Source organism: Peromyscus eremicus, chromosome 4, assembly GCF_949786415.1.
Source record: "Peromyscus eremicus chromosome 4, PerEre_H2_v1, whole genome shotgun sequence".
In the NCBI taxonomy this organism is placed as follows: Eukaryota; Metazoa; Chordata; class Mammalia; order Rodentia; family Cricetidae; genus Peromyscus; species Peromyscus eremicus.
The window spans coordinates 5,034,338-5,320,177 of record NC_081419.1 but is presented as its reverse complement, the minus strand read 5'-3'; the positions used below and the strand labels follow the sequence as shown (position 1 = coordinate 5,320,177).

General features: G+C 49.8%; 3 protein-coding genes, 1 long non-coding RNA gene and 1 pseudogene across 16 annotated transcripts; 3 read left to right on the top strand and 2 right to left on the bottom strand.

Annotated features, from left to right (window-relative positions):
- Nucleotides 1-3,531: 3,531 nt before the first annotated feature.
- On the bottom strand, nucleotides 3,532-56,254 carry Ncs1 (neuronal calcium sensor 1). The gene is made up of 8 exons (XM_059260026.1): nucleotides 56,141-56,254; nucleotides 27,505-27,529; nucleotides 18,204-18,342; nucleotides 16,518-16,596; nucleotides 14,849-14,937; nucleotides 14,340-14,417; nucleotides 11,492-11,608; nucleotides 3,532-6,638 (listed from the first exon to the last, which is right to left on the bottom strand). Exons 1-7 carry the CDS (start codon nucleotides 56,202-56,204, stop codon nucleotides 11,510-11,512), a joined length of 573 nt encoding a protein of 190 aa, XP_059116009.1. The 5' UTR covers nucleotides 56,205-56,254; the 3' UTR covers nucleotides 3,532-6,638; nucleotides 11,492-11,509.
- A 26,558-nt stretch (nucleotides 56,255-82,812) lies between these two features.
- On the bottom strand, nucleotides 82,813-145,029 carry Gpr107 (G protein-coupled receptor 107). The gene is made up of 18 exons (XM_059260025.1): nucleotides 144,858-145,029; nucleotides 127,582-127,704; nucleotides 126,931-126,981; nucleotides 126,231-126,313; nucleotides 123,718-123,857; nucleotides 121,487-121,524; nucleotides 119,071-119,127; nucleotides 118,222-118,332; nucleotides 117,695-117,828; nucleotides 113,337-113,412; nucleotides 112,053-112,126; nucleotides 111,341-111,458; nucleotides 108,234-108,364; nucleotides 105,453-105,496; nucleotides 89,160-89,209; nucleotides 87,693-87,776; nucleotides 86,348-86,469; nucleotides 82,813-83,738 (listed from the first exon to the last, which is right to left on the bottom strand). Exons 1-18 carry the CDS (start codon nucleotides 144,978-144,980, stop codon nucleotides 83,639-83,641), a joined length of 1,659 nt encoding a protein of 552 aa, XP_059116008.1. The 5' UTR covers nucleotides 144,981-145,029; the 3' UTR covers nucleotides 82,813-83,638.
- LOC131908898 (cAMP-dependent protein kinase inhibitor gamma-like) lies at nucleotides 140,693-140,919 on the top strand (annotated as a pseudogene).
- Nucleotides 145,030-145,191: 162 nt separating the features above from the next.
- LOC131908897 (uncharacterized) lies at nucleotides 145,192-151,019 on the top strand. Of its 2 annotated transcripts, none has more exons than XR_009378683.1 (3): nucleotides 145,192-145,349; nucleotides 147,595-147,764; nucleotides 150,579-151,019. It is a non-coding gene; the product is annotated as an uncharacterized LOC131908897 (long non-coding RNA). The 2 variants fall into 2 exon arrangements; XR_009378682.1 differs by having other exon boundaries at nucleotides 145,192-145,536.
- A 3,720-nt stretch (nucleotides 151,020-154,739) lies between these two features.
- On the top strand, nucleotides 154,740-278,545 carry Fnbp1 (formin binding protein 1). 12 transcript variants are annotated; one of them, XM_059260013.1, is made up of 17 exons: nucleotides 154,741-154,912; nucleotides 197,255-197,370; nucleotides 204,953-205,009; nucleotides 205,889-206,036; nucleotides 221,212-221,274; nucleotides 222,172-222,276; nucleotides 244,839-244,967; nucleotides 248,517-248,663; nucleotides 249,704-249,898; nucleotides 250,795-250,977; nucleotides 260,175-260,189; nucleotides 264,538-264,647; nucleotides 269,689-269,821; nucleotides 270,347-270,468; nucleotides 270,741-270,880; nucleotides 273,239-273,397; nucleotides 277,855-278,545. In XM_059260013.1, the coding sequence occupies exons 1-17, from the start codon at nucleotides 154,889-154,891 to the stop codon at nucleotides 277,860-277,862; spliced, it is 1,854 nt and encodes a 617-aa protein (XP_059115996.1). In that variant the 5' UTR covers nucleotides 154,741-154,888; the 3' UTR covers nucleotides 277,863-278,545. The 12 variants fall into 12 exon arrangements, with proteins under 12 accessions (XP_059115999.1, XP_059115996.1, XP_059115994.1 ...); XM_059260016.1 differs by lacking the exon at nucleotides 277,855-278,545 and having other exon boundaries at nucleotides 154,740-154,912; nucleotides 250,825-250,977; nucleotides 273,239-274,407; XM_059260011.1 differs by lacking the exon at nucleotides 277,855-278,545 and having other exon boundaries at nucleotides 273,239-274,407.
- Nucleotides 278,546-285,840: the final 7,295 nt, after the last annotated feature.

The window sequence follows — 285,840 nt, the reverse complement described above, 5'->3', positions numbered from 1 at the left end:
TGTCCCCACCCACCCCCACAAAGGTCCTTCCTGGACTGCCTAGGAAGCCACCTCCCTGTGCCTGCCTTGTGGACTTCAAGTTGATGTCCCACCTGGCCAGTCCAGAGCCACCAGCTCCCAAGTCTCTCAGCAAAACAATGATGTCCTCCGCGGGAATCCTTTCTCTTGAGGCCTTCTACCCCCAGGGCTTTAAAGGCGGCAGAGGGTACCCTGGGGAAGGAGGAGGGAGAAGGATGAAGAGAGACTGGGAAAGCAGGAGATGAAACATCACACCACGCTTGTGCAGTTGTTTTTTTTTATTTAATCGCTTTGGCAACTGAGAATTTAGATGCAAATACTTGCTGGAGGAATTGGGTCATTTAAATCGACCCAGAGGCTCACACTACATATTAGAGACGCTCTAAATGGGGGTGGTGACGCAGGGAGAGACCCTGGATGGTGTAATCAAGACAGACGTGGATCTCTCTTCCTAGTCAGACTCATTCTTGGGCTGGCATGGCGACAGGGTTGGGGATGCCATTCTAGAAAGGCTTGTTTTTGGAGTCTGTGGTCCAGCCCCCGTGACGGGGCCGAGGCTCGTTTCTTTGCTCTCACTCCATTGGTTAGAACTGAACCACGAGGCCGCCCTTGCCCAAGGGAGGCTGGGAAATGCAGTCCTTTGCTCTGCACTCTGCCCCGCGAAAAGGAAATACAGGAGGCGGGCTCTGCTTTAGGAGAGCTCACTTTCCCAAGCTCAGGGGCTGTTAACGTCTTTCCACGCCCACCGCCACGGCCAAAGAACCAGAGGATAAGTGTCTGAGCCTGTGCTTTCTGGACAGAAAGTCAAGAGGACAAGGTGGCTGGATGTCAGGCGTGGTGGGAGAGGGCTGGCAGGCTGGGTTTGCCCAACCCAGGGAGATGGCAGACAGGCAGTGAACACAGCAGGGGTCCTCCTGCTTGCACACCCCCCACTCCCCACCCCCACTCCCCACCCCGCTCCACTCTGCCCCTTCCTATCCATACCAGGTGGTGCCCCAAGTATTTCAGGGCACAGCTTTTTAATTTTATTTATTTATGTATTTATTCATTTATTCGTTCATTCATTTGCCTGCGTGTATTCCTGTGAGGTTGTCAGACCCCTGGGACAGGAGTCACAGTTGGCTGTGGGTGCAGGGAATCAAACCTGGATCCTCTGGAAGAGCAGCCAGTGCTGTTAACCCCTGAGCCATCTCTCCAGCCCGCAGGGCACAGCTTTTGTTATGGTGTGAGTATGAGATGTCCCTACAGGCTGGTACATTAAACATTGGCATTGGTCCCTGCCTGGTGGTGCTGTTTTGGCATTTTGTGGAACTTCTGACACATGGGTGGCTTAGCTGACCCAAGCGGGCCCCTAAGCGTGGGTCTTGAGGATTATAGTCACCTCCGGTTTGGCCTGAGTTCTCCTCCCTGGTTTGTGGAGGTGTGAGGGGGCTCTGCCTCATGCTTCCACCGCCATGCCTGCCATGGTCGTCTAAAAGCCTCTGAAATCGCGTGTGTAAATACGCCTTGCTCCACTATGCTGTCCAGGTATGTGGTCACAGCACACAGACGTGAGTTTGGGGTGGGAAAGGGCAATGTGGAAGGCTCCCTGGGCTCCCTGAGAGCCCTCACTCTCCTGCGAGGAGGGAGAAATCTTAGGTGAAGCTGTCACTCACAGTAAGTCACCCAGGATGGGATGAGCCAGGCTGTGTCCACTAAGGTCAAGGCCTGCCCAGAGCAGAGTGACCCATCCAGTGCCCTCAGCCCAGGGCCCCTGAGCTATGGTCCCCTCGAGGCTGCCTGGACAACATTCAAGCTTATTCTGCCGGCAGGCAGCCTCCACAGCAAACATGCCCACGCCTGGCACAGTGCCGGCTTCCCTTGCAGCAGCCTTTCAGAGACAGACCTCATATCTGCAGAGAAACTATCATGCATAACTATCCTGTGTGTGTATGTGTGGTGTGCGGTGTGTGCATATGAACGTGAAGTGTACACACCCATGGCCACACATGCTGAGGCCAGAGGAGGACATCGGATGTCTTTGTCACTCTCTGCTTTATCGCTGTGAGACAAGATCTCTCGCTGAACCCAAGACTAGGCTGGCCAGCAAGCTCCCAGAATTCATCTGTCTCTGTCCCCCCACGCTGGGGTTACAGGCCTGGCCAGCTCTGCCCAGCTCGTTACACAAGTGCCAGGGATTCTAACCCTGGCCATCGTCCTTGCCAGCTGAGGCATCTTCCCATTTATTTTTGATGCCTTCATGGAAGCAATACTGTGCGGATATGTAAATGGCCTTCATGGAAGCAATACTGTGCGGATATGTAAATGGCCTTCAGCCTCCACCTAGGGACAGTTCCTGAGCACTGAGACCCACAAACTAGCTCTGGAGAGCACAGGCCATCAGTCTCCTAAATCCTACCCCGCAGACTTTGCCCATTAGCACAAGAAAGGGGTGGGATGACTGTAAAAACTCCACCCTCTCCACCCCCCACCCCCACCCACCCCCACCACCGCCGCCAAGGGTCTCTGAGAAAGGCAGGTCTGGGCCAAGTCCTGAGAAGACCACATTCCTCCTAAGTTGCCAGATGACGCTGACATGGCTGGGGACCACACTGAGAAGCTCTGGCCAGGTGGTATCCCATAGGGTGTCCTGCAGCTTCCTCTGGCCCAGAGAGCATTCACTTTGCATCGTGGGATGCCAGCTGCTGAAGACCCAGTAGGTTGCCGACTATGAGGAGAGGTTGCACCTGGAGGGGAGATGGGCGGAGAATAGCCCTGTCGGGGTGGAGATGCTGCCCTACTTCCCCACCGAGGTTCTGACATCGGATGGTGAGACCCACAGGCCTCAGCTGGGTGTTTTCACACAGCTCACCTGCTGCTTCCTGGTCACCACAGCGCCCTCAACTCCGCGAATTCAGTTGCTTGCCTTGCATGGGTTTTCCCTTAGGGACCCTGGGCAGACCACACCCAAAGCGAGAGCCAGGCTGCCCTGGGAGGAAGGAATCTAAAGCAGACGGAAACATGGAAACAACAGACGAAGCACCAGGCCCACACAGGGAGGCAGGGAGGTCCAGGAAGCGCGTTTAATTGGCCAGACACAGATGACACACAGCGGGAGCAGGGAGGAGGCCTGGACATGCGACAAAGCCCATCACCCTGCACCACCAGACGAGGGACCCTTTCTCCCCCAAGACACAGACAGGACGGCACCCCCAAAAGACTCTGAGGGTGCTGGGGACGCAAGCAGGGAAGGATGCGAACACCACACCAGAACATCACCTTTCTTGGATCTGGGTTTTAAGTTACCCAAAGTCCTTCAGGAGCTACAGGACTCGCTCCGGCAAGGGTCTCTAGCCACTTTACTCAGAGCCCTCATGATACCCCTGCAAGGTGGCTGACCTCCTTCTGAGGCATGGAGAAACAGATCCCAGAGGAATTTAGAGACCGAGTTTGTCCAGGTGCTAGGTGTTGCCCCCACCCTAGGAAGCAGACAAAACTTGAACCTAGTGCCAAGACAGAAGATGGGACCAACTGTTTATTCAACAAAAGCCTTTTATTCATTCAAAAATTAACCATTGGGTTTATTTTGCAGATATTTAAAAAAAAATTAAAGTTGGGAGGGCAAAGCTTCCCACTGTGCCCTTCTGCCAACTACCTTGCCAGCCCCGGATGATCTAGCAGAGGGGCAGGTGGGAGACATGCTGCCAGATATGTGCGGCTGGGGGTCCATGGCCTCTTCAACCACAGCCTCCTTGGCCTTCCCACCTCTGGCCTCCAACTTCACCACTTACTGGACCACTGCAGCCCCAAGGCGCCACCACCAGGGGGCGCCCCTGTGATCCTTGGATCATGTAAATTCGGAAATACACTGGGAGCAATCATAGTGGCTTTCTGCTTGGCCAGTAGTGGGGACTTTCTCTGGAGAGATGCCAGGGATCCCCAGGCACCCTACACTCCACCATCCCCTGGAAGAGACACTGTCCCCAAAAGCCCAAATGCACCTTCATAGGAAATCAACTGTCAGACTGCAAAGCATTTAAAGAAAGAGATACCAGTGCCGCATACATTTGCCTTGTTATTTTAAACCTGGCTGGATACCGCAAAGTCGTGACGCTCTCCTAAGTCACAGTCAACACAAAGTAGGAGCAACTGCTTGGAAGAAGAGGGGGAGGGGCACAGCATCCCTGGCCCTCGCAGGGAGCGTCTGCAGAGGGACTAGGGACCTGGCCTCATAGGCTGGACCACACCCCTAAAGAAAGCAGCGTCGGATGGGGTGGGACTCAGTGGAAGTGAACTTGGGGAGAGGCCCTCAGGCTGCTCAGAAGAGGCCCAGCCTCAGATTCTGGGCGTGCTGTGTGCCACAGCTAACGGCTGGTGAGAGAGAAGGACGGAAGTCTGTCAGGACGCATCCTTGAATGAAAACAGTGTCCGGCATCCTGCCAGGAAGAAGGCAGCCCAGGGCTGTCTCAGTGTCCAAGGCTTGGCCCAAGGACATACACTGTGAAGACCAAAAGCCACACTTGAGGCTGCAAACCGAAAAGCCAAGATGCCAAGAGGAAACCTGGACCCACAGGCTCGGTGAAAACCCAGGCTTAATCCTTGACAGTCCACAGCTAAGAACCCATCGAGTCTGGATGCCACCAAAAATGCTACTGACAGAGAGGCTCCCAAGACCACAGAAAGTCCACTCTTATCCTCCTACATCACTGCATCTACTCCCCGTCCTAAAGGCCCTGTCGGTGGCCAAGCAGGAAGCTGACCCAGAGAAGCCTCAAAGAAAATTGCCTCTGCAACCGGAGCCCTGTGGGATCTGGTGGGCCAACAGTGGGCACACGTGAGCCAAAGGCCTGCCCACGAAGGGGTGTATTTGTGGACTGGGTAAGCATCCACACCCACACAGAGCCACCATTTGATGGAGGACATCCTTCCCCCAGCTGACAGCTACTCACCCACGGGTCATTAGCAAGGAAGAGTTCGGCCTCCTAGAAGTATGATGGAGATCACAGGAGGATCGGAGCAGAACAAAATCCAGCGGCCATTTCCCCCTCTCGCTGGTGGCCAGAGAGGCGACACAAACTAGAAGCAAGAACTATGGGCCCAGGCCCGCCTGTCTGCAGCTGGGAGGCCGCGTCTCAACTGAGAAAGTTGCCCACGGTGAGGGTGAGCCCCCAAGGAGCTCGCGAGCCTAGAGAACACTGAAGAGGGCCTGAAGGAGGCACCATCAGACACCAGGGCCTGGCAAACACAACCACAGAACAGTACCACAGACATAGGAACCCAAGCTCCGGGCTGGGAATCAGACATCGTCAGCCAGACCAACCACCAACCGCCTCCCCGCCACCCCCAGCCCTACTGACCGAGAGGCAGACTATGAAATCACAGAGAAGCCCAACCTTGGGCCTCTTGCTTCTGGTCCATGGCTGCCCAGTGTTCCTGGTGACAGACACGGAGCCATCCCTAGCTCTGGACGAGCAGAGCCTCCCTCAGTAGCATGGCCTGGTCCTGTCCTTTCATCCCCTCCTTCTCAGCCTCTGAGCAGAGAAGAAGCCATGTAGCCTGCTACAAAAGGCAGACAGAGGCAGGAAAGCCGAGAAGCCCACTTCATACTCTCCATACTGTGTGCCCGACGCCCTCTCCCAGTCCCCACTCCCAGAACAAGGCTCTCCACTTTCTCTCTGCTGTGAACATCAGAGCAAGAGTTGAAAAAAAAAAAAAAAAAAAAGTCCCGTTTGTCCTTGAAAAAAGTGTTATGGACTCCGAGGAGAGCAGAGGAGAGGGGTGGGGACCGCAGGGCAGAAGCTGGGGGAACAGTACATTAGCCGTTTAGGAACGCCCACCTTCCCCTCTCCAAAAATGGAGCACAGTATCTGAAAAAAAGAGGAAAAGATTTTTGGCTTCTTGGCCGCTGCAGGCCACCATCCTCCCAAGTGAGCGGGCAGGTGGGTGAGGGTGTGCACATGTAAACGGAGGCCCAGCAACCTGGGAGTTTCAGACACACAAGGTAGCAGCAATAGTTAACAACCAATAAATAAAAGGTATCGATTATATATGAGTATAAAAAAAAAACTCACTTTCCCCACGGAACACACAATACTGTTATCACATGAGCCATCATCACTAACCATCCTTGCCTGCCAGTGGCCTCGCTCCTAAAGGCTGGGCTGAGAACCCTCACCACCAGGCAGCCCTGCCCCTGGCCACCGCTGCAGAGGGCCAGCAGAGACTGAGTTCTCGGAGCCCTGGAGGCCTTCTCCCAAGGGTCAGTATCTTCTAGAACAGAAGGTAGTTTGTTTGTTTTCTTTTACAATGTCCATTTGAAATAAAAAAAGAAAGCACACACGCAGGAGAGCAGGAGGAATGGAATGGTTGCCCGAGGGAGACAGCCAAGTCCTTAGTTTTGCGGAGGGCTGGAGCCTTTTCCATTTCGGTTCATCGCTATTTTGAACAAGCGGAGGCTGTTGACAATTGGAACCAGTGGCTTCAGGCGGCAGGTGGATGCAGGGCAGGGGGGGAAGAGACCCGGGCCTGGAGGCTCAGGGGCAGCCGGCTGTGTGTAGATGAGGAAGGCTGGGTGGGCACGGGGGTGGTGTCAGGCTGCGGTGGCCTCATGGCACAGGAAGAGGCGAGTGATTCCCACACATCTACAAGACAGAGGGAGGTAGAACATGTTAAAGCCACAGCAAGGGACGGTCCCCTGGGGCCTGGCTTCTAAACTTTAGGCTGCAAGTCCATTTGAGTTTTAATAACTAAATGTGGTAGCAACAAGAGACTCAGCCCCTCTTTAGGACTCCACTTTGTGGAAGATCTCTGAATGAAACAGTCTTTTCTCTACATTCATTAAATTAGTATATCTTTAAGTTGTATCCTATTAGAACACTTGATTTTAATTTTGGGGTTTTTTTTGGTTTTGTTTTGTTTTCTTTTGGTTTTTGGTTTTTGAAGACAGGGTTTCTCCAAACCAAAATGTGCCAGTCCTGGATCTCACTCTGTAGACCAGGCTGGCCTCAAACTCACAGGGATCCACCTGCCTGTGCCTCCCAAGTGCTGGGATTAAAGGTGTGCGCCACCACTGCACAGCGATTTTAATTTTTTCTAAGATTTATTTTATTTTTCATGAGTATGCTATCTCGTGTGTGTGTGTGTGTGTGTGTGTGTGTGTGTGTGTGTGTGTGTGTGTGTGTGAAGTACCCTCAGAGGCCAGAAGGGGGCACTGGATCCCCAGGACCTGCAGTTGCAGGCAGCCTGACATGGGAGCTAGGAACTACAGTAAGGTCCTCTAGAAGAGCAGCAGACGCTCTAATCTGCTGTGCCATCTCTCTCCAGCCCCAGGACATTTGATCTTAAAACGTGTTTGAATTCCAGCATGGAGGAGGGAGGAGCACAGAGGGCCTCACCTCTAGCCGAGGAGCTGGGCTGCTGGGAGATGGGGAATCTCTGTAGTCACTAATGAGTCACCCACGCTCTAGTAGATAACTCCATACCCATGCTACCTACGCAAGCAATCGTAACTAAACTCAGCCGGTCATTAAAAACAAACAAACACACACCAAGCAGGGAAGCTAGAGAGAGAGCTCGGCAGGTAAGAGCACTTGTTCTTACAGAGGACCTGAGTTCTGTTCTCAGCACTCACATGGCAACTCACAACCACCTGTAACTCCAATCCCATGGGATCCAGTGTCATCTCTGGCCTCCACAGGCACTAGGCACACACGTGGTGCAAATACATACATGCTGACAAAATACTCATACACATAAAATAATAAGTCTGTAATAAATATTAAAAACCTTGTTGAGGGCTGGAGAGATGGCTCAGAGGTTAAGAGCACCGATTGCTCTTCAAGAGGTCCTGAGTTTAATTCCCTGCACCCACATGGTGGCTTACAACCATCTCTAATAAGATCTGGCAACCTCTTCTGTATAATAATAAATAAATAAATCTTTTAAAAAAAAAAAAACCTTGTTGAGCCGGGCGGTGGTGGTGCACACCTTTAATCCAGCACTTGGGAGGCAGAGCCAGGCGGATCTCTGTGAGTTTGAGGCCAGCCTGGTCTACAGAGTGAGTTCCAGGACAGCCACAGCTACACAGAGAAACTCTGTCTCAAAAAACAAAAACAAAAAAAGCCTTGTTGAGAAGAGAGGCTCCAGAGGGAGTGGGAAAGCGTAAAGGGAGAGGGGTGTGTCTGAACACAAATCAGAATACATCTTATATACAGGCATGAAACTGTCAAGGGATAATTTTTTAAGATTTATTCATTTATTATGTATACAGTGTTCTGCCTGCACACCAGAAGAGGGCACCAGATCTCATTATAGATGGTTGTAAGCCACCAGGTGATTGCTGGGAATTGAACTCAGGACCTCTGGAAGAGCAGCCAGTGCTCTTAACCTCTGAGCCATCTCTCCAGCTGGATAATATTTTTAAACGTTAAGTTGTTTCAGTTGCTGACCTGGATTGTTTGATTGTTTTTGTTTTTCGAGACAGGGTTTCTCTGTGTAGCTCTGGCTGTCCTGGAACTCACTCTGTAGACCAGGCTGGCCTTGAACTCACAGAGATCTGCCTGTCTCTGCCTCCCAAGTGCAGGGATCAAAGGCGTGTGCCACCACCGCTTGGCCCATCAGTGTGTTTTCAAACAGCCTTGATTTAAAGCTCCGTCAGGGTACTGATCCAACTTGATGAAACTGGTTACACGTCGGAACGTGGGGTAACCTAATTCTGTGTTCCATGCTCACTCACATTTTTTTGGTTCCAGAACAGACTATTTCTTATCCCCTTTAAGCTGAGAGCTGTGTTTTTTATGTCAGCATCACAAAGATACATACACAGGGCTGAGGATGTGGCCTGGGAGTGGAACACGGGGGCTGTACAGGAAGACTCCATCTCAACAAACAAACAAACAAACAAACATTTCTGAACGAAGCTGTGACACACTAGGACATGGGTAGCTCTGGGAAGAGTGCTAAGGGAGAGAAGCCAGACTCAAAAACCACTTCAAAATAGGTGGGTCCGAAGAGCCAGAGAGCAGCCTGGCTGGTAAGACCGGGGAGATGCGGGGTGTAGAGCCTGACTTCAGAGGATGCCAGACTGTTAGAACCAGGAGGATGTGGCAGCTGCATAACACCATGAATATACTAAATACCACTGAACTCTGTGTGTGTGTGTGTGTGTGTGTGTGTGTGTGTGTGTGTGTGTGCAAGTGCACCCCTCTGGGAATTAAAACCAGAGCCTCTCATATACCAGGAATGTACTTCCCTACTACTATATCACCAGCTCTATTTTTTTATGTCATTCAATTGTCCAGGCAGGCCTTAATCTAGAGAGACTCCTGCCTCAGCCTTTCAACAGCTGGGATGACAGATGACAGGCCTGTATCACCAGGCTTGGCTGAGCTGTCCACTTTAAAATGGCTGCTTTTGTACTAAGGAAGTTCCCCTCATGGATTCTCTTATAAAAAGCACACAGGGTTGTCTTCAAGACCACAGAAGCTTCCCTGGAGCCAATCAGTCTCCCAACCATATTAACATGGAATATGGGGTCCTAGAGGCCTCCTGATTGGACAGTTGTGGAAACATGTCCCAGCCCAGCAGGCTCCTAACCTATGAGGATCAGATATCCTTATCTAGGCCAATTAGGTTTTCTCTCTTAGGATGAAAACCAGCGCAAAGGAAGTAGTCAATGGTGTCCTTGGTAGGAAGTCCCCACAGGGATTGTACTGGCTAGTTTTATGTCAACTTGACACAAGCCAATGTCGTCAGAGAGGAAAAGAGAGCCTCAGTTGAGAAAAAGTCTCCATAAGATCAGGCTGCAGGCAAGCCAGTAGGGCATGTTTTGTAATTAGAGATTGATTTTTGTGATTAGTGATTGATGGTACCATGGTGGGTGGTGCCACCCCTGGGCTGGTGGTCCTGGGTTCTCTAAGAAAGCAGGCTGAGTAAGCCATGAGGAGCAAGCCAGTAAGCAGCACCCTCCACGGCCTCTGCACCAGCTCCTGCCTCCAGGTTCCTTCAGTGATGAACAGTGATATGGATTTGTAAGCCAATAATAAACCATCCCAAACCCACTCATCTCCCATCCCTCCATATCTGCTATTCTGCCCTTGCGACCTCCTCCCCCAAAGACAACAAAACAAACCAATAAAACTCTGGCCGTGGAGCTGCAGCGCCGTGCGGTCCACGCTTTGGCCCAAACAGCTTTTCTTGCAGATGTTCATTGCAACCAGTGATTAGACCGGTTCGAGGCCTCTGGCTTCTGCTACACTGCCAATACTGCACCCTCCTCGGAACTCCTCTTGGCTATCCTGTTGTTGACCTGTCGTGAAGATCCTGCGGCTTTGGTTCTGCAGGACTAGCCTCTTCATGCTCCAGCAGTTTATGGATCGGGTAGATGTTGGGGTCCCCCAACTCAAAGCTCTGGATCTGGGCCTGGGTGGTAGCTGAGTTGGTCAGCCTGCCTGCTCTCCTGCACCAGTGCCACCAGGGCCAGCTCTCCCACTCTGCCTAGGTGGGGGCAGGGTCAGCTCTCCAGTGTGCTGTAATAATTTTTTATTTTTAAAGCAAGTCATAAATTGCCTCTGAAAATTTAACCGATTTTCCTATTGAGGAAAACGGTCCTTTTGGGGTACTTTGCCTCAAGCTTGTCTGAAGTCTGCATTTTTCGTTCCTTATCACATTTATTTTTAGGGAAGTTTTCTTTGTAGACATCAATTCTAACGCCTTGTCAATACAAAAGCATTTCTGTGCAAAGTAGTATTAATAGAGGGGACAGTAGATGGCCCAGTGGCTCAGCGCACTGGCTGCTCTTCCAGAGGACCCAAGTTCAGTTCCCAGAACCTACATCTAGGGGCTCACAGAAGCCTCTAGCTCCAGCTCCAGTAGATCTGATGCCCTCTGCAGGTAAATGTGCCCCCATACACATGTGCACAAGTGCACGTGCACGCATGCGCACACACACACTCACACACAAATAAATCTTTTCTTTAAGTAATATTAATGGAAGTTTCAAAATGGAGCTCAGACCTTTGAGCTGGAGAACAGGTAAAGCATCCTGCCTTCCCAGTGCCCTGTCTACAGTGTCTTCAACCCAGGAAAACTTATTTTTTCTTATTTTTTTTTTCCTTAAAGATTTATTTATTTATTAAGTATACAGTGTTCTGCCTACATGTATCCCTGCAGGCCAGAAGAGGGCACCAGATCTCATTACAGATGGTTGTGAGCCACCATGTAGTTGCTGGGAATTGAACTCTGGTCCTCTGGAAGAATAGCCAGTGTTCTTAACCTCTGAGCCATCTCTCCAGCCCAGGAAAACTTATTTTCAAGCTAACTAGCGGCTGGATTTGGACTGATAAAAACAATAAAACACCACAGGGCCGTGGCTGACTTGAAGACCTACTCCCAAGCACCCTGGAAACACAGAGAATTAGCTGCCCATGCTAGCTGTCCTGTGGGTGGGTTTTCAGCACCCCCACCCCACCCCCGCCTTAGGACCCATCCAACTCACCCCAGCTCTGGGCCTGGACTATACCAGTCCATCGTAGAGGGACAGAGCCTGCACAATGGAGGGATCGGCCTTGGAGCCTTCCTGGAACTCCTGAAGCGTCAGCTTCCCGTCAGCATTCTGTAAGGAGAGAAGGTGGCTGAAGACGGATCTGCCTCCTGGGACGGGGTCTCAGGCCCCCATGGCTGCTCTCAACAGAACTTCCTGAGTCTGACGGTGTCCTCAGAGGAGGTGAGACATCAGACAGACCTGGCACTCTTGACCCACCTCTCTCAGCCTCTGGCTCTCCGTCTGGGGAATGAACACTCCAGGTGTCACCTTAAAGACACCTGCAGCTCTGGGCTTTTATCAGCCAAAGCAACTGCATTGGCTCATTTCCTACTCATATTTTTATTACCATTAAGTATTCAAAGTGAGCGGGGCTCCGTGCTGCAGGCCTGCATCTCAGCTACTTGGGAGGCTGAGGCAGGAGGCTCATGACTCAAATCCTGGGCTATATGGGGAGTTCAAGTCCAGGCTGGGCAACTTACAGATCCTGAAACATACAGAAAGAGCTGGGGGGTACTCAGTGGCAGAGGGCGTGTGGAGAACCTACCACAGTTCTCATGGGTTTTGTTTGTTTTGTTTTACTATCTTATCCAAAATGACTTTTTTTGTTTTTTGTTTTTTTGAGACAGGGTTTCTCTGTGTAGCCCTGGCTGTCCTCGAACTCACAGAGATGCGCCTGCCTCTGCCTCCCAAGTGCTGAGATTAAAGATGTGCGCCACCACCATCCAGCTCAATTCCCAGTTAAAAAAGAACAAAAAAAAAAAAATTCCAGCACTAGGGTAGAGGTTTGCCATTCAAGTATGAGGACCTGAGTTTGATTCCCAGCACCCATGTCAAAAGGCCAGGCACGGTGGCACAGAGTGGTAACCTCAGGGGAGGTGGAGACAGGACAAGCCCCGTGACTTACTGGCTGATCAGCCTAGCTACATCAGTGAGTCCAAGTCCCAGTGAGACACTCTGGTGAGTCAGCATCTGGGAAAGGCACTCGTACGTGTGCATGAGCGTGCATACATGCACACATGCATACAGGTTGCATAAAAGGTGGTTAATCCTAAGGGCTAATACTCCATGTGTTTTCCTGGGGTCTTCAGGCATTTAAGTTACCCTTGGAGCAGGCCACATCAAGTCCTAGGAGTCCTGAGAAGGCGCAGAACTCAGGCCTCAGGGACCACTCACCTCACTTCCAGCAGAAGGGAAGGCAACACCCATCCTGGAAAGGCCGATCTTATGATGGCTGAGAGCCTATACCTATGATGCTCAGTGCGCCCCCCACCCAAGCCCTCAAATCTTCAGGGTCACCCTACAAAGGAGAAGCTGCACCCATCCCCTTTGGTCTGGCAAGGGAACTGGCCTAGGGTCACCATCCCAGGGACACCACAACCATGACCCCCGTAAACCCAAGGTCTATGGTGTTTCCAAAAACAGAAGTTGTCTGACTACTGCAGGGCAGGGGGTGGTGGCCTTAGCAAAAATCAGTCTGGGGTCCCGCTACAAGAGGGCTGTGCTGCCTTGGCACCCCATCTGAAAATTGTCTGGAGACAGCAGGAGCCCAGCTGCAGCCCTCCCATGTGCTAATCTCCCTTCCTTATCAAGAGCTCAGAGCTCTCGGGGCAAGCCTGTTAGCATCAGCAGGCAGCAGGAAGCCTGGGGCTTCTATTCTCATGAAGGCTAGAGAGGCTGTTTCTTCATCCCAGAATGTCAAATTTCCATGTAAATCAAAGTTATTTTGGTTTAGGGGGAAAATGTTTCTGGTTGGGATAGAGCTCAAGTAGAGCACAGGTTTTGTTCTTGTACAAGGCCCTAGTGTGACCCTCAGCACCCCCAGAAAAACAGACAAAGGGCACCACAGTGTCAAAGGAACCATAGAGTTCTGCAGAAAAGAGAAAGGGTCTGGGGAGATGGCCTGGTAACTGTGCAGGCTTGAAGACCTGAGTTTGATCCCCAGGATCCACATAAAAGCCAGGTAAGGGGGCATGTGCCCATAACTCCAGGGCTGGGGCCAAGGCTGAGACAGGAGGATCCCTGGGACTCACTGGCCAGCCAGTCCAGCTGAATCAGCAAGCTCCAGGTTCAGTGAGAGACTCTGTCTCAGAAAATGAGGTGGAGAGCAAAGAGGACAGTTGTTGTCATCCTCCAGCCTCCACCACACACACGCACAGGAGAACATCCGTGCATACGACAGAGACACATACACACAAGAGAAAGTTGTTTCTCCACCCGGGGTCTGTGGCTAAAACGCAGCAGGTCAGTGAACAGGGGGGCACGGGTGTGTGTGTGTGTGTGTGTGTGTATGTGTGTGTGTGTGAGAAAATCTTGTCACTCCCCAGAACCTAAGATGACCATTGGAACCCACGACCTTGTCACATAGCTGCTGCCCATATCAGAGCTTCCACTTAGGCGGATGGGCATGCCCACTGTGTTTGCGCTGGGGATGGGACCCAGGGCCTTGCACACGGTGGGCAAGCCCTCCACCATCAAGCCACACCCCAAAGCTACATCACAGATTCCCTTTAAACCATGCCTCAGAAGCCACAACCCAAAATAATCTGTTTCCTTTTCACGGTAAGGATCATATTTTACACACTTGAGGCTGTTATTGTGAGAAGTCCGGCTTCTGCAGAATATCAAAGGAGTCCAGGACAGAACAACAAAGGCCAAGGGCCCTGGGTAATTACAAGGGACCTTCCCAGAAAATTCACCAAAAACTCTGACTGGCTGCCAGACAGTTGACTGGCCTGAGCGAGTCCCCCAAGGATCCGTGGCAAAGCCCGGCCAGGCCCAAGGTCCCTATGCCCCACCTCACCTTGTCCATCATGGCAAAGATCCGGTCTACCCTCTTCTCGGGAGTGTTCTCTTCTTCTGGGAGCTCCACGGTGTTCCCCTGCCGAGGTCAGGTAACATGAGGTCGGCCAGTGCAGCAGCCTTGGGCTTGTGGCTAAGCTTAGCTCTTGCTGGGCCACCAGGGCACTAGGCCAGAACTTTTGCTTTTGAGCTCATAATTAAACCCTTGCCTTGACACCCTGGGCTGGTGCCAATGAGGACCACCTCTCTCTCCCACTCTCCAGCCCTGCCACCTTTCAAAGGAACATCTCAGGCACCTGGCCCCACTACCCACCTAGCCACTGCCTGACCCCAGGCGGGGATGTTCATGGCTACTCAATCAGAAGTACTTGATTGGCCTGTACTGTCCAGAAACAGGAAAGTGACTCTGGGTTTCCCCTGGGCCCTGTAGGTCACAAGTGGCCTCCCCACCACCTTACCCTCCTGGGACTCACCCTCTGATGGCCTCCCTGTCACCCTCCTGAGACTCACCACCATCTGGTAAATGGCGTCCACTATGTCCAGCATCTCATTTCTGGTGATGTAGCCATCATTATCCAAGTCGTAGAGCTTGAAGGCCCCTGTGATCAAGCAGCCAGGTGGAGGGGGGGTCACTCTGGCCCAGGGCAGCAGCAACTTCTCCCCTCCCCCTCCCCGTGACCCAGTACAAAGCCTGAGATCAGACATCAGGCCAATGTACACTTACACGAGGGTACATTCACACACCAGTGTAGCCAGGGTTGTAAAATAAACACAAGAGTCAGGAGTTGGATGCAGTGGCTCATGTCTCTAATCTGAGTATTCTGAAGGCGGAGGCAGGAGGATTGTGAGTTCAAAAACATCCTAGGCTACACGGTGAGTTCTAGACCAGCCTGGGCTATATAGCGAGAACTTGAACAACAAGGGTTGGGGCTTTAGTTCATGGCAGAGCATTTGCCTAGCATGGGCAAGGTCCCGGGTTCAGTCTCCAGTACGGCAAAAATAATAACAATAATTTTTAAAATACGAAGGTATTGGTCTACAGGGTCCGAGGCTGGAGTGATCTGTGTGAGGAAGTGCAGTCCCCAGAGCGGGACAAGTTGGGAGCCACCGGAGGAGACAGCCAGGTCCTTGTACCAGCTCATGAGACCAGCATGGGACTACAGCCTCCCACAGATCCCTGACACTGTGCCTCTGCCTCCCCTGTGCCCGACCTCTCATCTCCAGGCTGCCCCTCCCACGGTGGGCGAAAGGAGGAAATAAAGCAATGGATGGGATGCACGTGACAATAAGCCTCTTCTGCTTCCAAACGCAGAAGCCACTATGGAACAAAAGCGCCCACCAACCAGGGCATTCTGCCCAACTGTCCCTTTTCCCTAGAAAATCCCCCGGCTACCACCATGTGTCAGCCAAGGGCCACCCAGGACATGCATGTCCTTGCTTCAGTGGCCTCCTCTTCCTGCTGCAGCCTCTCACATGAGGCTCTGGCCTGGAGCCCCTCTGCCATGGCAATCCCCCTCTGGGATCGTCAGCTCTCAGAGTCAGCGTCCCCTCTGCTGGCTCAGCGGGCACTTCCTTCTCCCTGCCTCCCAGCCAGCATTAGGGAGTTTAGGAACTGTGTCTCCATGACAGCATGACGGTCACTACAGCAAGCACCCATCCATCTTAGCCCTGGGTAGACCCTGAATTCCCGCCTGGTACCACAGGTGGCACCTTCAACTGATGTTTGTTGAATGAGTAAATAAATAAATGAGAGATCATCAATATGGCTGAAGACCTGAGTCTAGCAGGAATCTGGATGCTGTGACACCACCCACAGAGTCCGCTGTCCCAGTACTGTATCTGTTTTAACGTCACTCCTGTTCCCACCCACACCCCACACCCTGCAGCCTGTCCCACCAACATGGCTGCAGACTCTGCCTCACAAAACTCAATCCCTCCCTCTGAGACCTCTATCTGTCCCGGAAGGGCAGGGTTCTTCTTGGCTCTGCACAGATGGCCTGGCCTGCTTACTTGACCACATTGGGCCCATCTGCCCAGAGCCCGCTGCCCAGGCCTCTGGGAATGCCCTGACCTCCCAGAGCGGACTCCATCTGTGGTGACCGCTGCAGGTGTCTGGCGCCTCCTCCGGGCAAGGGCTGCGGCTGCATCCTTCTAGCCTGGTGGGGGATGGGGGACTTACACCGCAGCTTCTCATCCAGGGTCCCCCTTGAGGTCACCGATAGTGCCTGGATGAACTCGGAGAACTCGATCCTGCCATCCTGAGGGAGACAAAGGGGACAGCTTTGGTCAGCCCAGACCTCAGAGGGTGATACTGGGCAGGAGCAGATGCAAGACATCAGTGGCTGATGGACAGAGGACAGGAGGGGAGGAATGAGGGGGAAGAGGAGGGAAGGGGAGGAGGCAGAGCCGGAGGAGGGACAGCGAGAAACTGATGCCGGCCAGCCGGCCAGCCGGACTCCACGCACAGCAATACTGGGGGAACCGGCAGGTGGGGGGCTCAGGAGAGAACCAAGCCTACAGCAGCTTACTTAGTTCTACCTATTGGTTTCACCAAAGAGGAAACTGAGGTCCAGAGAGGGCAGAACCCCTCCCAGTGCCAGACAGGGGGGACTCCCAGACTGGAGCACCTGGGGAGAAAGCTGGGACCACCTGAGTCACAAGTGCAGAGGTGAGCGACAGGGATTCCAGGAACACTACGAAGTCAGGAAAATGCCGTCTCCGGACGGTCTGCAAGCCCGGCTACCCCAACCCTGGATAGGTCAGCTGTCGGGTTAGCAAGGCCAGTGCCAGTGCCACACATTACGTATTGGAAACTCATGCTCAGTGGTACTCAGTGAAAGAGACAGGCACAAAAGCCACACTCTAAGCCTCATTTTCCTCGTCTGTGAAATGGGGGCATTGAAAGTACCCACACCACGGGACACGGTGGCTGTAACATGACTTAATTCCAGACCTCAGGAGACAGAGGCAGGCAGACACAAGTTCAAGGCCGGCATCAGCTATACAGAGAATCGAAGGTCGGCCTGGGAGGCCACGCTAATTTTTTGTTGTTATTTTGTCTTTTTGTTAACTTGATAGGCGCTAAAGTCATCTGAGAACAGGGAGCCTCAAGGAAATGCCCCCAGCGGACTGGCCCGTGGAGTTTTTCTTAACTAATGATTGATGTGGGTGGGACCAGCCCTGGGCAGGTGGTCTGGAGTTGCGAGCTACACTCCACGGTAGCCTTTGCTTCGGCTCTGGCCCCGGGATTCCTGCCTTGCCTTGTGGACTGGGACTGGGACCTGGAAGCTGAGACAAAGACTTCCTCCCCAGGTCACTTTTGGTCACAGTGTTTTATCACAGCAACAGAAGCCTAAGGCTCTGGGCTAAATAAGACACCTGTCCCAAAAAGCAGAAAAAGAAATGCCAGCTCCACAGATGACTCTCAGGCCCGTCGATCACACTGTGAACACTAGTTACTACCACTGATCTTACTGTCCCTCAAGATCCTACATTTTGTATCCATAAGAAAACTCACACGTGTGCATGTGTGTGCACAGTCTGTGCCTGCAGACGTGCATGCAGCTCTCTGGGTGTGTGCACGTGCAAGCCTGTGTATTTGTGCCCATGGAGCAATGGGTGTGTTAGTTTCACAAATGACCACGTTGTGCGGGTGAGTGTGTCACATGGACGCGTGCGTCGGTCCTGATCCGTGCTGGTGTGTGCCTCAGCGCCACACCTCTGTGTGCCTCCGTGCCCGTGTGCGCGCGTGAGCATTCGGTCCTGAGTGGGGAGCCCTGCAGGGGAGAGTGAGCTGGGAGGGCTGCTGAGCCTCCTGCTGCAGGACGCGACGGGGCTGGGGCAGACACGGTGACCTGCAGCTCACCTTGTTCTCATCGAAGACGTTGAAAACAAACGTGGCGAACTTGGTGGGGTCTCCGAACGGGAAGAACTGTTTGTAGATCTTCTGGAAGCCAGCTGCGTCCAGCTGCCCACTGGGGCAGTCCTTAATGAAGCCCTTGTACCTGCAGACAACACACAGGCGGCAGAGAACATCACCCACTAGGAGCCTCTGCCAGAGACGCGGGAAAGCTATGAACCCTAGTTCCAAGACACACAGTGCACATGGTCTGATGAACATGGACCCAGATGTCACAGGCATGGGTTCACACCTCTGCCGCTCACTGGCTGTATGACTTTGGGCAAATCACTCCAGCTCTCTGAGCCTCACATGCACACGGGAAATCAGAGGTAACACAGGAGTTCACCTGGACGTGGCACACAGTGCACTTGGCCTTTCAATCTGACACTCCTCACAGAGAAGCCGGAAGAGTCAGCAGATGACCTCCAGGAAGTCTCACTCCTGGTACCACACAGAGTGGCCGCTTGCTCCTGTACGGCCCCTAGCCCATGCCTGCTCTAAGGGAGTAGATCAAACACCCACTGGAACCACGAGTGGGGCCCAGAAGGCCCTGTGTATTCCACCTGGACATGTCCACCTTTACCCCTGCACAAGACCTTCCCAACACCCCAAGCGCTGACAGTGCGGCCTGAGAGGCCAAACCCCAGTCTAGCTCAGCCATGCGCCAACTGTGCAAGCCTAAGCAAATGCCTTCACCTCTCAGAACGCTCACGTTCGAGGAGCCTTGGTTGTCACACCCATCCTGCCAGACTTGGGTGACATGGTGCGTGTCTCTCTGGGGCCTGATAGTTAATATTCACCAGTATCCACTCTCCAACATTGGGCAATGCCACAAAGCCGTGTGAAACGGTCCCCAGTGTGGCCGTCAGCACACTGAAGTTAACTACCGTAGCTTTAAGTCGGCGCTTACGTGTAACTGAGGCTGCCCCTGTCCCCCAGGTGGGGCATGCTCTCTTCTAAGGACCATTCCTCCCACAGTGGACAGCCAGAGGCAGTCATAGTGTCATGAGAGGTAGAGCAATGATCCCATTTGACAGACGAGGACAGCCTGCCCCGCTGTCCAGTCACTCACAACCTCAGCTCTTGGAGTGCCTTGTCCTGTGTCCTTTGTTTGTGTCCCCACATCAATCCAGCATAGAATTTCTCCAGATCCACAGAGGTCCCTACATTCTCTCCTAACAAGTCTCAAAGGGTCTACTTGTCCCTGGCAACCCTGGGGTGCCTGTGAACCCTGTTAACGGCCACACAGCAGAATGAAGCAGAGTAGGGCTGTGAGGGGTCTGGACTTCCTTCCTTGAGGCTATCTCGAGCTTCCTTCCCAGGGCCAGGATGCAGAGTTCTAGCTTGGCTCATGACTCCCAGACCCAAAGCCAGAACTCCAGAGGCCTAGTGAGAGCTACCCACTGCTCATCCGACCCCCCCTGCACATCCCCACCATCCTTCTAACTTCTCTGCACGGCTCCCTGCTATTTTAAGGACCATGACAATTATTTAAAAGCAATGAAAATGCCAGCTATGGGGGCGCACGCCTTTAGTCCCAGGAGGCAGAGGCAGGTAGACCTCTGTGAGTGGAGCCAGCCGGTCTACAGACCGAGTACCAGGACGGGCAGGGCTACACAGAGAGACCTTGTCTCAAATGAACAAAGATGAAGCAAAGAAAAAAAAGTTGAAGGTGTCTCCAGAGCCCAGCCCAGAGTGCCCCACAGGAGGCCCAGAGAAGCCAGCTCCTGGGTGGGGGAGGCACCCCACACTGCACCAGCAGGAGTCATTGGCACTGACATCAGCTGCAGGGGCTGGTGGCGGAGTGCCAGTCTCTATTGAGCATCTAGTTACCCCTGCAGAGGCTGTCACTGAATCCCACCCCATCGATAGGAGGCTGGAGAAGCCGCCCCCATGAGCTGATGCTGGAGCCCAGGAGGAGTACCAGTCTGCACAGAAGCCCCCATCATGCACCTAACACCACCTCCTGGTGCTCAGTACCCCCCGAGGCCTGTAAGCTCTGCCACCTACTCACCATGAAACACCCCCCGCCCCGCCCCGTGTCAACCTGTCTAACACAGACAGCTAGGGTCAGAGTCCTGCTCCACCCTTAGCCAAAGCCCCCATGATGGGTGGCCTTCATGGTACCTTTCCAACACACTGCATGGGCTACACATCCCAGCTGGCCCAAACTTGAGAATCTGTACGTGGCCAAGTATCTAACATACACCCAGCAAGTGTCTGCCTGGAGAGCTGAATGAACACACAAGCCTCCAGGTGGGGTTGAGAGCAGGAGCCCAGGTGTCCAGGTCCCTTTTCTGAGCTCCACGGAACAGGATCTTTTAGAGGCCCTAGCCAGAACCATAGAGCTCGATGGACAAGGTTAGCAAGCCAACTCTGTGTGTGTGTGTGTGTGTGTGTGCATGCGTGTGTGTGTGTGTGTGTGTGTGCGTGTGCGTGTATGTGTGTGTGTCTGGGGCCCAGAGAGGCGTGATACCAGTCTACCAGTCCAAGGTAACCCTGTCTATTCGCAGAAGTGGAGCCCCTCCCTTCCAGCCTCCCCACCTCCTAGTCTCTTCTCTGGGAAGAGATCCAGGTTGCGCCACCCCCATGTCAGCGGCTGGGAAAGCGATTATACCCAAACATTATATAACCCACTATTCGCCCTCCTAAAGTGGAGGAGGGTGCCTGCCTCCCCGAGAAGGGTGCCTGCCTCCCCGAGGAGGGTGCCTGCCTCCCCGAGAAGGGCGAGGAGGAGGCCTGAGGCTCTCCAGCCACTGGCCTGCTTCCAGTCCTCTCATCTACCCGGCAAACTGTCACCTTGAAGGGCACGGATTGCCACCCTCTGCTTCGTGCACCACTGATGGGTAAAGAGGGGGCCCCGTGTTGGTGAATGGCCTGCCCCACAGCTCCCTCAAGACCACACAGGTCAAATGAGACCTGACTCTCCCACCCCAGGCCAGGGCCAGGTGCCATCAGGCCAGGCCTCCTCCGTCTTTTCTGCTGGGCCAATGCTGCTGCTCGTACACCTGCCCGTCTCCAGAGCACGTGAATCTGTGCTCCTAGCCCAACCTGGAGGGCTAAGAGGGCGGACCCCACTGTGCCTCAGTTTCTCCGGCACCCACACATGGGGGTGTTCTGGGCATTGGAGTATAGCAAACCATGTCCCTAGCCAGCAGCATCCCCAGCGTCCTCCTCCAGACACTGGGGAGCCACACTCAGGCCGAGGGCCAGGTGGCCTATGGAGACCCTAAACTCAGGGAGATCTGGAAATATCTGGCTTGCCTGGGCCCCAGGAATAGCAGCTTTCCCTAGGAGGCATCTGCAGGGAGCCAAGCACCAGGCCTGAGCTCTTCAGGCATGACTTTGCCAAATTATCCAAACAAGCCCAGGAGGCAAGGGCTGTGATGCCCACTTTCGAGACGGGGAAGCTGAGGGTGGTGGAGGTAGCTATTCCCTCTGCTTAGCTCTCTCCCCTCCTCCAACCTGGCTGCCTCCTCTGGGAGAAGCCCTCACCTCAGCCCACCCAATGCACACTGTTCCCAGGGCTGGATCTGGTGGCAGCTCTCAGCTATGACTTGAGATTGTCAGGTGTAACTTACGTGGTGACAGATGGTTCACAACAGGAATAGTCCTGAATCTTTGGGGACCCCTGGCTCTTAGTGAATGTTGAATGGAGTCCATTGTCTAGCAACATTGATGGTCAACCCTGGAGCCTAGATTCCACAGATGAGGCAGGGACAGGAAGAGGGCTCTGTCCCCTGAGTCCTGCTCATCTCTCCTGTGACCTGGGACAGTTGGTGAGGACTGGAAGCTTGGCTCTGCATCTCAGATGGGGTAAGGGTCCTCACCACTGCAGGCTCAGCTCAGGCTGGGGAGAAGGGCAAAGTGGCCCACAGTCACAGTCACAAGAGCTCACTGCAAACTGGTACCTCAGGCGATTGTCACTGTCAACGTTTCTGTCTCATTGCTAAGAGGAAAGATAACCTGGGGGTCTACCACACGGGCCCCACTTCATACAAGTACTCCACTCACAGAAGACAGGAAGGGGCAGTGGGGGTGGGGCTTGTGATTATCCTCACTGTCACTTTCATGACCTTGGGTCTCTAGGCTTGCTGTTTGAACACACAGGAACTTGGGGATATTAAAACACAGCTTCAAGTCAGATATAGTGGCACTCCATCGCAACCAGCTCTATAGAGGCGGAGGCAGGAGAATTAGATCAAGGCCGTCCTTGCCTACTTAGTGAGTTTGAAGCCAGCCTGGGCTACATGAGCCCCACCTCCTTACTCTTGAGCACGCACACACACTCATACTCAAGTGCACACACCACACACACACACGAATGTACACCCATGCACCTGCCTGCATGGAGTGTGTGGAAGCCAGCATCAGACATCTTCTTCCGTTGCTCTCTACCCGATTTTTGGAGACAGGGTCCCTGAACTTGGCACTCACCAACTGGCTGGCCAGCAGCCCCAGGGGTCCTCTTGACCCTATACTTCCCCACCCCAGACACATACTGCAAGATATACCTCTTGTTTTATGCATGTCAGCGTTTTCCTTGCATGTGTGTATATATACCACGTATGTGCCTGGTGCTGAGAAATCAGAGGAGGGAGTCCGATTCCCAGGAACTGGGGATACAGACAGTTGTATGCCTCCATGTGAGTGCTGGGAACTGAACCCAAGTCCTCTGCAAAAACAAGAAGTGCTCTTAACCACTACACCAAATCTCCAGCCTGCACCCAGCACTTTGAGTGGATACTGGGGGCCTGAACTCGGGTCCTTACTCTGCTGAATGAGCATCTCCCTGAATCTCAGCTTCACTATATCTATCTATCTATCTATCTATCTATCTATCTATCTATCTATCTATTTGTTTGTTTACTAAATTACTTTTGGTTTTTCAAGACAGGGCTTCTGTGTAACCCTGGCTGTCCTGGATCTCACTCTGCAGACCAGGCTGGCCTTGAACTCACAGAGCTCTACCTGGCTCTTCCTCCGGAGTGCTGGGATTAAAGTTGTATGCCACCACTGCCCAGTTTCACTACTTTTCTTAAGGAGGGCTCTGGCTTCTAAGGCAAACCTGGACTGGTCCTGGGTCTCTTGGTCCTTGACTTGTATATGGCCCTAAACACTCTCTCTCTCTCTCTCTCTCTCTCTCTCTCTCTCTCTCTCTCTCTCTCTCTCTCTCTCTCTCTCTCTCAGTGGAGAGGCCAGGAGCAGAGGCACCTTCCCCCAAGCCTAGTCCACAAGATGCAGGACAGGAGGGTTCCAACCACGTGACACTGTGCTTAGGATGTGGCCAAACTGTGTTGGGGGACCAGCTCTTTGTGATGGGGGTGAGGATATGAAAAGATGCTCCCAGAGGTGACAGATGCATTCTTAAGTCGGGAGGCAGGGAATCTATCACCTTACAAAAATCCTAGCGGCTGTGACTGCCACTTGTGAATCACTCCCAGTGGGGTGTGTGTGTTCAGCAGAGAGGGAGTGAAAGATGTTTGCCATGACACACAGATTCCAGCATGGCCTCTCAGGATCCTGGGGCAAGGCCCCATACCACACAGGGCTTGGTCTTCCCATCTCCCACACACCCTAGCCAGCTAGGATATCTGGAGAAACTTGTCCTTGGGACTTTGCAGAGCAACTGTGCCTGTCCCTCCATGCCTCCATAATTAAGGCAACATCTGCTTCCCCAGGAGCAGAATGGAAGAGATATAAGTGGCTAAATGGATGAATAGCAAAGTGGAACAAGGCTGCGCGATCAGCCGTCACAGCTGGGAGCCGCGAGACCTCCCTAGGAAAGTGCTCCTTCTTGTCATTTCTTCAAAGGCCCCTTCTGCCTGTCCCTCCCACCTCCCCACAGCTCCCTAAAGGAGGAGGGTCCCCCCCTTTCCTTCCCTCAGGCTTGCAGTTTCCTGGGTCCCTCGCAGCAAAAAACCAGTATATATGAGCCACTAAATGCTGGAGCGTGAAGGAGAAACAAGCTAGACCCAAACTACCTTCTCTATCACACACACAAACACACACTCACAAAGCTGTGTGACTCAGGCAAGTGTCTCCACCTCTCTGAGCTTATTTCTTCATATGTAAGATAAGGCTACTCCTAGGACTCAGGACTCTCTCCTAAGTGTTGGCACAGCATCTGCCCACAGAAGACCTGGGGACAAGAGGGGACCTGGCTCCTCACCACAGCCATGTGGGATGGTCCAGCTGGCCCTGGCGAGGTGCTTGCGGATACCCTCCTGTTCCCACCCACTACACTGTTATTGTACCGCTGGGATGTCTGGCAATTATAAACTAACCAAACAAGAGACTTTGGACAAGAGAAAATACAAGGGGAGAGAGTACCCACAACCCCCGGTCCTGCCAACTACCACCCCACTCGGTTCCCTTCTCGGAGTGCTTTGTCGCCTGGATCTGAGCATCTGGGAAACTTGCTTGTTTCCACTCAGCAAGGTGTCCTGGTCACCTTCCAGAACACTGCAAGCTTTGGTGCCCATGGTATTCCTCAGGCAGCCTCTCCTGTGCCTCTGGCCCTCCCACCAGGCTGAACCCAGCTCTGTGGACAGTGGTACCTAAGATGGAGAGCCTAGGACACAGGAAGGCTACAGACTGAAGGTGGCCCCACCCCTTGAGCCTTGGGCCTTCTTCCTCCGCAAAAGAGCAGATGCTGTCGGGTGGGGGGGGGGGTTACTTGGGGCTGGGTGACGGGTCCCCCACTGGCTGGCCCAGGCGCCCTCCCACCCCCACCCACCACAACCCAGGCTTTGAGCTCTAGTCCTGGTTCCTCTAGTACTCTCTGCACGGCAGGGACAGCATCACCCAGGGACCCTGAACAGCAGTTGTCAGAAGTCAGTACAAAATAGGGTGATTCTGTACGGAGGCATGGGAACCTCTCCTCTGAGACCTGACCAATGACCCGAGACGTGAGCTTGAGGGACTAGAAGAGATATCAGCGAAGATGAAGTTTCCAAAGCGCAGGAGCCGGGCCTGGGTGAGGGCAGGTGCTTGAGGAGCTGTAGTGGGGGGCGGGGGCGGTCCTGAACCTCCAGGCAGCCCCAAGGGCCAGGGCAAGGAGTTGAGCCTGAGGCAAGCTGTGGGGTGTCCTCCAAAGGGGCTTCAAGAGACCATCTCCAGCTCTTCTGGCACTGGCTGAGGGTTGGGGGCAGGAAGCCTAAGAGTCACTGAGGACAGTGACCACAGGGAAAGATCCCCTGGGGGTAGACTAGTTGTTGTTCAGAACAGGGAAAGCTGTGAAAAGGCCCTGGGCTTTGGGGGCACAGGTACAGGGGGACCGTAGGTCCCTGATCTAACCTCTAACTCAGCAGGCTTGTGGACAAAGTCCTGAGCTAAAAAAAGGATTTTTGGCCATCAAGAGACAACAAATGGGTTCATTTTGTGTGGTAACAATTCTGTAAGTCACAACACTGGAAACTGATCAGATGTCATTATCTGTGACCCATTACTGATGTCTGTCTACACTGCGGGAGGGTGCTTCCTGCAGGGACAAGCCTGAGTCAAGCCCAGGCCCAGAGCAGGCATCACTAGCTCACTGCAGATTTCACTAATTCCTCACTGCTGTACTTCCTACTCACTCTGTGACAGACACACCACTCTAGAATCTTTTCTAATACAGTGTTTCAGATAGCCATCACAGATGGACTGGAGCTGGCCTCCAGGTAGATATCTATCGGCCACACTTCATCTAGTATTCTCTCTGTGTCTCTCTCTGTCTCTCTGTCTCTCTCTCTCTCTGTGTCTCTCTGTGTCTCTCTGTCTCTCTCTCTCTGTCTCTCTGTCTCTCTCTGTCTCTCTCTGTCTCTCTCTGTCTCTCTCTCTCTCTGTCTCTCTCTCTCTCTGTCTCTCTCTCTCTCTGTCTCTCTCTCTCTCTCTCTCTCTCTCTCTCTCTCTCTCTCTCTCCCCTCTCTCCCTCCCTCCCTCTCTCTTTCTTGTCTTTTTTGAGACAGGGTTTCTCTTGTAATCCTGGCTGTCCTGGAACTCACTTTGTAGACCAGGCTGGCCTCGAACTCATAGAGATCCACCTGCCTCTGCCTCCTGAGTGCTGGGATTAAAGGCATGTGCCACCACCACCTGGTTTCATCTAGTATTTTCTAAAAAGAGGTAACTGAGCCCCAGAGCGGGAGAAGAGTCTTCTCGAGGCCCAGAGTGATTTAGTGATGAAGTCAGGACTGGATTTCAATCCCAACTTGTATCTCACCTGTTTGGTGAGCAGGGTCTTCCATCAGCCTAGATCATTTTAGTTTTATTTGATGTGATGGGTGTTTTGTTCTGCCTGCTTGTATGTCTGTGTACCACACGTGCACCCGGTGCCCAGAAGAGATGTTGGAACTGGAGTCACAGACAGCGGTGAGCCGAGATGTGGGAGCTGGGAATCTGACTCGGGCTCCCTGGAGGAGCAGCCAGTGCTTTAACCACTGAGCCGTCTCTCCAGGCTCCGGGTTGTGTCTTAATGGATACTACAAAATGGTGCTGGGGAGATGGCATTGTCAGCAAGGCACCTGCCAGGCAGGCACAAGAACCTGAGTTTGGGTCCCCAGCACCCCTGGGAAAAGCCCAATGTGGGGTAGCACGCACTTAGAAACCCAGTACTGGGACATTGAGGAGGCAGAGGCAGGGCCTCTTTGGAGGATCTGGGCAGCCGCCCTAGTCAAACTGGAGAGCTCTGGGTAGCAGTGAGGAACCTTGTCTCAAAAAACAAATTGGCCAGGTGGTGGTGGTATATGTCTTTAATCCCAGCACTCAGGAGGTAGAGGCAGGTGGATCTCTATGAGTTCCAGGCCAGCCAGGGCTACATAGTAAGGCCCTGTCTCAAAACAAACCAACCAGGTAGATGGCTGGAAAGACGGCTCAGTGGTTAAGAGCACTTACTGCTCCTGCAGAGGACCACAGCTGGGTTCCCAGCACCCACAAGGCGCCCCTCACGGACACCCCAAACTCCAGTTCAAGGAGATCCAATGCTTTATTCTGGCCTCCACAGGCACTGCATGCATATGGTGCACATACATACATGCAGGCAAAGCACTCACAATAAAAACAAAGAGATCACTTAGAGGTCAAAAAGAACCCACAAAACAAACAAACAAAAAGCCCAGGGGGAGTCACTACCCTCCCCCACATGCACAGCCCCACGTGGCTGGGGGATGCAGAACTGGGGGTGGATGCCCGTCTCCTGGACCCCTCCCGGTCCCGCAGGCTGTGAGCTTTGGGCCCCATCGGCAGCCCACCCCCCTCCCCCCACACAGTAGCTCTGTCTACTCACCACTGCTGCACTTCCTTCTCGGTGACTGCAAGAGAAGAGAAGGTCGGAGGTTAGATGGGAGTCCCAGGACACCAGCATTTGCCGGTGGGTGGGGTGGGAAGGGTGGGGGGGGAGGGGTGGGGGGGCAGCTCCCTCCTATCTCCTTACCCACAGGCTGCCTGCCCCACATGACTGCCAGCCTTCTCTGAGTAAGAAAGTACACCCCTAGTGAACGGTGGGTGAACAATCTCGGCAGATGCTCACCAGCCCAGGAGATGATGGTTTGCCCTATCTTCCCAGTGCCCACACTTCCTATATGGCCAGTGTCTACTGCTGCCGCTATGAAGGCCACCTCCCAAACACCTTCAGACAGCTGGGTTCCCTCCCTGCTCAGGAAGGCTATTTAAGTACACTCTTCCATTTTTGGGGTGTGGTGACAGAACCTGAGCGGCAGAGGCAAGCAGTCCAAAGCCAGCCAGAAAGGACGGTCCACACCCTTTCTCGGCTCTCAGTCCTGGGACAGGAGGGTCAGAGTGGGTGCCTGCCGCTTCCAGGCCTGGGGTGGGGCAAGGAGCTTCTCAGAGCCCAGCACCCCAACCCCTCACGGCCCTGCAGCCCTCTCGGTGGAAAGCCCAGATCTTCACTTCCAGAGAAGACAGGATATGGAAGCGGAAAGGAGCTGCATAAAGGCGGGAGCCCAGGCCAAACCCGAATGGCCACGACTGAAGTACCGAATCGATACGAGCTGAAACCCAACCAAGCTACAGCACCAAGTGAGAACATCCAACCACCTTCACAGCCAGGCATGGTGGCGCACACTTTTAGTCCCAGCAGTGGGGAGATCTCTGTAAGTCTGAGGTCAGCCTGATCTACATAGTGAGACTCTGTCTCAGACAACAAAACCCTTCAAGGCCATAAGCTCCCTATCTGGGTGACCACCAGGGGGGATTATTGGGCTCCCTGTGCCTCGGTTTCCCCGTATAAAGCAGGTATAGAAACAGTACCTGCCTGGGAACTCTGTTCCAACAGATGCCGACAGCCCTGGCTCCCTCCCCACCACGGCACTCAGATGAGCTCAGCACAGTGATAAATGAACGAGTGAACGACACTCTCCAAGTCCGCGTCAGGCAGCAGGTGAGAAAGGAGCTGGGATAGCTGCCCAGGGAAGTGGAGGAAAGGTGGCAGACTCAGGGAGACCCCGCGACAAGAGCTCCAAACAAACCCAACTGTAGCATCTCCTAGCCCCCAGGTGCCATCTGTGCCGTGACTCAGCCACAACCCCTGGCAGTCCCCAGAAAGTAGTTTTCTGGCCTGGCTCCAGGTGGGCAGAGTGAGGCACAAGAGGCCGAGAAGCAGCAGGCAGAGGACTTCAAACCTGAGTGACCCAGGGACAGAAGTCATGACAGGCTGGAGGTCTTCATGCCTCCTTACCTGCACCCTTCCTGTATGGATCCTGGGAGCCACTGACCCAGGGCAATAAGCTGAGAGAGAGAGAGACAGAGACAGAGACACAGAGAGACACAGAGAGGGGAAAGAGACAGAGACAGACAGAGACAGAGACAGAGACACAGAGAGACACAGAGAGGGGAGAGAGACAGAGACAGACAGAGACAGAGACAGAGACAGACAGAGAGACAGAGACAGACAGACAGTGCAGCTACATTTCCAAGAGCAGATTCTGGCAGAAGTTATGAGGTAGGAGGTAAAGCATGGGAATGCAGAGGGGAGGAGACTGAGGAATAACCCAGATGTTGTTGAACTTCGGTTTCTGTTGCTGTGATTAAAAAAAAAAAAAAAATACTGACCAAAAGCAATCTGGGACCCTCTGCCCAGGAACACTGCTACTCACCCAGGGCTGAGCCACATCAGCCACCAACCAAGAAAATGCCCAAAGGTTTGCCCAGAGGCCAACCTGATGGAGGCAATTGCTCAGTTGAGGGTCCCTCTTCCCAGATGACTCTGACTTGTGTCAAGCTGACAAAAAAAACCCTCACCGGCTCCCCAGGCTAGACTGTGCTGAGCTGCCCTGGCCCTGCCACCCCCACCGTCCCCGGATGCAGCTGATGCAGATGGAGAGACCTCAGGCTCTGGGAGTCAGAACACTGAGCTCCAGGCCAGCCACAAGGCTGCCCCCCCTGCCCCCCGCAGCCCAGGTTCCTCATCTATAAACAGGCTTGCTGTCCTTTGCCTTCACAAGAATCCCAGGTCCCTCATCTATAAACAGGCTTGCTGTCCTTTGCCTTCACAAGAATCCCATGGTGGGTGGGACAGCCCCTCTCATCTTCCCAATAAGGTTCAGTCAGGTCTACTTATGTGACAAAGATCACAACCTGCAGTCACTGTCCCAAGAAATGGGTGGTGACTCCAGCCCTCAGAATGGAAGGCTTCTTCCAACCCTGAGGCAGCCAATGAGCTGTATGACTTCATGTGACCTTAGCAAGGAGTGGCGTCACGGACCATAAAGGGTAGGAGGTAGTGGCAAGGCTTGAAGGCAGGCCCACTGGTGACCTCAGCTAGGTCTCATGAGGCCAGAGGAGCACTCCTGGGAAACGCTGATGTCTCAACTTCCCACCTACAATCTTCCAAAGCCTGCCCAGGACTGCTGCCTGGCAGAGGACCCTCCCTGACCCCATCACAGCCCCAGAAGCTCCAGGCAGTTTGGTAAGGCATGGCTCACTGTTCTCTCACCAGAATTGTCCCTAATCTAGGACACCGAGTGACCAGGAGGCAGCTAAACCTCTGGATGTGGAATGAGGCTGGAGAAGAAAAGCCTTACCTAGTTTTAAGCAGCTACTTTGGCTTAATGGGACATTGGAGACTTCCAAGTCTCTTCCCTGCCTCTGAGATTCCTAGAAATGCCAACTCTTCACTTCCTGGAGCCTCAGAGGATCCTGGAGAGTGGCGGCCAGGGGACCTCTCTAGGGGCCTGGTCACCCAGCCCAATCCTGCCAACTAGGCTGCTTGGACATAGGCTAGGCAGGCCTATGCCACCACAAGCTGGAGGTGTGTACAGCCCACACTGTGGAAGCTGAGCAACAGAGGGAGACACCCCAGACACGGGAAAAGGGGTCCCTGCGGTCTCAGCTGCTCCTACGCTGCGCCTTGAGAGCTGACCTGCCACTCGTCCGGATTCACGGACTTTCTTCTTAAAGATTTATTTTTCCTTATGTGTATGTGGGGGGAGGGCAGTCAGGATAGGGTGTCGGGGCCTCTGAAACCGGAGTTACAGGTGGTGGTGAGCCACTGTGTGGGTGCTGAACCTCAGGACCTCTGGAAGAGCAGCCAGTGCTCTTAACCACTGAGTCACTGTCTGACCCGGGGCTTCCTGGTTCGTTGTCTCTGTTTCTGCTCACTTCTCTAGCTCCTCCTACTTAAGCAATATTGTGCACAGAACTCCCTAAGCTGTGTGCTAGTGGCTTAGCTCCCCAAACACAACAAAAGGTGATTACCTTTTCTCAAGGTCATGGAGTCAGATGACAAGGGGTGAGGAGCTGGGATGCTGAGAGATAGATCAGCCATTAAGAGCGATTACTGCTCTTACAAAGGACCTAGCTTTGGTTCCCAGCACCCACACAGCGGCTCACAACTGTCTACATCTCATTCCATGGGATCTGATGCCCTCTTCAGACCTCTGTGAGCTCCTACATACCCATGGTGCACAGTCATACACACACACACACACACACACACACACACACACTATTTTTTTCTCAAAAGATGACATTCGGTACCCGGGATTGAGTGTAGTTAAGGACATGTTACCCCTGGCACTCGCCTGTCAAATGTCCCTGGGTCTAATCAAGGAGCCATAATTGGACTAATCCAGGAAGTGGGATAATACTAGAGCATCAGTCCTGCACAGAGCCATGTAAGCCCAAACAAGCCAGAGCAAGATTCTGGGGAAAGAGGCTGAAAAGTCACTCAGGCATAACTCACCATGCCCACACTGGACTTGGGGTCAGGTTGTGGGGTCAGGGGGGAAAGTGTTGAAATGGCTGTGAGACTCTGCAGAAGTTGGGTGAGCCTGTGAATAGATGCTGCAGGGCCTGACGGTTCCAAGCTGGTTGGGGTGGAGGCAGGGGCCGGGAGATGGAGCTGGATCGTCCCTGCACTGCTACACTCACAAGTCTCGAAATAAAAGACTGAAGAGGAATGACTCTTTGCCCACAGTCTGTGTGCCCCCCCACAATGTATGGAGGGGCAGGAGGCAGCCCGGGGTCCTATGCTCCTGGGATCAAATTACCACAGGCACTTGGAAAGAGCAATTTGGGGGTCCAGCTTCCCTCAGCCTCAGCCATGGTACCAGATACAAAGGGAGTTTCCCAGGGAGCAGCTCCCAACTCCATCCCATCCCCCTTCTTACCCCTCCTTCTCACCAAGCCTCCAACCAACTGTGAAATTAACAGGCCTCCCCTCTGGCTTCCCTCCACGGATCCATGCTCAGGGCTTAGCACTCAGTGTTCAGAGGCTCGGTATTCAGAGCTCAGACTCAGAGCTCACAGCTCATGGCTCAGGACTCAGGCTCATGGCTCAGGGCACAGGGCTCAGGACTCAGGACTCAGGCTCAGGGCTCAGGACTCAGGCTCAGGGCTCAGGGCTCAGGGCTCAGGCTCAGGGCTCAGGCTCAGGGCTCAGGCTCAGGGCTCAGGGCTCAGGCTCAGGGCTCAGGGCTCAGGGCTCAGGCTCAGGGCTCAAGACTCAGGCTCAGGCTCAGGGCTCAGGGCTCAGGTTCAGGGCTCAGGGCTCAAGACTCAGGCTCAGGGCTCAGGACTCAGGCTCAGGCTCAGGCTCAGGGCTCAGGGCTCAGGACTCAGGCTCAAGGCTCAGGACTCAGGCTCAGGCTCAGGGCTCAGGGCTCAGGCTCAGGGCTCAGGGCTCAGGCTCAGGGTTCAAGCTCAAGGCTCAGTCAGGGTACAGGGTTCAGGATTCAGAGCTAAGGGTTCAAGGTTCAAGCTCAGGGCTCAGGGCTCAGAGTTCTAGATTTAGGCTCAAAGCTGAGGAGTACCAGAGACCTTATACCCCCAGCCAACACCCCATCAATGAACCTACTCAAGCTCCCTGAGTGTCCTTTTCTCTCACCCTTGGTCACCAAATGACCCATGTCCATTTTCCACAGCTGTGGTGTTTTGAATGAAAATGGCCCCCATAGGCTCATAGGGAGGGCACTATTAGAAGGTGTGGCCTTGTTGGAGCAGGTGTGGCCTTGTTGTGGTCACTGGGGTTGGACTTTGAGGTTTCAAGTGCTCAAGCCAGGCCCATGTCACTCTCTCTTCCTGCTGCCTGAGGATCTGGATGTAGAATTCTCAGCTAATTCTCCAGCACCATGTCTGCTGTGCGCCGCTGCCACGTTCCCTGCCACGATGAAAATGGACTGAATCTCTGCCACTGTAAGCAAGTCCCATTTAAACGCTTTCTTTTATAAGAGTGGCCGTGGTCATGGTGTCTCTTCACAGCAACAAAACACTGACTAACACAGAAGTTGGTACCAGGGACTAGGGTATTGTTGTGATAGGCCGGACCACAGTTTTGCCTGAGGGAATACGGAACACTTGGGACTCTGAATTAGAAAAGTGATTGGACACTTTAAGCGGGGCTCAATGGGCCACATTAGTAGGAGCATGGAAGACAGTGGTGCTGAGGGTGAGGTGAACTGTGGGGGCTGGCTCAAGATGTTTCAGAGGAGAAGAATATTAATATGTGGCCTAGAGAGATTATTCTGGTGATATTTTGGTGAAGAATGTGGCAGTTTTCTGCCCTTCTCCAAAAAAACTACCTGAGGCTAAATTGAAGAGTTATGGATTAATAGCTTTAGTGGAGGAGATTTCCAGACAGCCTGGTATTGACTGTGTTGTGTGGTTATTAGTGGCCAGTCTTGTGCAGACCTATAAAGAAAAGGAGCAAGGTGAGCAAGGAAAAATATAAAATGTACAGTTTGAGGTGGAAAGGGCCCCAGGAAGTGAAAACAGATTAACGAAAAGCCTGATGCCAAGTGGCATAAGTGAGAGGTGACCTCAGAGCAGGACCCCAGCCACGTTCCCAACTTGTGAAAAGGAATTAAAGAAGAGCTTAGGACCAGGCCTTTAATCCTAGCACTCAGAAGGCACAGGCTTGTGAACTCTAAGTTCAAGGTCAGTCTGGACTACTGAGGGAGTTTCAGGACAGTCAAGCTTCGGCAGTGACGGAAACCATCGAAAACAGAAAGCTGGTTGAAGATGTAATTGAACAAGGGGACCATGTTCCAGCCCCAGCAAGCAGCAGAACTTGGCAGCTTCATCCACCTGGGTCTGGCTTTAGAGTCAAGGATAGAAGAAAGGGGTTATGGAATCTCCCTCCACAGCTAAGGAGAGCTGCTGAGGCCCGGCATACATCAGGGGTATCCCTGCCTGGAGGCCTACAGAAGCCATTGTGTGAAGCTGTGAAGGTGAAGCCTGGATTGCCTTGGAGACTCCAAAATGTTAGAGATGCCAAAGCCATGAGATACCTGCGAGAAAAGCTGCTAACAGGGAGTGGAACCAGCCCAAGAGAAAGAAGTGTGTTGCAGTCAACAAAGCTGAAAGGAGTTGGAGATCTGAAGAGCACTTTGACATCAGACATGGAGAGGTAGGGTTTGAAGTTTGCCCAGCTGGTTTTCAGTCTTGCTTTGGTCCAGTATTTCCTCCCTATGCTCCCTTTCCTCCATTTTGGAACAGTAATGTATATTCTGTGGCATGGTATGTTGGAAGTATGTGATCTGCTTTTTGTGATTTCACAGGAGGTTACAGTTAAGAGATTGCCATGATTGCCATGGGTCTCAGAAGAGACTTTGAACTTTGGACTTTTTGTTTGTTTGGTTGGTTTTTGTTTTTGTTTTGTTTTTTCAAGACAAGGTTTCTCTGTGTAGCCCTGGCTGTCCTGGAATTAGCTCTGTAGATCAGGCTGGCCTTGAACTCACAGAGATCTGCCTGCCTCTGTCTCCCGAGTGCTGGAATTAAAGGCAGGTGTCACCACCACCTGGCTTAACTTTGGATTTTTTAACAGCGTGGAGACTGTAATAGATTACGGATGGGAACTTCCGAAGTTGGACTGAACGCAATTTTGCATTATGATATGGCTACAAGCCTATAGGGGACAGGGAGTGGACCGTGGTGGTTTGAAGGAAAATGGCCCCCGTAGGCTCATAGGGAGGGCACTATTAGTAGGTGTGGCCTTGTTGGAGGAAGTGTGTCACTGGGGGTGGGCTTCCTACTGCTTGCCAATCCAGATGTAGACTCTTGGTTCCTTCTCCAGCACTATCTCTGCCTGTCACCACGCTTCCCACCATGACAATAACGGACTGAACCTCCGAACTGTAAGCCAGCCGCAATTAAATGGTTTCCTTTATAAGAGTTGTGTGGTCATGGTGTCTCTTCACAGCAATAGAAACCCTAACTAAGACACCTGTCCTCCAGGGACTCTGTCTCCCCAGTAACACTCCAGAACGTGGCCCTGACCAAGTAGGGACAGGGTGGGAAGAACAAGGGCCCACACGAGAAGAACCTGAGGTCAGCCAGGCTAAGGCTTCCTACCCTTTTCAGTGCCAAGGTCGCACCAAACACCTACATCTCTGAGCCTCACTCTACCCATCTGTCAAACAGGACCCGCAGCTCCATCTTGCAGTTAAGTTACAGGCAAAGGTAATTAACAAATTGGAAATGTGTCTAGTATCCGAGGGACCCAATAGAAAGACATTCTCTTCCCAGCTCCCAGCGGGACACAGCCCTGGGGCTCTGTCATGGGCTGGGGCTTGAACTTCCTAATGTGTGATTTGTATGAGTGCACCTGGTTTGGGCTGACTTTCTTTCCCCGGCACATTCCTGTGGCCAGGTCTGTAAGCACTACTGAGGGCAAGGCTTTTGATGAACACCAGATGTGGGGTACCCTGAAGGGTGCATCACTTTTTGGTCAAGACCCTGTTGGGGCCATGTGTAGGCTGGGTTACTTCTGAACACGTTGTCTAACCTCTTTGAACTCAGAATCCTCATCTCTAAAACAGCATATAAACTCCCAGCAGGATCCTGGGAAAGGAAGGGTTCTTTAGAATCCTGCAGTTCAGGGGAGCTGGAGTGCAGAGCTGTGAGGAAGGATGGAGCTGGGCACCCATCCCCCTTCTACTGGCCCTGCTGAGAACCAGAACTGCAGAGGGAGAGAAACACACACACACACACACACACACACACACACACACACACACACACACACACCGCCACCAGCAGCCTTTATCTCCTCAGGCCTGCTGACACCCTCCTAAGCTCCCGCCTAAGTAGAGAAGCCCAGAGTACCCCGTGCCTCCTCCCACCCACCCCCCACCCCTCCCCGCAGCTACTGAAGCTTCTTCAGGCTCCTCCTCCTCTCCACGCAGTCTGCCAAGAGTGAACACAAGAGCCGGTCCCAGGAGCCCAGGATAAACGTTGAGTCTGATTTTCATTTCCCTAAAGCAAAATACCTCTCTCCTGATTGAAGCTCAGCTCAAACATGGTAGGAACAGAACGCCAGTGCTGGCAGCCCCCACGGAGGGAAGGTGCCTGCTACCGCAGGAGAGAAGGAAGGCAGACTGCCGTCTGCGGTAACCCAGTAACTGATCCAGACCCCACTTGAGTCTCCAGACACAAGGACTGCCCTCTGGGCCACCCACCCCGCCCGGTGCCAATGCAAGCGGGGCCTTGGGAGAACCTCACAAGAGAGAGAAACAGGCCCTCTGGGGCCTGGCCTTCCACCCCAGTCCCTTCAGTCCTGATGCCCTTGATCAGCAAATAGTCTCCTTCCAGAAGGGCAGCAGGGCCTTCCTGTGCTCAGGTGCTGGAGCACTTTCCAAACACCCTCACGAGCTCTAAAGGGTCAATCTGGGCCCTACACCCCTCCGCGATCCAGCTCAGTCCCTCACTCCCTCTCTCTCTGCTATTGACTGCCCTGGCTGTAAACACCCCTGCCATGGTCATGGTCTTCAGGTCCTCTCAGGTCCAGCCTGCCCCCTCCCTTACCCTTACTGAGTGAGTCAGTTCTACACAGCACAGAGGAGTCCTTCCCTGCCGTCTGCTCAGCACGGAGGTCTCCCTGCAACACTGCTCCTCTGGGTGTCTATTCTGATTAGTTTTTTGTCAACTTGACATAAATTAGGGTCATCTGAGAAGGAACCTCAAATGCCACCATCAGAGCTGTAGACAAGTCTGTGGGGCACTTTCTTGATTAACGACTGAGGTGGGAGGCTCCGCCCACTGGGGGTGGTGCCATCCCTGGGCTGGTGGTCCTGGGTTGTATAACAAAGCAGGCTGAGCAAGCCAGTAAGCAGCATCCCTCCATGGCCTCTGCATCAGCTCCTGCCTCCAGGTTCCTGCCTTCCTGGAGTTCCTGTCCTGTAGAGTGGCTGTAAGCTGTAAGATAAAATAAACCCTTCCCTCCCCAGATCGCTTTTTATCACAGCAGCAGACAGCAAACCAGGTTAGTGGTAATGACAACTTCCTCAGAGAAAAGGGACACATTTCTTCTACTCTGCTACACTCAGCTACGTCTGTATCCCTTCCACCCTGCTACACACCGTACCTCATTCCCTCAAGAAGTCCCAGGTGACTCCCCCAGAACCTAGTCACTCCATCCTCTCAGGGTCTCATTTCCCCATGAAAGTGAGGCATCTTGGGTGAGAGAGGGTTAAGCTCCTTGGGCCTCACTAAACCACCTGGCTCTCCTGCTCCCTGTGCTTCACTGGGCGACAGGAGTGGAGGTCCTGGCAACCCACCCAGGCTTCCGACTCAATGCATAATCTTAGTCCTGGGGCTTCCTCGCAATCCCAGGGAAAGGCTCCAGAGTCCCCAGATCCCAGCCACAAGATGACCAACCCAGGCAAGTCAGCTGGGTCCAGTAAGAGCACTTCCCAGCAAAGGAAAATGGACGGGACAACAGCTTCATGTCCTGAGAAGGGCAGAGGGCCACAAGGGGACCGGAAGTTGGGCCTAATTCTGGCGTGTGGGGACCCTGCCTGGCTCTAGCTCCAGCACTTGGAATCACGGCTCCGAGCAGACAGAGATAACATGACAGCACTTGCCGAGGGCCTGGCACCAAGCCGGCAATGCTACTGTGATTACCCCACGCCTCTGCCAGGCAGAGAGAAACAGCTCCTGCCCTGCCCGCTGCTCTTCCCCCAAAGAGGTCAGAGACTGACCCTGCCTAGACAGAGACTGACCCTGCCCTGAATCCCTGGGCCCTCCCTTAACATGACACAGAGAGCAGGGCTCCTGGATCAGCCCTCTTCAGGCCCCTCCTGGAGCAGGATGGTAACAGCCCAGCCTCCAGCTGGCAGGCGCTATTTCTACCCATGTTAGCTGTGCCAGCCCAGCTGGGCGGCTCAGGGCTGGGCACACCACAAATCAACAGGGAAGACATACAGGCCCTGCCTGCCTCCCCCACACTCCACCCTCTGTGCAACAGCTCTTACCCTCCCCCACTCTGCCCACAGAGATGCTATGGCAACTGGTAGAGACTGCTCTTTGGGTGGCCACACACTAGGCCCTTCACCCGGGCTGCATCTGAGCCCCACACGGACAGGAGTCACAGGCTGTGGCAAAGCCACTTCCCTCATAAGCAGAATCCCACCCGATGGTTAAGCTCCCAAGGCTAATCAGACGCAAAGACTCCTGGCCAGGCTTCTCCCCCTGGCACCCAGCCTCCCATCTCTTCCCCTCACATCCCCCGCAGCCTGGTTTCTGTGTGTGGAGACTAGGGCAACACACAAAGCCTTGTTTCAGCGATGTTGAGTACAAGGTCTCTCAGCCTCTAAGGCACCTTAAGGCTGGACTGGACCAGCTTTGCTCCCTGACTTCTAAGACACCACCACCCCCGAGCTCACAGCACAGAGCACTCCACACTCTCCCACGAACGGCCTTGGTTCAAATAGAGAGGCACAGCTACCTGGTCATGCTAAGACCCCAGTGGACGCACATGCATGCCACTCTGAGCCTTGCTTCCTCTTGGCACAGGGCTGCTGACGGAGCCAACAGGAAAATAGACGTGGCAAACAGCCCAGCCCTGGACACAGGGACATTGCTGTCATTACTCTGGTGACAAGTGGTGGTGTCAGAATAAAACAGTGAGGCTCTCATTGCCTTCTGGGTGGAGGTGGGAGATGCAGCTGGCAGAGCCAAGCTACGGTGTTAGCACACACTAAAGCAGACAGCTTCCGGCTGCTGTCAGGGAGAGGAGCCAGGCCCTAGAGGGAGCACAGATGCGAGACTGCTCAGAGCCATCCAAATCTCAAGTTCAATCCCATTTCCCTCCTAGTCCCTCAGATCTCCTGAGCCCCAGCTGTTTCCATTGGCTGAGCTCAGGGGCTGCACCCGCCCCGTGTTGAAAGACCTCACTGACAGTCCACTGTGAGTAAGAAAACCCCGAGGCTCCAGAGAGGCAACAGCATGCCACCAAAATCATACAAACAGTGGCAGGGCATAGCAAATCAGAGGCTCAGCAACCTGTGTCCTTTCCCCAGGCTCAAAGGTCTCAGCCTGGGATGGTTACACCCACCGAGAGCCTGGTGAGCCCCTAGGCTGGTGAGAGCACCTGCTGTGTGGCAATGGGGGGGGTGAGGCTTTGGGGTACTGTCCAGCAGGGCACACGGGCGCTTGCCATCACCACAGCAGCCCTTGTTGGAAGAAGAGGCAGTCATCAGTTCTCTCATCTGATGAAGGGATAGCAGTATGCAGGAGGAGAGTGCTGCCCCTGGAGGAGGGCCATGCACTGAAGGGTCCAAGAGTTCCCTCAAGGTGCTCCCCACAGACTCCCTGAGGAGAGAGGGCTGGTGGTACCCTGGAGTTGAGAGACTCCAAGCAGCCATCAAAAGCAAGGTTTGAGGGATAGAGAGATGGTTCAGACGGTGCCTGAGTTCAGATCCCCAGGATCTGTCACTGGGTGTGACAGAGAGTGCATGAAATCCCAGCGCTGGGGGGAGGGGGGGGGAAGATCCTTGAAGCTCATTGGCCAGCCAGTCTAGCCAATCAGTGAGCTCCAGGTTCACTGAGAGACCTGGTCTCAAAAAGTGAAGTGGAGAGGAGCTGAGAAAGACACCTGATTATTGACCACAACATGTGTATGCACACACACACACACACACACACACACACACACACACACACACACGGCAAGTTTTGATTCAAAGTTTGCATTCTGGCTCAAATATGTCTATAAATGTTACTATCTGCCCTATCATTTGTGGATTTTATTTTACTCCAGAAACAAGATCATAAACCATAGTGATTTTAATTTCTATGTCAGCCAAACCAACTTTCCCCCCAAACTGAAGTCAAACTACAGAAAGGCGCACCTTGCCTTGTGGATTCCAGCAGTGGCGGAAGGAAGAAGTAGCCAGAGCAGCTCCCAGCATGCCATGGTAGCACACCCCGGAATCATGCTGTCAGGCAAAGAGCTTGATGCTCTCACCCAAAGGTGAAGCTACCTGCCCAAACTCATCTGCAGTGGAGGTGGAAACAGTAGCAGGGTCTATGGAACCCCAGAACATCCTGGAGAAGGTAAGTGTTTGACACATCCCCCAAGTGCATGCTGGGAGATGATTCCTTTACATGTGACCCCACTCTCACAGAGTTTAGGATTCCTTATCAAAAGTTCCACATATTGCTGGGCGGTAGTGGCACACGCCTTTAATCCCAGCACTTGGGAGGCAGAGGCAGGCAGATCTTTGTGAGTTCGAGGCCAGCCTGGTCTACGTATCAAGTTCCATGACAGCCTGGACTGTTACACAAAGAAACTCTGTCTTGAAAAACCAAAAGTTCCACATATCTAGAGATTATTCTGTATTAGGGGATAATTTGTATATTCATAATGAGACATCCCCGGGGAGAGGTCTCAGATCAAAACCCAATACCCATCTTCTATATGCAACCCGAGGGTGGTTTTGTACGGGATTTTTAGGGCAACCAAGTTTTTGCTGCAACCCGTCCCATGAGGTCTGGTGTGGAATTTTCCATAGTAGTCTCTTGTCACTGTTCAAAGGTGATGACTTCCAGAACAGTAATGCAGAACCTGCTCCAGCTCATTGGGTACCAAATCTCTGGCCCAGACGGACTCTCCAGTATAGCAAAGGCCCTCAGCTTCTGCTGGTCCATCTGCTTGCACTGACTCACCTAAGTTCAGGTCCAGTCTTGACCACGTCCAACGGTATAACAGTGGACACACCAACTAACTTCTCTGAGTCTCGGCTTTTCTTTCTGGAAACAGGAAGTTAAAACCTACCCCAGTTGCACACATGAGAAAAAGACAGGCAGAAATGCCGATGACCACGGCCTTGGGTCATGAAAAATGACTCTGCCACTGCTGAATGTACAGTCCTAGCCTTCCAGATTGCTGCACGCTCCAACAAACAGGTATGCGTGCCTGTGTCTGGTGGTGGACAGTACTGGGTGGTGTGTAGTGGGTGCTTAGTACACAGGTTCCCACAGAAGGTGCTCAGTAGCCAGAGTACTTGCTGCGATGTCCCCAGCCATACTTCTCTCTTCGGAACATGCACATACAATGTATATACACATGAGCAACACAAAAGTGGCCCCTGGAACTGGCCCCGGCCCAAGCCTTCTCTACTACCAGACTGGGAACCTTGCAAGAGAAGGGATCCTCTAGGGGATGAACGCCACCTTCTGTGCCCCTCAGGAAGATGCTGGTGTGGGTTTTTTCCTGCAGACTCCCAGTGGGGGTGGGGGTCACTTCTTCAGCTTTCATACAGCTCGGCCCCACAATGCTTCCCAGACTGCCTATGCTATTGATCGTGCCAAGAGGCACCAAGACAGTATTCAACTCTCAGAGGGACCTTTCACTAAACTTGGTCATTCTTTCTGTACTTGTCACTTTGGGGCAACTGAACCTCAGTTTCCTCATCTGCAAAATGGGAGTAGTGATATTTTCCTGATAGGATGGTCTTTTTTTTTAAAATATATTTAAAAAATTTTTTCATTGGTGTTTTGTCATGGGTGTAGTGTCCCCTGGAACTGGAGTTACAGACAGTTGTGAGCTGCCACGTGGGTGCTGGGAATTGAACCTGGGTCCTCTGGAAGAACAGCCAATGCTCTTAACTGCTGAGTCATCTCTGCAGCCCCCTGATAGAATGGTCTTAAGACACATGGGATTTTTCAGTTCTTCATCTATCAAACACTTACAGCAGGTCAGACTCTGAGCTGGGCTTTGGAGACACAGCAGTGACCCCCATGGGCTCCTGTCCTCCAAGCCCCTAATATAACCAGGACAGACCTGAAGTACAGCTGTCTAGTCACCCACGCGATAAGAAAGGAAAGATCACAGTGACAAATTGAAAGTGGGGGCATAGTTCACTTGGTAGAGAGCCTGCCTAGCATGCACAGAGCCGTGAGTTCAATCCCAGCACCCTATAAGACTGCACCATAATCGGTGCATGCCTGTGATCCCAGCACTTGGGTCAATCCATATAGCAAGTGGGAGGCCAGCCTGGGCTACATGGGACTGTCTGAGATGGGAGTGGGGGTTGAGGAGCGGAGGGAAGCAGGCAGAGCAGGACTCCACCCTGGCCTGGAGGGTGGAGGACAAGGCTGTATGGAGGTTTACCCAGGAGCACAGAGCAGTCCTCTGACAGGCAGAAGAGAGCGGAGGGACTCTGTCAGAAGCAGCTGTCTGCCCAGCTCAAACCTCACAGAGCACAGGAGGTGCCTCAGGTGGCCACAGGCTGCTGGAACAAAGCCTTAGCCACTGGAGGCTGCTGCTGTCCAGGCAGAGAGAACATGACAAGTGTCCAGAAGCATTAGCAACTGCTGCCGTTGTTAATTAATGTGTCACAGAAGCCACAGGAGAAGCAGCAGCACGCAGGACCTACGGGCAGGACCTGGGCACCCCCATCCCTACCACAGGCCACCTCCCTCCTGTCCCACAGCCCACCTTTCCACTTCAGTTCATGCCTTCCTGATCCCTTCCCTCCGTCCTGGGATGGGCACACACCGGGCTAGTCACCATCCCGCAGCTCAGGCATGCCTGATCAGTCACGGTTGCTAATATCACAACCCATGGAGCAAAGAAGCCCAGAAAAGGAGTAGGGGAAGGGTGGTGAGGGATTCCCATTGCAGAACAGAGGAGAGGGGCGAAATGAGACACCCCCCCCCAAAGAAGGATGCAAAGCCCCCACCCAGGGGATAACTAGCCAAACTGGCAGACATTGTTGGGGAGGGAAGCAGCCCCGCCTTTAGTCAGCTCCTCCCACTTCCCCTCCTGCCCAGGACTCAGTGACTCTGCTCTAGAAACCCCTGAGCTCCAGTTCCAGCAGAGACCCAGGAAAGTTCTGGGGCATGAATTCCAAGGCATCTTGCTAGGACTGTTGGAATACACACAGTTCCAGGCAAACAATGTGCTCGTGCTGCTTATGGAGCTGGCCCTTTAAGAGCCAGGGTAGGGGCGTGGCCTGACCTGCTCACCAAAGAGGAGGCACCCCAGTGACTCAACCTTGCGCTGGTAGTGCAGAAGAACTGGAGGACCCGAGCTGGCTGGGCAGGAGGGTGGCTGCTGTCAGCCACCAGTAAAAGTGACGGGTACAGAGGCACAGGTAGAGAGAACATGACAGAGTCCAGAAGGCACCGGAAGTCAGGCTGTGACCTTGACCACAGCATCTGCTGGTCCCTTATCTCCTAGGCTAGAGTATCCCCAGCTACTTTACATCCTGTTTCCCAAGCTGCTTCTCAATGGGGGGGGCGGGGGTTGGGGGGCTAGCCACTGTGCACCAAGCTCAGCAGGCACCTCCTGGGGCAGAGACCACCGTCCCTCCTTCTGTGGATAAGAACCAGAAGCTCGGGAGACTGGGGATGTTAGTAGAGTGCTGGCCTAGCATGCGCAAGGTCCTGGATTAGGTCCCCAGCACTTCGGAGGCACGGGGATCAGAGGTTCAAGGTCATCCTCAGCTACACAGGGAGTTTGAAGCCAACCTGGGCTACGTGAGATGCTGTCAAGAAAGGAAGGAAGGAGGGAGGGAGAGAAGGAAGGAAGTGAAAAGGCTTCTGGACATGGCTCGATTGGCAAAGTGTTTGCCCCGGAAGTATGAGGACCTGGCTTCAGACCCCCAGTAGAAAGTGTGGTGGGTGTGTCTATAATTCCAATGCTGGGGAGAAGCATCAAGGGCCCTGGGGGCTCACTGGCCAGTCTAGCAAATCGGTGAGCAATAAGTTAGCCGGGCGGTGGTGGCACACGCCTTTAATCCCAGCACTCAGGAGGCAGAGGCAGGTGGATCTCTGTGAGTTCGAGGCCAGCCTGGTCTACAGAGTGAGATCCAGGAAAAGTGCAAAGCTACACAGAGAAACTCTGCCTCGAAACACATAAATAAATAAATAAATAAATAAATAAATAAATAAATAAATAAATAAATAAATAAATAAATAAGTTAGGGAGCAACTGAGAAAACACCCAGCCTGCGCCTGTGGTTTCCATATGTATACACACGCCCACCTGCAAAGTTCAGAGGCAGATGTAGCGGGGCTTGTCTCCATCCTGGCGGCTCACCCTCTCACCTGTCCAGTTGGGAGTGTTTGGTGGGTGCAGCACAGAACTCCAGCCACCAGCGTCTGCCTCCTCCCAAACCACCTCCTGGCTACAGGCCCTCAGAGCAGCCCAGTCCCGATGCTTTCATACCAGAAGCCACTGCCAGACAAACCTTCTGGCCCAAATCTACCCTGCCTCCTACTCCTCCCTGCACAGGGCTACCCACGTCAGCAAAGGAATGCACAAGACAGGGGCGCCGAGGCCAGGTAGGTCCCCATTACACCAACAGCTTGTCTTGACATTTAAACCAGACTCACTTCCGTTTCTTCTTATGAGTGACATGTAGGCCAGAGAACCAACTGTCAATGCCGGCTTGTGTCAGCACCACAGGGTAAACTGAGGCAGATAGTCTATAACCACTTTCTCGACCAGGAAATGAGAAATAAAGAGGCAGTCCTAGGAACTCTTCAGCCAGCTGGGCCTCCCCCTGGGCCCAGGGTCCCCTGCCTTCCTTCCAAAGTTGCAGGGCATCCTTCCCAGAATGCCCTAGGGCACTGTCAGTGGCACCCTCAGCTCCTCCAATGCAGGGAAACAGGCATCCCAGCCAGAGCCCCTAAAGCAGGAGCCTCTATGTTTTGATGGCTGCTGCTAGTTTTAATTAAGATCATGTTCCCCTTGAGCCCAGCAAGGGCCCCATGACAAGCAGTCAGAAGATAATAGTGACCCTGCCTGGTTGGCTGTGTGGGCTACAGAGCCCCAGAGGGTTCTGGGACCATGGCAAGAAGCCCAGTGCCCAGGAGCACAGGCTTTGAGCAGGCCCAGCTCCCTGTTTGCACAGTGCACACTATGTATTTTTGAACAGAAGGAAAGCATTTGCCTCCCCCCACAGTGCCAAAAATAGCCCCATCTCCTGCTCTGAAGGGGAGCTGTAGTTCCTACCAAGAGGCAGGTGCAGGAGGGCGGGAAGGAGGGATGAGTGGCTGGCTGTCTCCCCAGCCACAGGGGACTGTGGTCTCCGCTAGGCCTAATCTGCTAAAGCCCTGGAGCCCCCAGACCCAGAAGGGGTCCCAGGAGAAAGGAGCAAGCGCAAGTCAGGGTAGTGAGGCAGACTCAGGATGGATTGGAAGAAGCCTGGCCCATCCATAAGCTGTTTACTTCCATCTTGGCTTTTCTATTCATCTCCACAAATGTGTTGTGGGGCGGGGTGGGACAGACAGACCTGAGCCTGCAAAGAGCACCACCTTCAGCCTCATGGCTCAGAGCCAAGTGCAGGAGAGTTAAACACACTGTCACCACCCCATCCAAGATAGACACCGGCAGGTAGGGCCGCTGGGCCTTGGTGCCAGTTGTGAGTGCTGAGGATGGGTCAAGGGAGGTGGCCTACTCCTCTGAGCATCCGAAGCACGGTTCAAAGTTCATCCACCCACACTGTATGGAGCCTGCAAGGGGCGTGGCTCCCTCCATGGATGTGTGAAGCCACCAGGACACAGTAGGAGAGAGTGTCAGGCCCCTCACTAGGGTCTTCACATCCACCCTTCTAGGCAGGGTTCAGTCACTTTGCCCATTTCACAGATTGCTCCTGGGCTCTGCAGGAAAGGGCTGAGCAGATTTCCCCAGTAGGAATTGGGAGAAAGATTTGAAGCTGGCCTTGGGGGAGGGAATCCCCGAGCTGCAGTTCCCCAGAGCAGACAATAGACAGCAGGCAGACCTCATGGCTCCATGCCCCTCCCTCCCCAAGATGCACAGAAGAGCAGGCTGAAGGGCAGAGGAAGTAAGGGCCTGGTGTGTGCTTCCAAGTCCAAACCATTTTCTGGTTCCCACAGCAACTCTTGGTTAAAAAATAATAACAATAAAAGAAAACTGGAAAGAGGCCACTGTCCCCAAAAGGCCAAAGCTGTGGGGGACCTGGGCAGCTGTGGCCCCAGGCTGGAGTGAGAGAACAGTGGCACCCTATGCTGAAACCTGGAGCCCCAAATAAAGAAAGCAAAGTGTGCTATTTCTGCCCGGGTTAAACATTCCTCAGAGTCGCATTCCTCCACTCGCCGGAATCCAGAACACAGGGGCTCTGAGTCCACCAGCTCCTGGGCCACTGTGGGAAGCCAGGCGTGTCAGAACCAGGCCTTTCCCAGGCCCCCAACCTGCGCTCCTCAAACCAGGAGAGCCCCCCACCCCGCAAAGCTGAATAATCCATCTCCCCAGAGCTGAGATATATGACATCACACCATACAGACAAAAGGACAGACAGGAAGGCAGAGACTGTCTGAGAGGGTGTCCAGGTACAAGGCCTTGGCTGGACCCAGCCCCCTACCCCCGGCAATTCCCAGGGACCACTGGCTAGCTGTGCCGGCCAAGTGGGATCAAAGGAAAAGGCCCAGAAAGAAAGGTCTGGAAAGCTTATGGGGACAATGGAAGCCATATCTGCCTGCCTGTGCCTGCCTGTGCCTGCCTGCCTGTGGCTGCCTGTCCTGCCTGTGCCTGCCTGTGCCTGCCTGTGCCTGCCTGCCTGCCTGTGCCTGCCTGTGCCTGCCTGTCCTGCCTGTGCCTGCCTGCCTGTGCCTGCCTGTCCTGCCTGTGCCTGCCTGCCTGTGCCTGCCTGTCCTGCCTGTGCCTGCCTGCCTGTGCCTGCCTGTGCCTGCCTGCCTGTGCCTGCCTGCCTGTGCCTGCCTGCCTATGCCTGCCTGCCTGTGCCTGCCTGCCTGCCTGCCCCATAGCAGCTGTACAGCTACCAAAAGCCACAAGACATGGTCTAAGCCTTAAGGAGCTGACGGTCACTGAAGACTCTATGTCACTGTGTCCCTGAATCCACACACATCCACGAGGACTGGGTCTCCTCCTTTATCCAAAGACACATCCTAAGGCAGCTAGACTGTGCCAAGCACTGGGCAGGGCACTCAAGGGCACTCTGGGTCTTTTCTCACCCTTGGGCATCTCATCTCCCAGCCCCAGCCTGCCATAAAAGCAGGAACAGTCAGTCAAGTGCCTGCTAGAGGACCTGAGAGCCAACACCTGTAAGAGCTGGGGAAGCTGAATCTCAACTACAGTTGAGGAGAGCACAGATCCCCGGAGCTCACTGGCCAGCCAGCCTAACCAACCAGCGAGGTCCCAGGTCGGTGAGAGATCCTGACTCCAAAGATAAGGTGGAAGATACATGACAACAGCCTCTAGACTCCACACACATGCACCCATCGTCAGCACACATGCACACACACACACACACACACACATGCACCCATCGTCAGCACACATGCACACACACACACACACACACACATGCACCCATCGTCAGCACACACACACACGCACCCATCATCAGCACACACACACACACACACACACATGCACCCATCGTCAGCGCACATGCACACACACACACACACACACACACACACACACACACACACACACGGGTAGTGCAGATACTGGAAAATGGGGAGCACTACTCTCAAGCTCAGAGGCTGGGGGCCCTCCATGAGATCCCAGAGCCAGGCACATTATTTTCATCTGCCTCCCTTGGGGTGGGATGTTGGGAGAGCCCTGAAGGCTGGGGACTGTGATCAACAGTCCCCTGCATACTCCTGACCACGCTCACCAGACACCTCCAGTGCTTCCGATAAGATCGCCCTCCCACAGGGCCTCACCTCTGCCTCCTTCCTGCAGAGCCAAGGCAGAAGTTGCTCAAACATCCATGGGAGGCAAGACATCCTACTCACTGCCTGGCCTCACACCCACCCTACAATACAGAACACTCGGCCAGTGTCCAACACTCCAGGGACGGGCACTCACTACCCTGTGCTCAGAGATCACAACGGAAAGGGCCTGGTTTTGGTCACACAGGGATGAGATTAGCCTGAGCCCCAAGACTGATGCTAACTGGCTAAAAGACCTTGGTATGCCCCTGGGCCTGCCTGGGCTTGCTTCCCACTTTCTGTAAAATGGGCATCAGCCCTCATTCTCAGCCATGGGGAGAGGGGGACAACTGTAATAGGTGACACTGCTCCCTGTCAACACTCCTGTCACCAAGCTCTTCCCTAATACATCAGTTCCCATTACATCATTCATCCCAGGGGCACTCCCTCATGTCCACCAGCAGCAAGACTCCAATGACGACCAGGAAAAGGCAGCCATATTTCCCAGTCCCAGAGCCACTGGCTGAGGTGGCCTCTGGCCGATGCGAGGTCTCCCTCTCCAGCCACCACCCCTAAATCTATCTGCATTTACAACCTGCAAAGAGCTACCCCCCAACATACACACCCAGACACGGTGTGTATTCATGCACAGACTGAGATGGCTCACCCACTCCTAACACATGGCATGACCTTGTCACACTCAGAATATGCACACGTGAGTCAGAGCTTGCACATGTGACCCTCAGCCCCTATCCAGCCTGCAACACCCACACAGACACCCACGCATGCTCACACTTAACCCACACAGCCCCACAGAGCCTTCTCAGAGCTTTCTACTAACATGGGCTGGGTGTTAAGTACTCAGTCCCAGGGTTGGATGGGACCAGGCTCAAACTTGCCCAAACTATAGCCACAGGTTGGTTCTTGTCATGTCCCTACCCTACCCCGAAACTTCCCTGTCTTTATCTTCGAGAGGGACATACAGGGCTCCCAGGAGGAGTGGATGATGATGCTCCTGAGCATTGAGCATGGTCCTGGGCCACAGGAACACGCATCATCAGTGGGTCTCTCACTGTCACCACAGATTCTAGCCATCTGCTGCTTTCAGATTCTCCACCATCCTTGGTGAACAAAGGGGGCGGGACTAAGAAGAGCTGACAAACCCAACACTACACTCCCAACCCCACCACCCCTGCATTATTGGGGAGTTGTCATCTCAACTCCCAGATGAGGATCCTGAGATGTTAAGAACCCAGAACAGGGCTCAGGGGCTAAGAGCACGTATCACTCTTGCAGAAGACCCAGGTTTGGTTCCCAGTATCCATATCAGGCAGCTCACATTGCTGTAGCTTCAGTTCTAAGGGATTCAATGCTCTCTTCTGGCCTCTGCAGATATCTGCATGCACGCACACACACACACACACACACACACACACACACACACACACACATACGCACACGCACACGCACACGCACACACACCTTCAGTGACCAACACAGAATGCTCCTTTCGATTAACATTGAGTTTTTTCTTACAGAACTTCTCAGAACGAAGCACAGCAGACGCCTTCATTAAAGTAGCAAAGACACACCCACCAAACCCCAACACATTCTGGCAAAAAGAAGGTGTCCTGGCAAGAGTGCAGGGCCCACAGTCTCTCACACTTACTGTGCAGTCTTGGGAGAGAGGTACTGAGAAATCAGGGCTTTGAGGACCGTGCACATAATTCTGTTGGTAGAGTGTCTGATTAGCATGTGCAAACCCCTGGGTTCCATCCCCAGCACTACACAAACAGAGCGGGGTGGTGCTTGCTGTAATCATAGCCTTTGGGGAGGGAGGCAGGAGGATTAGAAGTTCAAGCACATCCTTGTCTACATGGTGAATTTTAGGCCAGCCTGAGCTACATGAGACTGTCTCAAAAACTAACCAAGATGGATGGATGGATGGATGGATGGATGGATGGATGGATGGATATTTGTGCAAGTCTCTCCTTAAAGATAAACAATCCAAAATGAGATTATGGAGTTAAAGCCATGGTACATTTTAAAAGGCTTTTTTTTTTCTTTTGAGCAGAGTCTCTCTGTGCATTCTGGGCTGACTCTGAAGTCTCACTTCCCTCCTTCCATCTCTGGAGTGTTCTAGAATTACAGCATGAGCCTCCACACTGGCTTAAAAGGCTTTTGGTTCAAACTGGCTGATGTGCTTTCCAGAAGGGCACTCTAACCACCTTTTCGGCAACAGAGGGGGCGCGTGGGTCACCTTGCTGCATTCTTACCAGCACTGGCTGTCACTGTTGGACTCCACGGCTGCCAATCTCGGGGGAAGAAAAGAGGAAGTTCGCGATCTCAAGTTCATCTCCTTCATTTACTGTTAAATAGAACTGAATCTTTGATCTGGAAGACTCTCGGGGCCATGCGGTTGAAGGCCCTGGTATATGTGTACCTACATGCATGCATACGCATGTGTGTGTTCATGCAGGTTCACTAGGCAAGGACTCTAACAACTGAGCCACACCCCCAGCCCATGTATAAAGACTCAAAACAGAAACATTCATCGCAGCTCTACAATGGGGTAGAAGCAATTTAGCTGTCTAGTAACAGAGGATTAAATAGACACATGTTGCATGCATATGTTGCAACATTAAAAATAAGCAAACAAACAAAACTGATTTAGGCCCGTGGGAGAGCTGAATGGGTAAAAGCTCTTCTCCCTGGACTGGAGACCTGAGTTCAATCCCAGAACCCACATGTTAGAAAAAGAGAACCGACTCCCAATTTGTCCTCTGACCTAAACACACACACACACACACACACACACACACACACACACACACACACACCACATACGCACACAAAATTAATAATGGAATTAACAAAAAATTAAAGTTAGAAATTAAAAGTAGACAACCCCAAAGCTATAGAATGGTGAAGATTGACTATGGAGTCCCTCTGAAGTACCCCTGGACTCTGTCAGACCACCCCAGTGACACCCTGAGTTCATTGCCATGATCTCCCTTGGTTCCTATTACTGCCTCCTTCATTTTTTGGACTATAGCCAAGAATGCTCTTTCCAAACCTAACCTCACAGTGCCCCCCAACTCTGTCACCTCCCTTCCACGGCTCCCCACCTATCTTGGAAAATATCCAAGTTCCTGTCTATGACCTGAGAGTGACTCTAGTGAGGCCCACTCACCCCCAGTGTCCCCACAGCCTGTGCCACAAGGGCCTCAAACCTTGACCTGGAGCAGGGGGCGCTCAGTCCTGAGGTGGTATGGGCTGCCGGGACAAGGACCTGCAGAGACACTTGGGGTTGGGAGAGCTGTCTGGGGAGGGGACAGGAGGAGCCAGTCACATGTCACGTACAGAGTGAGTGACAGGGACAGGGAAGAGCCCAGGTTCCATGGCCCAAGTCCTACACTGACCAGTCAGATGCATACACCCGCAGCCTGCGGAGAACCGAAACTGGATTGCCTGGGGAAGCACTGGACCACACTATCTCCTCCATGTACCCCGACTCCTCCTCAACTTACCATGAAGCCCATTTTCCAGAGAAGGAGGGAGGGTCTCCTCCTACCACAGGAAATGGCTAGAACCTCCCAATATTTAGGTTACTGAGCCCTAATCCTGCCCCGGAACCCTGCTGCCTTGAGGCCCCATGCCCTTTCAGGCCCTCAAAGCATTGTCTTTTCCTGTGGAACCATGCAACCATGCAGACAGGGGTCACAGCCAAATACACTGGGACCCAGAGAAGATATGTGGCTAACTCAAGGCCACAGAGCCTGTAGGGGACCTCGCCTACTCTCCACAGAGCTGGACTGTCCTATTAAGTACCCACCTCAGCACTGAGTCTCTCCTAAGTTTCTCCTGCTGCTTTGTCCCACCCCAGTGAAGGGAGGAAGGGGGCCAGGGACAACAGAAAGCCCTTTCTCTGGTCCTTCCCTCTCCTGGTCAGGGATGACCTGCCCACCACATCCCCATGGAGCCATCACTCCAGTTCTGGAAATTGTCCCAAGATGTATGGCAGAGACTGCCTCCCCGGCGGCTTCTCTCTGACCCATAAGAGTTGGGCAGAGGTACTGAGCAGGGAGCACCCTTCCTCCTATACAGCAGACTTCTCTGGGTCCCTGGACAGCCCCAAACCAGAAACCCAAAAGTCCAACTGTAACTCCCTGCCCCTCTCAGCCTGACCCCAGCCAGACCCTCCACCCCAGGCCCTCAGGGTGTCCACTGCTGCACAGCCATGGAACACACTCATCCCCTCTCTTCCTAATCTGCTATGTGCTAGAAACAGCCGGGATATCTGGGAAGAAGCAGAAGAGGCTCAAGGTTGGCAGGCAAGGTCAAGGCCAAGCTGAAACTGACCAAGTGACAAGAAGTGACCTCTCCTCCCCCAACTCCTGAACGGAGAGGAGCCAGCGCTAGTGTGGGATGGGGAGAGACCATGGAAAATAAAGGCATCTCTACCCCTGGCACGCACTGAGACCAGAACAAAGGATTCGTGTGCCACCTGGCCAGTTTCCACTGGAGGCAGGACCTGTGTCTCCCGTTCCTTCTTATCCGTGTGCCCAGCAGAGTGGGCACTCAGTGAATGGCAGACTGGGGCAGTTCCATCATGACCAAGTGAGGTGGTAGGATGCCATGCAAAAGCAAGACCCTACTGGGCCTCAGGAAAAATAGCTCAGAACTCACTCCATCCTGAATGGCTTTGCTAGGCACACAGACTGGGACCGCAGGAAGAGCTGTCTGCAGAGATGAAACCCATGAACGAAGGACTTAAGGCTGATTCATGACGAAGCTCGAAGCTGAGGCTGGGGCTCATTGATAGAGCACTTAATTATCGTGTGTGAGGTCCTGGGTTCTATCCGAGCAATGGAGGAGAAGAGGGTGTGAATAATAATGCATTCAAAGCAATAGCGACATGTTTGGGAATAGTCACTAGCTACTTACTCCACTGGCCACATTTACACCCCTGCTCACTTCCTCCTACCAAGACCATACCCATTTTGCAGAGGAGAAAAGCAAGGCTCAGCTAGGATATATCCCTCAGCTTGAATATACAGGGATGCAACCGCCTCATCAATCAGCTCAAAGAGAGTGAGGCAGACCGCCCAGAACCCCTACTGCTGCTCACGCCAGTCTGTGAGTCCTACCTGGGGCAGGGGCAGAGGCAGAAGGGTCTCCCCCTCTGCTAACCTGCTGCCCTTGGAGATGGAGGAAATTGCAGTGAAGGTGAGCACACACCATGTCAGTAAATAGTCTCTCTGCACAGGAAGAACACCGGAAGTTCCAGGGCATTAGCAGGAAAGATGCTCATCTTCAGGCAGGCTGAAGTCAGATGTATTGTCAAGTCCTCATGGAGGCTTCAGCCCTTCCCCTGCTTACACACGCGCACACACACGCACACACACACGCACACACACGCGCACACACACGCACACACACGCACACACACCACACCACACCACACCACACCACACCACACCACACCACAAACTGTAATAGATCCACACCACCCAGGATGGTACCCAGCATAGACTCAGGCGGGACCATTGGGCCCCCAGTGGTACAGGATTGTCAGAGACCCACAGCATCAGTCAGAGCTATGGTTCTTCGTCTCCCCAGAACCAAGAACCAAAATCAATACATGATTATCTTGCTCTCATTCCATGTGTTGGTTCGTGTGTGTGCGTGTGCGTGTGCGTATGCGTGTGCGTGTGCGTGTGCGCGCGTGTGTGTGTGTGTGTGTGTGTGTGTGTGTGTGTGTGTGTGTAGATACACTCTACCCTTGTGAATGCAGATGGAGGCCAGAGGTCAATGCTAGTGTCTTCTCCTATGGCTCTCCACATTATTTTGCTTTTAAAGGTTTCTATTTTTAACTATGTGTGGGGGAGAGGGGTTATGCATGTGAGTGCAGAGGCCATAGAAACTTTGGCTTACACTGAGCTTGAATTACAGACAGTTGTGAGCCACAGACATGGGTGCTGGGAATCGAACTCTGGTCTTTAAGAAATAGCGGTGCTCATTCTTAGCACTAAGCTATAATCCCAACCCCTCCACCTTATTGTTTGAGGCAGTGTCTCTTAATGAACCCAGAGCTCACCATTTCAGCTAGACTGGCTGGCCAGTGAGCTCCCAGGATCCCTCTGTGTCCGCCTCCCAGCTACAGACATGAGGTACCGTATCCGGCTCTTTCATAAGTGGGTACTGGGGATGTGAACTCAGATCCTCATGCTTGCTCTGAGCCATCTCTCTGGCCTCAGGACTCACACTTTTAAGGATCCAATCCCAGAGCTCAGCCCAGACCTAAGGGAAGAGCTGCCCAAGTACCAGGGACTTTGCACACTCTTCAGGAGATGGTGACATTTGGGATTCCTTCCTGGATGATGCTTCTCTTGACCCCCTTACTCAGAATTCCCCCGGAAGAAGAAGTAGACATTGCCAACACCTCATGAGAAAGAAAAAGTACGAGTGGGGCCTGCCCCAGGCTGCAGGCACTCTCTGCTTTACCTGAAGAGATGAGTTTACTTCCACAAAGATCTGCAGACCTATTAAGTGTCCACACTGGGAGAGGTGGCTGTTGGTCACACAAAGGCCTGCCTGGAGGGAGCTGGCTTCCACAGGGAGACAGTTCAGAGGCAAGTGAATCCCCCTACCCCTAATAAGGCCTTAGTGGAGGAAGAGCGCCCTGACCAAAACTACTCTACATCACAAAGGCTCAGCAGAGTACCACTAAGCCCAAGCCTGACAGTTTGCTGGCCCCATTCTCCTCAAGTTGATGGGCAGGCCCTACAGAGATGGGGCTGGCAAAGGATCTTGACCCTTCTGGGTCTTCTGAATCCAGACTCCACCAGCATGGACCAGCATGGACCAGCATGGGCCAGCATGGGCCAGCATGGGCCAGCACGGGAAAGAGAAGCACAGAAGGGCTCTTTGCTATAAGCCTGAGGTCTCTCCCTGAAGAGGCATACCCAGGTGCCGTTCCCAGTGCTGTGACAGGCTAGGTGTACCACCTCGCTTCTCTCAGGCCGTTTCCTCTCTGTGAACAGCTGTAGTGCCTAGAACATGCCAAGTTGTTGGTATACAGTTATGCTAAGGACGAAGCTAATGGTGCATGACACATTCAATAAGCAGGACACTGACTTCACATGCCTCCAGCCTTCCTACCATGGAGACAGCCTGGTACACCGCATACCATTTCTGGAGAAGTCCATGGAGCTCTCTGCCCTCCCCAGACCCTGGGGTCCCGGGGTGTCCCACCCACAGACTAACTGCTAAGGACTGTGGGCCACACCTTGGAGGGTCCAGTCAACCTCATAAACAGTAACAAGCTAGAAAAGGCCACCCACCCACTCTGGAAAGAGAGAGCGGGAGACTTGGGCTTGGAGGGGCACATCCCCAGGAGCAGTTCCTGGATGTGACCACCCTGAGGCCCAATTCCTCAGGCTGGGGCCAGGAGAGCACAATCAGTAAGGCCCCCTTTGTTCTAAGTCTATGGAGAGTGAGGAGCATGGGGCTAAGGCACTGGGTTGGCCAAGACCTGCGAACGTGCCCCCTGGAAGACCGGCATGGGGGCTGGGGGAGAGCAGAGGCCATGCACTGGACTAGAGCCTCCATCTACACCCTGCTGCCAGTCAACTGCCTGTCTTTCCGGGTGGTGCAGAGATGGCTAAGTCAAAGCTGCCGAGGACCCACTTCGGGGTCCACCCCAAGACCAGGCCACTGCTGCCTTGCAAGTCAAACAGCCTGGCAGAGGTCCTTCCACACACTCATCCATCTCCTGCTTCCCAAAGTAAAAGTGGGTGGTCAGGACCTATAGCAGTGAGCCCTGGGTGAGCAGGGCCACCCTGGAGAGGCTGCTAGGAGGGGGACACCTGGTGAGGAGACACTGCAGATGCAGAGACAGGAGATCTGTGAAGTTGGGCAAGTGGAGAGCCACACCTGAGAGTGATCTAGAGGACTGTGGAACGGGACAGACCTTCCTTTATCCGTCAGCTCCGGCTGTAGAAACCCATTTCCTGGTGCGGCAAACAGACAGGAGCAAGGAAAAGAGGGCACGGAGAATACATCCAAGAGGGCGCCCAGGACCCTTGGACCCTGCCGTCGTCACTGCCTGAGCGCTCTACCAGTCTCGCCACCCCTCTCCTTCCCAACACACAGTCACATTTGCCAGGGAGGGGGCGACAGGCCAACCTCGCAGCGACAAGAGCCGCAGCATCATCATTAGGCATGAATCACCCACCCACCCCGCTCCAAGCAGCAGAGCCACACTACGCCCGGGCGCCCCCTCCCGGGACCACCACCCCCCGCCCTGGCACAGTCGGAGCCCTTAGAACTGGAGGGGGGCCGCGAGTGGGCTGGGGATGCCCTGAGGACCTGGGATGGTCCCCAGCACACGCTGACAGGCGACATCCTGCCAGGGCCGGGGGCGGGGGCGCGGGTAGAACAATGGGCCAGGTGCGGGGCAGGGGCGCGGCCGGGAAGGGCGGAGGGAAGGTCGTGGCTCGACGGGGGATCGGGGATCGGGGCTCACTCACAGTAGGTTTTTCTGGTCAGCTCCTCCACAACTTCAGGCTTCAACTTGCTGTTGGATTTCCCCATGCTCGGCGGCCGCGGCCCCCGCTCCCCGGGCCGGACCCGCTTGGGGCGCCCAGCGGGAGCGGCTGGGTCGGGCCGGGGCGCGCGGAGGCCGGCAGGCCGGACTGGGCCGGGCCGGGGCCGCGCCTTTGTCTGGCCGTGCCCGCGCGTCCCGTGCGCGGGACTCCGGCGGGCTGCGCGACCGCGGCTGGCTGCTCGAGGGGCCTCGGGGACCGGGCGGCGAGGGCCAGGCCTTGGCGGTGCAGGCGGCCACGGCGCGGAGTTGCGCGGGGCTGGGCGCCGCAGCCGCCGGCGCTCGGTAGCCGCGGTCGTCCCTGGTTACTGGGCTGCGCAGCACATGCTCGCTGCCGCTGCGCCGCCGCCGCCCCTGCGCTCCCCGCCTCCCGCCCGCACCGGCGCGCCAGGGGTGGACTCGGAGCCGCCACTCAGCGCCCGGCGCCACCTCCCTCCCAGCACCCGCCGGGCGCGCACCCTGCGTGGAGGCGCCCCCTTTCCTGTTGGTTCTCCCGGGATGCCCGAGAGGTCGCCGCGCCACCCCCTCTGCGGATCCATCCCCCCTCTCCGCGGCGGCGTGGGCGGGGAGGGCCCGGAAAATCGGACGTGAACGAGGCCAAGTCCCTGCCCGGCACAATTCATTCATTCCACTTTGATGTGTTGGGCGCTGGGGACACGGTGGCCAACCGGACAGGCGCGACCACAGGCCTCTCTGGGAGCGTCCTGAAGTGCAGGCTAGCATTGGCTGCAGTGGGAACACTTAGATGAGGCCTTGGGGGAAGTGACCTCTAAGATCAGGTTGAGAAAGGGCTGGGGCATCAACCGAGAAGGGGGTCTGGCCTGGGTGGGAGCGCAGCCTCAGTACCTCGGGCTCCAGGCAAGGGTGGGGAAACCATCTGAGGCCAGGCAGAAGGGCCAGAGCTTCTGGAGAGCAGCCTGGCAAGCCCGCTAAACCAAGGACCTGGCCTCTGTCCCGGCGGCCCAGGAGTACTGGCAATTTAGGCCTTCTCTGTTGTCAGGCCTGCTTGGAGAGGACAGGCAGAGCTGAGCCTGCTGGTGGGGTTTCACACCTGGACGCTCAGAGGTTGGCACCTAGGAAAGGACTTCAGGGAGAGCCTAGCTGGCCTGCCCTGACCCGCTCCCAAAAAGTCATCGTAATTGAGACCTTTCCTGTCTTTCTGCCCAACACTGTCCGTGGCTCCTTATCAGCTCAGGGAAACTTGGCCCGTTTGGTTCAGTGTGGTTTGTTTCCCCCAAAGCATAAGCCCTCGGGGGCAGAAATAAGTCCTGCTCTCAGAAGGCCCTGAGGGCCAGTGGCAACCTCTGTGAGCCAGTCTTGGTAGCAGAGGCCTGGGAGCCCAGCTACCCAGGAAGCGGAGGCAGGAGGATCTCTGATTCACAACCAGCTTAGATACCATATTAATGCTCTCAGAGAGAGAGCAGGAGAGGAGGAATGAACGACCCATGGTGGGAGCCTGAGGTCTGGAAAGACCATGGCAGGATGAAGCCATCCTCTCCTGAGCATCAGGCCTGCAACCACAGACAGAATGTCTTTTTCTCCCCGCAAGAGGGTCCAGAAGACAAAAAACAAACAACAACAACAAAAACAAACAAACAAACTGGCCAGGGCAATGATAGAACCCCACTTCTCCTATATCTCTCCAACCTCAGACAGCCTCTGCTTCCGCCCTGACAGGAGCCCAGGCCAGACCCAGGTCCCAGCTTGCTGCTGTGAAGGGCCCATTTGCTACAGGAAGTAAGCAGGCATGGAGCCTGGAAGCTGGCACTGTGCCACAGCTGGGGGAACCTGTCTAGAGGTGGGAGCAGGGTGTCCCAGCCTTGAGGACAATTCAGAATGGACACCAAGGAAAGGCCACAGAGAGCGGCTCAGACCTGGCCACCGCGGCCTGAGCCTCCTGCTCAGAGGGAAACCATGGGCCAGGGTCCAGTTAAAGCCTCACAGAGCTGTGAGCCAGGCCTATCACCCCATGAAAGGTGGAGGCAGGAGGCTCAGAAGCCCAAGGCCAGCCTTGGCCACACAGTGAATTCAAGGACAGCTTGAGTTATATGAGATTAAAAAAGAATAAAATAAAAAATAAAAGGCCTTACAGAAACCCAGGTGTCCTGCCATGTGTGGGGTGCTGTGCTGAGGACGGGGGACACTGTAAGAGAAATGGGCATGTCTGAGCCAGCCCCACAACAACAACAAAACCACACTGGTCACAAACACTACACAAGGAACCAGGAGGACTCTGGGGGACAGAGGGATCAGGGCAGTGCCTGGCTTCTCACACTCATTAACACTGGGTTAATACTGACTGAGCACCTACTATGTGCCAGGCTCCTGAGGATGTTGGCAAAATCCATGCCACAATAGAACTCACAATTTAGTGATCAGAGGACCATAGAAACCGTGAACAATGCACAAACTAGACAATGTGTTCCAAAACCAGGGGAAGGGCACAAGTAAGATGGCTATGTCCAAGCTAAGGCAGGAACAAGGCCAGGTTCTGCGAGTCCCCGGGAAGGAATCTGGCCAACCACCTGAAGCTGGGTGAAGGGAGTTGAGGACATTGAGGCTAATGTGAGGCTCTGTGCACACAGCACAGCTGGAACAAGAGCAGTGTCACGGGGTGGGTGAGGTGGGATGAGAGGTGAATTCACTGTCTGTGGCAGACCGGTAAAATAATCAAAAGGAGTTTATCCTGGCTGGTGGCTGTGGAGGTTCAAGATGCAAAGACTGTGGTAACCCTGCTGAAAGGGTCCCAGGCAAGACAAGGAGAGGGAGAGCATGTGCCTCCTCTACCTCCCCTCATGAAAGCCTCCAGACTTTCCGGGTGCTGTGGGACACGCCTGTGGTGGTTCCAGCCCTGACACAGCTGAGGCAGGAGGCTGACTGCGGGCTGAAGAGCGGAAGGCCGGCTGGGACCGAGTGGAAGCTCGGTGTGTGTGGAGCGGGGTGCGAACTGAGATGAGCTCCGTTGATGAAGCGCTTGCCTCGGAAGCCTGAGGACCTGAGTTCGATCTCCACAACCCACATTAAAATATCGGCCATGGGCTGGAGAGAAATTCAGTGTGTAAAGCACTTGCCACACAAGTGTGAGGGCAGGAATTCAGATCTCCGGCACACGTGTAAATGTGAGGCAGGTGTGGCAGCCTACCCGTGACCCCAGTGTTCAGCAAGCAGGCTGGCTAGACTCATTGAATCCATGAGTTGTAGATGCCTTGGCTCTGCCTTAGTAAAATAAAGTGAGGAGTGACCAAAGAAGACCCCTGGTGTCAACCTGTGACCGTGCACATGCACGCACGGGCACACGCGCTCCACACACACGTCCAGAACATGTATACATACACACACCACACATATGCATGGTGGGGCGGGGAAGCCAGGTACAGTGGCATGCACATGTAACCCCAGTGCTGGGGAAGGCCAAGACGGGCAGATGACTGGCCTAGCCTGGTTGGAGCCCACGTCCCAATGACACACCCTGTCTCAAAAAACAAGGTGGGTGGCTCCTGAGAAACGACACCTGAAGCTGACCTCCGATTGCACATACACATGTGTGTGCCCACCCACAAACCTGTACACACATGCACACTCATTTTTTTAAGCCCCCTATGCTGGCTCACAACCATCCATAACTCCAGTTCTAGGGGATCAGATGCCTTCTTCTGACCTCCAAGGGTACCAGGCACACATATGGAACACATACATACATGCAAGCAAGGCACTCATACACATAACATAATAAAATAAATAAATCTAAAAAATCTGAATGTTTAAAAAGCCACCAGTGTGCGCCACAACAGAGGGCAAGGGAGAGGTAGGGGCCAGGTCAGACTCACAAAAGGGAGGCTCACTCCGGGCGGGCGTGCAGAGTCAAACCTGCCTGCAGACACTGCAGCAGCGAGTCAAGAGCTGGTGGCTGCCAGGCCAGCGTGGCAGAGGAAGGCATGAAGAACGCTGCCTGGAGCCGGATATGAACTCAGGAGCCTGGGGGACTGGGTACGACTGAGAGACAGAGGCAGCAGGGACAAGGCAACATCTCGACCCGGGCAGCTAGGAGGTGAGGAGCGGGCAGAGCCTAGGCAGGAGACGCAGAGCCTGGCGCTGGAGGGTGAATCTGAGGTCCTGATGGACACACAGGGGTGCAGGGATGAAGGCTGAGGTGTGATGGACACACACACAGAGGTGCAGGGATGAAGGCTGAGGTGCTGATGGACACATGCACACAGGGGTGCAGGGATGAAGGCTGAGGTCCTGATGGACACACACAGGGGTGCAGGGATGAAGGCTGAGGTCCTGATGGACACACACAGGGGTGCAGGGATGAAGGCTGAGGTGCTGATGGACACACGCACAGGGGTGCAGGGATGAAGGCTGAGGTGCTGATGGACACACGCACAGGGGTGCAGGGATGAAGGCTGAGGTGCTGATGGACACAGGGGTGCAGGGATGAAGGCTGAGGTGCTGATGGACACACGCACAGGGGTGCAGGGATGAAGGCTGAGGTCCTGATGGACACGCACGGGGTGTGGGACACAGGTGCAGGAGCCATGGAGATATGAACAGGCCTCAGGCTGCAGGTCCAGGTGAGGACATTGTGGTGGAGACAGGGAGTGGCACCTGAGACAGGGACAAGGCCACCCAGGAAATGCAAGCAGATCAGGGAGTCAAGTAGGAGAGACAGCAGGGATTCTGGCAGGGTAGCTGTCCTAGAAGTGACTTGGAAGAGGGGCAGTTGAGAAGGAGGGAGCCCAGCTCCAGCAGTGCAAGGTCACCTGGAGCCCCTGGGCAAGCAGCTGCTGTCCCCAGGGAAGAGGGCCCTTAGGGTGTCATGGGGGTGGTAGGGAATGGGGGAGGGTGGCAACAGCCCAGCACCTGTGAAAAGCAAAATTGCTTGAAGAGCAACTGACTGGGCACAGTGCTAAGAGGGCAGTCTCAGGGAGAGAGAGGGGTCAAGGGTGGTCCCACTGAGTGCCCTAGAACAACGCATTTTTGGAGTTGAGGCTGCCTGGGGGGAACAGGCTTGAAGAAGAGAGTCATGAGCTGAAGCACGGGATCCACGATGTCTACAAGACATGCAAGTGAGGAGGAGGAGTTTCCTGTTAAAAAGAAAAGCAGGGTTGGGGTGTATAGCTCAGCGGGTAGAGTGCTGCCTGGCAGGCACAGACAGATCCCTGGGTGTGATCCCCAACACTTCACAAACACTTGGGAGGAGTTCAAGACCATCCTGGCTTACATGAGATCCAGAACCCACCTAAGGGAGGAAGGAGAGCGTTGTCCTCTGCCCTCCACACTGACTGTGGGGCACAAGTTCCCACACACATACAAACACCTGGAATAAATAAAAACAAAACAAAACCACAAATCAATTGGTTCTACTTCCCCCTCCAAGGCTCAGGGAGCACTGCAGAGGAAAAGGGCAGAAGGACTGTGAGAGGCAGACTAGAGACCCGGCTCAGCCGTTGGGAGCACTCGCTGCTCTTCCGGAGGACCCCAGCTTGCTTCCACGAACACACATGGCAGCTCACAACTGTTAGTAACTCCACTTTCAGGAGTTCAGACTCCCTCTTCTGGCTTCCTTGGGAACTGCACACATGTGATGCATGTATACAGATGCAAACACCCACACACATAAAACAAAAATAATTTTTAAAAATGTCAGTGCGGACAATAGGAAAGAGAGCTAAGAAATTTTGTCTTATGGGCATGTATATATAAATGAAATTGTCAAAATTAGCTTTTACAAAGACGGTATGTGTGCTGTGGGATGTTCTGTATGGCAAATGTGATGCTGATTGGTCAATAAATAAAACACTGATTGGCCATTGGCTAGGCAGGAAGTGTAGGTGGGACAAGGAGGAGAATAAAGCTGGGAAGTGGAAGGCTGAGTCAGAGAGACACTGCCAGCCGCCATGATGAGAAACAGCATGTGAAGATGCCGGTTAGCCACGAGCCATGTGGCAAGGTATAGATTTATAGAAATGGATTAATTTAAGCTGTAAAAACAGTTAGTAAGAAGCCTGCCACGGTCATACAGTTTGTAACCAATATAAGTCTCTGTGTTTACTTGGTTGGGTCTGAGCGGCTGTGGGACTGGTGGGTGACAGAGATTTGTCCTGACTGTGGGCCAGGCAGGAAAACTCTAGCTACATATGTGTAAGTTTATTTTTTGGTTTTTCGAGACAGGGTTTCTCTGTGTAGCTTTGGCGCCTTTCCTGGAACTCACTCTGTAGCCCAGGCTGGCCTCGGACTCACAGAGATCCTCCTGCCTCTGCCTCCCAAGCGCTGAGATTAAAGGTGTACGCCACCACCAGCCAGCGGTATGTGTTGGTTTTTTTGTTTTTGTTTTTGTTTTTGGTTTTTTTTTTTGGTTTTTCGAGACAGGGTTTCTCTGTGTAGCTTTGCGCCTTTCCTGGAACTCACTTTGGAGACCAGGCTGGCCTCGAACTCACAGAGATCTGCCTGGCTCTGCCTCCCGAGTGCTGGGATTAAAGGCGTGCGCCACCACCGCCCGGCTATGTGTTGGTTTTTAAAGAGATATTTGTTTTGGTTTGTTTTGTTTTTGTAATTGTTATTTGTTTTCTAAGACAGGGTCTCACTATGTAGCACGGGCTGTCCTGGAACTCACTCTATAAATCAGGTTGAACTCGAACTTACAGAGATGTGACTGCATCTGCCTCTCATTTAAGGCATGTGTCACTACACCCAGCTAAAAATGTGTATATATTTTACATGTGTAAGTGTTTGTCCTGCCTGTATGTCTGTGCACCATGCATTTGTGGCATGTACCTGGTGCTCTTGGAGGTCAGAAGAGGGAATTGGATCCCCTAGGAGTGAGTTGTGAGCCACCGTGTGGGTGCTGAGAACTGAATCCTGGTCCTCTGCAAGAACAGACAGTGCTCTTAACTGTGGAGCCATCCCTCTAGCTGGTCACATGACTTGGCTCCTATGCAAACAGCTTGAGAAGGAAGAGCAGGAGGCCCTCCTGAACCACAGGCCCACCTGAGAGCTTGTCCTCTGCCACCCAGACACAGGGAATCAGAATGAGGTGGGCTGTGGCCTGGGAGCATAGAAAAGCCCACCCTTGCCCTAACCCTTGCCCTTCAGCAAAGAGAAGTCCTTCCTATTGTTGTATAAGACCATCTGGGGCTGGAAAGATGGCTCAGCGATTCAGAGTACTGGTTGCTCTTCCACAGGACTTGAGTTCAGTTCCCAGCACAACCACTTGTAACTCTGCATTCAGGGCATCCAATGCCCTCTTCTGGCATGATTGTGTGCATGCACACACACACACACACACACACACACACACACACACACACACACCAACGATAATAATAACAACGATAATCGACTCTTTAAGAAGTCATCTGGGAGTGGGTGTCAGAAGGCTCTGGTGTGGAGGGCTGCTGGGAGGAGGGCAGAGAAAGAGGCTGAAAAAACAAGTTAAGAAAACACAGTTAGGGGCTGGGGTGGAGCTCATGTACCTAGCATGCCCAAGGCCCTGGGTTCCATCCCCAGCACTGGAGGAAAACAAGCACAGGACCCACCAGACAGGAAAAGTCAGTCCCACGGCCCAGTGTGGTGACGGCTGCTGACACTAACTATGCAGCACATCCCTCACCAGACCAGAGCTCCCACGCTCTCATGCAAAGAACAGGAGTGACCTTTGAGGAACTGGTGTACCACCCACTAGGATGTGATCACCATGCTTGGTATTGGGGTATTCCTGTAGTGAAAAACCACACTGTGCACCATAAATATACACCATTGCTATGCGTCAATCAAATGTCTTCAAAAGGCATTGCACAAGCCCATAGCAACATGTTACTGTCCTGAGGGCTGGGGTTGGGCTCAGTGTAGAGAGCTTTGCCCAGCATGTGCCAGGCCCTAGGCCCAACCCATAGCAAGAGACAGTGTCTCACTATGTAGCCCTGATTGGCCAGGAATTTACAATGTTGACCAGGCTGACCTGGAGCTCACAGAGATCCACATGCCTCTGCCTCCCGTGTGTTGGGATTAAAGGCGGGCACCACCAGGCTCAACTACTTTAACTTTTTTAAAATAGAGCTTTATCAGAGTAAGAAAAGGATGAGCCCTTGATAGAACATTGGGGAAAGAACCTTGTGAGTATGTCATCACTGTCAACCTGACTGAAATGGAATCACTGAGGGGACACACCCCTTTCTGGGAGGGCCTTTCCAGAGAGACTTAGCAGAACAGAAGGCCAACCCTGAATGTGAGCAGCACCACCCCATGGGTTGGGCTCCCAGACTGGATACAAAGGATAAAAGAATCCCAGCATGCCCTTCTTTCTTCAGTGCTGGGATTAAAGGTGTGTGCCACCATGCCAGGCCTCAACGCCTTCTCTACCTAGTTTTCAAGACAGGGTCTCTCACGCAACCTGAAGCGGGCCATTTCCATTATGCTTGGCCTACAGCATTCAGTGCACTGTCTCATCTATCCAGTGCTGAGGTTGGGTGTGTGTTCGTGTGTGTGTGTGTGTGTGTGTGTGTGTGTGTGTGTGTGTGTGTGCCATGCCCTGATTTTATGTGGGTACTGAGATCCAAACTCAGGTCCTCATGCTTGCATAGCAACATGCTTCACCCGCAAAGACGTTTCCCCAGTCTCAACAGTGTCTCCATAAACCATGAGCCAAAATAATTCTTCTTCCTTAAGTTGCTTTCTGTCCCTGAAAAGGCAACAGGCCAGAAGCAAGTGCAGATGGAGTCCACACAACCAGAGCTGTCTCTCACAAGTGGCCAAAGAGGCACAAAACAAACTGGAAGAACATGGTGATTATGATGATAGAAGTGATGGTGGTCATGATGGTGGTGATGATGATGGTCATGATGGTGGTGATGGTTATGATGATGGTGGTGGTGGTGATGATGATGATGTGGACAGTAGCGATGGTGATGATGATAGAAGTGATGGTGGTCATGATGGTGGTAGTGATGATGGTCATGATGGTGGTGATGATGATGGTCATGATGGTGGTGATGGTTATGATGATGGTGGTGGTGGTGATGTGGACAGTAGTGATGGTGATGATGATGATAGTGGTCATGATGGTGGTGGTGATGGTGGTCATGATGGTGGTGATGGTTATGATGATGGTGGTGGTGGTGATGATGATGTGGACAGTAGCGATGGTGATGATGATAGAAGTGATGGTGGTGATGGTGGTCATGATGGTGGTGATGATGATGGTCATGATGGTGGTGATGGTTATGATGATGATGGTGGCGATGATGTGGACAGTAGTGATGGTGATGATGGTGATGGTGGTGATGTTGTTACTAACAAATTTTAGCAAAGAAGCTTGGTGTGGGCATGCATATACCCCAGAATTCCATTCCTAAGGGAACAGTCTGAGATCTACATGAACATTTGCATTCAAAGGCATTGTTAAAACAGCGTCTATGGCACGAAAATGAGAAGAAGCCTAAGGGCTCGGCTATCAGTTGATACCCTGGAATCCCATCCTGAATAGTAGTCCACCAAGTATGTTACATGTAATTCCATCAACTACAGCCTGACACAAATCTAGTCAGCTAGAGATCTGCTTACCACACAAGTGCACAAAGCTTCCAGAAGTCTGTAGAATGGTTCCAACTGTGTGAGGGAAAGAAAAAAATCTCTGTACTTCATGACTTCAATTGACTGAGACAAGGTTTCGTGTAGCCCAGGCTAGCCTTAAACTTGCTATGTAGCTGAGGATGACCTTGAACTTCTGATTCTCCTGCCTCTAACTCCCAAGTGCTGGGATTATAGGCATGTATTATTATGCCCAGTTTTGAATTAAGTAGTTTTAATCATATTGTGTTCTTGTGTTAGTCAGGGCTCTCTAGAGGAACAAAATTTATAGAATGACTATTTTATTATATTAATATATAATTAAATATTAGTATTAATATATTATTAGTAATTTATTATATTATATATCAATATATATTAATAGGCTGGATGTCTCAGCTGGTCTTCAGTGTACACTGAAATCCCAAAGAAGTGGGCTCTAGTGCCAGTGAAGGAATGGGCTTGCCAGTGAGAGCAAGCTTCCTTCTTCCATGTCCTTTCTATAGGCTGCCAGCAGAAGGTGTGGCCCAGATTAAAGGTGGATTTCCCATCTCAAAGATTCACATTAGAAGTGGGTCTTCTTCCCACTTCAAATGATCAAGCAAAGATCTCTCACAGAAGAGCTCAACCATTCGGTTTTAGTTAATTCCAGATGAAGTCAAGTTGACAACCAAGAATGGCCATCGCAGTTCTCCAAATTAGAAACTTCAGAAGTTTGTTCTCTGTAGCTGGAGTTTTCTCTCTGGGTCCCGCCAAGCCCCAGCAGTCCCTTAACCTACTTATAAAATAAACATACAGACGCTTATATTATTTAAACTGCTTGGCCATTAGCTCAGGCCTATCATTGTCTAGCTCTTACTCTCATATTTAGCCCATTTCTATTAATCTATACTTTGCCATATGGCTCGTGGCTTACTGGTACCTTACATCTTCCTTGTCCTGGCAGCGGCTCCAGGCAGTCTCCTCCTTCCCTTCCTGTTCCCTTAATTCTCCTCTCTGTTAGTCCTGCCTATACTTCCTGTCTGGCTACTGGCCAATCAGTGTTTTAATTATTAACATATTTGCCATACAGAACATCCCACAGCACTTCCCCTTTTCTTTCTTTTTTTTTTAAAGGAAGGTTTTAACTTTTACATAGTAAAAATTACAGATAACAAAACAATTATCAAGCAAGAATTACAGTTATAATATCTAGTCTATTTATAATAACTAGGCAAAATTAAAGAAGATATCCAGGCCGGGTGGTGGTGGCACACGCCTTTAATCCCAGCACTTGGGAGGCAGAGGCAGGCGGATCTCTGTGAGTTCGAGGCCAGCCTGGTCTCCAAAGCGAGTTCCAGGAAAGGCACAAAGCTACACAGAGAAACCCTGTCTCGAAAAAACCAAAAAAAAAAAAAAAAAAAAAAAGAAGATATCCTATCTATCTTATATTTGTGAGTCTAAGGTTTCATATCTAATTTATCTTTTATCATAACTAAGGAAAATTATAACTATCTAGCTTCAACTACATCAAAGACCTCAGAAGGATATAACATTACCTGAGAAATGGGAGAAGGATGCAGCAACTTTCAGGAGTCTTGCAGGGTAGACAGAGACAGCTGGCAGCCTGGACAGTCATCCAAAGTTCTCTTGTAAAGTTGGGCCATCTGTCTTTAGCCCACAGGGCTAGAGTCTCTCAGTCATTTTTCTCTGTGTCCTGTAGAATGTCTGGCAGTTTTGTCTGTGAAGCAGGAACCTAAAGGACCATTTTACCAAGCAAAGTTCAGTGGTCACCTTTCCATGGGTCCTGCATGTCCAGTCGATCAAGCAGTCTAGGCAAGAACAGTTTCTTGTCCAAATGGCTATTTTTGCCAAGAAGAAGATAAACTCCATATGTAGTTCCTTTGATGCCCATCCTCCTCTCTGAAGTAAATTGGTTCTGCGAGGAGCAGACATGTCTTACTGTCCAGAAAGTCTAAATTTTTAAAATATTTTAAATGCCATATTCTGTAGGTCTTTGAAGTATTTGAAGATTACCTATCTATCTGAAATATATCTATGTATACCTAGAAGACTTAACTAACGTGGCTACGAGTATGATTATCATACAGAACATCCCACAGCAGTTCTCCAATAGGCAATAAACCGTGTCTATGGGAGGCATGTCATGTTGTAGGTGGAAGTTTTCCTGTGCCCTGCCTGGTCCTGCCTTTGGGAACATCACAAACCAATATTTATTTATTTATTTATTTATTTATTTATTTATTTATTTATTTATGTGCAGTTTTATTTAGCAGTGCTGGGAATCGAACATGGGGCCCCAAACATGCTAGGCAAGCGCTCTCCCACCAACTGCCTGTACTGGCTAGTTTTATGTCAATTTGACACAAGCTGCATTCATCAGAGAAGAGGGAGCCACAGTTGAAAAAATGTCTCCATAAGATCTGGCTGTAGGCAAGCCTGTAGGGCATTTTCTTAATTAGTGATTCCGTGGGGAGGGCCCAAGCCATTGTGGGCTTGTCCTGGGTTCTACAGGAAAGCAGGCTGAGCAAGCCATGAGAAGCAAGTGAGTAAGTAGCACCCTCCAGGGCCTCTGCCTCAGCTCCTGCCTCCAGTTTCCTGCCCTCACTGCTTTTGATGATGAACTGTTATAAGGAACTGAGTGAAATAAACCCTTTCCTCCCCAAGTTACTTTTGGTCATGGTGTTTTATCACCACAGTAGTAGTCCTAACTAGGACATCGCCTTCTTTTTTGCTGCCTTTGTTTTCTGGGATTTTGTTTGTTTGTTTTGTATTGCTTTTCAAGTCAGAGTTTTTCTGTGTAGCCTTGGCTGTCCCGGAACTCACTCTGTAGACCAGGCTGGCCTCGAACTCACAGAGATCTGCCTGCCTCTGCCTCCTGAGTGCTGGGATTAAAGGTGTTGGACAACACACCGCTGGCAACACTGTCTTTGTAATGAGTCACAATGAACATGATCATAATAAAAGCTCAGAGAAGTCCTGCAGGAAGAAAACGTGTGTGTGGTGTGTGTGTGTGGTGTGTGTGTGTGGTATGTGTGTGGTGTGTGTGTGTGTGTGTGTGTGTGTGTGGTGTGTGTGTGTAGTGTGTGTGTGTGGTGTGTGTGTGTAGTGTGTGTGTGTGTGTGGTGTGTGTGTGTGGTATGTGTGTGTGGTGTGTGTGTGTGTGGTGTGTGTGTGTAGTGTGTGTGTGGTGTGTGTGTGTGTGTGTGTGGTGTGTGCATGCATGTGCTGTGCACATGCATGGGAGGTCAGAGATCAACATCAGGTGTCTTTTCCCATTGCTTTCCACTTTAATTTTTGAGGCAGGGTCTCACCCTGAACCTGGAGCTTGCAAATGAGGCCAGGCTGGCCGGCCGGGTGCACCAGGGGTCTGCCTGTCTCAGTCTCCTCAGCATCAGGGCCACAAATGCACTTTCCTGCAGCTGGCTTTTTATATGGGTGCTGGGGATCTGGACTCAGACTGTCACGCTTGAACAGCAAGCACCCCCCACCTGAGCCAACCTCTCCAGCCCCCAACTTCGTCTTTTTAAACAAGTATTTTCCATACTCGTATAGCTGTAGAGCGCTCTAGCCTGGAGCTAGGTGTGACAATGCACACCCGTCATCCCAGCACTCAGAAGGCAGAGGCCAGCCTGGACTTCACAGCAAGCCCTAGTCTCAAATATAAGTACAAATGGCCTTTTGAAGACCCAGGTCCAGAGGTAATTAACCTTGGGGAACTCAGGGTCACAGGAGTTCTTGGAAGAAAGGACTGAGGAACGGGGCTGCCTCTTCTCAAGTTGAGTGTGACGACACTGCCCTTTGACGTGAAGAAGCGCAGTCACTGGCTGTTAGCAGGTACTGTGTAAGCTGCAGGGCTGGAAGGCGCCTGCCCAGCCACAGTTCCTGGCTGTATGGTGTGTCAAAGCTACTGGGTGCCTGGCCCACAGAGGGTGCCACCAGACCATGTGATGGTGTCGGTAGGGCTGATCAGGGCTGTGCCCACAGCATGCTTTAGTGGGCTGCAGCTCTCCTCTTGGGCACTGGCTGGGAAGCGTCACACAGGAGGGAGCTGAGGCGAGCCAGAGGTTAGCTGGAGAGAACGGCATGAGACACAGGGGGCAGGCAGCCTAGGGACCAGGAATCTGACCGTCCCTCAAGAAGGCGGCCCTCTTTCCTGCTCACTTGGCCTGCTAGGTCGTTGGCAGCACAGTCACCTGGAGTCACTTCCTAGACAATTTGCAAGCCTGGGGTCAGGGGAGCCTGGGAGTGGGTTGTCTTCCCTCAGAGGGCCCTGGCCCAGCCTGTGTGCGTGTGTGTGTGTGTGTGTGCGTGTGCGTGTGCGTGTGCGTGTGTGTGTCTGTGTGCGTGTGCGTGTGCGTGTGTGTGTGTGCGTGTGTGTGTGTGCGTGCGTGCGTGTGTGCGCGCGTGTGTGTGCGTGTGTGTGTGTGTGTGCGTGTGTGTGTGTGCGTGCGTGTGTGTGCGCGTGTGTGTGTGCGTGTGTGCGTGTGTGTGTCTGTGTGTGTCTGTGTGTGTGCGTGCGTGTGTGTGCGTGTGTGTGTGTGTGCGTGTGTGTGTGTGTGCGTGCGTGTGTGTGCGCGCGTGTGTGTGTGCGTGTGTGCGTGTGTGTGTCTGTGTGTGTGTCTGTGTGTGTGTGCGTGTGCGTGCGCGTGCGCGTGCGCGTGCGCGTGCGTGCGTGCGTGCGTGCGTGTGTGTGTGTGTGTGTGTGTGTGGTTTTTGGTTTTGGGTTTTTGGGTTTTTTTTTTGGTTTTTTTGAGACAGTGTTTCTCTGTGTAGCTTTGGAGCCTGTCCTGGATCTCACTTTATAGACCAGGCTGGACTCGAACTCACAAAGATTCACCTGGCTCTGCCTCCTGAGTGCTGGAATTAAAGGTGTGTGCCACCACCGTCTGGCAAGCCTGTGTGTTTTAAGGACATGTGTAAGTGGCTGGACACCTCCTCCCCACCAAGGCTACACAGAGAAACCCTGTCTTGAAAAAAAAAATCCAACTAAACCAATAGTTTATGGAGATGTACTCTTGCAGGGCTGCATCCCCTGAGCAAGAAGGGGATATTACAAGCATAGGAGAATTCTGGGCGGTGGCACACACCTTTAATCCTGCAGGAGGCAGAGGCAAGTGAATCTCTGAGTTCAAGGCCAATCTGGTTTACAGAGTGAGTTCCAGGCCTGCCAGGGCTACACAGAGAGACCCTGTCTTAAAAAACAAAACAACAACAAAAGCATAGGCCAGCAGCCAGGACATCGTAGCTACAGCCTGCAGGTAGGTCCCCAGCCAGGCCAGCTGTTGGTCATCACAGTCTGGGACTAGGACGTGGACTTCTCTGGTTTGCTGCATGGACAGGGCTCCCGGCAACCTCTTCCAGAAGAATAAATACAGTCTTGTTAATAATTCTGTCTGAATCACCAGCTGCAGTCAGCTCTGGATGTGTGATACTAAGAGCGGCTGCGAAAGGCCCGAGAGACTCATTACGCAGAGGTAAAACATGATTAAAAATCAATGCGGCCACCCGCAGATGGATTTTATGAGGGCTGGACAGCACAGGCAAGAGGCAGAGCTCAATTATCCAAAAAGCAGGGAAGCCCACGGAAATGGATGGGGGTTCCAGGTGAGGAAAAAGAGCTCCTCTCAAAAGCAACATCCATCCTGCCTGGGCCTCAGTCTGGAAGGCTTTGCTGCTACAGATGAAGGCCAGTGTGCTGAGGGACAGGACCAGCTCAGGTGACAAGGACCTAAGATCCTGGCCGACAACTCTGGGGTGACCATGTGCAAACCATCTGGCCCCTGGGACCTCACTGTAGAACCAGGTGGAAAGAGAAACCAACCCAGGAGGCAGCGACAGTTCAGCTCCCTGGTGCTGACAGCGGGTCAGGGCCCCTCTGTGATAGCCTGTGAAGTTCAACAGGGTAGTCTGTCCATACTCGTGGGATAGGAGAGACTTTAATCCCAGTACTCGGGGGGCAGAGGCAAGTGGATCTGAGTTCAGGGCCAGCCTGGTCTACAGAGTGAGTTCCAGGACAGCCAGGGCTACACAGAGAAACCCCATCTGAACCAACATTCTGATCTGGCACCTTCTTAGGAACCTTCCTAGATGCACTAGGGACCCCAGGAGGCTGGCCTGTCAGGCTCTGCCATGCCTCATGCCGAGTGGAAGCCCTGCGGTCACATGCATGGTCCAAATGGACCGAAACAGAAATGGACTTGTGTAACTGGAGTCCAGCAGCGTCTGTCTTCAGACAAGGTTGACCCAGGGCTCCCTCGCTGTTTACGCCTCTGCTCCCTCCACATGAGGCCATTCTCAGAAATACAGCAGCTGGGGGCTCCCATCGTGCGTTTCCATCTGACTAAAAGAGACAGTGGTGACTCAGATTGGTCTGAATTTGTCTATATTCTACCTGTGTGTGTGTGCGCGCATGTGTACACACACATGCCCACTCGGTGCTGAGAGCTTCTGCATGGTAGGCAGGCTCTCTCACTACTGAGTCACACTCCAGCTCCCATCTATCAATACCTTGAATCAGTCAGTACAGGACAGGGAGGTAAGGGACACGGCGATCCATTAAAACCAGTCACAGTTTGAGCCTAGAGTTAGGCACAGACTTGAGAGAGCAGAGGTCCACCCTGGAATAGTGACTAGGGAGGAAGACGAGGGTAGGATGACACACCCTCACCACAGGCCTTGGCGTCCCTCCCTGAACACTCTGAACCTCTTAACTCCTAAGGCCAAATCAGCATGTTCTGGATGGTCTAATGGTGCTTCTTCCAAGCAGCCCTCCTTGACCACATGTCACCAGGGTTGGGTAAGCCCTCTGCTGCAGACACATGAGCTCGGGGTTGCATCATGTTTTTTAATTTTTAGAAGATTTGTTATATGTACGAGTGTTGTGTCTGCATATATGAGAACCACGTGCATGGCAGGCACCTGTGGAGGAGACTTGGCTCCTCTGAAACCTGGAGTTAGGGATGGTTGTGAGCCACTGACATGGGTGCGGGGAAGGGAGCCCAGGCCCTCCGCAAGAGCAGCAAGTGTTCCTAACGGCTGAGCCGTCTCTCCAGCCTCTGTATCTTTTCTTTAACTTTAAAAGTGTGTGTGTGTGTGTGTGTGTGAGAGAGAGAAAGAGAGAGAGAGAGAGAGAGAGAGAAGAGGAGACAGACAGACAGACAGACAGACAAAAGTGCTGGCTCTACATGCATGAGGACCTGAGTTAAAATCCCCATCACCCATGTAAAAGGCCGGGCCTGGCTGTGGGTGCCCAAGAGCTCGGCACTGGGGATGGAGTCAGGTAGCTCCCGAGAGCTTGTCTGCCTAGCCAAAAACAGTGGGCTTCCGGTGCACTGAGAGGCCCTGTCTAAAGGCACTGAAGTGGAAGGTGACAGAGGATGACACTCAGTGCCTGTTTCTCCCTCAGTGTGCACATGCACAGATGTGCACACTCACTCATAGGCATGACACACACACACACACACACACACACACACACACACACACACACACAGAACTGAATGGGTAAATAAATATGTATCAGACGGCCCTTAAGGGGCTGGGTGGGTAGAGTGCTTAACTCCCATCAACCACCTTTTATTTTATTATATATTTTTTAAAGATAAAACTAATGTAGCTCAGAGCTAGAGAGATGGCTCAGAGGTTAAGAACACTGACTGTTCTTCCAGAGGTCCTGAGTTCAATTCCTAGCACCCACAAGGTGGCTCACAGCCATCTGTAATGAGATCTGGTGCCCTCTTCTGGCCGGCAGGGATATGTGCAGACAGAACACTGTATACACAGTAAATAAATAAATCTTTAAAAAAAAAACTAATTTATCTCAGGGCACCCTTAAATTCACAGCAATACTCCTGCATCAACCTTATCCCTTGAGTTCTGGGATTCCAGGTAATCCATCATGCTTGACTTCATCATTTCTGAACAATGGCATCTTGCTATGATGCCCAGGCTGGCCTTAGACTCCTGGGCTCCAGCAAGCCTCCTGCCTCAGCTTCCCGAGTAGCTGGGACCACAGACATGCTCCAGCGTGCTTCCCTGCTTTCACTTGGTGATGTCTTGTAAAGCACTCGGATTCTAAACTTTAGTCAATCCAGGGTACATGTTTTTGGGTGTTTGTGTAATTAGTTTTGCAAGGAACCCATGTCTGTCACAGGGTATGGGGGCTCTCCTGTCTCCTAATTGCTGCATCATTTTAGCACAACATTTAGGCGTTGCATTTTGGACTCTTGATTCTACCTCACTGACTGTGTCTACTTGTGCACCAGCACCATGCCTGCTTGGATCCTGCTGCTTTGTAGTAAACTTTCAAGTCAAATACAGAATCCTCCAATTGTCTTGCTTGTTTTTGAGACAGAGTTACAGTTTGTAGTCCCAGGCTGGCCTTGAACTTTTGTCTCTCTTTCCTGAGTATCTGGGATTATAGGTCCTAAGATGATTCTTTTTAACATTGCTTTTGCTAAGCTGGGTCTTGTGTGTACGTGTGGAGACAGGAGGGCATCAGGCATCTACCTCTCTCTCTCCACTTCAGCACCAGCTGGTCTGGATGTCACTCTGCAGACCAGGCTGGCCTTAAACTCAGAGAGCTGCCTGATTCTGCCTCCGGAATGCTGGGAGCATACCGTCACACTCCATCTGATCTCCCTGGACCTACAGCTCACGGTTTCAGCGAGGCTGCATAGCCAGCCAGCCCTGCGATCTTCCTGTTCCATGTCCGGCTCCGGGGTTACACAGAGGTGTGTGCCGCCACACCTGGCCTTTTATACTAACGCTCAGGATCTGAATTCAGATCCCCATGCTGGCACAGCACGCGCTTTATTCTGGAGCCACCTCACCAGTGTGTGCACACCTTGAATTTACACAACCCAGCTTGTGAATTTGCACAAAGCAGCCAGCGGGGACACGGGGATGATGCTCACTTTGTAGTCAGGTGGACTGGGGACTCCTTTGGCTTTTTATTTTTGGTCTTTTTCATTGTTTGGAAGTATTATCATCTACATGACACTGCCTCTGCCCACCAATGAGGCTGGCTTTCCCTTTACTTGTCTCTCTGTCTCTCCAAAACGTGTTGATCGTTTTTAGGATAAAGTTTCCATTTTTGAACTTCTTCCTAGGTGTCTTATTCTTCTCAGTAAATGGCACTGCTTTCTTCTGCACTATTGGTCACAAATGTATAGAAACATGATGGACTGCCAGGTGGTGGCACATGCCTTTAATCCCAGCACTTGGGAGGCAGAGGCAGGTGGATCTCTGTGAGTTCAAGGCCAGCCTGGTCTACAAAGTGAGTTGCAGAGCAGCCAGGGCTGCACAGAGAAATCCTGTCTTGAAAAACCAAAGTAAAAATACAAAACAAACAATAAAAAAACCCATGATGGACCTTTTTGTTTGTGAGACAGGGTCTCAGGGTGCAGACTTGGCTGGCCTGGAACTCATGAGTGCTGAGAATAAAGGCATGCATCACCATGCCAGTTGGACTTCTTTACAATTAATCAAAAGTATTTCTTAGGATTTCTTTTTAATTTTGTGTATGAATATATACATAGGAGTGTAATGCTCTCAGGTTTCAGAAGAGGACATTGGATTTCCCAGAGCTGGAGTTACAGGTGTTTGTGAGCACCAGTGTGGGTGCTTGGAACCAAACTTGGGTCCCTTGGAAGAGAAGCAAGCATCTTAGCCTCTTCTAACTTCTAAAATAATAATTTAAAAGCCATTTATTATGTATACATGCTCACCACAGCAAGCACCGTCAGAGGATAACTTTCACGAGTCAGTTCTTCCCATCTTCCATTTAAGTCTTGGGGATTGAACTTGGGTCATCAGGCCCTACTGAACCATCCCCTGGTTCCACAGTTAATTTTCGTGTATTGATCTGAGACCTTCCACCGTCATGTTCACACCTCTGTGTTTTCTCCAGGGGGTGTAGTGCTTCTGAAGTCGCTTTGGCTGGCTCATATGTAACAGGGCAAGATTGGAGGTGGGTACCAGCTGGAGGAGGGAGCTAATGCTGCATTGGAGAGAGTGGCAGCGAGCAGAGAAGTGAGGCTTGACCCCATGAGGCCAGGATGGACGTGGAGAGTGGAAGTATCAAGGATAGGCCAGGCTTTCTACTTAGGTCACATTGACCAGGGTTGGGGAGGGGGGTGGTACCTGGTTATGTGGTTTCGATGTGCTTTGATATGCCAAGAGGTAGCAGAATAAGCTGTCAGGAGCTCAGACCAGCTCTGGGATAAAACTAAAGCCAGGTTATCAGGGAGCCTGAGGAGGATGGGGGAGCCTACCCTGGGGGAGTCGGTACAGAACCACAGGTACAAAACAAGGAACGACACAGGACACTGGGGTGGCAAGATGACTCAGCCAGGAGTCTGGCTTGCAGGTGGCAGAAGTCTAGAGACAGGAGAAGAATGTCTTTTTGTGCCCAAGCCACTCAGGTTAGGGAGACCATCCTATCAACAGGGGCTATGGTTGAGGCGGAGTTGAAAACGATTCTCTTGCCACATGTACCACACAGGTCCTGGTGGCTTTCTCTTTCTGTCTTGTGTCTCCCAACACTGCAAGCCAGATACAACTGCTAGTGCTTAGTCTTGGCCTGGTAGGTGTTAGCAGAGAAGGCGATTTTCAGCCCTCACAGGCTGGAGCTGACTGATGCAGTCACTTTACTGCGGATGTCTAGAAGAGCTGAGGAGGCATGCTGTTAGCCTGTGCCTCTGTGCCCGTTAATGAGCACAGTCTTTACTTCTATGCAGGTCAGCCATGCCCCTGCAGTTCCTAAGTGGGTCACTTCTACTTTCCCAGATGCTGACAAAATTTCTCTTGGGGCAGACAGGCCAGCACCGGGGGCTGGCTTTGAGTCCTCAAAGGCCAAGGGGCCTGCAGTGTCATGGGGGTGCCCCTGGTGACACACACCATGGCCTCTTTACAGGACATACCCAGTGCCTCGCTTGGGAGCCAGAAGCATGTAGCTATTGATCTGCCCACCTGACAGATTCCTGATGAAGGCCCCCCAAAGGCAGCTGTGCCCATGAGGGAGGTAGTGGAGGGAGGGCTGGGAGGGTTCTCAGCAAGGCACATCTCAGCCAGACAGCCGCATGGACCGTGACACCACCAGGTGACAACCCAGGGAAAACGGGCGGCTGAAGGGCCCAGCCCTCACACTACTTGGGCCAGTCAGGTCTTTGACTTTAGAACACTGCCTATCAGACCATCTTGTGGACAATACAATTACACCTCCCACCGAGGATGGCTGCCATCTGACTGGACCGGCCAAGGATGAGCCACAGTGTGACAAGTTTGTGTACACTGGGAAGAAGTGAGGCACCGTGGACAAGTGCACTGATCACTGGGATGGGTGTCCATGGTGGCTTTTGGATTTCCTCTTTGGGACTGCTGTATGTCCCTTCCTGGGTCCTCGTGGAGGTTCCAGCACCAGTCAGCATTCACTGTGAACTTAAAAAAAGATATGAATGTTTTGATCGCATGTATGTGTTTGTGCACCACTTGGGTGTCTGGTGCCTGAGGTCAGGAGAGGGCATCAGCGCCCCTGGAGCTGAAGTTACTAGCGCAGGTCCTCTGGAAAAGCAGCAAGCGCTCCTAACCACTGAGCCATCTCCGCAGCCCTCAGTGTGCACACTCAGGGCCCAGGCTGAAGCCAGAGCTGGAGCTCACTAGGTACCAAACTTAGTAAATGGGGTTCTAGGGTTCAGTATGTAGGGCCAGTGGGTCAGGTGGGTCTCTTGGCCACAGCAGGCGAACCCGTGAGCTTTCTAGCTGGGTGGCCTGGGTGGCCCTGGGGAAAGAATGGGGAATAGCCGAGGGCCCCATTTAAGCTGCCTTCCTCCATCTGTCTCTCCCCTGGCCACTGTACTACACTTAGGTAGTCACACCTGGTTAGGTGGGCCTGCAGATACATGTTCACATGCCAGCCAGAGACCAGCCCTGGACTAAAGGTCCCGACCAGAGCTGTTGTCAGAACACCAAGGCTCATCAACCAGGCCCAGCACCGCCACGAGGCAGTCTCAGCCCCCGAAGACCTTCAGATTCAGAAACTCTGGGCCTTACAGGGCACCTATGCTCCTGGAAGTGAGAATGGCTAGATTTCCTAACGCCCAGGGTTGTCTGTCCTTCTTTGCTGCCCCTGCCTCAGCACTCTCTCCTTCTAGAGCCTAAGATTGCCCCTCCTTTTCATCCCTTGCTCTTGACACCTTGACAAACCCCAAGTCGTTAACACGGGTTATAGCTGAGGCACTACTCAGCCAAGTCCAGGTCAACAGGAGGTTCCCTGAGGCTATGCAGAACGCAAGGCACGTCCAACATCACTGCAGCTGTGCAGCAGAAACCAGAGCCCCCCACTCTGGGTCGGGACTGGACTCCACTCTCTTCCTCCAAGTAGATGTGGGCTTGGCTGCTGACCGGGTGGCATGGGGGCAGAGTAACATAGCTTTCTGCGGGTTCTGTGGTCTGCAGATCTCAAGATCAGGCTATGGATGGACAAGTCACACAATCAGCAGGCTTCCCACAATCAGAGGCTACTCACCCTGGAGCAGCTCTGAGCCAGGAAAGAACCTGTGATGAGGCATTGTGTGTGTGTGTGTGGGGGGGGGTGGCTCTGAAAGGCAGCATGGATAGGGATAGGATATGAACGTTCTGCTTGGGGTGGGGCCCTCAGAACCACTCTCTCACAACTTGGAACTATATGCTGTTTTTCTGTATGTAGTGTTTGTGTATTGGTGCGTGTGCACTGGATATTAGACTCTGAGTGTCCTCTATCACTCCCCACCCGGTTTTGAGGCAGGTCTCTCACAGGCCCTGGGGCACACTGACCAGCTATACTGGCTGGCCAGCAAGCTTTGGGGACCCTCCTGCTCCCCACGTGTGAGGCTTACAGGCCGGCACCGCCACAGCGGGCTCTTATGTGGGCGCTGAGAATCCAAACCCTGTCTGACATGTTTGCCTGGCAGGCACTACACCCGCCGAGCCACTTCTCCAGCCCAGAACTGTAGGAAAAGCCTTTTTCTTGGATGACAAGTGCCTGTCAACTGAAAACACTGAGTGCAGCACTCTGTGCTGACCCGAATGTCTGACCCCACAGGGCACGATGATCAGCAGGGGCTTAGCCCCAAATCTCTGCTGTCACCTCTCCTTTGGTGGCAGAAGTGCTGGAGTCTGATCTGGAGTCTTCTATGACTGCACCTCAGTGGTTTGTATTTGTTTTTGTTTTTCCAGACAGGGTTTCTCTGTGTAGCCCTGGCTGTCCTGGAACTTACTTTGTAGACCAGGCTGCACTCGAACTCAGAGATCCGGCTGCCTCTGCCTCCTGAGTGCTGGGATTAAAGGTGTGCACCACTGCCCAGCCAGTGGTCTGTATTTGTACCATAGACCTGGTGGTAGAGCTTTGCCAGGTTGGGCTACTGTCAGTGGGAGTGGGTGGAAGACAGCCAGCTAATCTGCACAAATCACAAGGAAGGAATTACAATAGTTCTCAACCTGGGGGTTGGACTTGCCTTTCACAGGGGTCACCTAAGACCATCTGCATGTCAGATATTTACATTCCCATTCATAACAGTAGCAAAAGTAGTTATAAAGTAGCAACGAAAATAATTTTATGGTTGGGGGGGGGTCACAGCATTAGGAAGGTTGAGAAGTACTGAATTACAAGGCAGTAGATAGGGTGTACCCAGGCTCCCCTGGGACCACAGACACAAGTTCCCAGCATGGAATCTTTATTGGATGTTTGTTTTGCAGTGAAATGCCTCTATACAGTGGTCAGCCCACCAATCCTGAACACATCCACACACATGCTTGTAAATATTCAATGGTTAATGCTAAAATTACTAAGTGGCCCCTAGCCCCTGCACCCCAACCTGAGTAGGGCACACAGGCCCATAAGACCTCCTGCAGGTGAAACCTCTAGGTTATTCAGTTTGACAAATATTTGGGTCACCGCTGCCTAGGGATTGGAAAGTTCCCATGTGTGGACCAGTTTCCGGCCCTCTGCAGAGGGAAATGGTGCCTGGATGCTAAGGTTGGCCTTCCAACTCCCCATCCATGGCACAGCCTCAACTACATCCTGTCTTGGGAGTCAATCTGTCTCACTTTGCTTTCTGGACATATCAGGAACTTGGTGGCCTGTCTGCAATCTTCTTATCCTCAGAATCATACCAGGTCCCAACATACCATGATCATGTCTGCTCCCAAGCTTGTCTCGTCGCTCAGTTCAGTCTCTTTATAGTGCTGGGAAGCAGGGAGGTGGTCCCCTGCCCAGGCAGAGGGCCACCTAAATGTATGATGCTTTTTAAGCATGAAATAGACACACCTCTACAGGACAGAAGAGGCCCCGGGGGAACTGGGAGACTCCTTGGCCTATGATCTGTGATCACATTCTTGGTGGTACAGGTATGAGCGAGACTTCTATGACTGTATTTGACAGATTCCTGCCAGGGAAGCCTTGGGAAAGCTGGAGTAAGGGACAGATCTTTGAGCACACCGGCCTGTTCTAAATGAATACCTGATAGCCAAGAGATACAAATAAAGCCCTCATGGAACTCCAGAGAGGCAAGGCAGCAGCAGCAGGCAGGCCGGGGCAGCCCAGGGCCAGCACAAGCTGGGGCGGGTGGTGGAGTGTGGGAGCAGGGCTGGGGGTGGGGGCTAGGATCTTCCTGCGAGGATCAGCAGCTTCGCAGAGGGAGGTTGAAATGCTCAGCTGTCCTCCTGGGTATGTGGAGCTGGGCCAGCAACCTCATCAGACTAATGCTTCCTCGAGGAACACACTTTGGGATATGGGAGGTAGCCAGAGGCCACTGAAAATGAACACAGGAATCCTTGATGCACTTCCCCTTCGGCAAAGACCGGCTTTAGACTCCACTCCAAGAGTGAGACAGGCATTGAGGTGTGGGGAGACCACTGCTGGTACAAAGCAGCCCTCCACAGTGTCAGTTTGCATAGCTTGCACTCTCTGGACAGCACGCTCGCTCCCTGGTTTAGGAAATGCACCCTGCACCCCGCAACTGACAGACAATGCTGCAGTGCACCAGGCTGCAGCCAGTGTGCCTGGAAGGGCTGGAAGGGCTGACAGAGTCTACGGGAAAGCGGGCTGAGGGGGTGGGGTGAAGGGAAAGGAGGAGGGGAGAGAAGACGAAGCGAGGGACACACACACACACACACACACACACACACACACACACACACACACACACACACACACACACGAGGAACAGAAATCCCACAAGCACCTCAGGAGCTGTGTGGCCCTGGCTAGCTGAGCAGGCGGAGGTTGGGGAGTGGGGACATTTAGGACATTTATTCGGAAGTGGTTTTTGAAGGAAAACTGAACAGACACAGGCCTAGTGTGAGGCAGGATCTCTGACCCTGGAGTGAGCTGTTCCACCAGAGAGAATGAACCCCAGTCAGACTAAACATTAGACGATACTCTGCTATCAAATGTAGGAGGCCGACTGAGTCCTCAACACTGTTAAGAACCAGACTCAGAGCTTAACACTTGCTCCTGACGTCCAAGAAATAATTTTCTAGCAAAATCCACATTTTATTAAATGCCACAACCTGCAGCTTCCAGTCCACAGAACTCTCAGAGGAAGCATGGACACCTCACACAGGCAGAGGCAGGGGGGACACAAAGCAGAGCTATTGAATACCAGTGGCACTGCCGTGTGCGCCCCATTTTTGCTCAGCCCCTCCCACACAAGGGCTTCACCATTCAAAGCCGGGGATGCGGAGCCAGGTGGGCCGAGACTCAGGCTGCAGAGGGCAGCTGGTGAGCTGGGGCAAGCAGGCGGCGGCACTGGACTCCAGTCACACTCCTCTACCCAGGGCCCCCCTGAACGCTGGCTCACAGCTCTCAGACGACTGAGATGAGGACATGGACAGTGCAGGACAGAGAGCTGCAAGCCTTCCTTCCCACAGCCCAGGCACACCAGCCAGTCCTCCCAGCCCCGTGTTCTGGGGGCTTCTGATCCCGTCATTCCTGACTTCCCACCTGCAGCAGTTACAGGGCAGGACTTGGGAAAGACACTGCTCTGGCCCACCTGCCTGCCTGTGCACCCATGCTCTGGAAGGACCAGGCTGTCCCCCTCTAGCCACTCAGAGAGGCCTGTGGACTAGGCTGTCCACAGTCCCCTCTCGCTCTCAGCCAGAGCAGCCTTATTAAAAGGCAGCAAGTAAGGCCCCTCCATAGAAACCCTGCCTGGGGGAGGCTGCCTCACACCTTCTGAGTCTAGGGCCTAGCCAACAATGTCTGCCGGCAGGGAAGCAGCACGCCCCCGAGGGGCAGGCTTGGATGTCACCACAGGAACACACTTCTGCAGTGCTGGTAGTGCTTATGTGCAGAAAACAAAGCATTAAAAAGTACCCCTCTCTTCTCCAACTCCCTTCCTGCCACATATCTAAAGCAAATAAACCAGAACAAAACATGAGGAGAGAGGGTCTCTTCAACGAGTCCTTCAGGTCTGTCTACCTTCCTCTGGATACACCTGTGGCAGAGAGGGACCTGCTCAGACTGGACAGCAGAGGAAGCGGCTTCCCACTGGAGGCGGTGATGTGGAAGCTGGGTGGGGCGCGGGAGACAGACACAGCTGTTTTCAGGACAGAGATCGGAGTCTTCTGCACTGGGAGGTAGTAACAGTCACCCCAGGGAGCCCCTGTTCCGTGAGCTGTGACTCACCTACAAGTCCCGGGCACTAAGCAGCTCTGAGGTGCTGGCTGGTCACCTGTGCCCTTGGCCACACACCTTCTAAGCTCGCCTCTGCTGATCACTGTCCCAGGCAGGCAGTCGCTGGTGTTCCTGCCCAAGCTCTGAGCAGCCTCGCTGTCTCCTGACCCAGCAGCTCACCTGTGCCCACTTCCTTCACACACGCTTGGACTACGCAGTGGAGGCTCAGAAGTCCTGCCTGGCTGTGCAAGCTGTGGGACAAGCTTTTCCTAGGTATCTGCTTAGCCGCGCCCCTCTCTGCCCCCAGCGGCTCCTCAGGGAACCCTCTCCTCTTTTCCCTGAGTCTCATCAGGAGACAGGAGGAAGGAGAGGAAGGCAGAGGGGCTGCTCTGGACAGGCAGGGGGATGGAGTCTGCAGAGCCAGCCGGAGAACACTTCTGGAGCTCCAAGGCTCCTCTCCCTCCAGACATGCCTGGAGACAGCGATTCTCCCCAGCAGGGCTGTGGGGCTGGCAGTGGCCTGTTCAGCAATGTGATGGGCCCTCTCAGCTGGCCTCCAGTGCCACTGTGCTGGGTCACCGTTAGAAGAGAGGACAACACTTAGAGTGGTGCATGGGGCCAGCGGCCCTGGGCAGGTGCTTCAGACCACCTAGGGTGACTATTTGGCTTTCTAAAACCATTTCATTCATTTCTGTTGCTTTTGTTCCCCAAAGGCGGGCAATCTCTCCTTCTCTTCTTTGTGTTCTTGGCAGACACCAGAATACATCCCAGGGTAGCTTCTTTCCCCCCACCCCGGTACTAGGAATTGAACCCAGAGCCTCACGAATGCTTGGCCAAGCAGTGAGCCGCACCCTCAGCCTCCAAAGCTCCGTGAGCAGTGGCAGCCTTCCCTTCCCACCACCACAGCCTTCCTGAGAGGCAGCTGCTGGGGTTCTCCCAGTCAGCAAGGAAACCCAGCCGCCCTCCTTCCCTCCTCCTCAATCCTCCTCCCCTCCCTGAGGGACAGTCCTAGCTGCCTGTAGCCCACTGCAGTCCGGATTCTCTAAGAGTACAAAAGGAGGTGTCCACGGCACTCAGCTGCGCCATGAGCGCTGGAGTCACTGCTGGGAGATGGCACAGTCCTGTCAGGACACGCTGGCTCACGGACGGGGCTAGGAATAAGTTAGTTTTCATTGACAGCGGATCCTCAGAGCGGGTCCTATCACGCCGTGCCTTCCCAGTCACCCTGGGGCTCCACAGCACCATTGGTCACTTTCCTGACTTTCTTCATGTTCTCCATCACTCCTGTCGTCGTCGTCACTCTGGAAGGAAAGAAGTCAAAGCGTTGGGAGAAGCCAGAATCCTGCAGCCAAGCCTCTGGGCCAAGGTAGAAACCTGGCCTCCGCCCGCTAGTGTGCTGCTGTGTGCTGCTGTGTGCTGCTGGCCAGGCCACTTGACTTTTCTGAGTGTAATTCTTACCTTCCAGAACCACGACGAGGAAAAAGAAGATTCCCCGTGCCCCCAAACAAGCTGTCATGACTGCCAACGTTCATTTTCTCTCTCACCACAGTGGCCAGAGACTGTAGGCCATACTCACATGACCGTTATGATTACAGCACATTCAGGAAAGGGAGCTAACTTGTGGGGCGGACACCTTCAGCAGCTATACACAGGCTAAACAGAAAAGCCACAGGCCGGCCTTCTGGGGTGATAGCCACACAGGCTCCACAGGCAAGCCTGGGCCAGCACGAGGATGGAAGCAGCTCCTTGAAACTTGCTCCCACAGAGGAAAACAAGCCAAGGAAATGATCCGGGACATGGTCACACAAGCTGGGGAGTGGCAAGCCCACTCGCGAGGACTGTTCCGAAGGCCACGGACTTGTTCTGAGTGTATGGAAAGGAGGGTGGAGGGCACAGGACACAGTTCTTCCACACACTGGGGCATCATCCACGGGAGGGTCAGACCTAGCTGCTCGTACAGAAGACAAACACCACATGTGGCTGATGCCTTACAGAGAGCTAAAGACCTTCTAGAACATTGAGGCCAGAGCTCTGCTTGCCTCTGACACGAGTTCTTTGTGGAGGACTTAAGAAGTGCCATCAAGAACACACTCCCAAGCAGAAGGGGATGACACCCAGGTGCTGCCCCATCCCCCTGGCTAAGAGCCACATGAAGCCTGCTGCTCAGTACAGGAGAGCACCGCAGTGGCAGGTGGCAGGACCCCACGGGTCTGGTCTGCATTCACAGCTTTTCAATCTCCAGAACTCTCTCAACAGTTCCCCCTTCCCAGCCTGCCTCTCTCCCCCCTCCTTTAGTGGTAGAGATGGGACCCAGAGCCTTGAGCACATTAGATAAGGTCTCTGTCCCACCCTCTGTCTTTACTGAGCTAAGACACTCTGCCTCCATCAGCTCCTGAGCTTCTGCTTCCCCCAGAGCCCAGAGTGCACTGAGGCTCCCTGGTGATGCCAGTGCCCTAAATCAATAAACCGTGCAGCTGCTAAGCATGCAGCCCCCCACCCCACTGCAGGGCTTCTGTCACTGTCATATGGTTCCATGAAGCCCCAAAAAACACCCAGCGTGACCTAAGCTCTGGGTCCTTGTCACAGAGGCCACCAAGGGATTACCTCCATCTCCAACACTGCCCCTGGGCTATGCTTTGCCAAACTGTAGAATGTGTGCTCTCTAGTATCAAGGCTGGAGTCTATGCACCTCCCCGCTGCCTACCTCTCAAGATTCAAACACACTCAGACCTGCTGTCTATAAAGTGTAAGACTCTCAGACTGACACCAAAGTAAAACTTTAAAACATGAAGGTCAGGCATGGTAGCTCACTCCTTTAATCCCAGCACTCGGGAAGCAGAGGCCTCTATGAGTTTGAGGCCAGCATGGGATACACAGTGAGGCCCTGTCCCCAAAAAATAAAACAAAACATTGCCATAACACACACACACACATCCTGTTTCCAGGGCACAGTGGTCTAGGACAGGAACATAGGAACCCAACTCCCACAGCATCACTTCACAGTTCTGCTCAGCAGAGGATGCTACGACCCAGTCATTCAGCCGAGCACCCAGCACCTTGCAGGGGAGGGCCAAGAGGGCCACCAGCTGACTTGTACTTGAGGCTCTTTCAACAGCCACTTGCAAAGACTCTGCTACCTCTGCAAAAGGTACAGCTGGAGGTCCCCCTGCTCCTCCCTGTGTGGAAAAGGTGTTTCTGCATGGGGGATGGGACTTGGTCAGGGCCCATGCCAGGATCCACCTGGCACTCACCACCCTAGTGGAGCAGCCAGCACAGAGGGGCTGCCCTAGGAGGCCTGATGTGCCCGACAGTCTAGCCTGCCAGCCTTTGAGCTGTGGAGAGGGAAAAGGCAATCCGAGTCTCGGCCTGAGCTGACCACCACACACAGCCCAGCTCATCAGAGTGAGAGCTGGCACACAGGTTATGACCCATCTGGCAAACAATCACCTTTCCTGAAAATAAGGCCCGGAGTTCCTAACACTGTGACTCAGATGTAAGTCGGAGGTACTGCCTGCTGTCCACCTGTGGTGACTCAGAAGATGCCATTTTCAACCCTAACAGCAATGCTTACAGCCTGACAGCCCATTCTGAACTGGCCCAGAACATTTCCAAACTCTTGCCACTGGGTCACTGGGAGCTGCTCCAGTGACACTTAACAGGATGGCTAGTTCTAATTTTCCCTGACAAGACTGAGCAATGGCTGGCAGACTCTGCCTTTCAAACTAGCTAAGCCCGCCAGGGGCTCCAGTGTCCATGTCCTCTGCTAAAAATAGAGACACCACCTCCAAGCTGCAGGATGCGGAGAACAGGGGGCCCACTGAACACCACACCTTTCAGTTAAGGGAGGGAGGGAGAGAGGGAGAGAGGGAGAGAGGGAGAGAGGGAGAGAGGGAGGAGGGGGGCAGCTTACACAGATTCCATCTCCAGGTCATCTTCCTCCTGAGAGAGCTGCAGGTAGGGGTTATCTGAAGCCGGACGGAATTTATACCCCGTCAGGACAAAGAACACCAGCGTGGCTGTTTCATCCAGCAGCTGCAAATTTAAAATCACCCCACAGTAAAAGGCTTAGCAACACTGCTCTTCAGAAAGCAATGGAGCTAAACAAGCTGCAGCCTCCTTCAGTCTCCACCAACTGCTCTGAGCATGGCCAGAGTGGACACTGAGGTGTCTCCATGGGAACCCACTTTTTTTTAATGATGAGAGGGTCTTAGTGTGAAACCTAGGCTAGCCTTGAACTCACCACCTTCTGCCTCAGCTTCTCAAATGCTGGTTACAGTATTCCATCACACTGGTTCATTTTATACCTTCTCTGTCCTACTTGTTCTTCCTTTTTCGTGTGTGTGTGTGTGTGTGTGTGTGTGTGTGTGTGTGTGTGTGTACACACTGTGGAGTTGAGTGTGGAGGTCAGAGGACTACTTACTTAGGGGACTGCAATGTCTCCTTCCATCCTGTGGGTCCTGGGGATCAAACTCAGGCCATCAGTCTTGGCAGCAGGCACCTTTCCCAGCTGAGTTATCTTCCCAGCCCAAGAACAAGGGGCATGGGGCGAGGGTTCTACTAAATTAATCCTTCTTAAAAAACAAAAAAGACTTTCATTTTACCTTATGTATGTGTATGTCTGCATGTGTCTGTATACCTGTACAGTGGTGGTGCAGGCCAGAAGAGGGTGTTGGCTCCCCTGGGGCTGGATTTACAGGCCACTGTGAGTTGCCTACCCTATGTAGCTGCTGGGAACTGAACCTGGGTCCTCTAGAAAAATAGCAAGTCCTCTTGACCTCTAAGTCACCTCTCCAGCCCCAAGAACAAAGGTCCTAATGCAGATGCAGCACGTGGTGACCCATGACCAGTTCTAGCATCTTACAAAGATGGTTTATGATCATAATAAAAATGATAGGTCCGAAAACCCAAAAATAAAAACAAAAAACAAATCCCCAAACCAAGGAGGACTGGATTCAAACTGACTCAGGCTCTCGACTGAAGGCAAAGGTGGATAAATTCTAATTACACAGGGCAAATCTCACTCGCTCTGCTTGGGGCTTTTCTCTTCAAAGACTTAGACTGAATCAATAAAGCAATTACACCCAGATTTCTCATGTAAGCCAGCAGCTCTCTGGGCACACAGATGGCTGTGTCTGGAGAGCAGGGGAGACGGAAGGTCTTAGCAGTCATTCCCAGATAAGTCAGACACAATCTTAAGCTATGCCCCAAGACACAACCTCAGACATAAATTTCAAAGTGTCCCCAGAGCAGCAGACCTGGTAGAGCCACTTCCACTGGAATGGAACAGCGAACTTGAGAAGAAAGGCGATGATCCTGGTGAAGTAGATGTAGCACACGATCTACAGAAAAAGGAAATCAGAAATTAGAGTATCGCTTTCTGCCACTAATTAACTGCAACAGAAAACAGCTCCCCAAAGAAAAAGATGTGGTCTACAGCCCTGGTTACCAATTCAGCAGGGAAAGCTGGGGGCTATGCTCTACATGTCTCTCTCATGGTGGCTAAGATACTACCCAGCCCCACCCTGGGAGACCAGCCCCTTTAGTCTGGCTGTTCTAACCCTTTCTCACCACCCACATACATGCAGGCCGTCTGGTTTCAGTCTCTAACGGTACTCTTTCCACCCCCAAGCTTGGGAGCAGTTCCCAGCAGCTACAGCAAAATGGTCACTTGGGGAACACGCAGAAGCAGTGGGCAGTAGAGGCCCACACTCCAGGACATCTGGAACCATCACTCTAAACCACTACCGCCTTCCTCTCCCTGTGATGAGGCCTCAGTGAGCAGGGCATGAGACCACACTGAACACTAGACCAGGCTGGGGTGGCTCCCTGGCCTTTCAAAGAACCACTCCTCTGTATTGTCATAGGCATCAGGAAATGCTCTATGGTGACACAAACATTCTGATGATGACATAAGATCCATGTAAACAAAACAAATGACCCAAGAAAGAGCGAGAAGGCACAAGAACAGCAGCTGGATCGATGTCTGCCCTGCTTTTCTGCTGCCACCGCCAACGTCCAACGTTTGCTTGGGCAGAGCTGTCAAGCTTCCTCCTGGGAGTCAAGGAAACACTGGGAGCTTATGCTCCGTGGGCTCACACGAGGCTTTATGGTCATCATTGACTTGCTGGATGCAATGGTGCACACCCTTAATCCCAGTACTTGGGAGGCAGAGGCAATGGATCGAGGTTAGCCAAGGCTACACAATGAGACCCTCTCTCAAACAAAAAACCAAACCAAACATCCCCAAACCAAACCAACCTCAATTCTCTGTTTTTAAGGGACATGTTACTACAGTACAACTATCTCCTGCCTGGCAAATGGAGAGCATGGTGACTACTCAGTAACTTTGGTGGGACTGCAGAAGTGCCCAAGAGTGCACCCACATTCCTAAGTGGGCAGGAAGGGAAGGCAGGGAATGACGGGGTCTGACCTAGGCCGAGAAATGCCCTTGGGGATCAGACACTACACTGGCCACCACACAAGGACCCGAGCCGTTCCCATGGCTCCTCAGTTCTGTTCTCACATCAGGTGGATGTGCTACTTTTCTAAGTATTTAAAGACACTTCTAACACTAAGGCTTCAAAGCAGCAACCCAGATTTCTCATTTCCACTTTAAGAGAGGGGATGAGAAGTTGTGAGGCCACTGGCAGGTCCAAGTGCGATGGCCGCTCACTGATCTTATTTACAGATTTAGATTTTGTTTGTTTGTTTTTTTTACTCACCAAGACGTAGTAATGTCTGAAAAGCTTCAGCTTTGCTAAGTTAATGGCAGCTACAAAGAACAGAATGAAAAGTGCATTAACTTCTTTTTTTCTATCCATTCACCGTCCATCTGTCCTGCCATCTCCTCCCATTCATCCATATGGAGACAAAGTCTTGCTATGTGGGCCAGGCTGCCCTCAGGCAAAACCCCCACCTCAGCCCTAAGCAGTTTGAATCGCTGTGCCTGAACGTCATCAAAATCTTATCCCTTCTATATGCCCTCGGAGTGCAGAGGTGGTGATCTGACGCACGCACGCACGCACGCACGCAGAAGAAACAGAGCAGGCTGAGTACCTGGCCAGTGGCACGATGCAGTCAATCTCTCAACTGTTTGGGGCAACCCCTCACTCGGGAGATGGGCAGCTAGGAGCAGAAATGGATGCTATGGATGGTGTCTCAGTAGAGACAAGGGCCAGGGCTAACCTTCCCAGCCCTGCACTGCAGCTGAGGGACAGCTGCCCCTCCACCAGAACCAGCACCAGGCTGGCCCACAGGACCACCTGAGGGCCTCCCACGGGGCAAATTCAATCAACTCTCCGGCACACTCAGCAAACTTCACTTCCGTTTCCCATACACGCTTCATAGTAAGTCCTTTGAAATTAGGATCTCCCTTCAAGAACACTCAAGGTCAGCCAAACCAGGAGGGCAAGCAGCTTCCTGACACAGCCTATAGCTATGAAATATTGATGACCACAGAGAGCAGCCGGGCTCCCTCCCCGATTAGCAACCCTTTCATTCATCATAGCCTTCCTGCAGGAGGCAAATTAATTTTGCTTAATAGCATTCAATTACTGATTCAGTTTAAGAATGGGACTGTGGGTGGCAGACATTCAAATTTCCTCTTCCTCCCTCCTCTGGCTCATGATTAGTGGGGGCAAGGAAGCTTAGGATGCCCACAGAAATCCCAGGAATCCTAAGTCATCAAGAGGATTGTCAACTCAGAGCTCTGCCAGGTCTTCTGAGAGGAAAAGCACAGCCTTTCCGGAAAGTTCTGAAGTCCAGAGAGACACTGGATTTTCATGTGTGCCTGTACGTGGTCATGCAAGCACACACACCCAGCAGGCAAGGGGGGGCAGCGGCAGAGCAGCCAACACGCATCTCTCTGCATCTCTGAGAACCGTGCCATCTTTTTCCTAAACTCTGGTCCTCACCCTTTGTTCATCAGGACTTGGTCACTACTTGGTCACTACTAGGTGACCAAGTCCTGACGTGTACCAGGCATTGGGTACAAGCAGTGTTCTGGGCAGCTGCTGCCGCCTCTGCTGCCGGGGACATCCCACCCAGAGGCTGGCAGGAGAGTCACTGAGGACAAATGCTAAATTTGAGACATGGGTGATGAATCAGACTGTCCTAGGACTTGGGTTTCACCCACGTGCACAACCCTGCATCTCCTGCTTCCATGACAGGGCCAGCTCCCACCACACTCTGCAGCAGAGCCAGCCAAAGCTTGAGAATACTACAGTCTGTCACCCAGGGCATCCACTAATTCTCTCCTTTCCTAAACAGCTGTAAAGTGTTCTGCTCGCTGAAGGAGTCCTGAAAAGGGGAATTTTACACCTGGAGAACTGACCGCATGGCAGGGGATGTCCTGCTGCCCCTGAGAGTTCCAGTTGCTGGGACAGGGATGAGCAAACTGAGGGAGGACAGGACCAGGCAGTGGAGGGCGAGGTAGGGTTTTCCAGGGGGAGAGAGTCAGGGAGGGAAGGAACCAATGGGGTCCCTCTGTGAGACAATCTCATGGACAGGCAAGTGCGGGGCTCAGGATGCTGCCCGTGGTGATGCTGGCAACAGGCCTAGACAGAGAGTAAAGCAAGGGAAAGACACAAGCCTGTGAACTTGACCTTACAGGGAGTTTGAACAGAGAAAACCAATGGTAAGGGCCCCGTTGAGTGAACGCCCCTGTAGATAGATGTACAGTGACCTGAGTAAGGTCAGGGCTGCAAGCAGCAGGCTCAGACAGACTGTGGCAGTGACTAGGAAGAAATGAGGGGCAGGAGGTGGGTGTGAGGAGGGGCTGAGGCCCTGCAGATCTTAGTGGCTGATTACTGAGTTAGAGCAGTAAGTGACACGTTGGCATCTCCCTGGCACCACATGCCATGATGTCACACCTCCAGGCTACACAGACACTTTCTGAGGGGAGGGAGGCTACAAACAGCTCTTTAATTGAGCCCGTGTGCCTCGCACCCTCACACCAGAAGGTTCAGGACAGAACAGTGCCATGCTACCCAACACTCCCAGGGCTGACAAACGGGTCTCGGAAGAATGTGAAGAGCTCTAGGCCATTTCCTAAACCAGTCATGATGACATCATTGCTAACCCCATAACATTAGTTAGCACTGCTGCTAGCAGGGTCCAAGCCCCTCAGGCCTCCGGCTGGGGTTTCCTGCTCACTCTGCTGGAAATAGACCCCAAAGCCTCAATCCTATTAGTTGGTTCTCTCTAGCCATCCCTGACACACTCTGCCCTGCAAGCTTCTAAGTAGAGGTAAGACAGGAGAGCAGAGCACTCAACAGCACAGGCCCAGTGCGGCTGGACATCCAGGGTTTAACCCTCAATTCTTCGGCCAATTCTACTCATGTGATAATAAGCAAGTCACCTACCCTCTCTGAATTTCAATTTGTTCATCTGCTAAGGCAGAAACAATACTATCTACCCTTAGGGCTACTCAGGGTAGATTACTGGGGTAATTGCAGGGCAACTCAGGCAGCACACAGTTCAACACCTGGATGCTATTCCAAGTTTATCAGAATCCTATGAGGATTACATGGAACTAGCCTGCATCAAAGGGGGCCACTGTGACTGGCAGAAACCCAGACTCTAGTAATACTGGAACAAAATGTGAACCTGGGACTACTGGCATGCCCAGGCTCTCCTGGCAACAGTGCCACCTGCCATATGGAACTGACGAGTCAGGGCACAGAGCAGAGGAGGACCAGTGCAAGGTGAAACCTCCCAGCATCATGACAAGGGCAGCCAGCAGCAGGTCACAGCCTGGAATCTCAAGCTTCCCTTTCTTCTCTTCCAAAGATTTCCTAGGAGTTTAGGAGGCTGGCAGCTTGCTGCTCCCTGAACCACAGGGAGCTGGGCTCTCACGGGAGGGAAAGCTGTGGAGGCTTGGCTGGCTATTTCTGACTCTGCTATGTTGACGTAGCAAATATGGTCAAAGAATGAGCAGGCCAGGGGGAGCCAGGAGCCCTCAGTTCCAGCCCTCACTCCACTGTAAGTCCACATGCCTGCCCCTGACCTGTGCTCCTCATCTGGACAGGAGCTTCTTTAGGGTAGAGGCTCCTGCCCAGGGAGTACCTGAGTGGCCAGAGCTTCATTAATTGAAACATTTCGTTTGTTTTCAAGACAGGGTTTCTCTGTGTAGCCCTGGCTGTCCTGGAACTTGGTCTGTAGAACTCGGAGACCGCCTGCCTCTGCCTCCCGAGTGCTGGGATTAATGGCTTGCACCGTCACCATCCCCTGGCATAAAGTGAAGGCTTCTTATGGAATCTGTCCCAGGCCCAGCTGTGGAGGGGAACAAGCAGCATGCCCCCCACCAGCTCCAGGGCTCCCCCAGTTAGAGCACCTGCAGACTCTTTCTCCTCCTGCTCAGAGGAAACAGGTCACAAGTGGAGCCTAAGCATGGCAAGGACTTCTTCCTGCCCAATGCCCCCAGGTCGAGTCAACACACAGCTGTCACAGGAGGTACTGCTGCCCTTCCTGGCTGTCACCTTCCCTCAAGTCATGGTGACCAAGAAGACCAAAGAGCAGGTGACAGCTACTTGGGGAAGGGACAGCAAGAACTATTTTTCTTCAGGGATGCGGCACCAGTGAGTTTCCCATGATCTTGGAAATAACCCCACACCATGTCACAGAGGCAAGGCTAACTACACTCTGCAGGGAACTAGGCAGATGGCTCAGGAGGTAAAGGGGGCCTGAGTTTGATTCCCAGAACCCATGGAATAAGATAAAAACAAACTCCTGCAAAGTGTCCCCTTGACCCCCAATGGGAGCTCTGTGCCTCCCCCACCTCCTCCCACTCCCTTGCTATGTGTGTGCACGTGTGTACACACAAATAATAAATAAAGTAACAACTAAGGGCCAGTAAGATGGGCCAGCGGGTAAAAGTGACGGCTGCGAAACCTGACAATCTGACCTCATCCCTCGACCCACATAGTACCAGGAGAGAAGGGATCCAAGAACATTGTGCTTTGACTTTCATAACTGCACCCTAGTGCATGCATGATACATGTGTACACACACACACACACACACACACACACACACACACACACACACAGTGAAAAAAGTTTTCAAAAATGAAGGAAGTAAAAGGAAGGGAGTGTTGAGAAGAAGGGTTCCAGAAGGGGGTGATGGAAGAGGAGATGGGGCAAATGTAACCAAAATCTACTACAGACATGTATGAAGTTGTCAATAAATTAAAATTATTTCTAAAAGAAGTCAGAAAGGGAGCTCTGTTGTTAAGAGCATATGCTGCGCTTGCAGAGGACCCAAGTTTGGTTCCCAGCAGCCATATGATGAGTTGGTTCACAACTGCAGTTCCAGGGGATCTGAGCCCATCTTCTGGTCTCAGGCTCTCCATGCATGTGCATAACCAGCCCCTGCCCCCTAGACACACATGAATATACAGAATTACATTTTTTCAAATCTTAAAACCCCCCAGAAGGCCAGAAACAGATCACACCTGCCCCAGCTGACTTCCTCTGATAGTTCTGAAACTATCCAGAAACAAGAAGAACCACCTCAGTCTGCTGAGTGAGGCAGGCACTGAGGGTGTACCCACCACGCCATTTCTTCATCTCACAAGTTCCTTTGTGTAGGAAGCCGTGCTGTTAGGGATGAAAGAAGCGGCCTGGTGGAGGTTAGCCAGACTCAGCCTGTAAGTGGAGAAGCCAGGCCTCGAGCCCAAGGCCACCTTCCTTAGCACCGAGTTCTCTCCGCTTCTGACCCGCTGCCACCAGGCGCCTGCTGGTGACTGCCAGTGCCATTCTTGGCAACAGCTGACGACTTACGGGGCACACAGAAGCAGAGGCCAGGACAGCTTCTTAGTCTTTGCCCCGGTGTGAAGGAAGTCCCCGACTTCAGACGCTGCCCGGCACCCTTCCTCCTGCTCCTCTCTGTGCCATGGAAGCAATTCTTAGTCAAACACAAAAGCTGAAGGAGGAGTTTTTGCTAGCATGAATTGCTCAGACTCACTTTGATCCTACCCCCCCTCCCCCGCCCCAATCTGCTTAAGTTGCAGCTCAAGCTCACTTCAGAGAGCAGAGGAGCTCTGTGCATGCTCACACACTGGCCTTATGGCCTATGCACAGCCTCTCTACACCATCACTGTCAGCAGTGAGGCAGGCCACAGAGATCAGGGACTGCACTGGCCTTAAAGTGTTAGCGGGGGCCCTATAGCCTCCCACCGACAAACCTCAGCCAGTTTGGGGGAGCAAGCACAGGGAAAGGGGCTGTAACTGCGGTAAGTGTAGTAAAACGGCTGCCCAGAGACTTAGCCTCGGAGCTAAGTTACCCAGAGCACAGGACACTTTCCTCTTCAAGCCATTAGCGGAGTGTGAAAAGTGATTAAAATCTATTCCTACATGCATTTAAAGCAACAGCCCAAGAGACGTCAAAGGTAAGTGAACTGAACCATAGGGCTATGCAGCTGTACCAGATCCTATCTTTAATGACAGAAATGAAGTGAATCAGCTGGATAGGTGGCTCAGGCCTAGAGATAGCGAGATAGCCCCAGCTTCTCGGGATGCTGAAGGGAGAATCTCTAGAGTCTACAAGCTTGGGATTAGCCCAGGCATTAAAGTAAAAACCTGACTTAAAAAAAAAGCCCAAAGACCATAGGGCAGGGAAGTACAATGCTCATTTCCTGCTCCTCCTCCCCTTCAGCTCCAGACTCCGTCAGCGCTGCTCAAGGAAGGGTACCAAAGACTGGTCCAGACTGGCCGCCAGTGCCTCCACCTCTCCAGCACACTGTGTGCAAGTGCAGAGGATGAGCTCATCAGACGGACCCGGAGGAGACTGCAGGCAAGCTGGAGCGCATGTCCCTCTCAGCTCTCCGCCCCATCTCTCCACCGCACAGTCACAACCAGCAGTGAGCCAGGATGAAGGTCACACTTCTGCCTGTTTGATGGCACAGGCCACCAATGCAGGCAACAATCTCTGGGTAAGAGCCTGATCTTCCTGGACTACTGCAGTAATCGATCAGGGAGAACAAGCTGCAGTCCTGAGACATGCCAGCAGCCCTAGGCAGAAGCAGGCCATGAGGGGGCAATCACCACAAAGTGGGCACACTGAGCTCCCGATACTCGATGAAGCGTTGCATCCGCCATCAGCTGTTTCTCAGCCTGTGCTGTGAGAAGCCCCTGGGCTCTGGGTTGTGTGTTGTATGACCTCAGGATGGGATTACTTATTAAGTAAGAGTACGTATTTCATAGTGTTGGATGATACGAGTTGGTAACAATTCAAGAATTGGAATGATGTAGCTGAAGGGGAAAACCAAGTTTTTGGTGGATAACATATTAAATATGCCTGTTTTAAATTGACATTATGACCTATTCTTTCTATTGCTCTCTGAGCTGTGCTTGAGCTTTTTCTAGGGTCCTGAACCCTTTGATAATGTGTGAAAGTAAGTCCCAGCTACCCAGGCAAGTTCATACCCAGGTGACTGTACCCACAGTATGTGGCACCCGCAGGAGCAGGTAGGAGGCATCTGCAGACACTGTGGAGACACCAGCTCGTGTGAGGTGGTCCTGGGAGCAGGACAGAACCCTCTGAGGCTTTTATGGGCACCACTGTGTGCCACAAGAGAAACAGGCACATGCAGTGCTCCCAGGACAGCACCGGAGAAAATATGTCTGCAGGCAGCTCCTGGCAGGCTGCAGGAAGCTGGGAGAGCACCCTAGGAAGCAGCTCCAGACTTCGGGCCAGAGTGTCCTGATGTCCTTAGCTACACAGGGACAAAAGCCAAGTGACAATGCTCTGCGATCAAGGAACTCATGTCTGTCTCTTCTGTTACAAAGCCCTGCTCTGGGTGACAGGGTCCAACAGCTGGCCTTCAACAGCAGTGCATGCAAAGCACTGTGGGGCAGGGAAGCACATGGCCATGCTGCCCCAGCCCCAGGGCTGTCCCCACAGCAGACAGGAAGGGAGGCTCAGAAAGAAGTGTGGCTGGAGGTCCCTCTGCTCTTGGCTCTTCCCTGAGGGCTTCCAGCTGGAGGCTCTAGGCTTCCTCTGGTAACAGCTCTAAATCACTGCCCACAGCATCATGGCTCCTGCTTAAAAGTGGAAACTGAGGCTGGACAAGCCTGTTGTAAAGGGACACTGAAGCGAAAGAACTGGGGAAGAATATGCTTACAAACCCACTAAAGCCAGAGCTCCGTCCCATGCTCAAGGATGTCTGGAAGAAGTCCACAGTCCCCCACCAGACACTAACCAGTTAAGGAGAAGTCCACAGTCCCCCACCAGACACTAACCAGTTAAGGAGAAGTCCACAGTCCCCCACCAGACACTAACCAGTTAAGGAGAAGTCCACAGTCCCCCACCAGACACTAACCAGTTAAGGAGAAGTCCACAGTCCCCCACCAGACACTAACCAGTTAAGGAGAAGTCCACAGTCCCCCACCAGACACTAACCAGTTAAGGAGAAGTCCACAGTCCCCCACCAGACACTAACCAGTTAAGGAGAAGTCCACAGTCCCCCACCAGACACTAACTAGTTAAGGAGAAGTCCACAGTCCCCCACCAGACACTAACTAGTTAAGGAGAAGTCCACAGTCCCCCATGAGACACCAACTGGCTAAAGAAGAGTACCAAGTCCCCACATGACAGGCGAGGCAGTCAAGTCCAGGAGGGCAGCCTGAGGCTTGAAGAACAAAGCTCTGGCCACCAAGCTGGAGTTCAGCAAACACTTAAAAGCAGCCTTGTGCTTATGCTCAAGTACAAGGACAGGCCAGCAGTCAGTACTAGTACATGTTATACATGGTCTGGAACATGACATCTCTTAAATGCCTAGAGTAGCTGGGGGTAGCCAACTGCCTGTGCAGGGCAGGATAGCAGCTGTTAGGCTCCGTGAACCCCCAAATCTGTGACTACTCAGCTCTGCTGTCAATAGACAGTTACTAGAGTCAAACACAATTTTACTTATAAAAACATGGGGACAGCTGAGTTGTTAAGGTTGGCTAGTGTGCACAAAACTCTGGGTTTGATCCTCAGCACCCATGAAACTGGGTGTGCTGGTACATGTCTGTAATCACAGCACATGGGAGGTGATAGAGGCAGAAGGCTCAGAAGGTCAAGGTCAATCCTGGCTATATAGTTGAGTCGAGGCTAGCCTGGGATACAGATGTTTCTTTTTCTTTCTTTAAATTTAATTCCCTTTTTCTTTTAATATTTATTATGTATTTATTTATATACAGTGTTCTGCCTGCATGTATCCTTGCAGGCCAGAAGAAGGCACCAGATCTCATTACAGGTGGTTGTGAGCCACTATGTGGTTGCTGGGAATTGAACTCAGGACCTCTAGAAGAACAGTCAGTGCTCTTAACTGCTGAGCCATCTCCCCAGCCCCAGATGTTTCTTTAAAATAAAAAAAAAAAGTTGAGATAGCAGTATGAGAGCTGGAGCAATCACTCAGCCCTTAAGAGTGCACTGCTCTTGCAGAGGATTCGATTCCCAGCATCCACATCAGGCAGCTACAACACCCTGTAACTTAGCTCCAGGGGCATCTGCACTTATCTGATACCCATAGGTATATGCACATGCACACGCGTGTGCGAGCCTGTGCACACACACACACACTTAAAAATAAAATAAAATAAATAGAACATGATCCAGTTCTCTGAAGCAGCCAATGGCTTGCTCCAGCAGCACCTATCATTAAACTTCCTCCCATAAGCTTGGAATGGCCAGTAGAGTTCCAGAATGGCAGTCACTGTGCTCTCATGTCCCTGCTTCATGTTCACAACACAGACTGGCTGTGGCTGCTGCAAGGGTGCAATGGTAGTAACCTGTCTAGGAAAACCAGAAGACCCTGTATCAACAACAAAAGCACAAACAACCTCCCTCTGTGCAGCATGAAGCCGGAACTAAAGGCAAGAAGTTCTGTAGCTCTCCGATCTGGAGGTCAGTCTAACACCACACCTTCCGGTACATGGCTCAAAAGGGAGGCAGCACGTACCAGTGGTGAATAATGCGGGCAGAAAAGGCATTCAAGGGGTGTTAGGCGACTTTTACCACTGTGTTCTGGGGCCAGCAAGATGGCTCAGTGGGCAAAAGTGCCTGATGACCTGAGTTCAATCCCCAGGACCACAAGGTAGAAGGAGAGAACGGACTCCCATACAACTTCCTCTGATCACTATACATGTGCCATGGCACATACATGTATACAGACAAATAAATGTTAAACAACTGTTAGGATCCTGCTCTCACTCTTCCAGGTCGAACATCTTATGTCATCAGGGGGCGCGGGCTGCGTGGTCACACAGTCCCTGCCTTAAAAAGCCAGACACGGATCCAGGAAAGATGCAAAGCTACACAGAGAAACCCTGTCTCGAAAAACCAAAATAAATAAATAAAAAATAAAATAAAATAAAATGACTTTTAAAGTATTACTTTCTTAGCCGGGTGGTGGTGGCGCACGCCTTTAATCCCACCACTTGGGAGGCAGAGCCAGGAGGATCTTTGTGAGTTCGAGGCCAGCCTGGTCTACAGAGCAAGATCCAGGAAAGGAACAAAGCTACACAGAGAAACCCTGTCTCGAAAAACCAAAAAAAAAAAAAAAAAAAAAGCCAGACACGGACCCCCACACTCTCTCTCTGCACTCTTCTTTCTGTGCTTCCTCTCTGCGCCTCTCTCTCTCTCTTCCTGTTTCTCCAGGCCTGGCTTCTTTCTAATAAAGCTCTTTCTAACATTGGGTTCTGCCATGGCCCGTGACTTTTCTGCCAACCAACCAGCACCATTTTACCATCAACAACAACAAAAGAAACCCACATACTGTGTTCCTGTGAAACTGAAAACACACTCCCTAGAAGACCTGGCCATTCCTTGTGCGCACCTGGTCACCTTCTACCAGGACCATCTCCTAAAGGTTCCATCTCTTGGGCATCACACCAAGGACCAAGCTCCAGCACATGGACCCTTGGGAGGACAGCATGATCCAGAACATGAGCAAACGACTTGAAATGACATTTTCCAAAGAAGATATACTATGGCCAATAAGCTCCTGGAAATACGTATAGCATCACTAATGACTAATGAATGAAACTGAAAGTTTACTGAAATATCAGTATTTGTCCCAGCTCTCATACTGCTATCTTCAATGAGACTGGGAGGGACTTCTTGGAGATACCGGTCCCGGCAAGCCGCCCAAGCTTTTCTGTGTAATTCCAATAAAGTTGCTGGCTCACCACACTGGACTGAACTGTTTCTTTGGTTTTCCTATGACCTCTCCATCTCAGGTGACTAGATGTTTAAGACTCCCCAGGAAAGATCCAAGCAGGGAGTCTCACATCGCAATCACGCTGTGCTCGTATTCAAATCACAGCGCACAGGGAGAGACTTAAACTCATCTCAAGGTTGGTGGACATAAGCTCCACAAATCACACAAAGAGCTTCACACAGCCAGATGTGCTACTCACACCTGTAATCCCAGCACCTGTGGGGCTGAGGCAGAAGGATCATCATTGAGTTCTGGACCAACCTGGGCTACAGAATGAAATCTAGGTCAGCCTGGGCTATAGCATAATCCTGACTCAAAAACAGCAAACACCTGGGGCTGGGGCTGGGGCTGGGGCTGGCTGGGCAGGTAAGCACCTGCTGATAAGCCGGAGGCCTTGAGGTTAAGAGTCCCCAGAACTCATGAAAGCTGGCTGCAGTGGCATGTCCATCTACAATCCCAGTGCCGCTCCCTGGTCTGGGGTTACCAGCACCAAGACGACACCTGCATGTCATGGTGTGCACAAGCAGAGAGAGAGATGGGAATGAAAACCAAACAACAACTTTAGTGGACACAGGAGGTCTGTAGCTTTCTAAACGCTCAAGCAGATCGACTGCCCAGAGAAGCGCTGTGAAGAGAGAGAGTGAAAACAAGAAGAAACACACTGAAGGCTTGTCACGAACATACCCAAATAAAACGGCTCCTTGCCAGGAGACAACTGCGGTCAGCAGACATCTCCAATAAACACCAGTGTCCTGGAGTAGGAACTTGCCCGCCCGCCCGCCCGCCCGCCCGCCTGTGATGCTCCCTGCCAGGAGAACAGGGTGATGTCATGCATCAGGTGGAGCACAGCGTTTCAGTGAACGGCACTGCTCTCTCAAACACTGAAGCACACTGGCAGCGCTCCCTCTACACACCCTGGAGGGTTTTAAGAACTAGGAAACTCACGTTCCTGTGGCAGCTGTGAGCTCTCCTATGCTGTGCTTTGCACTGAAAAGCACAACTTGCATCCTGGCAATAAACACTGCCCGCTGTTTCCTCTGTGACATGTTCATTTCACTCATTTCTGAGTGACACGGCTGTCCTTTCTTTAGACACATGGCTTGTGACCCACCACACCGCAGTACCAAGTGCACCTTCCATTTTTCCACACTGGATATAAAGACAGGCACTTGGGCCTGAAACTTGATACAAGTACTTGCTATATCATCACAGACATTCTGAAAGGACACAAACCTGGGTCACCCTACAAGTAGGTGCCAGTGAAGAATGTGGTGGCTTGGCTGGAGAGATGACTCTGAGGTTAAGAGCACTCCCTACTCTTGAAGAGGACCTGAGCTTGACTCTCAGCATCCATGTGGCAGTTCACAGTCTGTAACTTGTAGTCGTAAGTTTTCTCTGGTCCCACCCGGCCACACAGTCCTGCGGCTGCTTATAAAATAATCGCTCAGAGGCTTAATATTATTTACAAACTGTATGGTCTATGGCAGGCCTCTTGCTAGCTAGCTCTTATTTCTTAAATTAACTCATTTTTATTAATCTATGTTTGCTACATTTTCCGTAGCTTTACCGGTCTGCTGGCATGTTGTTCCTTGGGTGGCAGGCTAGCATCTCTCCCCTACTCTCCTTTCTTCTTCCTGTCTCTGTCTTGGATTTCCTGCCTGGCTATAACCTGGCTCAACACAGGCCAGAGCAGCTTCTTTATTGACCAATCATAGCAACACATATTCATAGCATACAGAAAGACATCCCACAGCAGTAACTCCAGTTCCAGGGGATCTGTTGCTCTTTTTTGGCCTTCAAGGGCACCAGGCATATGGTGTACATACACATACACAGGCAAAATACCCTTGCATAGAAAGTAAAACATAATACAATAGATAAAGAACGCGGTGGTTGCTGTGGTGTGGGGCTGCCGCCCTGACCCCACACAGGCATCACTATTTGATCTGGCAACACTTCTGCACACCAGTGAGGCTCCCAGAGCACAGAGCACATGTGGCAGTTTGAGTAAGAACGGCCCCCACAGGCTCATACAGACGTGACCTTGTTGGAGGAAGTGTGTGACTAGGGGTGGACTTTGAGAGTTCAAACGCCCATGGCAGGCTCAGGCTCTCTGTGCCTGTGGATCAGGATATCGCTCTCAGCTCCTTCTCCAGCACCATGCTGCCATGACTGCCACCATGCCACCTGCCATGATGATAACGAACTAAAACTCTGAAACTATAAGCACTCAATTAAATGTTTTCTTTATAAGAGTTGCTGTGGTCATGGTGTCTCTTCACAGAACAGTGACCGAGACACTATAATGTTGGGCTTGAAGCCAATGTGACCCAAAGAACCCTGAGAGTGCCAAAAGGATGTCCTATGGCTAAGGTTCCTTTCTGACCATGGCAGCCATTCAGAACGAGGCCATGCCTCCACTGGCCCTTGAGAACGAGGCCTGCAGCCATCCAATCACACCACATGTTTCTGAAGCACATGTAAAATGAAAGGCTCTCTAGAGTACTTCTTCTGCTTTTCCCTCAGGAACAGAAGACAAAAATCAGATGACTAGAGGTAGGGCCCATCAGTCAAGTTATGCAGAATATTCCCCAAGCCAGGTAATGATGCCAGAGAGAGAGAACTGGAGAGAGGAGGAATTGGGCTGCAGGTTCCAGGGCCAAGCAGCCAGCAGATCTTGGCAGGAGGCTGGAGCATGGGCACCCACCGTGCCACTAAAGGCTGCAGACTGCAATGAGAGATGACCCGAGAGAACCCTCAGTGTGTGGTGGAAAAGCAACAGGCAGGGCATGGGCTGCTTCTCTTTACCATTTCCTTTGTTCTCCCTCAGCCAAAGGGAATCGAGAGACAAAGGGTGCACACGAGCCCAACACACACCCGAAAGCCACGCCAAACAGCATCTGCTTGCTTGCTCAGTCTGCACTGCACCTACACACGCCCAAGTCACTGCTGAGGCCGTGACAGACCAACGGGTGATGAGCCGAGGAGAGACAGTGAAACACCAGCTCCGTCTGACCGACCACATGCCTCCAGATCCTGGGGTAGACCTTCCCACAGAGGGTGACCAAAGATCTGGAGGACTTAGGCAAGGCTGTACTGTGGTGACACTGACCAGCTAGCAGAGTGCTGGTCCCATGCTTCTCTGTTGGGGTTTCCACTGAGGGAACATGGCTTCTTTGACTCTGGAAGTTATTTTTCAAAGACCAGAGTGAAGTACACACTTGTGGATCAGCTCAAAACCGTCCCACAGAGCAGACTCCCCCATCCTGTCTCTTGCCCTTCTTTAGGGCAAGGGGTTTTCTGTACAAGCCCTTCCTCATGGGTGGGATGCAGGGCTGCTTTTACAACTAGAGAAGTCTCATACTGCCACCTGGTGGAAGACCTCATGTGCTCCTGGTCTAGACCAATGTTCTCAACCTGTGAGTCAAGATCCCTTCACTTCACAGTAGTGGCCTAAAACTATCTGCATATCAGATGTTTACAACTCCTACCAGTAGTAAAATTAGTAATGAAGTAACAATGAAAACAATTTTATGGCTGGGGTCAGCACACCATGAGAACTGTATTAAGGGGTCAACAGCATCAGGAAGGTTGAGAAGCACTGCTCTAGACAGAAAATAACCTCTCTGGGGGCTCTCTTCATCACACAGCCTGCTGTGTTATCTGCCATAGGCCAAGCCCTTCATGTCATCCTCAGCTAAGATCAGTGTGGTGAATGTCACAGACCAATCTCCAGTCACACTCAGGACCTCGAGACAAGATAGAGGACCAAGTGGGGAAGGCTACCCGGCAGAGGCTAGAAGGATAAGCAGCGGAAGGAAGATGGTGGATGCTCATTTAGAAACACCAAAACATGCAAGGAAGAAGGCTCTAGGAGACAGGCCAGCCAGCCCTGCCCAATGAGACCTGTCTCAAAACACACACACACACAAACGGAAAAGAAAGGAGGAGTGGGCCGGAGTGACGGCTTAGCAGTTAGGAGCACCCACATGGCAGCTCACAACTATCTATAACTCACTCATGGTATCTAGCCTATCTGCAGGCAGAACAAGACACTTAAACTAAATAAATTTAAAAACCATAAACTGTCCCATCTTAACACATTGAGGAACCCCCTATGCATTAAGTTATAAACGCACTAAGTCACCTTTTAGTACAATACACACAACACAGACAACAGGCTCGCAACGTCCCTAGCACAGCCAGGCCGGCTTTCCCTCAGGGCAGGTGCTTCCTCAGAGTCCCACATCTACACTCTTCTGCCCACTGCAGGAGGCAGGTGGGCTCTGCCCGGGTCTGGGAAGTCACTGGCATGCTGCCCAAACTGCCTGGACTAGAGCTGCAGCTGAGAAGACTGTGCTGCTGAGGGCATGGGTTGGGGGGGGCAGGGGTCAAGGGCCTTCGGAAATAAAGAGGAAACACGACAGAGAAGCTGTACCTCAGCACTAGAGAGAACAAAGCTGGCACTGGGCATGTGCAGAGGCCGCTGGGTACTAACTCGGCTCTGACCATGGCAGTGTCTCCTATACAGGGCTACCCAGAGCTGCAGGAGCCTGGACAGCTGGATGGGCTATTCTGGGTCCAAGCTGAACAGAACATAAATAGCCCAGTGAGCACACTCAAGTCCTGAAGTGAAACCTCAAAGCTAGGAGTCGGCAATCCAATAAACACTTGGACACGGCAGGGGGAGAGAGCGAGCTCAGTGGCCAAGTACATGTCTTGCTTCAATCTCAACACCAAAAACACAAAACGGGGCTGGAGAAAGTTAAGAGCACCACCTGCTCTTCCAAAGGACCGGGTTCAATTCCCAGCACCCACATGGCAGCTCACAACTGTCTGTAACTCCAGTTCCAGGGAATCTGACACCCTCACACAGACATACAAGCAGGCAAAACTCCACGTACATAAAAAGAAAAATAAATCTTTAAAAACAAACAAACACAAAACAACCTCCCAAAGTGAAATAATTTGATATAAATTATCAAGCCTGTGGAATGAACCCATATTTTTCTAACAAAAACAAAACCAAACCAAACGCTCAGTGATGAAACTCTGGAATGTAGTCAGGCAGGCCATTTCCCGAGCTCCAAGAGCACTGTTCCTCCACCCGGTGGGCCAGTCCACAAGCTGGTACAGACCAGACACACACCGGAGAGTTGTAAGAGTCGCCTGGCGTCGTGAGGGAACAGTGTGGGGACAGCAGGTGAGGCAGAAGAGCTTTTCAGCCCTCGAGTCTCCCATCAGACAAACACGGACCGTGTGCTGCAGTAAGCAGAAGGATGCCGCCCGCTGCCCTCTCTACCCACGGAGCACTGCTCTCCGACCCTTCCCAGACCCCAGTATTCCCGCCTGAGATTCGCTATGGGATTTGGTTCTGAAAAGTGAAGATCTTGGACCGGCTGTGCTGGCACACACCTTTAATCCTCAGGAGGTAGGAGGAAGGCGGATTTCTGAGTTTGAGGCCAGCCTATTCTACAGAGTGAGTTCCAGGACGGCTAGGGCTACAGACCCTGTCTTGAAAAACAAAACAAAAATTTAAATAATTTTTAAAAAGGTAAATATCACAATCACAATGGACAGCAGAAATGACACAGGGCTGCTGCCCCAGGCCTCTCTCCGCAGCCATCTCTGTCTCTGTAAGCTGGCACCTGCTTCCCCACCAAACCATCCATGCTGCCTCTACAGAGTGAGTCCCCAGCCCTGCCTAGCCTGTCCCCCAGAAGCTGGTGCTGGGGAGGCAGACTCTGTCCCAGTTCTCGAGGACAAATGCCAGTGCCGTGGGAGGGACACAAAGGAGCACAAGGGAACTTGCCTTTTCCATCTGTGGCTGAGGCTTCTTGTAAATGTCTGATTGACCTAAAAATAACCAGTCGGAGAGCAGAGGTTAGTACAGGAGTCTGCATTCTCTTCTATTTCTGGCTCTAGTAACTTGGGCCCTGAACCCCACTGTAACCGAAAGGATCGGACCAGATGACTGGACAGCACCCTCCCTAAAACAACAGGTCTCTGCCAGTCCACACTTGGCCATTTATGGTGCTCAATCTATGGTGAAGATGCCCTCTGCTGGCAGAATCAGGGCCAGCAGGAGAGGCAGCAGAAACACCATTTAACTCCACTCATTCCTGCAGCCACCTTGTCCCTCAGGAGACAGTCGGCATCACTGAGCAGCCCTGCCAGGGGGATGACCCAAGAGAAAGCCAGTGCTGATTCCTAACTGAGGTCTGGCAGCTGTGCAGGTCTCGGGCTCCGGTAAGATTTATAGCTCTGGAAAAGGCCAGTCTCTGGCAGCCTTTTTCTGGCTGGGCTGTGCTGATATCCAGTCACTATGCTCTAGGCAGGGGACATTAACATTATTAAAGATGCATGAAGCCAGCCCCGTGGGACATGCCTGCTATCCCAGCACTCAGGAGGCTGACACAGGAGCCCTGCTGACAGTTTAAGACCACTCTGGACTAAAAGTGAGCATCAGGCCAGCCAGAGCTACACAGTGAACCCCTGCTCAAAGAACAGGACAAAATGAGAAAGACTTGGAGCTACAGGCACAGCTCACAGACACAGGGGAAAGTCTGCATGGAGCAGACAGACAAGGAAGAGAAGGGAAGCAGGCCAGGGATCCACAGGCAGGGCTCCTCTTCTAATGCTGACCCTCTTATCTACGGATAAATCACTCCCAAGACCTCAGCAAAGTACCACCCTCCAAGCTTCATGAGAAAGTGAACACATGAAGGCCATCAGCATAAGGCAGTTTATGCCGCTGCTGAACCAAGGCTGGCTGAAATCAAGTATTTCAGAAATTTAATAGTGCTATTTATTTGTAATTAAATCTTAGTGTGTATGTGTGTGCACATGTCCATGTGGAGGTCAGAGGACAACTTGCTGGTATAGGTTTTCTCCTTCCCCGACGTGGGTTCCAGGGAGCAAACTCAGGTCATTAGGCTTGGCAGCTACTAAACCATCTCACCAGCCCACAGATGCTGTTTCTTCTGTATTTATTAGCATCTCATCTCTTGCAGCAATTTTCAGGATGTGCACCATAAAGAGTATTGCCATTGGGCACCTTCTCAGTGCTGTGACCAAGTGATAAGAAATGACCACTGGTGGCTTGGTGGCTCTATGCTTGCAGTGGTTTGAATGAGAATGTTCTCCCCACCCCACTCCTCATAGACTCATACACCTGAATACTTGGTCCCCAGTTGGTGGAACTGTTTGGGAAGGATTAGGAGGTGTGGTCTTGTTGGAGGAGGTGTGTCACAGGAGGTAGGCTTCTGAGGTTGAGTTAGCACTTTTTGCTTTCTACTTGCAGATTGGTATGTGAGGTCTCAGCTACTACTCCTATGCCATGCCTGCCTGCCTGCTGCCATGCTCCCTGCTATGATGGTCATGGACTCTGACTCTGAAACCCCAAATAATCTCTCTCTTCTATAAGTTGCCTTGGCCATGGTATCTGACCGTAGCAATAGAAAAGTAACGAAGACAATGCTCATCTGTACTTCAGTGTTCCAATAATGACAGATTAAGATGCTAAGAATAGGACCTAATGCCTGCTTCCCAGCAAGGTCGCCACTAGCTGAGGCAGCACTAACCAGCATGATGGTAATGGGGCAGAATGGCAGGGCAGCTGAGGAGACCGCATGGAATGGTCTCACCCCCATTTCTGTTTTTTTGAGACAGGATCTCATGTGGCATCAAGCTTGTTATATAGCAGAGGATGAGCTGGAACTTAGGGTCCTTCTGCCTCTACTTCCTCCAGGCTGAGACTCCAGATGCACCACACTGCCATGTTATGTGGTGCTGGGGAAGGAACCCAGGGCTTCAAGCATGCTAGGCAAGCACTGTGCCACCCGAACCCCATCTCAGCCCTCCCAGCCCTCCTCTATACCAGCAGCAGCTGGTTAACAGGAATACCTGGGTTATACAAAGCCTAGCGGGAGGGTGACTCTAACTAGAACCATGCTCTCAACAGTCATGGTGGCTGGACAGTACACCCGACAACTTTAGGATTCTGGAAAGCACTGACTCACAGCAATGGGTCCTGCCTGAGAATGCACCTCACTCCCTTCACATTAACCGAGCACCAGCTGCTCTGGAGAAGCCGTGAGGCAGACACTGAGGACGAGCAGGGAGCTGTGCTGTCATCAACCCGCACCTCTGCCAGGATTCACAAAGCCTCTTCCTCACAGAACACAGCAATGACACCTCTTGTCACACAACTGAAGCACAAGCCTGAAGCCTGCCATTTCTGGATCAGAGCAAGCCACTCTCCAGAGCCCCCAAACCTGGGTGGCCTGAGAACTACCCTAGTTATGTTAGAGTATACTCCCACTCTTCCATCTAAACTGGCAAGAGAGACGACTCTCCTACTCAGCCCTTATCAGACCCGGCTGACAGTTTACACTGTCACTAACTCTCCCTTTGAGACCCTCCTCGACTGGGTAGAACTGAACCCTTTGGCCTAGAGTCCAGACCAGCTATATTGGAGTCCTCTCGGTGGCTAAGGCCTGGGCCCCCCGGGGCCGTCTTTCTCAGACAGCCTGTGTGACTCTGGCTGTACATGCTCTGGCTGTATCCACGCTGCCCTCCCAAGGTTACTTACCACACCACTGGGAAGAGGATGGCGCCACAGCACAGCAGGTCAACCAGGAACAGAGAGTCCTTCCACAAGCCATACTCTGTCGTGCCCTCCTCAGTAGACTCTATGATGATGTAGGCCACATTTGCCAGCACCTACAACATGAGACCCCAAAGCATAAGTGCTCTTAGGACAGTGACCCCAAGTGGGTGCTCACCTGGCTGTAGCGCTACTGTCACTCAGAAGCTCTCTGAGAACCTCGCCTCTCAGCTTGCCAGCCCCTGAACCTGTCAGGCCTGTGAAGTAGCTAGCTGCTGTGTGATTTCCAAAGTGGGTACGGCTTCCTCCTGGCCCTCTGCTGGGCTGCAGAAGCCTGACTTTCTCATACGGTGGTCCGACCCCCTTCACTGCAATGGTGGAGAAACTATGTAAAGACATGTCCAAGGAGCCTCCGCTGTTTCTCCTGTCTCATCAGGTCTTCCTAGTCCAGGACACAGACTCAGTGAAGACTACAATATCCTAGACTGCTGGAGCCCATTTAGGCTTTACCCAGCAGGTCTGCATAAAAGGATGATTGGACCACAAGCCCGAGTACCAGGTGTCTGAGACAGTCTGCACTTGGCTGTGCTGGGGGGAGGGCTTTTGCTTCACCCCTTGGCATTCCTTTAAATACCCTAGGGCAGGGACAGTCGGGGCCGGATGGATTAGGATCCAGGCCTTTCTGAGGCTACCTTGTATTTTCTGTTTCTCTCCCCTCTTTACTTCTATCTAATATTTCTTGCTGCTCCTACTCAAGAATACTCTGGGGGAAAGTGAGGGTGGGATGGCCCCCCACACCAGACCCCAGCCACCGTCAGACTGCAACCAGGCCCCAAGTCAGGCCTATCCAATTAAGACACCTCTAAATCCCTGGCCCAAAGATATAGAGATTTACTACTTGGTGTTGCCTCAAATCATTAAGTTTGGGGTGGTATGTAGCAATGGGTAATGAAAACACTTTGCTTTGGGACACTCAAAGCCTCAGGCAGTCTCAAAAGCTACTGGGAAGGTGGCACTTCACATCCCACATAGCCAGGATGTCAACACTCCTCAGGCCCAGCTCTTCCTGAGAATTCTTGGTCCTCAGGGACAACAATTCTAAGTGGCTGATACAAAGACCCGAGGTTGGGATGGCAAGAAATGCAGAGTTCAGTGACTGCTCTGTTATTCACATGGGCTAGCCAGTCCGGTCCCCTACACTGCACAGGACACAGGTCTTCCTGAAGCTCATCTGCCTCCATGTCTTGCTTCTATTTCCACAATCAAAGCTTTGCCTTGTGATTGTAGCCCTGCCCTTGGGTTCTCAGCAGGTTATGAACAGTTTTCCAACGGGCTTATTTGAGACCGCACACACTGTGCCTCAGCGAAGTTTCTGATTTATGCTACTTCCTTTAGAGAACCCATGAGCTGTGATGCAGAGATGAAGATGAGACCTGTGGAGACTGGAGAGCTAGCACAGCAGTTACAGTGCCTGCCGAGCAACCACGAGGCACAGAGGCTGGATCCCAGCACCCACTTTACAAGCCAGGTGTCCTGAACACAACTCTAACCCCAGCTCGGTGAGTGGAGTGGGATGGACTGGCTGGCTTTGGTCCTAGCCTAGAAATGTAAACCCAGATTCAAGCACTCTGCATGAAAGAGGCTGTTCCCAGAGCACGCTGAGCCACGCCCCACAGTGCTCTTAACACCAAGTTACTCACTTCTGCTTCAGGTAAGGGTTAGGTGGGGCTCAGCACACTGTTTGCCCTGCCTGTTCAAGGTCCTGGTTCCATGCCAAGCACAAGAGAAACAAAAGGGAAAGAGAAAAGAAACTCTCTGGTGCTCCCCATGGAAAAGGATGCTGACTGGTCAAGAGCTTCCCAGACCAGTCCCGTTGTCTAACACTAACTCCTCATCTTTGGTTTCAAACATCCTACTTCCTTGGGGTGACAGTCAATGTGGCCTCATGTGTTCATTCTTCAGGAGTCAGCAGGACAGAGGCTTCTTCACACCCAGCTCAGGCCAGGGGAGGAGTCAACAGACAGAATGGCCTGAGTCTGCCAGAGAGACATGAAGGGCAATCCCCAAAGTGCAAGGAGAACTCGGGTTCTGTCCCGCACACACTCACAACACCATGGCAGGGTATGGAACTCCAGCTGCCTAGAGGCGGCCCTGGTGGATTGGTTACCAGAAGACCTTAGCTTGTCTGGTTCCTCTGACAAGCGCCACAGGGGTCTGTGGCTACTCCTTTACCTGTCACATTCCTTTCCTTAAACATCCAACCAAGCTCCATCTCTATTACAAGGCCCTTCTAGACCATTCTGAGTGATTACTTTCTCCCTGAAAACCTACAGCAGCTGGTTTGTGTCACAGGTCTGGTGCTAACCCATGCGCCTCCCTGCTGAATACTGCCAACAGCCAATCAATCCCCAGAGATGACATGCCCAGGAAACGTCCCTCCTCCTCCCTCTCCTGCCAGCCACACCCATGCTATGGTCTTAAACAGAAGGAGCTGCCCTCCCCAAAGGCATGGCTGTGGCCAGGCAGCCAGGAAGAGGGACCTGGCTATGGTGCCCTCAGCTCCAGTCTCTGCTTCCTTGCACAGCCTGCTGACGTAAAACAAACCACGGGTCCTCCCTGAGGGGCTACGTACTTGTCAGTCAGGTCTCAGACCACAGCCTCCAAACACAGGGTGAGTGTAGCTGAAAGTTTTCTGTTTAAAAATGTCAGCCCTATGGGGCCACTCTCCTATTCCACCTTGCAGAAAAACTCACTGGAGCCACTGAGTTCTAAATCACTGCAGGGAACCTGGGCCTACTCATGAAGGGAACCATTCTGCTAGAGGCAGTAGAAGGCATGACAGAATTTATCCCTCACTTCTCTGCAGCTCTCAAATCACAATCTAGGATGCCCTGTCTGACGGCAAGTGGCCACCAAGACTTGCAGGGCACACCTGAAACTAGGTCTGTCAGCAGTCAGAAGGGAACCCCTATCTGCAGCCCACAGTGGTAGAAGCTCAGGTTTCCAAGTGAGCTGACTCCCTGCACACAGGCCTGGAGCTGAGCCCCGCCCAGAGCCAGGGAGGACCAACAAGTCAGCCACAGTTCCCGTACCTGGAGCGGGATGACGATCATGAAGATCTTCTTGTCTTTATCAGACAAGATGTGCTTGATGAAGGCCCAGCCAGTGCCGATGAGAGCGATGGTGATGAACAGCAGCGCCCCCTTTAGACTAGAAGACAGAACATTTCACAGATACCACCCTGTCAACTCATTCCGAGATTCTACACTCCCCCATTTCTTCTTCTTTTTTTCTTTATGATTTATTTATTTATGTATATGAGTGCTCTGTCTGTCTGTCTGTCTGTATGCCTGCAACCCAGAAGAGGGCATCAGATCCCGTTATAGATGGTTGTGAGCCACCATGTGGTTGCTGGGAATTGAACTTAGGAGCCCTGGAAGAGCAGCCAGTGGGTGCTCTTAACCACTGAACCATTTCTGTAGACCCCCATTTCTTTTTATTTTTTATTTTTTTAAAGACAAGATCTCACATAACCCAAGCTAACTCAAACTTTAACTCAAAATGTAGTCAAAGATGACCTTGAACTCCAAATCCTCTTGCCTCTGTCTCCACCTCCTGAGGGCTAGGATCGTGGGTGTGCTCCACTAGGCCTGGTTTGTGCAATGCTGGGGATGGAGCACAGGGAGTCATACATGCTTGGCAAGCACTGTGAGCCACATCCCTAGCTCTAGGCTTGAAGCATCTCTGTAAGCCATGTCATGGTGCAGGCACTACCGCCACTGTCTTGCGGACCTGCATACTTACAGGTGAGTTATGTAGTACACAACAGCCCAGCCTTCAATCGGGAAGCCCTGCGAGGAGATGTAGTGGTAGTCGATCTGAAATCAAATAGCTGTGTTTCAGAAGGGCTGTGCCATGCACCTCAGTGCAGGGTAAAGCAATAAATGACTCCAGGAGTCCTTGGGATGAGGAATGGGCTGTGCCCGCCCACCCCACTGTCTAACTCCTCCATTGCCGAGTCTCTGGCAAGAACACCAGTGTGCTCGCACACTTAACTGAGAGAAGCCGACAGGCTTCCATGACCCTAACCCCCAGCCCAGGTGACTCTCTTGACTCACACTGACAAACACTCTCACTCCCCAGCCAAGCACACGTCTGGAAATCCTGCAGCTCACAGTAAGACAGCAGCCAGCCATGTAAAAAGTAAAAAGTCCCATGTACAGGGACCTGGCTTCAACAGTCTCCAAATTTAGACACTTGGGACTGCCAAGCATTTGAACTTGAGAGGCAGAATCATGGCACACCGTCCTCATTTTCTAAATGGCATCTAGATTTTAAAGTGGCTCGGGGGCCCTCCCAAGAATCTCTTAACTTAAATCCAAAGGGGTAATTATCCAAGTAACTGTCATGGCCTGTTGTTATAACTGAGTGCGTTTCTGCTTTCTTCTAGGACTCCATTCTCAAGTGTAGGAGGAGAGCCAACCACATGCACTTTATGCACACCTCACCGACCCCCAGAGCAGGGAAGCCATGACCTTGGCTCCACAGGCAAGCTCATTTTGATGTGCACCGGTTCTCAGTAGTCAAAGCTCAGTTCTTGGGCTCCTGATCTTTGTAAGATTTGGCTTTTTTTTCTCCATTAAGTTTACTATACTGAACTTCAAGGACAGGAACACAAGGATGCTTAGTAAAATGAGGGAAGTCCAGGAACGACCTGGCAGGGGGCACACTCATCTCCAGATGACAGAAACTAGGGGAAGTGTGTCTGATGTGCACAAAGACTCACATCTATAATCCCAGCACTCAGGAGGCTAAACCAGGAGAATCACGAGTTCAAGGCCAGCCTGGGCTACAGAGTAAGACTGTCTCAAAAACAAAGAACAAAAGCCAGTGTTCTGGAGAGACTGTGGTTTGAAAGTAGGATGGGAGGCTGAGCTCACTGGCCCACGGCCAGTTCTCTGCACAAGGGGCTTTATAAGAAACACTTTTCCCCCTCAGCTCCCACCTGTGCCCCGTCTTCTACCTTATTTTTCCAATCAAGTACACACACCCTTCATTTCATAAATGACCCCAAATGCTAATACATACTGCATGGAACACCAAAGAAAGAGACTTGGTGAAAGGAAGGGCCGCCATCAACCAGTGAATTTTAAACACATCATTCCTATAAAAAGAGAGAGGAAAGAATTAAAAGACTTCACTTCCCCAAAGGCAGCCACACAGTCAGGTACAGTTTTGCTGTTTTGTTTTATTTTGTTTTTTTTCCAAGACAGGGTTTCTCTGCGTAGTTTTGGTGCCTGTCTTGGATCTCGTTCTGTAGACCAGGCTGGCCTCGAACTCACAGAGATCCACCTGGCTCTGCCTCCCGAGTGCTGGGATTAAAGGTGTGCGCTACCACAGCCCAGCTGCTGTTGTTTTTTGAAACAAGGTTTCTCTGTGTAGCCCTGGCTGTCCTAGAACTCACTATGTAGCCCAGGCTGGCCTTGAACTCAGAGATCCACCTGCCTCTGCCTCCCGAGTGCTGGGATCAAAGGTGTGCACAACAAGTACAATCTGAGCAAACCACAAACATGAAGTCATTTTCTTTTTTTTAAAAAGCCGTTTTTGCCCATAGGAATGGCCTCAAATGAGTCTGGGGTAGTTTGAACGAGAATGGTCCCCACATGGCTGAATGCTTGGTAACCAGTTGGTAGAACTGTTTGGGAAGGACCAGGAGGTGTGTGGCCTTGTTGGAAGAGGTGGGTCACTGGAAATGACAAGCCATTCCTGGTTAGCTCTATGCTTCGCACTTGGGGATCAAGACATGAGTTCTCAGCTACTGCTCTGGCACAATGCCTGCCTGCCGCCATGACAGTCATGGACTCGCCCTCTGGAACTGTAAGCCTCAAATAAACCCTCTCTTCTATAAGTTGCCTTGGTCATGGTGTCTTTTTTTTTAATTAAATTTTTCTTATTTTATATACCAACCACAGTTTCCCCTCCCTCCTCTCCTCCTAGTCCCTCCCCCCACTTCTTTTCTACTGGCTCCCCCATCCACTCCTTAGAAAGGGTAAGGCCTCCCGTGGGAGTCAACAACCCATGGCATATCAAGTTGAGGCAGGACTAAGTCATCTTATCACAACAACAGAAAAGTAACTTAGGCAGAGTCCTACAACATTTCCCACCCACAACTTAATGCAGTAACTGGGAATTATGCACTGCAGACAGGCAGGATGGCTGCTGAAGCATGCTAGGATGGCCAGCTAACACAGCCCACCAGCTTTCTCCCTGGAAACCATACTGAGTCAGTTCACGCAGGAATAAAGAGGACAGTCCTAGAGACAATGAGAGACTCCAGGGAAGACAGAAACTGCAAATGTCTGAGCCCAACCCAGAGGGTCTGGGAGCTGGCCATGGTGACAGGTGAGGAGAAAGTGCTGGCATCATGCTCTTCTCCCCTCTTCCTAGCCTCGTGGATAACGTCCCTACACTCATCTCCCCTCACAGACTCCAGGCCACCCTTGGGCTCCAGGCATTGGATTCACCAGGCTACACCAGCACTGTCTAGGGCAGCAGGGAGATAGTGGCAACCTGGATGGAGACCTGTCTCTAAGACTGCAGGGGTAACACGTGACAGTGTAGCCCAAGGGACACTGTGGTGTGGCTAGAACCAGGCATTTGGATGCAGAGACAGCAGATGGAGAGCTGACACTGAACTGGATTAGCTGCACCTGCAGGCCACACCTTCTGTACATTTAATACATACACAGAAAACCTCCCAAAAACCCGACCAACCAACCAAACAAAACCTAGCATACCACAGACCCACTTACAAGAACATACAAATGTCCCAAACTGTATATTCAGCATATTGGGGTGACTTTCCATGCTGGGAAAAGTGGTCGAGGGACAGGAAGTAAAAGGGGGACGGTCAGTTGGGAGAGAAGCATGCACAGAGTGACAATGAGATCACACCACAGGCTGACGCACACTGCTCTGGGTTTATTTCCTGGGTACTTTCCTGTTCTAGTGACGACTTACTTGAAGGTCAAAAAGGAAGTCAAGGCCAGAGCAGTCTGTCACTATTGAATGGCAGTGTGCTTTACCCAGAGTGCAGCACTGCCCACTGTGAAAGGCCACTCTCACATCCTGGCAAGTTTGATTTGGGTTTCTCAGTTAAGCACCCATGCTGGAGCAATGAAAGGCTCTGAAACCATGGCAACCAGGGCTTGCCGCTGATTCGGCCCTGATGACCCTCACCTCTGAAATGGCACAACTCCACCTCAATAAGCCTAGGACAGAAATATTCAGGTCCCTGTTGTAGATGACAAGTTTCTTTAACATTGTTTTCAATGTTATTAATTAAAAACTATGAGCCGGGCGGTGGTGGTGCACGCCTTTAATCCCAGCACTCGGGAGGCAGAGGTAGGCGATCTCTGTGAGTTCGAGGCCAGCCTGGTCTACAGAGTGAGTTCCAGGACAAGCTCCAAAGCTACACAGAGAAACCCTGTCTCAAAAAACCAAAACCAAAACCAAAACCAAAAACAAAACAAAACAAAAAGGGTTGGGAATTTAGCTCAGTGGTAGAGCACTTGCCTAGCAAGCGCAAGGCCCTGGGTTCGATCCTCAGCTCAAAAAAATAAATAAATAAATAAAAATTAGAATAAAAATTAAAAAAAATAAAAAACAACTATAAAATAATAAAAAAAAAATAAGCCTAGGACAGCAACCAACCTCTAAACACAGAAAATCATCAGCTGCCTCTCACCTTGCCAGCCTAGCCCTCTTCACTCACCCCCTGGGGTGCATGGCGTACTAAACCTGAAAGGAGAGGCAGGCACCAGCAGGCGGCCCTGGCCTCCAGCCCCAGCTCAGTCAGGTAACCGGCTGTCTCTCACTTCCACTCTCTGGGCCTCATTTATGTGACAAAGATGTTTCATTCTTTCCAGCTCTATGAGAGTAACAAGTGCCCTAAACACTCCTGGCAGCCCTGGGGTCATATGACTGTGTGAAACACAAAGTTCCAACCTATGGACATTCGCAGGCTATTACATGGGGATGGGTGGCTGAAGCTGCATCTTTTTGGATGTGCACACATCCATACAAAGTTAAAAGCATGACTGGCACAAAATAGGTCACCCCACTTAACCACAGATTAAAGGTGTAGTCACCATTTGATCCAAGTGAGCCGAGACAATGATACTGCCATTGCTGAGTCTTAAAGGGAAATGAAACACCAGGAAACATGGGCAAGAAAGGGGTCCAGAAGTACCTCATTTGCACAGCATCCTGATGGTGCTAAGACACAGAGCAGACAGAGCTAAGGGTGAAGGAGGCTCGGCAGAAAGAAGGGCAGTTATCACTGCCCCAGTTTTGTAGATGAAGAAGCACAGTGAAAAGGGGCAGACAAGAAGTCACAGGCCAGTGTGTGCTGCGTGAACACGCTCAGGTCAGAGGACAACTTGCAGGAGTCGGTTTTTTCTTTCAACCACACAGAACCAGGGGACTGAACTCAACAGGCTGGCCAGCAAGTGGTTTTACCCATTTAAGCCATCTTGCCAGCATGCAAGATTCTTTTTTTTTTTTTGGACACAAGATTTCTTTGTGTAGCCCTAGGCTATCCTAGAATTCACTCTGTAGACCAGGCTGGCCTCGAATTCATAGAGATCCACCGGCCTCTGCCTCCTAAGTGCTGGGGTTAAAGGCGTGCACCACCACCGCCCAGCACAAGATTCTTTTAAAAGTGTCCACATCCAAGACTCTGGGTGTCTGTTAAAAGGCAATCAAGACACCAAGGGTTTCAGCTTCTGCCCCAGTGCTCCAGGGAGGGGTATCTAGGGCACTTTAATTATCATGTGAGTTTTGGGTAACAGTATATCAGGTTTACACACCCTAATTCTATGGGTCTTTTAATGTAAAAACGCTTTACACTATTTTGTTCTAAGATTTCTGGGCAGGGAGCCATGGAATTCATACCTATGTAGCCACTCCCCTCAACAACAGAGGACAGAAAGTCAGAGCCCCAGGGTTTGGGGACACGGGTCCTGGTGAAAGGCAGGTGGACTCTGAAGGTTTTTTCCAGGTTCAAGCTCCTGGCGGACAACGGAGAAAGTCCAGGGAGGCTTTAAGCTTCCACTTGGGCAGTGGCATCCTCACTAACTCCTCTCAAGAGGGACGGCCCTGAAAGGTACCACCCACCACACTCTCTGTGTGAAGCTTCCTGGGCTACAGCTAAGACAACACTCTGCTTATGCACTGTGTTTGCTTGTGTGTTTACACTAACATTTGGATCTACTTTTTAAACAAAACTCTAAGAGTGAGCCAACAGCACAGTGGGCAGTTCCTCTCACTAGCCTCTAGGTCTCAGGGAACATCCTGAGAGACAGCAGGCCTCTCCAGTACCACCTCCCCTGGGGCAGATCCAGCAGGATGAAACACACAGTTCTCCACACACTCAGAGCACTTACCTTCGCTTACGAAGGATATGAATCCAGATGGTCCCAGAAAGGAAGAAGAACAAGGCCATGGAAATGTACAACTTGGGGAGAGGGATCTCCCCAGCAGAGAGGTAGCTGTCAGGGTTCTTCTCGGTGATGTCAATCTGCAGCCGGTGGAAGATGGATCCCTCTTAGACAATATACATTCACGGCTGTCTCACTTCAGCTCGAGAGCACGTGTGCCAGTGGGTAACAAGCAGGTTGCTACTGTCTGGGCTGGTGAACACGCCCCAGCCAACTCTACACTTCCTTCTTCATAAGTCCTCTGCAGAAATACCTGCCCACTGCAGAGGTGCTGACCAGCCCCACTTTCTCAAAGTCGTGTTTCATATGCCCTCAATGGCAAAGGGTGAACAACGCCCTGTTTCATCCCTAGCACCAAAAGCAAAGCAAAATAAAACAGAAGCCCTCCCACCGAGGCCACCCCATCCTTATGGAGAAGCAGGTGTCTGGCACGGACAGCAGCATCCTGGTGGATGTCCCCACGAGGTACTCACACTCAGGCTGAAGGAGACCTGCTCACCAGGCCTCGCCTTGCTGCCGGGGCACGTGTGGAAGTAAAGGCTGTAGAGGCCTTCCTGGTCATCAGTGCTGATGTTAAAGAAGAACTGGAGGGAAGGAAGAAAGAGACGCTCACAACCTCAGCCACAGCTCCCAGTCTCAGAAATGACTCAGCGGTCTCATCAACAGGTCAGCCAGCCTCGGAACCTCCACAACAGCCTGGGCTCTGTAACTCACTTCCACCATAGCCATCTGCCTGTGATGGTTCTGCTGAGGTCAGCAGAGGTAGCCAAAAACATAGCATCTCCTTTCAAGTCAACAAACTGCTTCACGTTCTGAGATCTAACAGTGGCTTCATCAGTCACTACTTGTCACAACTGATCAAAAGTCCACACGGGACCAGTGTGTGCCACTGTGGGCTCTTCCAAGTTAACAAAGGCACAGCTCACGTCCACACTTAACTCATAACTGGGCTGGCTAGGCTGGCCACTCGAGGGCTTTGGGCCTAACTGAGCTCCCCTCTAAAACTACATCACCTTCAACTCTTAGCACAGGCCCTTCCACGTGCAGAACTGTGAGCCTCTGTCACATCCTGCATGGGAGGCAGAGGGGTCACAAGAGGACCTCAGCAGAGTGGGGTTGGCACTTGGGCACATCACTTACACTGCACTGTCACAAGGGTTCTCACTGTCAGACTCGTGGCTTGGGTCGCAGGTGGAGCTAGCCACCTAGTGGTGGGAGGGAGGTGGTCCTGCAGCCAAGGTGTCACACGAGCATGCTGCCAGTCAAGACTTGCCCTCTGACATGGCAAAGAGGAGTAAACGTCACTCCAAGGTGACACATACCTGAAATGAAACTGCCCCATCGTTCTTATGAATCGAGAAGGATTTCTCTGCTGTTGCCTGAAAGACACAAGAATCTGTTTCAGACCCAAAGTGGCAGAAAACAAGCTTAGGAAAGCAAAGCTAACTGGGAGGCTGAAGAGACGGCACAATGATTTAGAGCACTGGATATTTTTTGCAGAGGTCCTGGGCTATCTGTAACCCAAGGCTGCCCAACCCCAGGGCATCTGATGCACTCTGTTGGCTTCTATGGGCACTTCATGCACATTATACACATACATACATGCAGACAAAACATCTAAACACTTAAAATAAAAAGTAAAACTAAGCTGGGTAGCCGCGGCAGTGCATGCCTTTAATCCCAGCATTTGAGAGGCAGAGGCAGGCGAATCTCTGAGTTCAAAGTCAGCCTGGTCTACAGAGCAAGTTCTAGGAAGGTCAAGGCTACACAGAGAAACCCAGTCTCAAAAAACAACAAAGCAAACAAACAAACAAAAAATTAAAGCTAGTGAGCTGGAGAGATGGTTTAGTTGTTAAGAACACTTGCTGCTTTTACAGAGAACCCAGGTTTGGTTCCCAGTACCCACATGGTGACTTACAAACTCACTCTAACTACAGTTCCAAAGGATCCAACACCCTCTTCTGGCCAACAGGGGCATAGGCACACAGATGGTACATACACATACATGCAGGGAAATATTCATTGTGCTAGTTAGTTTTACATCAACTCAATACAAGCCAGAGTCATCTGCAAGGAGGGAAACTCAACTGAGAAAACGCACCCCAAAAATCTGGCTGTAGCATATTTTCTTAATTAGTGACTGATGAGAGAGGGCCTAGGCCATTGTGGGTAGTGCCATCCCTGGGCTGGTAGTCCTGGGTTTTATAAGAAAGCAGGCTGAGCAAGCCATGAGGAGCAAGCCAGTAAACTGTACCCCTCCATGGCCTCTCTGCATCAGCTCCTCCTCCAGGTTCCTGACTTGCTTGAGTTCCTGTCTTGATATCCTTCAGTGATGGACTATGGTGTAGAAATGTGAGCCAAATAAACCCTTCCCCCCCCAGCTTGTTTTGGTCATGGTGTTTCATCATGGCAAAAATATCCCTAACTAGGACACTAATACACATAAAATAAAAATAAATTAAAGCTAACTAAAAAAAAAAATCCCTTCTACAACACCAACACTGCTGACCTTTGAGAGCTCTGACAAAGCCTTTCACTGTCTTTCCAGATAGATCTGAGATCCTGTCTGAGAAGGCAGCTCCCTTTCCCAATTCCTTCCCTCCTGGTTACTCTCTACTCCCTCTCTAGTCTTCCTGTGAGCTGCTCTCTACTCCACAGCTCCTGTGGGACCAAGGATGCTGCTCTGGGCAGGGCTGAACAGCCCACCTAGACTCTGTTCCCAACTTTAAATATCAGAGCACTGTCTTCTGCACAAGCCAAGAGATTAACAGCAAGCCATGGAAAGAAACAAGCTACATACACACAGGAGCAAAATAAACTCTGACGGTGATGTTGAGCAAAGGCAACAAAGAATACATCCTGTGTGGCTCATTTCTCTAAGGCCCCCTAAACTGTTGTCTACTGCAGTGACTGTTCCCTGGGCACAGGATGAAAAAAAAGGGGCAGGAGAAGCCTTGGAGGTGATGAACACATCCACCATCTTGAGTGACAGGTCAAATGTATCTAACTGCCCCTGTAAATACGGGCAGTTTATTGTCGCCCAATCACACCTTCACAAAACGGTTAGAAGGAAGAAGACAAACGAGCAAGCAAAGCTAGGCCTGGGATGTGCACCCGTGATCCTAGCTTGGAAGGCTGAGGCAGGATGATGGGGAGTTCAAGGCCAACCTTGGCTATGTAACAAGGTGAAGCCAGCCTGGGTTACAAGAGACTCCGTCTGCAAACAAACAATACAGTCCCCTCACTGAAGAATCAGGACATTCCAAAGCAAATCTTCTCTGCTCTTCTGCTCACTTCTGTGCAGCGACACCTCTCTCTCCCCTTCCCTTCCACGCTTCCATCTCCCCCAGACAGAACCTTGTTTCACATTTCAAAGCTCTAGGCAAGTCCAGTCCTCAACCCTGTCTCATCACCCTGTTGACCCTGCACAGTGTTTTCAGAACCACAAGCTCCAATAAATACCTGGTCAAAGGCTTGAGGCAACCCATGGCCTGCATGTCAGCACCCTGCACTACCTGTGCTACCCCAGGTCTGTCTTAGGGTGCGCCCTCACCGCTTGGGCTTCCCCTGTGCTGAGCAATGTAGCACTCCATGTAAGTTCAAAATGGTTTTGGTGTGTTGATGCTGTCTCTCCAAACACAAGCCACATGCCATGCATACATACATGCACATACACACATACATGCAAGCACACATACACATCCAGAGAAGCTGAGCAGGAAGGAGGTCCACGCTTACCTTGGAATCCACTGCACTTCTTCTAGTCTTCGAACCATCTAGAAGCACAGACATTTAAAAGCCGTCACTGCCTAGTTCACCTCACACATCATACATCACAGTACCATTTCACAGAGCTCCAGCTAATCTAACACCCATCACCAAAACAAACAAATCTCATGGCCTCCACCTCTTCAAGTCCCCAAACGTAATTACTGGGCAGCAGAAGTAGCAAATCAAAGTGGCATGTTGCAAATATTACTGTGTCAACCATTACAGAACCAAGGGAAAGGCTGTGTAAATAATGTTGACTGAAGAGATGCCACATGGATAACTTTCCATACTTTCTAAGTGAGCACGTTCAGAGGCAGCTTACCAAGCACCTAACTGGTGCAATTTCTTTGGAGAAAATCTTAGGTAGCTAGACTCTGTGTGTGGTGCTGGGGAGGACACTCAGCCTGTGCAGGGGAAGCGCTCCTCCTGAGCTGCACTGCCAGCGTGGACTTGCTGGCTTCTCTTTTTCATTGCTGCTATTTTTGGGGGTCCCCCCAGTAGCAGTATGTTAAGATTACTAGTGGAGAAAAATGACATAATTATATTTTAATTAAAAAAGAAGCTAACTAGTGGATGGCTTGGGATGTAGCTCAGTTAGCCAAGTGCTTGCCTAGCATGCATCAGACCCTAGATCCCTAGTACCATATGAAACTGGACATGCTAGTGCATGCCTGTAACCATAGTACTCTGGGTGTGGAAGATGGAGAATAAGAAGTTCAAGGTCAGCCTCAGCTACACAGAGAAGTCAAGGCTAGCCTGTGCTATGAGATCCTGTCTCAAAAAGAAAAAAAGATAGCTAGCAGCTTTTTTCATGGCACAGAGTGGGTACCTGCTTCACTGTTCTTAGGAAACCACTCCTGAAGAAAGTAGTTGTGGTAGTTTGAATGTGATTGGCCCCCAAAATTTCACAGGGAATGGCACTATTAGGAGGTGTGGTTTGTTGGCATGTGTATGGCCTTATTGGAGAAGTATGTCACTGTGAGGGTGGGCTTTGAAGTTTCCTACGCTCAGGATATCTACCACCCAGGATTTCCATCAGTTAATTTCCTATTGTCTGCATGCCAAGATGTAGTGAGCACAATGTCTGCCTACATGCTGCCATGCTCCCCACCTCATATGATGATAATGGACTGAACCTCTGAAACTGCAAGCAATTCACCCCAATTAAGTGTTTTCATCTACATGAGTTACCGTGGTCAGGGTGTCTCTTCACGCAACAGAAACCCTAACTAAGACAGTAGCTCAGCCCTAAGAGAATGTTTCACAAGCACAGGGATTTGGACAAGCAGATCCAAAGCACAGGCACGGAACTGCACCACTGCAGTCCAGTGCTTCCCGACGACTCTTAATTTGCATCAACTTTCAACAAATTTAGGAAAAAATAACTAACAGCATAAGTGGTAAATGACCTTGAAAGAACATATATGAACCTTTAGATGGGACTAACAGTTAATCCAACAGAAACATCTGGAGAGAGGTGCTGCCTCGGGAAGCAGAGGCCAGGACACAGGAGCTCTTCCGAAAACCCCAACGTGCCTTTTCATGTTAGCATTTCCCTCCCAACTGGGTCTCCCTCTGCTGCACAGGCTTGCACTGACTGGGCACAAGTGCTTTTCCTGCCTCAGCTTCCCAAGTCATGGGGCTGGAGACATGCACAATGCCCAGCACTTTAGATACACAAACAAACAAAACAAAATAAACCCAAGCCCACCCAGCATCCCAGTGTTAGCTGCCAGCACTTCTGCACTCTGATGGATGCCACCCACCCACCTGATGTGGAATGGAAACAAGCTTTTTTAACTGCTGAGCCATCTCTCTAGTCCCCACACAGAAGATTTGTATGAATGAAGACATTCAATGCCCCAATATCTGTAGAAGCCTGGAGATGACAATGTATCACTTTAGGGACAAGGCTGAGCAAGTGACAGAATCATTTACTAGGACAGTGGGATAGAATAAAGCGAAGCCAAGGGGCATGCACGGGCTGCACATAGGCCCAGGAGTTGGGAGGCACCATTCTAGACTAGTCAGGGACAACTAACCAAGTGTTGAGTGGAGACAGGAGAGGCCTCCCTTCTCTCTTCCTTCCACATGCTTCTTTGTTACAGTAGTTCTGTGTGGCCTCCAGAGCACAATGCTCACACAACACAGGCCAGGCTGCGGTTCTTGAGAACAAAATCTCTACGAAGCAGGCTTACCTTGGGCTCTCTGCCCCTTGCTGACTTCGGGCGTGGAACTGACAGCAGGCTCCTGGCTCTGACCCAGGACTTTCTCGTCCTTGCTGAAGACGATCTTTGGTAACTGGGTGCCAGCTTCTGGTGGGGATCTGACCTTGACTCTATGTCCACGGAAGACAGAAAGGAGGGTTCAGAGCAGCACCCCAGCCTTCACTAAGTGCTGCTGTGGACCCAGCTCAAGCTCTGTCTTTTTGTGGTTTTGTTTTCCAGACAGGGTTTCTCTGGGTAGCCCTGGCTGTCCTGGAACTCGCTCTGTAGACCAGGCTGGCTTTGAACTCAGAGCTCTGCCCGCCTCTGCCTCCCGAGTGCTGGGATTAAAGGTGTGCACCACCACTATCACCACAGGGTTCCCTTGAGAATTCTTAATGTGCTCAGAAAACTGGTGGGAGGGAAACAGAAGAAGACGTAAGGTTCTCCAATACAACGGAAGTGAAGGAGGTGTGTGGGGAGCTGAGGACACTCCACATCACTGGCCTAAAAGCCATGTCCTCCTTCCCCTTCTTTTGGTTTTAAAGATTAATTATGTGTTTGTGTGCACTGTGTGCGTGCAGGAACCTGGAGAAGCCCTCTTCGGGCTGGAGTTACAGGTGACTGTGAGCCACCGTGTGCTGAGAACCACACCTGGACCACTGCCGAGGGAGAAAACTGAGGATGAGGGAACTAATGACCTGCCCTTTCCTGAGCCTGCCTGCCTGCCACCTCGGGACTTCAGGTGGGTGCGACAATCCCTGCTCTCATTCCTTCTGCCAGGGTCAGTCAGGCCTTCCTCTGCCACTTGCCAAACACACCATAACCTAGGAGACTGCAGCCTTCCTGACGGACGATAGTGGAGGCGACCAGGAGGAGACGTCTGCAGTGAGACCCAGAGCAGGTAGCTCTGCCCCAAGTGCTGTATTTTTTAAGAAGCTTCCTACCTGGTTTTTCTACTTCTGACCCTGTTCATCTCTAGCTCACCCACTCTGGGCTGCTATCGGCTCCGCTGGAAAACAATCTGGACACAGATCTTAGCTTGAACCCTTTGAAGGCTTCCTCAGAAATTACGCGAAGGGCCAGAGAGCTAGCTCACGGGGAAGCACTAGTAGTGAGGCTGGACCTGAGTCAACCCTGAAGCCTTCCCGTGGGAAGAAGAGAGCCGACTCCACGGACCGCTCTCTGACCCCACAGGCATGGCATGATGTGCACATCACACAATACATAAATGCAAAAAAAAAGGAGAGAAAGAAGTTACATACAAGTTAGGGTGGTTGGGCCAAGGAGGTGCACTTGCCTCCGAATTATGAGGACCTGAATTTGATACCCAGGAGTCATGTGTAAAAGTGGGGCATATGATGTGAGCCTATGACCCCAGGGCTGGGAAGGTGGCCACAGGAGGGTGCCTGGAATTTACTGGCCAGCTAGTCTAGGTAAATCAGCAAAACCTCAGGCTCAGCGACAGACTACATCAAGAAAATAAGGTAGGACAGCTGAGCATGGTGTGTACACCTTGCTCTTTCTTTTGGTTTTTTGAGACAGAGATTCTTCATGTAGCCTTGGTTGTCCTGAAACTCACTCTATAGACCAGGCTGGCCTCGAGCTCACAGAGATCTGCCAGCTTCTGCCTCCTGAGTGCTGGGATTCATGAATTAATTAAAAGCGTTCACATCTTTAATCCCAGCACTTGGGAGGCAGAGGCAGACAGATCTCTGAGTTCAAGGCCAGTCTGGTCTACATAATGACATCCTGCCTCACGAGGGGGATCGGGGAGTGGTTGTGGGAGATACCCAACATCAGCTTCTGCCATCCAACCCCATCTCACCACCCCCCTCACACACACACAAGCATGAAACCCAGGCAGTGGGCAGATAGAAATGCACCTAACTTAAAAACACAAAATCCCTTAATTCATCCCTCACCTGTGCTCTGCCACTAAGCCAGTCCCTCCAGGACAATCTCACAAAAGAGACACCAGTGCTCTGAGGTAGGAGAGGAGCCTGCACCCTGGAGTTACACAGTCCCTGAGTGGTAGAAGCTGCTGCCTGGATTCCGACCGTTCTCTTCCCTGCTTCCTCTACTGTGCTCCCCAACAGTAAACTTGGGTGCTGATGCAGTGCTCATCACCACGCTACTCCACAGACCACTCCCTCTCCTTCGGACACGGCCACCCTTCCTGCTCTCATTCATCTGGAAAAGCTGACTCACAGAAGGCTGCCTAAGCCTGACCTGAAACTGTCCCTCCTTGCTGGGGGTGTGGGGTGTGGGGGTGTGGGGTGTGGGGGTGTGGGGGCGGGGGGCTTCACTCTCCCTCTACTTTGCTGCAGTCCTTTGGATTGTACTTCATCTGTCTTCCTCCCTGGTGGGCCCTGTGTCTCTCAGCTGTAGCTCATCTCCAGTACTCAGCGCAGGACTGGCCTGTGGCAGACATCGTGGGAATGCTGGCTGCAGCCAGCGCCCACGCCGCACTGAGGGCCAGCAGAGAGGATTTCAGAATTACTTACGCACTTCCGGAGATGTCTAAGATGAGAAGGGTGACAGAAGACATAGACTGTTTTCTTAAAATACAGTAATTCACATCTTCATCCTGCCAAAGGAAGAACAAGCATGTATCATTGCACTCGCTGTGGCAAGAACGAGGCTCATGCTCCTCCCAACAGTGAAGCCTAGAAGTTACAGCAGCTCCCACCTCCAGAACAGGCACCGTGGGCTGAGTGAGGACAGCAGTCAGACTGTGACCTAGAACTTACCAGGTACCAGCCATCCTAGCACCTATAAGGCAGAGGCAGGGCCATCAGGAGTTCAAGCCCAGCCTCAGTTACACAGTGTGTTCCAGGCTAGTCTGGGATACAATCCGTGCTGGCTTATGCCTGTAATCCTAGTACTTGAGAGACTGAGGCTGGAGAACTGCTCTAAGTTTGAGGCCACCCTGAGCTACAGAATGAAACCCTGTCCATCCCTGCTGTCCCAGAGAAGGGGGGAGGGGCTGATAAGATGGCCCAGTTGTTAAGAGCACTTACTGCTCTTACAGAGGTCCTGGGTTTGACTCTCAGCACCCCATGATCACAACTGTCTATAACTCAGTTCCAGGAGATCCAACTCTTCTGACCTCTGTTGGCACCAGGCAAGTATGTGGCGCACAGACATGCATGCATATTTTGGGATGAAACACCAATATACATAATTTCTTTAAAAGCAACTTACCAGGTAAGAAGAAAAGCCATCGTTCTTGGTCCGATCTAGACTGAAGCCGATCTGAGGGCAGTGAAGAGAGGAAAGACTAAGTCCTCACACTGCCCATGCCTTTCTTCCTCAAAGAGCAGAAAACTCAAGTCATAAACACAGAGAGCATGGTCCTCAGGCCTGGCTTCTTCTCACTGTTCTTAAGAGCTCTCTTGGAAGAAGGGAATAGCTGCTCATGTCCAATCACTAACTATACATGCACTCCAGAACTGCAGGGCTGGAGGGATGGCTCAGAGTGAAGAGTGCTGGCTGCTCTTCCTGAGGTCCCGAGTTCAACTCCCAGCAACAACATAACGGCTCACAGCCATCGGTAATAGGACACAATTCTCTCTTTGGGTGGGCAGGTATACATGTAGACAAAGTACTCACATACATAAAATACATAAACAAATGAAGTTTAAAAAAAAAAAAAGGAATTGCAGCTTAGAGCTGGGGTGTGGTTCATTTGCCCAGCATGGGGAAGGCCTGGGTTTCACCCCCAGTATTTCACTGACCACAGAAGTACAGAAGTAAAGATGGTTCCTGATACATACTTTGGTAGGACCACCAAGAATGTTCTCGGCCAGGAGGGAGGGAGCTGGGAGTGACCCTGCTCTATGGGAAGACACTTGCCTCAGCATTTGGGTCCACGGTTCCCTTGGGCTCATTCACAGAGAGGCTGCTGACGTTGACCAGCATGTAGCCGTCCTTGAAGAAGCCAAAGGTGTTCAGATGGACTTTATGCCTCACATCATCCTATAGAGATTGGAGTAGATTTCTGGTTAGTCGGCCTGTTCATTTGCTTGAAAAGCTATGGTGTCCAGTTTCACGATGGCCAAAGCTCCCAGAAGTGCGGACAGAGAGAGAGAGACAGCTGTCACAGCCTTCAAAAGCTGAAAAAGACTCTTCAGAAATCCCACAGATGTCAAAACTTTGCAGAAAGCAACAGTGGGCTCATTCATTTCAGCACACTTGTATGGGCTCTGGGGCAAACTGGTCAGGGTCACCTTGACATGGGGATTCCACAGCAAGATGAACCATAGTTTTAATCTCCCTTGCATTCTTACTGACAGAACAGAGAGGCACTCAGAATGTGATGGGGAGGCCAACTCATGTATGTGGTGCACGCCTTTAATCCCAGTACTCAATAAGCAGAGGCAGGAGATTCTCTATGAATTCAAGGCCAGCCTAGTCTAAACAGAGTTTCTGGACTGTCAGGGGTACAGAGTGACACCCTGCTTAAAAGAAACGAAAGAGCCAGGTGGTGGTGGCACACACTTGTAATCCCAGCACTCAGGAGGCTGAGGCAGGTGAATCTCTGTTGAGTTCGAGTCCAGCCTGGTCTACAGAGTGAGTTCCAGGACAGCCAGGACTACAAAGAAACCTTGTCTCAAAAAAAAAAAAAAAAAAAAAAAGGAAGAAAGGAAAGGAAAGACTGGACTAGACTAGACTAGTAGTGGCTGAGGGGAGGCTCATGACCACCTGTAACTCCAGGGGATCCTTCCCTCTGGCCTCTGTGGGCACCTACATTCATATGCACACACCCACATGCAGATACATACACCTACACATAATTAAGAATAATTAAAAACTTTAAAGTTAAGCTGGGTGTGGTGGCACACACTTTGATCCCAGCACTTGGGAGGCAGAAGCAGTCGAATCTCTGTGAGTTCGAGGCCAGCCTGGTCTACAAAGTGAGTTCCAGGACAGCCAGGACTGTTACAGAGATAAACCTTGTCTTGAGAAGGAAAAAACAAAATGATAGCGTACGATGGCCTTCAGGACAGAAAGCTAATGAAGAAGTACTCTCAGGAACGAGTCAAGTAGAAACAGACTCTACTTGGCATGGGGAAATCCTGGGCTCTGCCGAAACCAGAGCTCACAGGGATATGGCCACCCCTGCCTGCCTCATGTCCCAATCTCAAGCATGATCACATATTCCAGGACCAGGGCGGGATATCAGCAAAGCCCTCTAACAGCGCGTGCCCAGGGTTCTTCAGAGCATGTAACGTTACTGGGAATGATATGGGCTGTCTGTGACAGCTGGCTCCTCACCCTTAGAGCCAGAATTACCCAGACACGGGAGGCTGTTGATGGGACCCTCCCCTACAGCTGGAAGTTCCCAGGCCTCAGAGGCTATCAATGGGACGGACCCTCTGAGGGATCAGTATAAGCCACATCCACGTGGCCCAGAGACAATGCATTGGACCGATGCCACCAGGGGAGTTTTATTTCCTGGCTGCCTCTGGCCCCTCCCAACTGGATCTGCTGGTTGGAGCACAGGCCCTCAGCAATGGTCTAATCCAAGCTCTCCCCAGACTCCTGCCATATCTCAGAACGGCACCGGCTCCCTCCCTCAACCCCCTTCTGTTATCTGCTGGTTTCAACTCCCTCTTCCCTTTTTTGGTCCTCTGGGAATTTCTCTTGGTGCCAGAGTTCAGCTAGGCATTTAAAACATGTTTGCTCACTCTCACTTCCGTGAGACAGAGGAGCCTGAGGCAAACCCCGACTCCCACAGAGAAGTAACCTCCTGCAGGACTGTGAGGCCTGCTAAGGGAAAAGACAGCAGGAGTGAAGGCTCCTGGCCCTTCTGGGGTGGAATTAAAGTCTTCAGGGAGTGACCCGAGTGACTACCTTCCCTGTTCTTCAGAGGACACACCTGCCCACCACCACTGCAGGTGCACAAGAAAGAGACTAATTTGACAATATTCGTCGGTGAGGACATCCAGTCCTCTGCAAGAGCCCCAGCTGAGCTGGCAGGGCGGCAGGGAGATCCCAGAACCTGTTCACACCACCTCAGGGAGAAGCAAGCCCACTCACAGAACACACGGGGCAAGGATTCAGAGGGCGACCTTCAGGAGGGTGACTGCTCCCCCGAGAAAGGGACTTTCCAGGCACTTGAGGGAAGGCAAAGCTTCAGACAATTCTGAAAGCACTAGTTAATTGTTTCCTGCTGGTTACACTGTGTTTACCCTGTGGAAATAACTAAGTGGTACATTTTTGTAACGTTCAGCATGGACGGAAATTTACATTTTCTTATATTTGTGTATTTATTTGTGTGTGTATTCACACATTACAGTACAAAAGAGGGCGCTTGTAGGAGTCCAGTCTCTCCTTCCAACGGATGAGGCCCGGAGCCTGGACTCAGGTCATCAGGCTTGGTGGCAAATGACTTTACCTGCTGGCTCCAGACTTAAAAGTAAGGCTATGCTTCTTTTACTTTCGCCATCCTGCAGGAAGTTGACAGCAGGCACAGTGGTGCACGCCTTCAATCCCCGGCACTTGGGAGGCAGAGGCAGGAGGATCTCTGTAAGTTCAAGGCCAGCCTGGTCTACAGAGTGAGTTCCAGGACAGCCAGGACTACACAGAGAAACCCTGTCTCAAATAAATACATAAATTAAGATTCACAGAGGCTCCATAATGTCTGCGCCGTATGTACTTTTCAAGCACCTGGCACCTGGCACCTGACATGGTGGCACATGTCACCCCAGCACTTGGGAGGCAGAAGCAGGAGGATGAGAGGTCAGGTAGGAGCTCAGGATTCCCACCTTCCCTCCCTGCTACTACCCTGGAAAGGGCAGCAGAGCCTCAGTGGTAAAGGGAGAGAGGCAGGAAGAGAGGGGGTCCGCAGGAGCATTCCAGCTCACCCTGCTGGACACCAGCAACAGAGAAGACGCCTTCAGCAACCACTGGCCACCTTTGCACTGGACCCAGCAGGGCTTGGAGGAGCTCTCTGCAGCACCATGCTGCCTCGCTACAACGTGACAAGGCAGGTGCTATTCTGCTCAGCTACTGATGAAGAAGCAGGCCCAGACAGGTCAAGCTTGCTCAGATGGCAGCAGAAGCAGAACCAGCATCCCAGCCTAGGTGGGAGCTCCACACCTGGGCTCTTACTCACTGCATGTCTTTCACAGGCAAGTAAACAGTGCATCGGAGTTTGCTTTGAACTAGTCTGCATTTCCAGGAGTTGAAAGTGCCAGGTTTGTCCCTGCATATACACACATGCCCCAGCCAATTAATTAGAGGAAGAAACCCCAAACAACCCACAATTTCATCTACAGGTATCTTAGTGTGCATCTGCAATGTGGGCTTTAAGAAAAAAGAACAGCATGGTGTACTCTTCATGACGGTAAACTGTATAACAGGTTAATGAACGAGATCATTCAGCTGTGACAAGTCAGGGTCACAGGGACATCAAATACTACGCCGGACTGAGGATGCAGCTCAGAGGGAGAGTGTTGTCTGGAGTGTGCGAGTGAGATGCTAGGCTGGACCCTAAGCACTGGCCTGAAAGTCAATTCCCAGATACCCAAACAAGGTCAGTGTTAAGAGTGTGTGGTCTTGCTGGGCGTTGGTGGCGCACGCCTTTAATCCCAGCACTCGGGAGGCAGAGCCAGGCGGATCTCTGTGAGTTCGAGGCCAGCCTGGGCTACCAAGTGAGTTCCAGGAGAGGCGCAAAGCTACACAGAGAAACCCTGTCTCGAAAAACCAAAAAAAAAAAAAAAAAAGAGTGTGTGGTCTTGCCTGGCTCTCCTCACAGGCACTCTGCCAACGACCAACAATGAGCAAGGCCAAGTTTGATGGTGAAACACTGGTGATTAATGTACCCTTTGTTTGTTTGTGTTTGTTTTTTCCTTGAAACAGGGTCTCCCTGAGAGGCCCCGACTGACCTTGACCTGGAAATCCTCTCTCTCTTTTCACCCTCATGAATCCACTGCTGGGGTTGCCAGTGTTCACCAACCCACCAAGCCTAGATATACCCACCAGAGAGAAAACGCAGCCCGATTGTTCTGGATTATGTGATAATCTATTTTGTTAAACTGAAACTTTATTTTAAAAGCTAGGTGTAGTGGAAGCCACCTTTAATCCCAGCACTGGAGAGGCAGAGACAGATGAATCTCTCAGTTTGAGGCTACCCTGGTCTATATAGTGAGTTTTAGGCCAGCCCAGGCTACATAGAGAACTTGTCTTTAAATAAATAACTAACTAACTAACTAACTAAATAAATAAATAAATAAAGGCCTATAAGATGGTAAAGGCATTGTCACCTGCCTGCTAAGCCTGACAACCTAAGTTCAATTCTCAGGACCCACACAGTGAAAGGAGAGAACCTACTCCCACAGGTGGCCCTCCAAATCTACCTGCTCATGGTGCACATGTGCCCCATCCCCACACTAAATAAACAAAAATGTAAAAATAATAAAGTAAGTAATCAAAGGCAGATGTGGATGTGGCAGTACACACCTATAATCCCAGCATTAGGAAGGCTGAGGGAAAAGGATCATGGGCCAAAGGCCAGCCTGGGCTATACAGACCTTATCTCAAAAATCTTTAAAAAAATTTTTAATCCCAGCAGTAGGGAGGCAAAGGCAGGCAGATCCCTGTGAGTTCAAGGCCACCCTAGTCTACATTGTGAGTTCCATGTTAAATAGAGCTATATAGTAAGATCTTATCTCAAAAAATTTTTTATGTAGGTTGTATCAGAGAAAGAGACAGACAGACAAATGTGAATTCCTACTAAAGTAAGTTGTCCTAAAAATTCGGGCTTACAGGAAAGTAAAATAAACTAAAATAAATCTGAAAGTAAAAGACAACAGAACCATGCTGACATCCTGAACTGCACCAATGACATGTCACCACTTTACTGGCAGGCGGACAGAAGCCGTCTGGGCACGTGTTGTGCTGGGACATATGTGAGCCACAGAACACGCAGTCCACTGCCTCAGCTAAAGGAGGAACCAGTTCCACAGGTCACAGCAGCAGCAGCAGCAACAGATGCCCACATTCCAGTTGTCTCAGATCACAGAGGGAGAAGGGAAGGGGAAAGAGCATCAGTCACAAGGCAGTCCTGTGTCTCAGGCAGGACATGGCTAGGTCCTCTTCTTGTTTTTAACTTATATCGCCAAGCAAGAAACAGTGTAATCTATTACTCTGAAAACTTGAGGCACGATTGCCATGAGTTCAAAGCCAGCCTTGACTAAAATAACGCCAAGCCACCCCGGTCTATAGATGTAACCCTTTTTCCAGGGGAGAAAAACCCACAAAAGTCCCTGGAGTGAGGGTGTAGTTGTTAGAGGGTTTTCATGGTTTTGATCACCCACTGCATAAACCAACCATGGTACACACCTAAAACCACAGCTCTGAGGAGATGGAGGCGAGAGGATCTCACGTTAAGGCCATGCTCAGCTATTTAACAAGTCTGAGGCCAGCCAGAGATACATAAGACTGTCTCAAAACAAGAAGGAAAACCCAGTCACTGGCAAGGCTTCGTGATACTTGCCTGAAATTGCAGCTACTTGTCAGGCTACGTCAAAGGATCGCAAGTTACGGGCCAGCCTGGGCAAACTGGCAAAACCCAGAAGGTTGGCTGGAAGTAATAAAGAAAGGAACCATATGCAGACCCATAAATATCACATAGTATCAGTGGATAAATAATGTTCACATAGATCTGCAGCTTCCATTTCCAGCAACAATGTATTCTTTGTGGACTCTTTTCGGATACATTTTCCTGTTGTTCTTGTAGTTCGTCAGCCCACACATCTTCACAGATCCCCAACACAAACTCCCATAAGCATGCAGCCCTTTTTTTTTTTTAAATTTTTTAATGATTCATTTATTTTTATGTGCATTGGTGTTTTGCCTGCATGTATATCTGTGTAAAGGTGTGGGATCCCCTGGAGGTAGGGTTACAGGTGGTTGTAGGCTGCCATGTGCGTGCTGGGAACTGAACCCAGGTCCTCTGGAAGAACAGCCAGTGCTCTCCACCACTGAGCCCTCTCTCCAGCCCATGTGCAGCCATTTCTAGGCTCTGCAGTAACCCCACCATCGGCATGTGCCTGCCTTCTTCTCACACACGCCCGTCTGTACTGACTTCTAGGCTGTAGGAATCTAGCCGTCAAGCTTCAATGCTTACTAGAAACTGCAACTCTATCTCCAAAGTCCAGGAGAGCCATGTTCCTTACTCCTCACCATCCCCAAGGATACCAGGCCTCACAGTTCCCAGTTTCAGGGAAAATAAAGCTGCTGGTAACTCAGTGTATATTTTTTGAATATCTGTCTATGCTCCTTGTCTGTTAGCTGGTTGCTTCTCTTGTTATGAAGTATCTTTGTTTATATATCTTATGTTTATTCCTATTAGAATTTTTCTCGAAGTAGTTTTTAAGGTTTATTTTTATTATTGACCATGTCTGTCTGTGTACCTGTATACATGTATGTGCATGACGATGCCCTTGGAGGCAGAAGAGAATGTCAAATGCCCTGGAGTTGGAGTTGTGAACCATCCCTCATGCATGCTGGGCACGGAACTCTAGTCCTCTCCAAGAGAGCAGCAAGTGCTCTTAACCCCTGAACCATCTCTCCAGACTGAAAGTCCTTTACCTATTGTGGCAAGTTATCTCTTTATCATCATCATCACCATTGTTTTAGTAGCAGTAGTGTGGGGGCATGGTGTGGAGGTCAGAAACAACTCTGGGGAGTGAATTCGCTCCTTCCGCCTTTACAAAGGCTCTGGGGATTGAAGTCAGGTGGTTGGGCTGGCATGGTGCCTTGTGGGACATTCGTACACTGTATGAAGACCTGCTGCTGTGACTGGTGTAATCAACAGCTGAAGCAGGGCCAGCAGCTAGGCAGGAGGAGGTACAGGCAGGACTTCTGGGCAGAGAGAGGAAGTGGGAGGAGAGAATCAAGGGACACAGGAGATGTCATGGAGATGTGGGGAGTCAGGCATACAGGGGGAAAAGCCACATGGTAAAATGTAGATTAATAAAAGCAGGTTAGTTTAACTTATAAGAGCTAGTGGGAGAAGCCGAAGCTAAGGCTGAGCTTTCACAATTAATACGAAGTCTTGGTGTTGTACTCGCTACAGTACCTGCTGAGCCATCTCACTAGCCTGGGAGCTCACTTGGAACTTAGGCTGCAGGTCTCTCTTCCAGTCTTTTAAATGCTTTTAATTGTGTGGTACGTGCTGTCATATATGGGTTTTTTGGTTCTGTTCTTTAATTCTGAAGAAGAAAACCTGTCAATCTTTATTGCTAGTAGCTATTTCTTTAACACGCTCTCTGTGTGTGTGTGTGTGTGTGTGTGTGTGTGTGTGTGTGTGTGTTTGCATGCAGCAAGGCCAGAAGACAACCTCAAGCTTCATCCTCATGAACACCTCTAGCTTCTTGGAGATAAGGACTCTCACTGCCTGGAACTCACAGATGAGCCTAGACTGAGTGCAAGAGTCCCTGCGGTCCTCCTGTCTCTGCTCCCCACCACGTCTGACATTTTCACACGGGTGCTAGGGACTGAACTCAAGCCCTCAAGCTTCTACGTCAAGTACATTACCATCTGAGCCTCGTCCCCGGCCCTCCTGGTAGTATTTTCTTAAACAGCTTTTTGTTGTTAATTCTTCTTGGGGCTGAAGAGAGCTGCTTCAGCAGTGAAGAGCACTCACCCTGCAATCACAAGGACTTATGTCCAGACACCCACATAACAAAATGCCTGTACCCAAAGCTATGAAGGGTACGGAGACAGGACTGCCAGGGCTGCTGATTTCCAGCCTAGAAGATACAAAATCCAGGTTCAGAGAGAGACCTGTCTCAAAGGAACAGGTGACGACAGTGATAGAGGAGGACGTAACACCCTAGTCTGGCCTTTACACATGCACTCAGGCATGCACACCTGCATGCATATATGCACATACACAAATTAATTAAGTGTAAATAATCCTTGAATCCAAGGTTAGAGAATACTCATGGGTATTTCTCTGCACAACATTAATCTTCGTAGACTCTCCTTCCGCGTAAGCATGAGGTAGGCCCCACATACTTACACCCCACAGTCACTGTGCTAAGACTACTTAGGAGCAGTATCTCCTAACGGCCACTGCTCTATGATCCCACCTCTGCACATGTCACACTCCCATTCAGACCCCTCTGCGAACAGCGCTGACCATCGCCACCTGTCACATGGCCTCAGAGTGTGATTCTGAGGAAGGCAGAGCTCCCCCTCCTTGCGTGCACTTCTGATGGCTGCTTCACTGGTAACTGATTAGAGGACATACCGCAGAAAGAATGCCCCGGGGATCGAATGATGCCGTTTCTTAAGCTGGAAGCAACAGGTCTGAGGAAAATTTCATCTAGCTGTGCACACACGCAAGAAGGGCAAGTAGACTAGCACTGGAGAGGAGTCTGGCTTGCCAAAGTCCAGCACTTCCCTCCAAGGAGCACAGGAAGCTCCTGACCAATTTCAACCGCAGTCACATGATGTATCAGCTACACTTCTGTTGCTGTGATAAAACACCATGGCCAAGGCAACTTACAGAAGAAGTTGACTTGGGCTTCTGGTTCCAGCGGGATGAGTTTATGATGGCAGAGTGGAGGCATGGCGACTGAACTTCCACCATGAAACAAAAGAGAGTGAACTAGAAATGGAGGGAGTCTCAAAACTGGTCTCTAGTGACACACCTCTAGCAAGACCACACCTCCTAAGCCTCCCCAAACAGCACCACTAACTAGGGACCAAGCATTCAAACTTGGGACCATGCCCAAGACCAAAGGGAAACATTTCTTATTCAAACCATCACAGATGATTAGATCTGGCTTTTAAGAAAATCATTCTAGTCAGGCAGGTTTTTTTTTTAAGAAAATCACTCATGACTTTAATCCCAGCACTCAAGAGGCAGAGACAGGTGGATCTCTGTGAGTTCAAGGACAGCCTGGTCTACAAAGATGGATCTCTGTGAGTTCCAGGACAGGCTCCAAAACTATATAGAAACTCTTCTAAAAAAAAAAAAAAAACCAAGCCAGGCAGTAGTGGTGCACGCCTTTAATCCCAGCACTCAGGAGGGAGAGACAGGTGAATTTCTGTGAGTTCGAGGCCAGTCTGGTCTACAGAGTGAGTTTCAGGACAGGCTCCAACGCTACACAAAGAAACCCTGTCTCAAAAAACAACCTAGAAGAAAGAAAAAAGAAAATCACTCTAGTGACCTAAATAACTAAAATTTCAAACTCTATGAACTAGAGGAATGCTGGGACACAAGTTTCAAGACTACACTAGCCCAGGAGCCATATGGGTAGCCCAAAGGAACCAGTAACCGTGGTAATGACACACAAGAAGACTGGGACTGGGACTGGGACTGGGAGCTATTTAGAGTAGTCTACAGAACAGAGTAGTCTACAGAACTTGGTGACGTGACAGCGTGACAGACGTCCAGCTTGAGAAAATGAGCAGCCAGTGTCTAGTCACTAAGAAAGGCAAAGTTGGGGGAAGCACACAGCTGGGGTGGGGCAGCCCGATTCTAACAGAAAGATGATGGGGGCATCTGAACAGACACAGGCCTGTGGCCACACCTCACCACATTGACTGTTTTCAATGCAAGGTAAATAAGACAGATGGGGCAGCCTGTGCTTGGAATCCTATAACTGGAAAGCAGAGACTTGAGACCGAGAGTTCAAAGACATCCTTGGCTATATAATGAGTATGAGGCAAGCCTAGGCTATGGGAGCCTTTTCAAAAAAAAAAAAAAAACCCAGCAAAAACAAACTAACAAAGACTGTTAGGATAGCTCAGGAGGTAGAGGTGTCTGCTGTCCAGATGGGTGACCTGGGTCTGATCCCAAGGAGCCACATGGTGGAGAAAGAGAGACAACTCCCACAGCTGCCCTCTGACCACCACACACTTGTTATGTCATGCATGCACGCATGTACACATATACACAGATAGGAACACATGTATATGCCCAATAAATACAGACATAGGCACAGACAGACAGATCACACCACCAACAAATGTAAATTAGTAATAACAGCAAGCAGGGTTGAGGAGGTGGCTCTGGATAAAGTGCTTGCCACACAAGTGTGAGGACTGGAGTGGAACACCCAGAGCTCACATACAGCAGTACACATCTGTAATCCATCTCACCAAAGGCAAGAGACAAAAAAGCAGCTCAGAAGCCCATGGGCCAGCTGAGCTGGTGTAAACAGTGAGCAGCAAGAGACCCTGTCTCTTGTGTGGGTCCTGTGACAGGCAAGGACTAACACTCTAGATTCTTGTCAAAGCTTCACACATATGCCATGGTACCCACACTCCAGAACACACACACACCATATACACACATTCGTACACAAAGCAAGTGGAGTAATAGCTCAGTGTAGTTCTTTAAACTTTAGAAAGAGTAAAGTGATGCCTGTTTGACTGAGCTGAAAGTCACCTGGCCAGCTGCTTCCTCAAACAGCTCACTGGCTGGTACTGCCAGATTGTACTAGCATACCTATGTAGATAAGACATGCAGGCAGCACACTGCTTTCTTTGTTTCTGTGATGAGTGCGACCAGAGCCTTGGCTATGTAAGCGCATGTAGCACTACTGAGCCACACCTTCAGCTCCTGGTTTGGTTTGACTTTTGCAATGCTAGGGACAGAACTCAGGACTTTCTACATGCCAGGCAAGTGTTCCACTGTTAAGCTATATCCCCAGGCACTATTTTATCACTGAATTCACTGCAAGCTAATTTCACATTAAAAATTCTAATTTCAGCTGGACAGCGGTGGTACACAACTTTAATCCCAGCACTCAGGAGGCAGAGGCAGGTAAATCTCTGAGTTCGAGGCCAGCCTGGTCTATAGAGCAAGTTCCAGGACAGCCAGGGCTGCACAGAGAAACCCTGTTTCAGGGGGATTTTATGCGTATAGCTACTTTGCCTGCATGTAAGTCATCTATGCACCACATGCATGCCTGGTGTCTGCAGAGGTTAGAAAAGGGGCATTGGATCCCCTGGAACTAGAGTTACAGACATTTGTGAGTTCCCATATGGATGCTGAGAATCAAACCCAGGTCCTCTGAAAGAGCAGCCAGTGTTTTTAACTGCTGAACCATATCTCCAGCCCTCTAGGGTCTCTTTTAAAAGAGACAGACAGACAGACAGACACTATCCAGGCAAGATGGCCCATAATCCCAGCACTCAGGATGCTGAGGCAGGAGAATGGTGAGTTTGAGCTCAAACTGGGCTATATAAGGAGACCTGACCTGGGGAGGGGAGGGGAAAGAAAAGAGAAGGGAGACCCAGAATCTCTAGGGCACATTAATACAGCTGGAAGGGTAAGCTTCCTTCAGTGGACACTCTAGGCCCTCCAGCAGCCAGGTCTCTAACAGGACCTACCCAACTTCTCACAGCATCTGAGTTTGCCACCTCTGATCAATGATCAGATCCAAAAACTAAGCAAAAGCACCTTTAAGGACCACGGCCCATCTCTCCATTAGAAATGAACAACAGCATGTGGCACATATTGGTCACTGTCTACTAGCAACAGGAGACTCTACCCTCAGATTAATATTTAGCGTCTTGGTTCACTGAGCATACAAAGTCACAAGTGGAATGGAGTCAAAGTCTGAAGCTTTGAAAGAACAGAGGAAATGTGGACCTGATTTGATTTACTATTAAGGATTTTCTGTTCAAATGGCTTCTGAGTTTTACTTTTAAAGGCATCTTACATCTTCCAGGGATGCACTGAGTACTTACAGATGGGTAACAGGATACTTTTGATTTGCTCTAAATATGGAAAGACAATGACAAATGCTGCCAACTATGTGGGGGGAGGGGAACCCTCAAACACTGCTGGTAGGATTGGAAACAAACTAGCCCCCTTGGAAAACACAGTGTGGCGCTTTCTTTTCTTTTTCTTTTTGGTTTTTCAAGACAGGGTTTCTCTGTGTAGCTCTGGCTATCCTGAAACTAGGTTTGTAACCCAGGCTGGCCTCAAACTCACAGAGATCCACCTGCCTCTGCCTCCTGAGTGCTGGGATTAAAGGTGTGTGCGTGTAGCCCTTTCTTAAAAATTAAACCCAACCCTACCATAATTGCACTCCAGTCCTGAGTGTCACCCAAGAGAAACAAAGACAGACAGCGTCACAGACTTGCATGTGAATGATGGTGGTAGGACTAATCATTGTAGGAAGATGGGCATGGGGCACACACCTGTAATCCTAGCACTGGGAAGACTGGGGCAGGAAAACAGAGGCCAGCTGTACCAGGCAAAAGATGATCACCCAGAGTGGAGTAGTATTCAACAATAAATAACATCAAATTACTGACTGGGTTAGGGAAATGGCTCAGTGGATAAATGCTTGCCATACAAGCGCCAGGACCTTAATTCAGATGCCATGGACCCACCTAAAGCCAGATGTGGTAGCACTCATGTGTAATTCCAACATGTATGTCTATGAGAGGCGGAGATAGGAGAATTCCCAGCAACTTGCAATCTAAGCTGCCAGATACAATAGCAAATAAATTCCCTGCCTCATACAAGATGGGAGGCAAAACCATTCAAGTCTGTCCTCTGCCTTCTACACAAACATCTCAATGCACATACGCACACACATAAACATCTCAATGCATGTGTACACACACACACACACACAAACACACACACACAGCATATGCATACGCAAAAGATAAATTGAGCCATGGCACAACATGGACGAATCTAAAAAGTATATGAAGCCAGAGACAAAAGCCAACCTGCCATGTGACTCCATTTTTCATAAAGTATCTGGCAAGGGCAACTCCGTGAAAACACAAAGTGGAAGGGTAGTTGCTTGGGCATGGGGTGAAAGGGGATTTATAAGCCAACAAAAGAGATCTGTGGAGGGCTCTGAGAGGCGACAAGGCGTTAGACTTTCCACACTGACTAATCAAGAAAAATCTGAAGAGATGCAAGCAGGAAAAAGAAATTAAACTAGGCCCGAGGAGCGACGTGGCAGGTACAATGGAGGCTGAGTCCTCCATCTCGGACTTCATCTCCTGTGACCAGACAGACCGTCAGAATGCAGTGCTGACATCCAGGGTGACTCAGAGGCTGTGAGCATGCAGAAGCTAGCTGGAGACATGGGCTAGCTGGCACTTGCAGGGGCAGAAGGACAGGCATCGGGAAGTACTCCAGACAAGGAAGCCAGCAGCCAGCCCGAGAGCAGTGACGAGAACACCCCGTCTTGAGTCTGGCCTTGGTCCTAGAGGCCAGAAGAGAGACCTGCTGTCCCCTCCTGGAACTGGAGCCCGGGCACAACCCAGCAGCCTCTTCTCTGAGCCCATATCCCAGGGCAGCCAGGCCAACTGAGAACCTCATGGAGGCCCCTGTGGTCCCTACTCCAGCAAAGTCCTCTGCCCACACCCACAGGCTCCACTCTCCCTCCACCTCCCCATGGTGCCCAGGTACACCATCACCACGGGATGCTATTTATTCAGCTAGGTGGGGGTGGGGCTGGAGCCAGGCCCTGCCCCCCAGGTGAGCAGCCCCCACCTGGACAGGGACTGTCCCCGCACCACTCATCTCTCCAGCCAGTGGCCTAGTCAGAAAGATCTTCTTAGCCTTTCAAAGCCTCTTTTACATTTTTAAAAACATAACTTTTTCAGCAGAGAAAGGGGAGCTGAGAATCACTTTTTTCCATTTTGGTTTGTTTTGAAAGCCGTTAAGCTTAGCTCTGATGATCTATGCAGCTCTAAGTTCCCCTGTGGAGCCTCACAGATCCAACTGTAGGAAAAGGATTTGACAAATTCTTTGCCCTTTGTTCCAAGAGAGTGATACTTAGGTTCTAGGAAATAAACACTAATGATTTGTGTGAGGGAAAAAAAGAGATCTGTGGAAGGCAACAATTATAGTAAATAATAATATAGTGATAATTATAGTAAATAATGAGTAATCACAAGGACCTAACAATTAAACATGTGACTGTTATGTACAGAAATTAATACCTCAAAAAAGTTGCTTTTAAAAAGTACGGAATAAGCCGGGCGGTGGTGGTGCACGCCTTTAATCCCAGCACTCGGGAGGCAGAGCCAGGCGGATCTCTGTGAGTTTGAGGCCAGCCTGGGCTACCAAGTGAGTTCCAGGAAAGGCACAAAGCTACAAAGAGAAGCCCTGTCTCGAAAAACCGGAGAAAAAAAAAAAAAAAAAAAAAAAAAAAAAAGTACGGAATAAGCCAGGCAGTGGTGGCACACACCTTTAGTCCCAGCACTCGGAGGCAGAGGCAGGCAGATCTCTGTGAGTTTGAGGCCAGCCTGGTCTACAGAGTGAGATCCAGGACAGGCACCAAAACTACACAGAAAAACCTTGTCTCAAAACAAACAAACAAAAAAAGTACAGAATAAGGGGCTGGAGAGATGGCTCAGTGGTTAAGGGCTGGAGAGATGGCTCAGTGGTTGAGAACACTGACTGCTCTCCCAGAGGACCTGGGTTCAAGTCCTATCACCCACATGGCAGCTCACAACTGTCTTTAACTCCAAGATCTGACATCCTCACACAGACATACATGCAGCAAAATAAAAATAAAGTTTTTAAAAAGTAAGGAATAAGCCAGGCATGATGGTGCATACCTTTAGTCCTAGCACTCGGAGGCAGAAGCAGGCAGATCTCTGTGAGTTTGAGGCCAGTCTGGACTACCGAGTGAATTCCAGGACAGGCACCAAAGCTACACACAGAGATCCTGTCTCAAAAAAAAAAAAAAAAAAAAAAAGAGTAAGGAATATACAGAAAGGTCAAAAGACACAAGATGTGAGAAGACCAGGAGAACAAATAGGAGATGGAAATACAGATGGTGAATTAAAAATGAAGAGATTCTTTTCTAACTTAGAAAACTATAAAAAAGTTGACAAGAGAGAAATGACATCAGCGGGAGGGGCGGGACTAGCCACAGGACAGGCACATGGGAGTTCCTAATACAACCATACCTACGCTGGTGCAATAGGATCAATGCTACAGAAACGGCTCAGCATGCCGGGCGGTGGTGACACACACCTTTAGTCCCAGCACTCAGAAGGCAGAGGCAGGCGGATCTCTGTGAGTTCGAGGCCAGCCTGGTCTACAGAGAGAGTTCCAGGACAGGCACCAAAACTACACAGGGAAACGCTGTCTGGAAAGAAGGAAGGAAGGAAGGAAGGAAGGAAGGAAGGAAGGAAGGAAGGAAGGAAGGAAGGAAAAGAAAAGAAAAGAAAAGACTCAGCAGTTAAGAGAATATATGGCTCTTGCAGGGGACCCAAGTTTGGTTCCCAGCACCCACATGGGGCAGCTCACAACTGCCTATTACTCCAGCTCCAAGGCACCTACTCTCACATGTACACACACACACACACACACACACACACACACACACACACACACACACACAAATACACATAAAGAAAAATAAAATGAATCTTTTAAAAATCAATTCATACTCCTGATAGTTGGTGATCACTTCATGTTCTTGAAAGTCTGGGTTTTTAATCTGATCTAGTCTATGCTTCCCGACCTCAAGAAAGCAAGACCATCTCGTGCCTCTTTAATAGGCCCGCTGTGGGTAAATGTCATCTACTTAAGACTAAGAAAAAAGATTCTAGTACCAATTATAGAATAAGCTTAGGAAACCTGTTACAAGAGAGAAAACCAAGTCATTTGGCACAGGAGAGAATCAATCACAGAACTACACTAAGTAGACACAAGGGACAAGAAATCAACCACAGAACTACTCTAGGTTTGCCTCTACCACTAAGGCTGGTATCTAAGGTTGGTAAATAATGGCCACCAAGGCTGGCCAATAGAAATACTGCCAGTGTTAACCTGATGATACCAGGCACCTGGCATTTTAATACTAGAAATATTGAACAGGTAACAGGAGACATAGTCCCAGTGTGTCCTGTTCCAAGTTTTGTTTCTAATTCCTAAGCTTTACAATCTCAGCTGCATTATGTACTCAGTAAAAACAAGCTGTAAACTTCAAAATGGGAGAATTCAGAAATCAGGAGTTCTTAGACCCAGAGTGATTAACCTGCAAGTTCGAAACTACTGATAAGCTGCACCAGGATTATGAAGTCACGGGAAGGCCAAGAAAGTTGTGTGGCCTTCAACAAGTATTTCTCTGGGGACAGCTCCTACAAGCTCCTTTCTTCAAATGGAGCCAAGACTGACCTGTCTTGCTGTGGTTAAGAGTCACTTTACTTGAGATCATTTTTATTTACAAACAAAAGCTGGCAATGCAAGTATGCCTGTATAGATCTGGCCAGGTTTCAAATCTCTATTCTTTAAACTCCACATTCCCAAGACTTGACGCTTCACGACTAATGCAAGGTGTTACAAGACAGCTGTGTCCAGGTCCACAAACTTACTGAAACACTATTAGGGAAATGTACAAAGCTTTGAGTCATAATGATGTCATCTTCTGTTTCCAAATACATTAACCTGCTGACAACTTTGTGTAAGCCTTAGAGAACTTTAAACTGTGGGTTACCAATAGCGGTTCCTAGTGTTCGTTCCAGGTCTGTCATAAACATCTCCCTTAGGCAATGACATAGAGACAGAAAGAAAAAGACCCACTACTTAGAAACACTTTGAATGTTGAGTCTGAATTCTCACGGTTACTTCTTTCTTTCTTTCTTTCTTTCTTTTTTTTTTTTTTTTTCTTTTTTCAAAAAGGCATATATTTCAGGCGTGATTTGAATTCCTCTTAGGAATCCTCGCTTTGGTCAGTCAATGGAGCGCCCTAAACCTAGCAGGGAAAAAGGCTAAGATTCCACACACCTTCAAAGCGCCAGGTGCGGGCGCACAGAAGGGCGGAGATGACGGACTAGAGAAATTGGGATTAAAGTTGTGTAAGGGTGAGGAGGGAAAGGAGGTTACCCCCGGCGTGGATCCCAGGGAAGCCAGGAGGGATCGCAGGAGCGGCCTCCCGGGTCCTTTGGGGTTAGGCCGCGGCTGGGCCCCTTCCCCAAGACCTCCAAACTGCAGGGAGCAGACTAGCCGAGGCACCCGCACCGCGTAGTCCGTCCCCACTGGGCCGCGCAGAGCCCCAGCTCGGGAGCCAAACTTAGAGACCCCGCAGGGCCAAAGTTGGCTCAGCCCCGAGCAGCTGTCGCGACCCGCCTCCACTCCCCGTCCCTAGCCCCATCTCGCCAGGCCTTACTTTGAGCGCCAGGTGGTGGACGCGACCCAGGCCGGGGTCGACCAGCAGCTCCAGCAGCGCCAGCAGTGGTAGCAGCCGCAGACAGTAGGAGCCCGAGCAGCCGAGGGGAACCGGGACGGCCATGTTTGTTCCAGCATCACCAGCTACTTCCTCTACCACCCACTTCCGTGTCAAAGTGCGGCGTCCCGGAAGTGCTCTGGAAGGGGGCGCGGCCGCCACCTCTGAGGTCCTTAAGCTCGTTATACTGCGAAATGCAACTCTGGGACCTGAGCTAGCCACCTCAGGACTTGTCAGTTGGCTTTCTCAGTGCAGACTTCCGGTGAAGGCCCTCTGAGGACCCTGAAGCGTTTGCCATGACAACCAGGGCGGGGCAAGACTAACGGGGGCCTCCTTTCTGCCTCGCCCGGCTTGGGAGTGAGGGACCTGGACCAAAGGCTGGACCCGCAGTGTCCGTCACACGCTCCCTGGCTGTTGACTGGCCTGTCGTCGGTGGTAATATCTTAGCAATTGCTGGCTTGTCTTAGATCCCTTGATTTATTATTATCCTAGGCCCTTTACCACAAACCGCAGGCGAAGAGTTGTAGTAGTAGGATTTATTGAGTCCATATGAAGCAATCTACTAGGCTTTTTTTTTTTTTAAATGGCATTTAATCTTTGGGACAATCCAATCAGATAAGAGGTAGGTGTCATACTTCTCCCCTACTCTATCTAAGCTCTGAGAAATGGCCATTGGTCCAGGTTGAGCTGGAGATCACATGGAAATTTTTAAGTGATACATCATTTTGCCTCATGTGATTTCATGCCACCACTAGAGTCTGAGCCTTAATGTCTTCTGTTGTAGTCCCTGTAGAGACTTTGCTTCTGGTCCTTGGCAGTTGAGGACTTGGTAGTAGGTCCCTGATACCATTGTTTATCAAGGAGTTACAGGAAACAAGTATATTAAAATTGCTGATAGTCAAGTTTCTTTAGTTTTTAAATTCTTTTATTTATTTATTTTTTCAGTTTTTTGAAACAAGGTGTCTCTGTGTAACAGCTCTTGTTGTCCTGGAACTCACTTTGTAGACCAGACTGGCCTCAAACTCACAGTGATCCACTTGCCTCTGCCTCCTGAGTGCTGGGATTAAAGGCGTGTGCACCACCACTGCCAGGCGTTAGATTCTTGTTTTTAACTGGACACACAAGTAATGTATGCAAGTGCACTTGTGTGGTGTGTCTGTGTGTGTGATCATTTAAACAGAACAGGACACAATAAAAACCACTAGGAATTCAACTACTAGGCAACCACCAATGTACAGGTGTGTTGACTCCTGTGACAAAATCAGATTCCTAAAACTTTTAACTGGAATTAGGAACGGGATATATAAGTTTTGTTTGTTTGTAATTTGTTTGTGTGTGTGTGTGTGTGTGTGTGTGTGTGTGTGTGTGTGTGTCACGTACAGGTACCTGAGGGGACTAGAAGATAGTGTCAGATCCTCTGGAGCTGGAGTTAACGTGCAGTTGTGAGCTGCCTGATATCATGGGTGCTGGAAACTGAACTGGGGTCCTCTGGAAGAGTAGTAAGTGCTCTTAACCACAGAGCAACGTTTCCAACCCAACATGATATATCTATAGATGTAATTACATATAGGTAGATAGATAATTTAGTTTATTTTTATTTATGTGTCTGTGTGCATATGTGCTGAAGAGACTAGAAGAGAGCATTGGATTCCCTGGAGCTGGAGTTACAGGTAGTTGGGAGCTACAGTGTGCTCACAGTGTGGAGTTACAGTATGCTTGCTAGGAACCCAAACTCCAGTCCTCTGGAAGTACAGCTGAACACAAAACAGTCAACTGAAGAAATTCACTTGGAGCCAGGCTGTGGTGGCACATGTCTTTAATACCAACACTCAGGAGGCAGAGGCAGGTGGAACTATGTGAGTTCGAGGCCAGCCTGGTCTACAGAGCGAGTTCCAGGACAGCCAGGGCTACACAGAGAAACCCTGTCTCGGGGGAAAAAAAATTTCACTTGGAGCTGGCAGTGGTGGCCTACACCTTTGATTGCAGCACTCTGGAGGCAGAGGCAGGTGAATCTCTGAGTTCAAGACCAGCCAGGAATACTCAGAGAAACCCTATCTCAAAAAAAAAAAAAAAAAAAAAAGAAAAAAGAAAAGAAAGGAAGAAAAAATTCCCTTGGTTGGTTGGGGCTACCCTGTCTAATTAAAAAAAAAATCACAAACCACTTGGGAAAATACAGAAGCGCAGAACTGAAAGTGAGCTGGGGCTCCAGAAGGTCTCAGTTTTCCTCTGTGTGTGCACAATCTTCAAAACTGACAAATCTCCTAATCCTTCCCCTGACTAAAATCCAGTGCAACTCAGCCGCACCCTCTTCAAAGGCGAAAGTAGAACATGTAGGTGGAGGCACATGTTGCAGTTTATCTTAAAATACCTTTAAGTTTCATGGGAGGGAAAGGCAGTGACTACTGGTTGGTGGCTGACCTTTATGCCCTTCCCTTGGGTCTTGGGCCATCTCTTTTGAATATGCAGTCTTCCTTGTTTGAACAGGATTTTCATCTAATCCCACCCCCTTGACAGATAATGGAACCTCCAGCAGGAAACTCTAGAATTAATCTTTTGCAGCTCCATGAGGAGAGATGAGAAATTGTTTTCTGAGTGAACTTAATCGGTTATGTGATCTGTATGTATGTTATGCCATCTAAAATCAGGAAAGTCTTACAAGGTGTGTATTTTCTTTTTTCAGACAAAGTTTGGTTGGATTAACTAATTCAGAGGCAGTCTGTTCCTGTATAATGACCCACCAGCACACTCATGCAAAACCCTCTGTCCTGCGTGTTGTAGAAAGGCCTTTGCATGCTGTGTTAGGCTGGAAGGCTCTGGAGGTAACCCAGATTTGTCCACTTTATTTAACAGGTATGAAATCAGTGCCAGAGAACATTATGTGACTTTCCAAAGATCACACAGCCTTTTGGGTAGTTTTAGCAAGCATCTGTAAAACCAGGACTGAAACTTCAGTTGCTACAGAAGTGGATCTGGGCTTCTTGCCCAATGTTGTGAACAGCTTTGTAATTTTTTAAAAAAGAGTTATTATTCCATTTTTATTTTGTGTATGTGTGTGAGTGGGGGAGTGCATGTGATTGTAGGTTTCCTGGAGGCCAAAAGAGGGTTCTAGAACCCCTGGAGCTGGAAAGTGGTAGCGAGCCCCATGAGATGGGTGCTGGGAACCAAATTCAGGTCCTCCATAAGAGCGGTCCACACCCTTAACTGCTGACCTGCCTCTCCAGCCTCAGCTCTCTGATTTTTGTAACTTCGTATTTTAAAAAGGGTAACAAGCTGGCGTGGTAACATAGCTGTGACCCCAGGACAGAAGTCTGAAGTAGAAGTCATGTGCTGGGGATGTACCTTAGCCTAGCATGTGCGTGAAAGAGGTCTTGGGTTCAGTCCCCCACACTGGAACATTCAAAACATGAAAAAGAGTAAGAATGTGAAAAATCTGATACTTTGTTTAGGGAAGCAAGAAGAAAGGCTAAAGACACTTAAGGAAGAAATTTTAAATATTTATTTATGTGTATGTGTGTGTGTGCCTGAGTGTATATGTATGCATGCCATATGCATGCAGGAGCCTGCAGAGGCCAAAAGATAGCATCAGATCCTCTGAAGCTGGAGTTACAGATGGTTGTTGGCCACCGTGTGGGTGCTGGGAGTTGGAACTGGGTCATCTGGAAGGGCAGTTTATGCTCTTAATTATTGAGCCATTTCTACTTAAGTGAATTTTACTTTAAAAATGTTAAGTAAACACATGAATTTTTAAGTGAGTTTTTCCTTTTTGATGTTGTAGTGCTAAGGCTTCATGCATGCTAGACAAGTCTTCATTTCCTGAGCTATATTCCCATCTTATTTTTCACTTTTTAAAGTCCAGTGCCCAATTGATAATAATAACCTGGGCTAGGGAGATAGCTCAGCACTTAAGAGTACTTAGTGATCTTGTAGAGGACTGGAGTTTGTTTCCTAGAACCCATATGGTGACTAACAACCATTTATAACCTCTTCTGGCCTCCATGGGCACCTGGCACACACACATATATGCAGACATACACATAAATATAATAATGATAAAAGTCAGCCATGATGGCACATGCCTTTAATCCTAGCACTTGGCAGGCAGAGGCAAATGGATCTCTGTGGGTTTGAAGCCAGCCTGGTCTATATAGTGAGTTCCAGGACCATCAGAGCTGCGTAGTGAGACCCTGTCTCAAAATAATAATAAGGTGGGGCTGCAGAAATGACTCAGTGGTTAAGGGCACTTGCTACTCACCCAGAGTACCCACATCAGGCAGCTCACAACCACCTGTCACTACAGCTCCAGAGGATCCAATGTCTTCTTCTGGCCTCCATGGACACCCTACCCCCGCCACATACATACACATATACACACATAAGTAAAAATAATAAAGACCAATAAATAATAAAGTTCAATAGCACTTTTTAGAAGGTATGTCTTTAAATTTGACTAATATTAAAAACAGAATGTCCAGGTATCCTCATTTCCTCTTAGTGGTGGTAAAATATCTATTCCAAAGAAGAGTTTTGCTTTGTTGTGGTAAAACTTTAGCCAGACCTTAAATCTTTAGGATTCCTTCTTTTATTTATTTATTTATTTTTTTTTAATTTTTTTTTTTTTTTTTTTTTTTTGGTTTTTCGAGACAGGGTTTCTCTGTGTAGCTTTGCACCTCTCCTGGAACTCACTTGGTAGCCCAGGCTGGCCTCGAACTCACAGAGATCTTCCTGGCTCTGCCTCCCGAGTGCTGGGATTAAAGGCGTGCGCCACCACCGCCCGGCTCTCCTTCATTTTTAAACCTGGGAATTATGACAACCCCTCCACAGGACCACACCAATCAGATGTGGTCAGTGGTTTGTGAGAATGTCTGTCTCTGTGTGTTTGGGAACTCTGTGGACTCCAGTGGTTATTTTGAAATCCAGAGGAAGGAGCATGAAAAACCCCTGACAAAGTCTTTGAAAACCTGTTACAAGAAGTCAATGTGGAATGTTCTGCCAACACTGGGTCCCAGAAAGGTATAACACATGCCTGCCTAGTTTCCAGAAAAGGACATTTGTGTAACCAGGATGCTGCAACCAGCATATCTTGTTGAGTAACAAAACAAGTTATGCCTGCTTCTCCCGTGGCAGCACTTTTTAGGGGGCATTAAACCGAGGCACTGACTGGAAAAGCCTGAGGTCAAGAAGGGCAGAGCTCCTAACCCTGGCTCTGAGCCTTGCTATCTTAATCAAGAGCCTTTACAGTTTGCAGGATCAGTTCAAGGTTGCCACCGGCAGGAAACTCGGGTTTGAGTTCAAACTTGTAGTTTGAATATAATGCTATTAATTCTATTGAGCCCAGGCTTGGACTGTTGGCGAAAATAAGACATAACTGCCATTTGGTTTCCCTTTTACCAAAGTTTGTATTACATTTATTTATGTGTGTATTGGGGCAGGGGCACATGCCATGAAGAATGTGTGGAGGTCAGAGGGTGATGTTCAAAAGTCTGTTCCCACTTTCCACCATAGTCACCAGGATAGAACTCAAGTTGACAAGTTTGACGTCAGCTCCTTTACCTGCTGAACTGTCCCAGGGGTTGTCTTTTCAGAAGAGTTCTTAGACCCCAAAGCTAACACCATAAGGAACCAGAGGCTTCTCGGCCTGGTAACACCATTGGCCATGTCTTCCAGATTGCAGTGGAGAATCTCAGGCATCTCTTCAGACACAGAGGAAAGAAACCCTTGAGAGCATCTTTTTGGCAACTGGGAAGATGTCGGTCCAGTGGCGTCCACACACCTTCTGAGGGCTGAAGGTTGTGATGGAAATAAATCTGAGAACCACTTGTCAACCTGGGGACACTGTCTACAACCTGCCCAGCTCCAAGCAGCCAGTGTTTCATGACTTATGGAGTCTTTACAGACCTTCAGAGAACTCAGCCATAGGGTATTGAAATCTACTTGCAGTTTTAAGATTGCACTCACTAGAAAGTTCCTAGTTTTAACTTGTTCCTAGTTCTTCTTCTTAGCTGCTTCCTGGGGTCCTGAGTATGTACAGCCAGTTCTCAATTTACCATGGCTCAACAAACATTGTTGTTGGTTTCTTGGAATATTAAATGCATTCTTTGTACTCAGGTCATTTCAAAGCCAGCCTTGGCTACATAGTGAGTTTGAGGTCCACCTAGACTACATGAGACCCTGTCTTTAAAAAAAAGAACAGTAAGCTAGGCTTGATGGCATACCCCTCTAAGCACTCAGGAGGCAGAGGCAGGCAGATCTCTGTGAGTTCCAGCCAGCCAGAGATCACAAAATATAAAAGTTTATAGGAGTTTATTGCAATTTAACTCCATTGTGAATTAAGCTAAACTCAGATAGAAACCATTGTGGCCGGGGCTAGGGTGGGGGGAGGTGAGGGGGAGGGTGCTGGGATGTCATTAGGAAACTCTTGTGATAGACAACCAGTCATCTTGCCTGCCATTCGGGCCTAAGGATCTAGCGATAGCAGCAGTCTGTAAGACATTGCTTCCTTGCTGTGGCACACAGGAGGAAAGGAAAGGAAACTCGTATGTGTACTCTTTGCTAAGCACTTCACAGATATTTTCTTTTAGTATTTGAAGAGGCCATGAGGTCATTAGAGAGGAAACTGAGGTTTGGGGAAGGGAAGCTCTTCAGCTGCCCGCCCTGAGCTCTGCATGTCCAAACCACACTAAAGCGCGTGCTTGTCTGGTACTTCAGCCTCCTGGGAGTCCGTGAAGCTCAGATGGTGGAAGTGGTCAGAAGGCACACACCTAATAAGGACTGGACACTGGGATCCCCACCTGCTTCAGAACACCCACACACACACGCACCCATCTGCCACTGAACAGGTACCTCCCTATAAACCTCAAGTGAGGTGCTCATGAATTCCATACAGGGTTAGGACTGTCCAAATCTCTGCTAGATTTGCCTCTGACTGCTCAGAAGTACCTATGGAAGCAGGAGGATCACCCACCAAAGTTCTGGGTCAGCCTGGGCTACAGAATAAAATCTTGTCTCAGAAAATAAGGCCTCAGAAGACGGCTCCGCCAGTAAAGGCACCTGCCGTGGAGGCTGATGACCTAACATCAGTCCCTGGGGACCACATGGTAGGAGGAGAAGCCCCTCCCACAAGTTGTTCTCTGACCTCTACTGTGTGCTCTATGTGCAAGCCCCCACACATACTAGTGAACAGATAAATACAATAAAATGTAAAAACAAAGCAAACCAACCAGACAGAAACCTATGTAAGTAGGGTCTGTGTTGTGTTTGTTCAGATGCCTTCCTTTAGGGTTAACCCCTTCCTTGCCATCAGATTAGTCAAAAGCAAAGACCACAACTTTGTGAGCCTAGCATTTGTGTAGGGTGAGAACACCCCTGTTAAAAGATCAATGCTGCATTTCGCTTTCATTTTCTGAAGCTTTTGACTCAAGGCACTTTCCAGTTGCTGTCCAGACTTAAAAAGTGAAAGATACTTCAAGTGTACCCAGTTAACTTGGCTCCTGCACCTCCTGTGGCTTTCAAAGGTCCTGTAACAGTTTCTGCTTCCTCACATAAAAAGTTCCGTCTTCAGGCATCTCTCCGTTCTGCAGTTTCTTCCGCTCCTTTCTCTTTAGGGTACAGGTTGCTCTACCTCCTGGCTAGCCTATTTTTTCCGAGTAGACGACAACACAGGCAGCATCTTGCTAAGTAACTGGCCATTTCCAGCTTTGAGCAAATACAACCCGTGGCATTGTTGGGGCTGGGCAGATAGCTTGGTGTGGCTAAGAGCACAGATTTGATTCTCAACACCCTCGCTGGCCTCCAAGGGCACCAAACGTCAGTGTGCTACACTGATATACATGCAGATAAAACACCCGCACACATTAAGAGAGAAATATAACCAAAAAACAACACTGTGGCATTGATAATTAACATTGTTTACATTTCCAAGCCCTCCAACGCACCCTGGCCATTAATCTGCCTTGGCAGGGAGGTGGCCTACTGGCCATCCTGACTCTCACATATCTGGCAGTCTAGGGAGTAAAGAGTGCTCAGACCTGGGAAATGTGGAAACAAAATATTTAAACAGACACAAAGGGTGGGGGAGGGGCTTGTAACCGACAAAAGAGCCTGAAACAGTTTTGATAGTTTAGATGTAACTACCCAGCAAAGGAAGTAGGAGGTCCTGAGGTTTGAGGCAAGGTTCTCAGCTCCACCCCTCCTTCCTTTTTCTTTCTTTCCTTTTACTTTTTAAACAAATTATTATTATTATTATTTTTTTTTTTTTTGTGTGTGTGTGTGTGTGTGTGTGTGTGTTTTGAGACAGAGTCTCACTATTGTAGTCCTTGGCCTGGAACTCACTATGTAACCCAGGCCTTTAACTCATAGAAAAGATCCAACTGCCTCTGCCTCACACCACACTCTTTTTATTTTTATTTTATTTTAGTCAGGGTTTCACTTGGATGCCCAGGTTAGCCTGCTTGGTACTTACTATGTGGCTCAGGTTGGCCTCTTCCTGTCCCTTCTCAGGAGTGCTGAGACTACAAGTATAGGCCACCACACACTGGGCTGAGATTCACCCTTCGAGAAGAATGAACTCCTTGAAGGAAGATGAACAGGTCAAAGAGAGCAGGAAGTGGAAAAACCATTTAGAAGAGGGACCTGTGGGGCTGGAGAGATGGCTCAGTGGTTGGGAGCACTGACTGCTCTGCCAGAGGACCTGTGTTCAATTCCCAGCACCCACATGGCAACTAACAACTGTCTGTAACTCCAAGATCTGACCCCCGCCCCAGACATATATGTAGGTAAAACACCAATGTACATAAAATAAGAATAAATAAATTATTTAGAAGAAGAAGAAGAAGAGGGACCTGTTCCTGAAGCCATGGCTCTGGAGGAAAGGTCTCAGCAGTAACATTCAGAGAAAGAAAAATCGTGGAAACAGTTGGAAGCCCCAGATTTCTCACAGCTTGTGAGCAATGATATTCTGTGGAGCTTTGGAAGGGTTAATGAGATGGTCTCCATTCTGTACTAGCCACCCACGGGCCAGTTTACCTCCTTGGTTCACACCACTAGGGCGGGACCGGCAGATACTGCCTCCCTTTGGCAGCTGGGGCTCTCCTACTAGAGGTGAAATCTGTCCAAGACCAATGAGCTCGGAGGCTGGATTTGAACCCTCCAAGTTCTCAGGGGGCCCTAGAGAGTCTGCTGTACTTCAGCGGAGTAACAGGACTTCACTGCTGAGATTCCTGGACGAACAATTAGGAAAGGGCTTGTTCCACAGATTATAATTCTTTGAGCGCTGATCCCCGAGTTCCTTCCCTGGTTTTTCGGATCTGCTCGGTCTCTATTTGCCTCACCGTCCCTGTGTACACAGTGCACGACGTCACGGTTCCAGGCCCCACTTCCACGCACGCTGACAGGCTCCTTGGGCTTCCACAGTAGCTGGATGGTAGGAGAAGCCGCTCCGGGAGCCTCTAAAGTGGGCGTCGGTGGCCGGCAGGCGAAAGTTCTGAAATGCAAAGCTGTGCTGGGAGCGGTGGATGGAGGGCAGACCGCGATGGAGCGTCGTGATCACGAGCCGGCCAGTCTGCAGGCAGTGAGCGCGGGTCCCGACAGCGTAGGGCGCGCTGGCTGCCGAAAACCGACGACTAGGAGAAGTACCGAGGGGCTGGCGTCCTTCCGGACCCCCGGGCAACCCGGCCAAAGGGAGCCTGGGGGCGGGACGGTACACGCGAGCTGTCAGTCCGGCCCCGCCCCGCCCCGCCTTTCGTCCCGCCCCACCCCGCCCCTCGGCTCCGGTGCGGGGCGGGCGCGCTGCGGCGGTCGCTGCTGCTTCCTCGGGCCATTTTGCTCCGCGCGGAGAGACGAGAGGTGGAGAGCCAGGGCTAGAGGAGGAGCGGGCCGGAGGAAACGGCGGGAGGCCGGCTTTCCGCATTCACAGTGTCCGCAGGGCCTCAGCGATCGCCGGCGAAGGGGGTAGGGGGCCCCTTCCCGGTCCCTGCACCATGAGCTGGGGCACCGAGCTTTGGGTGAGTGAGGGGCCGGGCCGCGGGCGGGCCTGGGCGGGAGGCGAGGCGAGGGACCTCGGCGCGCGTCGTCGCCCAGCGAGGAGGGAACGCGGATCGGGTGGCCCCGGCGGCCTTCGGGTGGCGCAGGGCTCGGTCCTGGCTCCCGGAGCGGCGACCTGCGGGCAATCCCCGGGGGCGTGGGGCCCGCGCCGTGCCGGGCTGCGTAATTGCGCGCGCCCCTGGCCAGAGCTCTGGGGCAGATCTGTGCTTTGGAGTGCGGGCGGATCCCGCGCTGCTCCCGGGGGCGGGGCGGCCTGGCAGGCTCCCGGTTTCGGGTCTTGGGCTTGGGGGTGCCGCGAGCGAGGGGTGAGGTCTTCTCTCTGGAAGTGAGGACTTTACACCCGGAGCGTTGGGACACACTTGTAATTCTTTGGGGACAGCTCAGATCCTGAATTTGAGGGGGGCTGCGGCGTTTGGTCCGCAGGAGGACAGCGGTAGGGGAGATCATAAGATACCATGAAGGGCCGGTTGCCGGGAACCTGTTTCTGTCCTGCTACCCAGAGGAAACGGTTTTAAGAGGGGTTGGCCTCGCAGGATCCTTCGTTTTGGGGTGCAGGTGGGTTAGCGAGCAGCTTGGCGTCTGGAAACGGTCCCACCGAGGGCGGTCAGAGGACGCTAGGGCAGCCCTCAGGCCATCTCTGGGAAAGGGAGGCTGTTGACCGAGGGACAGGGCCTGTTGCCCTGCCTTCCTCTGGACTCCAGCACCTGGAAAGGCTGGGCATAGGCTGGCAGTGCAGGGGCCTGGGTGAAGGTGGGGACGAAACCGCGGTTATTGCGCCGAAATGTGCCCATGACCAGTCATTCTCAGTGATGGATTCCAAAGTGCCCGCTGACTACCTTTCTGAATTCCATTTGTGAAGGGTGTGGAGGAGAAAGTGTGGGATGGTGTTGCCGTCCAAGACGAGGCCAAGAAATGTCATGTCAAAATAAAACAAGGTTAGGGCAATTAGGGAAATGCAGGGCATCTTCCTCAATTTTTTTCTTTTGCTTTAATTGTTTTTTACATAACCGTTTCTTAGACTAAAGTATTCTGTTAATACTAGAATCCTGGGAGTACTGGCCCTTAAATCGGGAGAACTCATTCTATAAACATCCTCTGTCAAAAGAATTTCCATTCATTCAGCTGTCAAAATGTCAGGTGACGAGTGCAAAATACCACTTTGAAAAAATTAAATTAGCACATATTTTTTAAGTACTTGTACAAACCTAGGTTAGGCAAAACGGTGGGCCTTTGAGTGCTCTGTTTTTTCTTATTTTCATTTCCCTCAGTTTTGTTTTGGGGTTTTGTTTGTTTGTTTTTGGTTTGGTTTTTTTGTTTTGTTTTGTTTTTCTGTTTTGTTTTTGTTGTCGGGGTGGGGGCACATCAGAAGTCATGGTCAAGCAGCAGAACTGAAGTCTGGGCATGTGTTCCCCTCACTTATTGAAACAGTGGCATGGTTCCTGAGTGACTGAGAGAGTAGACATTTCATAGCTATGTTGGAGAATGTTCTAGCAGGGTGATCTAGAGGGCAGGTGGCTGGAGGAAGAAGCATGACTGAGCTTCCTGCCTATCTTTTGAGAATGGAAGACAGGAAGTCAAAGACAAGAGCAGCCCTGGCAGCTCACCCCTGTAATCCCAAGGTTGGAGAGGCTGAGGCAGGAGGATTGTTGTGAGTTTGCATCCAGCCTGGAGTACACAGTGAGTCCCACATCAGCTGGGACTACATGGCAAGCCCCTGTCTGAAAAAGCAAAGCAAAGACCTGCTGAGATGTGACTCTGTGGTAAAATACTTGCCTGGCATGCATGAGGTTCTGGGGTCAAACCCAGTACCAGAGGTGGAGACAAAAAAGAGAACACTTGAGAAATATTGTTAATAGAAGACATATGAAATATTTGGATTTATTTTACTTGGTAAACTTATGTGTTTACTTATGGCCAATAACAAATTGGCCAGTCATATTATATACGAAGTATATGGCAATGAAAAAAGATGGTTTTGTTTTTTGTTTTGTTTTTAAAGCATGCTGAGTGCAGGCTTTTGCCTTTGGATAGCTTATAGTTTAACGGAGGGAGTGGGTTAGCATGTTAGGACACTGTCATGAAAAATCGGTGCAAAATCTGTGTTTTAAGGCCAACGTGTCAACTATCAGTTATCTTAGCTTTTTTAAGCAGTTTTTTAAAATTATTTGTTTATTTATTTTATGTATATGAGTGCGCTATCTGCATGTACGATTTTATGCCAGAAGAGGTCATCTGATCCCACTATAGATGGCTGTGCGCCACCATGTGGTTTTTGGGAATTGAACTCAGGACCTCTGGAAGAGCAGTCAGTGCTCTTAACGGCTGAGCCATCTCTCCAACCCCCTAATTTTTATTATTATTATTTTTTAGCGGTTTTCAAGAAAAAAAGAAAGAAAGAAAGAAAGAAAGAAAGAAAGAAAGAAAGAAAGAAAGAAAGGAAGGAAGGAAGGAAGGAAGGAAGAAAGGAAGAAAGACAGCCCAGAGGAAGGAAGGGAACTGGGGCTGAAGAAGCCGTCTGTGTGTCTAGTGGTCAGCGGCTTGGCGATGTACAGTGCGCCTGGCAGCCAGGCTGAGGCCCTGATTAAGGGCTTTCCTTACATGGTGGCTTTGGGACCTGGCTCATGTGTAATGAGATAATGATAGGGTGCTAAAGCCTCACTGGGCAGAATGATGCTTCTAGACGGAGTGGCACATTTTGGGTGGCATGAGGGATTGGTGGCAGGTGGCTGTAGCTCTCATGGACTTTCACTGATCTTAAGATTCTATACAGTCTTGGGACTTTAATAAAAATCCTCCAAGGCCCTGAAAAGCTTCTGGCTTCGAACACTCATTCTACATGAAAAGCCCACGCTTAAGCCACATCCTGCTTTGTTAAGGAGTGAAACACTTCTAAAAACTGTTTATGGCAGAAAGCATTCACAGTCTAGGTGAGCTTTGAAAAATTATAGTTTATAACTTAGTTAGATTCATGTATGTGTATGTTAGGCCTTGTATTTTTGTATCAAAGGAGTGTAATAAAGCCAGGCCTGCTGGTTCAGGTCTGTAATCCCAGCTAGTGGGAGGCTGAGACAGGAGGACTGAAAGTTCAAGGCCTGCCTGGGCAACTTAAAGTGGGAATCTATGTCAATAATTTCAGAGGACAGAAAGGGGTGGAGACATGGCTCAGTGGGAGAGGGCTTGCGGAGCACACGTGGAGCTCTGAGTTCTGCCCCTGGTGCTGGCGTCGGGAGAGGACAAGACAGAGTACACAAGGCAGTTTTAAATGTTAGCTACTTACTTTAGTTTTGGTTTTTGTTTTGTTTTGTTTGAGACAGGGTCTAACTGGGTAGCCCTTGCTGTCATGGAGCTCACTGTGTAGACAAACTGGCCTCAAACTAACAGAGATCCTCCTGTCTCTGCCTCCTTAAATGGCAGGTTTGGTTTGGTTTGTTTTGGGGGAATTTTCAAGACAGGGTTTCTCTGTGTAGCCCTGGCTGTCCAGGAACTTACACTGTAGACCAGGCTGGCCTCGAACTCACAGAGACCTGCCTGGCTCTCTCTGCCTCCTGAGCGCTTGGATTAAAGGTGTGCACCACCACCACCGCCCAGCCAGGGTATTTTTACGTGGATACCGGCGGTCATGATCTTCATGGTGACATGGTGAGCCATCCTCCCAGCCCCAGCTTGTTGACATTGTGGTCACTGGTGAAGTGACAAGAACTCGTCACGTCAGGGTCATTAGGGTGACTTTTCCTTATTATTCCTAATTATGGGAAGGCAATGACAGGTTACTAAGCCATCAGCTCACCTATTTTTTTTAAGCTTTCTCGTTAGTGTGAAATATATAAAAAAAAAATTGGAAAATTTAGCTTTCATCTTTACTCCAAGTTTGCTGCTGACTCAGTGACAGGACCAGATTTTGCCCTCTCCTAGTATCCTGTCTGCCCTCTTTAATCTTTGCTCAGGATGCTCCTGAGGAATGAATTAGCCAGGTATAAATAAAGGAAAATGGAGAAACCTGAAAAGCACACGCTGGTTAGCATCCTAAGAAACCACCTGCAGAGATTATGAGTATTTTTTCTATCTATGTTTTTAAGATAGAGTCCGGCATATCACGTATATGGGAGTGCCGCCACCAATGTTGATGGTGGCGTATGCTTTTTAAGAGGCAGCAGTGTGAGCTGAGCATGGTCGCTCAGGACTTTTTCATTAATCCCAGCACTCGGGAGGCAGAGGCAGGGGGATCTCTGAGTTCCAGGCCAGCCAGAGCTACATAGTGAGATCCTGTCTCAGAAATGAGGTATCAATGTATGGTGTACTTCAAAACACTTCCGGGGCAACTCAGTGAAGTTCTTGTCTCTAAATAAACAGTACAAGAGGCTACAGATTTGGTTCAGAGGTAGAGAGCTTGTGCAGTGTGCGCGAGGCCCTGGGCTCCATCTACTGTTCTAGGAACAAGGCCTGGCTTGATGTAGGAGCTTAATAAATATTTATTAAATGAATGGGTGAATCCCTATCCCTTCCCCCACTTTTGGTTTAAAATTTGACTCTTAAAACTCAGGTCAACCTAATCACAATACTTTCCTGCATTTTGGCATATATTTGACCTATATTATATATAAAACTATGTGTAACATGCATATATGTTATTATATTGTATGTATATATATATATATATATATATATGTGTGTGTGTGTGTGTGTGTGTGTGTGTGTGTGTGTGTGTGTGTGTGTGTGTGTATACATTATATATTCCTGGACACCTTAAAAAATAGGTTAACTTTTTTAGAACAGTTTGAGATTTCCAGTAGAAGTGAGCAGGTGATGCAGAGATTGTCACCTCCCCTGTGCCCTTTGAACACACTCCCAAATGAAGAGTCTGGCCACTTTGTCACTTTCGTTCCCCACACGTGCTTTGGCACATGCTTCCACTCATACCACACACACAAACACACACATGCACACAAATATAAAAATTGTTTTTGAAAAGCAGCTTCTTCCCTGTGGGTCATAGCACTCATGCCTGAAAGCTGAGTTATATTAGGACACTTTATAATGTGTTAAGGTGTTAAACTAGATGATACCGATTCTTTTTCAACCGGAAGTACTGAGGATTAACAGTTTCTGGTTGGGGAGAGGCGTGAACTCTACTGCCCAGTGACAATGTGGGTAGAACATTAACAGCGGTTGACAGCTCTTCCTTACCCTTCAGAGGTTTCTGTTTGGGATGAGCACCGCAAAGCCACCAGCATGGACAGTTGTCCCCCAGTTATGCTGAGTGGAACAGAAAGACCTCGGAAGAGAGACCTCTGAAGGCTAGTTGAATTCAGTCACTGCTGTTCCTTCCTCGGGACAGGCTTTGCACTCAGCCCTTCTGGTGAGGAGACGCAAAGCGAGCGCACGGCAGACCAGGACTGTGCAGTCAACTCACCGTGTGGTGTGTACGTTGGTCCTGAAGATGTGATTGTGCTGTGTGTAGGCTAGCATTCCCTGAGACCCCTGCATCTGCCCGTGCTGGCTGTGGGACGCTCCGGAGCTCACGCCTGGCTTTGGTGAGTCGTAGAAAGTGTTCCTCTGAAGGACAGGTCCAGTGTGGCATCCCGACTCCTAGCTCAGCCCTGGTGCCGTGTTCCCTATGGACATCACTCACACTTATTTTGTCAGCACCACCCACACATAAAAATAAGGCTTTATTTTGACACTGAAAAATTGCACACTACCAAGAATACACAGATGCCCTGGGATAGTAATCTAATTAGATTTTAAAATGTGGGCGTGAAGTCATCAGGAATTTATATGGAAATATTTGTTTCCTCTTTTAGTACCATGATTTCATATGAGCTAGGCTCCTAGTGTGATAGTTAGAATTTTTTTTTTTTTTTTTTTTTTTTTTTTTTGGTTTTTCGAGACAGGGTTTCTCTGTGTAGCTTTGCACCTTTCCTGGAGCTCACTTGGTAGCCCAGGCTGGCCTCGAACTCACAGAGATCCGCCAGGCTCTGCCTCCTGAGTGCTGGGATTAAAGGCGTGTGCCACCACCGCCCGGCTAGTTAGAATATTTTAAATCCTAAAAGCAGAGTCTCATACTATACAGCTCAGGCTGGTCTAGAACTCAAGATATAGTCCCAACTTTTCTCCAAACTCTCAGAAACCCTCCTGCCACAGCCTCTCAAGTTCTGGGATTACAAGTGGGAGCAACCATATCCAGCAGAATATCCACCCTTTTTCTTGCAAAGGGCGCAATATCTTTTACATTAAAACTGTAACCTCGGACCTGGGTTCAATTCTCAGCACCCACGTGGTGGCTCACAATCATCTGTAATTTCAGTCCCAGGGGATCTGATGCCCTCTTCTGACCTCTGTGCTCACCAAGCATGCAAGCAGTGCACAGACATAGACACAAACAAAACACCCATACACGTAACATGGAAAATTTAGACAGACAAAAAACCCGTAACCTTGGGCTAGTAAGGGCACTTGCTGCCAAGCCTGCGCCGAGTTCAGTCTCGAACCCACAGGTGGGAGGAGAGACTTAATTGACTCCTGCAAGTTGCCCCTGACTTCCACAAGCATACTGTAACAGCAGAGGTGCCTCCTACACACAAGTCAATTAATGAAAAAGAGAAACTGTGACATCACATGGGGGGAGTTGGTTAGGATATACCGTCTTAGTAATTGGAATTGTGTTCTTTTTTGTAGTTTGGTGGGGTTTTGGGGTGTTTGTTTGTTGTTGTTGATTTGGTTTGGTTGAGAGAAGGTCTATGTAGCCCCAGCTGTCCTTGTCCTGGCTTTATAGACCAGGCTGGCCTCGAACTCACATAGATCCACCTACCTCTGAGTTCGGGGACTAAAGGCATATGCCATCACATTTGGCTTGTTTGGTTGGTTTTTTGGGTTTTTTTTAGTGTTTTGAGACAGGGCCTTATGTAACTCAAGCTGGTCTGAACTTGAAATGCAGCTGAGGGTGACCTTGAACTTCTTATGCAGCACTGGGGTTGGAATCCTGGGCTTCATGCATGCTAGGCAAGCACTCTGCTGACTGAACCACATCCCCAGCCAAGAATGACACCTTTTCCATTTATATTTCTTTCTTTTCTAAAACTGCCATATAATTGCCTCAATCCTATAAGCCTGTAACACCCCATGCACTGCCCGTTAGCTGATGCTGAAGAGTTTTGTCTTTTCTTTTTTAAGATTTATTTATTTATTATGTATACAATGTTCTGCATGTACGTCTACATGACAGAAGAGGGCACCAGATCTCATTACAGATGGTTGTGAAACACCATGTGATTGCTGGGAATTGAACTCAGGACCTCTGGAAGAAGAGCCAGTGCTCTTAACCTCCCAGCCATCTCTTCACCCCGAGTTACTGTGGTCTTGATTGCTATTCATTGAAGGCATCTAAGACCAGGAGCTGTGGGAACTTCCCATCCATGATCCAGCTCTCCTTCATAAGGACAAGGTGGGTCAGGTACCACTTGTGGCAGCTTTTGAGGAGATACCAAGATGCTCTCGGGAATGTGCAAGGCCTCCTGGGGGGTCACCCTATGACAGGAAAAGTGAGGGGTCCGGCAGGTCGTGCAGACCTCACACACTCTCCGCCAAGCCATCAGGGAGATCCAGGGAAGCCCACATTGAGCAGAAATGGCCACCATCTGCCCCCAGGGAGAGCATGAGCATGACTCTGGGCTTGCCTAGCCCTTGCTTGGGATGATGGCGTGTGATCAAGGCCTTGACAGGGAGGCTGCTTATCACACGCCCTGCTGCTCGGCAGAGAGTCCGTTTTTGGCACCTCTTCACACAGGCCATCCCAGTGTAACAATCCGTGATCCGGCAGATTGAGCCTCTCGTGGGTAAACAGCTCACCCAAGATCGGAGTAGTGAGTAGGGGTTCATTCTCAGGGTCCTGGGTCTGTGGTACTCAGAAGTGTTTATTTCTTTACTTAGTCCTGAGGACAAACCCAGGCCTCTCGCATACTGGGTAAGCTCTCTACTGCGCCAGCCCTCATGCTTTTCCTTCTTTAAATAGAGTGTAGCATTTTCATTTATTAACTTTGTACGCATTTGTGGGGTGCATATGTACCATGGCAGGAGGGAGGTCAGAGGACAACCAGTTGAGGTCAGTTCTCGTCTTCCACTGTGCGGGTTCCTGGGATCAAACTCAGGTCACTAAACTTGGTGGCAAGTCCCTTACCCATGGAGCTATGTTGCCAAGCCTAAGAAGTAATGTTAAGCCAGGTATAGTGGCTCGAAATTGTAGTCCCAACATTCTAGAAGTGGAGACAAGAGGATCTCTGCAAGTTTGAGGTCATCTGGGCCACATGGAAAGACAAACAAAAAACTCATTTTACTGTTTGAGCATTTTGTTTTGTTGTTGGTTTTTTTTCTCTTTTGTTTATTTGAGTGTTTTAATATACAGATTTTCTTTCTTTCTTTCTTTTTTTTTTTTTTTCAGACGGGATTTCTCTGTGTAGCCCTAGCTGTCCTGGAACTTGCTCTGTAGACCAGGCTGGCCTTGAATAATATAGGAAATTTCAAATAAACTTAAAGTAGAAAAAATATATATATCATACTCCCCCCCCACGTCCTCATCACCAAGCCTCAAGAATGGTTGGGTTCTGCTATGTTTGTGTACAACCACTTTGTACCCAGTCTATTCTTGTAGGGTCCTCAACAGTCTCACCTGAACACCATGATGACTTCCTGCTCCCTGGCTTTCTGGGGAACCATGCCCAGACTCCATATTCTCCCCACTGTTTAAAATATGGAAGTAGAAGAGAGCTAGAATTCACTAAGTAGCTAGTGGCCCTAATTCAGGGCGATAAGCTCCTCCTGGCTGAACCTAAGGAGCTAGTTAGTTCCAGTTTCTAGATGAGACTCAGGCTGGTGGAGCCACTCCCCAGACTCACCCTGAGTGCTGCTCCCATGTAAATGAAAGTTTCTCTTCCTGGCACCGAAGTCAGCCCGGCCTAGTTCAGAGCTTGTTTCTGTATTAGTAGCCGTGGTTCCCTGTCCCCATCGCTCACTCCTGCTTCCCCTGTCAGCGGTATAGGGTTGGGTCCCTAAAACTGGGTTGTTTTTGGTAACGGGTTGAACCTAGGGCATGACATGAGTTTGTTAGCTATTCTTCCAAGGGCTGTGGAGATGGCTCAGAGGTTAAGACCACAGCTGTTTTTCCAGAGGACCTGGGTTCAGTTCCCAGCCCTCAACATGGTAGCTCACAGCCACCTGTGACTCCTGTTCCAGCAGAATCCAATGCACTCTTTTGGATTTTGAGGGCACTTCTCGTACATGGTGCACAGACATGCAAGCAAAACATCTGTACACATAAAATCAAAATAAATATTTAAAAAATCCCCCTCCGCCCAACTCCACCCCCTCCCATTTTTTTTCCTTGTTAGAGTCTCAGTAAGATGTCTAGACTGGCCGTGAGCTCTGTAGCCCAAACTAGGTTTGAATCTGACTCTTCTGCTGCAGTCTCTCATGCAGCTGGGATTGCTGGGCTGTGCCTCAGGCCTGCCTGATGAAACGTTTGATGCTATTGAGAAAGTGTGGCTAGGCTAACTGCTGTGGCTGCAGACCTGGTAGACATGGTTGTGGATGAAGGTAGCGGCTGTCTTTGTCCAGCAATTCCTTCATTTTTCTTCTTTTCTTTTCTTTTCTCGTTTTGTTCTTCCAAGGCAGGGTTTCTCTCTGTAGCCCTGGCTATCCTGAAACTTGCTCTGTAGACCAGGCTGGCCTTGAACTCACAGAGATCAGCCAGCCTCTGTCTCTGGAGTGCTGGGATGAAAGGCCTGTGTCACAACTCCTGGCTCCCCTCATTGTTTGTGATAGGTATTTTTGGATCCCTGGTTGTGGGTTTCTCTGCCAGTGCAATAAGCCAGATCAAGCCAAATTAAAAGTCCAGGTTTAATGAGCAAATCCCCCCCCCCAGACTCTCAAGCCCCCAGAAATGAGATGGGGAGGGAGGAGGAGAAATCACGTGGCAGGTCTCGGCATGCAGCTTCTATACCCTGTAGGTGTGGTCTTGAGCAGATTTAGGGGAGGAGCCACTGCTTGTCAGGCTTTCTGAGAAGGGCGGGGCTTGGAATGGGCGGGGTTTGGAATGGAGGGGAGTGAGGCCAAGGGGTGCTTCTGACTGAACAGTTTCTATTTGTTTTGGTCTTTGGTGCTGGGACCAGAACTCAGGTATTTTTTTTTTTCCTAACGATTGATTTTTTTTTTCTATTTTATGTGCATGTATGAGCACTACATGTGTGCTGGTGCCCAAGGAGGTGCAGGTGGTTGTGAGCAGGGTGGTGTAGGTACCAGGAACTAATTCTGGTTCTTCTGCAAGAGCAGTTGAGCTCTCCCTCAGCTAAGCATCTTTGCATGCCCAGAACCCAGGTTCTCATGAATGCTACAGAAGTCTTCCCCTGAGCAGCCCATCCCCCAAAGACTCTTATGCCCCGATTTAAAGAAATTAGTTCATATGGGTGTTAGCCAGAATAGTAGAAAGGTTTTGGTTTTTTGCTTGTTTGTTTTTCTAACAAAGTATGTTTGAAAAGTATTTTTAATTAAATTGTGGGTGTTCTGGATATCGTATGTAAGGCTTTCAAAGGTTTTGTTATTTATTTATTTATTTAGGTATGCTGGAGTGTGTGTTTGTGTGTGGTGTTTGTATGTGGTGTGTGTGTGATATGTGTGTGTGTTTGCATGTGTGTGTGTGTGTGTGTGTGTGTGTGTGTGTGTGTGTGTGTGTGTGTGATGTGTATGTATGTACATGTGCAGGACAGAGGTTGGCTTCCTATTGTCTTTCTCAGTCACCCTTGACTTTTTTGTTTTTTTTCCCCCCGAGACAAGGTCTCTCACTCCCCCTGCAGCTCAATGTTGCTGCTGGGTGGACTGGCTGTCAGCTGCTTCTGACACATCTCTCACGCCTCCTCCCCAGTGCAAAGATTACAAGTGCCCACAGTCACAACTGACTTTTTCTCTGTGGGGAATTTGAACTTGGGTCCTCAGGCTTTACTTACCGGGCCACCACCCTAATCCCTCAGAATTTTGGTTCTTGAGGTATAAGATTTCAAATGCTTCCTCTCGTATCTGTGGTAGAAGAAAACATGGACCTTCAAAGGAAGCTGGTCCCTTGGACTTGTGTTTACTTATGCACAGGCCGAGTTGTGTGCCGACTCCTGAGACGGGATGGCATTTCTCCCGGGAGAAATGGAGCGTAGGCCTCCACTTGAGAGAGCAGCACTGCTGAGTGTGGGCTGGTGACACTGGGCGGGTCCTCTCTGTCCCTTGTTCCTGACCTCTGCATTGTGGTGATGCTTTCCTTTCTGGGGAGACATGGGGCGGAGGGCTTGTGTGAAGGTGCTGTGAGTCTGCTGGGTGAGAGCCAGTGAGTCCGTGGGAATTATAACGAAGGGGAGGGTTATGGGAAGAAAAGCCCTGGTCCTTGGGAATGAGCTAAGGACTCTCATGATGCACAGGCTCGGCATCATGGCACCCTGCCTCCCAGTTTCCGCACGCACTCTTTGTCCTTTGATTTAAAATTGATTCTTTGTATGTGTTAACAATAAAAACAACGTGATGTTAGGCTGGGTGTGGTGGTGGGTCACACCCGGAGTCCCAGCATGTAGAAGATGGAGTCAGGAGACTCAGGAGTTCAGGGTCTTCTCACCTACATACCAGCCTCAACATAAAACCCATCTCCAAAACCAACAAGTGTCAACAAAAACAAAACACCAAAACAAACTGATCTTTGAAAAATGCCTGCAAGGCATTGTTTTGTGAAGCAGTCTAGCTCCCAGAAGGCCATACCACAGTGTGATTTTCCTTTTCTTTAAAAAAATAAAATGAAGCTGGGGTGGCACACCCCTTTAATCCCGGCACTCTGGAGGCAAAGGCAAGTGGATCTCTGAGTTCAAGGCCAGCCTGGTCTGCAGAGTGAGTTCCAGGACAGCCAGGGCTAAGCAGAGACCTTGTCATGAAAAACCAAGGAAAAAAGAAGCTAAGCCCTCCAAACACTGCCCTAGGCCTGCAGAGAACTCAGCAGGTAAGAGCAGTGGCTGGGCTTGCAGAGGACTGGGATTCAATCTTCAGGACCCCAGCTCGCAACCCCTGTAACTCCAGTTCCAAACCCTCTTCTGGCTTTTTGGGCATCTGCACTCATGGGGTGCACAAATACTCAGGCACACACACATAAAACAAATAAATAAAAACCCCACTTGTCCTGTCTGGTTTTGTGAGTCAACCTGACACAAGCTAGAGTCATCAGAGGAAGGAGCCTCAGCTGAGGAAATGCCTCCTTGAGATCCAGCTGTAAAGTCTTTTCTCAATTAGTGATCATGTGAGAGGGCCCAGCCCATGGTGGGTGGTGCCATCCCTGGGCTGGTGGTCCTGGGTTCTATAAGAAGCAGGCTGAGCAAGCCATTATGAGCAAGCCAGTAAGCAGCACCCCTCCATGGTCTCTGCATCAGCTCCTGCCTCCAGGTTCCTGCCCTGCTTGAGTTCCTGTCCTGATTTCCTTTGGTGATAAACTGTGATGTGGAAATGTAAGCCAAATAAACCTTCTTCTTCCCCAACTTGCTTTTTCATCGTGGTGTTTCGTTGCAGCAATAGAAACCCTGAGCAAGACAGCGCTATCTTAAGGTTTACTGTATATTTGGGTCTACTAAATATAAATTTTAAGATAGCCTAGAGGTTAATAGTTCTCGTAGGCTATTTTTACCACTTTCAAAAAGATACTTAAATTACATTCTTTCTCCCCTCACAAAGCTGGGTATTTGCCACTTGAGACATCTAATAAATTATTCTGCATATCAGCTTAGCTCAGGATCAATTTCTTCTCAGCAAAGATAACTTAGATTTAAAAATATTTGCTTTAGGAAAGAGATGTGTGGAAATTCCTGTAAGTGTTTAGACAAAGACTTTGGATTGCCTGAGCGTCTGTGAGTATGTAAATAGAAATTTACCATGGCTCTGAATTTTTGTAAATTACCTTTTCTTGTGGGTGAGGGGGAGCAGGACATTGGTGTCTTCCTTTATTTCTTGCCTCCTTCTTCCTTGACACAGGGTTTCATTGAATCTGAAACACCTCACCTCTTAAAGCAGACAAGCCCCTGAGACCTGTCTCCATGTCGGGGTTATAAGCACCTTTGGCCATGCCTGACTTCTGTGTGGGTACCAGGGATTCAAACTCTGTCTTCATGCTCACACAGCAGGCACTTATACCCACTGAGGCACTCCCCAGCTGCATGTGATGTTCTGAATTGTCATTATTACTCTGGGCAAATGTCAGTGGGAAATAATGATGTGACAACATCATGGACTAGAAACAAGTGAAGTTAAACTGGCCACATGCCGGTTGAGAGAAGCGGCCGTGGTGAGCAAATGTGGTATTTGTACAACTTACCTCACTTTATATTTTTTGAGCATCTACGAAGAGTACCCATGGCCTTCAAGTGGTTTAGGGTGTGATAAGAAGGTAGGCAGGAAATGACAGAGACAGCAGGATTGGGGAGATGGCTCAGCAGTTAAGAGCACTTGCTGCTCTTTCTGAGGACCTAGCTTTGGTTCTCGGTGTGAGGCTCACAAGCCCCGAGAAATCTGATACCCTCTTCTGTCCCCTGCAGGAACACACTCACGCACATAAAATAAAATGAGAGGGTTTAGCTTAGTTGGAAAAGAGTTACATCCTGGTGGAGTGCTGAAGAGTAGTCAGTTGTCAAGGAAGTGTGATCAGGTGGGGTGGAGACCAAACTACCTTTCCAGGAAGAGGAAGCAGAAGACAAAAGATACCGGAAATGAGAGAGACACAGAGCTCTCTGTTGAGTCAGGTGTGTGACGGACGGGCTTGTAGGAGGGGCCTGAGAAAGTGGGACAGCCAAAGCCACATGTGGGACTGGCTTCCCTTTCAGAACATGTCAGACACCTTCCAGCTGCAGGCAGCAAGCCAGGCTCCTACTCTTTCTCCTCATCAGTGGAGCACAAAACTCGGTGAGGACCCGTGTTCACATCCCCGGAAGACACGTAAAACGCCGGTTGTGGTTGTGTAGGGTTAAGGGTTGGGTGTCAGATCACTGGGGTGTGCTGGCCACTGGCCTAGCTGCAGGGTTAGTGAGAGACATTGTCTTAAGGTCAAGAGTGATTGAATAGGACATCTCTGGCCTCCACTCACATGCACTGTGTACACACGTGTGCACACATCGTACACACATACACGAGTACTCACATGGAACCTGCCATCCCTTCTTTCTTGCCCTCTGTTTCTGTTCGGCTCACACAACCGTGGTAGGGTTATCAGCGACAGCTCCTCAGCTTTAGTGTTTTCAGTTTGCCTGGAGGTGACTCACACTAACCAAATTCCCAGGACTGATGAATAACCCAGAATGCAAATTTGAAACTTCATGAGAAATGGAGACTGGAGTTCTCATTGGCTGGTCTGTACATTCCTTCCCCAGAGGCTAATCTATGTGGAAAACAAGATTCTATATTGAGTTTCCTGGAGAGCATAAAGTCCAAACAGGATCGGATGAACTTAATGGCTAGTGACAGCCGGTTGTGGACGCCTGAGGCTCCCATGTCAGTGGGTGGGGTGAGGGGTGGAGGGGGTGGAGGCGGAGCTATCGCTATCGACGGCCAGAGAGGAGAGCCTCTTCCGAAGATGCTACAAGATGAGTCTCCCCCAGGCTGACTGCTACACTCACACTCAGATCTTCTTCATTCACCCTCTGTTCAATCCTGCATCTCCCAGATCAGGTCCGGTCATCCACACCATCTGACCTGCTCCAGCATTTCCCATACCAGCAGAGTCAAGAACCTACCGATGGAAAACAAAACAAAACAAAACAAAACAAAAAAACCTACCAATGGACCTATTTAAAAAACAAAAAGATTTTATTTATTTATTTATTTTTGGTTTTTTGAGACAAGATCTCACTGTAGCTTTGGCTGGCCTCAAACTCCTAGAAATTCACCTGCCTCTGCCTCCTGAGTGCTGAAATAAAAGTTATATTGAACCACAGCCAGTTTGATTTTTTTTTGTTTGTTCTTTTTTTTGTTTTTGATTTTTTGGGACAGCATTTCTCTGTGTAACCCTGGCTGTCCTGGAACTCGGCTCTGGAGACCAGGCTGGCCTTGAACTCACAGAGATCTGCCTGGCTCTGTCTCTCAAGTGCTGGAATTAAAGGTGTGTACCACCACCCAGCTAATGTGCTTCTTTGTGTGCCTGGGAGTGTGGAGAGAGAGAGATGCTGCGTTTGCATGAAGTCAGAAGACAACCACCAGTGTTGGTCCTTAGCTTCCACCTGGTGTGAGACAGGGTGTGTTTCTAGTTACCCTTTAGCTGGCCTGAGAGCCACTGGGCTTCTGTCTCCACCCCATCCTTTAGCAGGAACACTGCAGCTACCGCCACGAACAACCACATCCAACCTTGTGGGTTCTGGGGATTGAAGTCAGGTGCACACACTTTACACAGTGCTCCATCTCGCCAGCTCTGGTTTTGGGGGAGTTAAACTTGAGGGTTTTTCTTTCTTTCCTTTAAATTACATTTACTTTATCTGGGGTAGGGGAGTGTGCGACAGCTAGCAAATGGAGGTCAGAGGACAACCTGTGGGCGTCAGCTCTCCCTCCGTGATTAGACTGGGAACCAGGCTCCGGACAGCGGACTCTGTGGCAAACACTTGTTCCCCAGAAGATTTCTCACCAGCCCCCGACCCCTCCTTTTCCTCCTTAGCCTTGAACTCTGGGTCCTCCTGCTTTGGCCTCCCAAATATTGAGATTACGGGAGGAAGCTGCAATGCCTGGCTGCTTGGCCTGTCCTTTTCAACAAAGTTAAAAATCTACAAAGGGCAACAGAGAGTTGGCTCAGGAGTTAAGAGCACTGGCTTCTCTGGAGGAGGACCTCAGTTTAATTCCTAGCGTCCACAGGCAGCTAACCACTGTCTGCACCTCAGGTTCCAGGGCACCTGAGGGCACCAGGCATTCACAGACATGCATGCAGGCAAAGCACCCATACACATAACAATAAATAGTTTACTTATTTATTGGTTTTCCGAGACAGGGTTTCTCTGGGTAGCCCTGGCTGTCCTGGAACTCCGCTCTGTAGACCAGGCTGGCCTCAAACTCAGAGATCCACCTGCCTCTGCCTCTCGAGTGCTGGGATTAAAGGTGTGTGCCACAATGCAGGGCTAATAAAATAATTTTTAAAATTTAGAAATATCTTAGGGCTAATTTCCCTTTTTTTCTTTTTTTGAAGAGTGGGTGTGGCCTCGTGCTTGAGCTCCTCCCACGGCACCCTTCCAAGCATCTTCCATTACATGTGCAGAGCTGCATCCTTCCCATTCAGCCACTGAGGAATGCCACAACCATATGTAAAGTCTTTTCTGTTCCTTGTGGCATAGTATAGTGCCTCAGTTTACTCAGGTGCCTAAGTAAGTTCTCATTTCTTGAATCATTTAAGTAATATACTTGGCCACCCACTGGCTGGGCATTGTCTTCTGAAAAGGGGGGCGGGGACGGGGGACGGACGACTGGGCACTTCCATGATGTGTGGTCTTCATTTATCAGGTTGTCAGAATGGCAGGTGCTCCAGAGAGTAGGGAACTGACGAGAGAGCCGTAGATGTCTGGCATCTGAGAGCTTGAGTGGACAAACATTTGCATCTGGAGGCCAGGGCAGAGCTCCAGGCTGGAGGCGGAAGCTGGGACCAGCATAAAACAGGGATGGTGGTAAATTTTGAAGCTTTCCACAGGCCCAGTGAACTGTTGCTGTCCTTCAGTGTCCGTGCCCTCTGTTTGTGGAGTGTGACTTACTGTGTCACCACGGGAGATCTGTTTTAGGTCGGGGGTTGACTTGCAGATGAGTGCATCTTGAAGCTCCAGGAGCCCCACCCTTGTAAGTCGGAAGTGGGAACAGTAAACAGAGCGGCCCTTGCTGGGCGTTAGGCTTTGGGTAGCAATGAAAAATAAATGTCCGGAGAATTCCACACGCAGTCCATTAAAGACTGCTCATTTGAAAGCTGCCCGAGTGTCGCTGCTGCGGACATACGGAGTTCAGAATCATCCAGTTCTCACCTTGGTGACTGATCTAATATTGTTTCATTTTCCTCTTGACAAATTGTGAAATAAATCTGATTTTGAGAGAACTCACCTCATGTGGCCAACAGATTCTACTTTGCAAAGATGTTCACAACCCTGTCTCTGTCCCCCAGGCTCATCTTACAATGTGACCTACAGCACACCCCCCCACCCCACCTACCCCCCCACCCCACCCCCGCAGGCTGCAGGGGACCTTATTATATTCCTTCCCCAGGGATGTGGACAGTGGTGGGAGTAATGCCGCATGACTTCTGAGGCAGGGTTATAAGGAAGACATCTACTTCGGCTTGGCTGATTTGGACTGCTTTTGTTTGGTTGGGTGGCTTGCTTGTCCTTTGTTTGAGACAAGGCCTGTTGTGTAGCTCTGGCTGGCCTGGAACTCAGAGATCCATCCACCTGCCTCTGCCTCCTGGGCTGGGATCAAAGGTGTGCTCCACCACATCTGGCCACTTTTTGTGTGTGTTTTTGGTTTTTGGTTGTTTTGTGGGGTTTTATTGTTGTTGTTTTGAGACAAGGTCTTACTCTGTAGGTTAAACTTACTCTGTAGGCCTGGAACTTTCTATGCCCCCTAGGCTGGCCTTGAACTCATGGCCTCCTGTCTCAGTCTCCTGTGTGGTTGGATGGCAGGTGTGGAGCACCACACGCAGGTAATTATTATTATTATGGTTACTACTGTTGTCGTTGTTGTTATTACAAGCTTTTTGCAGACCGTGTGTGGTCTTGCTCAACAGCATGGGTCTGGAGCCAGGTCTCGTGGCTTCTCTTTGGGTACAGACTTGCTGAGTCATTTTGGACAGGCCTTTCAGCCTCGGTTCCTTCCGCTGTGGAGCTGTCCAATGGGGCCCAGTGATGCCCATCTGAGAGCTCTCCCAGCATGCTCAGTACCTGTGGCTCCTCCCAGCATTTCTTACCCCACCCCCTATCCTAATCCTCTCCCTCTCAGGGGCTGGACTTCAGTTCCTTCCCCTAGCTTCTCCTTCCTCCGTAACTCAGCCATTTTGACTACGCACTCTCTTGGTCTCTTGGCTCGCTCTTGCCCTCTTGGTCCGCTTGCTCCTCTCTCTCTTGGTCCCCACCCCCTCCTCTCATGGCCTGGTCCATTCTGCTGGCCATGTTCAGTCTGGGTCCTTCCAGATGCATCTGGATGTGCTTTCCCTCGTATCTACAATAAAAACTTTCTCTTCAACCATACCTTGACCTGGTCATGTGTACCATGACCACCACCAACCAGCTCTCAAATCATGACACAGAGACTTATTATTAATGTCACAAATGCTTGGCTTTAGCTTAGGCTTGTTTCTTTCTTTTTTTTTTAATTAATTAATTAATTAATTTTTTTTGTTTTTTAAATTTTTATTTTGCAATACAATTCAGTTCTACATATCAGCCACAGATTTCCTTGTTCTCCCCCCTCCCACCCCCCTCACCTTCCCCCCAGCCTGCCCCCCATTCCAATTAGGCTTGTTTCTTGCTAGCTCTTTTAACTTAACCTGTTTCTCTTCGTCTACATTTTGCCTCGGGGCTTTTTGCCTTTGTTTCCTTCTGTATGCCCTACTTTCCTGCTTCTCGTGTGTGGCAGGCGGCTGCCTGGCTTCCTAGATTGCCCCTAGAGCCTAGATTCCTCCTACTTATTCTCTCTGCCTGCCAGCCCCACCTATCCCTCCTCTGCCTAGCTATTGGCCTTTCAGCTCTTTATTAGACCAATCAGCTGCCTTAGGCCAGCAAGGTGAAAGCAATGTATCTTTATATAATTAAACAAATGCAGCAGAAACAAATGTAATATACCTTCACATAGTTAAAGTAACATTCCTCGGCATAAACCCATCTTTGCCCAGTTAAAATGATATTCCACAGCCATGTCCCCGTTTTCATTCAGATTCTAACACCCGTGAAGGAAAGCTGCAGCAGCAGGATAGATGACCTTGCCAGCAAGAGCGGGGACAAGCAGGCTCAAAGCAGGTCCCCTCCTCCTCGCCCTTTTATCTGGGCTGCCGTCAGAAGGTGCCATCCACATTTAGAATGGGTCTTCTTGATTCAAGAAAGTGTAGTCAAGAAAATCCCCCTCAGGAGTGCACAGCTACTTTGGATGTTAGTTGATTCCGGAGGCGGTCAAGTTGACAGCTAAGATCGGCCATCACTAGTGGTGTCTGTTGTGACAGGCTCCGTCCACCAATGACCCTCCTGTGTGTTGCCGGCTGTAGTGTTTGGCTCAGTTCTGGTCTAGTCAACAAACTGGGTAGAACTAGACTGCACAGCTTTAGGTCCCGCCACCCAAATTTCAAAAGTTCCAGAAACAGGGATCAGCGAGATGGCTCAGCAGTTAAGATCACTCGCTGCTCTTACAGAAGGCCTGAGTTCAGTTCCCAGCACCCATGTGGTGGCTCACAACTGCCTCTAACTTTAGCTTCCTGCTCTGGCCTCTGAGGACATTATGTGGCACACACACAAACACGCAAGTATATAAAATAAATAAATATTTTAAAGTCCAGGGCTCAGCTGCCCAAAGCTTGATCGGAGTCCTGATTCATAATGTGTGGACAGGCTCTCCATGTGGGTTATGATAGTTATGACAGCTTCTGAGGTTGGAAACTCTCTTTAGAACTTTTATGTTCAGTTCCCACACTGCAACTCAAAGAAATGCCAATAATGTTAATAGGGGGTTTGCAGAGGCCGGAGCATCGCACAGTGGGACGTAAATAGAGTCATTAGACACACTCCTTAGGCTATTAAGCCTCCTGAAGGCATTAGGTATCCTGGGCGTGACTCCCCAGACAAAATACCCAGGTCTGTTTTGCCAAGTCAGACATTTTGGTGGGGATGGGAAGATGGTTCCATCAATTACGTGCTTGCCTTAGAAGCTCTGAGGACCTGAGTTTGGATCTCCAGCACCATGTAAAAGCTGGCCATGGTGGTGGCTGCTTATAATCCCAGCACTATAGAGACAGGAGGGTCCCAGAGACTTGCGGGCATGCCATCCAGGTTCATGAGAGACCTTGTCTCACAAAAGAGACGTCGTCAAGATGGCTGCCAAGCCTAATGAACCTCCTGAGTTCAGTCCCTGAAATCTACATGGTGGGAGGAATAAAGGACTCCCACGAGTTTTCCTCCGACCTTGACGTGCACACACACACACACACACACACACACTCACACACGCATGTGCAACGTTTTGGCTGCCTGTTCTGTTGGTTTAGCAGGTCAGCAAACAGACAAGACAGACTAATTGTATCACTCCAGAGAAGCTTCCCCAGCAAGGGGCTGAGAAAGTGCACTGTGCCAACAGTAGGCGGAGGGGCAGACCTGGAGCTGGAAGTGGTGGGGAACTCCTGCCATCCCAGCACCGGGGACGGAGAGGGGAGGATCTGGAGTCGAGAGCCAGCCTTGGCTACATAGTGCTTCAAGGCTAGCCTGAGCATACAAGAAACCTGCCTTGGAAGAGGAGGAAGTGGAGGAGGACGATGACCCGAGAGACACCACTGAAAGCAGTCCGGCAGAGGAAAGGCCACTTTGGATAACTTTAAGCAGATCCATTAACTTGGAGGAGGGCCAGGGGCACAGGGAGCAGTTCTTAAAGGGCCAGGCCCTGTTTCTCAGGGCCGTCTTCCTTCAAACTGTCATTTGGTCGTGAAATAATGACTGACAACCTAAACAGTTAATTGCACAAGTGGACAGAGAAGAGTCTCCTCAGCAGTCCTCAGTGGGTCCCACTCACGTGTGCCAGTCTATAAAAAGATTTGCTTACTTAAAAATAAACAATGTTTGTTTGTGGTATGGACCCACCCCCACTCACATGCTTGGAATGAAGGGGTTGGTAAATGGCTGCAGATGTGAGCTGAGCTAATACCCATTTCAAGCCCAGGACTCGAGGCATGCTTGCAGTCCCAGCCACTCAGGAGGCTGAGGCGGGCTGATCACTTGAGCCCAGGAGTTCAAGGTTTATGGCAAGGCCCAGGGCAAAAGTTGTGTGTGTCTTGGTCCTTTGCTGTGGCAGAGACCAGAGTAGCCTCAACGAGGAGAGGATATTATTTTGCACACTGAATGCTTAGCACTCTTTGAATTCGAGTTTATCTAGGGTCTGATATCATGTGAGGCAAAAGGAAGAGAGACGAAAAGGGATGTAGAACATACTGGAAGCAGAGAGGGTGTTGAGCTCAGGGAAGCTTAATAAAACAGGAAATGTTCAGAACTTTTGTTTTGTTTGTTTTTATTTGTTTTTGGAGACAGGGTTTCTCTGTGTAGCTTTGGAGCCTGTCCTGGAACTCACTCTGTAGACCAGGCTGACCTTGAACTCACAGAGATCCGCCTGCCTCTGCCTCCCAAGTGCTGGGATTAAAGGCGTGCGCCACCACCGCCGCCGGCCAGACTGGCTTTGAACTCACAGAGATTCGCCTGCCTCTGCTTCCACCACCTGGTGTCAGAACTTAAAAAAAAAGGTGACCCATCCATGGATTCTTGCCCGTCACCAAGAGCATGTTGATGGGACATCACCAAGAGCATGTTGCTGGGACACCATTTGGCATTTGGATCATTGAATGGGGCGTGACTACACCCCAGCAGACACTCAGCTGGGACCCTTTTGAGTGTCCTTTAAATGCTAGGTATCCTGACACATGTCTGCAGTTCCAGCATTTAAGGACAGTCTGGTCTACACAGCCAGCGCAGCCCAGATAGGGCTACATAGCCTGAATCTGTCTCAAAAAGAAGTGTTCTTTTAAAACAGTGTATAACCACCCACACATACATGTGTACTTATGTGCGCACACACACAAATATGTTTTCTTTCTTTTGTGGCTCCTAGATTGTACATGAATGCATGAAATCTTATGTGTTTATGTGACCTAGAAGCGGAAGTGAAAATGCCTTAGGAGGAGGAGTGGGACTCACCAGAGGGGGAGGGGTGGAGAGTTGAGGCTGTGGGCTTCGGGACGCGTCACGCAGTACACATTTGTGTGGGGTACTTTTTATTTTATTTTATTTTATTTTATTTTATTTTATTTTATTTTATTTTATTTTATTTTTTTAGGTTTTCCGAGACAGGGTTTCTCTGTGTAGTTTTGCGCCTTTCCTGGAACTCGCTCTGTAGGCCAGGCTGGCCTCGAACTCACAAAGATCCACCTGCCTCTGCCTCCTGAGTGCTGGGATTAAAGGCGTGCGCCACCACCGCCCGGCGGAATACTTTTTAAAGTGCTAGTAAAATGTTAAGGTTATTTTTACTCACGGTCATGGATGCGAAGAGTATAGGCAGGTTGGATCTGAAGAGGGTACCCAGACACAAACACAGAGCAGCGAAGCTCAACCCTTCAGAGACTCAAACCAAAGCCGCTTTGCATGGGGGACTGTGTGAGGGACTGACATCAGAAAAAGCATAGAAAACCACAGACTCCTGGAGGCTAAACCACGTGTCTCTGTGCAGTGGGACATTATCCTGCCGTAACAAGTAATGCAGTGTTGGCCGGCCTGTGCTAGGACTCGAGGGAACCCTGACAGTGAGGTGGTAAAGGGGCGGAGCCTGGTGTGGTGTATGGATCTCTCTAGATAAAACAGGAAGAGCAGGTAAGTCCATGGAGAGCTAACTCAGACTGGCGGTTGCCAGGGGCCTGAGGTTGAAGAGCAGGTAATGACTGCTTCATGGAGCACGGTGTATGTGGGGGTGATGGAAATGTTTTGGAACCAGATGGAAGCGGTGGTTGTGCAAGCTTGTGAATCTAGTAAACACCCCTGAACCATTTGCCTCAGCATGGTGAGTTCAAGCCAGGTGTGGTGGCACAAACCTGTGATCCCAGCTACTGGGGCACAGGGGCAAGGGGATCTGAACTGGTTAATTTTCTTACTGTGATAATTACCTTGACCAAAGCAACTTAGGGAAGAAAGAGATTTGTATCCAGGATTTCACTATGGACCCTGCTCTGTAGACCAGGCTGGCTCTGACCTCACAGAGATCCACCTGCCTCTGCCTTCCGAGTGCTGGGATGAAAGGTGTATGACCCCATACTAGGCCAGAAGAAAGAGTTTATTTTGGCTTAAGTTTCCAGAGGGAAAACCAGTAATGGCCAGAAAGGCAAGGCATGCTGGCAGAAACAGGAAGCTGGCTGATCACATCTTTATACACACAGGAAGCAGAGAGGGGCAGAAAGAGGAGTAAGGCTACAAAACATTGAAGCCTGGCCCCAATGACGGACTTCCTCCAGCGAGGCTGTACCCCTAAAGGCTCCATAACCTCCCCAAATAATGCCACCATCTAGGGATCAAATACATGACCCAATGGGGGACATGTCTCTTTCAAATCACAACAGGGTCATACGTTCAAAGCCTGTCTGGGCCACATAGAGAGTTGCAGGCCAGCCTGTGAAACTTAGTAAGATCTTATCTCAAAATAAAAATAAAAAACAGGACTGGTGTAGTCAGGCATAGCCATGCATGTCTGAAATCCCAGGACTTGGGAGGTGGAGGCCAGCGGTTCCGGAGTTCGGGGTTCCTCTCAGCTCCATAGCCAGCTTGAGGGTAGTTTAGACTGCATGAGGTCTTGTCTCAAACAAACAAACAAACAAACAAAAAAGCTAATAATGAAAAAAAAATAGGGTGGTGGTGCAGCTTAGGAGAATCCCAGTGCCTAGTGTCTCTAGCACTACAAAGACAGATGCATGAGAGTCAGCGAGACGGCTTGGTAGGTGGAGATGCTTGCTGCCACACCTGCTGACCTGAGTCTGAGCCCCTGGACCCATGTGATGAAAGGAGAGAACCTAAGCCCATAAGTTGCCCTCTGACCTTCACATAAGCACTGCGGCACATCCACAAACACACACAGTAAATAAAGAAAATGTAATATAAAATTCAGAAATAAACCAGGCCAGGGTGTTCATCCCTGTAATCCACCCTTGGGAGGTAGAGTCCAGGGCAAGCTGGCCAACTGGACCCTCGGTAAAAATAAAATCTCAAGGGGGAAGTAGTCAGGGAAGGCACCTGACGGTAGCCCCTGGCCTCCAGGTGCATCTCCACACACATACACACACATGGGCGTGCACACACCTATAAAGAAGACAGCTTGGCCTGGGGCATCTTGGTCATAGCTATAATGACAAAGGGCTAATGTGAGGAGCTCCTCAGTCTTCGGAGATTAAGAGCCAAGGTGAATGCCTCAGGAGACCGCTGGTCTTCAGCTGGAGGAGTCATCTGAACTCCCGGGTGCCTGAGGACTGCCTCCCTGTTTAGTCTCCTTAATGAAGGAAGGCTGAGGACTCTTGTTGCTAAACAGGTTGAAGGGCCTAGCAGGTGCTGTTTAAGAATATACATGTAACTGGCCCAATCGAAACGAATTACTCTCCATGGGAATTAATTTCTACCAAATCAGCTGTTAATTGATCTACTAAACCAGCGTTTAGTGGTTGCAAGTCTTCTCAGAACACGTGGGAGGTTGGAGCTAGAGTAGCAGATAATGGCCGTCATGGTGTATCTGGGATTGACATTTTTATGTGACCCTGTATAACTATTCGGTTCTGCTTTAAGACCACTACAGTTGGATGGCTAGACACAGCACTCAGTGTGCCTGTGGTACAGTTCAATTCCACCAACACATTATTGTGCAAGGTCCTCCCTCAGCTGAGGGTTGTGGGAACCCCCAGGGAATTGCCCACCACCTGCTTTCAGATGCTCTGGTATGACATTTCTAGAAATTACTATCGTGATTTTCACTACCCAAAACCCCTCTATTCTAGTTTTGAATATCTAGTCTGATGTTATTTTAGAGGTATTTTCTTTGGGGTTTTTTTTGTTGTTGTTTTGTCTGTTTTCCCTTGGCAGCGATCAAACCTAGGGAGGGCCTCTCCAAGGCTGGGAAGTGTTCTACCCAACCTGCTTATTGCTTTTCTATTTTTATTTTTTTTAATTGTTATTTTAATCTCTTTTTTTTTTTTTAGGCAGGGTCTCATGTAGTCCAGGCTAGCCTTGAACTTACTTTGAAGCCAAAGACGGCTTTAAACTCCTGATCCTCCTGCCGCCACTTCGCAAGCACTGGGGTTGTAGACTTGCAGGTCCTCTGCAAGAACATCTGGTGCTCTGAACTGCTGAGCCATTTCTGTAGCCCAACAGGCCCCTTTTCATTGAGCTAAAGTTGCCCTTTGGCTAGTTCTTTCTTTCTTTCTTTTTTTTTGGGGGGGGGGCGGTTTCGAGACACGGTTCCTCTGTGTAGTTTTGGTGCCTGTCCTGGAACTCACTCTGTAGACCAGGCTGGCTTCGAACTCACAGAGATCCGCCTGGCTCTGCCTCCCGAGTGCTGTGATTAAAGGCATGTGCCACCACCGCCCGGCACCCTTTGGCTATTTCTATACCAGGCTTTCCTTGTCCTCTCTGGTCTAGCAAGCATTGCCACTTGAGAACAGCAACATAATCATTTTAAAACTTCTATTTCTGCCACACTTAAACTGACCTGCTCTAACATGAAACTGAAAGTGTGGAGAACTGAGCTATACTACAGGTTACCAGTGGGCACGGAGGCTAGGGTGCTCTGCCAGCTCAGCAGGGGTGCAGGCAGCTGGAGCGGAGAGTTCCTGCACTCTCTCTGAATGCCTTACCAGACTCACAGGAGGTGAGTGCTCAAGGACTTTGAATCGCTGCCATTTTTTCAAGTGGCAGTCCGCTTTTAGCCCTTCATCCCTGGACTACCGGAACACCAAGAGAATACAAACTAAGATGGCTGGTGGATGCCAGCTCAGACTCAGTGCTGATGTCCTCTGTCAGGGAAACGAACTCAAACGACTACCAGATACACACAGATTCCCATTTGTTTATATAAAAGAAAGTGATAAATGAAACTGGGGAGGGAGCTCATCCGAGCTTGGCCACCTAGCATGCCCAACTCTCTGGCTTCCATGGGCATGGGTGCATGTCTAGGATTAAATCTCTTAAAAATATATAGGTACCTATTGATTGTGTGGCTGAGGGTGACCTTGAACTCTCGATTCTCCTGTGAGTGCTGGGACTATAGGCATGCTCCTCCACCGTGCCGGTTTATGGAGTGCTGAGGATTGAACTCAGCACTTTGAGACTGCTGGGCAAGCACTCTACCAACTGACCTACATCCCCAGGCCACAAAGACTTTTGTTTTTGTTTTTACATTTTATTTTGTGTATGAAAGTGGAGTTCATGTCTGTTGTGGGTTAGTGTGGAGGTCAGAGAACAGGTTGGGGGAATCGGTTCTGTCCTTCAACCATGTAGGTTTGGGGATTGAACTCAGGTCGTCAGGCCTGGCAGCGAGTTCCTTTACCTACGGAGCCATCTTGCTGGTCCCCATAGTACCTACTTGGGTATATTGTTGATGTACTGTTGGCATGGAAATGGACGTGTCACTCCATCTGTGGGACAGAGTCACTCCATTGGTGTGGTTTGTGACACTCTAGGCTTTGACTCACGGGGCTTCCCCTCTTAGTATTCAGGTTGGATGCTGCGGTGAAAACTTGAAGCCAGCCTGGCAGCTTTAAAGGGCAGCCTTGCTCCCTGAATCTCCAGCGCTCCATAGCAGTGGGTTGGGTTGGGTTTTAATCTATCGAGGTCTTGTGAAAACAGCTCCATGTTTGTGTAGACAGAGTCAGCATTGTGCCCATCTGACCACTTAAAAATCTTGAGGTTTCTTCTGTCTGGCAGGCCACCCCTTCAAAGACCAAAATAAACAACAAAATACACCAGTGGGATGGCCCATTTCCTTCCAGTTAGCACCTGCCAAGTCAGAATTTATAAAGCAGATTTGGGCTCCAGATGGAGCGGCCGTGGTGATCTGTTTGGAAACTTCCCTCACCAATCTGTGCCAAACATCAGAGCAAATTACAAAACTGGTCATAAAAAAATTAGTGAGACAAGGTCTCACTGTGTAGCCCTGACTGTCCTGGAGTTTACTATTTAGCCCAGGCTGGCTTCGAATTTACAGAGATCCACCTGCCTCTGCCTCCCGAGTGCTGGGATTAAAAAGATGTGCCCTAAAATATTTTCTTAAATACATCACAGATGTGACCCACGTCACTGTCAAACCCAAGAAGACCAGGTGTGAAAACAGTTAAGATTAACTGCTACTTTCATCCAAAAAAAAACTTACCCTGGCTGGCTCCCATTGGCTTATCTCTGGGGAAAACAGAAGGATTTGACTTTTCTTTTCTTTTCTTTCTTTTTTTTTTTTTTTTTTTTTTTTTTGAGACAAGGTCTCTAGCTCAGGCTGCCTTCTAACTCACTGTGTAGCCAAGGATGACCAGGAACTTTTGATCTCCTGGCTCCACCTCCCTGGTACTAGAATTATGGGCTTTGCCACCACACCAGGGTTATGAGACAGGATTATGGGATGGGGCCTGGGACTCTGTGCATGCTAGGCAAGCACTCTAGAAACTGAAATGCATCCTCAGCCCTTGTTGGGCATATGTGCGTGCATTTGTGTGTGTGTGTGTGTGTGTGTGTGTGTGTGTGTTTGTGTGTGTGTGTGTTGTGGGAACACATGTTTATGGGTGTGCACACCCATATGCACATGACTGAAAGACAGAGGAGGACAATGGCTATCTTGCTCTAAAAACTCTACCTCATCTCCATGAGGCAGGGCATCAGTGAACTTGGAGCTTACTGTTTTCCTGCAAGGCTGACAGTCACCAACACACCCCAGCAGCTGTCCTGTCCCCTACACACACACCTCAGGGCTAGGGGTACCAAGGACACTTCCACACAGATGATGGAGTGCCAGACTCAGGTTCCCACTCTTGCTGTGCGTCACTCTTACCCACTGAACCATTTCCCCAGCCCTAGTCAGCAAGTGTTTGTTTGTCTTTGATACTGTGTAGCCCTGACTGTTCTAGAACTCGCTCTGTAGACCAGGCTGGCCTTGAACTCACAGAGATCTGCCTGCCTCTGCCTCTCAAATGCTGGGACTAATGGTGTGGGTTTAGGGATTTGTAACATAGAAATAGACTCTTGGTGCCTACCTTCAAGGAAGCCAAACAGACAGGAAATAGAAAAGGAGGTGGTGCTTCTGAAGATGGTATGTTGTTGTCTAGCAGCCCGTGTCTGTCCATCACTGCCTTTTATCCACCCGACTTACTGCAATCTTGTCCGAGGGTGGGGAGATGGCTCGGTGGATAAAGGCTCTTGCTGTGAAGTTTACAACCTTAGTTCTGCCTCCCAGACCCACACAGTAGAAGGAGAAAACCAACTCCCTCATTTTGTCTTCTGACCTTCGCACACATACCTATAGAAAGCACACACACGTGTGCACACAAGTAAATAATTGTAGAAGTGTATCCACATATATTCTTGCTGCTAAGCCTCATACCAGCCCTTGAAGTCTGAGGATGGACATGAATGTCAATAAACACTTGTTTTGGTATTCACTCAAAAAAGAAGTAGAAACTTGAAATGTTGAAGTAAGAGACATCGAAGTAACTTACAACCACTCAAAAGCAGAGTCAAGCTGATGGAGTGTCTTTGAAATTCTCTGTGAATGTTTATGCTTACAACTTGAGGCTGGACAGGGAGGCTTGTGCCTTTAAATCCAGCCCTTGAGAGGAAGAAACAGGCAGATCTCTGTGAGTTCCTGGCCAGCCTGGTCTACAGAGTGAGTTCCAGATAGCTGGGGCTGCAGGGAGACCCAATCTCAAAAAGCAAACAAAGCCAGCCTTGCATTATTGATGAGCAGAGAGCCCTCCAATCCAGGCTATTGTACACTTAGCTAGTACAAGTTCTCTGGCAACAGCTTGGGAAGGCCACTGCTAGAGAGTTCTGTTTATTTTTGATATTTTCTGTATGGTATTGGGGATTGAACCACATTCAGAGCAAGCTACCTAACACTGAGTTTTATCCCAAGCCTTAGAGATTTTTTTTTTCAAGACAAGGTCTCTCTGTGCAGCCTTGGCTGTCCTGGAACTCGCTCTGTAGGCCAGGCTGGCCCCAAACTCAGAGATCCGCCTGCCTCTGCCTCCTGAGTGCTGGGATTAAAGGCATGCACCATCACTGCCCGGTGCCTTAGAGATTTTTTTTTAATTTATTTTATTAAATTTTCTATTCATGTTACATACCAACCACAGATCCTCCTCTCCTCCCTCCTCCCACCCCTCAGCCTTCCCCCTCAACCTACCTCCCGTTTCTACCTCTTCTAAGGCAAGGTCTCCCATAAAGAATCAGCAGAGCCTGGTACATTCAGCTGAGGCAGATTCAAGCCCCTCCTCCCTGCACCAAGGCTGCACAAGGTGTCCCACTATAGGCACTGGGCTCCAAAAAGCTGGTTCATGCCAGGGATGGATCCCGATCCCGCTACCTGGGGGGCCCCTAAACAGTTCAAGCTAAACAACTGTCTCACGTATCCAGAGGGCCTAGTCCAGTACCATGGGGGCTCCACAGCTATTGGTCCACAGTTCATGCGTTTCCACTAGTTTGGCTGGCCGTCTCTGTACGTTTTCCCATCATGATCTCAATGTCCCTTTCTTTCTTTCTTTCTTTCTTTCTTTCTTTCTTTCTTTCTTTCTTTCTTTCTTTCTTCCTTTTCTTGCTTTCTTTCTTTCTTTCTTTCTCTCTCTCTCTCTCTCTTTCTCTCTTTCTTTCTTTTTTTGGTTTTTTGAGACAGGGTTTCTCTGTGTAGTTTTTTAGTGCCTGTCCTGGATCTCACTCTGTAGACCAGGCTAGCCTCGAACTCACAGAGATCCACCTGGCTCTGCCTCCTGAGTGCTGGGATTGAAGGCCGCCCCCACCACCACCCGACTGACACACCTTTCTATATATAACATTCTCATGTCATTACAAGTTCTTCATAAGTTAGATGTTTTGCTTTTTGAGGGCAGTTTCCTATATCCCAGGCTGGCCTTGAACTGGCTGAGGAGGGCCTTGAAACTGTTTTATTTATTTATTTGTCTGTGTAGGCATGTTTTACCTGCACGTGTGTCTGTGCACACGCGGTTGTCTGATGCCTGTAGAGGTGAGAAAAGGGAACTGGATTCTCTGGAACTGGAGTTACAGATGTCTGAGAACTGCCACTTGGGTGCTGGGAATCAAACCTGGGTCCTCTGGGAGAGCATACCTGCTAAGCTAACTCTCCAGTCCCATGACTTTGAAATTCTGATCCCCCTTCCTCCATCTCCCAGTGCTAGGAATACAGTTGCGTATCACCACGGATGGAATATGCCACGCCGGGGATGGAATCCAGGGCTTTGTGCGTGCTAGGCAATCATTCTGCCGCCTCAGTCACACCCCAGCCCCATAGGTTAGGTTTTCAGTGGCTCCACCAGAGCAGCAGACTTTCATTGTTCACAGTTGCAGTGTTCTCAAAGAGCATCTGCCACTCGCTATCCCGATTCTCAGGAGTTCGGACTCTGACCGATGCCCAGAGGAGTTCAGTACTGGGAGTCTGCGTTCAGCAAATATTGATTGGAGGATTCCCAGGCCTTGTGAGTCTGGACCTTGTCACAGGATGTGGTGAATCCCACACAGTGACAGAGAGGTGACCCGTTTGAAGCTGCACAAGCCATGCCAGAAGCGCTTGATGGAGATGGCATATTGTGGGGGGAGATGCATTTGGCAGTGGTGTGGACATGTAAAAAGATGGCAGAAAAGACATCCTGGGCTTTTGGTTTCTGTTTTTGTTTTTAAAAAAATTCATTACTCTGTGTGTATGTGTGTGTGTGTGTGTGTGTGTGTGTGTGTGTGTGTGTGTAACCACAGCACAGCACACATGTGAAGGTCAGAGGACACTTGTGGAAGTTGGTTGTTTTCAAACACCATGAAGCCCGGGGAATCAAACTGAGGTCCCCAGGCAATGAACATCTGGCCTCTCTAGTTCATGTTAAATGACGTTGGTGACCTTTTTGCTTTTAGTAAAAACACTAAACTGAAGTAAAACAGCAATATCTGTGCTATTTTAGCATGAATTACTAAAAAGAAATGAGGCTATAGTAAAGTGAAGGCAGATGTTTTTTAATGTGTTGTCTGTATTAGTGATCGATTGTGTGTGGGAGCACATGTGTGCGTGTGTGTGCTTGTGGAATCCAGAGGTTGACACCTGGCATCTTCCTGAGGCACTACTTTATTTACTGAGGTTGGAGTTCTCACCATACCCAACGCTTGCTGATTATGTTAGTCTGGCTAGTGCCCTCCCCCAGGCCTGGAGTTCCCTACTCTGTATGTGGGTGCTGGGGGCCTGAGCATCGGTCTTCACACGGACACAGCAAAGGCTTTATCCACAGGGTTATCTGTCTCCCCAGCCCCTGGATGTTATTTTCATAATAGTTCTTGCCTTATATTACTTCCTTAGGCACCTTTAAAATAATAATCCACAAATCAAGTCCATATGGTACAAAGTAGGACACCACCAAAAGATGTTTGCTGAAGAAGCTTTGCCTCATACAGAAGTGTATAATGGTGTGGGGGAACCTTCCTGACCCAGCCCCAAAGGTCACCAAGCCTGGGTCTGTGTGTCAAAACTGTGCTTGTCTTAGCCTGTCTGGTCCGCTGTTTAAAGTACTGTAAATAGGGTGGCTCGTGAGAAACGTTTCTTTTTCCCAGTTCTGGAGGCGGAAAGGTCCAAGGTCAGAGGCTCACAGACGTGGTGTCCGATGAGACCACTTCCTGGCATGCAGACGCTAGACGCTGTCTTATCACCTAAACCCCTCTTAGCAGAAGTTAGAAGGGAGCTGTCAGGGGCTGCTGTTACAGAGGCCTTAATCTGATTCCATTCATGGCACAAAGGCCTCTCCTTCATGACATCATCACCTCCCCCAAAGCCATACCTCTAGCATGGATTAGATTTCAGTCATGAAATTGGGGAGGCAGAGCCAGGCAGATCTCTGTGAGTTCGAGGCCAGCCTGGTTGACAGAGTGAGTTCCAGAACAGGCTCCAAAGCTACACAGAAAAACCCTGTCTCGGGGGAATAAAAAACCCCAAAATAAACAAAAAGAAAAAAAAAGAATTTGGGTCGCATACAGCATTCAGTCTATAGCAATCATATACAAAATTTCAAATCAAACAATCTAAGGAAAACTTTTTAAAGATTTATTTTGTGTGTTTGTGGGGGGCATGTTTCTATCACTGCACGCATGTGGGGGTCAAAGGGCAACTTGCTGGACTCAGTTCTCTTCGACCCTGTGGAACCAGGATTCAAACTCAAGTTGTCAGACTTGGTGGCAAGAACTATTACCTGCTGCACGGTTTTCAGTCTCTTTTTACAAAAAAACATTTATTCAAAATGCAACACTCTTAATTACCTTAACCTATAAAGAATTTCTACAAAACAATACAATAAATACAAAGTTTCTGGCAGAAAAATGGACAATTATTAAGTACAAGACAGTTACAAGAAGAAATTCCAAAAGCTGAAGAGGCTGAGATGGGTCAGATTTGGTGGCGCACGCCTTTAATCCCAGCACTCCAGAGGCAGAGGCAGGTGGGTCTCTGAGAGTTTGAGGCCAGCCTGGGCTACAGAGTGAAACTCTGTCTATACACATACATCTATGGGGAGGGGGTGTTAGATGGATGGCTGTCTTAGCATAGAGTAGAAACAATCGGGGCTGGCTAGTTTTATGTCAACTTAACATAAGCCAGAGTCATCAGAGAGGAGGGAGCCTCAATTGAGAACAATGCCTTCATAAGATGGGACTATGGACAAGCCTGTAAAGCATTTCCTTAGTTAGTGATTGATGGTGGGAGGCACAGCCCATTGTGGGTGGGAACACCCCTGTGTTGGTGGTCCTGGGTTCTCTAAGAAAGCAGACTGAGCAAGCCATGAGGAGCAAGCCAGTAAGCAGCACCCTCCATGGCCTCTGCCTCAGCTCCTGTCCCCAGGTTCCAGCCCTGCTTGAGTTCCTGTCCTGACTTCCTTCAATGTTGAACAATGATATGGAAGTATAAGCCAAATAAACCCTTTCTGTTGTAGAATATTTTTTTAAAGATTTATTTATTTATTATGTATACAGCATGAATGACTGCAGGCCAGAAGAGGGCACCAGATCTTGTTACAGATGGTTGTGAGCCACCATGTGGTTGCTGGGAATTGAACTCAGGACCTCTGGAAGGGCAGTCAGTGTTCTTAACCTCTGAGCCATCTCTCCAGCCCCCTCTGTTGTAGAATATTATTTGAAGGTGTGTTACTTTTGTTTATGTTGCATTTGTTTAACTCTGTGACGCTGTGTTACTGGGCCTGTCTAAAACACCTGATGGTCTAATATCTCTGTTTTCTCCTGGTCTCTTCTCCTCCCCTAACTCTCCTCTCTCTCTTTTTCCCTTGAGAGGGTCTCACTGTAGCCCAGGCCTGATTCAAACTCTGGTGATCCAGTATGCCCAACTAACCCTGGATTTATTTTTAAGTTTTCTTCTTTCCTTAAGTGTGAAATTTTATATGCAACTGATGAACAATCCATATGTGGGCATTACTTGGTGCCATTTCATGAAGAATGATTACTATTTTTCCTGGAGACAAAATAGGAAGTGTATCAATCAAAGAAAAGCCATGGTTCGATACTTTGTGACAGGCTTTTGAAGTGGGTGTCAGTGTCTCTTTCCCAAATGTTTTATCTCCATTCTTTATCACTGGTTGGCAGAGACTCAAGTGGCCTTACGTTTCTCTTATCTTAGAAGATTTCCCCCATCAACCCAATTACAGATAGGCTAATAAGTATTTACAGACTATGTATTTGTGACATATTACAAAGGAATGTATGAAAACATGTCTGTATAGAATACTATTTACAAGCCAGACATAGTGCCACATGCCTGTGATCCCAGCACTTGGGGGACAGAGGCAGGTGAATCTCCATGAGTTCGAGGCCAGCCTGGTCTACAGAGAGACCTTTTCTCAAAATAAATAAATCAATCTTTTGAAATTATGTTTCTTTATTGTGCGTGTGCATACTCACAAGAGCTCATGTATTGTGTGTGTGAGGGTTGGAATGGCTCTGCAATTAGTTCCCTTGAAATTTGTGATTTTGTGAGCATACTGATACCCAGTTTATTTGAGGGGGGTGGTGCATCCATGCATGTGCAGTTAGAGGCCAGAGACTGATGACAAATGTCTCCTTCAGCCGTTCTCAATCTTACTTTTTGAGACGGGCTCTGTCACCAAGCCTGGAGCTTGCTAATTTAGTGAACTGGTTGGCCAAGAGAGTCTGCAGTCTCTTCCTCTGAGGTGCTAGGACTCCAGGCCTGGGAGATCCTAATTCAGGTCCTCATTTTTGTACAGCAAGCACTTTGCCCACGGAGCCATCCTCCAGCCCTTTGTTCACTTTTATTTATATGTAACTGTGAGCACCACGTGCGTGAAGAAGCCCTTAGAGGTCAGAAGAGGGTGTGGGATTCCCGGAACTACAGTTACAGTCTGGGAACGGAACCCAGGTCCTCTGTAAGAGCAGTAAACGTTCCTAACGGCTGAGCCATCTCTCCAGCCCTGCCGATTGCGGGTTTTTGTTTGGTTTGTTTTGAGACAAGGTCTCGTGTGTCCCACGTTGCCCTCAAAGTTGCCAAGAATGACCTTGAACTCCTGATCCGCCAGCCTCTACCTCCCCAGGGCTGGGATTTCAGGTGTGCGCTGCCGTGCCTAGCTCAGAGTCCTCATTTTATGAAGTCTTGATTGGTGGACAAGCCTCCTTCCTAGGTGTGCGTGCTGCCGCAGAGTGCAATCTTCAGCACGTTCGTGTAGAGCAGAACAGTTGCGTGTTTAAGTCAGATTCTGGATTAGTGGCTTTTCTTTCTTAGGACGCCACTCTCACCTCAGGGACAAGCTCCTGCGTACGTGGCAGCCAATTCCCTCACTGAGTGAAGAGCTACTGGTAATACTTGTTGCTAATTAGAACATTCTGGCTTCTATGTAAAAAATTAGAATTTGAGGAAATTTGTATTTCACTATGAGCCTGACACCTTCCAAATATTTAAATACCTGGGAAGAGATGGGTAATGATGAGATAAATGCAATTTAAAAAAAAATTGTTTTTAATGATTGAATAACTTGGACGGCAATCTTTAAAGATCTACATATACCAAGGAAAGTATTTCCTAAATAAAAATTCAGTGTGCTTGCTGTCATAAAACACTAGCCAGAGGTAATTTGGGGAGGAAAGGGGTTATTTGGCTTACAGTTACCATCTCTCTTTGAGGGAAGCCAGGGAAGGAGCCTGGAGGCAGGAAGTGAAGCCGAGATCTTAGAACACACTTTGCTGGCTCCTCCTCCTCCGGCTTGTTCAGTTGTCTTTCTTATGTAGCCCGGCCTAGCTGCCTAGGGATAGCACTGCCCATGGTGGGCAAGACCCTCCGATGGCAGTTAGAAATTAAGTAAAAGCCCCACAAACATGTGCACAGGCCAGTCTGGTGAAGTAATTCCTCAGTTGAGGCCCCCTCTTTCCCGGTGTATCACATTGACAGCTGAGGCCGCCTGACACCAGTGAATAATGCATAATCCCACGCAGGTAAAAGTGCCCTTTGCAATGCAAGGTGGACTGGTAGGTTTCACTGTAACTGGTGTGGACGGTTTGCTGCTGTGGCTGCTGATATCATATGGTTCCTAGTCTTTGAGAAACTATTGGTGTGGTATACAAGGAAGAGATCCAGTTATCTGCAAAGGCCACTGAATGACTCTTAGGGCTGAGGATGTGGGTCAGTGTAAAGTAAGTGCCTAGTAAGCAGGGCCATAGCGTCTACCCACGGCACCCACCCCCACAAAATGGTAAAGACTTTACCAGGTGCACACCTGTTGTACCAGGACTTGAAAGGTATAGAGGCAGGGCTCAGGAATTGAGTCGCTGTGGCTGCATAGTGAATGTAAGGCTAGCCTGGGCTACAAAAGGGAGACTCTATCTAAAATAAATAAATAAAACTAAGAAAAACAAAAAGTGGGGGGAAGGAGGGAAGGAGGCAGGCTGGTCCTCCCCTTTCTCGTGCCTGCCTGAATGCAGTTACCTTTGTTGCTAACTCACCTCGTCAGGAATGGCTGCAGAATGACCACGCCTGTCTGCTCTGAAGCCAGTCTTCCCACTGTTGGGTTTGCTTTGGAAGACTCCAGTTTTTAAGCAGAAGAACAATGTCATTTACATAAACATGTGGTGTACTTGTTATTGCTATACAAGTGAATAGCTTAAAAAAAAATCTCCATGATTTCCCATAAAATAAATAGTAATAAGTATAATCCACTTAAAGGCTCCTTAGGGGCCTCAATAAATTTTAAGAGGGCAAAGGGGCTGTAGGGCTGCAGTCATGTGACCTCAGGCAAGAGGAAGGGCTTGTTACATTTTATACATGCCACTGTGTGCAGATAGAGGTCAGAGGGCAACTTGTGGGAGCTAGCTCCCTTCCATCATGTGGGAGTCAGCTCCCTTCCATCATGTGGGCCCCAGACATCAACTCCGGCTTGGAGGTGAGTGTCTTTATCTGCGGAGCCATCTCAGGCCACTGATTCTTTGTTTGTTTGCTTTGAGACAATGTTGCTCTTGAATGCACCCTGATCCCTCTAGTTCAGCCTTCCAGCTGTGCGGGGTTGCAGGCTGCGCCACCAGGCCAGGTTTGGAAGGAATACTTACTTTCTTGATAACAACAACATCCTCACTGGAGCCTGGAATATTTTTTAAGGACCATTTACAATGTTTGCCCACAAAGGAGTCTTTTTAAGATTTGGAATTTCTTCCCATTAAATTTTCCACATTTTAGTCAAGAATGTAAGTGGGCCGGTTGGTTTTTCATCTGTTTTGAATTTTCCTCTGGCTGCCTTGTCCTGTGATAGTAGCAGCAGGGTGTGGTCCCTTCAGGGATGCCTTAATAGCGCCTGCAGAGGATGCTGCTTGGAGGCAGCAGGCATTCATTTTCTTGTTACTATTTAAGGCTTTACTGTGAAGATCCTCTGTCCTGTTTGATTCTGTTTTTTTGTTTGTTTGGTTTGGTTGATTGTAGGTTTTGTTTTGTTTTGTTTTGTTTGAAACAGGGTTTCTCTGTGTCTCTGTGTAGCTCTGGCTATCCTAGAACTCATTTTGTAGACCAGGCTGGCCTCAAACTCAGATCCACTTGCCTCTGCCTCCTGAGTGCTGGGATCAAAGGCGTGCACCACTACATCCAGCTGGATCCTGTTCTTTGAGGAAGGGCTTTGGTACAGTTTGCAAAATGGTCTTGGTAACTGATAACTGTTGAAAACACATTGTTGAAGACTGTGGTGTATCTCGGCTAACAGAGTGCTTACCTAGCATGCACAAAGCCCTGGGTTTGATTGCCAGTACCAGCTTGGCGGTGCATGCCTCTAATTCCAGTGAGTGGGAGATTGAGGCAGGGAGATTAGGAGTTCAGGGTCATCCTGGCTACATAGGGAGTTTGAGGCCAGCCTGGGCTACATAGAACACCCTGTCTCAAAACTAATGCCAATGAAAACATATTATTGGGCAGCCAATTGTGAAGTGGACTAAGTTCCGTGTGGAGGGGCTTCTTGTTTTTGTTTGCAGGGGTTTGGGTTGCTACAGAGCATCGGAGGTGGTGTATCAGGCATCAATGGGACAGAATGGAATCCAAGAGCAGGAGCCTTTGAGAGCTTTCAGAGGGGATGGCGTTGTAGAGAGAATTCAAGGGAGGGGGAGTTTTCTTTTCTTCAGTGTGGAGGCTGGAACCTTGGACTTAACACTTTCTACCACTGAGCTGTGCAGCCCCAGCACTTGATATATATTAATATCAATAGATAGGTAGGTAGGTAGGTAGATAGATGAGTAGATGATAGAGCTATCAAGATAGACAGATGATAGATATAAATAATATATTAGAGGTGTGTGTGTGTGTGTGTGTGTGTGTGTGTGTGTGTGTGTGTACATGCTTGTGGAGGCCAGAAGTCAACCTCAGGTGTCATCTTCAGAAACACCATCCACCTACCCGGCGCTGGGCACTTTGACTGACATGGGTGTTGTGGATAGGGTGTTCATGCTTTCAAGGCAAACATGTTGTTACCCACAGAACCACCACCCCAGCTTTTATCTTTCAATAAATCTGGTTGAAAAGAAACTAGATCCAGGAAGGGTCACTGACCAGCAGAGCACTTTGGAGCAGTCCTGAGTGCTAGGAGCGTTCACTCATAGCCATAGCTTGAGTTCCTTGTGTATTTACCTTCGCCAGTTGTTTACAGAGACCTGCCGTCCTGTTTACCCTGCTCATTGGCTCAACAACCCTCCTCTGTAGAGATAACATAAACAAACAATCTGAGCAACGTTTCTTAAAATGGAATCTGGGAGGGGTGTGGGATAGATTGAGGACTAAAAAGCAGAGAATGTTAAGTCTTTGTGTCCCCCCCTTTTTTTTAATAACATTTTAAAAGATTGGTTATATGAATAAGCATTTTACAGTGAGAGTCATTTTAGTGGCAGAAGACTCCAGTGTCTTCAGTTGATACTGTTCTGTGAACTTGGCTGGGAACAAGACTAAAGCAGTTAGGTTAGATATGGTGACTGTGAGACCATAATCACAGCATTAACTGTCAGCTTGACACAGTGTCACCTGAGGAGGAAGTCTCAATGGAGGGAATGTTCACACCACATTGGCTTATGGGCATGATTATGTGATCTTGATTGTTAACTGATTTAGGAGGGTGCAGCACACTGTGGGTAACACCATTCCCTAGGCCAGTGGTCCTGGGACCATGCTTACCTTGGTAAGCATGGGTCTGTGAGGACGCTAGCAAGCAGCATTCCTCCATGGTTTCTGCTTCAAATTCTTGCTTCAGTTCCTGCTGTGACTTCCCTCAGTGACAGGTTGTGACCTGGAGTGTAAGCTGAGTCTGCACTTTCTCCTGTCCGTTGCCTCTGGTCAGGGTGTTTTATCACAGGAACGGGAAGGAAAGTAGGTCACGTGACCGAAGGACTCAAGGTTGATGCCGAAGCCAGTGGAAAGCACAGCACTCGGAGTGCTCAGCAGCACTCAACAATACCGCGTTGTGTTCGAAGAGCTTGGATCACACACAAGGAGTCAAAAGACAAGAGAAAGCTTTTAGAAGGGGTAGATATGTGTTGGTTAGGTAGATTGTGGCGATGTTGGTCTCCTGGGTACATGCTTACCTTTGGACTCTTCAGGTTATATATGCTAAGTGTGTATAGCTTTTGTTGTTGCCCACAGAGTCTCACTGTGTTGCTTAGTCTGGCCTTGAACTCCTGGGCTCGTGTAATCCTGTATCAGCTTCCTGGGAGGTGGGACTATAAATGTATACATCACATCACTGTGTCTGACTAAAGCCTCTTTAAAAAGATTCTATGGGGTCTGGGACACCAGGAGAACATGGTCCACAGAATCAGTTGACCGGGACTCATTGGGGGTCGAAGAGATCGGGAACCTGTAGGGGTCTGACCTAGGTCCTCTGAATGTAAGTTATGCCTGCGTAGCTTGGTGTTCTTGTGGGATTCCTAACAGTGGGAGTGGGGGTGTCTCTGATTCTTTTGCCTGCTTGTATGACCCTTTTCCTTCTACTGGGTTGCCTCATCCAGTCTTAATATGAAGTGATGTGCCTGGTCTTATTGCAACTTGATATGCCACGTATGGTTGATATCCCTGGGAGGCCTGCCCTTTTCTGAAGGAAAATGGAGGAGTGGATCTGGGTGAGAGAGAGGGAAGCTGAGGAGAGAGGTTGGGGAGAGGGGTGGAGGGGAAACATGGGTCAGGATGTAATATATGAGAGAAGAATTTTTTTTTAAGATTTTTTTTTTTTTTTTTTTTTTTTTTTTTTGAGATCAGGTTCCTCTGTGTAGCTCTGGCTGTCCTGGAACTGGATTTGTAGACCAAGCTGGTCAGCCTTGAACTCACTGAGATCTACTGCCTCTGCCTCCCGAGTGCTGGGATTAAAGGCAACCACCTGGCCAAGATTTGATTTTTTTTTATTATTATTATTTGTATGTGTGTGTTCATGAGGTTTGGGCACCTAAGTCCAGTGCCTGAGGAGGTCAGAAGAAGCCTGGGATGCCCTGGAGTTACACAGGGCAAAGTGGATGCTGATAATAGAGCTGTGTCCTCTGCAAGAGCAGGAGGTGATCTCAACCCCTGAGCCATCTCCAGCTCACCCTTCCCGCTTTTGTGAGATGGGGTCTTATGTAGACCAGGCCGTTTTCAAATTTGCCGTGCAGCCGAGGATGACCTTGAGCGTCTGATCCTCCTGCCTCCACCTTCCGAGTGCTGGGATTACAGGCATGTGCCATCACACTCAGTTCATGAGGAGCCCAGGGCTGCATGTGCGCCAGGCGAGCACACCACCACCAACTGAGCTGCAGCCCCAGGCTGTGCCAATGCCAACCGGATCCCAGGGACAGGGCCGGGAAGAACGGCTGACGGGTGTGTGTCATTCATGTATTGACTTGACCCTCCCCACTTTGCATGCCTTGGTGAAACTAGGCAGGGATTCTGGGCACACTAGGGACCACAGCAGAGCCATTGAGACAGTTGGTGGCCTGGGTCAGTGACGTCCTGTGGCTGGCCAGAGCCTCATCCTCTCTGAGGTTCCCTGAGGCAGCAGCATGCTTCCCATCTGACCTGGCTCAATGCTCACCCCGGTGGCTCTAATGCATTCTCTGGCTGGCTTCCACTGCTCTCGGGCTCCACTTCCTGGGCCAGTCCTCCTTGCTGTTCTTGTGTGTGCTGTCCACCCTGTGGCACTCCGCTCTGTGCTGGCCTTTCAGACCCGTGCACTCCCCGGCATCATCCTGTGAGCTCGGTCCATCTGTGCTTCCAGGCTCTGTGGTGCATACCAAGATTCGCATGGATAGCGTCTTCTTCCCTGTGTGAACGATTTATTTGCACTCAGGAAGCCGAGCCGAGTCACCCTGCAGCCCTTCCCCCTTGCTTAGAGTCTGCAGCCAACATGTCGCTTACAGTAGCATTTGCCAAGTGTCTCCAAAATGGCTCCCTCCTGCTCTCATCTCAGACCGTTAGGACAGTCTCCTGGCCTCAGCCTCACATGATTCACGCAGATCTGTGGTCACAGTGCGAGAGCAGTTTGAGCCTTCTGGAGAGTCTGAGCTCCGTCACTGTGCACGGCAGGCCTCCACTGCCTCCAACGTCGTCACGCTTGTCCATTCCCTGGGGCCCTCCCACCCTCACCTGTGCTCAGGAGAGTCCCGACCCTCTCTACAGCTGTGCATCAGCAGGCCGGCACATCTGCCTGTGTTGCTCTCCAAAGCAGAAACACCCAAGGTGAACTACAAGAAACACTGCGAGGTGCAGTTTACCCTGCTCAGTTTTGGTTCCCTGGATCCAACCCCTGTCTGTGGCACATAGTGTAACGAAGTCCACATTGAGCTGTTTTACTCATTTGAAAAATGCTGAATTTCATAACCCTTCCCCTACCACTTCCTCTCTCCAAATTTAAACGACAGTTCTTTCTTTAAAAAAAAAAAAAAAAAAAAAAAAAAAAAAAAGATGCTGAGTGTGATGGTGCACACCTTTAATCCCAGCACTCCTGAGGCAGAGGCAGGTGGATCTCTGTGAGTTCCGGGCCAGTAATGGTTATAGGGTGAGACCCTGTCTCAACAGAAAAGGAGAGGAGAAAGCTAGAGAGATGGCTCAGCAGTTAAAAGCACTGGCTGCTCTTCCAGAGGACCTGGGTTTGATTCCCAGCACCTATGTGGCAGCTCCTAACTACCTGTAACTCCAGATCCAGGGGTCTGAGACTTCTGGTTTGCATGGGTACCAGGCACACAGATGATGCGCTTGTATACACACAGGCAAAGCACCCATATCCATAAAACAAATGTAAGAAATTATTTTTATTTATTGTGTATGCACATGTACATGAAGGTGTTTCAGGAGTCTAGAAAGGGTTTCTGATTTTCAGGAGCTTGAGTTTTGCCTGTGGGCTGCCTGACATGGGTGCTGGGAACCAAACTCTGGCCCTCCGCAAGAGCAGCAAGTGCTCTTAACTACTAAGCCATCTCTTCTGCCCTAGGGAACTCGTGTGTGTGTGTGTGTGTGTGTGTGTGTGTGTGTGTGTGTGTGTGTGTGTGTGTGTGTGTCACCTGTCAGCTTTTGGCATCCGAGACATTTTCCTTTGTAATGGAACATTAATTATGTATAGGAGTCATGCGTCTAAAGAGAGAGCAGAATGGATCACAGATCCTAACTCCGGACCATGCTCAAACCAAATTTGGTAATGTTGATGTAAAGCTCTCAACAGAAAAGCCCCCGAGTGTCATCATGGAAAATGTTAGAGCCGCTTTCCTGGATCAGCGAATGATGGAGAGGACTGCTCCCTGGAACTGGTAGCTACAGAAAGAGACAATGAACTCCCCTCTCTCTCTTTTTCCAAACAGGATCAGTTTGACAACTTAGAAAAACACACCCAGTGGGGAATCGATATTCTTGAAAAGTACATCAAGTTTGTGAAGGAGAGAACTGAGATTGAGCTCAGCTATGCCAAGCAGCTCAGGTAAGGTGGCCCTGCGAACCTGAGAAAGAAAGGCTCACTTCTCTTTTTTATTAAAATTTTTATTACACTTATTTATTTGTAGGGCAGGGGAATGTGTGTGCCATGTGCTTCTGTGGAGGTCAGAGCACACCCAAGGAGTTGGTTTTCCCTCCTTTCGTGGTGTGGGTCCTGGGGATTGAACTCAGATCATCAGGCTTGGTGGCGAGCCCTTTACCACCCCCCCACCCCCCATGCCATCTTGCCAGCCAAATGCAAGCATGATTTCTATTCTCATTTCACAGTGTCTCTCTGTGTGTAGTCTTTTCTCATAAAGTAGTGTGTCATTCCTTTAGTTTGTTCAGTTCTTCTGTTTGAGACAAAGTCTCATGTAGCCCAAGCTAGCCTTGAATTCACTGTATGGTAGAGGCTGGCCTTGAACAAAGAAATACACACGTGTATGGAGAAGCACAGGAATCCCACACCTAAGGCTCTCGACTAGCCCTCCCTTCCCAGAAGCCATGCTCCTACTGAGTGGCATGGTTCAGAAGAGCCTGCGGTGAGTTTCACATGGGTGTGAGCATTGGCTCTGGTCCTTTAAAAATCTGACTTCTGCCGGCGGTGGCACACACACCTTTAATCTCAGCATTCAGGAGGCAGAGGCAGGCAAAATCTCTGAGTTCAAGGCCAGCCAGGACTACTTGGGAACTAAAAAACAAATCTGCCTTCCTTTGCTCTGCGTCGGTTGTGAGGTTCGTCCGAGCTGTGGTCGTTTGCTTATATTTTCTTTGCTCTTTACTGTCTTGCTGTGTGGGTTTCCAGAGCGTCTCTGTGGTCACTCAGCAGCTGCCTGTTTGCACTCATGCTGGACCCTTTTTTTTGCTTTTAAATTTTTATTGCATTATTTATTTATTGTGTGTGTATGAGGGAGGTGGACATGCCACTGCCAGCATCCTGTGAGGTCAGGGGACAACTTTGGGGGTTGTTCTCTCCACCATGTGGGTTTCTGGGATTGAACTCAGGTCATCAGACTTGACACCAAGTGCCTTTGCGCGCCGAGCCCTCTCTCCGGGCCAGCACAGGCCACTGGTGCGTATCTGAAGCGTTTTCTCCCTTTGCTGCAGGACTGGGACTGTGATCAGAGTGTACCTCTGTGGCTTCAGTGTGCTTAAACTAGTTAATGTTTGCATGGTTGCGCTCTTCAGAGTGTGTGAGGGGGTCGCGGGGGCAGAATTTGAAAAGAACTGTTACAGGAGTTTTTAGGGTTGAAACCTGGACCCTGGCAGCTTCCACAAGCTAGTCCCAGCCACTTGTCCCCAGCACACTCATTAAAGAGGCAAGTCAGAGTGAAAAGCAGAGAAAGGATATTTACTCAATGTGGCCACACTGGGAAGAGGAATGAAGAGGTCCAGTGACCCCCAAGTCCGTCTGTGGGTCCTGATGGCCATTTAAATAAAAAGCAAGAGGTGCGCAGGGTTAAGCAGTCCTGGCCCATCACTGGTTTGTTGATGTCGATGTCCTAGCTCTAGTGGGTGACATCCCAGTACTAGTCTTCAGCGTGTGTGTGTGTGTGTGTGTGTGTGTGTGTGTGTGTGTGTAGGAGAGAGAGAGAGAGAGAGAGAGAGAGAGAGAGAGAGAGAGAGAGAGAGAGAGAGAGTGTGTGTGTAGGGGTGTGGATGCCACAGCACAAATGTAGAGGTCAGAGACAAAGACTATGGAGTCAGTTCTCTCCTTCCACCCTTCCGCATGTTCCAGGGTTCAAACTCAGGTCACCAGGCTTATGCACCTTTATCTACTGAACCATCTTGCTGGCCCAGACCAACCTACCTTTAGCTTTTCTCTTGCTCCAGAATGAAGTTTCTTGGGAAATTTTGGTTCCTTGGAGGCCACTGTTAGAAAGGAATAGCACAAATGTCTCTAGACTATCCCCGCTCCTGCCAGGGAGCTGTGGGCTGTCCCGAACCTTTCAAATTATCTGGGGAATTTGTTTGGGATAGAAACCATTTTTAAATTGTTGGTAAAGGGCTGGGGCCATGGCTTAGTCGGTTGTATACCCCAGCACTTGGTGGGGGCCGGAGGATTGGGAGTTCAAGGTCATCCTCAGCTGTTATAATCTAGGATGCCACAGGGTTCTCATTTTTGCTTAAATAAGCATCTCAGCACTAGCTGTGGGAAGCTCTTAGCATGACACATTTTGTTTATGTTGAGTGCCTGGAATGCAGAAACCAAGAAAGTATGTTTCCTACTAGCTGGATCCAGGTCAGTTTCTAGAACCCTACAAAGAGTCTGGGACTCACTAGCAAATGGCTGCTGCTTCACATGGGTTAGTCCTGATACATTGTCACTCATGTGAAAACGGGTTACACTGCCTGGCTAAGCACTTGAGAGGAAGAGGCAGGTGGATCTCTGTGAGTTTGAGTCCAGCGGAAGGAGAGAACTGACTCCATGTCTCCAGACAGGGAGGGAGGGAGGGAAGAAGGAAGGAAGGAAGGGAGGGAGGGAGGGAGGGAGGGAGGGAGGGAGGGAGGGAGGGAAGGGGGGGAGGGAGGGAAAGAAAGTCATGGGTCTTCCCTCGGGGACTGACTTAGTTTCGTGTCTTCGTTTCTCTTTGGTTTCTTCCTGGTGCCTCGGTCCCCTGTCACCTTGTGCTGTGGAGGTCTGTCTGCAGCTTTTGATGGGCATGGAAGTGGTCCTTGGTCCTCCTTGAAAGCATCTTCCTCCCCTGGAGACCAAATGACAGTCTCTTGGGTTCCTCCCACATCACTGATTTTATCCTTGCTCTAGTGCTGCTGCGCGCAGCGTCCACTTCCTGTTTCTTTCCCTCAGCCCTTGCTCTCTCCTTGACCCCGGCTGGATCTGGCTTTAGCACCCACGGGTGTAGCCATCACTCACTCCCAGCTGCGTCTCTCCAAGCTGTTTTCCTTTCCAGACTCCAGAGCAGCTTACCAAAGCTCACTGAGATTTCTAAACAATGTCTGCATCCACACGTCTGAAACCACTGACTCAGTTTCCACCTCTCTTGTGAGTGCACAGCCCTCCCTGGCTGAGGGCGGAAGCCACAGAGTCCTTTTTGTGCTTCCTCTCTCACCCTCCTCAGCAAGCCATCAAGACACAGCATCCACTCTACTCCCCATACTGACCCAGGATCAGCTTCTCATGGCGCTGTGCTGCGTCTGAGTCACTGTCCCACTGTCTGCCGGCTTTCTGTGGAGCGGCCTAAAAGCCTTGCCTGCCTGGCTCTCCGCCGGCTCTCCGCCGGCCGTGCCTTTTTCCTCTAACCATGGTCGATGCCCGCATGGCCTTGGTGGAAAGTCTGGGGCCAGGCAGAACATGGTCCTTGTGGGAATCTTGGCTTTTTCTGACTCAGTCCATGCAGTGTGACCATGCGTCTAAGCTCTCTGCCTGGATGCTGGGCATGCTCTCTGTTTATGGTCCTGTTTTGGCACTGTGGTTATCTCGCTCCTTTCTTGTCGAATTTGATAAAGCCTGGCATGTTTATTCATTCACCCAAAGTTCACTTCCTGAGTCTTATTGTCCTGCGCGCAGCACTATTGCTATGCCAGGTTTGTGTTTTAAGTTTGCTGCTGGTGTGAGATACTCCACAGGGGGCAGGGTGGGGCGGTGAGTTGTTGTTTTTCTGGTGTGTGTTTCATTCTCCAGGTTGGGTTTTCCTCTTTCTCATCTCTCTTCTCTAACGGTGTCTGACAAATCTTTTCACATTGGGTCTCCTTGACCTGGAGAGTTTGATGAAGTGGCTGAGCTCATCTTCTCGGTCCCCGGTGCCAGGGAGGGAGTCCTGTCCTTGCTTCACAGAAGTGTGATTTGGGGCTTGTCGTTCTCTGGGATTTGTCTTTTTCAACTGTAAAAGTGAATAGTGAGAAGTTCTGCCTTCTGAAGTTGTTGAGTTTCCTCATCGCTGTGACTAATAGGAAGGAAGGGTTTGGACTCACAGTTTAGGGGGACACAGTCCATCATGGTGGCCGAGCTTGAAGCAGCTGGATACAGTGTGACTGCAGTCAGGAAGCGAAGAGGTGAATGCTGGTGCTCGGGTCACTTCATTTAGACCGGAAGGGACCCCAGCCCAGGGGGTGGTGCTGCCCACATTCGGCCATCTTCCTTCCTCTGTCAAACCTCTGGAAACGCCCTCCCAGACACGCCCAGAGGTGGACTTCCATGGTGACTCTGCCTCAGCTCATGTTGACCATGAAGATTGCCTGTCACAGGGACCGAAGGAGATGAAAGTCTTCTGGCTGACTCCCAGCTCACTCATCACATGCCGATAGCCCTGGAAGTGACTGTCCCTTGGGATATTGCTTGCTATGTTCAGTCTGGAGGCTGGAGGCTGGACACAGCTGAGGAAGGGGTTCTGAGCTATTGTCTGTCCTGAAACTCCTTGGCATTTTGGGCTGTGGGCTGACTTTATCAGGAGAAGCGGCCATGTTCCTGTGGAATCCCTAGGTTTATGAGGACTTCCTCATGCCTGCAGCTTGAGACCTGAGGAGTGGAGACCACAGGCTAGCCCACACTGCCTATGTCCTCAGAGTCCACAGATGGGAAGGGGCAACATGGATATTATCAGGGCAGGTCCCCTGTCCCTGCGTGGATCTTCCCTGTTCAGTCTGCTTCTGTCTGAACTGACTCAGGGCTGTGGCCTTACTTCCCTTCATGTGGGAAAATCATTCTGATCGCTTCCAAATCATCTGTCTCTGTTCTCAGGTACCCCTTTAAAAGTGTGTGGGTTGAGGGTGAGCATCTTGCTCCTGTTATTTACTGTCTAATAACGCAAACCTTCCCTCCCCGCCCCCTGCAGTCTCTACCACTGAGCTACATCTCGGTTCATTTTACTTTATTTTATTTTGGTTTTTTTGAGACAGGGTTTCTCTGGGTAGTCCTGGCTGTCCTGGAGCTTGCTCTGTAGACCAGGCTGGCCTTGAACTCACAGAGATCCACCTGGCTCTGCCTCCCGAGTGCCGGGATTAAAGGTGTGCGCCACCATGCCCAGCTCCCCAGTTCACTTTATATTTTTTATTTGAGACATAAAAGCCCTGGCTGGCTATGAACTGATTCCATAGTCCGGGCAGGCCTTGAATTTAGGATCCACCTGCCTGGGCCTCCTAAGTAGCTGGGATTACAGCCAGTGCCTCTGGCTAGGCTCCTTCTGTGCGGTGCCTTTCGTTTGTTGAGAAAGACCTTTCTCCTGCCACCATGATCCAGATATCTTGTGGTTCAGAAAAATAAAGGAAAGAACAGCCCCAAACATTCCTGGACTCCACCCTCCTCATCCTGGTTCAGAGTACCTGGAAAGGGGCCCAAAGGTCTGCTTTCAAAGTCCCCCTGGCCGGTAGGGTTGGCCGGATCTTAGCCAGCAGCCTCATAAACTGTTTTCCTCTTTCTTTCTATTAGTGTACCCGTATAGGAAGCACACTGGGTTCCTCAGCAGATCCCATAAATCTGAGGGCGATGTTTTGAGGGCTTCCCTGCAGGCTTGTTTTTGTTTAAAGAAAAAAAAAAAAATACAAGGCCAGGAAGCCTGTTCCCAGGGTAAGGGGTTGGGAAGGGTTGATAGAGAAAAGACTTGGGTCTTTGGAGGTGCCTCAGTGGGTAAGAATGCATGTTGGTCAAGCATGAGGGTGTGAGTTCAAATCCCTAGCCACCACAGAAATAGCTGGGCATGACCATTTATGCCTGTAGTTCCAAAGCTGCAAGGAGTGGAGACTAGCTGGTCGCTGGGGCTTGCGTGCTGCCAGCCTGGCTCCAGGTTCTGTCTCAGGAAACAAGGCAGAGAGAGGGAGAACAGGAGCCTTGCTGGCGGCTGGCCTCTGCACGTGTGTGTATGGGTGCTCGGATGCGAATGCGCCACACGCCACACTCACTTTCACTCAGGCTTTTGCAAAAAGTTGGGGGTCGGGGAGCGTGGTGGTTGCACGCTTTTAATCCCAGCACTCAGAGGGGCAAAGGCAGGTGGATCTCTGTGGGTTTGAGGCCAGCCTGGTCTACATAAAGTGTTCCAGGACAGCCAGGGCTATATAGGGTCTTAACAGAATGTCACCCATGACAGGTCTTTGATCTTGTTTAGGAATTGATGGTAAACGGTGATTTTCATGCCTGTGGTTGCTTATGGTGGCACACAGCTTTAGGTCCAGCAATCTTGAGGCAGAAGCAGGCAGATCTCTGTGAGTTTGAGGCCAGCCTGGCTACGTATTGAATTCCAGGAAGAAGAGTACCTTTTCTTGCTGGGCATGATGGCCCAGGCCTATAATCCCAGCACTCAGGAGGCCAAGGCAGGAGGGACACCACAGATTCAAGGCCAGCCTGGACCACAGAATAAGTCTTTAAAATTTTGTTTGTTTGTTTGGTGGTGGTGGCAGGAGGTTGGTGCAGCCATGGTGCACATGCAGAGGTCAGAGGTCAACCTGTGGGAATCAGTTCTCTCCTTCCCCAGTGTGGGTGCTGGGTACCAAACTCACATCATCAGGCCTGGAGGCCAACTAACTCTCTGACCCACTGAGCCCTCTTGCCAGCCAGCCCTTCAGAGCAACATTTACCACAGTTAGTCAGGCTCAGCTTCCCTCAGCTCTATGCAACGTTAAAATTATGTTTATGGCTGTGCAGGTCTAGAAGCTAAAAAGGAAATGTGGACTTAAACAAGTGGTTTGGTTGAAAATCACAGTTTTGAGAATTTTTATGTGAGGTGTGAATTTAGAAGTGGTGTTTTCAATTTGTAAGTTATGATTAGCTAAAGGAACGGTTACTATTTAAAACTGCACACTAAAAATACCTGAAATGTAGTCACAGGGCTCCTCAGTGCCCCCAGCTCCCATGCACGTAAGAATCTGTTACTGTGCTCACCCTGCCCACTCCACTTGTCCCCTCCAACCTGGCTCTGGAGTTTAACTCTATTTCCTCTGAGAGACTGACGAAGGATCTTTCAGCGTGGAGTGCTTCCTCTCCCCGGTGACCCCAATACACACCCTCACACAGAGAGAAAACTTTGCTTTTTAAACCTGTGTTTATTAGAGAAATCTGCTACATATCCACCTGTCTCTGTGTGTGAGTGTGTGTACAAATGACAGAGGTGAGTCTCCTGTCATCTGTTGGCGTAATAATTTGTAAACATTTTTTATTTATTACTGTATATGATATGTGTGTGAGGGGGTGTATGCCGTGGCATGCAGAGGTCAGAGGACAACTTGCACAAGTTGGTTCTCTTCTTCCTCCATGTGGGTCCTGGGGAATCAAACTCAGGTCACCAGGCTTGGCGGCAAGCTGCCTTTACCCCCTGAGCCATCCTGCTGGCCCTACAAATGTTTTTTTTTGGGGGGGGTGTCGGAGGGGGGGTTCTGAGACAGGGTTTCTCCATGTAGTTTTAGCGCCTGTCCTGGATCTCACTCTGTAGACCAGGCTAGCCTCGAACTCACAGAGATCCGCCTGGCTCTGCCTCCCAAGTGCTGGGATTAAAGGCGTGCGCCACCACCCGGCACAAGTGGGTTTTAATTGTGCAACTTTATGAAATTTTTAAAAACCAGCGAAGCGCACACATCATCTTTCATTCCTGATTTCTTTGAGCACTTCCAAAGAAGGTGACATGTCTGCATTTTTGTCTTAGGAATCTTTCAAAGAAATACCAACCCAAGAAGAACTCGAAGGAAGAAGAAGAATACAAGTACGTCTGTTGCTGGTGGATGTGTGGTGAGATGTGTGTGTGGTGGTAGTTGTGAAGGGAGGGGAGGAAGCTGCATGCTGTCACACAAGTCCCATCCTGCCTTCCTGTCTGGGTCTGTTTCAACTTGGGGGGCGACAATGAGAAGGCTTCCTTAACCTCCCTGGCCCTGAGCCACGGGACCTGCTCTGGACTGTTTCCATTAAACTAACTAGGGAAAGTTTTAGGAGGCCCTGCAAGCATGTGCAGACAGTGTGGGGTATAAGCCTTGGAACAGTGGTTCTCAACCTTCCTAGTGCTGCGACCCTTTAATATAGGTCCTCATGCTGTGGTGACCCCAACCATAAAAGTATCTCCGTTGCTACTTCATCACTGTGATTTTGCTACTCTTGTGAATCAGAATGTAGATATCTGATATGCAGCCCCTGTGAAAGGGTCATTTGACCCTCAAAGGGGTCGTGATCCCCAGGTTGAGAACCTTGTCATCGAGTCTGTGCTCTGTTCTGTAGCGTCAGAAGTCCAAATTCTTCATCCATCCAAGAACTATGCCTGTCTCAGTCAGCAGTGATGGGTCATTGTGCATGGTGGAGGCATCATCTTTGATGTAGGTCCAGGTGCCTGGTGTATGTAGTGAACATGGGTGGGTGGGTTTGGGACCATCTCTGGAGACTCAGAATGAACAGAACCAGAGACTGCATTTCACAGAGCACCTGTGGCCATGTTTGGGTTATAATTAATTCTGAGCCGTTGTGTAATAAACCAGCAAGATCCTCTGGGAGGCAGGTGCAGCGCAGACTGACTTTAATTAATATTTCCTCAAGTGAAACATGTGAGGATGGAGGTGGGCTTGTCTGAGAAGGAGCCGGTGTGTTCTGTCCCCAGGTACACAGCATGTAAAGCGTTTCTTTCCACCCTGAATGAGATGAACGACTATGCCGGCCAGCATGAGGTCATCTCTGAGAACATGACGTCACAGATCACGGTGGACCTGATGCGCTATGTGCAGGAGCTGAAGCAGGAGAGGAAATCGGTAATGTATATTGGGGTGTCTTCCCCCCAAAGATGGACAGGGGTGTTTTCCCGTCAGATAGCCAGATGGAGTTGGATATGGTGGCTCACACCTGCTAGCACTGGGGAAGCTGGGGCGGAAAATTCTCTGTGAATTCAGTGACCACCAGGGCTACACAATGAGTTCCAGACCTGCAAGGCTGCATAGTGAGACCCTGTATTAACAAACAAAAACAGGGGTCCAGGGAGCAGACACACACACACACACACACACACACACACACACACACACACACACAGGTGCGTGCCTTAATCTCAGCACTTGAGCAGTAGAGGAGGCAGGAGGATCTCTGAATTCAAGGCCAGCCTAGTCTATACAGTGAGTTCTGGACCAGCCAGGGTGACAAAGTGAGACCCTGTTTAAAAAACAAACAGGGGCTGGAGAGAGGGTTCACTGGTGAAGAACACTGGCTGCTCTTGCAGAGGACCCAGGTTCAGTTCCCAACACCCACATGGTGGCTCACAGCCACCTGTAACTCTAATTCTAAGGGGTCCAAGACCTTCTTCTGACTTCCTTGGGTACAAAGCACAAATGTGGTACACACGTACATGCAGGCAAAATACTCATACGCATAAAATAAATATAAAACATACAAAATTAGAATCAAGCCGGGCGGTGGTGGCTCACGCCTGTAGTCCCAGCACTCGGGAGGCAGAGGCAGGTGGATCTCTGTGAGTTCGAGGCCAGCCTGGTCTACAGAGCTAGTCCAGGACAGGCTCCAAAACTACAGAGAAACCCTGTCTCAAAAAACCAAAAAAAAAAAAAAAAAAAGAAAAAAAGAATCAGGCGTGATGGTATACACGAAGGTGGAGGCCTGTGTGTGTGTGTGTGTGTGTGTGTGTGTGTGTGTGTGTGATGGGTATACTAATACATGTCATGATGTGTGTTTAGAGGTCAGAAGACAACCCGGAGGAGTTGATTCCTTTGCCTGTAGTTGGTGTCCTGTCAGTGGAGGCTCACAGGGCCTCCCACCACACCCAACTGGCTGGCCCACGTGTCCACACCTCCCAGGCTCAGGAACCGGCTGTGTGTCAGACCCTAAGCTTTCCAACATTCTCTACCGAACCAAGGCATTTTATTTATTTATTTATTCGTCGTCGTTTTTCTTTCTTTCTTTTTTTAAAATTTATTTTATTTTTTACGTGAGTGCTGCCTGCATCCGCATGCCAGAGGAGTGGGCATCTGATCCATTTAGATGGTTGTGAGCCACCATGTGGTTGCTGGGAATTGAACTCAGGTCCTCTGGAAGAACAGCCACTGCTCTAAAACCCTGAGTCATCTCTCCAGTCCCTATTTATTGTTTTTCGAGACAGGATTTCTTTGTGTAGCCCTGGCTGTCCTGGATCTCACTCTGTAGACCAGGCTGGCCTCAAACTCAGAGATCCGCCTGCCTCTGCCTCCAGAGTGCTGGGATAAGGCATGCAACCACCACGTTCTGATTTGACATTTTATTTTGTGAAACAGCTAGGAAGCAGTGAGACAGAACCTCGGGGCTTAGAACAAACTCTTACCACCTAGTATAAAGTTAAAATAAACACAGGGAATCTGGAGGCAGCCTTGGCCTGCTGCCCTGCTTTTGAACTTGCCTTGACCTTTCCAAAGGTTTCCCTCTTCTTCCTGTCTAGGGCTCTGCTGTGTTCTCTGCACTGACCCTCCTCTACCCACAGAGCTGACTGCCCAAACTGAAGCTGCTTCTACCTCCTTAGCAAGTGTCCTTTGTTTAGGAGTGAGTCAGGAGTTCGGCAGAGCTGTGCCCCTCCCCCATCCCTCTCCCCCAGCTGTGTGTGGCTGGCTTCTCTGTGCTCTGGCCTCAGGGCCTTTGTACAGGTTTTTCTCCCTCAGGGTGCCTTTGCCAGACACCTCAGGGCCTATTCGTTAGGAATGCCTCCTCCTCAGAGCAGACTTTGCCATCTGCCTCACTTAAAATTACCAAATTCCTCTGGCCTCTCACCCTCCCCCTTTGCAATGTTTTTGGTTTTTTTTTTTTTTTTGAGACAGGTCTTTTTATGCAGTCCTGGCTGTCCTGGAACTCACTGTGTAGACTAGCTGGCCTCACGGACATCTGCCGGCTTCTGCCTTTGAGTGTTGGGATTAGAAGTATGTGCCACCATGTCCGGCAGCTTTGCCGTGGTTTTAGAGAGAGACAGAGTTGGAGTCAGTTGGTGTGTATGTACACCACGAGTGTGCAGATGCCCCCTGAGGCCAGAAGAAGGCATCTGATCCCCTAGGACTGGAGTTGACAGGCTGTTGTGAGCCGAGCCACCCAACATGGTCCTCTGCGAGAGCAGCCAGCACTCTTAACCTCTGAGCCATCTTGTCCCTGACATCACTCTTGCGTAGCACCTAACAGTATCTAGATTTGGGGGGAGTTGGAGCACTAGCGACAGGACTTTGTGCGTGCTGATCACGCACCCCCCACTAACCCCTGCCCACTGTCTTCTCCTACTTCACGGAAATGTCTGCTCCTCCAGGACAAGGAAGCCCTTGCAGAAGGCAGGCACACAGGAAGTGCAGGGGAGAGAAGAATAGCAAGAGTTGGGAAGTAGCAGCTGTGGCCCAGGGCTGGGAGTGCAGTGCAGTGGAGACCTCTTTCCTGCAGTTCACCAGTGAGGGACCAGGGGTGCTGCTCAGTGCTGCACACTTGCCTCTCCATCCCCAGTGCGCGCGCGCGCGCACACACACACACACACACACACACACACATACACACACACATACACACACACACACACACACACTCCCTCCCGCACGTTGTGTTAATGTCAACTTAGTTCTAAAAGTTTATAGAGAAGGACCTTCATATGCCTTTGCTATCTCGTAAATGGATTAACTTATTTACTCATTGTTAATTATCTTTTTATAATCTGTTATATCATCTCTTAAATTGTGTTCCTTAAAAAGTTTTGGTTTTTGTTTAAGATTTATTTATTTATTTATTTATTTTAAGCTGATGGTAGTGACACACCCCTTTTAATTCCAGCACTAGGGAGGCAGAAGAGGGTGATCTCTTGAGTTTGAGGCCAGCCTGTTCTACAGAGCAAGTTCCATGGCTACACAGAGAAACTGTGCCTCAAAAAAAACAAACAAACAAAAAAGATTTATTTTATTTTATGTGTTTTGCCTACCTGGTACCCAAAGTGGTCAGAACAGGGTATTGGATCCCCTGGAACAGAAGTCACAGGCTAAGCTGCCATGTGGGTGCCGGGAACTGAACCCAGCTCCTCTGCAGGAGCAGCCAGTGCTCTTGACCACTAAACCAGCCTTTTGTTTTTAAGGAATGTCACCAGTCACCAGTCCAGGCCTGGGAGTCATATGCTCTGTCAGGAGGATCTGCAAATACCACTCTATTTGTTGAAGCGTTCTGCAACTAAATTAGACTGACATTTAAGAACATTGTGAAATCTTGAGAAGCACTGGAAAGAATGTCTGTCAACAAATACATATTTGTGGTATTTTCATATGTGGCGCTGTGAAGCCATCTCTTCTTTCCTATATCATAGCTACCATTCTTCAGAAGGAATGCATAGCTCAGTGTGGTTACACAGGCCCTTAATGCCTGCATTCGGGAGGTTGAGGCAGGAGGATTACAAGTTGGAAGATGGAACCAAATAACTAGCAAGACACTGCCTCAAAAAGTGTGTGTGTGTGTGTGTGTGTGTGTGTGTGTGTGTGTGTGTGTGTGTGTGTGGAGAGAGGGAGGGAGAGAGGGAGGGAGAGAGCACAAGGTGGCTGTGTGGACAAGACCTCAGCCTTCGAGCCTGATGACCTGCGTTTGATTCCCCAAGATTACATTGTAGGAGAGAACTGACTCCTGCAAGTTGTCCTCTGACCTCCACACATAGCATGTACAAAACAAATTTTAAAAATAAAGTGAAAAAGGCAGCGTGGTGGAACTTACTTGGTGGGTGGAGGAAAGGAGATCGTGAACTCAAGATCTTCCTCGGCTCCACAGTGAGTCTGTGGCCAGCTCGAGCTGCAGGAGACCCTGGCTCAAAAACAGTGAGGTACGGTGGCGCACGACTTTAGTCCCAGCACTGGGAGCCAGAGGCAGGTGGGTATCTGTGAACTTGAGGCCAGCCTGGTCTACATAGCAAGTTTCAAGACAACCAGGGCTACATAGTGCATCCTGTCTCAAAACAAAACAAAAAATCACAAACAGACAAAACAAAAAGCTTAGAGGACTGTGTCCTGTGGGTGTGTCACACACCAACGGTCTGAGAGACTGGTTAGCCCTGCACTCCCTTTTCTGTCAGTAGCTAACACCGACTGTGACTTCAGGTTAGCCCTTCCCAGTAGAAGTCTGTGATGTTACCCACTGCTCGGGAGCCTGGAGCGTAGGGAGGTGATGTGGGTCTGTCGGGTCCCACAGGGTCCAGTTGGGGGTGACACCCGGGCATCCTGGAGCTCGGGACCAAACGTAGCTGCTTGTATGCTTTTATTTCATCAGTGGTTTTCATAGCTTGCCCATGAGGCCACTGATTGCACGGTGCAGCCTCTGCCTGCAAACCTAATACTCTAGGTCCCTGACTTCCCTTAGTGGCACTGGTCAGATGGTATCATTTCCTGGTTCCTGTTGAGGTCAGAACAAAGCCCCACACACACTTCGGTCTTTCTTAGAAACGGGCCGGTGCTGGTCTGTAGGACTCTGTTTGCTCCTTCCCCTTTTATGTAGGTTACAGGGATTGAACTCAGGTCACCACGGTGGTGCAGCAGGCACCTTTTACATGCTGACTGAGCCATCTCACTGGACCGTAGTTTATATCCTTCATTCTCTGTTTAATAGAAGAGGTTTCTATGTGTCCTCTGGAAAATGGATTGTTTTAATAATCCATTTTTATGTTCTAGTCATTCATAAATGAACTTATAGCTCCCACTCTGAGGTGTATGTCCAGCCCTGTTTGTTTATTGTTTAAGTACTTTTTTTTTTTTTTTTTGGTTTTTTTTTTTTTTTTTTTTTTCGAGACAGGGTTTCTCTGTGTAGCTTTGCGCCTTTCCTGGAACTCACTTTGTAGACCAGGCTGGCCTCGAACTCACAGAGATCCGCCTGGCTCTGCCTCCCGAGTGCTGGGATTAAAGGCGTGCGCCACCACCGCCCGGCTTGTTTAAGTACTTTTTATTGTTTCATTGATCTGTAGCTTACTGCTTTTGATTGGTTTAGATTAGTTAAACAATTCTACAATCGGCTCTTTTTAGCTCTTTGTTTTGAGCTCTTTTGGTTTTGCCATGTTCTAGGCTCTCCTGGAATCCATGATGTAGTTGATGTTGGCTTTGAAATGCTCTAACGGGATATCGGGATGGTGGGCTTGCCCACTGTGCCTGGGATGGCAGGCTTGGCCCACTGCACCTGGTCTAACGCTTTCCTTTGTGGGAAGTGAGGTTATCTTCCCACCCCACTGAATTCCCAGAAGTGAGATTTGCTCAAAGCAGGAGTGCTTTCGGCATCCTGGTTTATGGTCCTCAGTCAAGCTCTGATCATGTATTAGATTAACAGTCTCCAGCAGAGTTACAACCCATCACTGAGACCTGGACTGGCTTATCTGAGGTCTAGGTCATTGAGTAGATGACGTATAGCACCATTGATGACTATTGTACAGTGAAGGGACTCACTGGAGTTTTAGAGGCTGGCTGAGCTCTGCTTTTTTGTCCATCTGGGGTCCAGCACACCGAAACCCACTCATCTCTTGGGAGGAGTTTGTAGAGACGAGCTCCCACTGAGGAGCCCACATGGTCTCGCCAGCCTGAGTGCAGCAACAGACACACTCTTCTCTGCAGCTGGAAAATCCGCTTCATTGATCACCAGGCACCGGGCATTGCTTTCCCCCAGTGTAACTAGCTAGGAAGTTGTAGAGGAAACAATTATTGATGCTCTTAGTGGCTCTTGAAGTTTTCATGAGCCTCGGCAGACACCTGCAGAGGACCGGAAGTTTTAGATCATTGGACGCTTTCCCTGAGACTTTTTATTGGTTCTGATTGTCTAGTTTGGTTTGGTTTGAGACAGGGTCTTTGACAGTCCGGGCTGGCCTTGAAGTCACTATGTAGCTAAAGATGCTCCTGATCCTTCTGCCTGTACCTCCCAAGAGAGGACGGTAAACATGCAGCAGCTCTCCCCCTGTATAGGGTGCTGGGGATGGAGCCCAGGCCACTGAGCCACATCTGTGGCATCAACCGAAGTGAAAGCTTCATTGTTCATTGGGACAGGGTGTTCACATTGTCCTCTTGATTTTACATGCTTGAAATACGGCCAGGACTTTCCTTCTCTCTCTCCCTGCCTCCCTCCTCCTTCTCTCCCCTCTTACTCCCTCCCTCTCTTTCCTTTGCCTTCCTCTCTCCCTTTCTGACAATACTGGGGATTGAACTTAGTCATTTTAGTCACTGCATTTTAGTCACTACCAGGCCTGCCCCACCCCCACTTGTTCCTCGTCTAGTGTGTCCTGTACTCAGCAGTCACCTGACTGTCTTTCCCATCATGCTGATCCAAGAGTGCCACTAACTACCCTTCTGGTGATTCTGGCACTCGTGCTCGCCCTGGCTGTGGAGACCGTCCAAGGCCAAGACCTCATCTCCCTCTTCTGCGTCTCCTTCACTCAGTCTCAGGTGTGGCATCTGAGTATCTGCAAGTTGCTCATCGTTCCAAGATACTGAGGAGGGGCCATCCCCCAACCTTTTCGATTCAGTCATGCATTTCATTAAAGCCTCTGCTCCGGTGGTACCCAGACTGCCCTTCTCCTACGCACTCTGTTCCCTTACTCTGTCCCAGATCTAATGAGCTTCAGGCACAGGATCCTTGTGTATCACACTGCATGCCTCATATCTAGACCATCCCCACGTGCACCTGGGCCTGCACTTGTCCTCTGGTGGGTGACAGAATTAGACGAGAAGACCTTTCAGCCACGGGACACTGGAGGTTTCTTTTTTCCAACCGACACTCACCTAAACCCATCATGGAGGTCCTTGCTTTGATTTAGAAGCAACAGCTTTGTACTCTTGGAAGAGATGGGGAGACATGTCCTCGGAGTCTATGAAGGTCCTTTCAAGTTGGTCCTTGTATCATGTTAACCTAGGTCCTCCAAGGATAGAGCTTTAAGGCCTGTGCACACGGGATGGCTTTGCAGAGGAGGCTAAGCACAACTTATGGGTGCTGGGTGTGGAGCTTTCTGGGGGGCATCTATCCAGAGAACAAGGGGGAGCCAAGGACAAAGGGGCAGCTAGAGAAATAAGGAAACCCAGCCTCATCCACCGGCCAGGCAGACCCTGCACCCTGTTTGGATCCCCAAACCATGCCTTGTGATCAGTGTCGCGGGAGGTTAGGCACTCCTAGTGTGACAAGGTAGATGTCTTTATGAGATCTGAAGTGCCCGCATTGAAGGACTTTTAATATATGGATTCCGGAACATAGTCCTTAGGAAATAAAATCAGAATGCATGGCCATATCCGTATTATGTTTCTATTTGAGGGTTAGGTGGAGAACAGAACACCAGATGGACAGGGTGATCAGCTTCCACAAGGTGTTGTCATACTTGGCCCACATCAGCCCAAACCCCACAGATTTATAGCCAAATTCCAGAGGGAGCCAAGGCTGCGCACACTTGCCATTCCAACACTAGGGAGGCTGAGGCAGGGGGTGGAGGGTTCAAGGCCAGCTAGACTGCATAGTGAGGCCCTGTCTGAAACACTGCCAATCCAGGGGACCAACCCACACGTGCTGTCTGGGGGCTCCTCTGTCTTTGCCCTTTTAAAGTCTGTTCTTTTGATTCCATCTGTGGAATCTGAGCTGTGTTTGAGATTCCAGACGGGTGACTGCTCCCAACGCAGAACGTCGTCTTTTAATTTTCCCTGTTTTGTGTTTGAAGTGGCTGTTTCCACAACAGTGCTCTGTTTTGCTTTTTTAACCATTAGTGGTTAGATATAGAGTTGGCCGTATTGTCCCCCTGGCAGAGTGAGGGGTAAGCACATGTCAGCCTGCGGAACAGTAAAGTCAGCACAGACACTGTCGTCTTTATTTCTCTTCAAGCTGACACTTTCTTTTCTTTAGATCCCAGATGTTTTTCGCTGGGTTTTGTTACGGTTTTGAGACTGTCTTTGTATAGATGTCCTGATTGGCCTGGTACTCACTATGAAGGTAGCCAAGGCTGGCCTCAAACTTAGCAATCTCTTGCCTCAGCCCTCACCCCACCCCGCAAAGTGTCAGGATTGCAGGCTCAAACCACACAGTCCAGTTGTTTGTTTGTTTGTTTGTTTTTCAAGACAGGGTTTCTCTATGTAACAGTTCTGGCCTCTGTAGACCAGGATGGCCTCAAACTCAGAGATCCGCCTGCCTCTGCCTTCCAAATTCTGGGATTAAAGGTTTGAGCCACCCAACCATATTCAGATTTTTCTTTTTCTCTCTCTCTTTAAGTCTCCCATTCATGTACATGTGGAGGCCAGAAGTCATATATTGGGTGGTTTCCTGTATTGCTCGCCATCTTATTCGACACAGGATCCCTCACTAAATCTGAAAGTTGACAGTTGGGCTCAGCTGGCTGGCCAGTGAGTCCCAGGGCTCCTCCTGTCCCTGCCTCCCCCGTGCTAGGATTACAGGTGCTCAGTGTTCCAAGGGTTGCTGGGGACTGAATGCCGGGCCCCATGCTTGTACAGCAAGCACCTGACCCACTGAGCCAGACTGTTCTCTGAAGGATGTTTCTTCTGGAGAAGCTCAAGGACAATCAAAACTAAACCAGGAGTTGGGTATAGTAGCGCACCCCTTTGATCCCAGCACTCGGTAGGCAGAGGCAGGTGGATCTCTGAGTTCAAGGCCAGCCTGGTCTACAGAAAGAGTTCCAAGACAGCCAGGGCTACGGAGAGACCGTGTCTCAAAACAAAACAACCCCCCCCCCAAAAAAAACACACACACACACAAAAAAAAACAGAAATGAAAACAATACTTGTAGGTGACTTTGGATACCACTAGGCTTTTCTTTTTCTTTCTCTTTTTCCTTTTTTTCTTTCTTTTTAGTCTATTATTGTGTTTTTAAAAAGAGACCCAAAGCGTCTTATTACAGGGACAGTAACTAGCATTCCTCTGGGTCCCCAGAGATGGCATTTCCTGTCCCTTTTCTGACAGGAGGGAAGAGCGGTGATGACTTCATCCCAGGCTCCCAAAGCAGCCCTTCCATCTTTGTCCTGGGAACAATCCCTCTTTATTCAGAGACGAGAAGGCACGGTTTTCTGACACACTCCCTCACTGTCCGGAGAAGAAGCGCCTGCCATTGTTTGTCCGTAAACAACAAATGCATCTGGCAGATCTGCCTGTTTGTTTAACTTTTCTAACTGTTCAAAGCACTGTTTTCCCTGCAGGGAGCCAGCTGGAGCTGGTGACCCCTGCTTAGGGTCAGGCATGTGCAGGGTGGTGAGGAGGGCGAGGGTCTCCTGGGGAGTCTGGGGACACACCCTCCAGAAGAAACATCTCTACCACGTACTGCAGTGTTCAGGTGTTTGGTTAATAGTGGGAAAGTGTGCTTGAGATGTCTTCATGGGAGACTGCCCCCAGCCACCAGCTCTGAAAGGTACACAGCACATGTACAATTCCCACACATGTGTATGGAGGACAGCCAGAGAATGTCCTGTCTGGTTTTTAGTCAGAATTACGCAAAATATTAATTTTTTTTATTTTAATGATTTATTTATTTTATATGCATTGGTGGTTTGTCTGCATATATGTCTCTGTGTGTGTTGGATCCTCCCGAACTGGAGTTATAGACAGTTGCGAGCTGCCATGTGGATGCTGGGAATTGAACCCAGGTCTTCTGGAAGAGCAGCCAGTGCTCTTAACTGCTGAGCCATTTTTCCAGCCCCAAATATGATTTTTTTAAAAAAATGTTTATTTGTTTGTTTGTTTATTGAGGCAGGGTCTCACTATGTAGCCCAGACTAGCCTGAAACTTTAGAGATCCACCTGCCTCTGCCTCCTTAGCCCTAGGATTGAAGGTGTACACTATCACGCCTGGCTTTTTTGTTTTTGTTTTTGTTTTTTTTGTTTTTTTGTTTTGTTTTTTTCGAGACAGGGTTTCTCTGTGTAGCTTTGCGCCTTTCCTGGATCATCCCTTTGTAGACCAGGCTGGCCTCGAACTCAAAGAGATCCACCTGCCTCTGCCTCCTGAGTGCTGGGATTAAAGGCATGTGCCACCACCACCTGGCTACACCTGGCTATTTTTATTGTTTTCAAATTGTGTGTGTCAGTGCACATGAGTACAGTGGCTGCAGAGGCCCAGGAGAGGGTGTTGGATCCTCTGCAGCTGGAGTTATAGGCAGTGGTGAGTCACATGGGTGCTGGGGACGGAACTCAGGTCTTCTGCCAAATGCAGTACTGCTGAGCCGTCCCTCCAGCTTCAACCATTCATTTTTATTTTACTTATCTGCTTATCTATTTTATTCTTTTTTTTTTTTTTTTTTTTTTTTTTGGTTTTTCGAGACAGGGTTTCTCTGTGTAGCTTTGCGCCTTTCCTGGGACTCACTTGGTAGCCCAGGCTGGCCTTGAACTCACAGAGATCCACCTGGCTCTGCCTCCCGAGTGCTGGGATTAAAGGCGTGCGCCACCACCTCCCGGCTTTCCATTTTATTCTTATCTTTGTCTGTATTGTTAGAGGTGGTGCTGGGCGTTGAACTCAGTTAAGCAAGCACTTTACAACGAGACCAGTGGCTCTCAACCTTCCTAATGCTGCAACCCTTTAATACAGTTCCTCACGTTTTGGTGACCCCAACCATAAAGTTATTTCATTGTTACTTCATAATTGTAATTTTGTTACTATTATGAATCATAATGTAAATATCTGATATGTAGGACATCTGATATTGAGACCCCTATGAAAGAGTCATTTGACCTCCCCAAAGGTTCGCATCTCACAGTTTGAGAACCACTGCACTGAGCTGAATCTCCAGCCCTCTTTTTACTTACTATATTGAGACAGGGTTATACTAAGTTGCACAGGCAGGCCTTGAACTGCCGTCTTCCTGCTTCTGCCTGTGGAGTTAGGGATTACATTTGTATGCCACCTGTTGGCTCCATCTTTGAATCTCGAGTCACTGAGACCTTTTGAGCGTGCAGCAGAACACTGCTGTCTGTCCTGCTTGGGAACGGGAACTGATGTCCTCTGTAGAGAGAAAGCCTCAGGTAGGGAATTTAGGGAACCCAAAGCGTGTCACTGACAGGGCACGGTGTGAAAGGATCCTTATTTCCTTCCTGTCTGCCTCTGTCTTCCCCTGAGGACACCCCTCCGCCTTCTTCCTGGCCTCCACTCCTTCCTTTTCACAGAACTGTGCAGAGCTTCCTGTCTGTCCGCCCCAGCAGGCCTTTTGCACCCTGCCATCAGCAGACTGCCTGGCTCTCCCTCAGCCTTGCCCCAGCTCCTTTACTCTCCGCCTCCTCAGGCTCTGTCATCCCTGGGCTCTGTCATCCCCGGGCTCTGTCATCCCCCCCACCCCCCATTGTGAGATTAAAAAGTGAAAGCCCAAAGGACAAGACTTAGAGTTTGTAGAGACTGAAAAAATGAAGGATGGGGCTGGAGGGATGGTTTCCCAGTTAAGAGCATCTGTAGAGGACTTGGCTTTGGTTCCTGGTGTTCACATGAAAGCTCACACTGTCTATAACCCATAACCCCAGTCTAGGGGATTCCAAAGCCTTCTTCTGACCTCCTTAGGTACCCAGGCATGCAAGTGATACACAAAATACATGCACACAAAATGCTTGGACACATAAAATTAAAATAAAAAAAGTTTAATCTTTAAAAAATTTTGTAGGATGGTCAGAACTTAACTGCAGAAGAACCCAGAATGGTGACACCTGACCTCGAGAAACAAAAACACATACCCTTGTAATAAAGTATCATTGTTTGGGCAAAAGGCTGTCCTTGGCCCCTCCCCAGCTTTCTCTGGCGCTTGACTGTCCCGAGACTGCTGAGTTGTAGGTCTGACTAGGGGAGGCTCCAGGTACGGCTTGGGGGAGGATGTTGGGGACCTGGTACTTCCTGTGAGTCACTTCCAGGCAGTGTACCTCATCAGTCTAGAGGTAGGCCTCAGACTGGCTAACAAGAGAAGGGCTATTAAAGGGGCATTTAGGGGCCTCGAAGATGGTTCAGTGGGCTAGCCATTTGCGTTATAAACGTGAGGACCTGAGTTTGGGTCCCTAGCACCCTTAACCCCGTGTGGCGGTGAACACCTGTAACCCAGCCATGGGAAGCAGAAGTGGGCGGGTCCCAGGAGCTCACTGACCAGCCAGTCCAGCAGAACCAGTGAGCTCCAGGTTCTCAAAAATTAAGGTGGAGAATGATGGAAGAAGACACTTAACTTTCACCTTTGGCCTCCCGAGGGACGCACTTGTGAGTACACGGCAGGACATTTGCCAGGGAAACCAGATGGAGCTTCTAATGTCCCTTGTCCTCCAAGTCAAGGGTGAACCTGTAGGGGCTCAGAGTTTACTGTGTCCTTGGTCAAGGGACTCAGGCAAACCAGAAGCTGACCGGGCAGCTGCAGGCAGCAAATTTAATCAGAGCCAGAGGGCAGGGCCCTTCACCGGCACAGGCCCTGCAGCCTCTGGCCGTGCAGACAAGGTCCACTGATCCAGTTAGTGTCTGGTGGAAGTATGTTAAAGGGAACTGGTGATTTTAGGATGCCGAGTGACAGATGCCGTTTCCTTTGTCAGTCGGTAGCATTTTCTTTTTCCAGAGTGATCTCCCGGCTTTAATGACCCACCTTACCGTGAGGCTTCACGCCAGCTCTTCCCAGCACTCAGACCCAGGCCACATGGACTGGACGTTAGAATCTTGTAGAAATACCAGCCTTAACACTGCAGATCTATTTACACTCCTCATGCCATGGCTCTCCCCTTCTTTCCTCCTTCTGAAACTCAGGCCAAATACAGGGTCATCCTGGACTTCAAAACAAAACAAAACAAAACAAAAAACTTTATTTATGGGGGGGTTGGGGTGGGCATGTGTGTCATGATGTACCGGTGGAGGTCAGAGCAACTCTGTGGATTTGGATTCTCCTCCTGCCATGTGGGACCCGATAAGTTCTCTTCAAGTTAGGGCCCAGGACCCAGGACATGTGTGCACACTTGGATGGCACATGTAAGGAGGTCAGAGGACAGCTTTGAGAAATTGGTTCTCTCCTTCCACCATGTAGGACCCCAGGATCAAACTCTGGGTTTTGTTTCTGACAGCAAGCGCTTTTATCCGCTGAGGCACCTGGAAGACCCAGACTTCTTGTTAATTCAGGTCTGATCCTGTACTGCCAGTCAAAAGACACCCTTGTGGCTGGGGGTGGGCCCGTGGTAGAGTGTTTGTAGAGTTTGACTCACCAGGTCACAGCCGCCATTCTGGGGTCTTCCTTCACGTCACCCACAGTCTGGTGCTCAGTCAGACCCCTGAGCTGCCGGTGTCCCTCACTGAGCCCATCTCCTCCCCTTCTTGCAGCTTGCCCTGCTCTGGCTCCCTGGGGTCCTTGGAGGTTAATAGCAGTCGCATGCCTGCCCTGAGGCCTTCTGTTTAAAAAGATCCTCGGGCTGGTGAGATAGCTCAGGCCGCGTAGTTCGATCCCTAGGCATCCAGCATCCATACATTGGGAAGAGAACAAACCCTAGCAAGTTGTCCTCTGGCCTCCACACACACTGTAGCCTCCACAATCCCACCACACATCATATGCACACCTAAACACAATAATAATAGAACATTTTTAAAGGGGACTGGAGCACTGGCTGCTCTTCCAGAGGACCCAGGTTCAATTCCCAGCACCCACATGGCAGCTCATGTCTGTAACTTCAGTTCTAGGGGACCTGACACCTTCACACAGACATACATGCAGGCAAAACACCAATGCACACAAAATAAAAATTAATTTTTTTAAAAAAAGCAACCATTTTTAAAGATTCTAAGATGTGATGTCTGTTCACACAAAGCTCACAGTGGTGTTCATAGCATCAATGTTCATATTCTCCTGAACTACAACCAATGAGTGGATATATAAATGTGGTACATCTATTCAGTGAGTGGAACATTATTCAGCCAGAAAAAAGAGTTGGTAGACAGATACTACAACAGGATGGACCTTGAAAGCACCCTACATGTGAATGGTAAAAAAAAAAAAAAAAAAAAAAAAAAAAAAAAAAAAAAAAAAAAATTGACATCCTGCCATCACAAAGGTCCTCAGCCTATGTGAGTCCATTATGTGACCTATCCGGAGCAAGTTTCTAAGTCAGGAGAGGTTGAGGATGACAGCTAAGAATTACAATTTCTAATTCGTTGGAGGTGAAAATAAAACGTGTGAATTCACTGCCACTCAGAAGATGACCCCAGCGATTACTGTCTGTTTTTCTTTTAATACAGGGTCTCACTATGCAGCCTTGGCTGGCCTCAAACTCACAGACATCCTCCTGTCTCTGCCTTCCAAGTGCTGGGATTAAAAGTGTGCCACATCTGGTGTGATGGCTCCCTGTCTCGGGAAGGCAGTCCTGTTGTTTTTGCAAGCCACGCACAATTTCACATTCAATATTGCTGCGTCTAAAACCTTAAAGGGAACTTTGCGGCCAGCCTAGTTTTCATTTCCCTTTAACTTGTCTATTATTTAAACTTTGGCTGTTTTTTGAGATCAGGGTCTCACTCTAGTCTATCCTGAACTCATAAAAATCCTCCTGCATCAAGCACAAGCTGTTGGATTACAGCCATGAGCCACCAAACCTGGCATGAACGCTTACATTTCTCTGGACTGCACAGACTAGGTGTTCAGTGTTTGTTCATTTGCTTTATGAGGCCTCACATGTACGAGGCAGACACACGTCCACTGAGATGGTACCTAAAGGCTACTAAGGGGCTAGAAAGATGGTCCAGCAGTGAAAAGCGGTTGCTGCTCTTGCAGAAGATCTGGATTTGGTTCCCAGTATCCACATGGTGGCTCACAATCATCTGTAACTCTAGCCCCGAGGGATCTGATGCCCTCTTCTGGCCTCCATGGGCACTGCACACACGTGATGCATACACATCCATACAGGGAAAACAGCCACACATATAACATAAACATAATTTTTAAAGCTACTTAAGTAGGTGGAAGGGTTTTCCTCCTGCATTAGTTTGAGAAGTGTAGGTGCTGACCCTGCTCTGTTTTCTTCACAGAACTTCCACGATGGACGGAAGGCCCAGCAGCACATTGAGACGTGCTGGAAGCAGCTGGAGTCGGTAAGTGGGAAGCCGGCCGCTAAACCAGTATCTCCCAGACCATCTCACATCAGTCTGAATAGGGCTTGAATGGCTCACTAAGTAAAAATCAAGCAAAAACCACTAAGGAGTCTTCTTTCTAGATTTTTCTCATTTGTATTTCATTTAATTTGCTCCTAAAACTATTATGGCAAGCAAAGTGCTGAGCCAGAAATGCTTGAGGAGAGACGGCTCAGTGGGTAAAGCATCTGCCGTGGGAGCCTGGGGACCTGAGTTCGGATCCCCAGCACCACTTAAAAAGCTGGGTGCAGTGGCACTGGGGAGGCAGAGATGAGAGACTCAGGGACTCACAGGCCAGCCGGCTGGCCGGCCTAGCCGTCAGCAAGCTACAGACCCAGTGAGAGGCGTCTCTCTACAGCAAGGTGTATGGCTGGAGAGATAATGGCTCAGCAACCAAGAGCACTGGACGCTCTCCCTGAGGACCCAGCACCCATGTTGGGTGGCTCAGAACCACCCATAATTCCAGCTCCTGGGATCGATGCCTCTGGCCTCTGTAGGTGTCTGCACTCCACTCAAATGCACGCACAACCACATGCAATCAGAGTGAAAATAAATCTTTAAAACAGGGTGGAGGGTGATTGAGGAAGATGCCCCACATTGACCTCTGACCTCTTCATGCGCGCGCGCACGCACACACACACAAACAGGTACATACACTCATAAAGTGCTTAAGTAGAGGCAGGTAAATCCTGTGCAGAGAACAGAGAGGGGGTCACTCTAATGTGGACAGATGCTGAAATTACTTCTGGAAAGGATGACGCATGGTGGATGGGTTCTGGGGAGAATGCCCGTGGGGGTCTCTCTAGAGGTGGCAGGGTGGGTGTTTGACCACCCGGCTTGGCTGTGCTCTGTCTGCAGAGTAAGAGGCGTTTCGAACGGGACTGCAAGGAGGCTGACCGCGCGCAGCAGTACTTCGAGAAGATGGACGCTGACATCAACGTGACCAAGGCCGACGTGGAAAAGGTGAGGGGACTGTCTCACTTCCCTGGAGCGTGCTTCCTAGGCTGCCGCTGAGGAGGCCTGGCCTCAGCTTCCTCTTTCTGATGTAACCACAAGAGGGTACTTGATGGAAGAAGGGTTTCATTTTGTGTCATGGAGACAGCATGTCCACACTGGGGGAAAAACCAGGCCTGAGGTGGTTTGCTTGGTCACCACCGTGATAGTGGGGAGACCCGGACACGTCACCAGAGGAGCTGCTCAGGAGGCCACGCTCTTCTTCAGTGGCTTGTCAAAGGCCGAGTTCTGTGTCTAAGGAGCCGAGCAGCTGTCCCAGCCCGTGTGGGAGAACCCAGCAGCTCCAGGCCTTCAGAAAGGCTGACCCTCTGCCCAGCTGTGTCAGGGATTCGTTTGGGCTGATACCCAGGAGGCCGGGGTGAGAGAGGCATTTGGAAGTCTGTGGAGCTTTCCTCTCCATGACTCAGACATAAAGTGAGCCCTTGTCTTCCCAGGCCCAGTGTGTGTGTTTTTTCCCTAGAAGCCCCATTTTCTTTTTAATGAAAGTCATCAAGATAGTGTAAACACAATTATGCCGTTAAATAGTGGCATTCATTCATGGTGCCCAGGGCCATTTGGGCATCGCGGTCTGCTTTTCTCTGGAAAAGCTGTGCCTTTTCATGGTGCTGTTTGGTTCTGCCAGATGAGTTCACGATCCCTTGAGTGGGGAAATACCGCGATTACCATGGAGGGATAGATGGCTGTTTTTTAAATTACTTTATGTACTAAAATGCTAAACTTGACATCGTGAGGGGAGAGTTTTACTTTACCAAGACATTCATTTTTAGATTAAGTGACCATACTTACCATAAATTCCTACTAACTAGTCACATTTAAAGTGTTGCTCAAATATTTTTTTTTAAGTCGCGTTCATTTATTTGTGTGTGTATTTGTGTCGCAGTCAGAGGATAACTTTGTAGAGGGGGTTCTTTCCGCCACGTGGGTCCTAGGAATCATTAAAATTTTGCAGCAAACCCTTTTATTTGATAAGCGATCTTGACGGTCCCTCTTCGGACTTTTCAATGTTACCCAGTTGAGAGTGGTATATGCATGCCTGTAATCCCAGCACTTGAGAGTGGAGGCAGGAGGGTCAGGAGTTCAAGGCCCTCCTCAGCTACACAGTGAGTTTGAAGCCAGTCTAGGATATATGAGACTCTGTCTCAAAAAAATTGAAAAATACGGGGCTGGAAAGATGGCTCAGTGATTGAGGGTACTGGCTGCTCTTCCAGAGGACCCAGGGTAGGAGTCAAAGCACCCATGTGGCAGCTTAAAACATATGTAATTCTAAATCCAGGAGATCTGACGACCTCTTCTGGCCTCTGCAGGCATTGCATACACGTGATGCACAAACATAAAATAAAAATAAATAAGTCTTTAAAACTATATATAGAATTAGGCGTGGTGGCACACAACTTTAATCTTAGCACTTAGGGGAGGCAGAGGCAGTGGATCTCTGTGATTTCAAGGGCAGTCTGGTCTACAGAGTGAGTTCCATGACGGCCAGAGCTGTTACACAGAGAAAACCTGTCTCAAAAAAAACAAACCAAAGACCATACACACACACACACACACACACACACACACACACACACACACAGAGCTGGAGAGATGGCTCAGTAGATAAGAGGGCATACTGTTCTAGGACAGGGACTCAAGTTCAGTTCCCAGCACCCACTTCAGACTGGTCACAACTTCCTGTGTATCCAACTCTAGGGAATCCCATGCCTCTGGCCTCTGTGGATACCTTTATTCATATGCATTGCTCAGAAATAGACTCACACACATAATTAAAAATAAAGTTAATATTTTTTCCTAGTTAAAAAATGCAAGGTGAATAGATTTAAAAAATAGATAAAAGCACCAGGTAAGATAGACTGAAGTATGTTTAAAAACTCACGATTAAATTAAGTCAGCTCAGTTTATGGTCATGTGTGTACACATGTGGAAGTCAGCTCAGTTTATGGTCGTGTGTGTACACATGTGGAAGTCAGCTCAGTTGATGGTCATGTGTGTACACATGTGGAAGTCAGCTCAGTTTATGGTCGTGTGTGTACACATGTGGAAGTCAGCTCAGTTGATGGTCATGTGTGTACACATGTGGAAGTCAGCTCAGTTTACGGTCGTGTGTGTACACATGTGGCACAAATGCACATGTTCTTTTAAAAATATTTTTACTTATTTTTATTTTTTGTGTATGAATGTTTGGCCTGCTTGTATATCTGTTTGCCGCCTGCATGCCTGGTGCCTATAGAGGTCAGAAGAGGGCATCGGATCCCCTGGAACTGGAGTTACAGGTGGTTGTGAACCACCATGTGGATGCTGGGAATGGAACCTTAGTCCTCTGTGAGAGCAGCTCTTAACCACTGGGCCATCCCTCCAGCCTCATCAACACTGTTTCTGAGACCCTAATTCAGGGATGTCTAGAACACAGGCTACATATCAGAGCCCGGAGCCTCCCACAGTGACCTGTTTCGGCTTTCTGTCGGCTGCCGGTGCTGGCGGTCATATCCTCTGCCCTTATCTTTGTGCCTCTTTTATTTACTTTTCTTATCTTCCTCTGCAGTCTGTGACCTCTCCTGCAGAGAGCAGTAGCCCTTGTGGGTTTCCTTATCTTCTCCTTGATTATGGAGAGAGCTTCCAGTCTTTTCCACCAAGAGTGTAATGGAACAGGCCTCTAACCCAGCACTTGGGAGGTGGAGTCCGAGAAATCGCTGCTGCTCAAGGCTACTGGTGGGGGGTGTAGTGGGGGGATCCTGACTGAAAGCGGAAAGGAAGAGGGGAAAGGAAGGGAAGAGAAAGTAAAAGACTGATTTTAATATGTCTTTTTAAAGAAGAAATTCTCACTCTTTATTTTGCCAAAATATCTTTATTCTATTTTTTTTTTTTTCGAGACAGGGTTGCTCCGTGTAGTTTTGGTGCCTGTCCTGTATCTCACTCTGTAGACCAGGCTGGCCTTGAACTCACAGAGATCCGCCTGGCTCTGCCTCCCGAGTGCTGGGATTAAAGGCGGGCGCCACTGCTGCCGCCGCCGCCGCCTCCGCCGCCGCCGCCCTCTTTATTCTGTTTTATGTGTGTGGATGTTTGTCTGAATGTGTGTTTATGTGCCACATGTGTACAGCGCCTGTGGAGACCAGGAGAGGGGATCAGATCCCCTGGAACTGGAGTTACAGACAGTTGTGAGCCACGCTGTGGGTGCTGGGAATTGAACCCAGGTCTTCTGAAAGGGCAGCAAATGCTCTTAACTGCAGAGCCAGCTCTTCAGCCCTCTAAAATGTCTGTTCTTAAAAAGCTTGATTTGGTAATCAGATACCATTTTCTGCTTCCTCTCCTTCATTGAGCTGTAGGGTTACATTCATCTATTTTCCTACATTGAATTAAGTGATCCTGGGTAAACTCAGCTAGATTATGTTACTGTTTTTTTAAGGACACAAACTTTTCAACATATTTCACTCAAGATTTTTCATTTCGGTGAGTGAGGTTGCACACACTATTGTAATCCCAGCTTTGGGAGACAGATAGATCAAAATTTGAGACTAGCTTGGGCTACATAATGAGACTGTTTAAAAAAAAAAAAAGGGCAGGCAGGCCTAATTCATTGAATTCATAAAAACTCCCCTTCTGTTTTCATTTACTTAGAATTTGGGAGGTTGCTCTTTTTTTCTGAAATAATTGTAAGATGGAAGTGTCTAGTTCTGGGTTTTGTCTTTTGTGTTTCCTTATGTTGAAGTGACAGGCTGGCTTTGAGTTCTTGCTTCCCTTGCCTCAACCTCCCCAGTCACTGAGACTGAAGACACACACTACATCACCAGCTCTTATTGTCTCTTAAATGTCTAACGAGGCTTCTCTGTGACAGTTACATATGTGTGGGTAAGTGCAGAGGCCAGAAGAGGGTGTTGGATCTCTTCATCCCTGATTCAGTGTTTCATTGTCTGCTCCTTTTTGATCCTGGTGGATTTTTATTTTCACTGAACCTGGAGCTTGCTTTGGCTCGGCTGCCTTCCAGCAAGCCCTGGGATCTGCTTGTCTCTACCCTGCCCAGCCCTGAGGTCACAGCCCTGAGGTCACAGGTGATTGCCACTGCCCCGGGTGGTTGTTGTTATGAGTGTTGTTTGTTTGGAGTGCTGAGAATGCAAACTCAAGCCTAGCTGCACATCAGACATTTCACTAACTGAGTCATCTCCCCACCCCATAGGATGTGTGGGGGTACCTCCTAATTGAATCGCTACCTCAATTACTTGCATGTTTCCATTGATTCATCTTTCCCTACGGGGAGCAGGTTTTTTGGTTTTGTTTTGTTTTTTTTTCTCAAAGTACCATGGCCACCCTCCCCAGGGATGTGAGGCTCCCAATTTGAGAGCCATGGACCCCAGAGCATAAGCACGGATGTCTAAACACAGACTATTTTAGGTCCTTTCGCTTTGGAGGTGACCTGAAACCTGCTGTCCACCCAGGCAATGCGGAGTCGTGAAGTCAGCTTTTCTCACTGAAGCCCCATTGTTGCCTTTGCTTTGTTTTTGGAAACAGGTTTCCGTACATAGCCCAAGCTAGCCACCCTCCTGCCTTCACCTCCCGAATGCTGAAATTTCAGGGGTGCATGGCCACACCCGCTTTCCATTGCCACTTCTGACAGTCTTTGACTCAACACAGATGTCTCTCCCCCAGTTTCCACAAATGATTAAGTGGCCCGATTATATTTGACTCAGCTCACCTTCCTGTTCCTAGCAGCCAGTTGTACAGTTTATGTAACGCTGTGCTGTGTCTCCCAAGACTCTGGAGTGTGTGTGATGGCCCAGGGGACATGTAGTATAAACTTGCATGAGTCTCTGGGTCTAGGTATGAGCAGAATCGCCTTTTCTTTCTGAAGACATCACTAAGTCATGATTGTCACAGTACTGTGTTCAAACTTCCTACATAGGTTCTTACCCACTTTAGGACACAGAAGACTTGCCTTGTGGCCAGGAGCTTGGTAATTAATTCCCTGAAAGGGCTTTTTCTCTGGGCGGGAGTGTACGTTTGGCTGTTCCCTGGATGCTGGATTCCTCAGAGGCACAGTGATGGAGGAGGAGGGCCAGCTGCATGTCCACGGCGTCCTCCAGCCTCTCCTCTCTGGAGGTGAGACTGTCAGGGTTTGGGCTCCTCCAGTTTCAGCTGGTTGATCCAGTTAGGCAGCCATATGTTGGAATGTATTTTCTGGTTTTAGTAAAAACAGATCTTATCCTTCCCCTGACACAAGTGATAGTAACACGGCGCTGGTTACCGCGTGGAAAGGTCACGGTCACGACAGAACCCAGTGGGACCTTTTAGAGATTTATTAGGAGGGAAAAGGGGTGGGGGGAACAGGACCAGGCCTAGTGAGAAAGAAAGATGGGGGAGGGAGCAGAGCAGAGAGGGAACAGAGAGGGAACTTCCGACAGTGCCCTGCTTTGCCAGCCTGGTATGGGATGAGAGGGGAAGGTTGTCCGAATGAACAGCCTGTAAATTAATATTTCCCAACAGAGAGTGCAGTGTTTTCTAAACACTCATGTTAAAATCAAGTCCATCCGAGGCCTGGGTGAATAACCCCACCCTGTCATGTGACTGCCATCCCTATGTAACTTTACATGCATAGCAGGGTATTGTCTAACAGAATCTACAGTCACTGGCTACAGAGGGCTGTAGAAATGAAAACAGTGGTCGAGTTGGGTTTTGTTGTTGTTTTTACAAACTTCAGTATCAATTTCTTGTTTTTCTTGTGTGTGTGTGTGTGTGTGTGTGTGTGTGTGTGTGTGTGTGTGTACATATTCAGGTGCACATGTGTGTACAGAGGCCTGTTGATGTCGGTATCTGCCTCCGTCACTATCCATCTAATTTATCTTTGAAAAGAATGTATTATTATTTGTATGTGTGTGTGTGTGGGGGGGTGTCCCCCACAGTGCCCATGTGGACATCAGTGGACAGCTTCAAGAGTTGGTTCTCTCCTCCCACCATGTGGGTGCTGGGATAGAACTCAGCTTGTCTGGCTTGGTGGCAAGGGCCTCTTCCACCGAGCCATCTCCCCAGCCTTTACTTTTCTTGGAGGTGTGGCTCTTCTGTGGCTACAGTCTCAATTTATGGACCCCTCTCAGCCACAGAAAGTTTGTGTGGCTTCTTCTCTTCATACTTCAAGAGAGGTGACTAGTTAGAACTCGGATGTGAGTTCACCTTCTCTCTGGTTTAATCATGAGCCTTTTTTGTTGCATAACTCAATTTGAGGAAATACTTAAGTTAAATTATTGCTGAGTGTGGTTGGCTCACACCTGTAATCCCAGTACTTGGGAGGCAGAGACAGATGGAGTTCCATGAATTTTAGATGGCCTAACAAGTTTCAGGCCAGCCAGGAAAAACAAAAGTTAAGTTACATTAGAATCGTCAACATAGAGCAGACCAGTTTCTGTGGGACTTTACATCTCATTTTTCTATGGTAATATGACTTGTGAACGTTTTCAGGGTGGGACATTACAACTATAATCCCTGCACTCGGGATAGTTTACATCAAGCGAGGACAACACAGCAAATTCCAGGCCAGCCTAGGATTCAGAGAAAGACTGTCTCAAATCACTCCCATGTAAATGCATGTTTCCTGTTCCAACTGCCTGGTCCCAAATAACTGACTCAGAGGCCGAATATGAATTATAAATACTCAGCTGATAGCTCAGACTTGTTACTAGCTAACTCTTACACTTAAATTAACCCGTATTTCTATTTATGCTTTGCCACATGGTGGTAGATTTATTAGCATGGCACGTTCATCTCCTGCTCCCTCTGCATCTGACTGGCCAACCCCTGACTCTGCCCTTCTCCTTCCCATCATCCTTAGTTTGTTCACCCCGCCTATACTTCTTGCCTGGCTACTGGCCAATCAGCGTTTTATTAAGCCGATTCGAGTGACAAATCTTTATAGTGTACAAGAGGATTATTCCACAGCACTCCTGAAAATAAGAACAATAAAAAAAGGGGAGACTTTGAATATAGTTCATTTTAAGACATTACATACATGTCTCTATTATAAAGTCAGATAGGAGGAAGGCCTGAGTTGTTATGAAGAAAGGGAGAATTCTAAGGTATGGACATGAGGATGTAAGCTGAGGTTTGGTTTGGGAATTAGTGTCTTTCACATGCTTTTCCACTGAGCTGAATTCAGGTTTTTACATTTGTCTGTTTATTTAGTTATTCATGGGGTTAGGAGTGAGCATGCCATGACGCGCCAGTGGGGGTCAAAGGACACTTTAAGGAGTCAGTTCTCTCCTTCCACCATTTGGGTCCTGGGGGTTAAACTCAGATTGTCAGGCAGCAGACACCTTTACCCTCTGGGCATCTTGCTTGCCCCTGATTCCAGGTGTTGGTTTTGTTTTGATTTTTGAGACAGGGTCTCATTATATAGGCCTGGCTGGCCTGGAACTGTGTACTGTCCTAGTTGGCTTTTTATTACCTTGGTAAACATCATGACCAAAAGTAACCTGGGGAGGAAAGGGATTTTTTCATCTTGCTACTTACAGCCCATCATGAAGGAAAAGTCAGGGCAAGAAGTCAAGCAGTAGTAGAGGCAGGAATGTACGCAGAGGTCCTGGAGGAACAGTGCGCTTCCTGGCTCGCTTCTCAGGGCTTGCTCAGTCTGCTTTCTTAGACACCCAGGACCACCTTCCCGGGGTGGCCCCAACCACCATGAGCTAGGTCCTCCTACATCAATCATCAATTAAGAAAAGTGTTCAGGTGCTGGAGAGATGGCTCAGTGGTTAAGCAACAGCTGCTCTTCCTGGGGTCCTAAGCCCAATTCCCAGCACTCATGTGGCGACCCACAACTATCTATCACTGTAGGTTTGTGAGATCTGATGCCTTCTGGTGTGCAGATGTACATGCAGACAAAACACCCATCTACATAAAATACACAAAGAAAATGCACCACAGCCTTGCTCACAGGGCAATCTGATGGCAGCATTTTCTCAATTGAAGTTCCCTCTTCCCAGATGGGTCTGGCTTGTTTCAGGTTTACTAATAAGTAAATAACCAAAACATCAACCAGGCTGGCCTCGAACTCACAAAGATCCGTTTTCCTCTGCCTCTTGAGATGGGATTAAAGACAAGTGCGGCCATGCCCCTCTTTCGGGTTTGTGTTTTGTTTAGATGTATTTGCTTTCTGTGCATGAGTGTTTGGGTGCATGTGTGTCTGTGCATCGTGTGGGTGCTGGGAACACAAATGCTCTCTGGAAGAGCAGCCAGTGCTCTTTACGGATGAGCCATCTCTCCAGCCCCCTCTTTCAGGTTTTTAAATTATAATTAAAAGGTCATGTGGGGGCTGGAGAAGTGGCTCAGTGGTTAAGTGTGTACTGGTTTTACTGAGAACCAGAGTTCAGTTCCCAGCACCTAAGTCAAGCAGCTCCCAATTGCCTGTAACTTCAGCTCTATGGGATCTGACACCCTATTCTGGCTTCCTCAAGAACACACACACACACACACACACACACACACACACACACACAATGATAAAATATTTTTAGAACTGCATATATTTTGTATGTGTGTGTTTTCAACATTTATTTTATTATTTTAATTATGTACGTGTGTACACGCACACTTGGTGCTCAAGGAGGCCAGAGGCACCAGATTTCCCTGGAGCTGGAGTTACAGTCATTTGTGAGCTGCCTGACTTGGGTGCTGCGAACTGAACTCATGTTCTCTGCAAGAACAATGAACATTCTTAACCATCAAACCATCTCCCCACTGTGTGTGTGTGTGTGTGTGTGTGTGTGTGTGTGTGTGTATGTGTGTTTTAATATGTCTTAGATTATGTGATAGAATGTTTCAAATATTAAAAACAAAATTGAAGTCTAGAACTTCTGCCATCATTAAACAAGAAGGCCTTTTGTTCAAAGGATTGTCTGATAATTTTCTCAAGATCAGTGGAGCGGGCAGCCTGGGCCATTGGCCACTCTAAGAACACAGTCGCAGTGCCTGAAGCAGGGTGAGAGGTTTACTGTGACCGGAGCCAGATAAGCAGTGGAGGGTTAAGTTTTCACCGTTTGGGGAAGCTGTCTCCAACCCACGCCCCCTGAGCGCTGGACGCAGTGGAATGAAGTGGTTGCATGCTTCCTTTGCTGTCTGGGGTACTGAGTTGATGGCTTTATTGAACATGTAAGCGTCTTTCTTGCTGGCCCCCAATTTTTGTTTTAGGTAAAAATGTCTGACTAGATCTCTGAAGGATTTCTTCAGGAATCAGGAAGGCCAAGGAAGGCAAGTGCCTTAAAGGCATCGGTGGTGTGGTTCTGTCAGCAGCTGGGACACCCACGCCCTCCCAGGAGTCTAGAAGATAATTCTAAAAACAAAAAAAGATAAAAAGAGGAAGTGGTCAGCACGAATGCAGGAAATACATATTGCAACTGCAGCTTCATCTTGGAACCTAAAAGGGTTTAAAAATACTTTTTGGTTTTTCAACACAGGGTTTCTGTGTGTAGCCCTGGCTGTCCTGGAACTCACTCTGTAGAGCAGGTTGGCCTCGAACTCAGGGATCTAACTGCCTCTGCCTCCTGAGTGCTGGGATTGAAGGCGTGTGCCACCACCACCACCACCCAGCCTGTTTTTATTTTTTGAGAGCACATCTTTCTTAGCAGGTTGCCCTCAACCTCTCAGTCCTTCTGCTGAGGCCTAACAAATGCTAGAAATGCAGACGTATGGCCAGCATTCGTGGCTTTAATGTACTGCTAATCAAATGAATATATTTAGCCTCAAAAACATTCCAAGCATCTAGGCATTCAACAGAGTATGTGTTGGTGGAGGAATGCGTAGCACCCGTTGGGTAATAATGGAAGGTTTCGTGAGGGCTCCGGTTAACAGACAGGAGATAGAGACAGAGAACGGGAATCGGCTGGATATGGAATAGCAAACCTTCCAGAGAAGCAAATGGCCTGTTAGTTTCATCATCACTGTGACCCAATGCCTGGCAGAAACAGCTAGAGGAAAGAAAGACTTTGCTCATGGTTCTAGAAGTTTCTCTCTGTCCTAGCAGGAAAGCGTTACATCACAGAAGCCAGCAAAAAGAGAGACAGAAAGAGGTCAGGGCAAGATAGAGTCTTGAGAGACACCCCTCCAGTGACCTGCTTCCTCTAGGCAGGCCTCGCCTTACACAGCCCACCTTCTCCCTGGAGTCTGCTCAGATGTTGAGTCTGTGGAAAGCCTAACCTTAGGACTGTCAGAGCCCTAGCTTTCTCACCGCCTGGGGACAAGCTTGACTCTCACAGCCTGGGGACAAGCTTGACTCTCACTGCCTGGGGACAAGCTTGACTCTCACTGCCTGGGGACAAGCTTGACTCTCACTGCCTGGGGACAAGCTTGACTCTCACTGCCTGGGGACAAGCCCTCACAGACTCACTCAGAGGCGCTCCACTGAACTTATGGGTGTTTCTCAGTCCAGTCAAGTTCACATTCAAGACTGACCTTCAAAACCAAGCATGGCATGGTGTGATATCTTGTGCCAACACTCCAGGCACTTGAGAGGCTGAGGCAGGAGGACTGTGAGTTTGAGGCCAATGTGTGCTACATAATGAGTTGGAAGTCATCAAGGGTTGCATAGATTCTTTCTCAGGAACAACGACAGAGCCCCAAGCTGGGCGGTGGTGGCGCACACCTTTAATCCCAGCACTCAGGAGGCAGAGGCAGGTGGATCTCTGTGAGTTTGAGGCCAGCCTGGTCTACAGAGTGAGTTCCAGGACAGCTAGGGCTACACAGAGAAGCCCTGCTTGAACACCACCCCACCCCCAAAAAACCAACAATAGCGGAAACAAGTAAATAATTGTGAAAGAGAGAGAAAGGAAAGAAGAAGAAGCAGTGAGATGGCTGTTATGATATTACACACGTGCCCCCCCACCCCCCGGCTGGCCAGGCCAGGGTATCCCCCCGCGTGCAGGGGAACATGCCGGGCAGATACAGTGGCGGGTGCGTGGACAGTCACTCATACCCCAGACACTGTGTCCACATGGAAGTGAGTTTATTATAATAGAAAGATAGGGAAAGAGGGAGACAGAAAGAAGGAGGGGGGAGGGGTCGAGGGTGCACACCTCATGGGAATGGAGAGAGAGCAGAAGAGAGAGAAGAAGGGAGGGGTTTTTTCTTTTCTTTTTTCTTTTTCTTTATTTCTTTTTTTGTTTGTTTGTTTGTTTGTTTTCAAGACAGGTTTCTACGTGAGTTTTGGTGCCTGTCCTGGAACTTGTTCTGTAGACCAGTATGTCCTTGAACTCACAGAGATCCGCCTGGCTCTGCCTCCTGAATGCTGGGATTAAAGGCGTGTGCCACCACTGCTCAGACATAGTTCTTATTTTTTATTTCCTCGGGGTCCTTGAGTATTTATTTATTTCATAAATGCAAGGAAACTATAGGCATTAAAGCTTCAAAAAGGGCCAGGTGTGATGGCACACACCTTTGATCCCAGCACCTGAATGTAGAGGCAGGCAGATCTCTGACTTTGAGGCCAGCCTGATCTACAGAGTTAGTTCCAGGAAAGCCAGGGCTACACAGAGAAACCCTGTCTCGAAAAACATAAAACAAGGGATTGGGGATTTAGCTCAGTGGGTTTGGTTCTCAGCTCCGGAAAAAAAAAAAAAGAAAAAAGAAAAGAAAAGAAAAGAAAAACATAAAAACAAAAAAGTTTCAAAAATTATTCATCTTTCAGTCTCTGGAATTGATGGCTCAGGGACTTGTGTTAGATGAGGGTGCAGCTCCTCATTGTGTCTCATAGACCTCTCCCCTTTCATACATTATTTATGTTATTTATTATTATTATTGTGAGGGGGTGACACAGTGACATGAAGAGTCAGTTCTCTCCTTCCACCTCAACGTGGGCTCTGGGGATCAAACTCAGTTTACAGGGCGTGCATGGGAGGAGCTAAGCCATCCTTTTGGCTCCATTGTGTTTCTTTATCTCTGTATATGAACTTTTGTGCAACTTCTAATTACTTATTTTTATTTTATATGCACTGGTGTTTTGCCTGCATGTAGGTCTGTATGAAGGTATCAGAATCCTGGAATTACAGACAGTTGTGAGCTGCCATGTGGGTGCTGAGAATCAAACCCAGGTCCTCTGGAAGAGCAGCCAGTGCTCTTAACCAGTGAGCTGTCTCGCCAGCCCCGTGCTTTTAATTACTCTATTAGCTCATTTATTGAGTTCTTAAATTTCTGCAACTACTCCCCCCCCCCTTTGTTTTTTTGAGACAGGGTTTCTCCGTGTAGCTTTGGTGCTTGTCCTGGAACTGCTCTGTAGACCAGGCTGGCCTTGAACTCAGGGATCTGCCTGCCTCTGCCTCCCAAGTGCTGGAATTAAAGGCGTGTGCCACCACCACCAGGTGCAACTACTTTTTCATTTCTAGAAGTTTCACTGCTATCTTCTTCAGACCTTCACTTGATAACATCATATTATTGTGACTTCTGTTACTTTTTCTTTTCTTTCTTTCCTTCTTCTTCTTCTTCTTCTTCTTCTTCTTCTTCTTCTTCTTCTTCTTCTTCTTCCTCTTTTTGCTTTTTGCATCTTTTTGTTTTATATTTCTTCCAGACATTCTGATAGTCCAGGTTCTTGTGGTATTGGGTCTCATGGTGGCCTGCTCCCTGGTACGTTTATAATCTTTCTTGAATGAATATCTTTGACAGTGATTGCTTCTCCTTTGGAGATGTAGGACCATGGAAATGCCACCCTAGCAAGGGTATATGTAGGCAGAATTTTCTGTCCCACCAACCAGCTCCCAAATAACCACATAGAGACTTATTAATTATAAATCATTGGCCAATAGCTTTGGCTTGTTGCTAACTAGACCTTACAACTTAAATGAACCCATATTTCTTATCTATGTTCTACCATGTGACTCAGTACCTTTCCTCAGCACAGCATATTCATCTTGCTTCTCCCCAAGTCTCCTGGCGACTCCACCTTTCTTTATCCCAGAGTTCTCACTGTTTGAAAGTCCCACCTAAAGCTCTTTCTGCCTAGCTATTGGCCATTTAGCTCTTTTTTAAACCAATGAGAGCAACACATCTTTACAATGTACAAAAAGATTATTCCACAACAGATATTTGTTGTTTCTGCCAGGCAATTTTTTATACTAATTTATGGGCTTGGGCATTCTTTTTCAAATATATTTTTTATTTATAATTTTATGCATGTGTGTGTGTGAGCCTGAGTATATATGTGTGCATGAAGTGGCATGCCTGAGGAAGCTAGAAAGGAACTTTAGATTTTCTTGAGCTGGACTTACAGGCAGTTGTGAGCCACCAGGTGGGTGCCGGGAGCCAAACCTGGGGCCTCTAGAAGAGCAATGAGTGTTCCAAACCACTGAGCCATCTCAGGCTTGGCATTTTATCTTCCATGGACAGGCTTAGGGGTTTGTGTATCAGCAGACACTCTTACCTCCCCCCATAGCCTGAAGTCCATGCGAGGTTCTTGGACGTTTCTCTGATCAATAGGACTCTTGTGAAGTGCTGTGTAGCCTAGAGAAAGCAGAGCCAACCCAGGTCACAGTGGAAGAGCCTGTGGTCTCCCATGATGGCTCCTTACAGAATAACACATGTAAGGTGGAGCCGTTGTTTGGAGAGTCTGGCTATATGGCCCTGGCTGGCCTAGTACTCACTATGTACCCCGGAATGGCTTTAAACTTGGGGTCGTGCAGTCTCAGCCCACAGGTGAGTGCTACCACCAGCTGAGTAGCAAGCATTCTTCATTAGATGTTTGCTGTGACTTGGACAATAAAGGTCAGCAGCTGCCCCCAGGCAGTTCAGATTAACTTCAGGAATGGAGTAAAGGGCGGGGACATGGCTCAGTCACAAGTGTCCAGACCAGAGTTCAACCCATAACCCATTTTCATTTGTTTAAAAAAAAAATGCTGAGTGTGGTAGCATACCTTTATAACCCCAGTACTGGGGTGGGTGGGGGAGGGTGAAGACAGGTGGGTCCCTAGGGCTCATTGGCCAGGCCGACCAGCCTGATTGGGGAGTTCCAGGCTGGTGGCAGACTGTTGAAAAGAAAGCGATTAAGTGGATGGTGCCTGAGGAACAACACTCGTCCTCCGTGCTCAAATGCATACACATGTACCTGTATACCCACACACACGTGTACATGCACATACACTGAAAAGAAATAACGGAAGCATGATATTCTTGCTCCTGTGTCTAACAGGACTGTGTTTGAGCCTCCCAAGTGTTTCTTTTCTAAAACTAGAGATTTGCGTGTCTCTATGGTCACCCTGAGAAACAAATGCAGCACTGTGTTAACCCTGGTGGCAGAGATAGCAAATGCCCAAGACCTTCAGCCAGCGTGTCCGTAGCCATGGGTGTCAGAACCTTTGTGAACCCCGGGTGGAGTTGCTTGTTGAGAGAAGGCAGAGGGAAAGGTACAATCATTTCATCCTGGAATGGAAGCACACAACTTTAATCCCAGCACTTGGGAGGCAGAGGTTGGCAATCCATGGAGAGAGTTCCAGGCCAGCCAGGGCTACATAGTGAGACTCCAGCTTCCAACATCCATAATGAAACGCTGCAGTCTACTGCAATGGTCGTGTCTAGAAACCAGGAGGCCCCGGCCCTTCCTCATCTCAGTGCGAGCTCAGAGCGGGTTTGCTTCTGCAGCCTCCTCTCTGGACGCGGGGTGGACTCTCCACATGGCCTGCTGCCCGCCCAACAAAAGATGCTTTTCCCGTTGAGTTAACAGATACTTTGAATTCTACTTTGGGTAACTGGGGTACGGGGCAACAGAAAGCCTTTTCTTAGCCCTGCTTAGCAAGTGAATGGCCACCGGATGGAGATCCTGCTCTCATTTGCTATCTTTCAGTTTGGGGTTAGTTTTTTGTGTTTGTTTTTTTTCCTTTCTCCTTCTATTTCAATGACTGTGCACCAGAGTAACCCACAGCCCCGGGGCTGGAGCACTGTAAGACTGGAGGGGAAAAAAAGAAGCTTCAGGAAATTGCTGGAATAGTTCAGGCATATTTCTTTGGTTAACTTATTTTGAAGTTTTTCTGTTTTGTATTTTCGCTGCCCTTATAATTTATCCCAGACAGGCTGCATTGTTTTGGCAAGCCCTCGGCCTGGAAGTTTCCAGCGACGCTCCCAGCGCTCCGACTGAGTAGGAATTGTCAAATGCACTCTTAGTTTGGAAGTTGAAAATGTATTCTAGATGCGACCCTTTGCTGGAAAAGTTCAACAATGCCACTTATACCACGACATGGCAGGACAAAGACTGGCTTCATGTCCTTGTCCCTGCCCCGCCCCCCCCTCACCTCCTCAGCTTCCCCCCTCCCGTCAGCTTCGCAGAGCCCACTCTCAGAGGCAAGCCAGGCCTGTTCCAGCATTCAGTGGTAGAATTTACATCGTTTGCTCATCAAGACAAAAGAAGATATTCCTTAATAATGCAATTAGGCTATAAGCACTGTTTCATGCTGGCGGATTAGTGCTGTGGTACAGCTTTTAACCACCGTGCATGAGGTTTTAGGTTCAATCCCCAGGTGAGTGTGCATCGACTATAATTTAGGGGCTGGAGAGATGGCTCAGCGGTTAAGAACACTTGGTTCTTGCAGAGGACCCGGGTTCATTTCCTGGCATCCGCGTCAGGAGGCTCACAGCCCCCCCGTAACTCCAGCTCCAGGGCAGCTGACACCCTTTTCTGTCTCCACAGACACCCCCCCCCCTCTCTCTCTCTCTCACACACACACACACACACACACACACACACACACACACACACTTAAAAATATATCTTAAAAACATACAATTTTGAAGCCTTTAAAACATGTGAAACTGCCAGGCAGTGGTGGCGCACACCTTTAGTCCTAGTACTCGGGAGGCAGAGGTAGGTGGATCTCTGTGAGATCGAGGCCAGCCTGGTCTACAGAGTGAGTTCCAGGACAGCCAGGACTGTTATATATAGAAACCTTGTCTTGGGGGGGGGGGGGGAATATATATATATGTATATATGTATATATATATATAAAACTTTGATTTCTTTTCATTAAGTATTATTTTCATCATTATTACTATTGTTGTTGTTCTGAGACAAGGTTTCATTGTGTAGCCCTGGCTGACCTACAACTCATATGTAGACCAGGCTGGCCTCAAACTCACAGAGATCCTCTTGCTTTTGCTTCATGAGTGCTAGAATTAAAAGTATATGCCACCACATCTGGACTATATTATTATTTTTTAACCAGGTTATACATCTGTCCATCAAGGGTGAACAACCAAAATACTGGACATTGGGTTACATTTGTCTATTTATTTATTGATGTGGGGACTGAACCTAATGCCCTGAGCATGCCAGGCAGGCATTGAGCCACATCCCATCCCTAGTTTCCAATTGCCATTTCAAATTATTAGCTGTTAAGTAATGCCAATACACTAGTTAGCTCTTTACTTTTCTTTTTGTGTTTGTTTTTTTGTTTGTTTGTTTTTGAGTCAGCCTCAGAGTCTCACTCAGCCTCCCAAATGCTGGGATTCTAGGCGTGTATTTTATGCCTGACTTGCAGGGTACCTCTTGTGAACATTTAAAAGGATTTTAGAGCTGGAAGTGCAACTGAGCCCTTTACAGGGCTTGCCTCGCAGCCAGCGTGGCTCTGGGTTGCATAAAACAGTGCTGGTGCACAAGCTAGTCGTCTCAGCCTGAAGAAGGTGGAGTCAGGAGGGCTTCAGGTTCAAGGTCATCCTCAGCTACATATGGAACTGGAGGCCAGCCTAGGCTTCAGGGGAGTCTGCCTGAAAAATGAAAAATAAATAAATAAGCACACAAATCCATAAAATGGTTTCACTAGGCTGTGTTCACAGATGTAAAGCTGCGTAGAGGCCAGAGGCTGAGCTAGTTAGTCATTCTGGCCGGACCCTACACGTTGGCAAGTCTGGAGATGTCTCGTGTTATTGGTTAGGGTTTCCTGGGATCCTCTGTGGGTTTCTATCTGTTGATGTAAACGTGCCTAGAAAATAGGTAATCACATGCTGTGTTATTAATATCCTATTACTCTATTGCTATCTGGTGCCCTGTATGGCCTGTTCTTTCCTGGCTGCATCCGACAGGTAGGCAGGTGGGGTGAGCAGGAATGCTTTACTTTACAAACTATGCAAACTGTGAGTTTGATGTTGGACATGGTGTCTGTATTCCCAGCACTCAGGAGACTGAGGCTGGAGGATTGCTGTGAATTTGAGGCCAGTCTGGGCTACACAGGGAGTACCAGGCTATAATATGAAACTCTATTTCAACAAAACAAAACAGATGAGAAAACAAACCTGTAAACTTGAATTATTTTCAGCAAACAGATTTTTTTCCTCTTCCTTTGGTCATCCCAAGAAAAAGAACGCAGGGTGGAGAAAGCCTAACTAACCCAGACTGTTAAATTCCCGAGTTTACCGTTCTCTTGGCACAAACAGTTTGAGGAGGGATCAGAATCCAGAGGCCCTGCTGGGTCCCCTCAGTGCCTGCCCTGCAGGGAGATCAGGCCCATCTGCCAGTCCCGGGAGCTGGGCCCGGCTGCCAGGCATTGCAGATTCTCGGCAGCCTGTGTGGATGCACCATGGTGCAGCCATTGAGGCATGGTGCCTCACTGAGGTGGGGGATGAGGGGCAGATCGAGCTGCCTTGTCTTCCAACGTAAAACCCAGCTACGAGTTCTTGGATAGTGATTCCGGGGAGCACCAAGAAGCCACTGCTCCAGAGAACGAGTGCTGGGCAGACTGCCTGGGCTCCTAAGGATGGTCCTCATTGCTGTTCCCAACAACACACCAAAAACTCTTGGTAATAAAAGATAAGATTTTTATAATTAAAAAAAAGATTTATTTATATTTACTTATTTTCATTTTATGTGTTTGAGTGTTTTGCCTACATGGGCATAAGTCATGGAAGCCAGAAGAGAGCATCTAATCCCCTAGAAGTGGAGTTAGGGATAGCTGTGAGCTACCGTGTGGCATGCTGGGAACTCAGGTCCTCTGCAAGAGCTGCAAATGTCCTTAACTGATGAGCGGTTGCTACAGCCCTGTACCTTTTTGACAATGGGCAAGGAAAAATGGCTTTCCCAAAGACGTCAAAGATGAGCCCTTCCTGGCCGACTTGGTTAGGGTTACATAGTGAGCCCTGTGCTGAGAGCGCGACCAATCAGAAGTGAAGCCATGCACAGCAGGCTCCACACCAAGGAATTATGAAGTGAAGATTTAATTTTTCTGACAACATCTAGATGAGTCTCATTCGGACCTGTCCATGACTTACATCCTCAGGCAATGTGGGTCTTTTGAATTTTGTAGATCTTTACATTCTGAAACTCTGACTCATACACACACACACACACACACACACACACACACACACACTCACGCCGAACACCTCTGTGTATCTTTGAACTACAGTGACATTACTTGTAAGGTATTCTTAGAACAGCAACTTTAAAGGAATAGCCAGTGGTGTGGGTAGGAGAGGAAATTCAGACCTCTGAGACAACCTTGGCTTTTTTTCTTTCTTTTTAGTTTTAGGGTTTTTTTTAGTTTTTTGAGACAAGTTCTCTCTGTTTAGTCCTGGCTATCCTGGAGCTTCCTATGTAGACCAGGCTGGCCTCAAACTTACAAGAGATCTTCCTGCCTCTGCCTCCCAGTGCTGGGATTAAAGGTGCATGTCACCATGCCCTACTGACTGGGGGCTGTTTTTTACACAGGTTTACCAACACCTGAGAAGGTGACGCTTGCCTTAGATGGCAGGAGACACCATGTCAGACATGACATTGCCTTCAGTCGCTCCAGGTTTCCTGTCTGCTTCCTCATGGGGCTGCCTCCACAGTTCACACCCTCCGCGGTTCACACCCTCCGAGGTTCACACCCTCCGCAGTTCGCACCTGAGGTCCTGAACTGTTTTATCATCACAGCTGCATAGGACTTGGGGAAGGACACCCTGAAACTGTTAGGCGTTAATAAGCTCTAAAAGCAATTTCATGGCTGGACTGAAACATTATGAGGGGGCGCCAAGGGAAGAGGAGTCCAGCAGCTTCCCCCAGACAGTGCAGGAAGACACAGCTCTTAGCAGTTAAATTGCCATGAGTAGATTTATCTTCTGGACCCCGCCGCCTCTGTGCGTGTGTGTGTGTGTGTGTGTGTGTGTGTGTGTGTGTGTGTGTGTGTGTACGTGTTTGAGCATTCACACATACATATTCTGCCAAAAGATATCCCATCCCTATTTTAGGACCATTTCCCTGAAATAAACAGGCAACCGCTTTATCTGATTGCAGTTATGTTCTGTCTGGAGTGGGGTCCCCTCTAAGACTTTCCGAGGAAGGCCTATGAATGAAGCAGAAGTTATTTTAGAAGTTGTATTCTACACGGGAATCCCCTTTTTAACATATTCACGATAGTGACAACTGAGGAGGTTGAGAACTCTGGTGTTGGAAGCCTTGGCCGTGCAGATGGAAGGCAGGCAGGGGACACTGGTATTTTCACAGGATCACTGCTGTCTACTATGAGGGGGTGGATTTTTGAAGGTAGCTAGGGATGAATGTCACTGGGACTTAGTTAATGTACTTGGTGGGGGACTGTCAGAGGCGGAAGGCAGAGCATATGGCCAGGACAGGAGTTGACAGGCTGCCAGCAAGGAGGAAGAATGTAGTGCTAAAACACACCCAGGTTAGCTGAGGAGACTCCATGCCTTACAGAACCAAAAAGCCCCAGCTAATAAGGAAATGCTTGGAAATACTGGGTGATCTTTGTTCATGAATAGGGAAGAAAATAAAGGAAGCCACCAGACTGTCCCCTTGTGAGTGAAATGTGTGGAGGAAGTGGAACTCAGGTTAAGGTCACCAGGTCAGAAGCCAGGGAGAAACTTTGAGATTAAAAGCTCACCTGAGGGGGCTGGAGAGATGTGCTTAGTGTGAATCAGGCTGTGGGTGTGATACCCCGAATCCCCACTCTCCAAAAAAGACTGATTCTAAAGGGCACTGGCTGCTCTTTTAGAGGATCCGGGTCTGAGTCGCAGCACCCACATGGTGGCTCACAGCCATTGATAACTCCAGCTCCAGGGATCCAATGCCTTCTGGCCTCCTTGGACACCAGCCCACATATAGGGTATGGATATATGTGCAAACAAAACAGCCATATGCATTAAAAAAAAGAAAAAAAAACCTTACCCGAGGGCCCCTGAGATGGCTCAGTGGGTAAGGGTGTTTGCTACCAAGCCTGATGATCTTCGTTTGATTCCCACATGGTGAAAGGGGAGAGCCAACTCCCACAAGTCCTCTGATCTCCACACATGTGCCATGCTGTATGTGTGTCTGCTTGCCTCTGCCTCCCAAGTGCTGGGATTAAAGGCATGCACTACCGCCAACCACTCCCAGCTCAGTCATGGATCTTGATCTTCTATGACTTGGGTGCCATCAAACAAGACAAAAACAGTCAAAGCAAGCAGAAACTCATGTGCCAGGCTGGAATGGAACCCCTAGCCTGTGACTGCTTAAGCTCTGTGACATGAAACCAGGACCGTGAAGTGTCTTCATCAGCAGGGGGTGGGTTTTAAGCCATGTAGACCTCAGACTGTGTTAGTGCCACCGGATGGCTTTTTTTCTGGTCTCCTTGAAGTAGGAGGTGGGGATCAAAGTGACACATTCTCTTGGGTTTGTGTGTGACTCTGTGCTATATAGACATCCTTGTCTGAGCTGCAGACTTGACTCTGGGCCTAGGGATGTAGCTCAGCAGGAGGATGTGTGCTTAGCATGAGCCAAGCCATGAGTTTGATACCCAGAACTCCTCCCCCAAAGTGACTCTAAACTTGTCAAAAATTATTTCTTTTTAACTTTTTGAAAATGTATTTATTAGGGGCAGGAGAGATGGCTCAGCGGTTAAGAGCACTGGCTGTTCTTCCAGAGGTCCTGAATTCAATTCCCAGCAACCACATGGTGGCTCACAGCCATCTGTAATGAGATCTGGTGCCCTCTTCTGGCCTGCAAGCATGCATGTAGGCAGAACACTGTATACATAATAAATAAATAAATCTTTTAAAAAAATGTATTTATTAGCCAGGTGGTGGTGACACACACCTTTAATCACAGCACTCGGGAGGCAGAGGCAAACCCTATGTAAGCTGCCATGTGGGTGCTGGGAATTGAACCTGGTCCTCTGGAAGAGCAGCCAGTGCTTTTAACTGCTGTGCCATCTCTCCAGCCCTAAGTTTTTTCTTTTTTGTTTTTCTTTGTTTTTAAGATGGTGGCACACACCTTTAAAATCCCAGCCCTCTGGAGGCAGAGGCAGGTAGAACTTCTTGTGGGCCACAAGAATGTATTTTAGAGGTTCAGCTATACATTAAAACTATACTTTGACCAACCAAGGGTCTGTCAAATGGGAAGCCATTTATCAAGGAATATTTGGTGTTATACAGCCTTGATATCCAGCTGCACCTTGCTATGAGTTTCTTGTGGGCCCATATATTACTAGACCGTTTGGCAAACAGTTCTGCTCCTCAGACCTGCTGAACTTCTAGGTAACTAACTCCCCCGCTGAGCCTAGGACACAAGCAGACTGGAGATGCATAGCTTTGCTTCTTGTGCAAAGGAAGCTCAGACCATCCCCTTCCTTCAGGCCTAGGGACATGGCAGAGAGATTGACTGAGGACAAGAGGGCTTTTTGCATAACCAGGTGCAGTAAGGACTGGAGCAGAATTCCAGAGGCAGACACAGAACCACGTGGCCAGAGAGAGGACAGGAAGACAGAGATTCTGTAGAGGGTAAAGCAGATCTCTTGCAGAGTTTTCGGAGAGCCAGGAGTAAGGAGCTAGGAAGGCAAGATGGAGGACAAAGGAACAGAGGAGGAAGATGAGGTCAAAAGCATAGGAGCTTACTAAAAGTATGAGGACAGGAAAAGAGGGCACAGAGAGGAGCTGAGTGTGAGGATGGAGCTGAAGCTGTATAGATGGAATTTTGTCATAGAGGAATAAAGTAACGGACAAAAAGGCATGGTGTATGTAGATTCCTTTCCCTCAGATAACCCCACGCCAAATGTAGCGTCTTTCCCAGTACTCTGGGAATTTTCTCAGGGCTGGACTTGGGGAAAATTCCATCATCTTTAAGAACTCTGTGAGTTCAAGGCCAGTCTAAGCTACATAATGATGCCTTGTCTCAATAGACAAATAGAAAATTTAGATTCAGGACAGTTTGTTTGTTAAAGCACCTGATGGGCTGGAGGTGTGGCTCGGTGGGAGAGCACTTGTCTGGCAGGTGTGAGGCAGCCAGTCCCCAGCACTATGAAGAAGTAATTAATTAATTATAAATAATTTTGAGATAAGCTCTTTCTGTGTAGCCCTGGCTGTCCAGAAATTTTAGACCCGGCTGGCCCTGAACTCACAGAGATCTGCCTGTCTCTGCCTCCCAAGTGCTGGGATTCAAGGCGTGCGCCACCATGCCTAGCCTAAGAAGTCATTTTTCAATGCACCTGCTAACATGAAGTGTGCAGAGTGGCTTGGGTCCTGGTGTGCCTTTGCAGGCTTGTTGCCTTTGCAGGCTTGTTTATTCTGTATAAATAGGGTGTTCTTCTTTTTGCCCCAAGGCACGGCAGCAAGCCCAGTTACGTCACCAAATGGCAGAGGACAGCAAAGCTGATTACTCCTCAATCCTGCAGAGATTCAACCAGGAGCAGTGGGAATACTACCATACCCACATCCCCAACATCTTCCAGGTAAGCGCTCCATGGTCCTCACCGTTTGTGGAGACAGGCTGTTTCTGATGTGATAGGCCTCACTCTGTAGCACAGGCTGGCCTGGAAGTCACTGTGTACCTCCGCCAGCAGTCATCCTGCCTGAGCCTCCTGAGTCCTGGCCTTACAAGTGTGCACCACCACACCTGCCTTCCCAAATGTCCACAAAGTCGTTTGGGAGTAGGCGCACATGTATGTGTGTGTGGAGGTCAGAGGTCAACTTGGATATATATCTGTACACCACATTAATGCCTAGTCCCCTGGGGATCAGAAGAAGGCCTCTAGAACTAGCGTTCCAGATGATTGTGAGTGGACGTGTGGGTGCTGGGAGTCGAACCCAGGTCCTCTGCAAGAGCAGCCAGTGCTCTTAGGTGCTGAACCATCTCTCCACTCTCCCACCCTTTTATTTGAGACTGGGTCTCTCAGTGGCAGGCTGTAGAGATGGCTCTGTACTTAAAAATGCTTACTGCTCTTATAGGAGATTAGCATTGGGTTCCCAGAACCCACAATGCCCGCAACTCCAGCTCCAGAGGACCTGCCATCCTCTTTTGGCCTCCTTGGCCACCTCTGTGGACATCTGCACACACGTGGTGTACATAAACTCACACACACACACATACACATAATAAATAAATCTTTTAAAAATACCTTAGCATAGGCTGGCTGGCCAGCAAGCCTCATGGATTCTCTTGTTTTTGTTACCCCAGCACAAGGCTACAGGTACACTCCATCACACCCAGCTCTTTAGGTGGATTCTGGGCATCAGAACCGGCCTCATGCTTGTACAGCAAGCCCCTCCCCTACTGGGCGGTCACCCCAGTGCCAGAGTTGTTTCCCGTAGCGGGGAGACCGAGCGATGGCCAGCGTTAACAATGAAGCATGATGCTAACTTGGGGTTCATCAGGTGCCCGGGTGGACGTCCTGGGCCTTCACTGTGCCCAGGTTTTTTTGAGGGGGTTGATATCTTACAACTGTGCCTCTTAGAGGACACTCTGGCTACAAGAAATGCCAGCTCAGCTTTAGGAGACAAAGTGGCATTCACACTTGTGGGGTTTGAACAGACAAGTATTGTTTCCTTTGAATTGTTCTCTTTTCTCTTCATTTTAAAATCTGTGTGTGTGTGTCGGGGGTATGTGTGTATGTGGTTTGTGGGTACATGTATTTATTTATTTGAGGAGTCTCATTATGGACCTCTGGCTGTCCTGGAACTCACTATATAGATCAGGTTGGCCTTGAACTCACAGAGATCAGCCTGGCTCTGTTTCCCAAGCGCTGGGATTAAAGGTGTGAGCCACCACATTTTTCTGAGGCTGACTCTCTCACTGATTTGGAGCTTCCCGTGTGGCTGGGTTGGCCAGCAGCCAGCTCTAGAGATCCGCCTGTCTGTGTCTACAGTGACGACTTCTGTTGTACCCACCCCACCTGACCCTGGCATTTGTACATGACTGGTGGGGGTTAGACTCAGGTCTTTGTGACTGTGTGGCAAACACTTTACCAACTGAGCCATCTCCCCAAGCACATGGATCATTTCTTAGGGTGCCTTAAGTGGTCAAAAATGATATGAGAGACTCTGGATAAAGCTCACTGTGGAGCACTGGTTTGACACACCTAAGCCTGACGACCTTCCATCCCTGCATGACAGTCAATCAGGCTGTCAATGTACAAAATAGCAAATACATTATATATATATTTTCCCCCTGTTTGGAGAATTTTGCCTGGTTTTTGAGACAGAGTCTTGCTGTGTAGCCCAGGCTGGCCTTAAACTAGTGATCCTTCTGCCTTAGCCTCCAGAATCCTAGGATTATAATTGTTAACATCATGCATGGCTCCCCACTTGGGAACTCCTTTATGATTGAGTTTCAAATGTAGAAAAGCCAAAGTGACTGATTGAAGTAACTCCCCTAGTTGGGTCTAATTGGGTTCTCAGTGTCCTATGCCACCAATGAACCTCTAGGCCATAGAGGGCAGAAGACTGGTTCTCCCTCAGCCTGGGTTGCGTTGAGACAGTCACTAAAATGTTTTTGTAAAAGACGGAACGGGGAGGGATGTGAATTGCTGAGGATATTAGTAATAAAGCTGAGCTGAGTGTGGGGCATGCACTCGAATGTAAGCCTAGCACTTGGGAAGCAGAGGCAGGAGGTCAGAAGTCAAAGCTAGTCCTGCCTCAAAACAACAAAATATAAATAATGTCATAGAGCCCCTGTGGTGGGGTTTACAGGCACTTTCATTGTCACTGTGGTAAGATTCTCTCACAAGGCCAGCTTCAGGGAGGAAGGGTTTATTGGCGCACAGCTGAGGGGACAGCATCGCGGCAGGGGAACCATCGCAGCAGGAGCAGGAGGTGGCTGGTCACATGGCATCAGCGGTTAGGAAGCAAGGGATGATGAATGCCGATGCTCAGCTCACTTTCTCCTCTTTTTTTTTTTTTTTTTTTTTTTTGTTTTTTTTTGTTTTTTCGAGACAGGGTTTCTCTGTGTAGCTTTGCGCCTCTCCTGGAACTCACTTGGTAGTCCAGGCTGGCCTCGAACTCACAGAGATCCGCCTGGCTCTGCCTCCCGAGTGCTGGGATTAAAGGCGTGTGACACCACTGCCAGGCAATTTCCTATATTTTTATTTTGTGTGTATGAGTGTTTTGTCTGCATGCAGGTCTGTGTACCACATGCATGCAGTGCCTTGGGAGCCAGAAGAGCATGATGAATCCCCTGGAACTGGGGTTACAGATGGTTGTGAGCCCCCATGTGGGTGCTGGGAATCTAACCCAGGTCCTCTGGAAGAACAGCCAGTGCTCTTAACCACTGAGCCATCTCTCCAGCTCCCTCTCCTTATATATAAAAAATTGTTTTACATTTGATTATTTGTTTAGTATGTGGTTATGTACGTACAGCTGAGGACTTGGTGAGGTGAGAGGTGGCTGTGGCTTGTTCCTTTGCTTCTCTGATCTTTCAGCATCTACTCTGATAGCTGGCTCCAGGTTTTTATTATTAAGACCAATTAGGATTCGTGCTATAGTAGGTGCATGTATCACAGTGCACACAGTGGTCAGAGAGCATTCTGTTTGCTCCTTGCTAGGTGAGTTCCAGGGTTTGAATTCGGATTATCAAGCTCGGAGGCAAGAACCTACACCTGCGGAGGTGTCTTGTGGGTCTGCTCTTTTTTTTTCCAGTCTGGAACCCCAGCACAATGAATAGTGACACCCACATTTAGGATGCGTCGTCCCCCTCTATTAAACTAGTCAAGAAAATCCTTCCTAGACATGCCCGTATTTGGTGATTGTAGATCCCGCCGACTGAAGTCCATGTTACACATCACTGAGCCCTACTACAACTGCAGTCCAGTTGTTTGAAGGGCCACGGTGCAGCCCAGCCGTTCACTGAGCACAGCACAGCTGACTGGTCTATAACGGTACAACACACCCACAGCCATTCGCGCTCCAATCTGTTCCCCAGAAGTATTTGCAGGGGAACAATATCACCCCAAAACAACTTCCCCAAGTAGTAGTAGACCATTTTATACACGGTCCAATTTTTGCAGAAAATACAAGAGATGGAGGAAAGGCGGATCGTGCGCATTGGAGAGTCCATGAAGACCTACGCGGAGGTGGACCGGCAGGTGATACCCATCATCGGGAAATGCTTGGATGGTATAGTGAAGGCGGCTGAGTCTATCGACCAGAAAAATGTAAGTGTAGTCACTGGGCTCTCTCCTTGTCCCTCCAGCACCACCTCCTGCTTCGACCCTGGGACGTGGAGCGCTGGGTGTGGAGCGCTGGGTGTGGTCATTTGCACCTGAAAGTCCTTTTATGACCCTCAGTGTTTGGATTTAGTTCCCCAGTCCTTTTGTGTAGAACACAGGGTTGTCGCTGAATTAAACGGATCTCTGCAAAGAGGCAAGCTCTTTAGGGCACCAGCAACCCAGCAGCCTGTGGAGTGTGGGTTTGTCACTAGTTGCTGGCAGCATCCCCTCATGGGGACAGTTGGTATCACTGCCAGGCCCCTGGGTGGCAAAACTGTCCTTCGTTTATAATACCCACTCAGATCCCTCTGTTCCACTTTTTAATTACCTCTGTGAAGAGTTTTGTCAGTTGGTGTGAACAGCTGCCTCAGAGTGTTTTAAATGGTAAATATTTGTAGGAGAGAGGCCTGGGCAGTAGGTGCTTTGTGGTTTTGTTTGTGTTGGTGTGTAGAGTTTGGTTGTAAGATTCCTTGCCTCCCATTTCATTAAGACATGTCAGCTTTCAGTGTCCTTCAGTGATCTCAGCCATCTTTGTGAGAAACAGTTATCAATGTTCCAAAATGAACATCATCCTCGCCGCCTCCAGCTACATCCTACAGGAAGGCTCCCTTCCTGAGTTGCTCAAACCATCCTTACCTTGAGCTGGAAATGTTTTTCATATTTTTGTCATCAGACTTAGTGTCTAATTTTAAAGTCTAAATGAGGCTTCCTCCAATCACTCTGTTTAAAGGCTTAGTGACTTATAAGCGACATGGTAAAAGGGGGAATTTTTTAAAGGCAGAGCATCATGGAAGGTTGAAATCAGATGTGGAAAGCACCTTTGGCTCTCACCTGGGGGCAAAGCTTTATGAATTAATCTATCTGGTGATAGACACACTACTAAGAGAAAAAAAAAATCCAGTGTCAATAGGATTCTCTTGGAATGGCCTCTGCGTGCATCATGAGTGTTCTGGTGTTGATGTGGTTGTCCACGGGTATGATTGCAGGACTCCCAGCTGGTCGTGGAAGCCTACAAGTCAGGGTTCGAGCCTCCTGGAGACATTGAGTTCGAAGACTACACGCAGCCGATGAAACGCACGGTATCAGAGAATAGCCTTTCAAGCTCCAAAGAAGGCAAGGCCGAGCTCAAGTTCGGCGGCAAATCCAGAGGCAAGCTGTGGCCGTTCATCAAGAAAAACAAGGTACTGGAAGTTTGGACCCTGCGGGCTGAGGCGACAAGGTGCAGAGGCTCGGAGTTTATCTTTTGGTCTTAATCAAACAAAGCTCTGAACTTGCAGAAAGCGAGAGGGAAGAGTTAGCGTGCTGCGTTCATTTCACGATTCCAACGGTCTCTTTCTGGTGGCGGTCTTTGCCATGACCTCTGTCTTATTGCAGATGTGTTATCACCTGGACTGGGTCACCCACACTAACATCACTGACCTCACGGCCCTTTCACCCACCCCTTATCCTCCCAGACTGCTGGGCACCTCTGCTGGGAGCGAGGGGACAGTGTCCCATCTAATCAAGCTTGCCAGCCTGGGCTTGGTTTTGAATCCATGTTAACCTCTGTCTCCGTGAACATTTTTTCCATTTTCTTTTCATAGCGTGGTATGTAGGTGCATGACAGCGCTAACCCACCGGCCTAAAACGGGATGGAGGTGGCATTACTGCATTAACCTTAGGCTGGATGTTAGAGTTTCTCAGGACAGAACTGTTCCGCTGTTTCTCGAAACCTCAGTAATTTAGACCCTTTTCCCCCCGTTGAGCTGTGTTAGTTTAGGTGCGGAAATGTTTACCCCTCTGGCTTACACTGGATTTGGAATGACTAATGAGAGCCTTAGCTTGCATGTGGCCGTCTGCATGAGCTTTGGGTCACAAGGTTCTGCTGTCCTGTCGCGTACTCACGGACCCTCTCCTTTTCACCCCCTCTTTGTGGAACACATCCTACATGGTTTCTTTTGTACCGTGGCATCGATATTAATGGTTTGTGTTTGACTTGCTTTGGATCTTGAATATGATTTGATGCTTATTTCTGTTTTGTGTCTTCTCGTTTCTGATTTTTTTTTTTTTACTATCACCGCTCATCTCTCACATGTAGCTTATGTCCCTTTTAACATCCCCCCATCAGCCTCCCCCTCCTCCCCCTGCCTCTGCCTCACCCTCTGCTGTTCCCAACGGCCCCCAGTCTCCCAAGCAGCAAAAGGAACCCCTCTCCCACCGCTTCAACGAGTTCATGACCTCCAAACCCAAAATCCACTGCTTCCGGAGCCTAAAGCGTGGGGTAAGTTCCGCTCTGGAATCCTGCGTCTCTTGCGCACTGTGTTGCATGTCTCATTCTGCATAACTTACTTTGTTTGTGAATGGACCCAGTGTGTTTTCCTATAACGTTTAGAGAGAGAGAAAGCTTGAGTCTTGGCTCCCAGAGAACCAGAGAGCGAAAGAATGTCAGAAAGAAAGGAAGGAGCGGAGGAGGGAGGAGGTGTGGGAGGAAGAGAAGGCCAGCAAGCCTGAGATTTGATTCTCTAGTCCGTGCTGGAAGCACCCCACACTTCCCCTTCAGAGGACTGAAATCATTCATTTCCTCCTTGATCTCACCAACTTTGATCCGGTCTCTTAAACTGACCGTGGAGAAGACGAGGAAGTGGAAATGACTGGACAATCAGAAAATATGTGCTGACTAATTACAGACCGGAGTGTAGTCAGACACCGCTGTCCTAACGAAGCCTCGCGGCAAAGAGGAAGCCGACCAGCACACTGGTTCCCTTGTGAAGTTAAGGGATGATGGTAAAATTCCTCTCAACTGGATAGGGCTGAACTCTGTACAGGTCGAGCAGCCCAAATCCAAAGTGTTTTGAATGCCATCGTGACACCTTGAGTGAAAAGTTCCACACCTGACCTCACGTGAGTTGCTGCAGCCATAACATAGCAGCAGGCTGTGGGTGTGGCCAGAGGCAGATGTTTGCATGGGGCCTGGATTCCATCTGCAGGACCACAGAAACAAAACACAGATACCAGAAGCTTGTTCAAATTACAGGTTCAAAACACACACACATGAAGTCAGGCTGTGGTAGTCCACATCTTTAATCTCAGCACTCAGGAGGCAGAGGCAGGTGGATCTCTGAGTTCGAGGCCAGCCTGGTCTACAGAGTGAGTTCCAGGACAGCAAGGGCTACACAGAGTAACCCTGTCTCAAAAAACCAAAACCAACAGCCCACCAAACAAACAAACAAAAAAAACATGTAAAACATATGTGAGTTTTATGTTTAGATTTGGATCTCATTTTATCTACATAAATCTCCCCATAAAGTCCGAAGCACTTGTGGTCCTGGACATTCTTGTGAGGAACACTAAACCTGCGTCTCTTTGCAAAGGGACAAGGCACAGTAGCAGTGACGTTTATCCAGGCCTCCTCCGTTCCATTCTGAGCTCTCTAGTATGCTAAGAGAAGCTGTGGAGCCAGGATCTAACGCTGGAGAATCTGCTCCCACGGTCTGAGAGTCCCTGGCACCCAGTGGGAAAAATTTCTTAGAACATGATTGCTGTTAAGACTCAGGTTCAATGGGCTGGAGAGATGGCTCAGTGGTTAAGGGCACTAGCTGCTCTTCCAGAGGACCTGGGTTCACAATTGTCTGTAATTTCTGTTCCAAGGGGCTCTGACACCCTCTTGACACCTTCACACAGACATATATGAGGGCAAAACACCAATGTCCATAAAATACAAATAAATAAAATTTTAAAAGACTCACGTTCGAAATCAGGTGTGATGTTGCACACCTGTCCTCCTAGCCTTAAGAGGATCAGAAGTTCAAAGCCATCGTTGACTATGTAACAAGTTCAAAGTCATCCTTGGCTACATAACAAGTTCCAAGCCATCCTGGGCTACATAAGACTCTGTTCAAAACAAACAAACAAACAAACAAACAAAAAGCCCATCCAGTTTGTATGACAATTAAGATTGTGTGACTAAATCACACTTATTTCTCTACAGGAATCGGGGCAGTCATCTAACATAGATACCAGCTTAGCTCTCCCAAGTAAAACTAAATGACGGGTCTTCTGAGCCTTCTCCCTCCCTCCCTCCCTCCCTCCCTCCCTCCCTTCTCTTTCTCTCTCTCTCTCCCTTTCTTTCCCTTCCTTCCTTCCTTCCTTCCTTCCTTCCTTCCTTCCTTCCTTCCTTCCTTCCTTCCTTTCTTTCTTTCTTTCTTTCTTTCTTTCTTTCTTTCTTTCTTTCTTTCTGTCCTGGAACTCAATTTGTAGAGCAGACCGGGTTTGAACTCACAGACATCCGCCTGCCTCTCCCTTCCAACTGCTAGGATTAAGGGCGTGTGCCACCACTCCCAGTTCAAGACACTTGTTTCTATGTGATGCCACGGAGTTAAGTTACCCCTAGAGCTGGAGCTGGATACCAGACCTTGGGCTGGTAAGCAGCATGGCTGGGCAAAGACAGGTCCAGTGTTCCTCGTGAATGGAAAGTTCCCGAGTTTTGTGGTCCTGCTCCAACATCCACTGTCATAGGAAGAGATTCCAAACCTGACTGAGCATTTGTCTCAAGTCCATCTGCTGGTAGACTTCCTCATCTGTAGAATTCCTGTGCTAAGAGAATCTTCATTTTATAGAATCAGCGTCCTGATCCACGTCTAACCTCAGCACTCCAAAGGTGGAGGCAGGAGGATTGCCACTAAGTCTAAAACCAGCCTGGGCTTCATAATGAGATCCCATTTCCAAAGAACAGAAACGGTGCTGGGGATGCGGCTCAGTTGTCAGTGCTTGCCTAGCATGCATCCCCAGCACAGCATAAACCACGCTGTGATGGTGAAGGCCTGCTGAGATCAGACATTCAAAGGTCCTCCTTGGCTACAGAGTGAGTCTGAGGCCAGCCTAGGCTATGTGAGATCCTACCTCAAAAATAAAATAAAATAACGGGCCAGCGATATGGCTCAGCAGGCAAAAGTGCTTGGAGCCAAGCCTGACGACCTGAGTTCAGTTCCCAGGTCCCAAGCAGTGAAACTCCCAAAAGCTGTCCACGCACACAATAAACAAATAAATAAAATAGATGAGTAAATATAAAAAGTAGTAGGGTCCCAAAATCAAGGTTGAAGGAAGGAAGGACACATTTGAGAGAATTATTTTGCTTTAAGGTTACTTCGTATATCAAATTAAAAACCAGACATTTGGGCTGGTGAAATGGTTCTGACAACCTAAGTTGAGTCTCCGAGACCCACATGGTGGAAGGAAAGAGAGAACCGACTCACCCAAGTTGACCTCTGACCTCCACATGTGCGTCTTGGTCCTCAAGTGCCCACACACTGCACAAATCAATGTACTCACTTTTTATTAAATCAGAAATTTAATTTCCTAAAACCGTCAGGACAGCCACTGTCAGCAGGCAGAGTAGCTTCACAAGTGGACGATGGATCGTGCTGAGCTCTGCTGTTGCGACTGGCTGAGCAATCGGCAGCTTCTTGGCTCGATTATGCTGGCTTTTAGAACTCCACTCTTCATCAGAGAATTTCCACGGATGTAACCAGGGTGAGCCAGGCTCAGAGTCAGTTACATCATGTCACCACATAATCACTCATGTTTGCGAACATCTGCATCTGTCTGTCGGACACTCATGATGAAATGTGTCAGATGTTTTCACAGTCACCATCCGTTTGCGTATCTGGTCCGTGATGCTACATCACACAATCTCCTGGTCATCGATGGTTTCGTACCTGTGTTCATGTGTCCCCCGAGTGCGTAGGCAGAGACCAAAGAATGCCTGTGTTCAATTAGTACAAGAAAAGATGGTTTAAAAAAAAAAAAAAAAGTCTGATTTAAAGGAAGATTTTTTTTTTAAATCACCAAGATGAATTTTATTTCTTACTCCTCACATCTGTGTTCAGCAAATTCCTTTTATGGGAACTTTCCTGGATGGTAAGTGCCTTCTCCCCATAACAAGCAACCTGCTGGAAGCTGTGATGTTGCGTGTGATGGGCCCTTAGGGTCAGTCAGATCCGATGCTGCTTGCAAGGAAAGGGGCGGGAAGGGAGGAAGAGAAGGGGAGACACTGAGCCTTTGAAAACATCATAAACCCAGAGCCTGGGGAACTAGACCAGGTTATTCAGCAGCCTCAGTGTGCGAGGTACTGGAGCCATGATGTGTGGGATAGTCCTTGATACCATTTCACTTTCTCTTGAGCTTGAGACTGCCACTCCTGAGCAAAGAATCAATGGAGGATTCTGGGAGAATAACTGTGTAACTGTGGTGTGTCTTTCTGTTCTGTTTTGTTTAGATTTTTTTTCACTTTATTTTTTTGTCTGTGTGCTTGTCTATGTACCACATGTGGGCCTAGCGCCCTCAGAGTTCAGAAGAGGGCATCGGACCCCCTGGAACTGGAGTTAGAGATGGTTGTGAGTCACCTCATGGGTTCTGGGAATCGAACATAGGTCCTCCCCAAGAGCAGCAAGGGCTTCTAACCACCAAACCATCTGTCCAGTACCCTGTGGCATGTCTTTTAACTCATCACATTTCACAGCCTTCAGATTTGAATTCTAAGTATCTGGTTTAATGACCAGAGTATGGAAATTATGTGAAATCATTTCTTTCCTTTTCTTTTTTTCTGAGACATGCCACCACATCTGGCTCAGTGTGCAAACATTTCTTAGCGTAGCTTAGTTTTTTTCTGAATAATTAAACAAGAGTAAATATTTTTGACTTATTTATTTGTTAGGTATACACACGCCAGAAGAGGGCACCAGATCTCATTGTAGATGGTTGTAAGCCACCATGTGGTTGCTGGGAATTGAACTCAGGTCCTCAGGAAGAGCAGCCAGTGCTCTTAACCTCTGAGCCATCCCCAAGATTAAATACTTTTGTTGTTGCTATTGTAAGCCATTTCCTGGGGGTATTTACAGAGAGTCTACACCGACAGACCTTAGTATTCCATCTTTCCAGGAATTTTAAAAAAAAAAATGATTAAAGAAGAGAGTATCCTCAGAGCTGGTGTGGATGCAAACACCTGTGATCCCAGCCCCTAGGAGGTGAAAAGTGGAGGAATCCAAGATCATCCTCCATTACACATGGAGTCTGAGGCCAGTGTGAGCTACATGAGAGGAAACCGAAGGGATATGGGAGAGACAGAGATTGATACATGGACGATGGTAAAAAGAAAAATGATAGATGAAAGATAGATGTTGGTGGGTGGTGGTGGCGCACACCTTTGATCCTAGCACTTGGGAGGCAGAGGCAGGTGGATCTCTGTGAGTTCGAAGCCAGCCTGGTCTACAGAGTGAATTCCAGGACAGCTTCCAAAGCTACACAGAGAAACCCTGTCTTGAAAAAAAGAAAAAGAAAAAAAAAAGAAAAGAAGATAGTTATTAGATAGAAGATAGATAGGATAGGTAGATGATAGGATAGATGTTAGATAGATTGATGGATTGATGATTGATTGATTGAGATAGACACTTAGATACTAGATAGATAATAGGTGGATGGTTAGATGGATGGATAGATAGGTAAGAACATGTCCTGAATTTGACTCTACAAAGGGTAATTATATTGTTGCCTAGCTAAAACTAGATGATCCCTCTGTATTTTAAAGTTAATCTTAGGAAATACCACCAAAGCAGAGCAAGACATTTTGGAAATCCGTTATTGTGTGTCACGTTCTCAATGTGCGGTTCCTTTTTTCATACATCTTACCTTGTTCTCTTGCTGACTGTTGGCAGACTCAGTCTTTGTGTTATCACAAAGAGCTCATGAAGAGGACTCTAGGGAAACCCACGCATGCCTTCGAGGCTAGGGACTATGTTGTAAGTCTGCCTGTGCTGCAAGTATGCAGTCACAGCCAAACCACTAACCCCTTGGACAGCGCCAAGACTGGGGACCGGTGCAGCTGTAACACGGCCACCCCACCAACCAAAATTCCCAACTGAGAGAACTGCACCCTGGGGCAAGGAGGGGGGTCTTAGGGTATAAATCCAATAGCTGTTTTATCCCCAAAGTTGCATAGAAAGACCCAGGCTCCCTAACGGACATCCAGTGCCCCCGTGACGTCATTGAGTGAGCTCATTGTCAGGGTGCGGCCTTTTTGTCTTAGTTCTGGTAAAATCTTTAAAGAGCCTGCAACTACTACCTGAAATGTCCATGGTGTCCCTTGATATGAGTTTACAGCAGAAATTTACCCATAAAACACAGCTGCAGAATGTAGTCACTGAAAGAGACAGTTTAGGGCATGGCGATGGGACCATGTAGGTATCTCCATCCGTGTTTGCAGCCAGTGGGTCCCTAGGGAGTGATGCCATGAGCCTGGAGAATAAAAACTCAAAGAAGCATGAATAGATAGGGTCCCAGTAGATTTCACCAAAGCGTATGTGCTTAGGCACTTCCTGTCCCCTTTCTTTGCGCTTGAGGTTAGTAGCTGTGACCGTCCAATGACACATGGACGAGCTGGCTCTGTCTCCTTCCGTGTTATTGATGCTCGCTCCTCCCAGAGCCCCTAACTGTCGCCTGAAGCTGATGGTGTTTGGTCCCTCGGTGTCCAGTCACACACCCCGTGAGGCCTTGGCCTTTATTCTCCTTGGAGAAGGCTTGCTTTCTAATCAGAAGTGACCTAATTGGCTGGCTTATGACTTATGACCTGAAAACAATCATGTTTGAAAAAAGAATTCGGCACGGTGGTGGCACCTCCTGCAGGTGATCCGTCACTGCCCATTCCAGAAAATGGAATTTGACAGTTTTGGTGTTTCCAAAAACTGAGTGTGAGAATTTAGTATTTCTAGTTTCTATTGGAACAGATGTTCAATTTTGATCATTTGTTCTTATTTTGAAGTGGTAACCTTCCTATTGATATTACAAATTTGGTTCTAGGATATTTCAATTATAATCTCAAGTCACGAAAGGAGTCCTGTAGAGAGCAAATAGTGAGTCCGGGTCTTGGAATTCGCCTAAGATGGTGTGTGAGGATGTACTAGTGTCCGCCAGTGTGCTTTGTGGGGGCCGTCCTCTGCCCTGCACCATGAGTGTTGTCTGTCTGAACGAGGAACTCAGCTTGGGACGGACAATCTGTGCTTAAGCTCCAGGAGGCTCAGCAAGTTCACGGCCACGGCCTACGCAGACTTGAAAAGCTGTCCAGTCAGTCTCTTCCTTCCACATGGAATGGGTTCTTTAAAAAGCGATTGCCTGTTTACAAAGAAGTGTCAACTTTCTTTTTTTTTTTTTTTGAGACAGGATTTGTGTAGTCCAGGCTGGCCTGGAAGTCAGCTGTGTAGCCCAGGCCTCTGCCTCCTGAGTGTGAGCCACCAAGCTTGGCTAAAAGTATCAGCTTAAGGATGAAAAAGTGTAAAAGTTGGCTGAGAAATTTTAACCCCTCCCTACCCAGCATAAAAATCCAAGTGCGCTTCCTCTGGTATTTTGTTTTCCAGGTGTGCCTGCACCCTCCTATCAGTTACTAGGGCCTTCGGTATTGCTGGAGATGAAGTCAGCGCATGTGCTGAACTCTCCCTAGGCCGACAGTGGGGTCTCACAGAATCTTGTTCTGCTCTGAGTTCTCGAAGCCCTCTTACTGTGGTTGAAGTCCTGCTGTCATGGGACCCTTCCTATCTCCAGGCCCAGCAGTAGTAGAGCTGTTGTGGCCCTATGGAGATCAGGCCACCACCCACAGCAGCACCCGAGAGCCAAGGCAGTGTCTACCCATACCCTGAAGGCAGCTTCCATAAGCAACGTGAGCTTCTGTTCATGGTCACTCTCCATGCTGTGTAGCCCCCATGGACAGGCTTGACGTTCAATAGCAAGCCTCAAGCCACCTGTAGTCACACTGCTCAGGAGCCTCAGGCAGCAGGATCAAGAGTTCAAGGCCAGACTGAGCTACATAGCATGACCCAAAGCTCCCCCAAAAGAAAGCAATTAATTTTGAAAAAGATCGAGCCTTAGAAGTCACCCTCATGGCCCAGGAGCCAGTGCTGGTGTGCAGGTGGGAGGCTGCCTTGCCTGGTCACCTCTGTCCTGCTACCAAGAGGCTATCCGGCTTCTGACCTCCATATACGTGCTGTGGTACACGCACGCGCACGCGCGTGGGCACACACACACACACACCCGATCGGTCGGTCGGTCAGTCAGTCATGCACGCACACACACACACACAATCGATCGATCGATCAGTCAGTCAGTCATGCACACACACACACTCAATCAATCAATAATCAATCAATCAATCAATCAATCAATCGGTCAGTCAGTCAGTCAGTGTAAGGGGTGCTGGAGAGACGACACAGCAGTTAAGAGCACTTGCTACTCTTGTAGAGGACAGTACCTACATGTCAGCTTACAAGTCTGTCACTGTATCACTCCAGCCCAAAGGTTCCATTGCCCTTTTTTGGCTTCTGCAGGCACTATGGCCATGTGCTTGTGTGCGTGCGTGTGTGCATGTGTGTGCACACACACACACATAAGTTTTTTGTTTGTTTTGTTTTGTTGGTGTTTTTTCAAGACAAGGTTTCCCTGTGTAGCACTGGCTGGCCTGGAACTCACTCTGTAGACCAGGCTAGCCTCAAACTCACAGAGATCCACCTGCCTCTGCCTCCCAGGTGCTCGGATTAAAGATATGCACCACCATGCCAGGCAAAATTTTAAAAAATTACTATTAGAAAATAAAAACTCAGGCGGTGGTGGCGCATGACTTTAATACCAGCACTGAGCCAGGTGGATCTCTGTGAGTTCGAGGCCAGCCTGGTCTACAAAGCGAGTTCCAGGAAAGGTGCAAAGCTACACAGAGAAACCCTGTCTCGAAAAACCAAAAAAAAAAAGAAAAGAAAAGAAAAACTAAGCACTCATGTGAGAGGGGGTATGGTGGTGCATGGCTATGACCCCAGCACTCAGGAGGTAGAAGAGAAGGATTATTTCTGAGAATTTGAGGCCATCCCAGCCAGGGCTGGACACTGGGTAACACTGTCTCAAAAATAAAATTTTAAGAAGAATCTACCTAAGATGTCCTGGGAGAGATTTGGTAAACAGAGTGCTGTGCGATTCTTCTTTTAGGGTCATTACATGTCACTTCTGTGCCTAGCAGATTGAAGTCCCTGGGTCTGTCCCCGCATCTCTCCAAATCACCCTCCCCAGCAAGCCGATAGGCATCCAGTGGGAGGAGACAGCGCAGGGTCACGAGGACTCTCCTCTCACACCTCGCAGGGTCACGAGGACTCTCCTCTCACACCTCGCAGGGTCACGAGGACTCTCCTCTCACACCTCGCAGGGTCATGAGGACTCTCCTCTCACACCTCGTCTTGGCTTTGGCAACCAAGGCACCTAAGAAGTTTTTGTTACGACCAACCCCTCCTGTGAACTTTTGCACAGATCTGCCCTGGCCATTTTCACAAGTCGGCAGGCGAGCTGATGTTATGAGTCCAGTGGGACTGGCCACATGGCCCCTCTTCTGACCTGTGTTTTTTTTCTCTCTCTTTCTCTCTTCCCGTTTGTTACCTCTTCAATTTTTCCGTGAAGCTTTCTCTCAAGCTGGTAAGCATAATGTCCCCCATGCATGCCCCTAGTCTAATCGGGTGTCTGGTGTGTGTTATGGATGCTATGCCATGGGCAACCTGCCCCCAGCATTAACTGCTCACTCTTTCCTCCTTCGGGCGCTTTTGTTGGTGTTTATCTGACCTCTGGATGTGTGACTGTCCTATTCACTAAGAAAATTAATGCTTAACATGATTTGGTTTTCCTTACTGTTGGGTCCTTGTGAATATGCCAAGCATTGATCAACTGTTTGTATTCATCTGAATGTAAATGTCAGAAATTAAGGGTGGGGCAGTGTTCCTACTGGATCATTTTGGGTCAAAATAAATTTAAATAGTTGGACGATACTCCTTCCTGGCAGCCACTAAAGGAGACACTCAGGAGGCAGAGGCAAACGGATCTCTGTGAATTCGAGGCCAGCCTGGTCTACATAGTGAGCTCCAGGCCAGCCAGGGCTATTTAGAGAGACACTGTCTCAAAAACAAAACAAAACCAACCAAACAAACAAACAAGCGAAAACCCACCACCACCACAACAAAATGAACAAAAACTTGGAGCCTGAAGGAGACACATGGGTGTGTGTCACACCTGTAGTGACTGCTCAGGTTTTTGGTGGAAAGAGGGGAGCGGGGGGGGGGGGGGGGGGGGGGGCTAGGACCTCCTGGGGACCTGCGCAGCTCTGTGGGTGCCTTGGGTAAAGGTGATTCCAGAGGCCACATGCTCTGATGGATAAAGGGATGCCCCTCATCCATCCTTGCTTAAGATGTCTACCTAATGTCTGTCTGTCTTGCTTTTCCTTCACGGTGTAGCTCTGGTGAACACCCGGAGTAATTGTTAATTTGTTAAAGGAAATCCTAACCAACATAACCCACTATCCTTGGAGAATGGGTGAGGGCTGGGGACGTGTGTCCATTCGGAATACAGATCCTTTCTCATGTGCTTCTATGACATTTCTGTGAAGTCAGTGAAAAAGTGAAACACCGGGGCTGTAGAGTTGGCTCAGTGAGGAGAGCTCTTGCCCTCACAAGCGTGCAGACTCCAGCTTAGACCCCCAGCACCATAGGAAGCCAGGTGTGACTGTGTCCATCTGTAATCCCAGCACTGAGGGCTGGAGAGAGGTGAGTTCCAGAGGAAGTGCACTGGACAGCCAGCCTCGCCAAAGAAAAGCCAGTCTCAAGGCTGTAACGTGGAGAGAGGGTGACATCTGACATCCTGCTGGAGTGACACCTTGAGTATGCACAGCTCTGCATACTCATGTGTCTGTACCACAAACACGCACACAGACATGAAATGTTAGGTAGGAAATGGAATAGCTGTAAAAGCAAATATCTCAAAGACCTGTTTTACCCAGGACTGTGCCCAGGAGCAACGTAGGTTCCATCCTGAGATGAAGAAAGGCTGACTACCGAGCCGTTTAACCTGGGTGTGGGTGACCACGCCTTCCATGGCTGGTTCCACTGTCTGTTCTGCTAACTGGGCCGCTCCAGCCTCGTCAGAGACGTCCCCTCTGACTCAGAGCTGGAAACAAGAGCCCTACTGCCACAAGATGAGTCACATGCCAGAGCTTTGTTTGAGGAAATGTAAACTTCAAAAGCCTAATTGGGTGAGACGCCCTTTCTACCGATCCTAAGTTTATATGAGAGGCTGCTGACCTGAATCTCCATAGCAACCAAGGTTTGAGGCTTTTCCAGTGACTTGTTTTCAAATAACAATGGTAGTTGAAAAGCCAGGGGAGCCATTGAAAGGGACCTGGCCGGTCAGTTAGGTTGACGCTTTATCAGTTGACAAGCGATAGCGGGAGGACAGTTTGTCACGGTGTCACAGGTAACCAGTGCTGTCTATTCCGTGGCTCATCACAAGCCACCAGCCCAGAGTGCCCCTTACAGGTGCCTCTGCCATTCAGATGCCATCCAAGCCTCACACCTGTTCTAAATACATTCAAAAGATTCAGGTCACCACTGAAGCAGCCATGTTCAAGTGCAGGCAGGCAGTCTCCTGAAGCTCCTGTCCCAGACACTGCAGCCACAGAATGTTTCCATCATCACACATGGGTCTAGAGGGCTCTCTAGCCACTGACCGGATTGCCTCACTTCCACAGACCAGTGACTTGTATTGAATTTTGTTACATCCCAGATTTTAAAAAAAAAAATCTCAGAGCTGGGCAGATGGGTCTGAGGGTGAAAGTGTTTGTGAGCCCAAGTGTGAAAGCTTGAGTCTACATTCTCAGACTCGATGTAAAAGCACAATGCCCAGCAGGCATGGCCGTAATACCAGTGCCCTGTGGGGAGATAGAGTATGCAATGGAAAGACAGCCCAGAGACCCTGTCTCAAACAGCGTGGAAGATAGGGACCCCTGGTGTGTGTGTGTGTGTGTGTGTGTGTACACAATCTCAACCTAGGAAACAAGTATCAGGGTCCCCAAGGTGGCTTAGGGCTTGATGACCTTGAGTTCCATTCCAGAGACCCACATGATTGAATGATGGAGCTGACTCCCACAGATGGTATAATAAATAAAAGTTGTAAAGACGGATTTTCCTCCAAGCTCAAAGCTGGAATAGAGTGAATACAGAGGTAGACACAGAAGTTTTCAAATAGTGTGCGTGGGAGAGGAAACTGCCTCAGCCTGTCATGCCGAGGGACCCTCCTGCTGCTGCTTGGCTTCAGGCCCTTGCTTGGCTTGGTGACAGGAACGTCGCCCGCCCACCCTCTCACCCTCGACCGTCACACCCTCAGGGTGTCTCAGGATGGGGCTCCTATCTCCAGGTGGCCTAAGAGGCAAATATTTGCTGACTCATGCACTTCCCAGCCCAGCCATCTTCCTCATAATCGGCCTACAAACTTTGTCACAAGCCCCTGAGTAAGCCGCTTGGCAAATCCAGTGGATTCCAGAATCACATTCCCTGGGCCCCCTTTCTTCTCGCCCCAAGTCAGTCTCACCCTTGTTTGAAAAGAATTGAGGTTTTGAAGTAAAATCTCTCTTGTAAGCTTCCTGGCTTTCGCTGGGCCGGTTGAATACATTTCATTCTTTATGAAAACGGCCTCATTTAAGGAAAAGCTCTTGGCACTACAGTGGAGCCATGGCTGTCCAGCAAGGAGACAGTCTCTGGAGGGAGACCAGCCCCTGATGTCTTCTATTGAAAGCACATGTACAAAGACCAGAGGGCAGTGGGACTTTAAAGAGAGGCCCGCCAGGCGTGGTGGCTCAGATCTGCAGTCCCGGCCCTCGGGAGGCCGAGTCTAAAGGGCTGCCTCAAATTGAAGGCCAACCTGGTCTACACAGCAAGTACCAGGCTAAGCAGGTCCTAAAAATTGCAAGTGGGGAGCAGGGAGAAAATGAGGTGTGGAGAGATGTTCAGCAGTTAGGAGAACGAACTGCCCTTGCAGAGGCCCCGAGTTCCCAGCACCCACATCGTGCAGCTCACAACCTGTACCTTGTTCCAGGGAAATCTGATGCCCTCTCCTGAACTCTGGGGCACCGAACACACATGTGTGCACACACAATTTTGAAATAAAATCTTTCAAATTGGGAGAGGGGACTAGGAGCCAGATGTGGTGGTTCACACCTATAATCCCAGTACCCAGAAAACCAAGGCAGGGAGTTCACTGTGAGTTTGAGACTGCAGCCCAGTGGTAAAATGCTTGCCTAGTACACATAGGCCCCAGGTTCAGCCCTGCAGAAAGGGGGAGGGGTGTTAAAATACATTCCTGACTGTGAAAGCAGAGGAGGTTGGTTTTGTTCACTGGGAAGTAATTTGGGGTCCCAAAGACAGTGAGGAGCCCGTAACACCAGAAGGGGATGACATAGTTTTGTTTTTCGTTTTGTTTTTAAATCATACTTTTCGCTCACATCCTCAAAGCGAAGTGATAGTCCACCTGTCATGATTTCACAGGGGTGGGAACTCCGCCTCAGCCTTGAGAGGGGAGCCGGAAGGAATGCTCCAACCAAGGAAAGGGCAGAGGTTCCCAGCCAGTGTTGGCAAGGCTGGATTACATTACAGAAGCCCAGCCTCCACTTCAGTCATGGGTGGGAACAGTCAGAAAATGCAAACAAAGTAGTCTCTAAATTTTCTGTGGGCTTTCTTCTGAGTCAAACCTATTTCCTGGTCTCTCCTCCCCGGAGTGTGGCTGCTCCTGGCCTTCCTGCAGTGCGCGGGCCCTTGTAGTAACAGGCAGCCATTGGCGGGACCTCTGGGGTTTGCATGGGTTTGGTTTTCACATCTTAGCTGGTGTGGCGGGAAAACCTAGCTGGTTCTGGGGAACCTCTGCAGGTCTGCAGGCTTGGTTTGCCTCCTTCTACCCAGGAGCACCTCAAGGCTTTCTGGCTTCTCACTTACGTTTGTGTCTGCAGGGTGCCACACCAGAAGACTTCAGCAACCTCCCGCCTGAGCAGAGAAGAAAAAAGCTGCAGCAGAAAGTTGATGATCTCAATAAAGAGATCCAAAAGGAGATGGATCAGAGGTAGGATGGGTCAGTGTGCCCTGTCAAACAACCCAAGCTCAGTTTGGAAAGAGGAAATCTGAAAATAGGGGTGTGTGTGTGTGTGTGTGTGTGTGTGTGTGTGTGTGTGTGTGTGTGTGTGCGTGCGCGTGTGCGCGCGCGAGCAGTACCCACAGAGGCCAGAAGAGGGTGTCAGAACTCTTGGAACTGGAGTTATAGGCAGTTGTGAGCTACCAGATACAGGTGTTGGGATCCAAACTTTGGTCCTCATGATAAAGTAGTACATATTCTTAAATGCTGAGCCATCACCTCTCCAGCATCCAAAATGGATAGAAAGGCATTATTTTGGTAGATGATTTTGTCTGTCTTCTCATTGTGTGCTGGGTTTCTCTGTAGAGGTTGTATTTTGAGTCTGGGGAACAAAATGCCGTTGGCTAGGTTTCATGTTTCTCTTGTCCTGTGTGAATGGGTGAGTTTTTGGTTTTCTGCTCCAGTCAATGGGAGGAAGATTAATGGGGTCCCAGGGTCATGGGCTGGATAGGCTACCTCAGCTTCCCTCCACCTTGTACAGATGTTGGTGTGGCTGTACTTCTTACAGCAGGGGTGCAGGCGTCGTAGCTCTCGAAGCAGGGGTGCAGGCGTCCGTAGCTCTCGAAGCAGGGGTGCAGGCGTCCGTAGCTCTCGAAGCAGGGGTGCAGGCGTCCGTAGCTCTCGAAGTAGGGGTGCAGGCGTCCGTAGCTCTCGAAGCAGGTCATCCTCTTGTCTCTGTTGTATTTCTGAGCAAGCTGGCGAAGGGATAGTTCATTTATGCCGTGACGCAGGCACAGCACCAGGTGCAGGGTGGACTCTCTCTGATGTTGTAGTCATACAATACGTAGCCATCCTCCAGCAGCTTGCCTTCCAGTATCGGCCTCTGCTGCTCCAGCAGGCTGCTTTCCTTGTCTGGGATCTCTGTCCTGACATTCTCAAGGTTAGTGTCACTGGGCTCCACCTCAAGGGTGATGGTCTTGCCTGTCAGGGACCTCTTGAGGTTCTGCATATTGGCATCAGCTAGGTCGCCTCGATACAGGCAGAATCTTGGAGTTTTCTCTCAGGGGTCAAAGGGGTTTTTGGTTGTTTGTTTTTGTTTTTGTACAAAGAGTGGAAAATGGCGTGAGTCCCACCTCTCACTCCCACACATCCTGCTTTTGAGTCTAAAATCTGTTTCTTTTTAGTTGAGGCTAATTAAGTTATCAGCCTTCCTGTAGAGTCCACAGGTCTCCTCCCTCCCCTCCCCTTCCTTCTCCTCCCCTCCCCTTCCCTCTCCTCCCCTCCCCTTCCCTCTCCTCCTCTCCCCTTCCCTCTCCTCCCCTTCCCTCTCCTCCACTTCCCTCCCCTCCCCTTCCCTTCCCTCCCAATCCCTTCTTTCATTGGTTTTTTGTTTGTTTTTTGAGACAGGGTCTCCCTATGCAGACCAGGCTGGCCTCAAACTCACAGAGACCTCTGCCTCCTGCTTGCTGGGACTAGAGGTGTGCACCACTGCACCCCCCTTGTTGTTTGGGGGGTTGTTAGCCTTTGAAAGATTCTTACCTGTCCTGGAATTCATTGTATTGCCCATGCTGGCCTTAACTCAGGGTAGCAATCCCCCTGTTGTAGCCTCCCAAGTGCTGGAACACAATGCGTGAATCCCACCCATTTTTCTTTTCACTGACAGTTTTAGTGGTCTGGAAGACAGCTGGTCTCTTTAGTCTGCTCAGGCCCAAGGTACAAGAAGTCTCAGGCTTTTCCCTCAAGGACCAAAGAGGGGTTTTCTGTTTGTTTGCTTGCTTGGTTTTTGTTTTTGTGGTGGGTTTTTGGTTGGTTGGTTGGTTGGTTGGTTGTTACTGTTTTTATTAAAAAGGAGAAAAGACTTATCATCCCTTTGGGACTTGGAGGTTTTGTTTTGTTGTGTGTTGTGCTGGGGTGGAGTGGACCCAGGGCCTCTTCGCGCATGGTAGGCAGTTCTTCCACTACTGAATCACAGTCCACATGGAAATCAGCCAGGCGGCAGTGGCACAGGCCTGTAATCCCAGCACTCAGGAGGCAGAGGCAGACAGATCTCTGTGAGTTCAAGGCCAGCCTGGTCTACAGAGTGAGTTCTAGGACAGCCAGCGCTATACAGAGAAACCTTATTTCAAAAAACCAAAAACCATGGAAATCTTACGTATTAATGCTGTATCTTGAAATTGTGGCAATTGTTTATTTATTTGTTTGTTTGTTTTGAGAGTGTATTTAAAAAACCAAAACATTAAAGCTGTGGTTTTGGAAAGAAATTTATAGCTCTTGATGCATACTGCAAAGAAAGTTAAAAAGCTAAATGTAATGGCACATGTCTGTAATCCCATCACTTAGAAGGCTGAGGTAGAGGGTCACAAGTTCAAGGCCAACCTGAGCTAGTTTTGAGACCCTACCTCAAAACCAATAAAAACAAGCATGGCTCAGCTGTTGAGAGCACTGGCTGCTCTTACAGAGGACTGGGGTTCAGTACCCAGCACACACGTGGCAGCTCACAACCACCTGTAACTCCAGTGCCACGGGATCTGAGGCCTTCTTCTGGCCTCTGTGAGTGCTGCCCACAAGTGGCGCACACCCAGACATTCAGGCACACAATTTTTTTTTAAAGTTTGATTAATTTTTAAATTTAATATTAAAAAAGAAATGGAGTTTGTTCTTTTTGCTTCAACAGGAAGCACCCAAAAGTGAAAAAAAAATTCAAATAAAAGATAGGCCATTGCCACCCCATCACTAACCAACAAGATTGATACTGAGGGATATCACAGAAAACTAACTAATGCTTCCCTCTCTGTAGCGTGCTGTCTTTCTGTCTTACTCTCCCCCGCCAGTCTCTCCTCTCCTCTCTGACCTCTCCCCTCCATCCCTCTCACCCCCTCGTTATAACTTAGGTCTCCTTGACGAACCCCTGAAACCAACGGCTGCTCACCTTCTGACCATCTCAGGGACTCATGTGTGACACTTCTGAAGCTTCCAAGCTGTCCATCCTTTGTGCCCTAGAGATCAGTCTCACAACTATAAACGTAGGAGGGGACACAGTTTCTAGCCAGCCAGGAGGGGTGAGCGCTAGAGAGCAAGAGGCACACAAATTTTTAAAAATAAGTTAAAACAGCCAGGCATGGTGGTGCAATCCCAATACTCAGGAGGCAGAGGCAGGTGGATCTCTGAGTTCGAGCACAACCAGGTCTACAGAGTGAGTCCCAGGACAGCCAAGGCTACACAGATAGACCCTGTCTGGAAAAACAAAACTAAAACCAAGTTGAAACAAACAAACAAAAAAAGCAAAAGCGAATTAACTAAGGCACCTCTTCATGAAATTAGGGAGGAGACGGCTGGTTAAGGTCATCACAGACAGGAGAGAGAAGCCATGTGGTGGGAGTCTGGGGCAGGAAGATTGCTGACCAGTGAGGCCAGCCTGTGCTACAAAGTGAGACCCCACCTCAAAAAAAGGAGCAAGGAATTGGGGCAGGGCTCAGTGGTTAAAGAGTGTGTATTCCTTTTGCAAAGGATATGAATTCTATCTCAGCACCACACCGGGTGACTCACAACTCAGTAACTCCAGCTTCAATAGGGTCCGATGCCTCTGACCTCAGTGGGCACTTGCACTCATGTGCACACTCACCCTCCACACATAACTGAAAATAATAATTTTTAAAGCAAAAGAGAGAGAGAGAGACAGAGAGACAGAGACAGAGAGACAGAGAGAGAGAGAGAGAAAGAAAAGAAAAGACAAAACAAAGCCGGGCAGCAATGGCACATGCCTTTAATCTCAGCGCTTACAGGCAGAGCTGAGTAGATCTTTGAGTTTGAGGCTAGCCTGGTCTACAGAGCAAGTTCCAGGACAGCCAGGGCTACACAGAGAAACCCTGTCTCAAAAACCAAAAGAGAAAATCATGCTGTTTAACAAAGGATTTACAGACATAAAAATTTGGTTCCTTAAAGACTTAAGTAAAATTAGGGCTGGGAGCAGATCAGTGGGAAAGTGCTTCCTGCACACGCACGAAGAACTGAGTTCCAATCTCCAGTGCCCTTGTAAAAGCCAGGCACAGTGGCAGCGGGTCTGTAACCCCACCACTGGCCAGCTGGTGAGAGACCGCGTCTCAAAAACCAAGGGGGTAGCCTGGCAGTGGTGGCGCACGCCTTTAAACCCAGCACTCTGGAGGCGGAGACAGGTGGATCTCTGTGAGTTTGAGGCCAGCCTGGGCTACAGAGTGAGTTCTAGGACAGGCTCCAAAGCTACACAGAGAAACCCTGTCTTAAAAACCAAGGGGAGTGGCCGGAGTGAGGGCTCCATGCTTGTCAGCCCTTGCTGTACAATCGGAGGACTGAGGTCCAGACTCCAGCACCCACAAAACCCGCCCAGTGTCCCATAAACGTCTCTAAGCCAATTTCCCAGGTGGGCAGAGTCGGTGGGATCTCTGGGGCTTGCCTCCAGGGAATAGGTGAAGAGTGAGAAGATACATGACTGTGGTCTCCGTGTACTCACACAGGCACGCTCACCTGCACACTCACACACACAAATAAACAAATACATAAATAAGTAGTTTTTAAAGAAAAGGCATAGGTAGACAAGAGGTAGATGAAGACACCCAATGTGACCTGTGTGTGCACACATACCTGTGCACAAACACAACACACATGAATGTGCACACACACAACACACATGAATGCGCACACACACAACACACACACACACACACACACATACACACACACACATCAGTGAACTTTTAAAGAAATTGATCAAAAGAGACCATGAGAAGAGAGGTGAGCTCACCATGTAGCCCAGGCTAGCCTCCAATTTAAGCTCCTCCTGCCTTGGCCTCCGAGTGCTGGGATCACTAGTATGTGTCACCAAGCCAGAAGGGTAGTATTAACAACTACTTTTAGTTTTTCAGAGAAATGCTGGTAAGAGGTGTGGGAGACCTGTGATGCCCAGGATGGGGTTTTGTTAAGGACAGTAGGCTTTTCACCCAGTCAGAGAAAACCCGCTACTGACCCAGTCCCCATGCTGTTCTTACTCTTTTCTCAGGGACGCCATCACCAAAATGAAAGATGTGTACCTAAAGAACCCTCAGATGGGAGACCCGGCCAGCTTGGACCACAAACTCGCTGAGGCCACCCAGAACATAGAGAAACTGCGGCTGGAGACACATAAGTTTGAGGTGTGGAGGACAGGATTAAGGAAGGAGCAGGAACGGGAAGGCTGCCTCTGGGCAGACCCCTGGGGAACCCCCCCAGCCCTCACCCCCACGTTTCCAGTGGTTGGTGTGATGGTTGTGTTAGGCTATGTCTCTGGAGAGGAAAACCACCCTACTGACATGCCTTGGGCCCTGGGGTTCCCCAGGGTGACCTCAGAGCCACGGGACTGAGTCAGAAGGAAGTATAGGGTAATTCATCTGTGGTTACATGGCTGCCCAAGAGTGTTGCCCAGTGATGCCTGCTTTCTGCCATGTGGGATGATTGGTAAATTTGGTAAACAGGGGCCTCCCTACCCCTTCCTCAACTCTGCAAGAGAAGCAGTTGCCTGTGAGCCCATCTGTATAGCCAGCCAGTGCAGGGCCAAAGACGTCACCCAGGCCTTCCTACGTCAGCTTTAAGTGACTGTCCAACCCTGAGTTAAGGCCTGGCGGCCCATGATTGAGCCTAGGCTAGCCCAGGTCCAAGTCTTCTGTGGCTTTTGCTTCCAGGCCTGGCTGGCTGAGGTGGAGGGCAGACTCCCAGCACGGAGTGAGCAGGCGCGCCGGCAGAGTGGAATGTATGACGGTCAGACACACCAGACAGTCACTAACTGCGCCCAGGACCGGGAAAGGTACAGTCCCTGTGCGGCCCTGCCTCTGGCAGAGGGGCCATCTGGCTTTGTATCTACCTCTAAATTCTGGAATTTCTCATGAACGTAAGGCAAGAGCGTCTGTTTCCATCGTCTCTGGTCCTTCCCACACGAAAATGTTTCAGTTTATCATCCAGTCTGGGCGGGCGACCTGGGGCAGTGTTGCTCCGTGGTGGTGGTGGTGGCGGCGGCGGCGAGGGGACCCACGTCTCCAGGTGGGGCGCTATAGTTGTTTCCTGTCTTCCTCTCTTGAGCAGCCCAGATGGGAGTTACACGGAGGAGCAAAGTCAGGAGAGCGAGCTCAAGGTGCTGGCCGCGGATTTCGATGATGAATTTGATGATGAGGAGCCACTTCCTGCCATAGGGACCTGCAAGGCCCTCTACACATTTGAAGGTACTGCTGCCCAGGGGAGGTCTTCGGCCTTCCCAAACTGACTAGGTGATCCCTCTCTCCTAGGTATCAGAACTCTCTCTCTCTTTCTCTCTTTCTCTTCCTCATACACACAATAAAATTATAGAAAAAAAATATTTATTTTATGTGAATGGGTGTTTCGCCTACATGTGTGTCTGTGAACCATGTTAGTGCCTGGTGCCTGTGGAGGCCAGAAGGCGGCATCGGATCCTCTGCAACCAGAGTTGTAGGTGGTTGTGAGCCACCATGTGGTGCTGGGAACCGAACCCCTGTCCTCTGCAAGAGCAGCCAGTGCTGTTGACTACTGAGCCAGCTCTCCAGCCCCAGTAAAAGAATTTTTAAATAAATAAATAAGATGGAAAAATCAATCAATAATCACCCTGACAGCAACCTCTACCCACCATACACTACACACTCACACACACATTTATATACACACATCACACACTCACAATCTCTCACACACTCTTTTACACACACATGCTCACACAATCTCTCTTTCACACACACACATACACACAGTGGAGTACCTGGGTGAGAAAAAGAAGTGTCAGCTTTTCTTGAGGAGCTGCTGATGGCGTTGACAGGCACACCGTTGCCCCTGTGTGGGATCGGCCAGGAGGCAGGGTCGACCATCAGCCCAGGCCTCGATGCTCTGCACTTGGAAATGCTGCTGCCCAGAGTTACAGAGGACGCTGTGACAGAAGCAGGCAGGGCTCAGGGATGAGTGACAGATGCCATACCCAGAAAATCATCAATGAAGCTCTGCTGTGTCGCCCCGCCCCCAACACCGACAGACAGACAGACAGACAGTCAGACACACACACACACACACACACACACACACACACACACACACACACGTGACCCTGCTGACAGGGCCCTAAACCATTGTCCGCTGCCCTATTTCATTTCTGTTGCTGGGATGAAATATCCTGACGATAATCAACTCAGAGGGGAGAGGAGTTTCTTCTGGCTCACAGTTCCGAGTCCCAGTCCATCCTAGCAGGAGCCAGACAACGGCTGGTCACACCCACCAAGACCAATGCTGTTCTAAGAGCTTCTACTCTTTTCTTGTCTTTTTTTTTTTTTTTTTTTTTTTCTCGAGACAGGGTTTCTCCGTGTAGTTTTGGAGCCTGTCCTAGATCTCACTCTGTAGACCAGGCTGGCCTCGAACTCACAGAGATCCGCCTGCCTCTGCCTCCGGAGTGCTGGGATTAAAGGTGTGCGCCACCACTGCCCAGCTAGCTTCTACTCTTAGACAGCAGTGAACTTTCAGGTGCTGCCCACTTTCAGGCTAGGCCTTCCCACATCAATTATGGTAGTTAAGACAGACTCCCACTATATCCTCCCTATGCTAATTCCCTGCCGGGTTCCACCCTCCTGAATGCTTAAGGGAAGTTCCTTGTCTGTGTATCCTCATAATGGGCATTAACAGCTTAGATGCAAGATTGTAAAACATCAGTAGCAAACTTCTGCCCTCCGGGGTTCTCCCATTGTGCTGTAAGCCTGTATTTAAGACCTCCTCCCTCCTTCAATAAATGGCATTAAAAAAAATAATAAAATAAAATAAAATAAAGACAGACTCCCACAAACCTAGCAGTGGTGATGCATGCCTTTAATCCCAGCACGAAGCAGAGGCAGGCAGATCTTTGAGTTTGAGGCCAACCTGGTCTACAGAGTGAGTTCCAGGATAGTGAAGGCTACGCAGGAAAACCGTGTCTTGGAAGAAGAGAGACAGAGACAGACAGACCTAGCCTTCCATGGACACGCCCACAGGCCAACCTGCTGTCCAGTTCCTCACTGACCTCTTCCTAGGTGGTCTCAGGTTGTGTCACATTGACAGAAATAACCAATGCACATTCCCAAAGCTGGCCGAGGGGGTGGCTGGCTTTTAAATGACCGTAGAGAGCTGTCTGGGAGCCTTGGCTAAGGAGAAGACACATTGTGATTGACAGGGCTGAGCAAAGGGGAGGAGGCCGGAAGGGGAGAGAGATGAGGGCCCGCTAGAAGGTGCTGTGGAAGTTGAGCGAAGACCCCTGCTCCCCCTGCCCCCCTCTGCCCTAGGAGAAACCCTGAGAGGAGAGGCCTAGAGGAGTAGATTCACCAAGGCTTGTGGGGAGCTGTGGGGGTTCCTCAGAGGACCTAAGGAAGGGTCCTGTCTAAGGAGGGGTCCACAGACAGGAGGAGGAACCTGAAGACACTTGAGGAAGGAAAACACCGTGCAGGGACCAGGGGAGCGGGGCGTCCTCTGCACTGATCACCTTGACTCCCACACACCGCTGCACGGGCCCTCCCAGCACTGCCTGAGAGACCTCACAGCTCACTTTCCTTCTTCAGGTCAGAATGAAGGCACCATTTCCGTGGTGGAAGGGGAGATGCTGAGCGTCATCGAGGAGGACAAGGGTGATGGGTGGACTCGCATCCGCAGAAGCGAAGATGAGGAGGGCTACGTCCCTACCTCCTACGTCGAAGTCTATTTAGACAAAAACGCCAAAGGTGCTAAGACTTATATTTAATCCACTTAAGACAAAACAAAAACCTTTAAAAGCATTGGAGTTGTCTCTCCCCACCACTTTGGCTGTTACAGGCCTTCAAGAGGCCGGCACAGAGCAAGTGATGCAGACACTCGGGGAACTGGGGGCATCTCGTGCCTGAGTTTGTCCAACGTGGCCATGTGCAGAGCTGCCACTGGCCTGCTTACAACTGTGTCCTTTGAAATCCGATCAGTGTTTCCATCCTTTCAACAAAATGTGTAGATTTTTTAAATGTATAGTGGTGGTTCGTGCCTATAATCCCAGTGCTCAGGGGGCCGAGTCAGGAGCATCCCATCATGCCTATAATCCCAGTGCTCAGGGGGCCGAGTCAGGAGCATCCCACTGAGTGTCAGGTTAGCCTGGGCTACAGAGTAAGACTCAGTAAATAAATAAATAAATAAATAAATAAATAAATAAATAAATAAATAAATAAATAAATAAATAAATGTTACATTTGTTACTTCATCAGGGGAACTGAGTAACACCTAAAGTCTTTGACTAAAGACTGTAACATTCTCTTGGTGCCCACGCTGAGTGCCCTTACAGTTGCTGCTCAGGTCCCCTGTGTTAGCCTTTAATTGTCTGAGTGTCCCAAACAACCAAGAGATGTCCAGAAATGTGTGCTCCTTGAGTGATTTAACTTTGACTGACATTATCATCTTCTGGGCCTGGGCCAATGGTAGGGTGTCTTCAAGCTGTTGAGACAGGCTTCTGCAGCAGCTAAGTGCCCAACACCCCTGTGGGTGTGATTTTCTATTCCTGTCAGAGGGTTTGCTGTGAGCAGAACCTGGTGTACCAGCCACTGCACAAAATGGCACCTGCATGTCCCTTTTTAAGGGGAAGACTTTCATTTTCTTTTTGATCTATAAGAGCCAATGTTTGAAATACTAGACACTGTTTTTGGGGTTCTGGCACATTTGATCCAGCTAACTACAGCCAGAATAAAATAAATGGTCTCGTGTTTTAAGGGAATCTGGGCCATGTGGGAATTTGCACTTTACAGTCAGTGCTGATATTGGAGGGGAGAGAATGGCATGGGTCATATGCAGAGGTAATCCAGGACTGAATTATGCCAACCATGACCTCAAAGTCACCAAGGAGCCACATCTGTCCTTTTGTTGTTGTTGCTGCTTGAGACAGTGAAACATGATTCTAATTAGTCTTATCAATAAAAACCAAGAGCCAAATATTGGGGTAATAATCTGAAAGATCAGAGAAGCAGAGTGGCAGCCACTAGAGACTTCTTACCGCTACGAATCCTCAGACCAAAAAGGGGGCCAAGATCCTGTCTCCACCCGCCTGTATTCCTGTCTCCACCTCCCCATTGTACTGGGATCAAAGGTGTGAGCCTCCCAAGTGCTGAGATCAAAGGTGTGAGCCACCACCACCTGGCCTCTATGGTTAACTAGTGGCTAGTTCAGCCCTTTGATCTTCAGGTGAGATTTGTCAGAACACAAACAAAATATCATACAAGACAGGGTTTCTCTGTGTAGTCCTGGCTGTTCTGGAACTTGCTCTGTAGACCAGGCTGGCCTCGAACTCACAGAGAGCTGCCTGGCTCTGCCTCTGGAGTGGTGCCACCACCGCCTGGCTCATATCTGGTTCTTTCTATTTGACTTTGGGAATTATTTACATCTTATTTTTAAGCAAGAAAATAGCTCTCTGCCTCTATATTAGGGGCTCATTTTTATAAGCTGTTCTGTTTGTTTGTTTTTAATGTGGTTGGGGATGGAATTGGGCCGCATGCATGCTGGCAGGCTTGTTCCCACGGAGTTGTAGCCCAGCCCCTTCACTGACTCTAAAAGTGACAGCTATACATCAATCTGGGCTCAGGAACCTGAAACAGTTTCAAGATTCTGGCAATGATTTCACCTGAATTTCGCAAGGGCCTGTGAGGTGTCATTGAGCAAGCTTTCCTTACCGACAGCCTGGCTCTTAAAAGACTTTTTTTTTTTTTTTTTTTTTTTTGAGGCAGTGTCTTGATATGTAACCCAGGCTAGCCTTGAACTCGGTTCCCCTGGCTCTTGGCAGTTACAAAGGTGGTACAAAGATGGCCCCATGCCCTCCCCGAGGCTTCAGCAGCCATACTTCACAGTCTAGTACGGTCTCCAAAATAGGAAGCTGACCAGGCCACCTAACTGTTTTTAATGCACATTCATTTTGTAATTCGTATTTTGTTTGAGTAACTTTTGCTGTCATGGTGTATTTAAAGTCAACCATTCTGGGGCCCCTTCAGGTAAACTGCCTTCTGGGTGAAATGGAGAGGTTTCCCTCAGGTTTGTGCAAGTTGGGGTGGGGAAATGTCAGTTTGGACATGCATTTGTGGTCACAGTCTTAAGTGTGTGTTCCTAAATTGAACTTAGCATCCTAACAGATGAATGGGTCCAACACTAACTACACTGAATGATACTTTGTAGTTCCCATCTCCTCCGTGGTGAATAATAGAACTTCCTTCCAATAGTTGGCTGTTAAAAAAGGGAGATTGGAGGTATGGTTAGGAGAAGCTGGCTCAGCAGATACAGGCATTTGCCCCCCAAGCATGATGAATATGAGCGCAATCCCCAGGACTCACGCGGTTGAAGGAAGGACCAATTCTCAAAAGGTGACCTCTAGCTCTCCTATGCCATGGCACATGTGCACACCCACACAAAACACACACAACTCAGTGTAAAAAACCAGAGAGCAGCGCACACCTGGAACCCCAGCCAGCACTTGGGAGCCAGAGGCAGACCGATCTCCGTGAGTCCAGGCCAGCCAGGGCTACAGAGTGAGATCTTGTCTCAAAACAACAGCAAATAAATAAGTAAAGAGAGGGAGAGCTGAGCTGTCCTGTAGCTTTTCCCTGTTATCAGGAAAGTATATCTGAGATTAATGGTCACCTGGGAGCTATCCTCAGCCTGGGGGTGGGGTGCCCTCCCACCTAGCCTCTCCCAAACCCTGCTCTCCTGCCTCCAACCCCTATCGGCCCAGCTGCTGCTGCCCGACTCCCAGGAACTCCAAGTACCTCTTGGATATTGGGGTGGGGGAGGCATTCCAGACAGGGTCTCTCTGTGTAGTACTGGCTGTCCTGAAACTGGCTCTGTACACCGGGATAGCTTCAAACTCAGAGATTCACTTGCTTCCGCCTCCGGGATTAAGGGTGTGCGCCACTACTGCCAGGCTGCACCTTTTGGATTTTTATATCATAACGCCAGAGCGTTCTGTGTGTGTGGTATCTATGACGTACTTAATCATTGCCAAAATACTAGACTACTCTGAGCCTGGTGGGGAATGTTGCTTTTTACATCACTTTCTGTTGAACATGCCCGTAATCCTGCCCCACAGGGTATATTTGTATATATTGCAATTTGAAAACTAAACGGATTCTTTGAATGGTGTTGTTTTAGTGTTTTACCTATCTGTTTTATTTGTTATTCTTCTGCCTAACCACTTTTTGTTTTTATAACTACTGGGGAGGCCCCTGGACTCTTGCACGGTAGCTAGGTCCCCCGGCTGGCTGCTGCGCGCTTGAGTTTATTGTAAACCCCTGGGCTCTGAGTAAGTGTTTGAATATAGCTGTTATGATTGTTTCTCTCTATTCTTCTCTAAGAGCAAAGACTCTGCCTGTCATCCTCCAGTGTGCCCTCGAATCTGCCTCTCTAATAAATGTTACTCTTTTTCTCAGTGCTGTGTATTTTAAGTGATTTTTCTCTTTTCAAGAACATTGTTCTCTGTAATAAGTGTGTAACATCTTCCATTTCATCTCTGGGACTGCGGAATTTTCCAGCCAAATGCTTTTTTTTTTCCCCAAATAATTCTGCCTCCCTGTTCTTACCCCTCCTGTCCTCAGGGCTTGGAGCATCTGCTTTCCCTGTGTATTTCCTCGCCTCTGGCAATGGAGAGCTTTCGCTGCTCAATGAGGCATGGCAGCCTAGGCTGCCTCCTGCCTAAGGGGTCTGTCCTTACTGCAAAGAGGCCCTACAATTGCAACCGGAGAATTTGCCCCTTAGCTTCCTCACGCCGTCCTGGACAAAAAAGAAAAAAAAAGTTCAGTTTGTTAAGAAGATGTCAAGTGATCAACCTTATTGATCTTTTTTTTTTTTTTTTTTGGTCCAGAGATGGGGCCAGCTAAAGATAGAAGTAAAAAGCCAGGCCTGTCATGCCAGAGTGTGGGAAGTAGAAACAGGAAGGCCATGAGTTCAAGGTCATCTTCAGCTGTCTAGAGACTCTGAGGTCACCCTAGGCTACACGAGAGCCTGTCTCAAAACAAGGGATTAAAGCCTCGAAAGCTCTCCATGGCAGAGCTGCTCTGGTGACCAGGCACTCAAACCCTGCCCGCCCCTCTTCCCCAGGCAAGCGCTTTGCCAATGGCAAATGTCTGCCTCTCACCTGTGGCTTTCTCTAACCCAGGGCTTTTTCTTCTTTCTTTTTGTGTTATAGGTTCGTAAAGGCGGTGTACATGGCCAGAGTTCCCCGCGGGCCTCCCCAGGAGTCACCATCAGCCAGTCCTTGTCCCCACGAGCCTCCAGCCCCACCCAGGCTGGCTGGGCATCCTCCAGCCCATCTGCAAGCTGGCTCTCTATATCCCGCACCCTCTTCTCGTCACTGCATGCTCCCGTGGTTCTGCCATCCCCTCTGCCCAGTGTACTGGCAGGGGCATTTCTCTTCCTCAGCCCCACACAGGGGTTGTCCACCTCACTCCAGTCCCCACCCACAGGGGCCACAAAGACAGCTGGACTTGTGCCCGTGGGTCCCTGCTCCTTCTGGGCTCCCAGTCCACCTGCAGATTGCCTGGCCAGTCCTTGCACATTTCACACTGTGCCTTTTGTCAACTGTTACCACTGCTTTCCTGGGTGACAGACAGAATCCAGACAAGGAAGGCCAGTCATGCACTGGGTGGACTGAGCGCCCACCTGTCTCCCTGGGACATCAGCAAATATGTCCTTCTCTCCAGAGGCTGCTGCCGCAGCCCCTCCTGGTCCACCCATCCTCCAACATCTCAGCAGTGACACCTTCCATACTTCATCCCAGTGGGTCTGAGATGGAACTAGGGCATCCAGCCCCCACCCACCCCCACTCTGGTTCTAAACCTTCTACATAGCCCAGGAAGATCCATCTTGAAGTCCCGGCTTCAGCTTGTGGACCAGCCCTGTTGTCTGGCCTGAGTCCTACCTTCTGTGAGCACTGTCCACCTGTTTGTCCACCTGTGACGGGGGGCCTCACACCTGCCGGCACTTCACTGTAAAGTGGACCTGTTGAGTCCCATAAGGAGCATTCGAGGACTCTATGTTCCTCACCAAAGACCTTGTGCCTCTTGTGGTCCCTCTGGTGGCTCTGCAGCCACCGCTTCTGCATTTGATCCTGTGCTCGGGAAGCCCTGTGGAATGGATGGAGTTTGCGTTTGAAGCGGTTTTCCTCCTGAAATGACGGATCTTGGCGGGAGAACCAAAATGGCCATTCGCACCTTAGAGCCTCACAGCTTCTCCCCTTGCCCTGGACAGAAGCACTCAAGACTTGGCCACAAGCCCCTGAGCAGGGCACCCTGTTAGCACGAGCTTGAGAAAGTTGGCATCCTCCTCTGGGCAGCTGGTAGCTTGGTGTCATGTCAGAGGATCAAAGATGTGGGAGTCTTACAAAGACCGCAGAGCCAGGGACGGAAAGGGCAGGTCCACAGGGTCTGGCCTGGGCTTTGCCCAAGTGTGTGGAATTCAGACATTCTCTGCAAACCAGGGCTGGCACACCACCCTGCAGAACAGCACTGCCAACTTTAATAGCAGAGGGAGGGTCCTAGGGCGGGAGCAGCCGGCTAGGGCCTGGCTTTGGGTTGCAAGAGCAAGCAAGGATTAGCTTTCCGGCTTTCTCCACCCTGCCTCCTCCCAGGCAAGGCCAAGCCCAGGGTCCTGCACACTGCCCTCTATGGCCCTGCAAAGCTGTTCCACGAACCACAGCTTCTGTTCCCTATAGCAGATGCACCCTTAGTCACGTGAGGAAGGCTTAGTGAACAAAATGGAAGCCTGGCACCTCAGGGTGACTGTCAGGGCCTCAGCTCTGACACAGTTAACCCAACCTGTGGTCCCTGCAGCCCCACTTCAGCAGGTCACCAGGCATCTATCCCCAGAACCTCGGGTTTTCACCAATTGGTCTGACCGCTGTCCCCTCCGTGAGGAAGCTGAGTGGTTTTTACAGTTCTGTTTGCAGATCTTGGTAATGCATGAAGGATGTGTCTCCCGTCTCCTGGGTCAAGAAAGGCTCTTGTCACAAAGGTAAAGGGATAAGCTGCCAGTCCATGACTGTTAGAGCCTCTGCCTGGTTCCCTTCACCTCTCTTTAACTGCCTGTACTACCTACGTCCAGAAAGTATGGAGGATGAGCGTCTTCCTGTTCTCCGAGATGCACGTTCTGCTGCGGGAATCCTGTGGAATCTTACCGGTGTCGGGGGAGGGGTGCAGGTTTTCCCCGGAAGCTCTCCACTCCCTCTCCCCGGACCCACTGCCTGTCATCCCTAGCTGCTAGAGTGCTGTTACAAGAATGACTCACTGTAAAAGAACCTGCCCTGCCAATGACTTAGAGGCGAAAATAAAAGGAACTTGACATTCACCCAGTTTTTTTTTTTTTTTTTCTTTGCAGGATATGACTGTAATGGCTCCTCCCTCTAGGCTGAGAGGCTCAGCCAGAGGGATCAGCCCAAATACTGCACGGGGGGGCCTCTAATGCCTTCTGGTGACACCTGTAGTATGTAGAACATAGTAGAATGTTCACAGATACACACACACACACACACACACACACACACACACACACACAAACCAAGTTCTGTTCCTACCAGTATTTTTCCAGAAACTGCAGCCTGGTGTTCCCTTTTGATTTTGTGTCCTGTACGTATAACATCTAGAATGTCTCTAATAATGGCCCCAGGTTCTCTTTTAACATGACACTGAGCACCTTTTAAAGTGTGTGTGTGTGTGTGTGTGTGTGTGTGTGTGTGTGTGTGTGTGAGGGCATGGCACTGTTGGGAAGGCCTTCGAAGCTGTCAGGTCTTGGGCTTGCCTGTGTCTCTGGAGGGGGAATTAAAACCAAACAAAGTGCTTTCATTAGAAGGCTACTCTCAACCTTGTAATTAAACGTTAGTCCTTTCAATGTTAAATAAAATATAACTTCTGGCATACAGTTCCTCGGTTCTCTGGTTGCATGAAGAGATGACTTGGGGTTGGGGAGATGGCTAAGTGGGGAGACTGCCTGCTGAGCAGCACAAGGACCCGCGTTCCATCTCCAGCACCCACATACAAAGCTGGGCCCAGCAGTGAGCACCTGTGGCCTCAACACTAAAGGGGGCAAAGGCAGGTGAGACCCAGCCACCAACTGGACAGCTAATCTATGAGACTCCATCTCAAAAATTACAGAGGCACACACCATTAATCCCAGTACTGAGGAGGCAGAGGCACATGGATTTCTGTGAGTTCAAGGCTAGCTTGGTCCTACATACTGAGTTCCAGATCAGTCAAGGTTACACGGGGACCTGTCTCAATCAAATTAAGATATTAAGATAGTGATAAAGGGTGACACCCAATGATGTTGAGCTGGTCTCCTGTACACACACACACACACACACACACACACACACACACACACACACGAGGGAGGGGACTCTAGTCACAGAAGCTCCCAGAGCTGACCTCTGCTCTTCTCCGTCACTGTATAAACTACTCAGGGACAGGCTAGGCACCTACTTAACTAAATGTTACTTCCAGTTCTAAGAAAGGCTGCCACATCACGGTGACATGTTCTATCCAAGAATGGCAGATGTGTGTATGGGGAGGAGGGAGTGTATTGATTGGGGTTGGCTCCTTAGCAAGTGAGGATTTTCCTTTTGTTGTTGTTTTTCAAGACAAGGTTTCACTGTGTAGCCCTGCTGTCCTGGAACTCACTATGTAGACCAGGCTGGTCTCAAACTCAAGAGATTTACCTGCCTCTGCCTCTCAAGTGCTGGGATTAAAGGCGTGCGCTGCCACTGCCCGAATGAGGACTTTACTTCTCCTCCAGCCAGCTGACCTCTGCCCTCAGTGATGCTGATGTGTGTGGGAGTTTGAGCAGGGCAAGGACATGTTCATGGTCCACTAATGGGCCATTGTTCTCCCAATGGCCAGGCTAGAACTGCTACAGGCCAATTCAGCAGCCCTGGATGACTCTAAAGGGCCACCTGCAGGCCCAGAGTGGTGGCACGTACCAGTAATCTCAGCAATGGGAAGGCAGAGAGGCAAGAGGATCTCCGTGAGTTCCAGGCCAGCCTGGTCTACATAATGAGTTTGAGGCCAGCTAGTACTACAAGGTAAGACCCTGCCTCAAAAAGGGTGTGTGCCACATACCTGGTACTCACTGGCTTGCCTATTGTTGGAGGCCATGGCCCATAGCTGGCTTTGAACACTTCACCCTGTCTTCTCAGGGATGGTGTGAACAAACCTCCATTCCCTAAGGGTGTTTAGGAGTGCTTCGGGGAAACAGTTGTCCACACTGAAGAGTTATTCGCAGCCACCGAGTATGGGCAGAGTGGCCCTGCTAACATCATGTCAACACACTCCCCAGGGATCATCAGGGAGAGCCACAGAAACCTCACCCCACAGTGGATGCAGGTGCCTTCCAGGAAAGCTGCAGTACCAGGAGGAGGCTAACGTTAGGACCAAACTTCTAAACAAGTCAAGGTTGAGGCTGGATATGGGGGTACCCAACTGAAATCCTAGCCCTCAGGAGGTGGAGACAAGAGGACCAGTTCAAGGCTGGTCTGGGCTAGTCATCATTCTCCATAGTGACAGTGTTGGAGAGGTGACTGTTGCTAGCAAAAGATTAATTTTGGAAAGCCATTTCCAGAATGTTCTTTGAGGACTTGGTTGTTCCCTCAGAGAAGGAATTTGTGGATCAAAGCCTGGCATCTCCTTGGCTCCTCAGAACCTTCCTTGGCTGGGAACTGTCTGAGCCTCAGGGTTAGACATCTTCACAAAGCAGGCAACATGGCTATGAACCAGGAGGTAGGCTGTGGTTCCTACCCTGGTACTGGGGTTGCAGAGAAGCTCCTGATTCACAGGATCAGGCAGCTACACGCCCTTGGGTTGGGTTTCTCCAGTATTCTGGAAATACCAGCTGGCCCAGGCACCCCAGCAACCAGCTTGCCCCGGCCACACCCAGGCCTCAGGCGCTTTGTTGGTGGGGGAAGTGGTGCCCTCTAGTGGAAGAAGGCAGAACTGGAATAGCATCCCTAACTGCAGCTATGGAGGAAGTCTTAAGAGCCTGAGGATGGGGCGCGGGAGCATCCCTCAGCTCCCCCACTACCTCCAATGTCAGCACCTCGTGCTTGCTTACAGTAAAATTCTAGGATTGTGAGAGCCTCAGGGCAGCCCCCAAGTCACACTCTTAACCACTGCTGCTTCTGCGGCCAGTAGGCTGGCTCGCTGCTGTGCGGGTGACCTGGACCTGGGCTCTATCCCTGCGCTCCCATGTGGTGGAGAGCAAGAACTGACTCTGGAAGGTTATCTCCTGACCTTCACAGGTACACACTAGCATCCCTCCTCCACCACCCAAAAATAAGTGAATTAAAAAACAAATTGCTGTTATCAAAGGCAAGCCCTATGGGTCCTGAGAAAGCGGGCGGTGGCTGGACAGTGAATATGGCATGAGCATGGTGGGGCATAGCTGGAACCCCAGCACTCAGGAGTTCCAGGCCAGCCTGAGCTACATAGCCGAGCCCTGTTTCAGCAAACAATTAAAAAGGCAGGCTGAGCTTGAAGGGGGTTGACATCTTCAGGCTCTGCCATCACTCAGGATGAATCCCCACCTCACAAGTCCCTGTAGTACTTTCCTCTGGTGTCCAAATATGGGATGGTAGCCAGCCAGCACCCAACAGCCCCTCTGTGTCTTGAGTTGCATCAAGTAGGCCCTGACTGAAACACTTGCGGCTCTGTCCAGTAGGTTTTCAGTGACATCAACTGAGGACATCTCAGGGCTACAAGAAGAGAATATAAACAAAGGCTCACACATGCCTCTGTCCTCAGAACTGGGCAGGCAGGAGGCTATCTCCAGTCCTGCAGTGCCCTGCTGGACACAATGCCCCCAAAAGGGACAGCACCTAAGAGTCTGTGCAGCCTGTAACGGTCCAGGCGAGCCCTGCTGGGTCCTGCAGAACCTCCACCCCCAGCTCTCCACATGTGAGGAGCACAGTGGTCCTAGCACACTTACTCAGGTTGGCTGCTCTTTCTCAGGCTCCCTGCAGGTATCCCTGAATCTGTGCTCACTCCCCCTGCTCCATCAAGCCAGCTTGTGGAGACAGGAAGCCTGATGCTAAAAATCTACTTATTTCTGCTTCAAAATTAGGCAGTACAAGATTCAGGGTAGTTAGTGTTCACCCCGGATTTAAAACAGAAAGGGGTGGAAAGTACATTTTGCTGATGTAACCCATGCAATTTCGTGGGCAGAACCACAGACAATTAGGACCTGCATGTGTCCCCAGGTGCCAGCTACCTGCTCTGCAGTGATGGCTACCTGCTCCCACAGAGAGGCACTGTCCTTCCCAGGCTCATCCTCAAAGAATTAGCCCTAGGGACAGAAGTGGCCCCCACTTCACCAGCCCCTGAGAACTTCCTGTATTGCTCAGCAAGGGTACATTGCCTGCCAGATCTAGCTAGGTTCACTGGAGCCTCTTAAGAGATAGGTGTTTATTTCAAGGGAAACGACCAAAGTGTTTTGAGGCAAATCAGGGTCTATTTCTAGCTCATCTTCCCGCAGTACAAGAAGTGAATGTTGCCAAGCCCCTGAAATAACTCCAGACAGAACTTCTCCACCGTAGGAAGCCACCCACATGTGTAACTCTCGGAAGTGAGCACGTCTACAACATTTCTAGAAACACTCCACACACATAGTAACTTGTAAACAGGATCGATGAGGCAGGATACAGGAGCTCATGTAGTCCAGGCAACTCAAGATGTGGCCTCCTGCCTCTACCTGCCACAGGCAGCTTCCATTACAAGCAGGTTCCGCCATGCCTGGAGTTAAGTGGTGGGAACAGAATCCAGGGTTTCATGCATATTAGATAAAACACTCTTCCAACTGTGAGGTACATTCCCAGTCCTACAAGTGTTTTTTGTTTGGTGGATTTTTTGTTTTGAGATGGAGTTCTGTAGCCCAGGCTAGTCTGTAATTTATTATGTAGCTGAGGACAACCCTGATCCTCCTGATTCTCCTGCCTCTGCCTTCCAAATGCTGGACTAGAGCTGTACATCGATACTCCTGGCTTTGGGAAGGCTTTAACCCTTGTTTCTACTCAGTGCACTCCTGAACCATTCAGGTCTGATGGGATGTCAGTGACCAGTCTGCTCTCCTACACAGGACATTAAATCTGGACCCCATACCACGCCTAACCACTGAGCTACACCCAAGTCCCTAGCTCAATGCTTTTAAAGTAATACATACTCTTCAATACTCCCCCAGAAAGCAAAAATAAATGGGACCAGAGCTGTAGGGATGATGCCCAGTGCCGCACCGTCGGTCCAGAGGCCTGAGGTCTTGGGTAAGGCTCTGTGGGTCTGTAGCTACTTTGCGGGCTACTGCTGAGGTAGCAGGGATGACAACACATGGGATATGCTGGCCACTAAACACATCCCTGCTGGGGCCCCTTATGGTTTGGTGGGTTCCAGGAAAGGAAAGACACAGCTGGTATTTCAAGTGTTCCAGCCTCCTCCCCAAGGCTTCCACAGGGCCTCTGGCTTGTGTTCACCACCACTGGAGGCAGACGCCACAGTACAAGCTAGGGGCCGGGGAGGAATGCATATTTATTGTGACATTCTGAACACAAACCAGACTGCATCACAGTAGTGCAAGGAGCCAAGGGCTCTACAGCAGAGACTTCAAGAGATGGCAGCCAACAGGGCAAGTCCCAGTAGCAGCTGGCCAGGGGCTGCATGCCACCTCAGTGGGAAGAAGTAGGTCTAGGGGACGACAAATGCCCAGACCTGGGCTGCTGGCACCCACTTCTGCAGAGCCTGGAGGTCACTGCCCTCTGGAGACCTCTTGGTCCCAGGATCCCTCACCACCCCAGACTTAGGTTTGAAAATCTTGCCCTAAATGTTCTGTCCAGACTTCTCAAGGACCCCAGAAACAGGACAGCCTCTCTAGGCTCAGCGGGTCCCAGTACCTCTGCAGTGGCCTTGCGGGACCCTCTGGGCAAGTGCCTGTGAGTGGCCACAGATCACCTCCCCAGAGGTGGCCCTAGACACCAAGGCTGGGGGAGGTGTGGAGGTTGGGGATCAGGGTCACTCTAGGCTACACAGGAAGCTGAGCGAGCAACCAACAGTGCACTAGTGCATGAGGTATCTGTTTCACCCCACCCCCAGGGGCTCAGGAGCCACCCCCCAGGGGCTCAGGAGCCACCCCCCAGGGGCTCAGG

What these genes read in the sequence shown, in the direction of transcription:
- Ncs1 (XM_059260026.1), bottom strand. Translation starts at nt 56,204, where the DNA reads ATGGGGAAATCCAACAGCAAGTTGAAGCCTGAAGTTGTGGAGGAGCTG. An exon ending in GAGAAGGAAGTGCAGCAGTG is followed by an intron (nt 18,343 to 27,504) that starts GTGAGTAGACAG and finishes TGTTGTCTGCAG; the next exon opens with GTACAAGGGCTTCATTAAGG. An exon ending in CCTGGATGAGAAGCTGCGGT is followed by an intron (nt 14,938 to 16,517) that starts GTAAGTCCCCCA and finishes GCTTGATCACAG; the next exon opens with GGGCCTTCAAGCTCTACGAC.
- Gpr107 (XM_059260025.1), bottom strand. Translation starts at nt 144,980, where the DNA reads ATGGCCGTCCCGGTTCCCCTCGGCTGCTCGGGCTCCTACTGTCTGCGG. An exon ending in TTAGACATCTCCGGAAGTGC is followed by an intron (nt 123,858 to 126,230) that starts GTAAGTAATTCT and finishes CCGTGGACATAG; the next exon opens with AGTCAAGGTCAGATCCCCAC. An exon ending in TTTCTTTGGTGTTCCATGCA is followed by an intron (nt 112,127 to 113,336) that starts GTATGTATTAGC and finishes ATTTGATTTCAG; the next exon opens with ATCGACTACCACTACATCTC.
- Fnbp1 (XM_059260011.1), top strand. Translation starts at nt 154,889, where the DNA reads ATGAGCTGGGGCACCGAGCTTTGG. An exon ending in GCTGGGGCACCGAGCTTTGG is followed by an intron (nt 154,913 to 197,254) that starts GTGAGTGAGGGG and finishes TTTTCCAAACAG; the next exon opens with GATCAGTTTGACAACTTAGA. An exon ending in AAGGAAGAAGAAGAATACAA is followed by an intron (nt 205,010 to 205,888) that starts GTACGTCTGTTG and finishes TTCTGTCCCCAG; the next exon opens with GTACACAGCATGTAAAGCGT.